The 202,922-nt window shown below is 40.2% G+C and overlaps 6 protein-coding genes across 15 annotated transcripts; 3 read left to right on the forward strand and 3 right to left on the reverse strand.

Annotated features, from left to right (window-relative positions):
- The first annotated feature begins 8,250 nt into the window (after nucleotides 1–8,250).
- Nucleotides 8,251–16,246, forward strand: TUBB6 (tubulin beta 6 class V). Its single transcript, XM_048939147.1, has 4 exons — nucleotides 8,251–8,384; nucleotides 8,742–8,850; nucleotides 10,060–10,170; nucleotides 14,644–16,246. Exons 1-4 carry the CDS (start codon nucleotides 8,328–8,330, stop codon nucleotides 15,705–15,707), a joined length of 1,341 nt encoding a protein of 446 aa, XP_048795104.1. The 5' UTR covers nucleotides 8,251–8,327; the 3' UTR covers nucleotides 15,708–16,246.
- Nucleotides 16,247–20,966: 4,720 nt separating this feature from the next.
- Nucleotides 20,967–44,819, reverse strand: AFG3L2 (AFG3 like matrix AAA peptidase subunit 2). Of its 3 annotated transcripts, none has more exons than XM_048939145.1 (17): nucleotides 44,636–44,819; nucleotides 40,607–40,706; nucleotides 40,063–40,131; nucleotides 38,900–39,015; nucleotides 37,878–38,030; nucleotides 35,323–35,397; nucleotides 33,651–33,772; nucleotides 31,711–31,984; nucleotides 31,029–31,166; nucleotides 27,721–27,874; nucleotides 26,899–27,006; nucleotides 26,636–26,761; nucleotides 25,349–25,459; nucleotides 24,710–24,825; nucleotides 23,639–23,839; nucleotides 22,508–22,702; nucleotides 20,967–21,553 (listed from the first exon to the last, which is right to left on the reverse strand). In XM_048939145.1, exons 1-17 carry the CDS (start codon nucleotides 44,750–44,752, stop codon nucleotides 21,311–21,313), a joined length of 2,418 nt encoding a protein of 805 aa, XP_048795102.1. In that variant the 5' UTR covers nucleotides 44,753–44,819; the 3' UTR covers nucleotides 20,967–21,310. The 3 variants fall into 3 exon arrangements, with proteins under 3 accessions (XP_048795102.1, XP_048795101.1, XP_048795103.1); XM_048939144.1 differs by having other exon boundaries at nucleotides 33,651–33,775; XM_048939146.1 differs by lacking the exon at nucleotides 44,636–44,819 and adding an exon at nucleotides 44,397–44,510 and having other exon boundaries at nucleotides 33,651–33,775.
- Nucleotides 44,820–44,927: 108 nt separating this feature from the next.
- PRELID3A (PRELI domain containing 3A) lies at nucleotides 44,928–54,155 on the forward strand. Of its 2 annotated transcripts, XM_048939163.1 has the most exons (7): nucleotides 44,928–45,092; nucleotides 46,380–46,548; nucleotides 46,873–46,962; nucleotides 47,723–47,793; nucleotides 47,888–47,990; nucleotides 49,716–49,804; nucleotides 53,574–53,686. In XM_048939163.1, the coding sequence occupies exons 1-6, from the start codon at nucleotides 45,061–45,063 to the stop codon at nucleotides 49,767–49,769; spliced, it is 519 nt and encodes a 172-aa protein (XP_048795120.1). In that variant the 5' UTR covers nucleotides 44,928–45,060; the 3' UTR covers nucleotides 49,770–49,804; nucleotides 53,574–53,686. The 2 variants fall into 2 exon arrangements, with proteins under 2 accessions (XP_048795120.1, XP_048795119.1); XM_048939162.1 differs by lacking the exon at nucleotides 49,716–49,804 and having other exon boundaries at nucleotides 44,932–45,092; nucleotides 53,574–54,155.
- Nucleotides 54,156–55,029: 874 nt separating this feature from the next.
- Nucleotides 55,030–180,400, reverse strand: SPIRE1 (spire type actin nucleation factor 1). Of its 6 annotated transcripts, none has more exons than XM_048939138.1 (18): nucleotides 179,926–180,399; nucleotides 169,502–169,536; nucleotides 128,139–128,375; nucleotides 105,168–105,293; nucleotides 94,782–94,865; nucleotides 93,935–94,099; nucleotides 87,225–87,311; nucleotides 86,731–86,860; nucleotides 82,916–82,957; nucleotides 75,074–75,237; nucleotides 70,199–70,271; nucleotides 69,235–69,377; nucleotides 66,467–66,640; nucleotides 63,088–63,225; nucleotides 61,340–61,410; nucleotides 60,641–60,668; nucleotides 60,402–60,538; nucleotides 55,030–59,989 (listed from the first exon to the last, which is right to left on the reverse strand). In XM_048939138.1, exons 1-18 carry the CDS (start codon nucleotides 180,242–180,244, stop codon nucleotides 59,731–59,733), a joined length of 2,412 nt encoding a protein of 803 aa, XP_048795095.1. In that variant the 5' UTR covers nucleotides 180,245–180,399; the 3' UTR covers nucleotides 55,030–59,730. The 6 variants fall into 6 exon arrangements, with proteins under 6 accessions (XP_048795095.1, XP_048795094.1, XP_048795096.1 ...); XM_048939137.1 differs by having other exon boundaries at nucleotides 70,184–70,271; nucleotides 179,926–180,397; XM_048939139.1 differs by lacking the exon at nucleotides 82,916–82,957 and having other exon boundaries at nucleotides 70,184–70,271; nucleotides 179,926–180,396.
- A 1,596-nt stretch (nucleotides 180,401–181,996) lies between these two features.
- Nucleotides 181,997–194,651, reverse strand: CEP76 (centrosomal protein 76). 2 transcript variants are annotated; one of them, XM_048939685.1, is made up of 12 exons: nucleotides 194,558–194,651; nucleotides 194,007–194,162; nucleotides 193,276–193,357; nucleotides 192,674–192,898; nucleotides 191,834–192,019; nucleotides 190,032–190,129; nucleotides 188,900–189,028; nucleotides 187,875–188,066; nucleotides 185,599–185,765; nucleotides 184,718–185,051; nucleotides 183,348–183,565; nucleotides 181,997–182,881 (listed from the first exon to the last, which is right to left on the reverse strand). In XM_048939685.1, the coding sequence occupies exons 1-12, from the start codon at nucleotides 194,618–194,620 to the stop codon at nucleotides 182,743–182,745; spliced, it is 1,989 nt and encodes a 662-aa protein (XP_048795642.1). In that variant the 5' UTR covers nucleotides 194,621–194,651; the 3' UTR covers nucleotides 181,997–182,742. The 2 variants fall into 2 exon arrangements, with proteins under 2 accessions (XP_048795642.1, XP_048795643.1); XM_048939686.1 differs by lacking the exon at nucleotides 194,558–194,651 and adding an exon at nucleotides 194,392–194,519.
- A 35-nt stretch (nucleotides 194,652–194,686) lies between these two features.
- On the forward strand, nucleotides 194,687–201,361 carry PSMG2 (proteasome assembly chaperone 2). Its single transcript, XM_048939687.1, has 7 exons — nucleotides 194,687–194,818; nucleotides 195,877–196,048; nucleotides 196,845–196,903; nucleotides 197,677–197,795; nucleotides 198,876–199,049; nucleotides 200,516–200,636; nucleotides 200,991–201,361. Exons 1-7 carry the CDS (start codon nucleotides 194,762–194,764, stop codon nucleotides 201,108–201,110), a joined length of 822 nt encoding a protein of 273 aa, XP_048795644.1. The 5' UTR covers nucleotides 194,687–194,761; the 3' UTR covers nucleotides 201,111–201,361.
- Nucleotides 201,362–202,922: the final 1,561 nt, after the last annotated feature.

The following is a 202,922-nucleotide window of genomic DNA, read 5'->3' on the forward strand; positions in this document are numbered from 1 at the left end:
ATCATACTAGGTCTGTAGGCAGAGATTGCCAGCCTTCTTGTTTCTGTAGCAATTTCTGTGTCTTCCATACTAATCAAGCTGCTGTCCTGAAATAAAGTTTTTGACTACTTAGAGCTGTTCTCTATTCCTGACAGATCCTGTGGGTTACACTGAAATATAACGTTCCTATTCAGTATGGAGATGTAGTGCAACCATGAAGTGATTTTACATCATAGAGATGAATATCTGTGCAAATTTTCTGGGCACAGGCAACAGCCATGTCTCTGTATCCTTCCAGCAAAGCAGTGGCATTCTATTGTGCTGCCAACATACACTGTACTCCCATATCCTCTGTATTCTGGTACGCTGTTCAACAAACACTGTGAAATGGATTATTCATCGTGGGTGGGCAGTGGGTTGAGTCCAGGCCACGAGCCAAACTGACCTCTTGCATTCTTAGCATGCATGAGCTTTTAAATCATGATTTTGGTAATGCTGCTGTTTGGTTGCAGTCTGAGGCATGCACTCTCAGCCTTAATGCTGCAGAACGATTTTCTAAAAGCAAAACGATCCTTTCTCTGTGAGTAAATGCTGTCTTCCCCTTCTGGTTCCTGACCTCACACTATTCTGCTCAGAAGGGAGCTCTTCAGCTGCTGTTGTGCTGTCAGTGTCAGATCGCATTCCTTCAGTGGCAGTACCCATCTGCCCTTGAGTGTTACAGATTGTCTTGTTAAAAATAAGCCAGGCATTGTTGAGCCGGAGTTCTGCTGTGCTCTTTGTTACCGGTTGATGGAGCTGGGAGGAACGGTGATCTTCTCCTTGCATTTGTAATCTGAGAGAATCATTTGTCAAGCAGTCCAGAAGTGGTATGCTGGTTTGGTTTGGACATGTGTGGCAGATGAATAGGATCAATGATAGCAGTGGAGGGTGGCAGCCAGGAGCCACTCACAACCAAGGAAAAGGGCAAGGAAGAAAACTGACTCACCTGTGGAACCCAGGACCTGGCTATAGCAGTTTATAATTGATTTTAGCTGCAAAATTACTGTTATAAAATAAGTGTTTCTCACACTGAGATGAATCACTTTTACTTAAAAGGTTATCCATTTCATCTCAAATATTTAGCAACTCCTAAATAACTGACAGTCTAGGCAGGACTCCAACCCCTTTTCTCAGTGGTCTATTGTTATTATTATTTTCTCAGAGGATAAAACTGTAAGTTATTTGGTGTAACAGAACCTACACCTATCCTTCCACCCCCCACACACTGCAGTACAGATCTCTGCTGTCAAGCATTGCAAGGTGTTTTACTCAAGTGTCTCAAGGAGGCTGATGGGGTGGGATATGATTCCATGCAAGTGCTCTTCTGCTTTAATGATAGGGAAGAGACAAAGCCTAGGATAGATGCGTTAGTTGTGCTTGGATCTGGCTGGCAGAATGCTAAAGGCAAAATGTATAATGCTAATGCTAAAGCTTAAAAAAAGTAATGAACTGGTGAAGCTTTTTAACTGCATAAAAATCTTCAGGGAAGTCAAAACTGCAGTCAGTTGGAATGAATTTCAGAATTATTTCATAATAGTCATTTGAATGAAACAACACCTGTTGAAATTTGTAATCCATAACTGTGTAACACAAGGTAAATCCACTCTGCGTGTGTCTCAAAATACATCTGGGGGGTACTGTGGGCAGTTCAATGAGAAAAATCAGCTCAAAGATCAGCAGCATTGAAGAAGGCAAATAGAATGTGGTGATTTATTAGAAAGTGAAAACCAGAGCAGAAAGCATCAAACACCACTGCACAAATTAAAGGTCATTCCTCATTTCACAAAAGCTACCATAGAGATAGTGCACGGAGAGAGGTGATAAACAAGGATTTTCACAGGAGTTATGTCCCCTTCATAGGGAAATTAATTAGACTAATACTGACCATAGGGAAAGAAAGAACAACAAAAAAGTTATACTAAAACTTTCACCTTACACAAAGCTGTGATAGTCATTAGGAAATTAATTCCTGCTTCTCAGAACAGAAGAATTGCGGGGCATCAAATTAAAACACCAGCTTTCTAACAGAGAGAACTTCTTCACAGGTCAGCATGCAGCTGTAAGTAAAGCCCACAAGGAGACTTTGGAGGCTGAAAGCGTAGCTGGCCTAAAAATGGAAACGCATAATGTAAGGCATGCTTCAAAAGGATTACTGAATGTAAGGGACTGGATCCAGCCTTTGGTTCAATAAACCCTTAACCACTGACTGCCAAAGTAGAAAGGCTTTTTGGGAGAAGCATTATCATATTCTTTCTGTAGTACCTGTCACTGACTACTGTCATGGCTGCCTTCTTGTTATCTAGATAAGCTGCTGTCACTGTACTCATGGTGAGAACGTGTTTTTACGCTTGATAATCCTTAGCTTAATGACTAAACTCCATAGGCAAGCCTGCAATATCTCAGATTTATCATCCTCTTACAGTATACACTCAGTAACAAATTACAGAGAATACACGTTGCAGCTAAAATTTGTCTTCATTCTGTTCTTCAAACAGTTCCCCAAAATCTCTGATGTATGGGGTTGAATGTAGAAACATTTCTGACTTGATTTTTTATTGCCATACTCTTTTGGCTGTAGCTGTAGGAAAGCATTAATCTAGATATTTTCCTGACTTGTTGAACGCAGAGTGTAGCCTATTCTCTGGATCTATTTGTTTATGTAGCTAAGAGACCTATTACAGTGGAAATTAAAAACACAGCCACACCAAACACACATTCTGCCTGACATAACAGGCAGGTACATGCCTTTCTCTCCTACAGCTGCTACAGCTGTTGCATAAAAATCACTACAACTGACCCTGAGAAAAGTCATGGGTGAGTTGCTGTTAGCACTGAGGCTACACACAGGCAGAAACAAAAGGCTGAAAGAAAATATTCATTTACAAAGGACAAAAAATGTGTTACAGATGAAAAGACAATAAGGCTCCCAGTGCAGGAAAACGCAAAGGGGACTAACTCAGCCACTTTAATATTCATGGCTGGACCTTCAGGTTTTTTTCATTTGGCTTGTCAAACTGAGAAAAGCGTGTGAAAAGGCAGCTAGAAACACTTCTCTGTCAGATGGTGGAATTCCTCTTGTGCTGCTTCAAGCACTTAGAGACATTTCTTCCATAAACATATTCAACCTTGTCCTGATGCAGCAACCTTTGCTTTAACATTGATCTCTGGAGGTCCCTTCCAACCCCTACAATTCTGTGATTCTGTGATTCTGTAACATTGCTAGATTCAGACCACATGCTGAGGGCACAAAAAAACTGGTACCTCCACTGGCAACTACAGTTACTAAGCACACCGGAGAGCAGCATTAAAACAAAGCCCAAAGTGCTATGTTTGAGCATCGGTGGCAATCAGTGATGCTACAGCTTGCACAGCAATCAGCTTAATCTAGGAACAAAACAGCAAACTGTTTGAGGGTTATATGAAACACAGTGGCTTCTCCAGGCAAAATAGAAATAACAAAAACTCCAAAATACCTATTATAAGTGGGTATGCTGACTTTAGCCTTATTTGACTGCGTGCTTCCGTGTGTATTGTTTTTTCCCTTCCCATTTTGAAAGATCACACTGTCTAGTTCCAGGGCTGTTTCTGCATTCTTCTGCAGCTGCTCTATCTCCGGGACTCATGTGCCTCTGTCAGATTTTGTCACAATATGCTGGCAGATTGAAAAGGTGGTCATGGAGATACATGGACACACACTTGCAACAGAGCATGACTTCCCATTTTTTGTTTCCTCAGGAAGCTAGGCAAAAGAAAGAAAAGAAAAGAAAAGAAAAGAAAAGAAAAGAAAAGAAAAGAAAAGAAAAGAAAAGAAAAGAAAAGAAAAGAAAAGAAAAGAAAAGAAAAGAAAAGAAAAGAAAAGAAAAGAAAAGAAAAGAAAAGAAAAGAAAAGAAAAGAAAAGAAAAGAAAAGAAAAAAAGGAGGCAAACCGTTTTAAGATACACATACATTTAACTTACATGAAAACTGAAGAGGAACTACACTCACCCTGGGACTTTCCTGTTCTAGGTGACCATGAGATAAGTAGCATTTACCAGCCTACCAAAAGCTGTCAGAATGGATCTGCTCTTTGCATTTTGTTTATTGTTGTGGTCATTAATGTACTTATTAACAAGATTTATAATGCCTTATAATCCTTGTTGATATCCTTACATATCAAAATACAGCACACGATCATTCTGGAAAAAGGAAACAGTAACTAACATGTTAACTGTTCTGCTACAACATGAATTTTACTCTAGCTTCTCAAAACTCCTCCAGTAAATAAAATTAGCCCTAGCAACAACCCTCATACAAACATGAACATGTTTCCTGAAAAGCAGGAAGCAGCCTAACAATCATATCATATGACCAGCTAAATACAGAAGAACTTTGCTGTTTTTTTTCTTTTTTTTTCTCAGGACATTAAAGTGCATTTCCATGTGACCTGGTAGGAGATGACTACTGCCTGGTTTGCTCTTGCTGGAAAATCCTTCTTTTCTGTAACACAGGTGATTTACATATTTTATCCTACTTGTGATATTGGGATCATATAATTTATTGACTCAGTTAGGCTCCTTTAAGGTCAGCAAGTCCAGCCATTAACATAACACTATCAAGTCCACCATTAAACCATGCCCTTAGGTGCCACATCCACATTGTTTTGCAGGTCTCCATCTCTATTACAGTGCGTTCCTATGTTCCTCTCTTTATAGAATGAATCTCATTGACTCAGTCAGATGAAGCACATAGAGAGACATCTTTAAAGATGTTTAGGTGCCTTAAACTTCTGAGAAGCGTTTACTCGGATTTTAAAATGCATCTATAAGTACAGCAGTTAAGTTCACAGTAAGATTTTGAAACACCTAAGTACCTATGGAGATGTCATAGGACAAAGACTATGGAGACTTACAGAGAATGTGTAGGCTTTTGTGGATTCTCATTGCAATGGCACATCCAACTTCTAAGTCAGCTGAACTGCTAAGCAAACACAAGCGTGGATGAAAAGGATTCAAAGGCACATTTACATTCAGTGACCAACAAACGGGTGTTGCTTCTCAGATTACTAGCAAGAAAACACAGAGTAGCTGCAGGTTGATTCAGGTCTGGCTGTCTATTTAAATAGTTTTAAAATGCATAAAAGTGAGATGCAAATTCTTTGGGTAAACTGTTGCTCAACTTCATCATGCAGACAGTTCTGCAGCCTGGCACTTATTTCAGTTGATTGCTTTGTATGTGTGGGAAACTGGCTTAAGTTTCGGCCTCTGAACAATATTTGACCAACTGCTGCTCTCAGACAGCAGAGGAACATTCTGAAAAAGACAGGCACTGGATGGTACTTACAGCTTTTCAGGAGGTACATGGACTGAAGGCTCTACTACAGTATTCTCATTTCTTCTTATACCCCTTTACTGGCCTATATATTTTCACTTTCTGCCTACTGTTTTTAATTCTAAAAATATCACTTGATTCTAAAGGCTGCACTTGGGTTATGTGATTGAAGACTTATCTCTCTGAACACCGAGGAGAACAGAGCAACAATAGGAAGTGGGGAAACTCCAGTAACGTACCCAGGGAAAAGGAGACTCTGCCCAATGCCTCCCAGAAAGTGACCTGTCCGTGGATGGTGTGACATTCATCATCAGTCAGTGGGAGAGGCTCACTGAACTGTGTGACTTACTGCCTAGAGGGGTATGGGACTCACAGGATGAGAGAACCTTTGGGATTGCACATGGCTTACTGGAGTATGTGTGGAGAAGGAAATCAAAGACAGGGAATGAGGGAGATAAAGGTGGTTTTGTGAGTCAGAAGTATGGAAAAATAAAAGGATAAGGGGTTAAAATGGTCTGGCTGGTTGTGAACAGATTGCTGGTCAGCACTCTTGCCAGGCTTTGCCTTGCGCTTGATCCCCTCAGTCTTATTAAGTCCTACATTGATTATTTTTTCTGGATAAGGAGACCCTCGATTCTGTGTGTGTGTCTGTATGGTGGTCCAAGCAATTAGACATAGGGCCACAAGGCACAGAGACCTTTGTTTCTGTGGTGCCAGCAGCAGCTGAAGAGACCAAAGTGTACACAGGTATGAATCTGTATGCCAGAGTTCATCAGTAAACATCAAGCCAGGATAGCTGGAGAACAAGGTAAGGGAATTAAATACTGGAGAAAGTGTAAGACTGAAGATACTGAAGAGATCACAGATTCTGTATGCTTGCTACTGAAGGGAGCAGGGGAGCCAAGCCATCTGCTAGCAAGACTATGATAAGGTGCTGGTAGGGCAACAAGCAGCTTCCAGAGAGACTTGCTGGCATAGCATGCCACTGAGAAAGCCAGTGCTGGCTCTAACACATGGGTCCGGAGATGAAAGTGCTTATTAACACAAGTCTTCCACAGGTGTATTTTCATAACTGATTTCTGGGCCTGATTAACAGAAGAAGTATCACTCTATCCTTGATTGAGATTAGTAACAAGCAAAGCCCAGCTGACAAACTTAGTGGAATAGGTAGAAAGAGAAAATCTAGAGATGGAATTTTTAAAAATGGCATCCCAGAAGAAATAATTCGAACAAAGCGCAATGCTCTGATGGCGAGTGTGAATCACATAATAGTATATGACAACATCTGCAAAGAGTGTGGAAAAACAGACCTCCAAGATACATTCAAGGACATATAGATTCAAGCAAAGCCCGAGATGACCTCAATAGTCAGGCTGCTGAGCAAATGACTTGCTTGTGGATGTCTTCCAAAATTGCAGATCACAGACAGAAGGACATTTATTTGAGTCCTTCTGCAGAGAAAAAGGCACATAGTATCCAGTCCTGTGGTGCTGACTGCTTGCAAAGCAAATGCACTGATCCTCCATCTGCTTCACTGATGGCAGAAAGCATGGTGTGCAGGAGCTGCTCAGAGGTCATTTGCAAAAAGCTTCTGAAAAAAAGTTACAAAAAGGCAAGGTTACTTCCCAGAGTCCTTGGTCTAGCTATCAACCATATCACAGCATTGTACAGGCAGGTAGGAAGGAAGAGACCTCCCAGCTTTGGTACAGATTTTGGGCTATTTGGGGGTTGCATATTGATTTGTGGGGTTTATCTTAACTGTGTTCAGACTGGAAAGATCATCCAAGTTCCACATGGGCTACCTTTAATCTCACATCTTTCTATAATCTAAGAAACTCAGCTGGACAGTGAAGTTCTGCAGCTCTGCCCTCAAGGGTTGTACACCCAAGGCTTTCACAGCAGAAGGGGTGCATTCAGACTGTAAAGATGTGCTCAGACAGATGAATGCCTTCTACAAGGGCTATGCAGGGAGCTGCACTGCACTGAGGAGTTGCAGTGGCATTGAAGTAAGGAGTAAAGCTGGACAGCTTTTCTCTACTCGGGAAACTATGAAGCAGCTATCTAAGGGGCTGTTAAAGGAGATACTGCAGCTCTGGGGACTTGTTTGCTGTCTGGAGGGGACTGAAAGTCTTCCTTTTCATTAGAAATCAAGCTATTCAAACTATGCATATTCCAGGGCATGGTCTTTAATGTGACAACACAAACTTTCTGGACTGTTGTTCCATAATGATCCCTTGTCTTCCAAGTGACAACTTTCAGGCAGCAGCTTGCTAGCAAACCCACCTTGGAGAACAGAGGTGCAAAGATGGCTGCTGGCATGGTGAGAAGGCCCACACATTGCTTGGCATGCCCTCGCTGCAGTGAAGGCTGCAGCCACCTGGGATTGGACAGCAGACCGAAGTGACTGAAGAACATCAGAAGACTGATTGCCATCTGTGTACAGAAAGAGCAGGAGCTACACCATAGGCAAAGATGTCATGCCTGCTTTCAGCAAACACGCTGTAAGAAGCAGAGTGTGGATCAGAGCCACCTCGGGGGCAGCAGAACCAGCGGTCAGTCAGATGCTCAGGCTCTGAGCAACATGGTGCAGCTGTAGGTGTCCCTGTTCATCGCAGAGCAGTTGGACTAGGTGAAATATAGGGGTCCCCTCCGATGCAAGCAGTTCTATGGCTCCGTGCGGTGTGAATGAAGCAAGCAGGGTGAGGACGCACAACCCAACTCCGGCTCCCACAGCGGGGCTGCCGCTCGTGTCGGCCGGGAGCACCGCTCAGCCACCCACCCCCGCTCCCCGGAGGTAACGGAACGCGCCCCCATCGCCCGAGGGCCGGGTGGGGCGGTCCCGGGAGGGGGCGGCCGTTTGCGCTGGCGGCGGGGAAAGGGGAGGGAGGGGGTTGGGGGGGGTGCGCCGCCTCAGAGCCCATAAAGCGCCGCCCGCGCGGGGCAGAGCCGGGTTGCGCGGAGGGACAGCGGGCGGGACGGGGCGTGCAGTGCGGGACAGCGCCATGAGGGAGATCGTGCACATCCAGGCGGGCCAGTGCGGCAACCAGATCGGGACCAAGGTGAGTCGAGGGGAGCCCTCCCGCCGCTCCGGGCGGCTGCGGGCGGACAGGGAAGTTCAGCAGCCGTCCGAAAAAGGAGCGTTGAAACCGACGGGATTTCTCACGACTGTTCGCAAAGCGGGCGGGCCGGAGCTGGGCGGCGGGCGTGAGGCGGCTGGGGGCCGAGCAGCCCCTCGCAGCTGTGCCGCCCTGGGCGCTGTCGGGCAGCGCCGCAGGGAGGGGCCGGGAGCGACTGGAATCCGGCAGCTGCCCCGGGCCGGGCCGCGCTGCGTGGCCGTTGGGGAGCTGGGCAGGGACACGGATCTCGGCGGGGGAGTTCCCAACGCTCTTCTTCTTTTTTTTCTTTCCCTGCCCTAGTTTTGGGAAGTGATAAGTGATGAGCATGGCATTGACCCAGCCGGAGGCTATGTCGGTGACTCAGCGCTGCAGCTGGAAAGGATCAATGTCTACTATAACGAATCATCTTGTAAGTGTGGGGCGGGGAGGGTGCTGGGCGACGGGCTCCGTGAGGACGGAGCCAGGAATGTGGGAGAGAGCGGTTCTGTAAGCTGCAAGCGCTTCTGGCCGCCCTCCTCCCGCCATCAGCTGGCGTTCCGCTCCCCAGGCGGAGAGGAGGGAGTGTCTCACGGGGCACAGCCTGCGTGGAAGTTTGTTAATCGCTGTTCGCTCTTGTAACGCGTGATTAATGCATCAGCTGTCTCTTGTCTGTCGCCTCACGTTGAACTGCTGATTTTGTGAGCCCGTATCTGTAGTATGCAGGTTTTGTTCTGTGGGTTGAAAGAGTTGGGGCGTGGGTAATGGTGATCCTTTAATAAGGTGCTAAAGGCACCGAAGTCCTTTGAGTCATACTGGTGTTGGAAGGTATTGCTATGTAAAATAGGGACAGTGAGTTCTTTAGTCGTTGGGAAGAACTTGTTTTGTCTTCTGTCCAGCTTAGCTTAATGTATTTGTGTTCAAGAAGCATTTAAATGTTGTATTGAGGGATATGGTTTAGTGGGAAATACTGGTGATAGGTGGATGGTTGGACTGGATGATCCTAGCAGTCGTTTCCAACCTTGGTGATTCTAGGATTCTATGGTATTATTTACCTTAGTTTCCTTGAGCAGTTTCAACCACGTACAGATTCTCGTGCTTTGTGGTAGATGCGCTTATCAGTTGTTTGCCACCTGCAGCAAATAGCTCTCTCATTGATGGTGAGTCCTTCAAGCATGAAAAGTTATGTGTTTTAGCATCCTTATGGTCTGAGTTTTTTGGGTGCTCCCTTGTGAAGCTAGGAGTTGGACCCGCAATCCTTATGGGTCCAATGTAACTTATATGATATACGATTTGGGTATTAACCCTCCACTCACCCCTTACACACAGCAAAAATTGTTTACTTTATTATTCAACTTTTTTTTTTTTTTTGTAGTCAAACTTCCCTTCTTTATGTCTAATCCTCAAAATGCTTACAAAATTGTAATATTCCACTGACATCCAGTTATCAAGTCTGTTGTTCAATGGGAATTGTTTTGTGCATATCATGCTTGGATTCATCTTCTGCTATGATTTCCTCTATAGGAAATATCTATGTACAATCTGCATTAGACTGATAGTGAGCAATGTAACTGTGTGTTAAACACTGTAACTCTTTCACTATTTTCCAGAACATTAAGGACATGCTTATTTTTCATTGTAGCCCAGAAATTCGTGCCAAGAGCAGTCTTGGTGGACTTGGAGCCGGGCACCATGGATAGTGTGCGATCTGGTCCTTTTGGTCAGCTCTTTCGGCCTGATAATTTCATCTTTGGTATGTGGATGCTTCTTACAAAGGAAGAAAAAAGAAGTGAATGGTTAAAAAACATTTAAACTATATTGCCTCCTCCTTGTTTCAAAGTATTATTAATACTCAAAGCCTTTATTAGCTTAACAGTCAATTTTCGGTTATCTGTAAGTCCACCAAAAGATCCCATTAACTGAACAAATCATTCTTCTGTTAATTGTTTCTTCAATTAGCAAACTACTGAAAGCTTCCTATGATAATCATCGGATAGTGTACGTCTACTTTCAATATATTTGAATGCTAATGAAATCCTGAGACCAATTATTTACAGCAAAATGCATGGAAATTCTGCAGGAAATGGAAAGCAGAGGGGAAAAAGCTCAACCACAAACCAACCAAACTATTTTTTATTTGAAATCGCATTAAAATTCATGAGTATGAAGTTGTTTAAAGGCTGTGTAATTTAACTCTTTCAATGGAGCCTTACAGTATAGCATAGTTTAACACTAAAGGGAGGCCAATGGAAACCACTCATAGAGCCAGTTACTGGGTTATTTTCCAGCACAAAGAGGAACAATCTGACAGCATGGAGGAACTTCAGGTTTTGCAGTGTTCTTGGAAAGGGTTGTTCTGGCTTTTACCAGTTTTGCTTTGCACTTCTGTAGTACTTCCCATGTAAGCTTAAAAGTGACTGTTGCCATGATTGAATTTCATAGCATCCTTAAGAAGTACAGGAGTGCTGTTGGTCCCTTAGTACTAAAGGAGAGGTGGTGTGTGAAAGTCAAGAGAACCACTCAAACAGGAAGCCTGAATGAGAGCTACCACGAGGGCTCCAGTGGCCTTCTGGTTTCCATGTCTGTGCTAGCTGCTCTTCCTCCTGCCAAAGCAAGCTTAGGTTTCAGTTTATTTGGTATATTGTGTTAATATAATAAAGAAGGAACGGTGCCAGGGAAGGACAGAGAAAAGATAAACATTGTTTGGGTGGTATGAAGTAAACTGTAGCTCAACCTCCCTCTGGTGAGGTAGGGAATAAGAAGCCATAGATTCATATTAAGCCTTTAACTGACTTCTTTAACAGAGTTCAACTGAAGTTTTATTGCTAATTTTCTCCCATATGATCTGTAGCAATGATGTTAAGGATTACATTCAAAAGCATTTTAAGTTACAACATGTACAAGTTAGCTTGGTGTAAAAAGTCATAGGCAGTCTTATGAGGCAAGTTTCTATATTCACGTTTTTACTTTTACTCCCTTTCTCCTGTGTACCACAGCAGCCCCACAGGAGTGAATTCACACAACTTTTGGAAATACCTGTGTTGGAACTTTACAGTTTGGCATATCACCAGTAAAACCAGAGCAAAATCAATTTAGTGTCTTTAACAATAGTTCAGTTCACTGCACTCCCTTTCTGACAAGCTAACAATGAACCATCAGCATGTGATGAACTGGTATCTGACGGAGGGCCCTGCCAGCATCAGGCACCGTCCTCCCAACCTGCTGAATAGTGCAGAACGGCTGCCTGAGTGCTGAAGTAATGATCTTCTGTATTAAAAGCCAACAAAGCACTTTGTTTTCTCTTTTAAAAATCCAGCCTGGACCCACAATGGACTTTGTGGCAGAGGCTGGCAGTTCCATACTTGCTGTATGCCAGGCTGTTAGGGCTCATTCTGATGGAGATGTTTGCAGTCTCTGTGTGCATATATATGTATGTGTGCATACCTGTAACAAGTAGGTGTGCACCATCAATGAGAATTTCATTCAGCTATATTAAGCAGCTGATCACACACACCAGATATAGGGATTTTCAGCTCAGGCTAGCGGGAGACTGAGGTGGATGCAGACATAATCCTTGTACTTTAATGCTGCAGGATGCTGATGTGAAGGGTGAAGAAGCACAGATGGAATGAACTTGCTGTAGGAGAGCAGCAGGTCTTTTGGCTCCCTAATGGCGTACAGTTGTCCACCAGTGTCTGTTATGAACTGTCTGATGTAACTGTTTTTGTTGACCATTTTTCATTAGTACACTCCTGCATTTCTCATTCCATTTTTGCCTACATCCTTGCTAGCTCTACTTGGATAGGTATCTCTCCAGTTTGTTGTCTGAACTGATGGTGATAAACACAAATGGCTGTTAGCCAGTCAAAGGAGTGTCTTTCCCTCTCTAAATCACGTTGTATGTTCTGCACCAAGGCCTTCACAATAGTCTTCTCAGCATTAGTATGCAAGCTACCGGTGTCTCTTCCTAGGTTTGTCTTTTATTTCAAGCATGAAATAAAAGAGAGTAAAATAATAGTAGAGAGAGAAAAGGAGAGGAATAAGTTTTCAGAAAATAGCTGCTATTTTTTGTCTGTTAGACAAATGGCTTCCGTGCACATGCAGCTCAAGCTTACACATGAGCACTGGAGAAACAAACAGTGGTAGGAAGATCTGGAGGTACCAGCATTAGTTCTGGGATTACTTGTAGACTTCCATTAGATTTCAGTAAGTGAACAGTGAGAAGAGGCGGAAGCTGGAGGCTGTCTGCATGTATAACAGAGCTTGTGGGACAAAGCAAAGATCTGCCAAACCTACAGTTTTTAGTATAGTGTGTGATATTCAAGAGTTTTGGTAGGTACCTGGTAAGTGGGGGGCATCCTCTGGGGTTTCACAGGGAACATAGGAGACCCCAGGTGGGTGCTGCCTAGTAGATGAGTGCAGAGTTAACACATGAGCAACTGATAGTTATGGGCAGAAGGGAAACAAATAGTGGTGTTGTAGGCAGCCACTGCTGCAGTTAAACTGCAGTTTAGATAGATACAAAGGCTGTGTGAATGCAATAAATCGAATTTGAACAGTGATAGAATGGGCTTCTGGGAGATCCTGTGGTGTGAATTAGCCCTGAGGGAGGACTGATCCACTTCTGTCTTACATGTTGTATTTCCGAATTTATTTTGCAGACTAAGCCATTCCTAATTTATTTTGCAGACTAAGCCAATGCAAATCTTTTCCCGTGAACATAAAGTTTCCATATTTTTGAGAATAATTGCCTTTTTTTTTTTTTCTTTCCTAATTCTTTGCTCCTATTTTGTGTTCTCTCCTATTCTCTCCCTGCCCAGTGGAGAAGGGCAACACAGGGGATGTTCTGCAAAACATATTCTAAAAACTCAGATTTTGGTTTTAAGATCCTTCTGCATCTGAAGTAGCATTGGCTTGTGCAGATATCTGGCAGGGGATCAGCTCAAGCACACTGCAGGTGGTTGCAAGCATATTTAATTCTGGAAGGATATTACTTTGTGCTTTGTCCAGCTGGACAGGAAGTGCTGACCTTCCTAGATTCAAAGAGAGAAAAACAAAGCAGCATATAGAACAATTAACCAGATAAATGTTGAGGAAATCAGGCATTTTTTTGCAGTGAAAATAAAGTGTCTCATATTTGAACAATACCCCAGCTAGCAGTTTTCCCAGAACTGTATGTTTGGCACCAGCACAGCACATTGGGAATTGAACTGGGGCATGGTAGTGGGAAGGAAGGGAGGACTTGGAGAACCATGCGGAGGTGGATATATGTGATTGTGAAATTATTGCTCCTTCCAATGACTACTTCCAAGAGTACTACTGACTGAATTTGGTAGCATGGCATACGTATGTAGTGTAGCCACTGTGAGGAATGTGAGTATTAAAGGCTGGTCCCTTATTTAATCTGTATCTAATAATAAAATAGTGGTGTAGCAGGGAATCCAGATTATCCATCCTGAGTGGTACATAAGAGGCAAATGGAAGCTGGGGGAGAAAATGAGGGCTTGTGAAATGCACATTTTTCGATTTGGCAAGTTGCTTTGCAGATCTCAAAGAGTAGTGAGTTTCTAGGGAAACCAGTAGATGTTAAATAGCACTTGGTAACCCCTGAATTTTTGGAATATCTTTCATGGAGCTTCTGTTGATCAGTGTTCTCATTCAGGCTAGATAACCATTGATTGGAAAAGTTACAGTTTTTGATATAGTAAGTTAAAAAGGACTTATTTCAGAAGCTTAGCCTCATCCTTGAATGACAACTGTACCTCCTGTCTGAAAGGAGCAAATGTGAGAGCAGTCCAAGAACCCTTCATTTAGAAATGTGCATCTGTGATTTAGCTTTTTATTCATCGTGATCCCTATAAACAGAAAGCATTTAAATATAAACAGTCTCTGTATGTTTATGGAATAAGCAGGGCTGGGAGTGTGAGAGCTTTCAAAACAAGGAACCAGTGCCATCTTTGCATTTACGGAAAGTTAAATTCCAAAAAAGAAAATGTCACCCAAAGGCATAAATGAACACTATGGAGGATTTGAGGCAAAAGGAGTCTGTATAAAAAACTTAGGTTGATATTAGTAGAGAGATTTGTAGGCAAAACTGAAGAGCAGTGTTATCTACCTGACAAATTATTAGCAGCTCATTTTTACAGGTGTGATGTACTCCATGAGGTGCCCAAATGCTGCTGGTAACTTTGTATATTTTCTTCTCCAATTGTATATTTTTTTTTAGGACAAACTGGTGCAGGAAACAACTGGGCCAAAGGACACTATACTGAAGGGGCAGAGCTGGTTGATTCTGTACTTGACGTAGTGAGAAAAGAGTGCGAACACTGCGATTGCTTGCAAGGATTTCAGCTCACTCATTCCCTGGGAGGAGGGACAGGGTCTGGCATGGGAACCCTGCTCATCAGCAAAATACGAGAGGAATATCCTGACAGGATAATGAATACCTTTAGTGTCATGCCCTCTCCAAAGGTTTCTGATACAGTGGTGGAGCCTTATAATGCCACACTCTCGGTCCACCAGCTGGTTGAAAATACAGATGAAACCTACTGCATTGACAATGAAGCTTTGTATGACATTTGCTTCCGCACCCTGAAGCTCACCACTCCAACATATGGTGATTTAAACCACTTGGTTTCTGCTACCATGAGTGGGGTAACTACATCGCTGCGTTTTCCTGGCCAACTCAATGCTGATCTCCGGAAGCTGGCAGTAAATATGGTCCCATTCCCACGCCTTCACTTTTTCATGCCAGGCTTTGCTCCTTTGACAGCCCGAGGCAGCCAGCAGTACCGAGCACTCACTGTTCCAGAGCTCACCCAGCAGATGTTCGATGCCAAAAACATGATGGCAGCCTGTGACCCGAGGCATGGGAGATACCTGACAGTGGCTACTGTCTTCCGTGGCCCCATGTCAATGAAGGAGGTTGATGAGCAGATGTTGGCCATCCAGAACAAGAACAGCAGTTACTTTGTGGAGTGGATCCCAAACAATGTTAAGGTGGCAGTGTGTGACATACCGCCTCGTGGCCTCAAGATGGCTTCCACATTCATTGGCAACAGTACAGCCATTCAAGAGCTCTTCAAAAGGATATCTGAGCAATTTTCAGCCATGTTCAGGAGAAAGGCCTTCCTCCACTGGTTCACAGGAGAAGGAATGGATGAAATGGAATTTACGGAAGCAGAAAGCAACATGAATGATCTGGTGTCAGAGTATCAGCAATACCAGGAAGCTACAGCAAATGATGGAGAAGAAGCATTTGAAGATGAGGAAGAAGAGATCAATGAATAAAGAAATTAGGTATGCTATTTTCCAGGCCAAATTCTCACCTCTGGATTTCTAATAATTAGGCTTATAAATCTGTATTTAGGCTTCAAAATGAGGGGGGGGAGGAGAGAAAAGGGAGCACAACTCAGATATCAGAGCTGCTCTTCAGAGTCCATTGAGGTCACTGGGAACTGAGGACGTTCTGCATTTCTGAAAATCAAGCTATTTCTATTCATGAGACAAATGTAAGGCATTCATGTAAGACTTTAGTCTAAGAGTCTGAACACAGAAATTGGTAGGTTGGGATCTTTTATTCCAAACAAACTCGTTTTCCATATTTTACAAAAAAAAAGAAGTAATGCAGGCATGAAAATCTACAAAACAGAACTGCACTATTTTCATCCAATTATGAGTAAGAAAATCTTGTGGGTTTGAAGTATTCATTCTGTACTGAGTATACAATACTGAACTGCCAGGAACAAGAATTTATTGATTAAAAAAAAAGAACAAAAAGTTATTAACTGTTCTGTACAGTAACTATTAAAGATGGCGTTTGATTCAAATTCTCTGAAAACAAAATAAAAAAGACTAGTATCATCTCAAGTAAAAGTGTTCTGGGCAGTCAATGCTGTATAAATATCCAGTAAGCTGCAGGCCAAGGGCTGAATTTATGCTATGTGACTTTTCCACTTGTTGCTGAGTAATGGTGGGTTATGTGTGTGAAATATGTCCACTTGTGGTATGTTCTTTAAGGACTCTCTGGAACCACAATATCATGCAGTTCCCTGGCTTTCTGGCCAGCACCAGGTAATGGTGATTCTGGTTCCTGTCTCCACTCCACCTTGCCTATATACCTGAAATTCATGTTCTCCACAGCATGGTGGGAAAGGAGACTACGTGTTGATGTATCCTTTCTACCCCCAGTTTGAAGTTCACACCTATGGGTGCTATGGATGTTTTAAAATCACTAGGCAGACTGAGATTAAAGTAAAGTACAACTATTTATCCATGGTAACCAAAACAGCTGGCAAAATGAAAGATGAACGTCAATTTATCTGCTTACATGACAGCTGGAACAGAAAGGTCTCTGTCTTGCACAACTGACTTGCTGCCTTGACAAAATGACTGTTGGGTGTTCACTCTTTGTGCATACTTTGTGCTTCTGGCCATATCAATTAAACAGCCCTTCTCCATTAGAGAGCCTTCACTGGAGAACACTGCCTACATGGAGTGTCCTATTTAGGTCAGTTTCTAGGCAACAAAACAAGCAAACAAAGGAAAAACCTTCTGGAAATCCAAGCTTAATATGTTTCTGGACTCTGCTCTTTTTCGTCTTGCTTTTTGAAGCACTTTCTAAGCAGCAACCTTGCTCAGAACTTAAAAAACAATGCTTCACAAATTTATTTTCCAAAGATCCATTGTTTCTGAAAATATTTATAGTTTGGGATTCAGGGAATGAGATGATTGCATTTTACATATAGCTGCAAACCACGCACACTGAAGCTGTCAATTTTGTTCTACATGGAACTGAAAGTTCAAGTACAAGTAAAAGCACTGGCACAGCTGCTTCTGAGTGAAGGAGGAGCAGCCATCTTTTAAATTCTGGGTCTTTATTTCACTGTAATACAGAATTAATGAGTAGCTCCCAGCCGTGAATTCTGATATTATTAATTAAAATGTTTACTATGTGAAATGCCAGGAATCTTAAGGAACTGAGCATTCTCTTGTGAACCAGCTTCTTTGCTTTTCATACGTTGACTCAAAATCCAGAATACAGATTCTGAACCCATGAAATCCACAACTGACAGTGTTCTCTGATTCTATTTTGACTCAATCATTCCTTCACGAGTTTAATTCCAACTGTTGGGTGTGAAGTTAGGAGAGACAACTGAATGTCCCCTTTAGAGCAAAAGGAAACATCTTCCATGTAATTTTAGAAGAAAGCAAACAGCCCAAGGAGCCTGCAGTAAGAACATCACCAGCTTGCATGAAAGCAGTAAGAGCCATTGAAGTGGGAATGCTTCTTTTTCATTCAAGTAATTTTCTGATCTTCCTTTTATGACACAAAACCAAAAGGTTTGTTGAACATGTATTTCAGTTGCCTTTCTTTTTGAATAATTACTTTCTGCTCCTAAAAACTTCTCTCTTTTTTGGAAATTTACCTATCAAGTCCTGCCTTTGTCTTTTTCACATTCCTTTCTTTGTTTTTCAGTTTCCCTCCATGTTTTTCAACTCGGTCACCCTTTCCTTTTCTTCCCATGGCTGGTCTGCTTTCATTTTCTCCTTTTTACTGCTATGCATCTGGTCACACAAAGATACACAGCTGCTCGATGCCAGATCAAGCCAGACCTGAGGGTGTTTCTTTGTACCACCCACACACAAATACCTCTGCTAACATTTGAATAAGGGGAGGCACAAATAAAGATGACAACTTACACCATCAATACCACTTATAAACAGAGTGGGCAGGTGTGCTTCCAGGCCAGAAACAAGCACCTAACCTGGAGGGAGCAGGTCCTTTGCAAAGATGCTTTGGTCAAAGCCAGCAAGGCATTCAGGCAGTTTCTGCCACTGTCTCTGCATGAGTTACTTTGACCTCTTTAGGCTCTCAATTTCACTAGTTTGAAATCACTTCTCTCACTAGGAAAAGGTGGTCACCTCCTGTGAACAAAGTCAAGGCTGGAAGAGGGCCAGACCTGCTCCTCTTCCCAGCAGTAGGACAAACAGAGAAGGCTCAGCTCCCTTCATGCTGCGCAAGCCTCTACTAGTTGAAGCAGCACTGCTAAATATTTGCATACAAACACAATCTGACCTTACTGGCAGCCACACCACAGACTAAACTTTGAAGTCTCAAATTTGTGAGCAGGCTAACCATCCTCTTTAAAGGAGCAGGTTAGGCGGATGGTTAATTTAGTTTTCATGGCTTTGTTTTGAATCCAAAATGCCGGCACAGCACATTTCTGCCACTTTTGGCACAAAATACTAAAACTTATCAAGGTAAGACTACACAAAGTAAGTTGATGCTCTAAAATAGAGGCAAAGGAACTTCCGTATCCCTTACAGTCTCACAAGCTTATGAACTATGCTGCAATTAAACATGAGTGGAATTTAAGTCCTATACATGTAGACAGAACAAATGGAGTAAGAGAAAACTTCTCAGAGAGATACTTCTTTTGCAGGCAGGTGGTAACACCCCAAAGAGTTCACTTAGGATATTTTGGGTATATGGCCATGGTTTGTGGGTTTGTTTTTTGTTTATTGGGTTTTTTTTGTTCGTTTGTTTTTTGTTTTGTCTCTTCATTTGCTTGTTTGAGGAAGAATCAAATAAGGAATGAGGATATTAAGACCTCTACAATGTGACTACATTTAGTCCTCAGCACTGGCTACAAACTGCCTGTGAGAAATAGAAAAAAGATGTGTTCCACTAGATGGGAAATAGGGAGGCAAACAAACAGCAGTAAGTACAGCTACATGTAAAGTACCACACTACACCATATGCAAATAAACTGGTTGCTACTTTGCCATGTCTGCCTGATGGAAGTTTTACAAACATGAGGATGGAGTTAACTGTCCCAACAGGTAGGACTTGATGCTCAGTCTCTGCAGAGCTGTAAATGCTGCCCCGAGCACTGTCACAGGATGCACTGGGAGCAACAAACTCATTAAGTGACAAAAACACAGCAATCTTGTCCTGAAGCAACTTCGGTAAAGTCTAGGGAGATGAACACAGAGGACTGGAGCCAACCCAAGATCTGCACCTGTTTCTGCGCCAGCAGCTCTGCTTGGAAGTAAGAGCAAGAGATTTGCAGTCAAAACTGTTGTAGTAGTACATCAGATACATCTGCTAACTTTTTATTGCAAATTGTACAGAAACTGCTGCACATTTTAATGGGGGAAGGGAGGCTCTCTCCCTCTTGTTCTCCTAATGGATCAGCAATCTTGTGATCATGCCTAAACTTCAGTAAAAGCTCTGTAAACCTACCTTTTATTAGTCACATCACATTTCAGACAAAACGAAAGTTTACTATTGCAGAAATCATTCATTCTAAACTTTTAACACCAGTAATACAGGAATTGAAGTTTAGTTTTATTCAGGGTGTCTTCCTAAATATTCATTCTACAATAAGGAATTCAATAGGAGCACACAACAGCTGCTTAATGACTAAAAAAGTCCTAAGTTACTGTGCCCTGTGTCCCTTGTTACCTGGCTTGCAATGAAGGAGGACATCATCAATAGCAACACCTTCATCACTGGAAAAAAATAAAGAAAAAAAAAAAAAAATCGTTTCCATAAACAATTTGCTTCAAGTAACTCAGGCAGACAGTTAGTCTGACCTTTCATAGACCCTTCTTTCCTTACCATCCTGCTTTCCAACATGTTGCAACATGCAGCTGGAATCTATCACTGATTAGTCCCTTAACATGCCCTCTGTTAAGCCTTAAAGAATGTTATCTAGTAGAGAAATTCAGTTCCTTCTCCCTGCTCTTGAAAAACAAAACAGAACCCAACCCCTCACCCTCCCCAGATCATGCTCCCTCCCTTTTTCTGGGACAGGGAGACTGTCAGTTATCTTTTCAACAGCTGAATTCTCCAACAAATACACTCTTGGCACACAGCAGGTAACCAACGCCGATTACTACACTGAGACCAATGTATTAAACTAAGAGAGAATTGCTACCTTTAGATTAATCGAACCAGTATGAAACTCAGACAATCTGGTTTAGTACCTTTGGAATGGCTGCTTTTGCAATGTGAGAGCACAATTTTGCTACCCTAATTTACTACAGGTTTAAACTCAGGAAGTTTCGTACTAGACTGAATTCTGTTATCAAGAAATTGGCAAAAGAAAAAACAAACTTTGTTCAGAAAAGTACTGATTTTATTGACTCAAACTGTATTTACACAACACATTCATATGTTCAATATCTTACAGAACTCCGTAAAAAACTTGACCAATAAAACTGCAGGAGCAAGTTCCAGACTGAACCATGAGTACGTTTTAAGATATCTGACTGGGTGTCCAGTTGTACGGTCAACTTACTTGACTGTTCTTTGTAAACAACTCCTTTTAAAAATCAAAATGAAGGGTGGGGAAAAGGAGGATCAGATCAAAAAGCTGACACTTTTGCAAAGCTAGTTACACTTCGCAAGACCAGACTTTTGGCCAAGCATTCAACAATGCATTTTTCTGTGATTTTTTTTGGAAACAAATCACATACAGGTATATTTTAGATGAATAATCAAAATTATTTATTTCTTTTTAGTAAGCCTACATACATTTCAAAAAAAAAAAAAAAAAAAAAAAAAAAAAGGAGAGACCAGTGCCATGAAGTTTGTGCATGAATCTCAGTTCTTTCAGTGTTTGGGAGGTTCAGTTCTGGATTCCACTGCAGCTCAAATCCAAGGTACGTTTCTTCAGCTGACAAATGAAGGATGATCTTTTACCGGTGAACTGATGATACCACATACTGGGAGTAGAATATCTTTGTCTCTGCACAAGACACCACTTTTCCATCCATCTCTAATACAGTTTGGTTGAATAAATATTTGTTTGTTTTGGAAGTACAAACTAGGTGAGTTTATTTCTCTTCCAGAGTGCAAGTCAGCATCACCACACACTTGGCAGTTAAAATGGCATCCCTCCTCTGATCTGCCTAACAACCTCTTCATCTGTTGTCTCTTCTTTCTCTTTTTCACGCTTTTTGTTCCAGTCTTTAAGGCCTTCTGGTAGAGAAGTATCCTCATCCAAACTTCCCGTCCCTTCAACAAATTCTTCGTAAGTGGACTTCTCTGCAAATGGTCTTGGGCCAAGCAAGTCTACCATATCGCTTTTATCAAGCACTTCCTTCTCCAGTAGTCGTAGGGCAACCTGCAACAGCAGCAAGTTATGTCACACAGAGTACCATCAGTTATCTCTCTTCTTGCAGGAGTTTAAGGCAGTCTGGGACAACATTAATTCAACACAGATAAATTTGATAAAATAAACAAGGTGCTCAGAGTTTACTTAGTACCCAATTTTCCTTTTGTCAGAATTTATGCAGCGTATCTTTTTCTTCAAATCCTACTTAAAAGGCTTGGCAAAACACTCTATGGGCACTGCTACTGTTACTTGTTACTTTAGAACAAGTCTTTCTCTGCTGCCAAAAGGCTCCTGATGCAATGCATTAAGCTATAGATCCAAACAAGTATTCTTTGCCAAATGTTATGAGCTAGACAGAGCAGTATAAAATACTAATGTATATAAAGCACATGTGTAGTTCATAACCTTCTTGGGTCAGTGAGCATTCAGTGAAAACAATGATCTACTAAAATGCCATTTACCAAATCCATACAAAACTTTCTTCTTGTCAATAAGCAGACAGGTGCCCATCCTGGAAAGTGACCTGTTTGCTGTACTGGGCTTTCTGGTAAGGAGGAAAAGAACACGCACAAGGGTTGCCTCAACTGCAGCAAGGCAGATCTCAAGCAACCCGTGCACATGGAAGGAATTTCAAAAATAATTCAGATAGAGGAAATATTGCATACCTCCTTTCTTAGAGATCTTCTTTCAGCCTAATCATTTAGAACCTTTGTACTGACTGTTAGGTATGGTGTTTCTGTTGTTGTTTTTTGTGTGTGTGGTAGTGATTTTTTTGTTTTTATTCTTTGCTTTGTTATTTCTTTTTTTTTCCCCCTCTTCATTCTGGTCTAGTACATCTATTGACACCTACTTTAGCAGGTAGACAGTTCTCCCCAACTTCACAAATGAATACTGAACATTTTAGCAAAGAGAATTTGGCTTCTAACTTATAAGCTGGTGCCTGAAAACCATCACAATACTCACCTTTTCTACTTCTGCTTTCTTCTCGGTCAGAAGAGATAATGTCCTCTCATAAGCAATGTTAATAAGTGACCGAACTTCTTCATCTATCATTCTGGCAGTTGCCTCACTATAGGGTTTCTCTAATACCATGTCTCCTTGACGAGGGAGGTCGAAGGAAATCTGCCCAACTTTTTCATTCATACCAAACTGGACAATCTGAAAGTGAAGGGGAGATGGTGACATTTTAGGATATATTGATATCAATCTGGTAGACAGAATTGAAATTAGGAAGTCATTAAACCTGATGAAGAGAAATTCCAATCTTTTTTTCAGTGTTCTAGACCTTTCTGGAGACAATATGCTTAATCAAATGCAAGTCTATACTTACTATTTTCTATTTAAAACTGAACAAGAGACACTGATGGCCAGATAAAAATTAGCACTACCAAGCATTTCATTAAATGTTAAACTTCCAGAACTGAGAAAATAAGCAATTTACCAAAGACCAGCAAATTGGTGTGGTTTGGGAGTGGAGGATAAGGGCAACGTGCTGTAAAGGGGAAGAGGATCTCATCTAAAATGCCTCTCTTGCTCACCTTGCAAGCATCTTATCAAATGACAGCTTTTATGTTGATGCAGGAACAAGAATAAGCATCTACACAGTACAGAGCTGCAGTTAGATGAGTCACTGCATCCTTAAGATTTCATATCACTTAGCTGTGCTAAGTTAATATGGTACAAAATGTCTGAACTGACAGCAAATAGTGCCCAAGTACAAGGTTTTCTGGATTTACATATACATGTCAATTCCAATTGGGTCTCCAAACTGAGCAGCTTTAGAAGTAGCATCAGAGAATCAGATATATGCAGTAAACTAATTTTTTAAGTAGAGTTCCCACATGTATTTGAATGCAGTGCAGCATGCATGTTCCTCTAAGGGGTGGAGAATAGCGATCAGCTCACTGCAAGACTACAATGTAGCAGTTGAGTCATCAGCATCTCCATACAACAGCAGCATAATGTTTAGTCACATAATCTTTTACTGAGGTAGGCTTTTGACATACGTGATTAAATCACGTCCTTTACAAACATTAGTGTTAAGCAGTAGAAAAGGAAAACAATAAGAAAAATAAGTATTACTCAAGCATATACCTGAGCATATGCACTCTGTGTCACCTTCTTCAAGTCATCTTGAGCACCGGTTGTAATTCTTCCAAAGAAGATTTGCTCAGATACACGTCCACCCAGTGTCATACACATTCTGTCAAGTAGTTGCTCTTTGGTATAAAGATACTGCTCTTTGGGTAAATACTGAGCATAACCCAGTCCTTTACCACGAGGGATAATAGATACCTACAATCAAAATAAACAGAATGCTAAATAGTGTTTAAAAAAAAAATGTATGTTGGTTTGACTTAATTTAATATCACAACCTATACCATACTCACCCTTCAACTTTAATTCAGACATTACTTCCGTTTACTGTTTGGCCCTCATTGTGATTTATTCTTAAAAGCCCTGGCTAGCTCTAAACTGGGATAACAACTACTAGAATATCTGGAAAAGAAAGGTAAGACCACTGTAACACCTTTTGCAAAGACTGCATGGCATTTTTAAAATGTGTTAATTAAAATTCATAATTCTTTCAGTAATACATACTGGGCTTTAAGTATTCCAGAACAGATTTCACATTTCTCAGACAGTTCATCAACAGAATTCTGAATAGATAGCTTCCATGCTTACTAATATTCCTCTTTTGTGCACTAAGTTGTAGATGAAAAATTTTAAGCTTGAAAACTAGACAACATTCAAAACACAACGTCACAGCAGGTTTAAGAGATTGGGCTGTTCTCCCTTATTTTCAACTTGCCAAGCTATGCAAACTCAAATCAGCTTCTGGATGACCATTTTTGTAGCTGTATTCCTGAAGAGGTGTGCACCTGCACAATCTGCTAAGATTAGCCTAAACACTGCATCTCAACTAAAAGCCTCTGAGAAAAAGCAGCTTTCAAATCAGGCAGTCTCGTGGGAACATCATGTTCCTCTCACTTTCCAAGGCCATTTTACTACAAACCCCATAACGCCCAAGTCAGAAAATATTTAAGAAAGCTACAAAGTGAAATAAATCAAAACATAACATTTACACAGCCTTTTGTGAGATTACATATTTCAGTGTCCTCCCAGCATTGAGGGAAAAGAATAGGAAAAAAATGCTTCCTTTACCTTTAAGAGTGGGTCAGCATGCTCCAAAAACCATCCTGCAACTGCATGCCCTGCCTCATGATATGCTACTGTCTTTTTCTCCTCTGGTTGCAGAACTTGAGTTTTCTTTTCCAAACCTTTATAAAAGAAATTTGATTAAATCCTTTCAGACATATCTTTCTCCACTGGAATCCCTCATTTCCATTTAGAAACACAGTCAGCAATACTTACATGCCACATACATACTCCACTGAAGAAATTAATATACAACAAAACTAGCAACTTTTAGAAGTGTTGTCTCTGAGGTTTTACAGTAACCTTGTCCCTTATTTTAAAGCTGCAGTTCTTTAGAATATTCAAGTTTGTATATAAAACATCTGCTCTTTAAAAATCCAGTCATTTTCTAGATTTAAACTTAACAGCAGTTAAAAGCATCACTCAATTCAAACAACTACTCCTCCTGTCATTTTGAATAAATTAGAAAGTGTCCTGATTGAATGTCTATTTCTGCTCCTTCTCCACTTCAGAAATCAGCAAAATAACCCAGCAACTTATTTTCTAAATCTTAAGTATGTTTAGGAGGAAAGACATAGCCTTTAAGAAGATTCTTCCCACATAAAAAGTGCCTACATCAACAGTGTTGATGAATAACACACTTACCTCCAATCACTCTTTCAATTGCTTGCTCAAAATGCTTTTGGTTTATAGCATCTGAGAGATGCCGTGCAGCAATTAGTGCAGCTTCATTACAAACATTGGCAATATCAGCACCTACAGGCAGGGAAGATATAAGTTACTTATCATTTTTACCAATTTTCTTTGTCTAGCATAAAAACATTCTTATCTATGATTATGTTTCCACAGATTCTCACATAGAATAGAATTAAAGGTAACAGACTCCAAAGTAGTTCTTTACATGTACATGGTGTTTTTTTTAAGATAGATTTAACTACACACTATGATGATAAGCTGTAGGACCTTGCTCTTAGATATACTGTTACTGAACAGAGCTTACAATCAGCAAGGTGCTGATTTGTACATCAGGTTCTATTGCACCTTCTGTAAGCTCTGCCTGCAACAGACTGCACTGCATTTAGCCTCATTTAGACTTAGACAACTTTCCTACATATGGTTCGAGTACAGCTCAGACCTTGACATGAAAGGAATCATTTCAGAGACACACGACTGGCTTCAAGCCATTCACTTCTTGTTAGCTTTATTTATGGTAACGCTATTGATAGTTTCAAAACAAGCAAAAAAAACCATCACTGCAGTTGCCAGAGATGTTGGCAATCAGATGTCAGAAAAAGTTTTATTAAAGACCACAGATAGTGAAGAATTCATTATCAGTCAACACGGGTATTAAATGGATTATGATAGAAGCCAAGAATGTTGGTTTGCACATTCATTTCTAATTCAACAAAAGGTCACAGTACATTTTTCAGGGAGAAGACTCTACATTCAGAAATTCAAATTATCCCCATAGAATGTTCATGCAAACTACTATGAAACAGTTTGCTTTTTTGGTATGTTCAAAGCATCAAAAAAAAAAAAACATTAAAAGGAAGATCACAGAATTGTAGGGGTTGGAAGGAACCTCCAGAGATCATCGAGACCAACCCCCCTGCCAAAGCAGGTTCCCTACAGCAGGTAACATACCAGTGTCACACATACCAGTGTTGGCAACGAGAAATTTCTGGGGTGCTTCTGCTGAAGACAGAAGCTGCTATGTTGTATGTCAACCTGACTGAGGGAGACAAACTCAAGACCCTCAGAAATCTCCCAGCTGCCCAAACAGGAAAAGATGATTTCACATTGTTCCAGCAAATAAAATAAAGTAAGAGAGCCAGATTGGATCAAACACAAAAATAAAAAGACAAAATGAAAAACAGAAATAGTATCATAAAATATCTACAGCAGAGAACAGTGATACTAAGAGTCACCTACCTGAAAAACCAGGTGTTAGCGATGCGAGTTTTCTTGCTAGGTTATCTTTATCTAAGACTGTATCTAATTTGAGAGGTCTAAGGTGAACTTTGAAAATGGATGCTCTTCCTTTTATATCTGGAGGGCCTTTAAAAATTAAAGAAAGATACATCTTTACTTTTCATAAGTAAATCGGTGTGCATGGAGAATTTACATATGTAAATAGCTAGTGATTTTGGTAGCATTCTACATAAGCAGAATTATAGTGATGCAAATAAACTTACCAATGTAGATCTGTCTGTCAAAGCGTCCTGGTCTCATTAGAGCAGGGTCTAAGATATCTGGCCTGTTAGTACCTGCCAGAATTACTACATTCGTGGTGGTATTAAAGCCTGTTGAAAAAATACAATAAAATTCTGTGTAAAGGTAACTGTCAAGAAGAACAAATCAAACTGTTGACTTTATGGGGCCACAACAGTACTGGCAGTTAACAAAAATGATCTTAAATAGTTCCTTTTTCTAGAACACTGTCCAGCTTTTCACAACAAGCAAAAAATAGCCTTTGGCTGTGCTTTCTGTAGTGCTGTATCAAAGCTTACTTTATCTACAAAGGACAGCAACAGATTAAGTTCCAAGTAAACTGCAGAACCAACATGGTTAGCTATGTGTACGTCCATATGCCTAAATATATTTTTAACACACAGACTGCTATCATGCAATTTTATTTTTCACTTATTTAACTTTGACAAAGTTATCAGATGCAGAACAATTGCTCTTCCTCCTGAACAAATTTTAGTAAACATCAGGCTGCAGCAAAATGAGTCACCATTACTCATCCTAGGAAGTAAGCACGACTCATTTTAGGAAACACTTGCTTCCTAATACAAATGCAATTTGTATTTAAAAATGAACCCAGTGTTGGTTAATAGGTCTGAGAAGTGCACTAGTTCTTTCATTTGTGTTCCTCCCTCTACTACCATCTGCACACTTACATCTTGCACCTAAGACTGCAAACATTAATGCAGTGATCGATACAGTGGGTACTTCAGTCACTAAGGACTTATGATTAGATCCTTGTCATTGTAATTTAGAAATTAAATATTTACCATCCATTTCTACTAGAAGCTGATTGAGCGTGTTCTCTTGTTCGCTCTGTCCTCCAAAGTTGCCTCTTCCTCTCTTCCTTCCTACTGCATCTATTTCATCAATGAAGAGGATGCACGGGGCATTTTTACGAGCAAGAGCAAATAAGTCTCGAACCTTCAGAGGAAACAGAATGTGAGAGAGTTAGCCACTGTTTGACAATGGTGCCAGGACTGTTGAGGCAGTGGAAGGCACACCAGTAATAATACCATTATCGCTGACTGCTGCAGTAAGATCCCAAATCACCCACCAGCTTCCAGTGCAATATTGTTACACCGCAGCTGCCACTCAGAAGGAATCACTGATATGAAGGCCCTTTGGTTGACAGTTCCTTTCTCAATCCATAAATTAAGAACATAAATAAAACAAATTAAAAGCCTTAAGAAATTACCATTTTCCCTGAACGATTACATCTTACATACTGACACTAAAAGCCTATGAAGATTTAAGGCAATCTCTCTTTCAAGCTCTTTTTCAATGCATAGTAGAAGCAGAAATGAAACACGAATAAGCACGCTCTGACATGGTAGTTCTTCAGATCAAGGAAATAAAGGCTTCCAGGTTTTCCTGCAGTTAGGACAAAGTGCTGTCGCTCTTACAGTGAGCTTAAGGCTTACTTGTAAGTGCTTATTATTGTACTCTTACAATACTTTCTTCATAAATACTGACTCTTAGTCATCCTGACTCTCCATTACACAGGCTATGAAAACTGAATTCACCTCCCAGTATTTATTTTTCAATTAAATCAACTTCTAGAAGCCTGTAAAGATGGCTAACACATGATATCTATAACCTGGAAGTCCTTCCTCCCCCCAGTAAGATACTGTCTACCAAATCCTACTGTAATACTTATACCACAAACAGGCTACAAGATGCAACATTACAACATTCTGCTCACAAAAATACCAGGACTTCATTAAAACCAGCTCAGCAAGTTCACAGACATGAGTGATATAATTGGAATAATCAGTAAATTAAAAAATACAGAAGAATTACACACAGCTCAGAGCTTTAATACTTCATACATTACAGACGGCAACTAGAATAGATGTCTCTAAAAAGACACGTAGGGTACAGAAGATGTGAAGTGATGCAAATTTTGGACAGTATGCCATGTTGCGGAAACTCATTCCGATTTGTCAACAGAGTTCGACTAAAAGTATGTTGAATAAGAACAAGAAATGTGATGAACAAAGAAGAAGTGTCAGGTGTTCAAAGTGAACTCCCACCTTTTGGTCTGAAAGAGTGATCCAAACTAAATGACTATTTTTCAGAAGTAACAGAACTAAAAGACCACACAGGAACGAAGGCTCTTTTCCAGCATATCGTAATTTACAATTGATTAAGCATCACTGATAAGTCTTATTTACCAAATTCATAGAAAATGAAACAAAACCACTCTCTCACAATGTACTGAAAGGTAACCAGAAATTATCAACAGTGTTGAAACATTCACAGCTGAAGGAGCAACTGTTATGTCAAAGGTATCACTTAGTGCTAAGAGGCAATAATTACACCTGCACAAGTCAAGACAAAAAGGTTAACCTACTTTGCTTTCGGGCTTTTCAGGTTTATGCTAATAGTTAGTGACAATACAGCTTGAGTACCATTACTATTCCTAGACATCTACCACCTTCCTGGAGGATACAGATCTGCTTCTTTTGTTACTGTCTCCTAGTGAAGTCCTTTCTATGGTAGGCTTTTTTCAGCTCCCACTCATCCTATTGACACGATCACTATCTTCACAGCTTTCAAACATAGTCACCATGTAAGTTTTTTTACCACCATGTTATTTCTTACATGTATTTCCTTGCTTTGTCTATACCCTTTCCCCATCACAGCAGTTCCATTTGACAATTTCCTTATATATTTTCAGTTTCACTTGGCATCTTCATTGGAACCTTCCCTCCTAAACCAGATTCCGCATTCAAAGCTCTAAATGTCCCCTGTTCCCTCAGTCGCAGGCTCTATACCAACCAGTGTGCCTCTCACCTACTTCCCTTTTCTCTTTATAGAAGATCTAGAATTGCCTGCCTTCATCCATCATCTCCCATCTATATTACTGGAAGAAGTACTTCAGAAAATCAACAGAAGAACTTAAGGTAGCAGGAGGCATATACTCAAACGGAAAGCTTAACCACAAGCCTCAAATAAGTCCAGCCACATGAAAATTGCAGATTTTCAAGGCTTTAGGAATTTAATCAAAATTAACTTGCCTGTGAATTTTCACAGGACCTAAAACTGCACGTGTCTGGTAAAGCCCATTCCCTGTAAAATTTCAAATTCAAATCAAGATCCTAAAGCAACTTCCATTTCACGCTCAAAAACTGTAGCTAATAAATTTCAACTCAAATTCTCCAGAACAGCGTCAGCCTGAAAATATACTTTCTGAGGCTTATGAAAAAAAGGTTAAGAGCTTGGTGAAGGTATGAGCTGTTGGCAATAGGGCATAATTTTGGACATTTTAAGGAGTTCTATTTTTCCAGCTTTACAAAACATTTCCAGCAGCTTGTTTCTAGAACATATTTAATTGGCAGTTCTGCATGTCCTCCTTTCCGAGGCACGAAAAGACAGACTTCAAACTGAATGTCTGAAATATAGTAGTAAAAAAAAAAAAAATTAAAATGGAAGTGCTGGAACAGAGCTAACACTTTCCACTTAAAATAGCTCATTAAAAATGTATTAAGGCAGAACATAAAAAAGTATGATATTTGATTGTTTAAATCACCTGATCTCCAGAAATTAAAGCATTAGCTCCATAATCCACAAGCTTCTATTTCAATCAGAAGCTCAATTGTGTGTCCCAGACAACTACATTCAAGGGTTTGACACTACAAAGAAAACAAAGGTCTTCAGAGAAATATGAATGATTTAGAGCAGAAAAAGACACCCCCATAGCAGCAGCCAAATGAGGTATGTATTTCTGACCCAGCTAGTGTGTTTACTTTGGAGCAGAGCTTGAAGACAGCTTTGTTCTGGTTTTCTTTTTTTCCCTCCTCCAAGTCTCTGTAAAGAAGTAGACCTTTAGGGCCCAGACAACCTATAATCAGTACTGAACTACATTTCTTCCTTTTATGAAAGGCAACTCTATGCTTCTTGTATTTAGGCAAGCATCTAATATCACTTACAGGGTAACCTGCATAGATTAAGTAACTTAAAGATTAAAAAAAGTTACTGATTAAAGCCTGAATCTATCATCAAACGGTCCACCAAATTTGACACAGACTCTTCAACAACCACCACACATAAAACAGCAAGGCCAAAGACTTACTCGAGCTGGACCCACACCAACAAACATCTCCAAGAACTCTGAGCCATTGACTGTGATAAATGGTACATTAGCTTCTCCAGCAGTAGCTTTAGCAAGAAGTGTTTTTCCAGTACCTGGAGGACCTGTCAAAATTGCCCCCTGCAAGAGAAACAGACATTTTCATTATGAAAACAGTGCAACTATACCTTACTTACAGATCTTCTACATGGTAAAGCCATGGTTTTCCCTCTACCACAGTAAAAATGGTAGAAGAAAAGAGACTGAAATTTCATCTGTCATTTAAGCCAGCATGAAGAAAAAAATACAGCATTTTCATGTTGACTCAGAATTATAGGGACAGTGATTTCTTCATCTAACATTTGAAAAAAAGTGGCCTGTTTCCAGCTGGGCTGCCACTACAGCATAGTCAAAAAGTGACAGGCAATTCTATAACCATCACAATACAACTATGGTAGACAAGTACCCTGTGTATAATTTCTAACTTATACAAACAGATGAAATACTCTATTAAAAAGTTTTCTGGCACTATAGTTATTCTGTTGGCATTTAATGTCTATTATTTTTTTTCCTGATTGTGAGAAGTTAGAAAGTACTGCCTATATAAACGTTCATGGTCCAGTTCAAACTCCTGAGGATTAACAAAAGAATCAAATCATCATCTCTTAAGTCATCACTTCATTACCTTTGGAATTTTTGCTCCCAGATCCTCATATTGCTTGGGATTTTTCAGAAAGTTAACAAACTCCATTATCTCTAATTTGGCTTCCTCACAGCCAGCTACGTCTTTGAATTTGACATCTATCTCATCCTTAAGGACTTTGGCTGTGGTTTCACCCACACTGAAAAGTCCACCCATTCCACGTCCTCCTCGACCTAAGCCTGCAGGACCTCTTCTTAATGTGTACAATAAAGAACCAATAATAAGGATTGTAGGCAGCAAACTCAGGAGAAACGATCTGTGGAGAAAAACAAAAAGCAGAAAGCCAAGCATTACAAAAATCCATTACTGAGCACAGCATGTCCAAGACATTGGTTTCATCACAAGCAAACCTAAACGAATTCAGAACTAATAGTCTAGCTTGCAAAGATACTGTAAATGTTACTCTACAAGATGTTCACACTGGGAAATAAAATACATTTGAGAAGCAAAAAAGATTCTGATTTACAGATGTCAAACCGACCAAAAAACTTTTTCTAACGGTAATTAAGGGCTAAAATTAATTTTTCATTGCTGTGCTCTCTTACACTGCTGGAAAATATAAATTGAAACACTTAGAGGGTAATACATTCCTACTCTTGATGCTCAACAAGCAACAGTTTTGTCTTTTTCTTTTTTAAACCAACATCAAGTGATAGCAATAAGTACACAGAGAAAAACTGCATTCCCTAGGAAACAGAAGCAGCTCATTTTACGTGCCCTTTAAAGATGAATTCACAGGACTTGGATGGAAATGGTTGTTTTAATCAAAGCGAGCTGTATTAGGTAACATATAATCAGGATACACTACACCTTCAAGCAGAAAACTCTCAAAAATACATACTCACTCTTGGTCCCCTAAGTCTTTCTCAACTTCTAAATTTCCTTCTGTGTTTGTTTCTCTGTCCCAAGGCTACAGCCTTGTTCTGATTACTCAATAGCCCGCCATCTCACACGGTCTGTCCTCCAACCTTCTAGCACGGCTCTAAAAGACCTGAAAATCCTAATACTAAATCAGTTCTCATTATCACAGCATTGGAGCACTTCATGGCTTTTTCTCTGGAAAGAACAGTTCACAAGACATTCTCTCAACTCTCAGCAATAATAAAATCCTAAAGAGACAGGAGTACTACCACAACTTCCCACACAAGATTTTCATGCTCTTGCAAAAAGCCCAGATTTCTGGGATGAAAAGGAAGAGCCAGATATTCCTACACTATGGAATTAAACAGATTCTGAATCTGTGATCATACAGCTGCTGCTCAGCTATGAAAGACCTATAAGGAATACAAATCTTAAAGTATTGGAACCATTATTCCCTAATGGGTTAGCAACAATGCCATACATCAGATGTGCTATTTTTCTTAAACAACTTGCTGATTAAAAGCATGATACATCTTCCAGCTCCTGCTAACAGGCACAATAATGTAATTCCCTTCATCACCAATACCTTGCCTTTTTGCAAGGCCTCTGTCAAATTTACAGGCAGAAAGTGATGTCTTTTACAACTCAGTCAATAGACTGCAGTTCTGTGCCACATTTTGTTCTCTCAAAAATCCCTGAGCACCATCTCTGGAACATTACTGCTGTGTCTTGCTGACTCCTGCTCTAATCCAGGCCACCTAAAGGGCTTCTGTGAAGAAAGGGTTAGTTGCGAACAGAAATATGTATGTACTGAGATTTTTACACAGATAATGTAGTGAACAGGTCCTGTGTTAACTTTCAGAAATAAAGCCAAGATGACTATTGTTGAAACTAGATGTTCATCGTGGTCCTTTTCAACCCAGGCCATTTTATGATTCCACGATTGTTCTGATAATACTGCCACCCAGTGTAGCATAGCAGGAATGACTTACAACCCTACTGTAGAGACAATTTCTCATCAAGATACTTTAAAAACAAAAACAACAAAACATGCTTCTTACCCATCACTCTCTGTTGAGTAGACTACAGGCAGCCTGTTCTCCACTTCTATACCCAGGTCTTGCTGTACAGTTTCAAGATTTCGTTCGAAAGTGTCCACACTACCGATATTAAACCAGACATACTGCTAAAAAAAAGAGCAGAGATCACCACAACGTGCCCTATCGCACCTCAGCTTAGTTTTAAGCCAACTTCTAGCACATACACAAGTAAACGTTAGAAGATAATCAGACCAAAACATCATTTTAAGTTATCTTATAAAGTACGTAACCAATGGAAGATGCATCTAATAAATCTATGGCTTACCAACTTGGACACTGTGTTTGTCATTGCCTCTACAGAAACCACACATCCAAGTTTTTGTGCATTATAAGTACACTGAAATCCCGGCCTTTCCTCCATAAAAAATGGAGGGAGAAATATTTAGAATATAATAGATAAACAGGTGTTTAAGGAGAGAATTACATAATCAGAATAAAACACAGCACTGAACCAGCAAGCACAGCAATCATACAACCTACTATTTCACCATAAGATCTCAGCCTTCCTGACTAAGAAAAGCAATTATATACATTCGGAATCCATATTAGCTCTAAAATTAATTGTATTCACAAAAGACAGTATGAAGTTATTGTATACCTGGAAAACAATCCAGATTCTACTTTGAAACACAGATGAGATTGGGTCTGTTTTGTGAGAATCTCCCCTTTTGCACCATGACCTGCCTGACTTGCCCTTCCTCTAATGCTGGAGAAAAAAAAGTAACCCTAAGTATTAACTGATTGAGAAACTAAGGCAATGGATGGTATGTGGGCTAAAGAGTAGGTGAGTAAATAAGTTGCACTGAAATCCACAGATGAAGTAATTGCTGCAGATTTCACTCTATCCTGGAGGGACCTGCAGTTTCAGAAAGTCAATTAAAAAGCCCAACAAAACCCTAAACAAACAGCCTATCACCAATTAAGGTAATGACATAAAGCCTCTCTAAGCTATGAAACAGTAAAAAAAATCATGACAATAAGAGTCAATCACCTGCACAATGAGAAGGTCTGAAGCTGGCAGAGATGGTGCTCAGAACAAAAGTTTTCATGTTTATGCATATGAGCATTATGTTTATTTTTTGAATGGGTCTCAGCCTGCAAGTATTATTCTTCGGAGAACTTTTACCTTCATCAGCCTATTCCTGGTTATGTTTATATATATATATATAAACACACACATATATATATATATATTAGGAAAAGTAACTCGCTGAAAAAAGTGCATTTCTCAAGAATAAGAGCTGGTAGTTTAGCTTTAAAATTGCAGTATCAAACAGAGAAAATTAAGTTTCCTTATAACTAACTATCTAAAAGCAGTCTGGAGAAGAAAAGATCCAAATGCACATTTAAGACTGGTATATTCTTGAGCTGACAGTAATTAGAAATACAGAATCTTCAATAATTTCACACTCCTTCTGTCCATATATTTGTATTAAGAGCACGGTGCAGGAAAGGAACTACTTGGTTATGTTTTGCTATAAACCTAAGCCATGTAGAATAATGTAACAGTAAAGCAAAAAATACACTTAAAATTAAAAGACAACTAATGCTCCTAAGTTCTCTGCATCAAACTTTATCAAAAGGCTGCCTTGTTCTTTCTAAAGCCTCGTGTAAATGTATTAGAAACATTTACCCATTCGTGAGGAGACTTTCCTGGCACAAAGATCACTCTAACAAAGCGCTTGTTCACCACTTCCAGTCTGTCCACCTGTGGAAGGAAAGAACAAAACCTGTCACCTGTTAAAGTGTACAAACTCTATCTATTCTTCCATCACAGCTAGCACAGCCGCATACACCAGATATGAACCTGTTCTGTTTTCTAGCAAGAAAAAAAATAAGTCACATTGTAGATCAGGATGGTTCCACAAGACACCATCTGTGTCACACAGGTTATCCGGTTTTTAACTCTATTTAAGATAAGCTCAAAAGTTTCTAAGTAAACTGTGCTGTTTCAGATGTATACAGCAAATTTCACACTTCCACATGCTTTTGCTTGGTAGCTCTATTTAAAAAAAAGAAATATCTCAAACTAGCCTTAATCCTGATCACAGCTAGAAATAGTAAAAGCTCCTTCCCACTCCAAACTTGCATCCTAGGAATGCCATTAACTAAGAAAGTTGTCTCAAAGAATTTATTTCAGTGACAATTTAATTTAACTTCATTAATTTCAATGTAAGGAAGCAACTACACAATTGGTAAACAATTAATATTGGCACAGCAGAAATCAGATGGAAAGGATGACTTCATAGCCTTTCTTAAGGACAAAAAAATAAATAAAGAACAAATCCACCTTCTCTCAAATTAGAGGTAGAGTGAGGTAGTTAAACAATACTATTGTTTTACTATTTCAGTGGTCAAACATAGAAAGTGATAGGCCACATAGTGGCCACTCCTTCAGCAGCTTCCAAACTTAACTCTGCTCTTACAATTGTTCCTGCTAATATAAAAGACTTCCTGTACTGCCACATTAAACACAGGAACATCCATAAGTTACCAAAATAATTTTGTAAAGGTAACAAATCAGAAACTAAAATCAAGAATCAAGCTGCAGTTTCACAGATAAAAAATGCTAAGCTTCTTATTTTAGGATGGAAAAAATGTCAAATTCCTAGTTTCTTGTGTTTGACAGTGTCTTAGAAGGTTACAATTGCTAAGGAAAATGAAAGAGTAGTTTAGTTCCATTTCTTCTGCCTCTTTCCATCCAATAAATGGTTTCAGCAATTTTTAAAGTTTTAAAACTAATTACGGTTCTACAAGTCGGGTCTGAGCTGCATGCAGGCTAGCAACACTTCCCTCAACTTACCACGTGTGAACATTTATGGTAAAACTCATGCAAAATACAAGCTAAGAAGCCACTTAAGATCTGATCTGACTTCAGGAAGCAAGACTACCTGAACATCTTTGTTATGGACAGTGTGTAACCCCAGCACTGCTGATGTTTTTCTCCCCACTAACTGGTCAGGACTATGGCAACCAACAGCTTTTGATGAACACATTTTTAGTTTATTGGAATATCCAGACCATATCTTATAGAGGCCGAGAGACTTCATCTTACGCAACAAGCTATTTTCATAATGCTCTTCTGCAACCATGGTTCAGACCTCATTAACTGTTACTGATTATTTTTTATTTTTTTTTTAACTGAGCTAGTGCCTTAGCTGCTGTATAAGCATAACCAGTATGCTTCCATTCCACAAGATGTACACATAGTTGCCAACTAAGAACAGAACTTCCAGATGCAGCCTGAGCAGAACGGTAGAAGCATAAAGAGCAGCTCTGCACTGAGCATTAAGACAAAGAAAGGTAGGACACAATCTGTTTAGCAGTTTATCACAGCAACAAAGGTGCAGGAAACATGCTGTTAACTCAAAACCCCATGTCTGGAATGCAGAGGAGGAAGCAAGCCTGTGTTCTTCTAACCTGCAGGAGAAGCTACAAACATGGAAATAAGAGAGCCCAGCATTTGTGGCTCCTGAGGTGGAACAGGCCTGTATAAAACACTCAAAATCCTGCACTTCAGGGCATCACCAACCTATTACTCCAAGTGTGGAAAGATGTCAAGTTACACAGAGATATAGGACACTGATGACAGAATTGATTGCTCCAGAAGTAGCTCTACGTAAGAAGGAAAGAAGAAATAAAAGGAGAAAGCAAGTAAGGGAGACTACTTTATAATATGGTTAAGCCAATTCACTGCCCCTGAAAGGGATTTTTTCATTTCCCACCCTCACCTGTCTGTTAGCACCACTGCTACTCAGATCCCTGGTAATCTATTAATACAAGGAATGAAAAAACAGAAGTCCTCCCACCCCCAGTAGGGCTAACGGAAGTATTTAGGGTTAGGAATAAGTTCCTCCTCAGGGCACATGGCACACCTGCTTAAACCATTAAATCAACAGTAAATCCATCCTGAGAACTGAAGCCACACTGCCTCTGAATTAGAGCACTAGCTGTTCAACCGAGAAGCTCTACTCTGAGTTGTCCACTCCCTCTGTTTTCTTGAACTGACACAAGCCTTCATACAACCACCTGGAACATCAGACAAGGAACTGATGAAGATGAAAGCTAATCCCTTTCTCTCGAGCGAGCTCTCACTGCACAGCTACAAAACAATACAAACACAAGCAGGGAGGCAGAAAGGAGCGCCTACAGCACACTGATTCGTCATTCTGATTCCCTACTACTCACCACTCCTTTAGAAAGGTAGTTATTAACAAAGTCTTTCCAGGTGATTTCTCTCCCAGGGACCCTGAAGAAGAAGTAATAAACAACCATCGTCCAGAAAAATGAACTTCCCACTACGTACATACGAAACTCTCTGACATCCCAAGGAATGTCACCCTAGGGGAAAAAAGAAACAAATTTTAGAATATACAGTACAGTAAGTAAACAACAGATTCCAGTATCTATTTGAGTTATCTTCCCTGCGTTCAAGGTTACCACGGAGAACATCAAATAAAATTATATTTTGCCGTATTAACATGTTTCAGTTGCTTCAGATATAATTGAGGAGTGGCAAAGCTGGTGGAAAAAACATTGTTTCTACAAACAGTAACTGCACAGTCTTCATTTACGAAGTACTTTAAAAGAAAGTTCTGTCATCTGTTATACGACCTTTCCCCTCCATTTTAATTTTCCCTGCACTATACACAAAGCCTACAAAAACAACAAAAAAAGAGGGGAAGAGAAAACTTACACACCTCCAGTAAAACAAGAGCAATATTCTTACATTGTTAAACGCTATAATCTTTGTGCTATAGCTAATGACAGTGAGCATAGATTACAAAATTAAGCTTATTCAAGTATGCCATCAAGGTCAAAATGGCTGACAGCAAACTTGTTAAGCTTGTTTAACATTTTCATTTATATAACATGTCTGACATTTTCAGACAAAATATGAAACTCTTAAAAGCCTGAGGCTCCACTACAGAAATACAGATTATGAACAGCCGTATTCATATACCTTAACATTCCATTAAGGTTCCTGAACCAGTTAAAGAGTTGGATGCCTCTGAAGGTACATACAAACAAGTATTTATGAAAGGCAATGAGTGGGAGTGCCACCTAGAGCCGGTTACTACGAAATACAAAGCACAGGAGGCCTAAGAGGAACTTAGGCAATCAGAGAAATGTCCCTAGAAAGCAAAAAAGCACACCAGGTTACTTCAAGACAGTTAATATCAAAAAGAAAGATATGTTAAGGTCAAGACCTTCTGCAGTCTGGTCCACCAGTTAGCATCTTCTTTCTTGCCGCCTTTCTTCCCACCACTGCTGCCTCCCCCACTACCAGTCCCACTTGGCTGTCGGGCACCAGCTTGCTTTGCTTCTAAGGAAAAAATAAAACAACAAGAATCATATCTTTGTATCTTACAGCAATCTCACTCTAATGTTAAAGCTAAAATAAAACTAAAGAGGCCTGCAAAATGAACTAGTATATGATGCTTCAATAATCAGAGAGAATGGAACTACACCTTTCTGTAGAAAAAGATACTCCAATTGGCAGAGACATCTCTATCATACAGTTTTGATCAGCAGTGGAGTCTGTTAACTGCATACCTGATGACACTTTGACACTGAGAATCGGAAAATGCTACCAATATATTACAAAGCACATTATGGAGACTGTGTGAAATGTATTTCTCCTACACTAATCCAAGACATGCAAGATTATCCTCAGCTTAAAAACAAAACAAAACAACAACAACAAAAAAAAAAACAAACCAAAACAAAACAAAAAAAACAAACAAACAACAACAACAACAATAACAACCCAACACATGCAAAGAAATCCTCACAAACTCCAAGCAACACCACCTCCCCGAATTCACCTCCCCTGGTCATAATATGCTCTTCTTAAAGGACAGACTTTACTGATACCACAGGTGGGAGCCCTGTTTAATAATCCAGAGACAAGCACAGCACAGCACCATGCTGCCACACCAGCTCTTCTTTATATGTGCTTGGTTCTTAGCTGAAGAAATGGTTCTGGATTCCCATCCAAAAAGACAATTCTGCCTATTCCATTCAACAGAAACTGTTCTAGCTGAAAGAAAAGTTGAGAACTAAACACACAAAGTATCTGAACGCATGACTATACCAACTAATAGGAAACAGGAAAACTAGAATTTAAGGACAAGCATTTCAACAAGAGAATGATAGAAAATGAGTATTATTTCAGAAGATACACAATGCATGAAAGCAGAACATTTTAAAAAGACAACTTGTACTTTCAAACTAATCTAGTACAGAAATATGTTCTCTGAAAAAGAAACAAAAAGAGTCCAAACCCAATGTTTAGCTAGAATCTAATGTAATGAATAATATAATGAATACATCCTAAAAAAGAGAAGTGAAATCAAATGGCTATTTGTACCTTTTGTTTCTCCAGCTGAACCTTTAGTTGCATTTGGTTTCTTCCCATTGGGAAAATATTTTTCAAATCCTATCAAGAGTTAAAAAGCAAATAATTGTTTTTTTAGTTTACAATTGTAACATTACATTTCAGTAGTCACAAATTGAATGTATACAATGTAAAAAAATAAGTAAGCACTACATTCACTGCAGAATATGGCCTTGTTCTTGTCCTTTTGCTGAAGAGCTCTATCAGGTTCCCATGAATATATCTTATACTATTGATACTGAAAAACTCAGTATCAAAAACTTAATAGCTTAAAGCTGTCCTTTAAACCAGAGACAGACAAGCTTAGCTCAACAGAAAATAGTGCTGCACAGTGTTAAGTTGAGCAAACTGCAGTCAGCTCTGTTTGTGGCTGAAAATACTATAAATCACTGCTCCACCTCAGGATTAATGGCTGATTAATAAAAGAGCTTACTGCCCTGTACACAATAAACTTAAGCGGCACATGAGCATCGTCCTCAGCCGCCTGCTTCACTCCAGTGATCAAAGCTGCAGTCACCTTTGGGAGGTTGTGAGAAGAGCCTTCTGCAAGCAGCAATGACACTTGCCAAGACTGTTCTTCTGTCAGTCATAACACCGGTGGAAGCACTTTCATGAGGCTGAAAGATGAAAAATAAACGTAAGCAGCAAGAAAATGATGCACACAATGCTGAGGCACTTTTTGTGAAAGAACTGCAACCCTTTCCTTGCAGTTAAGATCCCCTTGAAACCAAAAGGAATGCATCACACAATATCTATGGCCAGCTAAGAAACCAATGCGGGGAGGAACGATGCTTTAAGAGTAAACCCAAACTCCTGTGTAGGTACAGATCCACATTAAACCACTGCAGCTTAAGCCAATAAGATTGTCTAGTGATGTTTGCCATTCAAGTGCAATGAAGGAAATAAAAGCATTTTAAAGTATTTGGTTACAATATCTAAAGCTTTCTTTTAGAAATGAAGTAGAGTGTAATGTCATCACACAGTTCAAGCTCCCTTTCTTCAAGGACATACTTCAGGCAAAAGAAAATCCAAGCTCCCCCCCCGTCCTGAAAACTTGAAAATTCACAGTACTCAGAACAAGACAGCAAACATCCATTTAGCCTAAAAAAGCCTGGACTACGTCTATGAACTAAACCTCAAAGTTAGAATCCCTACAACAATTGTTACAATTGGAATATAGCAGTTTTAAACAAAACCTGTGCATAAAGAAAAACACGAAGGGCACTGGATTCCACACCCAAATTACTCTAGGAACACTGGCATATTGTCACTTCCGATTCTCCACAAGTCTTCTGCCTGGGAGCTTATTAACTGAAGAAACAGACCACACCTACTGTGAGCAGTCATCTAGTTCCACCTGCTGGAACCAAGAAGAATGCCAAAGTGTCTTTCTAGCTTGCTTTTGCAATAGACTGTGCTAAGAAGAATTCCTTGGCTGTTTGATGCAGCCATTGCAGATCCTTGAAATAAAGTCTGATTCTGGAAATTCAGAAGGATATTTTTCATGTAATGCACATACAACATGAGTAGCCTGGAGAACAGCTTACTTAGAGAGCAGCTTCCAAGGTCAATATGTTATCACCTTCACCATAAGCAATAGCACATGTGCTCTTGGAAGAGGCTTTGGGACAACTGGGATGAATCTCTATGGGCAAAAAAGAAAAAAAAAAGAAAAATAGAGGCTGTCGCTATCTTTACTTCATGTGTCAACAGGCAGTGAATGCAGCAACAGATGAAACTGAAAGCCATGTCCAAAACCACTGGCTTCTGTTCTATGTTGCTGGCCTCCTATAATAACAAACAATTAAGATTTATTCCACAAGCTCAGATTGTTTTAACTGGAATAACTGGAACGTTTTAATTGTTTTAACCGGAATGAACGTTACTGGATACTCCCGTCTCATCAGAAATAAAAGGTAACTGCTTGTTTTAAATAAAAGTCTGAGTAAGCCAAATCCAGCTGCCTGGCGTGGCAGGGCCAGCATTGCCTTATTACAGCCTTAATTCACATTTTTATCAGACTTCAAATTGGAGAGGGAGGGAGGCATGCAGAAAGAGGGAAGAAGTAGCTGACACTGCTTTGGGGGCAGACCTGATGAATACAACTGGTTTATTGCTGGACATTCTTGACAGATCCCAAGATCTATCAGTAATAACTTGACAAGCAACTATACATTTATTATGCAGAAGTGAGTGTTTTAAAGTTGATTTTGTGAGAAAAGGAAAGAACCACCTTTACAGCACGTTCAGAACATCACCTGACTGAGTGACAGCACGCTTTTATGCTACGTACTGACTCATCAAAACCTATTCCCTGCAAACGCAGTTTCCTTTCACCATCTCATTCCAGAAAAGAAGTTTGTAGAACCACACTGCAATGGTAATGAATACTTTTTGACAAGGTAAACCACCAAGATGAAAGCTGATCGAATTGATTCTGCTACAAGAGCTGTCCTCAAGCTGGCTGCCTGTGGAAATGCCACAGCAACCTCAGCAGTTGGAAGCACACCCACTGCCCAAGGACAGGGAAGGCAAACAGCACACGTTTTGACAGGATGCTTAGGTAGCACAGGGACTGTTCTGGGCTAGGTACCAGAAACTGCCCAGCTTCTCCCAGTCAGAGATGAAAGAACTGTCACAGCATGCAGAAAGAGCATGCACACGTGTCATAATTTTTTTTTTCCTTCAGATAAATGTGACATCTTTCTAAAAATCGAGACTATTTTAAATAGAAATTCAAGCAAGCAAGTCTGAAGCATACAGAAGTCAGTTTTACAACTGAAATACCTCAGAAGTGAGGTGACAGTGTTACTGCTCCTGAGTATAACAAACACAGGATCTGTAGCACCTTCTGAAGGACCTTCTCCACAATTCCAACCTTAAATAAAATGTGTAATTTAAAAGAAAGCAGAACTACTGACTTTGCAGAAACATTGTGACTATAATCCATCTTTGTTTGCCTTATATCAAGGATACCCAAAGAACAGAAAAGTCACACCAAGTTATGTAAATAAAGGATCAAAAACACAGTAATTCAGGAAAGCTACAAGTTTAAAACTTTATCCATATACAAGTTCCAATTTATGGTTCTTAAAGAAAGAAAATGCAGTTGAAAGTTATCTCCAATATCTAACCGTGGCTGATACTACATAAGAGCATGTTGAGGAAAAGAAACCAAGCTGGCAATAAATAAATAAATCTAATTTCAGATAAGTTACTTATCTTGTTTTGCTACCCATAGAAACACATGAATGTTGGAACGAACACAAAGTTCTCCCCATAGCACAGATACAGAATCATAGCAGCTTTAAGGTTGGAAAAAACCACTAAGATCACCTAGTCCACATCAACCGATCCTCACCATGTCTGCTAACCCATTTTCCTCAGTGCCACACCCGCATGGTTACTGAACACTTCTAGGGACAGTGACTCCATCACCTTCCTGAGCAGCCTGTGCCACGGCCTCATCACTCCCTGAGAACAACTTTTCACTAATATCTAACTTGAATCTCCGCTGAAACAACTTGAGGCCAATCCCTCTTGTCCTACTGCCAGTTACCTGGGAGAAGAGGCTGACGCCCATCTCACCACAACCTCCCTTCAGGTCGCTGCAGATAGCAATGAGGCCTCCCTTCAGCCTCCTTTTCTCCAGAATGAACAATCCCAGCTCCCTCAGTTGCTCCTCATAAGGCCTGTGCCTGACCCCTCACAGCTTTATTGCCCTTTTCTGGATATGCTCCAGAGCCTCGATGTCTTTCTTGCAGCAAGGGGCCCGAAACTGAACACAGCATTTGAGGTGTGGCCCCATTACTGCTGAGTACAGAGGGATGACCACCTCTCTGCTCCTACACTATTTCTTCATTCCCAATAAGAATCCATCATACTCTACCGACAGTAATGAGAAGCAGTCTTCAGACAAACCAGTAGCACTGCTGTTTTACTTTTTTTTTTTTCCTCCTAACCATGACCACACAAACACAATTCCACCATTTAAACTAGAAACTCACTAATCGGTAGAACAAGTCATTAACACCCCTGCGTGCATTCCTCTCAGAGACATCCCTCCCCGCACGGACAGCCCAGCAGACAAGGAGCCGCAGCAGCTCTCCCAGCTCACCACAGTCAGATCCAGCACTTTGCCTAAGCTATCGCTGACGCAGGACAGCAACAACCACCTTTTCCCAAGCGCTAACGCATACCCGTAGTCAGTTCCTCCGAGACGTCGGGGCCGAGCAGGGTAACGCCCACCCTACAACCGAGCCGCCGTACGAAGGGCCGACGGCCGCCCAGCACCACTCGGCACTCACCGCCCGCCTCGAGGTTCCCAACCCGCACCGCGGTGTCAGCTCACCGGGCTGACCTCGCGCCCGCTGCTGAAGGTTCCCCCGCCGGGGCCCGGCCGCCGCTTCCGGCTCCGTATTTACGCCCGCTCCCCGTCCCCGCACCGTTCCGAGGGCCCGCACCGGGCAAACGCGGCCCGCCCCTCCGCGGCCACCGACGGGCCCGCGCGCACACAGAGCCGCCCTGCCCGCGGGCCGTCGCTCACCTGTGCCGGGCGGGGCCGCGGCAGCGGCAGGCCTCTCCCGCACAGCAGCTGCTGCAACAGCACCCCGGGCAGCCGCCGCCGGCCGCCCAGCGCCAGCAGCAGGTAGCGCTGCGCCATGGCCCCGACGGCCGTTCCCGTGGCCGCCGTTCCGCCGTCACGCCGCCGCTCCGCCCCCGCGCGCTACGTCCGCCTCCCGGCGTCATCGCGTCACTTCCGGCGGCCGCTGCGCGAGCTCAGAGCGGAAGATGGGCCGCGCGAGGCTCCGCCTTGAGGGAGCGCCCGGCCGGGCGGTGACGTCATCGCGTGACGCTCCCCGGCGCGGCTGAGGCCCCGCCCTCCCGTTTGCCGGCCGGCGCGCGCTGCGGGCGGAGAGCTCGCGCCGCGTCCTCCCGCCCGAGGAAACGGCGGCGGCGGCGGCGGCGGCCATGAAAATCTGGAGCTCGGAGCACGTCTTCGGGTAGGGGGTGGTGAGCGGGCGGTAAATGGCGGGGGAGGGAGTGCGGCCGTAGTTACCCCGCTGCGAGCGAGCCGCGAGGAGGCGAGGCGGCGGCGGCGGCCGCGGCCGTGGCCGTGGAGGTGTCCTGTGCGTCCCGGCCGGCTCTGTGCTGGAGCCAGGGCAGTCGTTATGTCGGGACATGTACGAGCTCCCGCCACAAGGAGATACGAACGGCCCGTCCTGCCGTAGTGGAGCTGCTCCCGTCCCGGGAGTTTGCGATTACCGAAGCTTGATGCTCTCTCAACTTTTTAAATAGAAACAATTCCGTATTGAGAAGAGTGTCCGTAACAACAATGCGTGCTAACAAGCTGATGGAAGTAGAAGGGGAAGCACAGGCTTAAGGCTGCAGAGTCGATCACAGAATGATGGAATGGTTTGTGCTGGAAGCGACGTTTAAGATCATCTAGCTCCAACCCCTGCTATAGGCAGGGGCATCTCCCATAGACTGGGTTGCTCACAGCCCCATCCAGCCTGGCCTTGAGTGCTTTCAGTGTGGGGAGACATTCACAGCCTCACTGGGCAACCTGTTCCAGCGTCTCACCATCCTCACAGTACAGTCTCTTCCTAATATCTACTCTAAATCTACCCTCTGCCAGTTTAAAGCCGTTTCTCCTCGTCCTGTCACTACCTGCCTTTATAAAAAGGCCCTCCCCAATGGGATGTGGTCTCTCGAAATCTGTTTCTTTATTTTGAACTTCCTGATTGCTTTTATTTATTTATTTATTTTTGACTCCAAGCGGATAATTTCTGTTCTCTTTTATTTGGTGTGCTTATAATTACAGTAGAATTTAAATTGGAATGGACTTCTGGCGTCCACCTATTCCAGCTTCCCTCTCAGAGCAGGGCTCACTTAACTGTGGGGTTTCTTTGTCAGTTGAGTTTGGAGGCGGGTGGAGATTAAGCAAACTCTGTGGTCATCCACCCTGATGCTACATTTTTTATATAGTTAATTGGAACGTCACATGTAGTAGTTTGTGACTGTTGCCCTTTGCCCTTACTTCTGTTAGTCATGGGTTAATCATTCCTTTCTTTGTTCTCCATAAAGGAATATATGTTGTTTTCCTGTTTGCGTACTAACACTTCCTGATGGTTTTTCCAAGCATCACTTAATTCTGAAGGGATATTTGGGAGCTTGTAAAGTTGTACAGCACATGCCGTGTTAAGAAAGCCGGAGCCCTGATTTAGGGTTCCCGAATGCTTGCAAATAAATCCAAACTAGTCATAAATGATTGTCTCCTCTTTCTCCAGGCATCCCTGGGATACAGTGATCAAAGCTGCTATGAGAAAGTACCCCAACCCAATGAACCCATGTGTAGTAGGAGTAGATGTCCTCGACAGAAGCCTTGACAACCGGGGGAGGCTGCACAGCCACCGTCTGCTCAGCACAGAGTGGGGATTGCCAAGTATTGTAAAAGCGGTATGGTTTGCTGAGGGTGTGATGCATTTGTGTGTCGTCACGTGAACTGGCACTGAATTCCAAGTAAAAACTTGATTTTTTGGGAACGCCATCCACAAATATCACGTAAGCTGTGATCAGTGTGGTGCATAGCAAGAATGCATGGTAGGCTGCAATATGCGGCCTGTCTGTGCATGCCTTCTGAGCTGGTCTGTGTCACTCTGTATCGCTGATGCAACATAGCACCCGGTAGTCTTGCCACAGATAGCAGTGGTTTTGTGTTTGTGAATTGTACTTCACTTTTCAATTATTTTTTTTTATTTTTTTGTCTTTCTTCACTTTCAGATTTTAGGAACAAGTAGAACTCTGACTTACATTGAGGAACGTTCTGTGGTGGATCCAGTGGAAAAAAAGATGGAGCTTTGCTCAACTAATGTGAGTGACAGCTTAAGAAGCTTCTGGTAATTAGTGATGGAGATTAGATATTTTGTCTCTCTTAACAGTGTGGCAATGAGTTTACATCTTTCAACAGAAGGAGGCAATTTCCAGGTGCCTTTATTTTTTTTTCCTTCTTCCCAGGAATTCTTTTGAGTCAAGGATTTGTGACTCTCTTAGTATAAGACTTTCTCAGGATGCACATAATGTTTCAACTTTAAAGCAAATAACATGTTCTGCTTTATACTGCTGTTTGCAACTGTTTGAAATGCCTTTTTCTCCACGAGTGTAAAGGAAGTATTATGCTGTGTTTTGCTATCCTGGGAACTTGCAACTCTGAGATTTGAAGTAGAGTTATCTGTATGGGAGAGAGCCTTGTCTTTGCATGAAAGGTGTTTGCTTTCCTTGCTGTTAATTGTTGGTACACGCAGAATAATGTCATAGTGGTCTTGGTCTTAAAGAGCCTTTCTGAATTGCATGCCATAAATCAGATATGGTTTGACATTTAAAAGAGAGCAAATGGAAAGCTTTTGTGCAGTTTGCTGTTAATAGGAACTTTGATACAATTACATCTATGATAGGACAGTATGCATCACCCTTCATAGGTCTTTTTATCAACTGTGTTCTGGGTTTTATGCTCTGCATCTGCTGCTTTGTCTTTGCCTTTAAATTGAGTGCTCTGCTACTTAACAGTGCTGTCAGTAATACAAAAGTGAAGGATGATATGTGAGAATTTCACATCTTTTTTTTTCTCTTTAAGATTACCCTTACAAACTTGGTGTCTGTTGATGAGAGACTGGTTTACACACCTCATCCTGAAAACCCTGAAAAGTAAGTAAGGGTATTTGTATGCTTTTTTGTGTATTTGAAAAAATATGGTAGGCAAATTCAGTGTAAGTATTAACTTCTCTTTATTCTCTTACAGAACTGTGCTAACTCAAGAAGCAGTTATTACTGTCAAAGGCATTAGCTTGAGCAGTTATTTGGAAAGCTTAATGGCAAACACAATATCTTCTAATGCCAGAAAGGTACATATCCTTCAGTTTCTTCTCTCTCTCTCTCCACCCACACCTTTCCTTTTGTGAAAATAGTAATTGTCAAGCATGTGTGCTGAGTACTATATTTAATTTCTTTAAACTTTGTGCACAGAATTCCAACTCACTTTTTTAGTACCTCAGGAAGTAGAAGATAGTTTACCAAAGGATGAGAAGGTTTCGCTCCTAAATCTTTATTCTCCACCTAGAACACCAGAACAAACCAACGTCTATATGTGCATGCTACAGCTACACATCCCAGACACATTAAGTTTGTTTTGTCTTGGTTTTTCGAAGTACATTTTTAAACACTAGCCATTTACTGGAGTTAGTGCTGGTAGTGGATGGATGTAGCTTCCTTTTCCACCTTTTAGATCTGGGTTTAGCAGTTGATGCCAGCATATTTTCTGGGCTTCTTTGTGAGTTGCTCCAGTTCCTATCTATTATTAAGCTGTCTCTTTGCCTTTGGCTGAAAATAATGCCATGTCTGCAGAGGCCTTTGTAGGTAACACTACACCCACTCCTCTGTCTCGCGCTTGCCTTTTCTATTTGGCTTGCAGCCACAGAGCTGAACTTCAGCACAGGCAGAGTTTCAAGGCTGCTTATTTCCAAACAGTTTGTTCTGTTCTTCTTCTTTGGGGGAGGTTGAGAGGTGGGAAGGAAGTGGAGTAAATGGAGATGTATAGGCATCGCTGCCTAGTGCCAGGATGTGTGCCACTGAAGTGTGAGCATATGCTCTGCATTGCTGGGAGAGACTCAGCACACTGAGAATTTGGCCCAGGCAACTTCTGTTAGGCCACAGATCCTGTGCTTTGGCCAGCCCTTTGCCCCTGGGAGAGATGCTGCTTGATGAAGGCAGTGTAACCCAGCATGACTGAAGTCATGAACCCACTAGGTCAGGGAAGAGGAAGCCCCTTCCATGTGCTTCTATAAACTTCAGAGGAAAACAGGTGAAAACTGGGGGATGAGTGACAGACAATTTTTAGACACCGATGAGTAACACTGAGTACTCTCTGTGTTTGACAGTCATAAATGAAGTGTGTTTTGGTTAAATTACAGTCGTCTTCCGTTCAGTTTCCTCATAAAAGTCTGTGTGAGCATTTGTTCTGATCTTGCAATGGTAGTCTGGACCCTGGCTCATAACTGCACTTCAGTCTAGCACAGCACTGCCTAGTTGGAGTGGCCACGTCAACTGGGCATGCTTAAAAGCACTCCTCTCATCTGTCAAATCTGCTTAGCTCTATTGAATTGAGAGAAGGAGTATTTAATGTTATGTATTATGTGCCACCTGTGTGAAAGCTGAATTTTTTTTAGTGGACGTTCTTCTGTTCTGCCATTTTCAGATAACAAACTGGCTCATGAGGTTCTTACAAACAAAAAAGATCATCTTGTCCTGCCCATTTCACTGAAGAGTCTCTTTAAACCTCAGCAGGAGTTAGTAGTCGCAACCCTGTCATTGCTACCCAGTAGCATAGCCTGCTATCACTGGCTCTTCTAGCATGCAGTGCTACGCTTCTGTATTCTTAGCACCTTTCTACAGCTTCATGACAGATGCTGAAAAATGTACTGTTGTTCTTAAGAAATAGGAAAGTGCAGAGATAAATATTGAGATGTTGCTCTGAGGTAGAGATGGGAATGAGGCAGATGATGCATTACTGTTGCACTGATAATGAACAAATCTTTTGCCACATGTTGTGAATCTTTTCTGTGTTACTCCAGGGGTGGGATGCTATTGAGTGGATAATTCAAAATTCTGAAAGCGCTCTAAGCTAGCAGTTCTCCACATCTACAGTTTGTACTAACTAGTGGTAATGTCAGCATTCTTCTTGGTACAGCGTTTCAGCTCTCTAGCAGATGTGTGCATGAGTTGTCGTGATGTGAACGTCCTGAATTAACCTGCATGTATGTTTTATATATGTTACGTACAGGAATGGCAAATGTGTTCATTAGGGAGTAGATCAGACATAGGTCAGTGGGCAGCAAACCTGCTGCAGCCACAGCCTCTGCTTCAGCTGCAAGTGGAAGCGTTGCTACAGCTAGCTAGGCACATCAGGGAGCTCTTCTACCAAACATTGGTTTGGGTTTCGCTCCCTGTGATTTCAGTGTGTGAAACAGGTACCTGAAGGAATTAATCCATCGTTCAGTGACTGGAATTGGCGTCACAAAAATGAAGCAGAAATTGATAACACTGATTTCTTAAAACAGATTGCCTAGCGAGGGTGATCTTCTACATAGTGAAATTGGATTTGGTTTTTTTACATCTCAGGAATATTGTTGCCCTTCTGCCAATTTCCATGGAAATCTGTACAGTGTTTGCAGCTGGCAGAATACCAGATTCCCGTGGTGGTTTTCATTGCTATTGTTAGTTGTCTTCTTTTTGGTAGTGATGTGTCCCCTCAGCTATGCGACTATGACAAAAGCTGACTTCAAGGCTGGGAGGACAGAGTATGGTTGCTTCTGATACCTCTGTGGATGGTATTCTTTCCACTAGCCGGTGAAGCCTGTCTCTGTCATTCCTGTATTAGCTTCTATTTCAACTAATAAAATTCCTTTTTTTAGAAAAATCCATTCTGTTGCTTCTCTTTGTTAACAACATAGGGATTTTTTTTACTGCTTACTTTGAGATCAGTGTATGTAATGAGTGCTTGCTTTTGTGTTCTCATTCCACTAAGCTTTTATGGCTGTTTCTCTAGAAAATGTCAACCACAGGGGCTCAGCATTTATCAGTCACTTGAAACAAATCTACACCTGCAGCATCTGGTCTACTGAACCCATCACACTGCTAACACATGCAATGAAAACGAGTATGCATGCTTGGTTATGAATATGCTTGCTTAATGAGCTACTTACTACAGATATTGTTGTACAATATGAAACTTTATAGAACAATCCTCTGTCAGATTTCTTAGTTTTCATTTTAAACTGGGTAGTTCTGCAATGCTTGGAGGCTTTATGTCTTGCTAAGATTTGTAATTGCATTTCACATGTAGAATCCTTCTGGAGTTTTCCTTGCTGATATCACAAGTTTTTTCTTAGCTACAAATTATAGCGTGTAGCATAGGAAGAATATACAGACCTAGATGGTCTTAAAAGCGGAAGGAAATACCTTGGTATTCTAGTTGAACATTTAATTTTGTCTTAGCATTTTAGTTAATATATTTATTTACATAACTGGGTTGGTTCATTGTCAGGGCCTGAGAAGAACCTCAGAATTTTTGTATTGAGCATTTTCTATCTACATCAAAGCTGTTTGACTTTCTGACAAGCTTTCTTTGCCTGATTACATCAGTGTAAGTCATTGCCGTCTTAGGGAGTTCTCTGTGCCAGCGTGTCATCTAAGAGAGTACGTTTTAACCTGACTTCTAAATACCCAACATATGCTTGCAGGAAGGAGATCCCTTCCCTCCACCCCAGCTTTCTTCCTGGAGGAGCACTGGGTTCAGCTCCCTCATGGCTAGTTACAGCTTGTTGCTGCACAGTAGCCTGCTTTTGTCTGGGTGTTGCTACACATGCTGTGCTGCTATTCCCTGCTCTTGCACAGGCTATAGAAATGGTTCAAGTATTCACTTGCTGAGGGATGGTCAGTTTGGTGCACAGGCAGAAAAGCTCACAAAATAACTCATACTCTTCTAAGGAGTTTTTCCAGCAAGCCATACTGGACAGTTCAAAGCGCTGGCCAAGGGTTGAACACTTGGTAGGTGGGTAAGGCTTTTCTCTGTGTAAGGACTTTGTGTTAATTCTGTTAGTCTCTGTGATACAAAGAACCTGAAGAAAACCAGAGTCAGCCTTTGACTCAGCTTGATGAGAGTCTTGAGACAGATATACTCTTATTCATAGTAAAACTATATTTCATTTATTATATTAGAACTTGCACCCTGAGCCTGGGCTTTCAGTATTATTCCAGGATAACATTTCTAGTGTCATAAAGCATTTTCACAAGAATGTGTGTAGGCTTTGTTCTGACTTTTTCTTTTTTTGGGAGGTTTTCAAGGTTATTTGTGCAGATTCTCACTCATGCTTAGTGGTTTGGAAGGGACACAAGAAATTGGCTCTGGGCATGTTATTAAGCTTTTGTTCACCGTATCACCTATCCTGCATGCAATAAAAGCAGTATATCAGAGTTGAGAGCAAAACTCTGTGAGGGGAGAGGAGGTTCACCCCTTTTCCTCAGTTCCAGCAGGAGCCTAGAGCACCTGCACTCTTGAAGGCTCTTTGGGCTCAGAGCCTTTGCTTCAGACTAGACTTGAGAGGGTGCCAGCTACTTGCCATGCTTTCTACTCCCTACTCTTAATAAGGTATGAATGATAAAGGTATCTTGGCTTCTCTTTAAGAAAAAAAAAAGCCTTCATGTTTTCTCTGGCTGATCCCATCTGCTTGTTTTGGCGAAAGCTGTCATCTGGAGACTGTGGAACTCCAAGGTCTTCCACTTGGACTTAGCGTGGTGGTTTCACCAAGATGTGCAGCTGAACTCCAGCATAATATTCTATCCCTCCTCAAAGGAAGAAAGGGAGAAAATACGGTGAAAAAGGCTCAAGGGCTGAGATAAGGACAGGGACATCGCTCACCAATTACTGGTGAAGGCAAAACAGATTCAATGTAGGGAGATTAATGTAATTTATTGCCTATTACTAATAGACGAGAAGAGTGAGAAAGTAAAACCAAGCCAGTGTTGCTCATGTCTCAGCTCTGGCCAACAGCAGGTCCCTTTTGGGACAGCTGGAGCTGGCACTACTCTGACAGAAGGCAGCTGCTGGGCTCTGCACAGAGGCCATCCCTGCAGCTCCCTGATACCAAAACCCTGCCACATAAGCTCAGTGCTCAGCTGGTTGAGATGGTTTCCTATTTTCCTAATTGTGTGGCTGAATGCTCATCTTGAGGTGCAGCTTCTAGGGGGTCTTCTGAAGGCAAAAGACTTTTGATGTGCTTATTCTGCTGAATTCTACTGCTTTTACTGAAACGCGGGCTATCAGTGCCAGGCTTTGAGGTGTGCCCTACCCATTCTGAGAGCTGAATGTCCCTTGATAGAAAAGATGCAGCTGTGGTCTCTGCATCCCTTGCTTTATGCTGCTTAGTGGAGCTCAGTGCAAGGCCATCTCTTCAAACTCTAGCTCGAGTTCAGATCAATTTGTTGCTATTTCAGTGAGCACTTGAAGGCTATATCTTTCTTTGTCCTGGATCTTCTCAACAACTGTCCATATACAGCTCTATTAATGAGTATGAGAACAATATGCAGACTCTTCCACAAATGTACTGGTCCTCTTAAGGTGGTGGGAGCAGCAGACAGTAGAAATAGCAGTTCTCTTTCTTCCAGGAACTGAACTGCTGAGTGAGGCTTTTTGCATGGGAGCACTGCTGTGGGCTCACACCAGTATTGCATTTACCTCCTGCATATGGATTACTCAAATGCCTTTGTAGCAAAGTTTCAGTAAGATGAGAAATAATCAATAAAATCCCGTTTCAAACCGTGGAGGATGGGGAATTTTAAAACTAGTCTTATGTCTGACAGAGGAAAAACTATAAACATGAGCAATGGTGCGCTATTTGCTCTGATCCTGAACTCTGCTATTTCCTTGGCAGGGCCGGGATGCCCTGGAGTGGGTGATCAGCAAACTGAACACAGAACTGGAAGAGCTGAAGTCAACGCGTGAGGGCATAAAACCAGCCATGGCAGCAGCATCCACAGAGAAATAGTAGCCAAAAACACAGCGAGTAACTGATTGAAACATTTCATTCTGCTGTCTCGATGGCCCTTCCAAGACTCATCTGCGTATGTTTTATATATTTATAAGAATATTGGATCAGCAGGAAGGTAACCTCGTCTTTCATCTCCCTTCACCTACTGCAGATTACACTGACCTCCTGCAGATGCTCTTTTCACTTAAACGATTTCTTTTCAACATTGATAACAAAACGTTCAGCACATTTAAATCTGCCTAAATGTGCCTTTTGTAACAAAGATTAAGAGTGTGTTATATTTGATACCATCTTTTTCATACTCAAACTTGGAAAGAACTCATGTTCTCCAAATGAGCATTAGTTCTGTGAAGAGCTGAGAGCACTGTCTATTTTGTACTCTTAAAACCATTTAAAGGGAACTACGTGAAACAGAGCACGATACTCTAGAATTAAAGATGCCTATCTAGAGAATCATCCCCAACAGCTGAAACTTGTGTTGCGCTGACTCTTGTTATGTTGCTTAATGTGCTGTCTGAACGTGACACACAGATGCTTTACTTCTTAGGTGTTTATATCCAAAGAGAGTTTCTATTGATGTTATCTGCCTAAACAGGCTTTTTCTTTTTTCTTACTTTGTGGGGAGAAGGGTGTAATTTATTTTCATATTTATTAACTTTCCCAAGTTCCTCCCCTCAGTAGCAGAACAGGAGCGGGAGGAGCTGGGGAACACGTGGGTTATTTATCTGCAAGAGGGTGCTTGCAGGCTGCTGGAACAAAGAGGCTCTGCTGTTCTCTGCTTCTTGCTCTTCCTGCAATCTCTGAGCTGAGGGAGAGCTGGCTGCAAGAAATGAAGAGCTCAAATGAGAACTTTGAAATCCAAGCGGCAGTGCTTCATCAGTGTGTGTTTTTTGTGCTCCAGAGGGGAAGAACAGAGCACAAGAAGAACTGGGCTCTCCTTTTTGAACGCTCTCTACGAACGACTGACTTCTGCTGTAATGCATTTTTTCAACACTTTGCCACGGTGGTACAAATGTTTTTAGAAATGTTTTAAATGCTTCTGATTGTCTGATTCTAATTCTGATTGTCTAATTCTGATTCTAATTGTGGAGATTGCCTCTTTGAAAATATGCAGAGATACTTAGTGGTAACAGTTCCAGCTTTTGTCTGAGGTTCACAAGACTTTTGTACTTGGTCCGGGAGTAGCTGGTGTTTCTTAGATAGCCCTCTGTTGGGGCATTTTACATTGTGGTTCTTTTTGTGCACACACAGACTGAGATAGATAAATGTTGCAAAGTTGTTTGCTTGCTCAGGTGACAAGCATGTGTTCAGGGAGCTGTGAGAGCATGAGGAGCTTCTTAAAAAAAAAAAAAAAAAAAAAAAAAAGAAATGTTGGTCACTGTTTGGATCTGGTAATTTAAAACGTCTGTGTACTTAAGGGAAATCTCAGAGTTTGTGTTCTGTTTAGCTTGAAAGTGAACATTAATTCGGATGTAGGTATAGTGTAGGTAAATGACATGGTTCTAATAAAGAAACTTAATTTACATTATTAGCAATTATTTGAGTAGCTAATATTTGCATTGCTCTTCTTCTGTGGACCTCAGGCTTTTCTCAACTGGGCACAGGGTGTTAGACCCTGACCTGGTAGCAGCTCCTTCCTGTGATGCACTGTGGATGGCTTTGGTGCTCATTGTTGCTGTGGCACTTCTCAAGGGAGTGGTGCTGCTTCCTGTGTAAGGACTGCAGGAGCTGTCCCAGCACCCACTGACCTCTGGTAGGAAGGGCAGAGCAGTGATGGCAGAGTTCTGAGCAGAACAGGAAATGACTGTGTGTGTGTGTGTGTGTGTAAACCTGATCTGCAGCATTCCCATAGTGCTTATGGGAGATGATGAAGCCTCAACTGTGAGGCAACAGAAAAGTTTTCTTGAGGTTCATGTATTGATTTAGTTCAGAGGAAGAATTATCTAAAGCTGCTTCTTACACCAGACGTGCTCAGTGTTGTTTTAAATATAAATGATTTGCGTATGGCACCTCCCAGCACTATCTGCCATCTCACAGGAGTCATTGCAAACACCTTTGTTGTCCCCAGAGCCAAACTTGGCTGCTGTGCTTTTTGGATCAGTACTAGCTGTGCATCAGTTTGATCAATTTCTTTCCTCACACTTTGCTTCCTTCTTCCAGAGCAAATCTTTACTCTCTTGTGTAGCAGCATCTCCTTTCTGTTTCCTTTCCCTGCTGTAGATTTGGGGCTGATTTCTCTCCATGTCATGCTACAGGATCTAGACAGCGAAGTGCTTGGTGTTTCCTTCTCTGCTGCCCCCCCCTTGGCACGGGTCAGCACCTTGTCTTGGGCTCTGAGCTGAAAGGAAGAGGGCAGCCCCTTTGGGGAGGAAGGAGACTGCTTTCTCCCAGAGGTCAATTCTAGCTCCTGGCAGCCTTTCCGCAGCTGGGAGGGCACTGCTGTTTCTCACATCATCTTTGGGGTGTGTGATGCTCCTGCAGCCCTGGGCTTGTTCTCCCTGTGACTGCTGGTGCTGGCAGTGTGTACAGGTGGGATTTGTGTGTAGCAGATGAAGTGATTCTTAATTTTCTGTAAGCTTCTGTGGAGAGTTTTACTCTTCTGCTTTCTGGCTCATTGAGATTTGCACACAGAGCTTCCACTTCTGCCCTGACCATGTAAGTCCTGTCCCTGGGCTCTAGTGGGTTGGTAGCTCTGGGTTCAGCCCAACTCTACAGAGCTGGTTCTAAAGCACGCTGCTTCACACTCCATGTTCCATCACTGATGGAATTTACCTTTTGGGGCAAAAATCTTTTGGGATTTCATATCTTGTCCTTGTACACCTGTGACTGATGTCCGCAAGTGGAGCAGTCGGTGGCACCGTTACCATTTTATATCTCCTTAGATAGTGAGCTATGACGGCCAGGAGTCTGCAGCGTGTCTCTGTATGCCATGGTACTCTCTATCTATCTAAAATAAATGACAGCCTTGGTTATACCTTCTGGGTGTACTCCTGCAATACAAAACAGGCTGTCAGTGTTCAGAGCTGTCTTCAGAAATACCATCAGTTATTCCGTGCTCAGGAACGCTTGGACAAGGCTGGGGCTTCCTAGAGCTCAGAGGGAGCCACTGTCTCACTGCTCAGCGGTGTGTGGTTGCTCTCTGTCTGCACTTTGATTGCATCTGCTGGCTGCCTCAGTGAGCAGTAACACAGGGAGGTGTCATGTGCAGTGACTGGCTGCGACTTGCCCTGTTGCCTGGCTGCATGGGCAGTCAGTGCTGTTCTCATGGGCCATCAAGTGTTTTCCCCTAGTTCCCAGCCGCGGTTCCAATGGCGTTCAGCTGTTTTCATCAACAAGCCCTCGCCTGAGGAAAAGGTTACCTGTTCTTCACAAAACTGTAAAGTACAACAAAGAAGACAGAAACTTTGACATTTGCTCCCTCATGAAGAATTAGCACAGATAAAGACTGTAATGGAAAGGCATTTTATTTTCACCCAGTACCACCCCTCCCACTATAAAGGAAATAACGGGGAAAGGAGAAATAAGCCCACCAACCGTCCCCAGAAATGACATGGTCACAAGAGCATTTGCAAGGTCAGGCGTAGTGCATGGGAGCACCGCAGCCAAGCCCCGCTCGCCATTGCAGCAGCGGCAGCACCAGCCCCAGTGCTGCACAGCTGTGTGCCATTCAGCTCCGTGGGCCCCCATGGTACGTTCGGACAGAGCTCGGGCATCGTAACAAAGCTACAAAAATAAGATTTTAAAAACTGCTGGGAGGAGCTGACCGTGCTGCCCCACGCTCAGCAGTAATTCACTCTAAAATGCCTACAGAGCGCAGACTGTCGGAGGGGCTGAAAGCATTAACTCTAACGAAGGTAACAGCCAACACGTGTATAAATAGTTTTTGTTTTTAAACTTTGTGGAAAGTTAATTCCCGTTGCATGACTGATGGAGACTTCCTAAATATCAATAAATATATTACACATATTTACAAGCTTCACCCCAATACCAACATGGTGCTGGGCCCACAGAAGCTGTGCGGTGCCCAGGGCCGGTGCTGGGGGGGGGGGCTGAGGCCTGGCAGCTGCCAGGTGCTGCCAGCTCTTTTGCCCCACGCCCTGTAAAAGGGGAAAAGGGCATGCGGGGCGCCCAGCCCTGAGCAGCCTGCGGTGCCATGGGGGAGTGGAGTTGGAGCAAGCAGAGTGTGTGGCCAGGGCATTTCCAGGAGAATGATCAGAATAGCAGCAGGGGAAATTCAGAGCGAGAGTTCATGCGTTCACTCTCAGCCTAGTTTTCCTGATGCACAATGCAGCGAATACGGGGCCTGCTTTTGGCACAGGAATGAGAAAAAGTGCAGATGTGACTGAGATGAGGGGCCCTCCTAACAGCAGTGGCTTTAGGCAGCCCTGGCCTCCTGCCTGCCTGCCCATAGCTCACCTCATGCCACTGCTCTCCATCTGCAAAACTCTCATTTCCCAGGGTGACAATGAAAGAAAAATACGGGTGGGTGAGTCTGTGCAGAGGTGTAGGGAGCCTTTTTGTGTGCTTTTCAAATCAACGTACAAATGGTACAGATGGTGGTGCAGGCCCTCCCCAGGCTCTGCCAGCATGAGGTCCGTGTGGGACAGACACATTGCTGGAATCCACAGGGCCGATCCAGCCCCGCTGCTCCGTGCAGCTCTGAGGTATCACTCATGATTAATCCTTAGTGTAGAAATGTTAATAAATAGATCTGAAACTTTTCTGCTATGTCCTCCTATAATACACTGCTATAGAGATATTAAATATGCCTCAGGGTATTAAAAAATGTATGAAAAAGTTACAGTAGTTGATTTTCAAGTATTAACAACTTGACTATGTTAGTTTTAAACACCAGAATGATCCAGACCCAAATTATAGATTAAACTCTGGTCAAGCCTGCATTAAAAAAAAAGTATTTCAACTTAAAAAAAAAAAAAAAAAAGTGCAAAAAAGCATGCGATGGTGTCAGCTAACGGTGTAGCCCTGTTGGAACATCTCACCCAGTGGCCTGGTGTTCTTCCATGGGCAAAGCAAAGAAGGAAAAAGAATGAATCAAGGAGGGGAAATGAGAGATTGCTCCCAATCTGGGACAGCGTCACCCAAAATCTCAGCAAAACATGGGTCCCTGCAACCAACTTACGGCCCCAGCAAAAATGGGGCTCTCAGTGGGCACACTGCCAGCAGAGCCGTAGTGGAATTTGTGCCTGCTAAGATGCACACATCTGCCCTCCTGTCCCCTGAGCGACCCAAGGAACAATGCTACAGGTGCTCCAGTAGCACCAGGAGCCTCTCTTGCTTCCCATCCTTCCCATCTGCTGTACAGCTCTTCCTACCACCAGAATTCACTACCACCAGTACCTGGCATCATACATTCAAGTAGGCAGTACACCCCTGGAGCCTGCCCAGAGACACCCAGGGCAGCACTGAGGCCTCAAAGAGCACCAACCCCATGATGAGCAGCTCTGTCACACCTTCTGCCCCAGGGCCCAGACACCGCAGTCCCATGTTGGACTCTGACCTCGGAGCAACAGAAATGGTTCAAAGAAGGACTGCTCGGAGCACAGCCACTCACACCAGTGCCTGGTGAGCTCTGAAAGCAGGATGTGAGCATTGCTAGCTTGGTAATGCCAATATGACTTACTGCTTGCTACTGCACTAGCACTGACTTTGTTAGATCGGGTTCTCCGTTAAGCACACATTTTAGCTCAACTCCAGAGAATGATTCAAAGAATGGTTAAAAAAAAAAGACTGAAAGCAAGAAAAAGCTTTCTAGTTTCAATGCACGCATACAAAAGAGGCAACGATTGCAAATTGTTGATTTTCTCCCAGTGCAAGCAGCTGACCTGCTGCATGTCATTCTGTCCAGATAAAAACACAGCTTCTGCATCTCTGGAAAACATGGCGGTAGGAAACTCTGTGACTGAATGCAGATCCAAGCCAGTCGAGTGAAATGAAGCAATGGAAGAACAACCCTGTTTTGGTGACCTCTCCTACAGACGATGACCTCATGAAGACAAAAGCAAAGAAAAAGGCACAAGGCTCAGATCTCATTGATAGTTCTCTCAGAGGGGCGGTAGTCAGAGGTTCCTGGAGATGACATATAGAAGGACTGTGTCTTCCTTTTTAACCTGGCTCGCTTGTTGGCCAGGGACAGGCTGCGCCGGCTCGAATTGATGATTTCTGAAATGAACTTCTTACAGTCCACGCACACCTCCATCGTGCTCCAGTCCTCCATTAACTCTTTGGGAAACTGCAGCTCTTCGTGTGACTTATCCACAGATTTGGACCTTGAGGCCAACCTGAAAAGCAAAACAGCAGGACTGGTCTCAATATGCAGCAGCATTGCAGAGAGCACCCTGGGGCGCCTTCAGAAAACAGCAAAAAACAACTGGATTCAAAACCTTTCTGTTTCCTCCTATCCCAAAAATGACACCTGGCTCAGCAAGACTGCCGAGTCACCAGCTGGAAGTTTGTGTGAAGTTGGGCAGTGTGCCCAGGCCCACGGCCAGGCAGCTTCTGGAGACCTCCAAGGAGAAGACTCCTCAGCCTCTGGGCAGCCTGTACCAGTGCTCCGTCACCTGCACAGCACAGAAGTGCTCCTGGTGTTCAGAGGGAACCTCCTATGTTCCAGTTTGCTCCAGTCCTGGCACTGGAGTTTGTAACTCCAAGAGGCATTTCCAGTGCACACAGGTGACCACAGTTGCCTCTCACCTGGGCATGCTCCGCAGTGACCGGTGGTGGCTGGTGGAGGGCTTCTCTGGCCTCATGAAGCTTTCTCCTCGCTGCAAGGTGGAAGGTCCCAGTGAGAAGATGGGGAGAGTGGAATATGGCTTTGATGGCAATCGCATCTGTTGAGCACAGAAGGAACACGTGATATAAGAAAGATGCAGTATCATTTCCAAAGATGACAGCTTTTCAGAAAGGAGTGAATCAGAAATGTGTTTACTTACCTTTTTGCAGCACTGTGAGCATACAGGCCTGTGTAAGAAAATGAAAGCCTGAGTCATTTAACTGGGCTATGCCTTAATGACATCAAGAATAAGGAATAAATACCCCAACTCCTTACCCAAACACTTTTGTTTTAATGTTTCATCAATATAAAAACTTAATCAGAACATGAAGCCAAAAGTGAAGAGGAATACTAAACAAGAACTACAGCTACAAAAAGAAAAAAGGGGGAAAAAAGGGGAAATTAATGTTTCTTTTACTTTTGATCAAAAATCAGAGAATCCTCAGAATTGGAAGGGACCCTTAAAGGCCAACTAGTCCAACTGCCCTGCAATGAACCGCGACACCTGCAGCTACATCAGGTTGCTCAGAGCCCCATCCAGCCCAGCCTTGAGTGTCTACATGTTGGTCTTATGATCACCTTCATTGTAAATCTTTCCTTATATCCAACCTAAATCTCCCTTCTTTAAGTTTGAAACCATTCCCCTATCACAACAGACCCTGATAAAGAGTCTTTCAGTCCAAGGGAGCACATCACTTACAAAAGATCCATTTTAGCATACTTACAATATTTGTTTTTAAACCTGGACTGTTAAATGAAAACAGTCAACACTATGCAGCATTTGGGGTGATCTAAGGTACAACTCCAAGTTTTTCATACTGTAATAGTACTTATTTATTAACAGATACTAAGTATTTACCTTTTACAGAACTGACAGGTGTAAGACCAGGTAAAGAAAGAAAACCTTCTTGTCCGACAGCAAAAGCAGAGCTGAAAGAAGAACAGAGAAGTTCCCATGTTAGACAAGTTCCGCACAAGTTCATGCTTCCAAGAGGATATAGAAAAGAACTGTATCTTCATATATTAAGAAATATTCTTTTAAAATATTCTTTTGACTTTTAAATGCTCTTGTTCCTAATCATCTGTGCTGGGTTCTGGAATATTAAGTGGTTGCCTGTGATAAGATTTGATGATTCTCTTCCAATCCTATGTTCCTGAACACCAGAGAAGGTCCAGGAATGAGCTACTACAGCTGCCTTACTTGAGGAAAACCTGTTTGGTTCATTGAAAGGAGCCAGGCATCATAGGTTATGAACATTTATATGAAGAAGGGGCATTGAACAAGGAAAAGTTTTTTTTGTCATACAGATGACACACTGGGATCCAAAGACAGATGTGAGGCTAGACAAATCTGATTAAAAATAAAAGGGAACAATTTTAATAGTGGGGTGAATTAAAGCACCAACTCACTATGAGATCTGATAAAAGCTCATTACTATGCTTTATGTTGCATGACAATATGCAACAGCTGAATCCACAGCTAATTGAAGTCTTCAGATTTTGGTTCTTCTGCCTTAAATCAATCAAATCTTTACATCAGCATATTAATCACAGCCTGGAGTTAAAATACATTATGCAGTGAAAATATGCTTACTGGAAGCGTTTGAGAAGCACAAGTCAAAAGAAAGGGAAAAGACATTGCTTCTACTGGTAAATATTAATCCCCAGTCCGCAATTCACAGGAAAAAAAATGTTAGTTAATGGGTCCTCCAGTATTTCATGTTTAGGATTGTTCTGGTTTTCAAGTACTTGCAGTTCTCTAGTGTGCTTTATTTCTAACTTACAAATGCCACAGCAAAGCTCAAACTGCTGGTTAGCGCAGGACACTGCTCACAAGACGCACTGCACAGGAAGGGTGGAGCCTGAAGAAATACCTCAAAGCAACAGGAGAAATCACACCAGGTGCACCACTTAACAGCTGGAGACAGAAGCCAGGCACGGGCCAGGCAAACCTCCAACCAAGCAGAGTAAGGCCCAGACTTTAACCAGACACTAGGAGCTTTCGTAAGGTGAGAAAACTTGCTACTGGGTCACAGAGACGACAAATGTTCCTACTCTAGAAATGGGAATTAAGTGCAGAAAGGAAGAGTCAGTTGATATAGGGGAAAATAGGCTACTTATAAAAAACCTCTTGTAATTACCTACTGCTAGCTGTAATTCTATTTTTTGGAATAGAAATGCTGAGTAATAGTGCAGAAGATGTGGGCAGAAAAGACCTTATTGAAATTTAAAACATAAATATACAGATATGTTCTGATTACCACAAACACTGCTGCATTTCTATAGAAGGTATAAGGAAGGTATTTCTGTATAAAGTTTTTATGTTTATGTATCTAATTCAACACAAGCTGACCCATGTGTAATAAATTCAAGGGGAAGTTTGGTGGTCTGTCTTCTTCAATACAGGGTAAGAAACAAATGGGGGGGTTGAAACTAGATGATCATTGTGGTCCTTTTCAACCCAGGCCAATTGATGATTCTATGATTTTACAATCTCAATTTTTGCAAACTCTGATGCCTGCTTCCAGCTTCCCACCAGCTTGAAGATGTAAACAGAGGTCTGTGCAACCAACTTCCCGCTTGCGGCCTCCCTGGGCTCAGCCATACCTTTCCTTTCTTCAGAGCAGTGTAGACATCTTTATACTGCTGGTACTTTTCCAGCTCTGCCTTCACCAGCACCTGACGGATGTGCATGACTTCCTCCACCGTCAGAGCCAGACACTCCACTGGGTAACAAAACTCCTCCTGGAAGCCAAAAATCCATGTTACTTCAAAGCCAAATTGCTTCTTCTACATTTCAACCTAGACAACCAACCACCTGGTTAGTAACTCCAGAAAAGGAGTTTCTCCCCTCAATAGCATTGGCTCATTCATGGGCATCACATGAGTTTCAAATATGTTCAGCCTCCACAATGAGTTTTGTTCATTCTCCCTCCTCAAGCCATTTGGATCTTCTCTCCATTTGTCTTTCACTACAAATACTGATTTTAATCGACATTCAGGTTTATAATTAGAAAGCAGAAAGGTAATTTGGCGCATGGTTTTACTTTTAAGTATTCCTAAGAACACATGATTTCTTTGACACTTTGTGGTGCCCAGAATGGCCGAGGAAAGTCAGTAGTAGCCCATTCTAGCAGAAGTTTTTATTCAGTGGTACCACATCTTGGCGTTCATGTGATCTAACAACAAAAAGCTAAGGCAATCCAGACAGACAGGCTCTCCTTTCTGCCACCAGAAAGCAACAGCGGCAATTTAAGCTTTACAGGGTAACCTTCAAATAGAGAACTGGCTACCCAGTGTTGGATTACGAATGACAAAGAATGAAATAGAGAATGACCCAACAACTTCCCACCGACACAGTTTCTGTACGTTCTGTATTACATCGTGATGGAGAATATTGAGTAGAGAACTCCTGAATTTGGTACCAAAGAATAAAAGCACCAACCCAATTTGTAATCCAGCCCTGTAGTTGATTATACAGCTCCAACAGAAAGACAGAAACCTCTGTGGGAATTCCCATCGCCTTATGCTTAGTGAACCCTTTCAGCGAGCTCACAGGGGCTGCTGTGTGGTAATGACAATGACATCCAATGCTCTTTGAATAAAGGAAGGAAATTTTTCCTGCAAACACAAAGACACGGCCGACAGTTTGGAGGTCTAATTTATACACTGAAGAGATGGTTCAGATTAATTGTGAAATATTCAACTTACATGGACCCAGAGTTTGGTTCTGTCTTTCCATTAGATAAAAAAGAAAATCTTTCTACGTTGCAGACCTGGCAAACATTAGCATTTAGGAACCACCACATTTTTAAAAATTGTTGTCTTACCTATCTAGAAAGGGAACACAAAGAAACTTCGCTCTGTTTAAGGCACCCCACAAAAGACTAGAATTGAGTTAACTTTGTTAGATTTGCCAGCTAAACCTTTGGGGTGTATGGGTGCTAGTTTTCTGGAAAGAACAAACTATGTCAAAAACAACTGCAATTTGCTCTGAGGTGTAACACAGCACAGCCAAACAAAATGCCTTCTGTTCATTATGAGACTTCACAGCTAACTGGCTGCCACTGGCACTTCATTCTGGTCCTTCCCATAGCAACTGCCTCGCTACAGGGAAGCACGGCGGTGGGCCGGGTGAGATGGGAGAGGAAGTGGGTGGGAAAGCGTGATGCACACAATGCCAGCAGAAAACCTCAGTTCTGCATCGTGGGAGACTGAGAAACTGACTGGGGTGAATGAGGCAAGCTGAATGCTTTTCATCAATCAGAGCTTTAGGTCCTTTAGAAACACAGTTCTTACTTGGAGGCACTTCCTTCCCCCTCATGTGCGCCCGCTCCATTAATTTATAGGACGATGATGTCAGTGAGTATTGCTCCTTTGAAGACAGTCTGTAGATCTACTATAGGTGCAGAGCAGCTACCAGGGGAATAGTGTGGGTCTGCTGTACCAATCAAAAATGATTACTGCTACAGCACGTAGAAGTAGTTGCAGGCAACAGGGGAAACATAGAAAAAAATGTTCACATGTTTAAATGCTAATGTTTTAATTCCAGAGGTTACACAAGGACAACAAAATGTTAATGCAACATTAAATGAAAGATAAATATTATGCTGATTTCAGAAAACTGCTTGAATTTTTTTTTCCCTTTTTGGCATAGAAATAAGTACACAAGAAAATCTTTTGTTTCGACACTAGCTGTAAGGCACTGAAATTAATTAAAATTACACTAAGCACTGACTAAACTTCATTAAACAGTGATGCTTTGGGGTTATTACTCAAACTTGAGCAATGATCTGCTCAAGTCAGGCAGCTGCAAATGAGATAACTTCAATTCTCTGCGCAACCTGCATATGACAGAACATACTAAAGACAAAATGTGATTTGAATGGCCTTGTATTGGAATTGTAGTCAATACTCATTTTAACATTCAAGGTGAGTCGGTATTCTTATTTTTAAAGGAAATAATCTCATTTAAAAATACTAATTTAAACTTGAAGTTTCCACGATCCTCATGAAAATTGGCTTAAAGCTTTGACTGTGCAGTCATTTTATATACTGTAACAACTTAAGGTGTGTATGTCTAACTTCTACTCAGGAAAAGCAGGTAGTAAGGATTATATGTTCATAATGTGAAATAAAGTGCTTTGTAGGTCATTCTCAGCACAACGCACCTGATCAGTCTTATGACTATCTTTTTTTACAATATTCCTTGTAAAAATTCTCATTAAAAGATGTCACCAGGCAGTCAAATGAGTTACACCAGTAAATTGCAATAGGAACATGTGCCAGATTGGACTCTAAATTCTGCATTTCATGGTTAGTCAAGCACTCTAAGGTCTCATTGATTTTGCAGACTGAAAGTTCATCTGGGAGTCTCAGCTCTCCTGCAGAAGTCTGCACTCTCACTTATTAGTTGGGACAAGCAAAAGGAAAAATCAATTACTGTTTGATTCTACATAGGGGGAAATTAATCATTTTTTCTTGTTAGTGGGCTTGCCTCCCTAGGAATAGTTAGGAATTATTCTCTAAGTTCTGATACAAAACTGTGCGGAGGACCAAAACCATTTGCATGTTTTCAAGTGAAACAGATTGCAAATGCCATTCCATTCTACAGGGTGTTGAATGTTTCTCGCTAGAAACACAAAGGCTCACTCTTTTCAACATAGTCCAAGCATTACAATAGTTTTGCTGTTTTCTTTTTTTAAATTTTTTTTCTGCTGGATCTTCATGTGCTGTAAAGTTTAAAGTCTGTCCCACTGACAGTCTTGTGATGTTGCATTTTTAGTTTGCTGTCCTTTCAGAACTGATTTCTTTTCCCCGTGAAGTGATTGAAGACACACAAATATCCTACACACACTGAAATCAATGTCAATCAGGTGCAGTGTCCCAGCCTAAGCTTTAATTCTTGCCACAGCTTAGGAAGTGCTCCCCAAAGAGGGAACATGCTGGTGAAGGTGATTTCCAAAGCCAGCAAAAAGAGGCAAACCTTTGCGGGTTTCCACCTGCTGGCAAAAGCTCTCTCACAGAGATAGTACATAGCCCCTGCCACCCCACACATGGCTGCTTCAATGGGATGAGAGCTGAGCAGAGAAGCTGTTTGCATAGTTGAAAAAAGTGGTCTGAAAGTCATCCTTGGAAATAAACTCCTTATCCTAGGAACCTGAACAATAGATAGGAAGCAGAAAAGCGAATGCTGTGTATAAATGAAATCATTAGCTTTGGTCCTCTAGGTCATGAAAAATAATGACGATGTTGATAAAAAAAAGAAAAGAAAAAAAAGCAAACAATCTACAAAGGCATTCATATGTACATATCAGGACACAGCTTCATCTCTGATTAGGCACCAAGTTAGCTCACTGCAGTACACACACCACCAGGCTGGTCCCACAGAAACCTGCCTTCCAGGGAGCACTGGCAAGACGACACATCAAAAGGACGACTGTCGGTCTTTTACCAAGTTTGTTTCCCTTCCCCACCTGCTCAGCAATAACTCCCTCTGTCTGATGAGATGCCAGTTCACAAAACCATAGTTAGTATGCAAGACAGACCAGTTTCTTGCTAATCCTGCTAAGAGACTGCAGCAAACTCCTGTCTGTTTGCTCTGGCATGGAGAGCTATTTATTGATGAGGCCTCTTCCACCTTGAAGAGAAACTGCGGCCACAGGAGCGGGTGATAAGAAATGAAACTCCATCAATCCTGGAGGAAGGGATGAAGAAGCGTGAAGTCAAATTAAAAAAAAAATCATATTCTTCAGGTATTGCGAAGTGTTCAGTGAGGGAACAGCACGGTTACACATACAGCACCTGGCATGGCCACTGACACAAGCTGGCATCCTGCAGGGAAGGAAGGGCTTTGCAGGAAGCCAGCAAGTGTAACTGGGACAGTGCCATCATGTCACAAACCTATCAGACTAAAACCAGAAGGACTATGGGTGTCGTCTGTCACACCCTAGAGGGCACTATTGCCAAGTCAGAGAATTTACTCTCCAGGCATCAAATAGGACAGGTTCTTATTAAAGGAACGTCATTTTACTGCTGATTTTCCTTCTCTCTCACTCCATAGCCAAAACCAACTAGGTGACAGCTATCTAGAAATCAAAAAGTCCAAAAGAAAAGAAATTAGTAAAATCTTTCTCATGTGTTCCCACACTTCCCTGATATACCTACTGTCTTTTCTCCCTTTTTCTTTAATACTTTTAGCAGGAATTGAATAATTTAATTAATTTTTCGGCAGCAGTTTTATTTCATATAATATTTTTCTAGGCATATGTCAGTGAGCATATGCCTAGAAACAGGCATCTATATGAAAATGCATATGTGGCCAAAAAGGTTGAGAACTTGTTTCCCCTGTTCAAAATAAAAGCCTCATAACTAAGATTCTACAGTTGTATGATCCCTTCAAATACATGAGATGAGATCAATATTATAATGATGCACCATAATTCTATGGATTAAAAAAGCGATGGAGCAAATGCCTCAGTATAACATGCAATGCCTTCTCCCCTCCTCCCTTTCAACAGTGTGTATGGGAACGACTATGGACCTATCAGAAAATAAGTCCTGTACTTGCCCATACCTTGAGTGCAGCCAGCAGGCACTCACAACGATCCATTTTATAGGAGAGCATCTTCAAACACGTACCGAAGGAACCCTCCATCTGATTCTGGTGCAATGCGTTATGCTCCAGGCTCATTTCAGCAGAAGTCTACCTGTGCTGTGTTTATCAACATGCTACTACATTACCTTCACCAAGAATGAGAAACCACGTTCTTGTGGAAAGATATAATAAACAAAATCCAGCAGACCCTCTGAAATGGAGGAAGCATGTTGTGAGAATATCTAGAGATTATTTTCTTGCTAGTTTATCATCAACTAATGGATTCAGATCCTGGCCACCACTGCCTGGGTGAACAACAAGAACACTCTTCAAAGCCCACTAATACCACTGCTCTACAATACAGGGCGAGTGAATTTTCCCTTCCTTTCAGAACTAAGATGTGTTTATTGATTTCTCTATTCACCAGCACCTTATGGGGTGTACTTCAAAACCCTGCTGGAAGGAAAAAGAGACGAGGAACATATCCTGCATGAAATTACAAAGCACTAATCAGTAGGTCAGCATAAAAGAGCCAAGATTTCATACCCGTTACTCTTATACTCTGTTGGAAAACAGCTCTCAATTAAAGCTAATTGATCAAATGTACTGTACTTTCTTTTCAAGTAGTAATACAGTTTTTTGCCTCAGTGACTTCAACAAAGCAACATAAACAAACCTTGATTTGGATTACTGAAAGAGCTTTTGCATGTATAAACATTAACCACACAAATTCTTACAGTAGAAGGAGAAGAAGCCCTTTCATTCATTCAGCCATTAACTAAAATGCTGCCAAAAACTAAATAATAAAAAAAGCATTTAAAAAAATCCAGAGCTTTGGAATTGTCTCTATTCAAATGGAAAATCAGTAAGGCAAAGTTTGCCTGTTTTGGTAACATTCTGAAATAAAAGCAAGGCACATGGCTTTATCCAGAGTCCTAATCAAAGTGCACATATTTTCCGAGGCATCTGTACCTGAGATTTTGGGTTAATCAGAAAGTTCAAATCTTGATTTCAAAACGTCTTTAGTAGCCCAGGGCTGTTTCTGAATTCAGGAGTTTTCTTTGAGTCAAGTTCTAATCACACTGAAGCCAAGTTTTAATTTTCATTATACTTTTAGCATGCCTCTTTTTCTCTCTCCTACCACCCACTCCACTTACAAGTGATCTGGAGCTCTGTTTTGAAGGTGGTAGAAACTGTCTGACATTGGTTGGAGTTTCCTTTTCAATGGAGTGTCGTCTCTGAGGTGGCTGCCGTCTCTCTGGCTGTGGTGTAGATGATATAGGCAAGAACTTTGGAGGTGCTAAAGATTCAACCAGCATAAAAGAATGAGTTCTCGTAAAACAGAGTGTTGGATAACATTGCTCAGTACTTGAAACAGTCATTGATTTCCTAGAATTCCTATTGCTGGGGGCTCAAATTACACTTCCACACTCTTCAATACAAGTATCACACTGATTACATTTTCAAGACTGAAAGAACAGGAATACTTGTAAGAACAGCAAATACAGGCATGCTACCATCCATTTATCACTGAATAAAAATTCGGAGTGCCAAAATACTGGCTTATACAAATTATTTCACCACTGTGCACAGATTACATATTTAATTACAAAAGCTTTCCAGTGAAACTGGAAATCCTGTTGTACAGTAAAGCCTACCATAACTGCCTGAAACAAAAAGATCGGATTTTCCCCTCTTGACAGTAAGTACTTCACTTATGAGACATATTGGTGATTACTAGGTGTCTTTCAAACAAGTACATTCATCGATGTCAGAGGTGCTGAAAATATTTAAACTGGCTTTTACATTGGTTTAGAATGTGTTTCTGCAGCAACAAGCCCTTCTGAGATGAACATAGCTGAAATATGCACTTCTGACTTCCTTTACAATTCCCTGACAGTTTCAAATATGACTTTTCTGTTTCACAAAGATGTCCACATATAGTATAGGCCTTCCACTCACTAATTACTACGTTTGCCCTATTCAGCATGTTCCAAGGTTCAGATTTATTCAATTTACACTCAGCTTCAGCTTTCTGTAAAAGTGTCAAAGTTCACATAACAGAAGGCAACAGAACTAAGTGAAAGCAGGCACTCTAAAACTCACTCTTTCTGCTGGTACCTTCCTGCGAGGGGTCTTCCACTTGTGAGGGGGAGATGCTGCTGCTACTTGTTGATTTGTGCACTGATTCCTCCTGTGTGGGAAGATGAGAAGAAATAGAATTCATCAGAAATTATTTTTTCTTCTCTTACTGCTTGTTAGCACGTAGAAATCACAAGCTATCAAAGGCATTTTACCACATTAAATCACACAAAGCCCTAGAAGAAGTCCTGAGAAAAAATGTTGACCCTACACAGAGCTATTTAATTTTCTGAGCTCAACTTTTGCAAAAACTGGAATATAAATGGTACATGGTTGGAATTCAGTGCATTTAACCACCACATTAAAGAACAGGAGCAAAACAAATCCACTGTTTTGTTTTTCTATTTACTTTTCCACCAGTAATTGTACTCAAGATCTTTGAAGGATTTTTAACTACAGGAAATGCAGTAAGTCAATTTTATGTCTCACACTAGCAAGAAATCAGTCCTTGGATTTCTCCAGTTTCCAAAGGAATAACAGGTACTCATATCACCCACTAAAGAAAAGAGAAATTAAGCTGACTTCCATGGCACTGTTCTGTAATTACCAATCCCAGTGTATTTTTCTCCTTTCTTATGTATTTAAAAGGAATCTTCATTTTGTGTTTCATCACAGAAGCCAAAGTCAAGCCCAAGGTGAAACAGGCTTTGACTAACACCTGTCAGGTATCCAAGGCATTATGACACCCAAATCACCAAATCATTCCATCCCAAACCTCTGTCTTCAGCCACCAGATACCAGTAAGATACGTGAATCACAAGAGCCTCCCCAAGGAACAGAGTTGAAGGACTGATTGTGAATGCTGTTTAGCTCCAATGTGAATGCTTTTAACCGAGGAGTTTCACAATCACTTAAATTGTCAAGATTTACAAGAGGTGGCCAGCTCAAAAATCCAGCAAGTGGCTGAGCCTCTCTTTCTCACGCAGATTTCTCTCATTATTGAACTGCAAGCAGGAAAATCCCCACTAACTGAAAGAATGCTGCCTTTGGTAACAGCAAGTCAGAAAAGAAAAGCTGGCAGGGTCACCTCAATGAACACCATGCATCACAGGACAGAGGCCTTAACAAATTGCCATCAGGTGATCCGTACTTTCTGCTTAGCCCAAGGACATGTATGCAATGTATGTAAAGAAACTGTGATGTGATGTTTGCTGTAACACTGTATATGCCTCAAGACAGTCTTCTGCAAAAATCTCCAACCAGGTCAGACCCCAAAACAATGTACTCACTTTAACATATCCAATATGTCTCTTCCAGACATTTGAGATGGGAAAATTGTAGGGAAGTCTAAACAGCATATTTAACTGCACCAGCTGTTTTGCATCCACAAACCAATATAGTTCAGCTACAGAGCTCACTCAGATATCTTTGCAGTTCACTGCTTCACACCACATGGTTGCCCTAAAAGACCACTGCAGAACTCACAAGATAACTGAATGCATTGCTCTCTAGAAGTGGTACAACAGCGCTCACAAGTCTGGAGTTCAATGTTTAAATTCTGTTAACTCCTGTAGAAAGTAAACCATTAAACTATTCAATCTGTAGAAGTCAAATTCATCTATGTAAAAGATTACTTTTTCGTTGCCAGAGGAGCTAGAAGGCTAAGATGAAGAACTAAGCAAGCCATCAATTAAAAAACACAACCATGCTGTTCTACTGCTCATTTCTGTGAATGAAGAGCAGCCAGAACTTCAGCGAGGGGTAGAGGGGAGCTTGTAGAGGAGCAGAGCAGCTCTCTGTGGAGCACAAACCAAGCCCGCGTTGCTCCTGAAGATTCGTGTTCTGTGGGATCCTACCTGGTCCTGACCAAAAATTTCAAGTGTTCTTTTTTTTTATTGTCCTACATGGTAAGTTTTATAGAAGACTGAATCATGATTCAAGCAAGTTTGTGCACAGAGCTTATTTACATGCTTTTCTGATTCTCATTTTTCTTGCATTTCTCCTGTGCCTGAAACACCGGTGTGGAGATAAGAGACAAAATAAGGCGAACAAAATGTCAAAAGCCTAAATATACTGCATATAAAACTGTAAAATAGTGATTATGGTACCTCTTGCTAATGGTCATATTCCAACTGAAAGAAATAGCTAAAAAACAACTATTCTTCACATCACTTTCGAAATCAAGCTGGATATGATATCTTAGATGTTGCAATGCTATGTAGCACATGGATGTCTCCATCTTTTCCCCACTTTTGTGAAAAAACTCTAGCGACATCATTAGTAATGTCTGACCTCACTAATTTGTGCTGTATCTATCTGAGTTTTTCTGGGGGCTATTTTGATGGCCTAGGAGCCTCAAAATGAGAGGGAAAGAAATAGACAAAAACAGGGCAATAAATGGCTTCTCTATGGTAAAGACTTACAAGAAAGATCCCAGAAGCTAAACTTCTTATATTACTTCTGTTCACAAACTCAGGCACTGAAAATGCTGTTACTGACCTATGATTACTCAAACTTTTTTGTATCAGTACAGCAACTATTAACTATTATGGCTGACAATATGACTTTTCATGTCTGAGATTGGATAAACCAAACATCTGGAATTGTGCACTTTTTCACTAAGAGCTGAATAACTATAACATTAAATTTATAATATAATAATATTACTTAAACATTAATATATATAATTTATGTGTAATATTAAATGTCCTGAGAAAGCTGCAGCTTTAAAGGCATCACTGTAAACCATCTGACTACACTACTGACATGATTTTTGTCCAGGTTGCCAGACAAAATTATGAAGACACCATTTTCATAGCTGTATCAAAATTACTATTAGATTTCTACTTCTCTAAACCAAAAGCAAAATGGATCTTCCTCCTCCCCATCTGAATCCATGATTCTATTAGCAACACAGAGAAAAACAAGGACAGATAGTAGGATTTGCACGATATTCATCCTTGCCAGCAAATGGGTATAGGGCAATATCAGACCATTTCTTTCACCTCTGGCTGGCAATACTGAGTGCTGGGCTGTACACAGCATCACAACACAGCTGAGAAAAGAACAAAGGGGATTCAGGGGACAAAAATGCATTTGCATCACAGCCTATTTGGAGCTCCGTAGCTCAGCAGTGCAGATATTTGCAGCCTGTAATTTAGGACATAACACAGTCATAATTTAACTCCCAGCGAGTAACTCTAAATAGGTTAAGCTCAATTCAAACTGAAGACAAAGAGGTGCCTGAGATGCTTATAGCCAAACAAGACAACATATACACTTCAGTTTGTTACACAGATATAAAATTCAGCAATTAAGATATACTGGCAGAGCACACTTGACTTTCTTCAAATCTTCTATGTCCCATATGCCTTTGCCAGCTTGTTAAATTTCATCCAAACTCCTTCCATTATGTTAGTTTACACCACTTTAGCACTGTTCCTGAAACCCTACCAGTACTCTGCTTGGCATTTTAATATTCTTAATTGCTTCACCAGCTACTTTTTTTGACTCAAACCAATACAACATCTGTTCTCTGTGACAATTTGATGTGACTGATTTATTCTTCATTTTATCTTCTCCTCTACGCCCCAACGCTTTTTTTTCTGTATGACTTTGCTTGCCTGCATGGTATTCCTAATCAATACTCATACATTGAATTTTTCCTTCCCACAATAATTGCTTAATGTTTCCCTGTACAGAATTTTCTTTCGCTAATTTCTGCTCATTTTTCTGTGTGAGATATCATCCTGCATTAGCTTCAGGATGCACTGACCTAAAAGCTGAAAAGATTAGAGTTCAAAATCCAATTCTTTCATTAACAAGTCTCAATATTCCTGTGTCCTGCCCAGCTTTGTTAATATTAACAAAACCTCACATAGCCTCTATTGTAATTTTAAACACTGCTGAGAGATTTCAGAATGCTAATTTCTTCTGCTTTCAGTATGGATGCACCAAATTATGCACACATACAAGTCTCCCATAGGATAACCCACAACACAAAGAGGGTCAACTTCACAGGGATAAGGAAAGTACACAAAAAGATACATTTATCTCCAATTTTATTTCTCCCCAGCCTCCTATCTCTCAGCTTAGATACCTTTGTAAGTGCTTGTCAGGAAACCCCACCCTCCCTATTTAATACAGAGAAAGAGCCAGGGAAGACTGCCTTCCCCTGGTTAAAATTAGCCTCTCTAAATAAACCCTGACTTTCCTGACAGCTTGACTTTCAGAAAAGTTCAATCTCAGTAATATTACTGGGCCAAAAGACAAAATTCATTCCTGACAATGTAATACTGGTGCTTTTCAAAGGCTATACTCAATGTGGCTTTTAAACTGGAGAGATTTTTTATTCCTTTCTTCTTTCAATGCTTTCTAAACATCATTAATTCTCCATTTGAGAGAGAATGGATTCAAAGTTGCTTCTCCACCTAAGCAGTGTCTGCTCATCTCTATCTGCAAACATTTGCCGGGTGTTACTTCCTAAGCCTACGTAACAGCCTAACCCACTGAATTTGCACTGAACTGCAACCTTTCTGGCAGAGCTGACTCTCCTTACTTAACAGCTGGTATGGTAGGGCTGGGCTCACATCTGAGGCCTTTAATGATGGCTCCTGCAAGGGTGCCAGAAGGGTGAAAAACAATTGTCTACATTCCCAAAAGCATAACTGCTACACATACACTATGGACAGATACTGGGCATTAAATAAAAAAAGAGTGAATACTGGGACTAAGGACAAAACCATCTTTTAACTTTTTAAAGAATGTTCTGATTTCTGAGACCTGATCTTGTTATTTCTGAAGCAGCCACATAAACTTCGCATTGCAGTCTACACTTAGCTGATTGGTTCAGCCAATGAAGGAATAGGACTAAGTTCTGACAAGCAAGAATCAAGGTCAGCCGCGATATTTTACCTCCGAATCTGAGCTGTCAAGTTCAGCCAATGTGGGAGCCTTCAGGAGTCTCTTCCGCTGCACTGTCACTTGCGTGGCCCCGTTCTGCTTCCCCCGTGATGCCAGGCTGCCATTTGCTACAGAGCCATCCTCTGACTTCCTTCCAGCCTCTGGTGCAGAGACATCTAGCGAGAGAAACAGAACAGTCAGTGCTTGGACCTCGTGCCCTAAGTAGATCAATCTGCTTTGCCTCCTCAAAGCCTTACTGTAAAGTCTATACACACATAAGGAAAAAAAACATATTGTGATATTCTACATGTGCAATTGTTCTACCTCAGCAATACTTTGCTGAGAACTACAGGCGACGGCTTATGGTGCAGAAGCAATATGAAGGAATGAAAGCAGTGGGAAAAGCAGCGGTGCAAAACACTTAAAAACACCCCAGACTAACCCTGGTCAACTTTAAAAACAAATTCCTGTGTTGAAAACAAAAATATTTTTCCTTCAACTTAGAGTCTCTAATTAACTAAGTATCAGAAGAAGGTACAGTCGTATCTGGACAAGTGGGTTTCCAGTGAATCTGAAGGCAACGCCACACAGAAATTATGAGGTTTAGTGTGGAGTAAATCTTGTTATTCCTGTGAGGACAGAATTATACTTTATTCTGCAGAACACAGAAGAGGAATGAGAATGAGCTAAATAACTAGCACTCATCAAAAATATGCACAGTTCATGGGCTTGAGTGGTCATTTGTATTAAAAACAAGTCTGTGAAGCTAAATGTTCATGTGACAGCAGAAACACGAAGCTGCTGTTCTGTTTTCATCTGCATGTGTTTTACAAGGATGCAACTCCACCAAATAAATTACTCTGGGTTTCTGGCCATGTGCAATGAGGATGAATCTCTGGCAATTTAAGCCCAGGGTCTGCCATGCTTAGCCGAGCTTAGCTTAGACATTAAGATAATGACCTAGGCTTTGATATTTTAGGGGAGCTTAGAGTTTGTTCTGATAATTCAGCTTTATCCCTGTAAAAGTACAAAGTGCAGTATTCCGATCTGAAGAAAATTACATTGGAGGGAGAATGAAGAGAAGCTTTTAATCTCCTATTTGCATGTATGCCTAAGTATCTGGTCTTTCTACAAATGCATTCTTCTACCCATGTAATTATATGACTCCTTTCCCAGTCTTGTAATAACAAAATACCTCCAGGTATTTTAGGGTAAGGGTAATGAAGTGTTATTATTCCCATTTTTACTTATGGTGACAAGAGGCACGGAAGGTCAAATGACTCGAACCTTAGGTTACCAGAAGGACTACGGCAGAGAAGTGATATAGTCCAGATATTCCCAGTGCCAACAATGCAAGTACTCACACCTCACTTGGAGTTACTTGCAGCCTGGCTCTGAGTTAAACAGAGATGGTCACTGCTGCTACAACACAACTGGCTCTGATAAAAGCTGTTCTTGAAAAGTTAATTTAAAACTACATAGTATAGACAAACCCTTAGTTGCCATATTAGGTCAGCTTTCCAACATTCTCACCAGAGCAGCTATTTAAATGAATAATAGGAAGAGTGAGTTAAATTAGTATGCATTTAATAGAATTGATTAGCTCACTGTTATATGCTGAAAACAGAGGGAAAGGGCAGCAGACATATTACAGTTCCTCAATAAATCATATCTTCAATTGGGAATGCAAGAAAAGGGGATTATTTGGGTTGTTAAAGTCGTGACATTCCAAGCCTGTGAATCTGTACTACAGTATTATTACTGCCTTCAGGTCCTCCCTACAAAGAGTTGCAATCAAAGACTTAGACTCCCTATCCCTTAGTTCCTATCTTCAAAGGCTTTGCTAATGGCTATCCTGACTAGCATTATGGCTTCTAGGTCATGTTTTTCTCCCCTCCTAGATTTTTGCGAGTACAGCATGGGTGTCCTCCACATCAAATGCATTCCTACTGTAACGACTGCTTTGTGCAATTCCAGAAAGTGACAGCATGAAAACAAAAACTAAACCGCCTCTCCTCCCTGTTGCCAGCACCACTTCATGAGATCCCATAACTAGCTGGCAAGCAGTTGACTGAAGAAGCTTAGGGCTTTTCCCATATGAACAAGAGAAAAACCTTTGATTTGTCTCTCGATTGCACAGAGCAGTTCCTGAACAGACCAGCCAAAGTGTTAGCCCCAGCACCAGGGACACGGCAGCCAAAAGTGACAACACTATTGCCCTCTCCGAAAAAGAAAACATGCAATAGAGTTGGGGAAAGGGGCTAGGAAACAACATTCACCAGACATCCTCTAGCACTACAGGATGTGATATTAAAGATCTGGATATCTGAGATCCGTGACATCAATTGTTATTTGTTATTATTTTATGTTTGTTTGCTTAGTTTGTTTTCTAAGACTTTAGGCTCCAGAAATGGAAATTTCTGATCCATTGCAGAGGTAATTTTTGTAGTCAACTACTATTTGCACAGCCTAAAAATGTTTTTATTTCTATTCTCGTATGTATGAGTTGTTTAGAAACACACTGTTTTTGTCTGCTTGAACTACCAGAGAAGCTTTAAGTGAACCTAGAAGACAGCCACAGCATTTGTTTTGAGGGGTTCTTCGGTAGAAAATGTCATTTATCAGCATAAGAAGGGGAGTGTTCTTACAATTTTCAAGCACTAAAGAAAAAAAACCCCAGAAGATGAAACTAAAAAAAACCCAAACCCATCCACTTATAAAATTTTTTTGGACAACAGTGCTTCAGTTCAGTTTAGCACTCCTGCACTTACAGTACTGGATATACATGAAAAGATAGATTATCATAATTTAAAGGAAAGATCACATAAATTTAGCTTCATCCATCAGATTTCAACAAAAATAATTATTCCAAAATTAAAAACAGAATTTTTTAGCTAATTTAGAAAGAAAATATCGTAACTTTATATAAACTCTTCTAGTGATACATTCAGGCAGCAGAAACATTATAGTGTGGCAAATAAGCATATATCACCACAAACAGGATAAAACTACTTAGGATAAATAAGTCAGAAACAATGAATAGACAGGTGCTTATAAAAAGGCGTACGGCAGAAGAAACTCATGGAAAATTCACTGAAGCAAAAATAAATTTGTCTGTTTAAAACAAATATCAGTTAGACAATCTCTAGTTTCACAGAATATCTAAATGTTTTGAACATTTAAAATGTTCATAAATGTTATAAATGTTTGGTTTGTTCAGAGATTCTTCTGAGTGATCATTACAACAGGAAATGTTGCAATATCATGTCTTAGACTTGATTACTTATCTTTGTGTCAGCCTTCCCTAACTAGCCTTCTAAGAAGGGAGAGAAAAAACACCCTAGGACAATATGAAATTTGCCTTGATTTACATTATGTGTCTCTAACGAAACAAAGAATAAGCAGACCACAGATTAAACACTAACTACAGTAGCCAAGTAACCATGCTGCCTGCTCCCAACCAGCTCTCCTTGGAAAACAATGGCAACAGAAACTTGAATTTGATTCTATACAGCAAATATGCACTCCATTATCATTTTTACACTAGGTTTGAAAGAAGACTAAAATGGATGGAGAATTAACGCTTGTTTACATTCTGCTCGTTACAATGGCGGATGGTGAGATAGGTTGAGAATTGCCCGACTGGCAGAGCTCAGATTGCTGTGATCAGTGGCAGAGAGTCTGGTTGGAGGCCTGTAACTAGTGGTGTTCCCCAGCAGCTGGTGCTGGGTCTGGTCTTGTTCAACATCAGTGGCATGGATAACGGGATAGAGTCCATCCTCAGCAAGACAATACAAAGCTAGGAGGAAATGTTTGACAGCTGAAGGCTGTGTGACATTCAACAAGACCTGGAAAGACTGGAGAGCTGGGTAGGGGGGAACCCAATGAGGTTCAACAAAAGCAAGTGTAGAGTCCTTCATCTGGGAGAAATAAGCACATATATCAGTACAGGTTAGGGAATGACCTGCTGGAGAGGAGTTCTGCAGAGAAGGACTTGGGTGTCCTGGTGGACAACAGGTTGGCCATGAGCCAGCAGTGTGCCCTGGTGGCCAACAAGGGCTGTGGGATCGTGGGGTGTATTAAAAAGAGCACAGCCAGCAGGTCGAGGGTGGTGATCCTCCCCCTCTGCTCTGCCTCACTGAGGCCACATCTGAAGTCCTGTGTTCAATTCTGGGCTTCTCTGTTAAAAAAAAAAAAAAAAAACAACGGGGATCTCCTAGAAGGAATACAATGGAGGGCGACAAAGATGATGAACGTCCTGGAGCATCTCCTGTATGAGGACAGGCTGAGAGACCTGCGGCTGTTGTGACTAGAGAATGGAAGACTGAGAAGGGGTCTGATCAGTGTTTATAAATATCTAAAGTGCAGGAGGCAACTGGATGAGGCCAGACTCTTTTCAGTGGTGTGTAGTGGCAGGATAAGGAGCAATGGCCAAAAACTGTAACATACGAAGTTCCACACAAATATATGGAAGAACTTCTTTATGGTAAGGGTGACAGTGCACTGGAACAGGCTGCCCAGAGAGGCTGTGGAGTCTCCTTCTATGGAGACATCAAGACCTGTTGGACGCCCTCCTGTGCTACCTACTGTAAGGTACCTACTTTAGCAAGGGCGCTGGACTTGACAATCTCCAAAGGTCTCTTCCAAATCCTGCAATTCTGTGGTTCTGTATAATAAATATACTGGGAAATATATAATGAACAGAAGTAACAGATGTGTGCTGCTTCTTTTAATGGACTGGGCTGGTGAAGTCCAGGACATGAGAACTAATAAATCTAAACCAGTCAGCCTTTTGCTGGTGTTTGCATCACACTCATTATTGTATTATATAAATTAAGTGATTACTGGGACTTGGTGGAGTTCCCTCCTCCATAAAGGGTCTGAGGCATACATTGTGTAAAATCAACAGTAATGCAAATTAACTCACAGAGGTGGAAACCATGTGAAGTTTTGGTTTAAAAGTTTCAGTTTCCTTTTTCTTCTCTCTCTTCTTCTCTGCTCCCAGATGAGCAAACTGTGGCTTAAGTATTATCTTCAAAGCAGGTGTGCACACAACTTTGAGGTAAGAATTTGAGTGGTAAGGGAATTAGTGGCTGGTCTTTTGACCAATTCAGTCAATTCAGTCCATAGAAATAAAGATGCTTTCAAGTTATTTTTCTATAAGAGGAAGCAGCCACTGTCTGCCCTGGTCCCTAGCCAATATGAAGTACATCTCAGATTACTGTCATCATATGTGCTTGCTCCCTCTGCTCACTAGCAGGAATGTGCATTCCCCTCATCCCCAGGCTGACAGTGGCAGGGAGATAGGTGGGCAGTGTGACGCATCAGCTTCTCCAGCTTGGTGCCAGAGAAAGTTGCGTACAGTAAGTGTAACAAAGCCCTGAGCCTGTCTGTTAGCACTTAGAAGAAAACAACTCTGATTTTCATCAGGTTTGTGGTTTTGTGACAGCAATTCCGTCAAGCAGAGAGCAATGAAAGCAGTGAAAGAGCAAGTATGTGGAAACAGTGACCAGAAAATGAAAGCACAGCCAAAAAAAAAAAAAAAAAAAAAAAAAAAAAAAAAAAAGCATACAAAGTAACAGCACTCGAAGCTCCCAGTTATCTGCTTATCTCCCAGCCCATCCAATTCATTTGTACTGCTCATCTGGTGCCTCACATCCAGCTAACTGGGAGGTTTTAATAATCCACAACTAACTAACAAGTTGATTTATCACCTTTACCTTACCACTCAGTCACACAATATGACACTACTTGCTGAGAACCACATAACTTGGGAAAAGAAAAAGAAAAAAAAAACAACCAAAAAAACCAACCCAATCACATTTAGAAGATGGGCAAAGAAAACAAGAAGAGTTCTTCAGAGGTCAGTCAAAAAGTGCAATTCCAAGTACAGTGTAGATTGCTATGCAGTTACTTCTTCAAAGTAAAAATATAATGGTAATGAATTGATTATGAATGGAGTATTAATGAGGTATTTTTTGGATTTAAACAAATGAGGATGCCTTGGGATTCTTAGAAACAAGAGGCAAAAGAAGAAGCAGACATGAAGAAGGACAGATATGAAATTTCTCTTCCATTGATGACAAGCACATTCAGTTTTACAGTTTTAAATCTAAAGCAACTTACAACTTCAGGCATATCTGAAATTTGTAAGAGTACTTTCTGAAATCTGGAGTATGTTCACGCTCTTATCTGCCCCTTGGGGACACTTCAGCTTTCAGCAGAGTAAAGCGTGATACCAAGTGCATGCATAATTTGGAGCCCACCAGACAGCTGTAGTAGCTATACAATACACTGTCAGCACAGGCTTTCACAAAAGGCCTGAGTTGGATTAACAGCTTGCCACCACCTGTGACAGGGAAAGCCTGTTCCTTCCTCCCATCCGCCCATGCTCATTATCTGCCATCAGCCAGCTCCAAGATCAGATAGCAAGCAGGTTTAAAACACTGAAATAGCACAAAGCCAGCCGTGCAAAAATATGAGTATTTGTGTCTAGTTTATATGAATTGATTCAGATTATCTTCTGAATAAATGAGCACAGAGGAGGAAGGGGAAATGGCATGCTTGAGGGGGAGAGAAAGAACAAAAAGCCCCCTCCTCTGTCTTGGCAATGGCAAGCTGTTTGCTTGGCTCAGCCATGACGTGGAACCACATTCAGAGATTAACTGGTGGACTTCACTTCTGTATTACAAAGCTATTGTATTTGATTGTATCATGGTAATCAAATAACTTTTTTTTTTTTTTTAAATCATTTCAATCAGATTATGCCTTTCTAAAGGAAAGAGAGGTTAGAGGATGGGTTGAGAAACAGAGGAAGAAAGCACTGCATAATCCCTGGATGAGATGTTTCCATGCGCAACTGGAAGGAGACAAGGGAATGATATAGGTGGTGTTGCTTCTTCACAAAATGAGAGTGTGGATATTTTTTTTTTTTCAGGAGATACCCAGGGGAAATTAGCTAAGAGCTAGCATAGTAGACTTCCTCAGTGAACAAATCTTTGAGGCTAATGTAAAATACCGATAGCCTCAATGATAGCATTTGGGAGCACCCTGCAAAGTTAGTGTACATGAGAGAGGACCAAATTTATTGTACAGCTAGCACAAATTCTCTCTGAAGTTGCTATTCTGAAGTAGAACATGTTTGTACAGCCATTGCATGCTCTAACTAATGGTCCACTAAGAAAAGCCTTTACATTTGGTATTAGATGGTTGATGAAGGATCAGCTATTGAATTTCTCTATGTCAGCTGGTACCAGCATATCTTTGCAAGTTACTTCATTAACTAGCAAAGCAGGAGGGTTTAGTCTCTTTTGAGCAAACATCTTTGATTTCATAACTCTCAAAATATTTACTTAAAAATACTCGGTACAATTGACAGATCCTTTTCAGATTAGTGGTGTAGTTCATTAAATTTAGAAAGGCAGAAGAGTTCAAAATAGTTTTTGGGTGCTCATGAGAAATGAAATCTTGCAGAAAACAATCTAGTCAGAAAGTGCCGGTAAAGACACCAAGGTCAGATTAATAAATAATAGGCAATCCGAACTTGAAGGTGAGAGTGAATTCTTTTTAGAATCTGGAATAGCTCCAGGCTACCTTAGGAAGGTTATTCATTTAAATAGAATGCCAACACTTTACTTCAGATGAAATACAGCTGTTTCCTGTTCCTAGGTATACTTTCACAGCAGAGGAAATGTAGGTATTAACACAAGTAATTAATCTTAATTTTTATTTTTACTGACCATACCTTGGAAGAATCCCTTCAAGTTTCTTTCTTACATGGGAATTCAACAAACAGATGGAACAAATTTCACAATAAGCACAATGACCACGTCAGGTGTTGCTGCACCTTTTTACCTGACAAGTCAAAACTGTAAGACATGCTAAGTGGCCGCATTGCTGTAAAGAAGAAATAAAAACAACAAAAAGAAAATGATTCAGCTGTTAGAAAAGCAGAGGGGTAATGAAAACCAAAGATTTAATTCCACTTCTGGCATTTTGGATTCTGTTGCCTAAATCCAAAATGTATCAGACAGTATTGCTTTACTGTAGTAAAGCTTCAAGTCTGAAAACTACAGCAACATTAAGTTGGACTTGCAAACAGAGCAAGAATAAGAATGCTTGTATAACTGTAGAACCAGATTTTTGGAATTAGTATCAAAATTAATATCAAATACCAAAACAAGAAGCAAGTATCTTAGTACCACAGTATTTTCAACCAAAATGCTATGAAAGAAAGAAAGGAGAGAGAAAAAGAGAGACAGGAGAGAAAGAAAGAGCTGAAAAAAGCCACATTTCACACAGGTTTCAGTGACCTGAAATAAATATTTCTAATTTTTTTGAGCGTAATCTCCAATGATTATAATTAAACTAATAAAGAGGGACACTCAAGTTCAGCTTGAGCAGTTGTTTCCTTGAATAGGAAAGAAAAAAAAAATGCCTAGCAGTGTGATTTGTGCTGATTTTTGTCCTTTTAAAAAACATTAGGTGGATTTAGCCTTTAAAATGCATCCATATTTTCCTCTTCCTGGGTGCCTTCAGCCATTTTATTCCTTGATAAGAAACGGTCAGATGTTCTTTATTTCTGGAACGTTTACGTAACCAATAGCTTTGTTCCTTGTCAGCTTAATAACAAAAAATCGCATATGAAATTACAATCTCTGGATACAAGAAAATCACATGGCACAGCTGTTGAGCCCTCCTCTGGCCCTTTGGTCTGACTGCAGTCCCAGCCCCAAACGCACACAAACCACTGCTGTGCTCAGCCTACCTCCATTTCAAGTTACACAGCGTCATTCAGGGAGTAGGCACTCGATCTATTCTCAACTGAAACCAAAATTTCAGTACACTGATGTAGATAAGCAGGCCAGGCCCAGCTACAAGAATGTACCAGAACACATCAAAACTGCCGTCGGCTTATCTTTGATACTTGTGGATGACAAACACGCACGGCAGCACGAAGGGTCTGTCAGGCACTGCTGCGTTAAAACATGTTGAAAAAAGGTTGCGCTGGGACAACCTTTGCTCACAAGTGTAAATTTAGGCAGGGAACGCAGTAGGTGGCTGACGCTGATCCAAACTAAGGAGTCAGGGCATTTTTCCTGTAGTTCATCACCAAGACAACATCAGCCACAGACAGCAGTCACAGAAGAAGCATCTAATTTGCTGTCCAAAGGTAACTTAAAGGCAAATACATTTTAAAGCATAAGGGTTTTATCACCTAATGCGGAGTCCTAAAAGAAGGCTGATAAAATGTGTATGAAATAAAGTTTTCTCCAAGCTCCATGAGCTCAACTTGCTGAAGTCATAAATCTAAATTTCAATTCGAAGGGCACCTCAAAACTGTGTTTGTCTTGATAGTTTACTCTGACGATGTGATAATGCCATTCAAAAAATCACTCAGATTCCTCTCCCTAGTGTCTCCATTTGTAACTCCAGCTATCAGGATTAAATTATCATTCCTAAAGAAGTTTTAGCTCAACCTTGGCTAGCCCTGGACCAACTGCTGCCCATGAGCATGGCTTGGAGGCTGGCACTTTGTTCCAGATGCTCTCTTTGCTCAGTGGCAATTCATGATGGAGAAGATTCTTACCTGTGCTGTGCAGAGCAAGGCAGCAAAGCCTGTGGCTGCTGGGAAGCATATGCCACGGGTCCACTGATATTGCAGAGGAGGAACTGCAGAGTACAGCCCTCTTCCCCTAGTACTCAAATGAGGGAATGTGCTTGACTGCTATAAAGTGAACAACAAATAACTTCGGGAAATGTGGAAAGTACCATATACTCCCACATATTTCACTCTAATGCTCCGTTTCTGTCTTTTTAACATCAACAAATATTTCTGTCCAGATGGTGTAAGTGTCCCAAATTGTGTTTCTACTTAGATTTGTAATCCTTAAATCTTTTTGCCTAACATTTTGCTACACTGAATTACATTTAATCGCCACCTAAACGATACAGCAGGTCTATTTGAACCATATAGAAGGTCACTAGCACTATTTCATCCTCAACTCTGCAGGAACATATTTTATTCTAAGAACTTTGGGCAAAACAATAATTTCAGTGTGACAAAAACCCAAACCTTACAGTTCAACAAAATAACAATTATTTTCAAGTTCTTTGTACTTTTTTTCTTTCCTATGCCAAGAGCAAATTAATCATTTATATGATTTCACATTAAAATAATAATATCTTCATAACTATGTTTGGAAAGTAAAATTCACATGCATCCCTTTTTACACCTCCAGTAATATTCATTGGATCAAAGGGATGTTACCACAGTCCCAAAACTTAAAGAATTCCTTCTTTTGTAAAAGGAGAAGAACCAGTGGAAGACAGGAACTCCTCACTGGAGGACATATTCTGAAATCAACTCAAAAGTCCCAACCAATAATATTGCAAAATCCAAGACTGCTTTAGGAACTGTCTACTAAATGGGCTTGATGTAATTAATATCTGTTAAAAAATTGCAAAGTATAAATAAATAAATCAGATTTGTTGCCCCTGACAAGGCATGGAGAACATGTAAAATACTGAAGTTAAATGTTGAAAAGAAAAGCAAAGAATCGTTCCATGGTTTTACAAGCTCCCTGCATTTGGAAAAATGTCTATAGCTATTAGAAACATTGGTTGATACAGAAGCTTTAATTGAGTACAAAGCAGAAGCTAGAAGGCCCAAATGAAATTCAAAACATCATGCATTTAAGATTGCACCCAAGCATTCACTGAACTCTACCAAGCACTTCAAATGCACAAAATGACTAATGGAACTGTTTTTCTTCAGAGACAATGGGTTGCTGCAATCCACTTGAATGTGGATCAGTGCCTTCAAGCACATGTGGCAGGCACAAATATTCTGTGTACGTGGATTATTTCATGTTTTTCAACCATTAGATGCCACTTTCGCTCTTCAAAAATCCAGCTAGATCAGTTTTACTAATGCAGTTAAATATCGAGCTTATAAAGTAAAGTATGTCACAATGTAAGGCTGCATTTGTCATGCTTTTGTCAATGTCAGAACCACTGAACTAGTGCAAATGGATGGTTGTTGGAAAGTGTAGTATTTGTATTTTGTAATAGAGTGTTGAATGCACATGGCAGAAATGAACGGCTTTGCAGAACAAGTCTTAATTGTTTGTCCACTGAAAATACGCAACAACATGCTCAGTAACTTATAAAACGAAACAAAGATTTAGATTTAAAATAGAAGCAATGCTTTCAGCAAACAAATAAAAGCAGATTTTCAACTGGAGTGAGGAAATTGATGATGCTAATAACAGGAAACAAAGAGAAAAAAATTAATTAAAAACAGACATGTAAAGAATACTTAAAGATATGTAAGGAATACTGCACCAGGGAGAACCAGCATCCATTCCATTCTGATCAAATCTAACATGAACTCTCATATCTAACAAGCAATATAATGGTATTCCATTTATCTAACACATCACAAACACAATGGGATCAAGCTGAACATACAGTACCCTATTTTTAAAAATAATCTCGTACAAAGACTATACAGCTCTAGAAAAGTCTTTTGGTTCTTTATTCTGAAAGGACAAGAGTTATTTTTATCTTCAGTGACATCTACACAGATATTGCTACACAGATATTGGTGCTTCTTATGTGGAAAGTTTTCTGTGAAAGCTGCTGGTAAAAACTAGCTGTGTGCTTACCCAGCCTGCTACGCCTTATCTCATCTGGTGAGACTGGACGCAGCTTCCTCTCAGCCTTGATTTCCTCCAGTATCCTCTCATGAAGGCTGCGTGGCCGTGGTGGGGTTGGTTTCAGTTTTCTTGCAGAGGCCTTGGAAGACAATTATATTTACATAAAACAGTGCTCCCTCAAAAGTATATGTCATGATTTTTTTTTTCTAATTAAAAAAAAAGTGGCATTTTATTTTATGATTTTATGCGAACTCTTTTGAAAAACTCACAGAAACTGGAAAGAGAATTGTATTTTTTTCTGACTTAGAGATAAAGGGCTGCCGACAGGAGCAGCTGCTGGTTGGTGCAAGGTTATAACACACTGCTCTTCAAGAGACCGCATTCTACGTACACGATTCAGTATTCCTGAAAGCCCGTGTCGGAAACTATTTTTAACATATTCCCTGGACAGACATCCTTTACAAAGCCACATTTTCGTTAGAAAAGAACGCTGGATTACATACAGGATTTAATGGAGGTCGTGATCGGATGAAATCCAGGATTATTTCATGGGCACTCTTTTTTAATCGAGGTGGAATGTCACCGTTGACCTGGAAAGGAGAAAGTGAAAAAAAAGGTAGATTTTCATGTCTTGCATTCATATTTGCACAGATGATGAGACTGAAAACTCAGGACATCCATGACAGAGCCTGCAGAGTTCTGACACCTGCACCAGACATAAAAGTCCACCAGTTTTAACAGCACAATAATCCATACGCAGAACAGAGGTGAGAAAAGTCTTATTAGATCACAGCTTTTCAGCTTTGTAGATAGCTGTAGTTGTAGCTATGGAATAACAAGAGTTGCAGCAGCATCAGTAAGTAATACTTAGGATTTTGAAATGATGGAATTAAATATCAGGACTGCAATCACAGCTGCAGGAGAATGAAGACAAAGCTTGTGTCTTGTTTGGAGGAAAAGGCACCAACATTTTTTAGGAACATGTATTTGAGCCATGACTCCCTGACAACTACTCCACAGTCTCTAACCCTCAGTTCTTAGATTCTGATGCTCTTCAAGAGGTTTTCTTGATCTCCTTATCATCTCCCAAGCTTTACTATGAAAACAAAGATTGCATCCGAGTGCAATCATGACAGTCCCAGATATGCACGCAGAATGAGAGAAGAACTCATAGAGAGCAGCCCTGCAGACCTGGGAGCCTGGTGGACAAAAAGCTGGACATGAGTCAGCAGTGTGTGCTTGCAGCCTGAAAGGCCAGCAGTATCCTGGGCTGAATCAAAAGAGAGGTGGCAGAAGGAAGAGGGAGGGGATTGTCCCACTGCTCTGCCCTTGTGAGTACCTTGAGTACCGTATCCAGTCCCAGCCTCCAACAAAAGAAAGATGTGGAGTTGTTGGGAGTGTCTGGAGTGCCGCGAGGATGATCAGGGGGCTGGAGCATCTCTGTTATAAAAAAAGATTGAGGGAGCTAAGCTTGTTTAACCTAGAGAAGAGAAGGCTCTGGGGAGACTGCACTGTGGCCTTCAGGTATTTAAAGGGAGTTTATAAAGATGAGGGAGGCTGACTTTTTGCACATTCTTATAGTGACAGGACATTGGGGAATGGCTTTAAACTAAAAAAGAGGAGATTTAGGTTAGATGCTAGGAAGAAATTCTTTACTGAAGGGGTGGTGAGGCGCTGGCACAGCTGCCCATGTAAGCTGTGGTGCCCCATCCCTGCAGGTGCTCAAGGCCAGGTTGGATGCGGCCCTGGGCAGCTGAGCTGCTGGGGGGCAGCCCTGCTGATGGCAGGGGGTTGGGGATGGCTTTAAGGTCCCTTCTGATCAAAGCCATTATGTGATTGTATTATTTGCTTTTAGCAATGTATGAAAAATAAGCTCCTTTGTTTTTTGTGCTTACCAAATTTCTCTGCTGTTCTGGACATGAGAAACTGACCTGGTGTGGATATCCCAGTAGGAGACAGATGTTTCATGTCTCTGGACATGTTTCATGTCTGCCTCTCCATGTGCACATTAAAATATTAGTCAAGAGTAAAGTGGAGTTTGCCAATATGTCTACAAAGTAAATGAACTAGAATGCTATGGAACTGAAGTACAGATAAGAGACCAGAAGAGAGGATGCGTGGAAAGTGTTCTCATTCACTCATATTTTTCTGAAGAGACAGACATTTCTTCCTCATATACCTCATTTAGGAGTAAGACCACATACAGCTCATCACAGGAGACAGCAATTCACTACATATACAACAGGATATAAAACAAGGCAACAGATTTTTGTATCTTCTGAAGGTATAAACTATAAGCTAGAAATAATGGTATGGGTTTACTTAAAAAAAACATTTGTCAGGTTCAGTCTTTATATAGCACAGTGTCCAAGCACCCTATCAGGGATGAGAGAACATCCCATGCCACACATATTTCTGGCACCTTCCATTACTATACAGTACCTGACTAACAGTCTCACTCTTCAGTTTGACAGAAATTCCTATAATACTATCTTCCTTAGACTAAGTGTCCCAAATTTCATCACTTTATCATTTTTTTTTAGATGAGCCAGATGGTTTGACTTTCTTTAGGAGAGATAAAACTCTCTTAACTGCTGCAGTCAGAAAAATGAGTTTAAATTCCCATATGGTCATCTGAGTGAACCCTAAGTAAACCTCACCAATGCCACGCAGCTTCCACGCCAGATCTGCTGACCCAAGACATGCCCAGTGTATAGGCTGAGGAAGTGACAGACTCCCTTTGAAGATTCATCCTTTCCCTCACAAGGAATTGAGTGCAGAGTCTGCCTGCACTGCTTCATTGCTTTCTTGGACACCCTTTCTGGAGCTATCCTACCCCAGACACAGTCCAATGTTCCCCCACTCATGCTACAAGCTCCCTTAGTGAGAACTACCATCTGCCATAGAAAACCAAGCTGCTAAACCATGCAACATGTCATCTTCCCAGAAACAGTAAAATTAAAATGAAAAAGATTTATATTAAGTGGTGATTAGATATTTTATGATAAGGAGAACTTAATTTAAGTGATGTGATTGATTTCCTCTGTTTAAAGACTGAGCAACTCTTCAAGGACAGCAGATTCTTAATGAAATGCTAAGTCTCTCATCCCCAGGTTACTGTTCATCAGATGTCAAAGTTGATAGCTTAAGTTGAGAGTTATTACCATCAGAACAGTCATTTTGTACGCTGATAATCTCACTTCAGCCTTGGGGAACAACTCTCTGCACATCATACTAGGAAATAAATAATACATGGCTCTGAGCCTTTCACCTCAGGGCGCTGTATGCACTGACTTAACGCCATCAGAGTGCAATTAGTAGCAGTATTCCCATTCGATTGGAAAAGGAGAAAAATAACTTCTGCTTAAGTGATTTTCGCAGGACGTGGAGGAAGCTGGTGGCAAAGCAAGTGGATGTTTACTGGTTGCATGAGCCAACAACCCGAGAGCACCAAGGGCAGAATCTCCCTTCTCCTCCTCTGCTCCTGAAAAGATGCTGATGGGAAAGATACTGAAGGGGAGCTTTTATCTTCTCTGTCCACATTAGATCTATCTCTTCACTCAAACTAACTCTTCCTGTAATGAGCAATTTAACATGCATCTTTTACTTTTAATTAATTAATTAAAACTCATGGCCCAATTAAAGTCTAATCAGACTACATTGCACAGATGCAGAATAGATGCAAGATTCTTTTTGTCAGATTCCAACAGCCCCAACTGCAAACTAATATCTAAATAAATACCTCAGAATGCTCACTGCTGTACCTAGGACACCTCCTAAACTTCTGCAGAAGCGTTTGACAAAGGCAAAGAATGACAAAGGGATGGTTCCCTGCTTAGAGCACCTGAACACCACTCACAAAAGACAGTTCTGACTACAAAACAACAGCCTCTGTAATGCCCAACTCTGTAATGCCCAAGTTGGCTGGAGTTGTCCCTGATGATGGCCTCCTCACATCCATCACGTCCCCTTGAAATGTCTGAAATGTCATTTATAACTGTTACTGCAGTTAATTTAAACACTGTAAGATTTTGAATACTATAATGAAATAAACATTTTTTGTTGAAACTACCCGAACAACCACGCCAGAGGATTCCCAGATTAGACATCTAAATGGCTGGATATTTTTGACAGCAATAACTTAAGTGTACAAGCCTAAGTTCACCTTCTGTAAAATAGTCAAGCTAATACTACTGTATCAAAGACATTTGTGGAAAGCTCTGATACTGAGATATGAGCACCATAATTTAAGAATTTAATTATTAAGCAATAATAATATGTTCGGATACTATATAGAAGGTACTTCAGAACCATGTACTGAAAAACTAACGTAAGAACTGCCTACTGCTCAAGAAATAGAATGGGCAATGCACATCTTGGAGAGGGGAGGTGGGCAGGAAGGAGAACTCACTGTGAATGGAGGAGAAACTAAAAGTTGCAGATTTACACGTAGGCATTGGAAAAGAAAAAATAAATTTGTCAGAGTAATTCAAATTTCCCAATAGCCAAGACTCTGCCAATTGTTTTGCAATTCTAACTTGCTGTCAGTGAGAGCTCCGTAGGAGAAAAAAAAAATCTATTTTTTTTTTTAGCTGCTCAGGTAAACATGCAAAGATTACAAAAAATGCTGGGATGAAAGTAATCCTGTTCCTGTGACAACCACAGAAACAATGACTCTTGCACCAGAATGACAGAGATGATGAATCTGGAATTATTTTTATATGTACTGAAACAGAAATGTAGAGGTCACTGAAATTACTTACACCAATTATTTGCAAAAAGTCCAGAATTTGATGTTTTACATCTTCAAGACATTTTGAATTACTGCTCTATCACAGATCACTTATGAGAAACAACAGCTCCAATTATTGGCATCTGATAACAACTGCTGACAATCTGAAACATCAAAATAGTTCCTAAGCAATGCACCTTGCAGGAATAACAGTTCCTTTCCTGACTACTGAGCAGCCAGGGACAGATCATGCTAGTCTTTAACACAGCCTTATGTTCATAAAGAGAAAAGAATTCATGTTACATCTTATTTACTTTAAAATGATCTACCTCTTGTTATCATTAGCAGCATGCATTTTCACAAGCTATCAATTCTAAAAATAGTACCCGTAAGTGAAAATTAAAAAATGTTCCTAATAAAAATTATGCCAAACCTCTGTTTTGACTGATAGAAAGAAATGTAATCCATCCTTCCCAGGCTGCTTTAAAATTCAGATTTGGGGTTCTTGTCATTTTTTCCTTTTTTTCAAGAAGCGTGACAGTCTCCTCCAATGGGAATACATATAATTAGTTCTAACCCACAGCAGTCAGCTAAAAGATGCTGTATTTATGACATCTAACCAAAATTGTAATTCTGCACAAATCCTTCAGGCTCCACACATATCATATCAAACTGCATTATTATTGCGCGTGCTTTGCACATTCTGCTGCACACCCTGCAGCAGAATCTAGATTATAGGTTGGACAGCTTATAATAAGAAAGAAGCTGTTTTTCTAATGGCAAGTCACTAGCAGTTGTTAGACCAAGGCAGCAATTGCTTCAGAGACAACACTACAGGTCCTGTACCTGCAGCTGATTGGAATCTCAGTTCATGTTTGTGCCCAGAGGTCAATTTGGAACTACCTAGAAGGCAAGACAGAAGGACAAAAATAGATGCTTGCAAGGATTTCATCTACAGTGAGAGCCTGGATGAACAGGGGAGCAGCTGTGCCTCCAAGACCTACTAGATAATGAAGAAAATCTCCTCAGAAGAGGCAGGATCCTGCTGAACAGATGAATTAAAGCCCAGCATGCCAAAAGCAAGAATAGATGACCCAGGGGTTCCCATTCAAACACAGCTACTATCCTGATTGCATACAGTAATTAAGGAGCTGAGGGAACTGTTCTTTTGCAGTGGGCAGTGCGAGCAGATAGCACTATTTTCTAAATTGCTAGCGTAAAGATAGATAGACATCATTCCTGGGTGTGTATTTTAACCTAATGACTTAAAAGAAAATTGCTCCAGAAAAACTGCTGCAGACAAAAACCTGATTGCCTAAATTCAGACCTTGATTAGGAAAATACTTTCACCTCATACAACAAAAGGCACTTACATTGTAACAGGATTCATTTATTTATTCTCCATGTCATAGTTCCAACTTTTTCCTTCTTTGTTATTTTCTCTAGTGATTTTTAATAGAACTACATGCTTGCTGCTTCTTTCATCTCTGAATTTTTCTTCTGGAAACATGGCTTTCTCACTAGCAAAAGTTTTGTCACCTTTTTTTCAGGAATGCAAACATAGATGAATACTGGATATTCTAACAATATGCTTCCTCTCTAACTAATAACAGGCATAGATAGTGAGTGCAGGGCATGAATATTGATATTGACCAAATACACGCCTTTGACAAAAGGATTTAAAATGTCCTAGTAAGGATAAGTCACTAAGTCACTTTAAGTCGCTTTAAGTCACTTGCTGCATTAACAGGAAGAACATCTTAATGTTGAACACAATAGAAACCAAAAGAACTGGGAGATGCCAGTAGATATCAAAAGAGTCCTGATGAGAAGAGTTCCTCAGGTCAATCTTACATGTACCTTTTTGAGGATCTAGGAGGAGGCTCATCAATCCTCTCCGATTTGCTCAAGCATTGTTTTTTTTCAGGTAGGATATGCTGAAAATAATTGAGCTGTACTTCTACAAATTGAAGAGTTAAAATGTTTTACAGAATGCACTCGTTGAAAATTATTAGCAGATCATAGCAATTTAAGTTTTCAAACACTGTATGTTTTCTTTTTCCATCACAGTACCTATCACTCATGTAACAACAAGAGAGCACTTTCTATTCTGGAATGCCATATTTATATTGCGTAAATTATGTTGCATCTCAACATAAATGTTCTCCCCAGCAGAAGCCTAAAACAATATCTTAGTGTGACAGGACTCTTGGTATAATTACTACAGTTATCATAAAACCAACAGGAATATTTTGTTCAAGCATGAGATAAGAACGTCTTTCAAAATTTTAACTGCCTGCCATACGGAAAACAAAACACCCATTTGTTACTTTCACATTTTTCTCATCAATATACTACGCAGATTTAAGATGCCATATAAAACCCATGATCAGTACTATCTAAATGAAGAAACGAAAAAAGAAAGTAAAAAATCAAGTAACATTTCAGATTTGACAAATTCTGGTAATGCTCGTGACTCACCATGACCTTTCTTAAGGTATATCGTTTGGATCTAATATCATCCATCAGCATTTCATATGGTGTGAGCTGATATTCTATGGGGAGTGGGTTGTATTGACGCTCTTGGACTTTCTTGAGTTTGACACCGTTTCGTAAATCCCGCATCACCTGTACCCAAAAACGAGCCTGAAGAGAAGAGAGCAAAATTATATTTAATGCTTGCACACCAACCCAGATTGTTGCTCATTCCCCTTTCAGGACACTACCAAATATATTCAACTGTATCACTCTAACCCATCAACCAAACCCCATTTTGTTTGTTGTTATCTCATATAACCCTATTTTTAACCCTCATGACCATTATGAAAACTTTTTTCGCGCCTCAGTCTCACCTCAAGTGATATTCATCACTGAATACAGTAAAAGGATTTCAAAGTTCTCCTAACATGCGTCCAAACTGCCATTTCAAGTACATATGCACATCAGAAAAGTTTCTAGATGTACAACTAGTGTGATGTGAACTGTAACAGTGATAGAATCCTAAACTTTGTTTCCCTTAGGCCTTCATTATTTCTGAAAAAAATTCTAGCAGCAATTCACACAGAAATTGTGGAACAGACTCCAAATCCTGAGATCTAGTAAGTTACACACTCTGTACCCAATTTTCTTTTGCTCTGCTTACCATGTGCATTTCCCTCCTATTTTTGAGCAGTGGCAACGGGTGGAGAGGAGGAAGAATAGGTAGTGGATAGGAGATTGAAATTGAGGATTTCAATTAACATTGACTTTAATAAACAATTTTAGTTAAGCATTTTGAAGATTTATAAATTACTGATGATGATGAATCAGTATTCAATTATTGTCTTACCCAGTCAGCATTCTTTAATTCATCAAGATCTGTGCTGGATTCATCACTTGTCTCTTTATCCATTTCTTGAATCTTCTTCAGATTCTGCCAATGAAAAGAAAATTAGCCAATAAACTAAATTGTGGCAATACTTTAAAGCAATGCACAGAAAAAAAACCCAAAAAACTAGCAAGTTTGTTAAACTCCAAAATAGAAAAGGGAACTCTTCATAACAAAAGTACTGTTACTTGCCAAATGCAAGACAGCTTATTTGTGCAGAATGAGAATTCCCAGGAAACCAGTTACAAGGAGAAATAAACTATGTGAAATCCTTTAAATAGAATAGTGACTTGTATTTATATAGAAATTAAATAGCCCATATAGCACAATTACGTGGTTTTATTACTCAGAATCTAAAATCTTGAGTAAGGCAGGGGAATGGACCTTTTATAAGTAAAAATTACTATTTACGAACAAGATAAGATGATCAAATATGGAAAATGTTTGCAAAGGGGAATAACAAAGCTTTTATACTAACGAAAGTTACAGTGAACAAACAGGCAAGCTCGCATACAGGCAAATGCAAGTAAAAGATTTAAATCTGTGGTTTGAGTGACTTAAGAGAAATGATCCTATTCACAAATAACTGCATACTCAAAATGCTATTTTCTATTTTGCTTCTGTATTGAAATTTTCTGGAATCGGCACTACAAACAAATTTCTAATACTCCATTGCATTCCACTTTAACAGAACATTTTCCAGGAAATCCTCACCAATGTTTAATTTGATCTGTTTTCTTGTTACTTATGTATTAAAATTCATAGTTAAATCTTCTGCTTTATTAAGCAAATTCATTACTATATAAGACTAAACCTATAGTCCAGAGGTCTGATAGAGACATATTATCTGTATGTTAAAAACATTCCTCACGCTGTTGAGCACTCAAGTTCTTCTTTTAATGGACCTAAACAAGACTCATTTCAGCCTCTCAGCTTCCAGAAAGCTTAAAAATAAGCATAATTTGTAAAACATTTTTTCCCACAAGTAGTTCCTCGGCTGTACTCATTTCTAGTGAAGAAATGCAAGCACTGGAGGAGGGCTTAACTTGCACACGTAACAAGTATCTGCCACAGCTGATGACAGAGACGTGAGTGAGTCAGCCACCACGGAGGTTTTGGAAAGACAGCAGATGGATTATTTATTGTCTTATTTAAGCGAATAGCACACTTGCTTTCACATCAAAGAAGAAATACCACTCCTGTGCTATAAAGAACAATACATAATTTATAGGAAGACTCTCAGAAAACCCATAAATCACCTATGCTACAGAAGTAAGTTACCACCGCATGCTCCAGGAATCTTTTGGCATGACTTGCAGCATTGCCACAGAATGCCCAGCTGGGAAAGACTGTTCACATGAAAACTTGTGTTGGCTCTGCTGCAGTGCACAGCATTCAGTCTAACACTTACAGGCCATAACCCTTTTTCACAGGGAAAAAAAGCAACAAAAATGGTAAGAACTAGTAACACAAAAGCCTCATTTATGCATATTTTCCCATCCAGCATTTCTTCTTTTCTGTGTTATTTCCAAAGGTGAAGTAATAATTTTGAGGATGGTGGTATCTTGAATTGTAATTTATTTGCTTTCTTGTGAATGGCTAACATTTACTAATAAATTGCAAACCATAAAATCATTTGAAGGCTTTTTCCTTTTCCTTCATCATAATAAATAATTATCTTCAGCAAATGAACTCACAGCTGTCAGATTTGCTCCTCCATTCCATGTACCTGCTGGAAGGTACATATTAATTTTTTAAAATTAACATGTTCCAGATGCTTAACCTTCACTTTGTTTAGCAAGACCTGCAGCAATTACCCACTTCAGCAGTGATGTTCCCTACAATACACTTAGCTGGGCAGATTTATGCCCAAAGGCTGATGCCTTTGGCTGACATAAATATTCCATGAAGCTAAAAAGACTACAACATATTTTTCTTCACAGTAAAGAATAAGAAATGGAAAAAAAAAAAAAAAAACCAACCCAAAACTCAACACCTAAACATCTGAAAGATCTTCCAAATAAGGCAACCACCTAATTAGTTTATCTGTAACATAGCTAAAGGGGGATTTTCTACTTCAGTAAGCTCAGGTGTAAGTGATGCTGGCTATCAAACACTGGGGAGCTACGAGAGCCAAACCCAGCATCCATGCAGCAGGTCTCCCAAAGAGCAGTGGTACGACACAAATGAGCTGGCATAAGCACAGGCTACTGCTGAGGCTAGAATCCTTCTCCTCCTCATCCAGCTGAGAGCTCCTGGCACTTCTCAGTGTGGGCACAGACACCCACTCCACCCAACACTGAGCTGTTTGGGGAGGAAAACCTGCAGGGAGAACGACTCATTTTGTCACCAGCATAGATCTGTCTTACCCGCAACAGCTCAGACCCCCTAAAAGCAGCTCATCATTCAGTAACTAGAGAACTGTGAAGTAATTTCCATCGCTATAAAATATAGATAACTTTGGAAAATCAGGAGAAAAAGAAACAATACTCTGTCCTTGCAGTCAGGATTTATGAAAATTTCTCTAATTCTTCTTCATCTGTCAGGTGCTGCTTAGGAAGGAATAAATTCACAATGACAAACGATTACGTTTAAATTTCTAGACAAAATGAAATATTACCCTTTCCTTCCAGCACCCTCTCCATTATCAGTAGGTTTCAGAATAGGTTGCAGTCGTAAGTTATGGAAACCAAACATTTACAACACAACAGACCATTTGTAAAACTTCATTTGGTCCAAAACCTTTGACTAATCTCAGCTGCTGTGTCCATTTGTTCTTACCCATGGGAGGGTGGATTAAAGAAATCCATTACAGAATAATAAATACAATAAGCCCAAATGGGTTTCCTTTTTAGAAAGTAAAAATATCTTAAAAGGGTTTTTCTAAATGATCCCAGAACCTCAGACCCATACCACAGATCTGATTCATCTATTACAGGCTGGGCACACAATCAGGAAATAAGGGTTAGATGGGTAGGCAGCAAGGGTTTCAACAACTCTGGCTTTTTTAAACCATTACAGCATTTGGCCTTTTTTTTCTCCAACTGCACTGTGTGATAAATGCTAGTAACAAAATTACCAAATTTCTTTAAATGTCTTCCTGTGCTATTAAAAGTTGGCAGCTGATTTGCTGCTGCTCTGTGTCCCACATTTGTCCCCCATTTGGGACACGCGCTCCTATGCCTAGTGACAGATGGGAGCTTATGTAAGGCACTTGTCAGCAAAGCATCAAGGACTTGCTTCCACAAAGTGCTCTAAAACACAACGTTTTATTGAAAATGATATTCTCAGGAATGCAGATCTTCATTTTGTCTTTCACCAGTCTCACAACACAACCACCTGCAGTTCCCAGAATATGAATTCTTGTTCGTTTGGTCACTGATGCAAGTGATTCTTACACTGCTATTAGGGGAACTAATAACGTGTTCTTCCACCTTTTGCGTCAATTAAAAATATATAACACGTCTTTGGGGAAAAACTGCTTTTATGTATTCAGCTATCCATCCTGATTTAAATTCCAAAGGCTCAGCCAGCAGCATTACTCCACTTCATAGAATCACAGAATGGCTTGGGTTGGAAGCGACCTCAAAGCCCAGCCATCCCCAACGCCTTGGCATCAGCAGGGCTGCCCCCCAGCAGCTCAGCTGCCCAGGGCCCATCCAACCTGGCCTTGAGCGCCTCCAGGGATGGGGCACCACAGCTTCTCTGGCAAACCTCTTCCACCACTCAAAGTAAGAAACTTCTTCCTAACATCCAAAATAAATCTTCCCCCCTTGTTGTATCACTATCTGCTCATGTAAAATGTCAGTCTCCCTCCTGCTTATAAGCTCCCTTTAAGTACAGAAAGGCTACAACGAGGCTCCCTGCTGCCTTGTCTTCTTCAGGTTGAACAAGCGCAGCCCCCTCAGCCTTTCTTCGTAAGAAATGTACTCTTTATGAAGATGCCCAAACTCCTTTAACTCAGGTGACAATTGTTGAAGGAAGTTTCATCAGTCTCTAAAAAATTCCCTCATTCTTCATATCATTTTAAGTTTATCACTGAATATCAGAAAAAATTTTCTCATAAACAGTGGTGTGGTTTCCAGAAAGAGCAGTAGTGACCTTAAGCAGCAGTACTGCTTAACATACTATTAATAAAGAGGGAAACACAAACAAAAGAAACCAACCAAATATTTGAAACACTGAATTACAATGCCCACAACACACACTATAAAACAAGTAGACTTCAACCTCATTAAAAAGATTGCAGTGGCTCCAAAACCGAGGGATCAAACAAATTGTGATGTGGTCACAAGCTTGATGACAACACAGTTGCAGAAGCGTAATCACTGCAAGCCTGGGAGTGCAGGCAGATCAAGGTAAAAGCAGAAAGGTTTGTGGATCAGTTTCTCCAGCTGAGCTTTCTGATAATACAAGCAAGTGTATTTAACAGCTTTCATAGTCATGAGACTATTAGGAGTAACTTGGTTAATGACTGTATTTCCAAAATAAGTTAACCATTAACATTATTTAGGTACCTATTAACTAACTACCTTTGTAACTATTTTGTACAATAATACATCAGTATAGCCATGTTAAATGAAAAGTAACAATCTACTTTCTTAATTGTTTTCCAGTTGAGCCTTTACATAGCATGAAGCTAGAGGGAAAAAAAAAAAAAGGAACAATTTAATTTTTACTTACATGTTTTATTATGCTTTGCAGATTAGCATTTTCCTATATGTAATGTTAAAATATATCCAGACAGACTGAAAGAATTGTGATTTTATATTAGAAAGGATAGAAATCATAGGTAGCAGAGTTTAGCAGTACAGAAATAACAGATTGGAGACTCATCTGTATTCTACTAACAACTTAGTTAATTAAAAGGCATACCATGCATAATGAAATTATGGACAAGTTTTCAATGAACTCCCACTGCAATTGAAGATGTGAGCAATTAAAAAACTATATAAAATTTTAATTATTTGCTGGGAACATTAATCTTCGTACTTCAGGATGTGCCTCCATTTCAAAAAATTTGGAGATATGTGTCAATTTTGAGACAAGTAGCACATTAAGACATGTACCTACAAAATGCTTGCTGTAGTAAACTGCTGTCCACCTCACATGCTGCCTTTAAGCACCAGCTGTGCCAGTTGTGTGTTTACCACTCACAGCTCAGTCACAAACGATTAGTTCTGCTACAGGCTGAGATCAGTATTGGTGGGTACCACTCACAAGATCCCAGAACAGCTGAAGTGGGCAGTACTTTTCATATCCCCCAGTCCCAGCCCCGCTGCAGCAGGGCCACCAGAGCAGGGTACCCAGGCCCACGGCCGGGCAGCTTCTGCAGACCTCCAAGGAGGAGACCCCACAGCCTCTGTGCAGCCTGTGCCAGTGCTCCGTCACCTGCACAGCACAGAAATGCTGCCTGCTGCTCAGAGGGAACCTCCTGTGCTCCAGTTTGTGCCCCAGCCTCTTGTGCTGGCACTGGGCACCACTGAAAAGAGCCTGGCCCTGTTCCCTTTGCATCCACCCTTCCAGAGTTTATAGACATTGATATCATTCCCTCCTGAGCCTCTTCTTCTCCAGGCTGAACAGTCCCAGCTCACTCATCCTGTCCTCACAGGAGATATATTCAAGTCCCTTCATTGTCTTCCTGGCCCTTCATTGGACTCTATTCAGTATGTCCATGTCTCTCTTATACTGGGAGCCCAGAACTGGACTCTGCACTGTCAGCATGGCCTCACCAACAAGAAGGATCATCACCCTCGGCCTGCTGGCAATACTTTACCTAATGCAGCCCTAGACACCATAAACCTTTGTTGCAGCAAGGATGCATTACTGGTCACTCAGGCAGTAAGCACATGTGGAGCATTTCCTTCAGAAGGAAGTAAGCCTGGGCTGTAACATGGAGTTGAAGGACTAGGGAAGATAACCTCTCCATAAATCAGCCTCACAACACAGACAGCAGAGTGGATCTGCACTCCAGTCTATAACAGCGATTTCTGTATTCCTTGCTTAAATAGCCTCTGTGTGTCTCTCAGAGTCACACTTGTTGCCATCTTTGAGCAATATATGTGACCTTTTACAGATACTCCACAACATTTATCTCATGGCTATCAATCATTTGTGCCTTCACTTCTGTCTATTACTAGGTGCCAGCAAAGGTGATCTCAATGACTTTTTGATGATTCTGGAAAAAAAAAAATCATAGAACACGTTCCAGGGCCTCAATGTCTTTCTTGCAGATCTTTTCTTTCAGACTACATTCATTTTCATAGTCATTCAAGCTACCTTCACACACACATAAATTTCCTCCACCTTGTTGTCCATTTAACAGTGTTGTCCACTGTTAAACTAAGAATGAGGAAATCCCCTTTTTGAGGAAGTTCCTTACTGCAATTTTAAAAGCTTCCCGCCTAAGGCGAGAAATAAGCTGTGTCTTATTTTTGACATCAGCTGTAAGTGTCTGCACAGCGGGATATGGAGTTAGTAGATCTTAGCCCATCCAAAGACCACTTCTGGATGGCAGCAGATGGTACACAGGGTGCATCTGCAGCAAGGGTAACTTTTGCAGAGCCTGAGCAGCATACAGATGCTGCCAGGAAGCTGAAAAATAAACCAACCCAGTAAACATGACACAATACCTTTACCCTGCAAAAAGATGCAAAGTTAGGTCAGATTAATGAACTAAATTTCAACTTCACTCTGGGACTTGCTGCTCTTATTCTAAAGAAATATGCATTTTTACTGCTGTTATTCTGTTGGTTTTATTTAATTATTGCAATGGTAGTATCATACCTGTCTCATCTCTGGCTTGAGTCCTTCCTTTACAACTATTAGACCTAACATTTCATTCTCTTATTTAAAAGTGGAAATGTCATCTGCCTGTCTGCAAGTCATCTCTGCTGCTGACCCCTTAAACATAAAGAATCAGACCGGAAATAAAATTCAAATGGATTTTAATCCAAATCCAATAAAATCAAGTATGTGACAAAATGCCTGAAACATTTTATGTGACATCCATGGAGATGACATTAATGGCTCACTCACTGTTTCATCATTTCTGAGTAATGCACTCACCCAAATGCGTGCCAGTAAAGCCCTATCTGAAGCTACGCTCCATTTGCTATGATGATAGCGATGTTCACGTGACAGACTGGAAACACGTGGATGCCTGGTAGATGTGCTGGTAACTAAACATGATCCTACAGGTCCATACATCCTGTCCCTGATCCAGCCCACTGAAATGCCAATAACTTTCAAAATTCTGACAAGTTGGTATGGAGGCAAATTGAAAACAGCATCACAGTAATACTTTTTTCTACCTCTTTCAAAGCATACTTTGCTGCTGACCCCATTCTGTGCTATACTACAAGATCAGATTTAGTCCATTCTTGGAGACTGAATTTCTGCAGACCAGTTCTCCCTCTTCCACTGAAATTCTGTTGGCTGTTTAAGTGCCTACTGAGCAAAAAGAGTGAGCTTCCTGTATCTGGGAAATGGATCTCCAGATACAACACAATTGTCCTAGTATGAGCCCAAGTGGCTTTTATTCAGAGGAAAGTTATTTCAAGTCATTTTAGAGGATTTCCCCCCTATTTAGAATTTTTAATTTTATTTTCATCTCATTGCCACAGCTGTGTCTAGGTTTTAAGGATTCTAAAGGAAGCTCTCCAAATTAAGTTCCCAGTTTTCAAAATAAACTAATAGTTTAAAACTCCTGGTATCTTTAGTATCAGAGACACAATATTACACAGTATAAATCTGTTCTTTTTTTTAATTGAAGCTGATACATATGACTTGTTTTCCTTATCATTGCAATCACCACAAATTGATGATGATAAAATATTCTCACTTAAGTATGATACATTTCTCTCCTTTATACCCCTACCCATATGACCATTAAAAAATGAAAGGGATTTTATTGACTTGAATTGTGCTTAACCATATTCCTCACAAATCAAGATTCTTCCATGTATTTGAATAAGAACACATCAATAATACTTCAGTTTTCAGTGGTACAAACCTGCCGTGATCACGTGACTTCTACCTGTCTAAAGTATAAACCATAGAGGTTATTTAAAAATGGTAATAACAAGATTTACAGCATTCCATCTTGTATTTGCTTCATCTATTTTTCCTTTTTATGCTAAGTTATTTTCAAGAATCATGCTGTATCTGAACCTATAGTTGGATAAAAACTACAAGCAAGGGTCTAGCACATAAGAAAAGGAATTAATGGTCTTACAAGCTGCTTCTGGACTATTTTCTTGCTCATTTCTTTTATGCCCACAGGGAGACTGATCCAGGCTAAAATTAAATCAAAGGATCAAAATTCTGGCTTCAGGAAGTGCAGTGATAAAAGTCTCATTGGTTTCGGTAGGGCCAGAATTCCATCTACAAGGATTACCTCCTCTGACCTAAATGTGCTTTGAAACAATCCCTAAGAGCCTTTGAGAGGCAAATGGTTCCCTTCCTTTGCGATTAACTCATAGTATGTTCTGTGGTGTTATCAGATGTTGGGTTTTTATGTCCAATTACAAGATGATTAAATAATCTACACATTCAAAACATCCCTGTGTTTATTTTAATAAACAAACAAAAAATGTTTTTAAGGTAATTGAAATAATTATAAAACACAGCATTTCACTGCAACATTGGCAATACAGACACCTCATTACCACTTCATGTCATCGAAATCATTAATAACTTCTGGAAATGCACTTCTCTAAGTGGGAAAAAGAAGCCCAAAGGGTCTTATCTTCGAGCCTCAGCGCAGACTTTGCACTAGCTATTAGTTAAGGCATTTCTAGAACACATCATTCAATTAGTATATCCAATGGTTGGGACAATAAGGAGCAGTCAAATGCTCAGATGTGAAATTAATGATGTCAAGGTTCAGGAGATGGCTTTAGAACTGAGATGCTCTCGGTGTTATCTGCATTGAGTGCAGATGAACTGTACTACAGGCACTTCAGAAAACAAGTGGCTCTTTAGCCATGCTGACACTGTCGAAATTATCCTCATATGATACTGCTTCAGTTTAAAAATTGCATTCAGCTTGAGAAGGACTGGAGGACAAATGGAGGTGAAACTTGACCCAGTGCAATAGAAAAATATCATTGGAGGAGTGTCCCCATTGGATGGATTCATCTCAGCCATGTCTATGAACAGGAGGAACAGCACCAGCCTCTTATGCCTCTGACTGGTTGCATCTTCCACCAGTGTGACAACAGAACTCTCTTGTGCTGCTCCGGGGCCCATCTGACCCAACAATGAGCTGATTCAGCTCATTAACTTGACAGGACAGATCCTTTTTTTATTATCATTTTTTACTTTTTATTTACTTGCTGCATACTTTTTCTAGGATCAGCAGAAGCAAAGTAGTGGGAGTATGCAAGCACGGGTGAAACAGCTCAGCCTCTTTGAGAAGCATAATAGTTGTATCAACCTGTAAGATTTTCCACTGCTTTTCAAAAGGTTATTTGGACCTTACACAGAAGAAAACCCCTCAGATATTTACTAAAAAAGAGTAATTGTCAGATTGGCTCTTGTGAAGAAGCCAGTCTTTAAAAGCATCTTTACCTTTCTGCCCTTCCCCCTACTCGCTGGCTTTCCAATGAAATGAACACGATGTGTTAATATGAGACAATTTATGGAGCTACTCTGCAGATCAGATTACCAAAACTACCAACCATCATCAAGAAAAATCCACCCACCCTCAAAGTTATTCTTCCGCCAAATCATCTAACTGAAGTGGTTCATAGGATGCCTTTCAGACAACAGTAACAACCAAGCCAGCAGTAAACACAGGAAGCATTACCTACAAGTGGATTTATGTATTTATTTATTTCAGTTGACTCTGCTGTGAAGTACGTGACAGACAAGCCAACCATACAGGAAAGGTAAGGAAAGTTGCTGACTGGGGACAAAACATGAGCAAGAAGAACCTAGAAAATTCCCAGCCAAAGACAAGGCATAAGAAGGAGCTGAGGAACAACAGTTAAAGCTCAGACTCTTAACAACATCCCTGAAACACCAGAGAAGTTTTCAGACTCAAACACATCACATATTTGTATGCTGGAATGAAAGCACATTCCAAGTAAATGCTCTGGTTTCCTCCCAAATAGACTGGTCACAACTACTGACAATTCCTGTGATGCTGATGCAGATGCTGACAGACCAAAGAAAAACTAAAAAAAACCATCACATAATGCAAACCCCACCATAACTTGGCTGTAGAACTACTCTGCCTTAACACTACCGTCAGTTTTCAGATGCATTTGACATCTACAGCTGGCTGGGTACAGAAGTGATTTTGTAATCCTAATTCACATAAAAACAAGTTCAAAAGCTTACCTCTTTTGCACTTTTAATTTTGGCCAAGAAAGTGTACAGCTCCATTGTTTCAGCAAACAGAGCTCGGCACACTGCTTGATAGTGGTTCGGTGCCTCTGATCGGGTTGGCAGGTGGGCGGCACACAGCTAGAGAGAAAAATAAATAGCAATTACAAACAGTGCCCCATTGCTTTAATTATCAGTACAGAGCATGAGATAAAATGAAAGGAAATACAATGGGATATTTCAGGCACAAAAATCCAGTAAGGACATTTAAGCTAAGGTGGAAATTGTGGTATGTTTTCTATGACTGGTTAATCTCATCCTGTAAAAGTGTAAATCCTGTAAAAAACCAAGACATTGCCTTTTTATTCAAAAAAAGAAAAAAGAAGAAGGAAGAAAGAAGGAAGAAGAAAAAAGAAAGAAGACAGTAGTGAATGTTTGGAAAAAAAGCAATCTTGCAGTATTAAATTTGGGAAAGTGTACCTAATTCAAACCAGTTTTAACATTGTACATTTCTTTACTTTCTTATGAATGTGGAAGAGAACTGTATCCCTATCAGTTTATGAAAGGACAGAAAGCAGTGGTCAAGCTGAATCTGATCTCATTTACTGAAGTGGTACAAATATTTTAAAAATCAGCAAGGGCTGCAAAAGCACTGGCTTTCAAATAAGACATTCATGGATGTTTTCAGACACAGATGCAGCTGATTTAGAGAAAATATTAATAGATTTTTTTCATACACACTAAGCATGAAAAAACTCCAAAATCCTACTGAAATCACTAATAACCATTCACAACTTCCACTAAAGCAGAAGTCAGATTGACACTGCTTTTAGAGGAAAACATGCAGATCCCCTCTCTGACAAGAGAAGCCTCACTTAAATAAGTCTTTCTATTTCAAATAACATACATGTAAGCAACATCCAGCTTAATGAACAGGGCTATTATAGAATAGCTGAGCACTCGTGCTCATGATTAAAGTCTTTTTCTTACACTTTCCTTGAGTCGCAACCATTTATTAGTGATGCAAGAAATCTTTGTCAGAAACAAAACAATAAAATAATGTCTACAACAGTATGCTAGTGTTAAATGCTTACATACCCAGTGCAAAACATAAAATCTGCATATCCTGTACGATATTGGTGTATATATTAAAATAAGACAAAATCTTAACCAAGGCCTTGTTACTGTGGTTTCATAAAGGCTATTTTCTCTACAGCTAAGACTATGGACAAGCCTAAACCTGAGGAAATAGACGGCTACATTCAGAAGATCTGCAGAAGCAAAGCTTGAAACAAAAGCCTCTTTAGGAGAAGAGCCCTTAATTAGCCTAGTGGCATATTTCTCTGTGTTCTCCTGTGTTACAGCGGTGGTTACAGAGGGCACAATACATGTAGAGCTCTGGCTGCACTTCACATTGTTTTCAGTCTGACTTAAATCCACGCTGCCATTCCCGGATGCTGTTCTGTGGCCTCTGGCTGTGGGTTCCCACTGATGCTGGCACCCCCGTTTGTTCCCCAGTGCCGAGAGAATTTCTCACCCAGGCAAAAACTAACACGGTGAAGGAGATGGTGTTCTCTGTGGCTTGGACACGTGTAGCAGAGCAGCCAAAAAGGAGTAATGGGATCATGCCGCTGGAATGGGGAGAGGGGGGAGAAGGGAGGAAGGGCTGAGCAATGTTAAATTGGCTTAATCTCACTGACTGACTGCTTTCTAAGGCCACAACCTCCATTTTATTTTGTATTTCTTTCAACTGGTATAACAACACTGAATCCAATGGTCAGATTTGATCGACTTCCTCGATAAAATCTCACAAGCACCATCTGGACTCCTGTGATAATCTACCCTGATTACTGCAACCATGTGTGTATAAACATTTTGAGCCCTTAAAAAAGAATAGACGCACATATATTGAAAAGCATATATAGATTTTTTCCTTCCTTCCTAAATGTTTTCAAATTTTATGATGCTATGTGATGCTTTATGATGAGAACCAAACTTTTCTTATGCTCTTTATACCAACTTCTGGGTAATCATAGTGGTAAAGTGGAGACATTTAAAAAAACATATTATTATTATTTTTTAGCAAATCATATTTTCTACTTTGCAGGTGAAGGGAGAAAAAATGACACAGAAGCATTTCTCTCTTTCTAATGTATGCCACCTTGACAACTCATACTGCAAAGACAGCAGCTGTTAAGTATTTCCCTTTGCTTAGTGGAAAAGTCAAAATTATACTACTTTAAAGCAGAGTATGGTTAATTGGCATTCTTTTCTCTCAATAACTAATCATGTTCTTACCTGCCTTACTATGTTTTCAGAAGGCTATTTCTAGTTATTAACTACAACACAGATAAAAAGGGTTGCATTCTACGATGCACCACTTACAGGAATAATAATGGCTGTAAAAGGATAATAACAACAACAATTTCAAAAAGGTCCTAAAATTGTAAAGGTCTTCATAGCAGAGAATAAAATGCTATTTAATCAGATGGCACACATGTATTTAAGAATACCTTTTTTTTCTTTATTTAGAAGCATGTTAATTAGAAACAATTTGCATCAAATATTCAGAACGTTAATGAATGCAGCAGTGGCAAGTTCAAGCAGGGGATGGATATAATCTTGATTCTATTATTGAACGTGAAGTAAAGAAAAAAAATATATGTCTGCTGTTACAGCCAGCAGAAAAGTAACCACATAAGAAGTGAACCGTTTGGTTTGTAAGCATGAGAATGCAGATTTTCAGAGGACCAGCAGCTCTTACGAGCTTTCATGCTCTGAAAAATCGATCTGAGTAATTTTAGATAGTGTGAACTCACATTACATGTCTTAACATACATTTTCTGGATAGGGGAACTAAGCCTGAAGAAAACTGCTAGTAAGATAAACTAATTTTTTTCCCCTTCATTTGTATCTACTGCACTTGCACACTGCTCAGAAAAAAAAAACAGGGAGTCAAGACACATGAAGTATGAAATGTCTTTTCTAATGAAGTGTGCAGTGTCACTTCTAGCCTAAGTGCACCATATTTATCCACTTAAATTATTTTGTTTTCTAAAACACATTTTTAATTTGACAGTAATAGTGTCTGAAAAGCCACATTTCTGAAACACACCACAAAAATCAGTCAGAATGTTTTAATAACTGAGTTATAGACACAGCCACCTCATGAGCTCCATCTCTTACCATGTGCAAGAAGGATTTAGGTCAAGTCTGCAATCTTTTCCAGCCATTCAAAGCTCATCAAGGAAGGGAAGCCTCTGTAACGCTGCTTATTCTGACACTTGCATTTTCATCCCTCATGATACAACTTAAAACTAGCCCAACGGGAATGAATGCGAACAGTGCCCAGAGCCTAATACAAGGGCTGTTTGTTCTTCTTCCAAGAAGTCTCAAAGAGTATGGTTGAAAACAAATTATATGGTCTTTGCAAATGAGGGGAGTATCAAAAATATTATCAACTACTGAAATATTAACTAGCTTGGTCGGTAATATTTCAATTTGTAGTCACTGTGAAGGGATTTCTTTTTTCTGATTTTGTTTTGTTTTCTGAGCCTATCCGAAAACCAGCTTGACCCAAAGCGTTCAATCTTTGCTTAGATCACTAAGAAGATTAGAGGCTGTTTCCATCCACATTTGAGGTTCACAGAAAAAAAGGCATTACGTAAATACCGTAGCCTTGCCAGCTCCTTGGTCCAAATCACCCTCAATTGACTAGGAAACAGAGCGTGTCAGCCAAATCAGTGTTAAGAGAAATTACAATTTAACCATCAGAAGAGATTAAGCAGCATTTCTTGGCTCTGTTTGAATATTAGGGACTACATACAATTACAGTGAGTACTCACAGTTGAGTCACCTCCTAATATCAAGGTAAGTTTTGCAAAACCATATTTTTGGCGAAAGCAATAATGCAGACTTCACCAAAACATCTGGCATAGTGTCTGTATGAATGCACCCCAGAAAATAAAAGGATCTCTTTCTCCCATGGCAAAGCTATTGATATTATGCAAATAGCACTTCCATCCTGCAAATGCCAGGCCTGTTAAGTGATCTAAAGCACTGGAGAATTAACATAAGACTTAAAAGATGTACCTTTTCCTTAGCCAAAAGGAGAAAAACTACTTTTAACTAATAGATCACTGAACATGCAACTGGACAGGGCGTTAGCTTCATCCCCTGCAGGACAGAACTGCAGCAGGCTCAGATAATATAACTGAGCTTGAGCTGTTTTCCCAAATTGAAGTTATTTTCAGGAAGATTTTATCTCCATGCAAATGAACCAGATGTTGTGACTCTTTGGGGGTGGGTTGTTTATTTTTATTTTAATACATGTATCATTTTCATAGAATCACAGAATCCTTACAGTGGGAAGGGACCTCTAAAAGTCACCTAGTCCAACTCCCCTGCAATGAACAGGAACACCTACAGCAGATCAGGTTGCTCAGAGCCCTGTCCAGCCTGGCCTTGAACACCTCCAGGAATGGGGCATCCACCACCTCTCTGTGCAACCTGTTCCAGTGCCTCACCACCCTCATTGTAAAATATTTTTTCCTTATATCTAACCTAAATCTACTCTCTTTAAGTTTGAAACCATTTCTACTTGTCCAATCACCACATTTTATTAATTAATAAATTAATGTGTAATAATAAATAAATTAATTAATGTGAACTTCAAGGAGCCATCTGCCTCACCAGGAAAAGCAGTCTTACTGAAAAAAAACCCCATCTGTCTATTTACAGAATTCAACCTAGCACTTTGTTCAACTTTATTATTATTCAGAACAAAGTTAAGGATAAGACATGTTTTGACAGGAGTCTAGAATATGTTTCTGTCTCCTATGACCACCTTTGTACATCCTATAAGGGAGCTTTGCTCAGTGCAAGTTCAAAGGCAGCTGTCACAGCAGCTGGAGTTGCTCACCCAGCTGTTGCTCTCCTGACCTTTCTGGACAGAGGTTTGCCCCAGCTCCTCAGCAGGCCAAGGATGAGCTGTTCCCTGAGGTACTGTGAGAAAGGACTTCAGGGGAAGACTAACAAGGTAAGACCATGCTAACACAACAGGGATGGGAGCAGAGCAGCTGTTAACCCATAAACTCAATGAACAAATTCACAGAAAGTACAGAAAGTATTCACAGAAAGATACTATTCCTGGAAAGCTACCTTCAGAAGCTTTTATGAATTTTAAATAGATATTTAAAATGATCATTTCAAACAGGATGTATACAGTTCTGATCATCTAATCAGACACTCAACACATAGCAAAAACTGATCGTGTCTCTTTAACAGACTTTTATGAGAACTATCTTACGAGAGAAAAATATCCCTTGCTTCACTCATGTTATTCATGTCATCACTTTTTGGCAGTACATGTATTTGTGTTTTCAAGGATGAAGCACACAGGAAGAGTCAAATTAGACCAGAAATCTCTGCTGAGCACCTTGAGAACTCACAAAGAATTGCACCCACTTCCATCAAACCAGACTGATGCATTAGTTTCACAGAAACAAGTTTGATGATTCCCACAAAGTCTTATGCTTTTGTTGCTCTCTATTATGTTTAAACAAACAAACAAACAAACAAACAAACAAATTAAAAAACAAGCTTTGTTACTTACATACATTAACTATATTTTACATTTTATGTGTACCCAAGACAATTCCTCTTTCCTTAATATGGCCTGGGCCAGCCAAAAGGTTGGGCACCCATGTTCTAAATGATTCTCCCCACAAAATGGCTTAATATACACATGAAAAGTTATGAGGGTACAGTACACACAGTGCTTGGGAAGGGCTGCACTTTTTATCCACTGCATTTATTTTTAAACTTTTTTTTTTTTTTAATTGTATTTTAAAAGCAAAACTTGAGCAATTCAACAACGCTTGGTATGAAACTCATGCACAGTAAAAGCACTCTTCCCAAATATTTTCCTCTACACAGAATATCCATCCTGACACCATTTTTTCCAGGTGCCCATTGGCTTGAGGCGCCGAGTGCAACAATTCACTTTCTTAAATGTAGCAACTATTTGAAAATAGTCTTAACTACTTTTCCATGATATTAAGCCAAATTTAAGCAGTGATGATAATCTTGATAAAATTTCAGTAAGACAACAACTCACTGAACTGCCTTATTTATAAACTGGAATCTTTCCCAACAACAGAAACAAAGATGAAGGTGGTGTTCATCCTGTTACATTTAAATGATACTATCTTCAGGGGGGGAAACAAAAGTCTTACAAATATTTAACACAATTGCTAACACTTGAGACAGGAATTAGAACTTTCACATGTGCTAAGAAAAGGAAATCACACTAAAGTATAGATTAGAGACTACATTTAAATTGTCAGCATAATCCCATATTTTTTCACGATCAGTGATCTTCTATATTACCTTTCTAAGCGATCTGATCTTTTGACTATCAGAATAAGGACTTCAAATGAAGGTCAGTCTCTGTTTCTGTGAAGTGATATTTCCACTGGACAATTTGAAAATGTTATGTTTTACAGTCAAACTAATTTTATGTGCTAGTGCAGGCTTCCTGACAAAGCTACATTCAAGTTTTCATTTCTTGCTGAAAGCTATTTAGCTATTATTACAGCTCAAATACACCCCCAGCATACAGCTGTGCTAGAATGCATGTTACACGTATTGTTAGCCTGTTTTTCTGCAGTGCCCTCTGCACTAACAACATCCTGTTTCCCAAAGGAGATGGTTTCAAAGGAGCCAATTAAGTGAAAACCAATGCTGTATTCTCTGTTAGTTTCAGAGAAACCACACTCTGTTGTTTTTTAGCAGAATAATGAAGGAATTAATAGAAATATGCTGTAATCTGAATTTGCTGGCTCTTGTTCTTTGACTATTCAGTGGCTCATAAATGGGATTATTGATGAGCAAGGGCAAAATCCTACAAATGATTTTTTTCCCATTCTTCTACATGAAATGTCAACCCCTGCAACGTACAGCAAAGCCACTGGTTAGCCTGTCAGCAGCAACCATTTTCTAAAGCTGTCTGCTTCACAACAAGGCAGGAGCTCTGTGCACATTCAGCAGCTCTCATCTGTACCACTCACATTCTGCCTGTCGTGCAGAGCACCAGCCCTGCACCATCCCCAGGGATGGGACTGAGGCATCTGGGTAGAAAGCTACCTTCAGAAGTGGAGTAGAAGATAGATGGGGAAACATGATAACATTGGATAATTAAAGGGGAAGGGGAGTGTCTGTACATATTAACATGGTTACCTGTGCAGCTGTTTAGCTAGAAGCCCATTAAGTTGTGGAACCACCCTTTACATTATTAAATAACTTAGACCCAAACAACAGATAGCAGAAGGTTGCGCCCCTGCCCTGTGACTTGTTTGGCTGTCAAATGTGCTTCCCAGGCCCTCCTTAGAGCTGGTGGGTGCTTCTCACTGGAACTGCTGCTGCTCAGCAGAGAATTGACTTGGTTTTGTACCCAGCTGCTTGGTATGTGCAGCAGGGCATACACCCTTCTGTTCTCTTCTTCTCAAGCCTCCGTACAAGCATATGAAGCGGCCTGAGCTTTCAGAAACTGTGTGAACTAAATAGGGCATCTCTGGAAAAACAGTAGAAAATAAAGAACAAAAGAGTAAGAAAAAAATCATCAAAAGGCAACAAAACAACTGGGAATAACTCAGCACAGAAACAAAATCTGATACACATATAAAAAGGAAGGAGAGCAACATGGAAGGAAAGTTGTTTCCATACCAATTCTCCCACATTACCCATTAATCTCCTTATTAAGCAGTTCAGATGTTTGGATACTTACTAAATGAGAGACAATGCATTAATGTAAAGCAGTTTTATTCACAAACCACTTAAAATCCAATTAAAATATATCAACTAAAATAAAAACATGCACTTTCCTTGGCAGCAATTTGCAGTTCATGTATAGAGCTTTAAAATGTATGTGTGTGGGAAGCTTGTTTATTTTTATGTAAAGTGCTGAAACTTCCCTCAGCAGGCATAATAATAATTTGCTTTCATGTTTTGTCCTGAAGCATGGCTTTTCATTCCTATCCAAAAAAACAGATTTCCAGCTGCTTAGCCAAACAAACTGCATCACTAAACATGACAGCTTTTAAACTTCACCTCCAATGCATAAAGCCAGCAACTTCTAACCAGTCTCATTTTGCTTTCATTACATCTCAGCATATGGAAATCCATTCCTTTAAGTGTGCCCTCTCCTTATTTGTAATGCTTTTGTCAGGGAAATCAAGTCTTGAAACTCTGATGGTTCCAGAAAACAAAGAAAATTTCTTCTTCCTCTTCTAAGAAAGTATGCTTAGATTTTTAGCTACCAAATTTAAACTGCAATTATATTATAAAGCATATCACTTACATAAATGTTAATATTTAAAACATACACCACTTTAAGGTAAGTTTGAAGGAAACTGCTTAATCCACAATTTATTGTGCCTTCATTACAAAGAAAGCATTGTATTTCCAAACCAAATATATATCCTTGCTTATTCAAGCATAAGAAGATATCTGAGACAGAAAGTGAAAGGTGTTATTTTCTCCTTAACTCAGTTTGTTTCAAGAAATGGAGAGCTTTATTGTCCACTTTCTCTATGTACACTCTATTCCTGGAAATTACCTCGAGTATGGTAATTACTAGAAATTGAATTATCTAGCATCAACGGGCTTGATATACACCCTATACATAGGTGGGATTAACCACCTGTAGGGGCTGCAGATGGTGTTTGTATTGCCCTGACTGCTCAGACACTTGAGGGAAGGGCAGCTTCACAGCTTTTCTTTATAGCTTCCACAATTTTCTTGCCAATGGCAACAACAGAAGTAGAACCACCATTCTGTCACACATGCAAGACCACATTAGGTACCCAAACCAGTACCAAGTCTACGTTGCATATATTCTCCTATCATTGTGACTCTGAATTACTATTTCTCTTTTGCTGGTGAAGAACTGAGGCCAATACAAAGCCCACTGAATTGGTCAGGATCCTCTTTCTGTTTAAGAAAATAAAAAACTTTGGCTCAAAGTCACAGTTGTTCAAATCATGTAGAATACTACAGCATTTTGCCATGATATCCCTGCTGTGTTAGTCTGTTTGTATTTCCATTTGCTACAAAAGATTTCAGTTTTCATACAAAAATTTAGAATGGAAAACTGTAGTGAATAATTACACATCTTGTAGTGATTGGTGTTTTTCTTAGGTCCTGAACTCAAAAGAACACATATGGAACATAATTTTCATTATTTCTAATAAAGAGATCATGGAGATTCTAGCGCAATCCAAAGGCTGACCTCTTGCTACAGTCTTAAAATACATAAATTTTATTCTAATATCATAAATCATTGTGAGGGTGGAATAGGAATTAGTCCTTCTTTCTAATAAGGATGAACAATACATAACACAAGCTGAAAACCTGAAGATCCAAAGAAAGAGATATTCGCTCCTGCTAACTAAATTCAGAACTCTTCTTCTTCCCTAATTTTGTCTATTTCTTTTCTAACAGTGAAAATGCATATTTCAAAATATGCCACCTGAAGAAGACAGCAAAGCACTGGCCAATGTCTGACTGCAAAAATCGAACAAAGCTTGTTGCATTTTTGAAGATGCATTTGCATTTTCAAAATACTGAGCATTTTTTGTGAAATGAAAGTCCTTTGTATACTCAAAAAAAGGGCACTACTTAATGTGTTTGATGAGTATTTCCAACTCTTGTCACCTTGTTTTTAAATCAGATATAATAATTTTCACTTTACATTATTTCAACCACATCAGGTAAGTCTTATCATCCTTATCCATGAAAGAGTCTCATAGAAACAAACATGTTCCATGGTTAAATGGGTATGTTCTTAGCAGAATACAGTTAAGAGGGGGAAAAAATACACACTACAACCTAGCTATGAGCTTCCTCTTCATCAACATCGTACCATCTGAGGAGAAAAAGAGAAAATGGAGGGAGGCTAATTACTTTCCTAGTTCTGCAATTAAACAGCACAGGAATGCTTTTTTTCAAACATACCTCTCAAAATAATTAAACCTTTTTGTGCCAAGTATTCTAAGGACCTGTGCCACAGATAATTATTTACCTGTTCTCAGTTACATATCATGAAAGACATATCTCTGCAAGTGAGGCAGGAACTCCCAAGCTCAGTTTTTCAACTTCAAAGTTAGCCTTAAAACCACTGGCACTTGCAGCAGCATCTACTCCACGTCAATTGAGATAGATGCCTTTTAATGATACTTTTGCCAAACCCTTTCAAAGCAGAAATATAAAAAGGCATTGAATCTCTGGAAGCTAATTAATACTGTAATGATCTCAATCTACAGAGAGTAAGGTTATCAACGTGGTGATCACAGAAGAGCACTCTCCTGCATGCAGTCAAAGACCAATTGTTTCTCATTGGTAACTCCTTTCTGTAGTGACATTGTTCATGACAGAGACATTTTTAAGGACAAAACTTGAGGGAGCTATTTTAAGAATAAATAAGAGCAAAGTACGGATAACCAAAGACGCAAATGCAGGAATCTATTTCAAACATTCCTACCTTAGGCAAGACAAAAGGCAGTTTAGCATCAGCTTTGTATTGAAGGGCTTGACTGTGATGGATGGAGGAACAAATCTAAGATGCAGGCAAACTGTCCAAATTGGAGTCTGTTGACAGCTGTAAGCTGGATTTAGAAGATCATCACATCTACAAGAGCCTAGTGTAAAACTGATGAGTGCTAAAGCTTGCAGCCAGCAAAGACAGTTGAAAATATAACTGTCATGTCAAAAAGCCCCAGATGAAGTGGTTCCACAGGACTTTTCGCCAGTATCATTATATATACTTTGGGGTCCCAAAAGAAGAAAGACTTCAAGTGCAAATAGGGAGGGGAGGAAGACAAGGGGCTATCCCAGTTCCCTCAAACTCCACAAGACGCCAGCAGGGAGCTGCCAAGAAACCATCTTGTTCAAAGAATCTTTATTAAAAGGCCCCAACTGTTGCTAAATTAACCTCAGAGAGAGGTTATCTTTACCTGCCCAGGTGGTAAAGAAAATTACTAATCACGTTACTGTGGTAGGCACATAAGACAATAGAGATTAGTGGGGGATGGATGGCCTACTTACCTTTCCTGTTAACTCACCTCAGCAGTTTGCTCACTTGCACCCAGGCAGGATTAATATCTGGGAGATTACAGGACTCTCCGTCTTCATTTTTTTACAGAGGGAAGTGTCCCAGAGGTGACAGACACTGTCCTGCTTTAACCAATTGCTCTACTAGTCTAAGCGGGCAGAGCAGTGCCATGTCTGCCAGCAGGAAGGAGGAGGGCAGCCTTCATAGTCCCCCCTTCTCCTCCAGCTGCTTGTGACAAAAGCAGGCCCAGGGAGGGGAAAAATGTATATGTATTCCCATGGTGTTCTGAGGTACATTATTTGTAGCTATTTCGTGATTATTAGGAACTTTTTTGAAAGTTCCCCATAACAGGCAGAGTGTGTAAGCAGTAGGCAGAGTCTCCCCAGTCTAAAATGGCCAAAGTGGAAGCCAACATTCAAGAGCCAGAAGCTCTGGCATGAAAATTTCAGTGTTCCTCCTGAAGCTGACACCCTGCACCTGGGTGGGCAATGCTTTTGGGCAAATGGCAGACATTCTTCATTGGCAAATCCAAGTATCTTGGCTCTCAATGCATGAAACACCGTTACCAGGACAACAAATTGCAATAAACGCTCCCTCCTTTTCTCACCAACACATTCAAATGTGAAGAAAACTAACATCACACGTTTAAAATGAGTACAGTGGTTAATTTCAAAGTGAAGAAGACTACATGTTGACCTCCATTACATTGCCCAGAATAAAAAAACAAGGCAACTCTTTAAGACACCAAATGAGATCACTTTAATTAATGAAACCTGTCCATCTACCTAATTCATTTGAACACTTGTCATCTGTAGAGCAACTTTAAAATTACATTAAAGGGATTTACACAAACCAGCTTTAGTTTCTTGAATGGGCTGAAGTACAGAAATCCCTTTACTTTCTACCCAGGTTTATAAAAAATTAAATGCAAACAGAAGAGAAAAATTAAGCTACTATTTTTATATGCTGCCTGGAAAACATGTTTTCTACTTCATACCTTTGAGCCATTAAAAATATTTCTACTGTGACACGATTCCTCTGTCCAGACATGAAAAGACTTAATAAATCATGCTGACTAATACTCTCCTGAACTTCAGAGGTTTCTCATATGCTTTTTAATATTACATGCTACCACAGCAGTGAAAGCTTTTTTTTTTCTTTTTTTTAAAAATAAAACAAACAACCAAACACTATAGCTTCTCTCTGCCCCAGTGCTGCCATGTTTTCAATTATCTTTTGATTTTAGTGGATTCAGGTCAGTGATACTTGACATCTACCTGCGTGCAAATAAATTAAATGCAAATGCAGGGACTTATAACACACGGTACAATACAGTACACTGATCAATTGTAAATTCATTAGAAGGAAACAGTTCATAAAGAGAATTGGTTTTTATCTCTTTAGCAAGGAGTTCTCACCTCATTAAAGGAAGTGTCAGTCTTACTGTTCATCTCCAGAAACTTAAGCATGCCAAAAAGGAAAAGTAAATACAATTACTCATTATGACCTTCTTGTCTGGGCTTCAAGCTTGTTTTGCCCTAAGGAAAAGGCAGGTAAAAAGCGTAGTTCTCTGTTTTGGTTTAAATCACCCCAAGTATTTTGCTCTTCCTTGCCATCAGGAATTCAAAAACAATAAAACAAACTCCTTGTTTATTTAGCATTTAAAATCAAGTTTCCATCCTCTTTCTCCCAGAAGCAAATATATGAATAAAACAAAGGGTTTTGTTCTCAGGAAAAAGACGTAAAAAGCAACTCCCTGTTTTCCAATCAACCGAGCTTGTAAGTGTCCCCTTTTATAGGCTATAAACAAGGCAAACTCAGAGCTGAGCACAAAGCATTGCTTCCACATGCACCTGGCTTCTCTCAGCATGAGCACTGTGCTCTCTGCCCATGCCAATCACCTAAATCCTTAGTTTACAATTAGTGATTGTTTTGAGTGTGCCAGACAAAAAGTAGCGATGGATGCTCCTCATCCCTGCCAGTTCACTGTACCTCTCCATGAAAAACCCCTGAATTTCCATGCCTGCTGCCTTCACAAGGCTTCCAGGCTAATCTATATCTTCTCTTCAGTAAATGCTCTGCCAAACTTGGTATAGTCAAGTACCATTTTCTTTAGCTGCATAAGTTAATAAGTTATTAGCAAGGCTACCAGATGAAAAAATTCAAACAGTTTTGCACAACAAAGCATTCAAAATTCATCTGCAGAGATGCACAATCTTTGAGATTGCACAGCCCAAGCAGTATAGCAAGGCAAAGTGAAAATTTATTTAAGAAATTCACTAAGATAATCACCAAAAAAAACCAATCAACCCTGCTTTTCTCATTGTGGTAATTCATTAAAGATATTTATTAATCAATCATTTAAAATACACTTTGGGCCATACATCTTGTAGATAATAGTCTTTTGAAAGCCATCCTGTGAGACTATTCCACTTACAATACTATTTAAGGATGTTGCAACTACATTTTTTAAACAAAAACCTACTGTAAAGTTCCTCTAATTAAGAAATGCATAACATTCCCCATCTCCGAGACCAATCTTTGAGATAAATATGATATTCTAACTTCTAGATTCAGATCTCCAAGGGCCTATTATCTAATATACAATTTATTTCTTTGTATCAAATGGCCTTATCTCATCTAAATATTTTTTTCTAAAATACTACATGCAACAGTACACTAAGCAAAAGGGGAACAGAAAATAGAATCATGGTAACACAGTAATCAAGAGCATATTAAAACAATCATCTAGCTCAAACAGAGAGATTACTGTTTTGGAAAATTAGTGGTACTTTTAAGTCAATTCAAACAACTTTCCTCCAAATGTTTCATTTCTTTTAATACTGTTACCAGTACTGAAATAAATTCACCAAAAGGAACTTTGCCTCAAGCTCAAGGCTCCCTATTGAATAATTCAAAAGCAAGGCAATCACAGTGGCTTAATTAAAAGGCCCCTGCTCAGTTTCTTCATTTTTCCCATATTGGTCTCATATACAATATGCCTCTATAAGAAATAAAGTAATTATGTAGCAACTATGCTGCTTCCATTTTTTTGACAATGCAATTAAATTATCCTCCATGTGACCCCACATTAGCAAAATTGACAACTGAGATACCCACATGAGCATCCTCAAATCCAGTCATTTGTGTCCTGACAAGAACGGGAAAAGGTAAAGCTTCAGTTGGCACCTTTCTTCTTGACATGCATGGGGTCTCCAGCATGGGGTGAGGCTGAAATACCTCACAGAAGACAGCCTTGAAAATTTGTAACAGACCATGCTTGGAGACTCTGCCACTGGCATCTTTACTTCAGTCTGGAAGGGGCAAGATGTTCTCATCCAGAAAAATCAGTAGGCCTAATTAGTTCCTCCCCCCATAAATCCCGCTTCTCTAATGACCTTAGAGCATTATGGCTACAAGAACATTCATCCTGCCCCCTTCAATCACAAGCTCTATACGGACAACTTAAAACAGCAGACACAAGTTTATCTGCTGGTTTGAATATGGTCTGCAAGTGCATCCATTGGGAATTTTCAACATGTAACATGGTATGAGAGTGTTGTGTGCAGCAATTCTGTATGCCATCATTAACATGTTAGTCTACTAAGACATACATCACATATATAACGTAAATGGTACAAGCAGTACTGGTAAGGTACAGCAAATACTCCCTAGGACATTATGTGGAATTCAAAGACAACCTGTGTCCTACAGACACAAGAAGTTGCCACATGAATCTGCATAAAAACATCTAGCATTTCTGTACATTTTTTAAAGCAGCAGCAGAAGTCAGTAAAGTTAAAAGCTATTTATAACACTGAAAATCCAAGATTGCAAAATCTACATGGGTAGAAACAAGATTTTAAGAACGATGAACTCTGCCAAACCCTGAAATAAGACAAGCTGCTGTCCTAGCCAATCTTTCTGAGCAGATCTACTGCCTTTACTATACTGACAGCAAATCTGAGAAATCCACTGTGGCCTTCTGTGCTCCTATCGGTTTCAATACCTGGAGAAGGGGGGCATATGCAAGCTGATGAAAGGCAGATCAGAGCTGCTCTGGACAGCTTGCATCGCCAGCCTGCACTGCCTGGCCAATTGCCAGAGCTCCTCCACAGAGCAGAGGAGATTCAGGCCACTTTGGTAATTAATGGCAGCTCTACTCTGTTTTTTTTCTATTTTGTATGGATCACTGTAGTGGCTCTGTGCTAACTGACTAACCATTACCCTGATTCCAAGCCATTAGTTAGAATTTCAAAATAATTCGATCAAACAAAACATACCTCATAAAAGTAAACACTCATTGATCTATTTTAGCCTCCAGAGTCTATTTTAGGCAGCTTTGGATAACACAGGTTCTTTGAGAATTCAGATTAAAGCTTATATTCTGATGCGTTATCTCTGACAGATTGCTTTGCACATTTTAGATACTTGTATTTTTAAAGAGAAATCCAGAGGTCTTTCACAGCAAATTGTGCCTTTTACACAGTAGTGACACCATTACCACTAAACACCATTAACAATAAAAAATCCTTCCACCTCCACTAAAAATTAGAACTTTATTTGCACCCATATATAAATTATTTACAGTAATTGCAACATAAAACAGAGGAGAAGTCCATGCCCAGCTCTGCTTCTTTTTAGACGCTAAAAGGCCACACACAAATTTCAGACTTATTCTAACCTACCAACATACAAAGATTATCTGAACACCCAATCTGTTTCCTGTTTTTGTTGGACAACTCTTTGGATTCCTCAGACTATTTTAGACCTTAGACAGGTTATACCAGTATAATTATGTGAATTATGGGTACAGGAGTTTTTTAACCAGTGTAGATGCATTACTATGAGCCATAATGGGAAAGAAAAATTACCACAGAAAGGTGACTTGGTTTTATGTTCCAGCCTGGACACCTCAATCCACCTAAGCCTGTGCTGATGCAAGGGATGTTTTAAGTGTTCTGTGTAATAATAATAATTAATTACTTCTATGCAAAATCAGAAAAAAAACTAGAAACTGTGATCAGTACAAAATTATTACTTATAATATTTACCTTTTACTTGCAGAGTTCCCAGGTGTCATCTGACACAGTGGAAACATCTGTTTCCTCTGCAGATGTTTATAAAGTCCTCTGTATCAAAACCATGGTATTACTGTTATATGATTTTATTTTAAAATCGACACATTGCTGTAGTGTACATGACAAAGATTGAAACGTGCAGAGATGCTTCTGCTTTTTCTGCACATTCTGTCCTCAGTTCTGCTCCCGGGGCCCACAGAGCACAGGAGCTACATGCTGACTTCTGCCATGACTCAGCCCACAGGATAGTTTACTTGGATGGTCCTTTAGTTGTGCCAGTACAAATGTTCAAAGGGCTTTACAGCAAAGCAGAGGAAGAAACTGACAGAGTTAACAAACAAAACAAAAACCTTTTTGGGATGCTTGACTAATATAGGTGATGTGGATTTCAGCCAATGTGACAGAGCAGACAGAAGAAACATGCTACAGTTTGAATGAACAGCCGTGACATACAAGACTGGGGCAAGAGAAAAATAGCAGATTTACTTCATTTTGAAGACAACTCAGAGTCAGTTCAGAGAATGGTGAAGAAATAAGAAAATGTCTGTGAACTTATGTTGTTTTGTTAAGACACATATATTCCTTTGTTAACTAAATCTGAGCGATTGCTCTTCTAAACCTTCACAGCATCTGTCTGAAGACCTGTAGTAGCTGACACAACAAGGTGTACCCTAGGTCAGCATGCCTTGGGAGGGTGGGAGCCCAAAAGGGAATGCTTTTAAGCTGCCTGAACATGGGTGGTTGAGTCCTTGGGACTTTACACTGCTGAACACAGAGGTCTAGTGGCACAGAGAGAAGTGGCCAAAATGTTCAAGGACCAGAAACTCTGCTATGAAGATTTCAGTGAAGATTCTGGCCAAGGAGCGTGCCAAAACAAGCCACCTTCCTGTTCCAATCATCATCAACCATAGAGATCCATTCTTGGTGGCTCGAACTCCTCAGGGGGTTCCATATCACACCAGAATGACACGGGACTAGCGTTTACAAAATCATTTTGGGATGTTTGAGTTTATTTTTAGATTATAAGTAGTTCAAGTGCAAACATAAATACCCAAAGGAGAGTCCACCTCCCTCAAAACTTAATAGATACAAAAACTGGATATTGGCACTTCCAAGAACACAACAATTGGCTCAGGAGATTCCCCAACATTAGATAAAGTGTCTCAGGCATTAGGGCTGTGTGTACAACTGAAAATTGAAAGAGAAATGATGATTAATTTTCAGTCAGCGCAAAAGGACTTCCAATCCACTGATTTCAACATCTCGCCTCATCAACATACAAGAGATGTACATTACCTTTTTTTCTAAAACAAGATCCACCAAAACAAACACTGGCATGTGATATTTGAGTATGCTAAGAACAGGATTCAAAGGAAGAGACCTGATCACTTGTTATAAGCAGACAATTGGGACACTGCTTATCATCTCAGTAAGGTTCTAAAATACTCAGTTTCAGAGAGTTACAGACTGTGCTGCAAGTTGCCTGTTTCGAAATGACACATAAATACAGTTCAGCAGGCTCATATAAAATTGCTAAAGCCAATCCAATTCTGAATAGAATTACACTTGCAGAAAGCTGCACCTTACCTATTCTAACCTCATGATCTAGGTTATGGGCCTTCATAACACAAATTCTTTAACTGTCATAAGAAAATACCCAGATTTGCTTTTAACTGTATTTTCTGGTTGCTCTCAGACATTACACTGATATGTACCACATACATGACAATAACGTATGTCTTCAAACTCAGTATGGTGCCTCCAAACCACGTAGATCTTTTCATCCCACCTGTAATTGCATGAAAACAGAACATATTCTTCTTTTACTCAAATACTCAACACATGCCATAGATAGTTGAACTGTACTACCAGTACTGAAAACAAAACACAAGCAGATCAGTATCATCACAGTAAATTTCAATTCTTTCCAGCTGAGAGGAGACAGTCCACACTTGAACTACCAAAATATGAATCAACTGAATTGGCAAATTTATTTTAGAGACCAATGCCAATGATTACAGGACAAGCCAAATAGCTACATTATGGGATGTTTTTTTTCCACAGAAACATAACTTACTCTTCCTCTTTTTTTATGAGCAAAGCACACATGCTAATTTCTGCCAATAAAATACTGCAAACTGCACTGTTGTTTACACTGGTTATAGCATGATAACACAATACTGCAACATGCTGCTCTATAAATAACTTTCATGCAAATTAAAAGGTTAGCATGGAGATTTCTTAAGTATGAGTTTTGTTTAGAAAGGGGCCTAGGTCACTAATTTATCTCTGTGAAGCAGCAGTTGCATGACAGTTAATTTTTGGTCAGAATTAACTAACACTGTCATTGAACTACCTCAGAACAACTTCTTAGTGAGGCCCAGGTCCAGAGGCCACTGAGCACCCTGGGGCCACCCACCTATATTTGTCTCTGGCAGAAGGTGTGGCTCAGCCACATGTCAGTTTCCTGCAAAAGCTAAGTTACTTTCAGGTTGAAAACGTAAGTAGGAGTAGGATGTTGGTTCATGAAGACCAGCGCCTCCTTGCATGTCTTGTAAGAGATGTAAAGAGAAAGATAGTAGAAAAGAGGTCTGTGTGTATCTTGAAGATGTACCTCTTCTATGAAGAAGAATTAAGCTAGGAGCTAGCATGGTCACCAGCAAATTCATCTGTAGTAAATAATACAGTACAATAACTCATCAAAGCTGGAAGAAATGACAGAACTAGGCTAGAACTAGGACTGCAGCTCAACCCAGCAAATACCCGAACAGAATAAAACCTGGTATCAAATGGATTAAGGAAGCTTATGGAGCTTTATTCATATGGAACGTGAAGAGGTTGCTGACCTAGAATAAAAGGCAGCACTAGAAATGAGTTTAGGGATGGGGCTCAGGCCAGCAGATGTTGCTAAGCTGAAGCTTAGAAAGTACCTCCAGGTTAACATGAGAAGTGGTGCTGGGTTAGACCATCTGACTGCAGAGATCTGTGAGATCAGGAGCGAGATAATGCTAAGATTAAGAGGAGAATTAGAGTTTGAGCATGATCTGGAAGAGGCTGATGCATCATCTTGTTTCAATATCAGGGAGGGCCACATGCCATGATAAGATGCCACAACAGGACTCTCCACACCCTTAGCAAGCCTAACACACCTGCCAGGCCCACTCTGCATATATCCTCTGTTGACACAAAGCTATGTGCGTGATGTAAACTTGATGCACTCCAGACCCCTTCAGCCTACTTTGTATGTTCTTGTATAGTGTGTAATAAACCAGAATATATGGATTTCCCATACTACATGTGAACAGGCACTGCCTTTCTTGTGTACATATGCTGTGGATGAGGACAGGCAAGAGTACCCCAAAAACAGAAAGCAGCTGCCTGAAAATATCCAGTCCTTATTGTTTCTATTTCTTCCTTCATTTGCACCAGATCTACCAGGTCTGAAATATATCAAAGTCAAAAAAAGTTAAATGTGGCAAATAGTATCTCCTCTCTTCATAGATAGATACAGTCTTTAAAACAGTCATTCAAGTCTACATAGCAGATTGGTCCTGCCAAGGAAATCAAAAGCCAGATCAACCAAACATACAGACATGCAGCAGAAAAGCCCATCTATGTCTTCTCCAAAAAAAGCAGCTTTGCCAGCGCTGACCTTGGCAGAGCCATTAAGAACTCTTTTCTCAATTCTTGGGAATAGATATCTGCCACATTACTCAGAATTTTCCACATCAGGGGTGGGTTCAGGATTGACTTTACCTAGTTTAGATTACAGCAGAACTTGACACATATGTTACCTATCTCTGTGTTTTAATCTCAATACTGGCTCACCCACATTAACAATCTACAGGAAAATTCAGATTTAGTGGTAAGAGAGACACTGAAAGTCACAACAAGGATCTGAGACACAAGTCTTATAAGGAGCAGCTAAAGGGACTGGGATTGTTCAGTGTGGAGAAGAGGCTGAGAGACCTCTATGACTACCTGAAAGGAGGTTGTAGTAGTGAGCTGGGTGTCAGTCTCTTCTCCCAGGTAACTGGTGACAGAAAGGTGGTGAGGCACTGGCACAGGCTGCCCAGGGAAATGGTGGAGTCACTGCCCCTGCAGGACTTCAAGAAACAAGCTGATGTTGCACTGAGGGACATGGATTAATGGGCATGGTGGTGACGGGTTGGTTGATGGTTGGACTTGATAACCTCAGAGGTCTTTTCCACCTTAATGATTCTGCAATTCAATGACACTTTTTGGAGAAAGATGAAACACATAATCCCATTTCAAGGACAAAATCATGTCCACACCGGAGACTATATACTTAAAAATTTTAAAAATCAGTACAAGTATCATGCAGCCCACCTCCACTATTTTTCAGGCTTGCAATTTGAAGAATGCAGGGTAGGCAAAAATGATTGAAAAATGATGAACAAGCAAACCTGATTCAGCATTCACTACAAACTGCAGAGGAGAAAGCTTCACAGTGAGTCGTGCTAGGAGAGAATTACAATAATGATGCCTTATGGTCACAAGACCACACACTACTGTTGTGCAACAGTCAGTGGGTAAATTAGGGTGTAGCCTGCAATATGGCTTAGCGCTGGAGGGGAAAAAAAGTCACATCCAAAACATGGCCTTATCCTTGAAAAGGTTTGTAGTCAAGAAAAAAGAATATCGCAAACTTGCACAAATGTAAAAAATGACAAGAATGATAATGCTGTTCTAGTACTGTCAATGAATTAATGACACAGAGTAATAAAGGCAAGTCACGGAGTTAAGCCTGCAGCAAATAACTTAGGTGAAAGCAACAACAGCAACAAAAGAGGGAGCTGAAGTTAGGATGATGTAGAATTGACAGCTGAAAATCATTCAGCTCATTGAAGTGATATCACAAAAGCAGTACATTTCCAGAATAAAAAGACATAGATAAGCAAAAAATAATACAAGTTAAGATGCTGATTTTAAAACACATAAGTATGCAGATACCTCGGGCCAGCGGAGATATGCATTAATAAAGCCAAAACAGAAAGTCCAGCACTCAGCAGTTCTTGGCTGAAGACTGACCAAACATTTTTTTATGCCCTCTCAGTTCCAGGCAAGTGTACCAGTGTAACTGAAAGATTTCAGAGAAGCTTTTCAAACTTATATTTTCTTACTTGCAGACATTAAGTAAAGAATGTGCAAAATAATTATGCCTACAAACCTCTCTGCCCTCAGCTCTGCATTACAGGCTCTCTCCCTCTAGTAACCCAGCTTTGATTGTTCCACCACTTCACAGCATTTGTACCAAACAGAGGCAAAGGGGATATATTGATTGCATCTATCCCGTACAGCATGGACATAAAACCATACTGTTTGGAGTAGCTCCTACAGGGGCTTAACAGATTGCTCCTTCATGCCTTTGCTGCTGCTGGCCATGCACAAGGAAGTCACCTGGCAGCAAGGAGAGAAAAGCAGCCCTCACTTCCTCCTGCTGCCAGGGCATTAGCTCAGAAAGCCTCAGAGACAAGGGGCTTGAAGGTGAGAGTGTGCCATCCAGCCTGGCCACCCCTTCAACTGCTCCCTTCATTGGTCCCTCTGACCTTTATTGCTTCTCTGAGGAGAGAAAAAAGGAGGCTTTACGAACTTAGCATTATTTATGCTTAAGAGAGGAAAGGGAGGTGTCTTGGTCAGGGCAGTACATGTATAGAAGTCACTGTGCTGGGCTGGTAAGTGGATTGCAGTGAAGCGTGTAGAGCCCTGTCATGGTGAAAAGCAGGAACAAGGGGATGTAAATCCTCCAGAAAATGGCCAAATGGGAACACGCTGTGAAGTTTACAAGGAGTTGTTGTCAATGCTACTTTTCCAAATCTAAAATTTCCAATTTAAATTTCCAATTTAACTACATGTTCAAAAGCATCTCAAACAAAAGCTATTCCCATTCTAACTTCCTGAGAAATTTCCTCTTTACTATCAGCCCATGAAAAGCACCAAGTTTCGGAGGAGTCTCTTTTCTGCATGCTAATACATCCTTATGTGCTATCCTGGATGTTCTGTTCCAGACTCTTCTGTGAAATGTTGAGCTTCTCATCCTTATGATAAGATATGAGTTCCACTTAAGAACAAGCAACATACTATGTTCAATCCACTTTTAACATGCTTATTAATATCTTTGTCTCCACTAGAGACTCTAAAATTTGTACTGAAGACTATTCTATAGGAAACAGAGGATAAAAAGCTTCTAAATCATTGTTCATGGCAGACCAGATAATACTGAAGAACCTGTTGCAATTAAAATTCCTAAACTGTATTTCTAAATCTCGCAACTCAGGTCAAGAATCACAATCATAATTATCATCAATGAAGTAGTGTATATTGACTCACTCCTTACAAATAAGCTACCCTTATAAAAGCAGTCTTCTGCTTCAGTACAGAAGGGAGGCAAAGGAAGAAACTGATGAAGAATCATTAAAGCAGCACTGCACTAATAAAAAGGTGAGAAAATTGAAACAACCTGTGAAGTAACCAAATGTACACAAAGTAATAGATGTTACACCAGAAGGCTCAGTATCCAACGCAGAGATGAAATCAGAATGTGATATGAATGGCAGACCCTAAAGTTATCATGGTCTTGCTGTGTCTTACTGTCAAAATGAAATACATGAAATGCATGTCATTTTTGCAAGCAAAGATTCTTTAAAGAACCAGGAAAATCAGAAATCAAAAAAGAAAACAGATAGTATGAAATTGGACAAGAACACAGAAAACAGATGGTTTTCTCACTGACAAGGACAGTGGGATACCCATATAATCTGCCTATTAGCGTACCTTCATGACGTCCTTATAGGAATGAATAGCCTCAACTTCTTCTTTGTCATCATCGTCATCATCCTCCACCCCCTCATCCAGCGCATCGTACCCCTCATCTCGACTCCCATCGGTTTCTGTGGTGTTGGTCATGTGATCTATCAGCTGCTCCAATGGAGGACTTAATTCCCGCTCTTCATTGTCCTTCAAGCCATAGTCCAAGGCTTTGTATATAATAATCCCTAGGGATTCAATTACCTGTAAAAATAAACAAGAAATGTTTGTGAATGCCATTCAACACTATTTCCCGGTGTTTGCATAACAACTACAGCAACTGAAAGGATGATCGACATCAAAACCTAAGAGAAAAAAGATCATCTACTACCTTACAGTAGCACTTCAATAATGCAGCACATAACATGCAAGAGCAGATCATACCACATACCTTCTGCTTTCTTATTTCAAAGTCACAATTAAAAAACAAAGCAGGAACCTCTAAGATTATTTTTCCTTTTCACTTCTAAAATGACAAATGTCAGAAGACAGTAGTACAGATTTTTTAAGATTACATCACATACATATTATCTTCTTCTCCTGGAAAGAAGAATTGAGAAGAAGTGAAAAGAAAGAGTAAAGATGCCTTTTTTCTCCCTCAAATGGTGTCTCCTCCAAATACTTGGAAACTGGCCTTCAGTTTCTACATCACTTCATTGACGTGAGAAATGTCTGGATGCAGCTGTGGATATCCCAATATTAACTCATGGAGCACTGTGATATCAGTCCCCAGGAACTCCTTTGTCTGTTGCACATGCTCTACTGAGGCTATCAACACCTGAATTTCATAGTGATGAGGTATTATCATGAGTTTTCATAGAATTAAAGATGTTCTTTTTGTGCTCTGTCAAGAGCAAAGCAAACAAATGATTCCTCATCCAGTGAAAGATAGCAATAAATTACCATGAACATCCCAAAATGTTAACTGCCCATTGGCATTCTTGGCATCAACTATTTTCCTCAAGAATAATGCTGAACGTTGTCTAACATTGCAGAGATGTAACAAGATGACGTTTCAAAGTGAGGAGTTTGGAAAAGGGTTTTAATGGAGAGGGAAGGGGAAATGGGCTTGCAAGAATAAACCACAATAAGGTAATAGTAGATGCTGGGAGATCCTTGTCTGACAAGGAAAGGACTGGAGCTATTGCATGTAATCTCTAATCTTTCCTGTGTGTTGTGATGGCCAGTGTGTCACACAAATGAGCAGTGTAGGAGTGGTTGGCACTAGGGCAACTTTAATAACAGAAGTATTTCTAAGCATACCAAACCCTGTCATCAAATGTCATTTTCATCCTGTCATCAAATGTCATCAGGCTTTCAGTACTATCCTGGTCAACATTTTTAAAGCAGATTTTTCAAAGTCATTTTGAGTAGATTGGGCTACACATTTGGATTCTTAAAATGTTAAAATTGACTCTCCAGCAACTCATTTGTTGTTACACTGCAAGTCATTTTTTGTCTGAGCAGTTGGAGGCTAGTAAAGACATAGAAAGGAGGACCTACTAGACAACTTTGTGGAGCAGCTGTACACATGCATAATACTTCTTTTCTCTGCTGAGATCTCTGTTGTGCTAATTCACTGTGCAAGACAGTGGTTAACAAACAAATATAAATTCCAATAAATAAAAAACACCCTTTTAGAATCTATTTCTAATAACTGAATTCAAAATGAACAATTTTCCTGTACTGTTTTCTTGAAATGTGTTTGCGCTTATTTGAAAAATATTCCTGAAATACAATTCAGGAAAGTGATCAGGCAAATGAATGAACACAAATTTGATTTAGTTATTTCAAAGAACAGATTCTGGGTAGAAAATGCTAGTGTGACAGTCAAGCACAACGAGAAAGCATCACTGTATGCCTGCTCCATTCTCACAGTTCCCAGACATCTGCTGTGACTCTGGAAACTGGACACTGCACAGTTAAAGTCAGTAAAAGCGCTGTAACAGATTAAAATTTATATTTGTAACATATCTGGTTTGCCTCTTCAATACAGTATTTTGCAGTAGCTGCCTTGCAAGACTTGCACTGTAATAAAAAATCTGAACAAATGAAGATTACATAAAGTAAAATACATTTTATTGGTACTCAGATATGTTTCCTCTAACTCTGGCTCTCAGTGCAATCTCAACATAAATTCCTTCAGCAACTGAATGGGAACAGAAGAATTACCAGTCACTTCCAACCTGAAGTGGACCTAAATGAAAACGAAGTACAACTGAATACTTGTTTTGATAATTAAAATGCCTGGGATTAAGCCCAGTGTAAATGATTGCTAATTTTAATAAAAGTAAATTTGAAAGAGCTTAACATTCATGAAAAGGACTGAAATGCCTAAATTAGATGCAAATAATGTAATGTCATGTAGTGATAAATGCAGAACACATATCCTGGATTTTGCTATGCCAACACTTGGGGAAAAAAAATAAAAGGGGGAGTATAAAGAAAGTGCTCACTCCTTGCCTCTTTCTGTTTGGGAACATTGGGAACAGGATTAAGGCATTCAGGAGCACCACAGCTAAAGCTGGATGACAGCTGCTGCATTCTTTGATGTGCCAGCAGTGGGGTTTTTGCAGTTCAGTAATACGGCTTGCGCATTTTTACGTGAATTTTTACCATGAACAGATTTCCTAATGCATGCAAAGCTGACAAAACATGAAAGCCTGAAGCAGCACCAATTCAGACCCAGATTTCAGTCTTTCAGCTTCTTATTTAGAAGTCATGATCAAAACTGTGTTTATCTATGTCTGTCAGTACCACGGGTTCACCGTGCCAAGAGACAAAAAGCACTGAGCTTCTTAACTGAGAAACTTTCTCTGACTTGCATTAAAACTGAGAACATTCCACACTCTGAATGATACTGGTTTAATCAAGGCTCCTGTAAAACCACAAGTGCCATACGAATATCAAACAGAAGTCCTAGAACCACCCAAGCCTCCTACCTGAGCAAAATTACTAATGCCACTTTACACACAAAAAAAACTTTCACATTTATGTAACAAGAACCACAATATATAAAGTTAAACAGATCATCCTTTACCTATAACATAAATCAAATACAAGCAAAAAAGGAAAATATTTTCATGGTTGAATGGATAAATCAATAAATATGTGGTTTACTGAGCTGGATAAACAGGGACTAATACAGTATGGTTAAAATAGCATCACCTATTTTAAAAGAAATCAATTCTGCACTGCACTGATTGTTAATTGAACATGAAATAAATACTTCTGGCACCTAACAAGTGACAAGTGCTGACACAGTTTTGATTTATATCCATGAATACAGAGTTATAGGAGGGGGAAAAAGAGTATAAGGAACTTAGCAAAGCGCTGTTTTAAATCAGAGTTGTACATTAACACATCAAAACAAGTACATGCCATTGAAACGAGTGTCAGTACCAATGATAAACAAGGCTGCTTGATTCAGATTAAAAAAAATATAAATCAAGTTCTGCACCTCGAGTTTTTAAATCATTTGCTCCTGGCCGATTTAAATTTTGGCAAAGGACCTGATCTCTCAAATCAGTCAGTAGCTAAATAATTTTAAGAAAATAAACAAGGAAACTTGCATTGTTTTGCTTTACACCTTCTCCCCAAGTTCTTTTGAAAGTCATGGCTTCAGACCAAAAAAAGCCAACAACAAACACCAAGCATTTCCCACAGACTGAACTTGTACTCTTATGCTTAAATCATTAGCGAAAGGGGAATTTTGTCTTACTGTGAGTATTCTTTCAGTTCCTACACCAGCATGGACTTGTATTATACTATTATTTTATAACAGGTTGCAATAAGCTTGCGAGAGACTTTGCAGAATGTACTGACTTTACACATGGTGTCCTTGTGTTCCTTTTACACACACTGAAAACAAATCCCAAACCATTCATGTCTTTTTCATAAACAAACACCCAATGGAACTTTCCATTCTGCATACATTCCTCCAATACATTAAGGCACGCCTCTCACAAAGGGGGTCATTACTTCCCAGGTCTTTTATAGGGCATAAGTCTAGTTCTTGCTGTGAATGCTGCCAATTTCACATTCCTAAAAATCTTCAAATATTCAGACTCTGTATAGGAGTAAAACATCCTAGACAGTGAAATCACTTCTTTAAAAAAATAATGAAATTGAGAAGAATCCTTTTCCCCCTTACCATAGATGTTTCTGACCCTTTCTGAAACTTGGGCAAGAGACAGGATCTGCATGCCATTCCCCCCTCCACTCACTGCACACACAATAGGGCACTGTCTAAGCTTTCATCCCCTTCCTAGGGTTTGCTTCAGTTCTTAAACAAAGCAACAAAGCCTAAGGACACTCTGATACTTAGAGCAGCAAAGGGCTTTTTTCAGCTCAAATTCCTGTCCATGCCTGAAGTTCAAGTTCTCCCTTCCTCCAAAAACCACATCGGTTTTACAGCCCTAAATTGGGATTTAAAAGGCCATAGACCTCCAGCTCCTAAGGTGAGTGACTTAGATTTTCCTGTGGGGACCTCAAACACAGTAACTAGTAATGATGCTATTTGCATTACTACTGCAGTGTCTTTCATGAATTCTATTTTTTCTTAATTAAAAAAAAAATTTACAATTATTAAATGCTCACTAGCAGATCTCCAACATACTTATGACAGAGAATACCCTGCCTTATGGTAAGAGAGCTGAGAGCCTGAGGACAACCTGTAGATACCCACCCACCCTATCAGCATGCCAGGAGCTCCACGCCACAATTCAGGTATTGCTGCACAGACTTACTTATAGACACCTCTGAAATCAAGGGTAATATTCTGCTGCACATTAGGATATGTACAAGTTTTTATTGTAAAATTCTGTGATACAATCCAAAAGACAGATGTGTTCAAATCTTACAAATGTTTGTCTCCAGCTAGATAGAGCAGAGCAAGCTACTGCCCTGACTGCCACTGCCCTTTGTAGCAAAGGAATTTGCTTGTTTCTTCAGCATCTAATTCTATCACTGAGGGACCTCACTTCCAGGAAGGGTGAGCAAACAGCCTGGTTAGGATAAACCCTGGTACACATTTTGGTTATTTGCCTCATCATCAGATGTCCTACATAACTCTCAAGGGTACAACTCAGCAGGCTGTTGTCACAGACTCGCTACTGTTACCACAGACTGCAGGTACACCAATGTCAATTTTACCACAGCATTCCTTGGCATTAACAGGCCAGCACTACCCAGGTTTTAATAGCTGGGGACATCGCTAAATTTAAATACGACCTTCACAAAACTGGAGCAACTTGCAACAGATGATCTAACAAGAAAAGCAGAAACTTTCAACTGCTTCCAGTTGAGCAGCAAGGATTCTCAGTGTTTGCAGTGAATCAGGTGAATTACTCATATCCGAAGGATATAGACATAAGATACAGGAATATTTAACTTCTGGGTGGTGTTAGTTCACAATGAATGCAATTAGATACTGTTTTCTGCAATATAATGAGGCTTGCTACTTAACACAAAGCAGTAATAAAATACTATAATTTGCTATTTAATATAAAGCAAAAAAATCTGAATATTTTTCAAAACAAAAAGTAAGAAAGGAAATCATGAAGTCACAGAATTGCAGGGGTTGGGAGAGACCTCAAGAGGTCACTGAGTCCAACCCCCCTACTAAAGCAGGTTCCATACAATGCACATGAACTGAAATGCAAACTTTTAACTAGACCTAATCTGTTTTAGGTGCATTCAGATTTAGGAGAACTTACCTATTGTCTTCAAGGGTAGATCTTTCCTAAAATGGCTTTATGTCTGTAAGTCTATCAACCACAGTGTAGGTATGGAGACCTACTTGCTGAATCGTTTTTACTATTCAGTGATAGAATAAAGAGATTCAGTGGTAGAACTCCTGATCAAAGACACAGAACAAGCTTAAAACGTACAAAGAGGACATCAGCCTCTTTTTTCCTTTGTTCCTACACAGTGAATACGTAAAAAAATTAAGCAGTTAAATGTTCTCGGACCAAGATGCCTCTAATAAAATGGCAGTAAATTAACTGCAAGTTTATTAAGGTTCAATGTAACATAGATCTCCAAGTTATTCAGAGGTTCTGATAATTGTAAATATAGAATCATGGAATCGTCAAGTCTGGAAAAGATCTCCAAGGCCATCTAATCCAACCATCAACCTACCACCAATATTTCCGCACTACACAATGTCCCTCAGTACGACATCTAGACATTTCTTGAACACTTCCACAGGGAGCCCATTTCATCACCCGACCACTCTTTTGGAGAAGAAAATTTTCTGAACAACACACTCCCGTCCCTCAGTGTCACTCTTGCAGGGAAGGGCCTAAAACTGGACACAGCACTTGAGGTGCAGCCTTATCTGTGCTGATTACAGAAGGAGGATCACTTCCCTGCTTCTGCTGGCAGCACTATTTCTGATATAAACAAGGATGCCATTGGTCTTCTTGGCCACCTGGGCACAAGGTGGCCATAATACATAAAAGGCACAAAATCAGACCCTGTCACAAACTCCTGTTTTAGTTCCCTTATTACCATACAGCATCTTCCTCCTCGGAAACCCTTCAGAAGGCACCTGGGCATAGGCTTGGGAAGCCTGCTCTGGATGGCCCTACTGGACCCAGGGGGCTTGGACAAGATGGCATCTAGATGGCCATTCCTACCTCAGCCATGCTGTAAAAGCCACAGAGATTCCACTACTCTTCAGAGCAATGCTTCTTATACATGATATTTTTTTAAAAAAGTTTAATTTAGTATTAAGCTGATAAAATTCAACATGGTAGTATATCAGAATCATTTAATACTGTATTTATCCAACTGAACAAATTACTGTTCTCTTTAGGACATACAATCCTTCAGTATAACTGAATTTACTAAATAAAAGTAGGTCCAAGGAAGCACATTCTTGTTTCTGTTGTTGTTGTTGAATTATAGCTAGTCATTAAAAACAACAACTATACAGGTTGACACAGAAATAGAAGTCTATCAGATAAACTCAGTAGGCCAACAGAAAATAATTAAGTTGACCACCAAAACCAAACCAAGCCACTGAAACTCCAAGGAGCCAGCTGTGTAAGAGCTAGAAATTATAATTTTTCTTATCAGTCTTTTAATAAAGCTTTATCTGTATTACAATAGAATATCAGATTGAATATAGCAAAGGATTTTGCAGTGAGAGAGAAGTGACTACCTCAAGCAAAACTGGTATAAAGAAAAGGAAAGCAAGTTCAGTAGCTCTGATCCTCAGAACTCACACGACTAGCTTAAATCTGGTTGATATTGCATATCTGCCTATAGTCTGAACTACAAGCTATGGGAGCAAGATGATAAAATAACCTCTCATGACAACACTTAGAGTAGCTTTGATTCAGTTCAATTCACTTTAGTCACAAAGCAATGCAAAATCAATGCCACCTTTATTCAAAATGTCTACGGAGTGCAACTAATCTACTCAACAATTTGATTTATATTAACTTCTTAGCCTTCCCACACAGATTTCTTTTCAGTCACTGGAGTTGTCTGCTACAGACTTTGCCTCAGTTTAATTAATCAAAAAACTAAGTGAGTAAATACCAGGTATAATGTAAGCCTTTACTTCTCTTGTGACTCATGAACTTTCTCACACCTATTTCCCCCAAAATTAACAATTAGAAAGGCAAAGCAAATAAAATGACAGTAGAATGAAAGCTATTCTTTCAAATACAAATTCTAGATTAATTAAAACCTTACATTGGCATGTATGTCTTACAAGCTTCCCATCAGAGGCCCACCAGAGGCTCTCAACAGACTTCACAAAAGCTGGGCTGCTTTCACTATAGTTGTCAGACCTAAATGTGCATTTCAAGCATTTTATATACAATGAACCTAACAGAGACAGACGAAGCATCTGACACCTCTTCTGATTTAACTGCAGTTTTCCTAAAATCCATCTTTTTCCATTTCAGAAAATGTATGTCATTTTGATTCCTAACTGATTTCTCAGCAGCCAAATTGATGCAATTTTGAGATTGCCTTAGCTGGAATTCAACCATGTTATGAACCAAGCCCACATGTTACAATGTTAACAGGCCCTTTTTAAAGTTATATGCCGCAAAAGAGGGCTGACATGCCTTCCTGCTTTGCAGTGAGCAGCGTATGTGTTAAATATACACAAAATATATTTAATATATTCTGCTGGTGCTGAACGCTGACAGGAAATCAAATAAGCACTGCTAAGAATATTGTCCTTTTCATGCAGACAAATGGAAAAAATTTCAAGAAGTCCACGGGATACTTGTTTTTACTGCATAGCAATCATAGACCACAGAAATACCTTGCACCACCTTATTGATAAGCACTCTGCCATATCTATCTAGGACTTACTTCCTAGAGAAAATAATGGAAATCTGCAGACATGGTCTAGGAACAAAAAGCTAAACAGACTCGTAGTAAGATGATTTTTTCCAGACAGATGTGCAAGGAAGCATGAGAGTGACATGAAGGACATGACTTGATCCATTTTCACATGGACTATCACGATAGCCCAAAGAATAACATATATGCTAATCATTTAGGTCACGTATGACCTCTAACCCTGACCGCAGGATGAAAAAGTCTATGCAAAGCTCCCACTGGTATGAATATTCTTCCATGCCCTCCTCCCAGTAAGCAGCAACATCACATCCAAGCGTTTGGGTCACTGGCATTCAAACAAATCCTCCTCCAAGACTGAATGCCTAAGTGAACATAAAGTATTTTAGTAATGAGCAAAGGGAGTTAGTACACAATTACCTTCGAGCTCTCACAGCGGCCTCACTGAGATGACAAGGATTTGCTAGAATAATGAAGGAAAACACCAGTAGGTACTGCTGACCAAATTATCTACTCATAAGAAGTTACAAGCTTGACATTATTTTTTAGTCTTGAAATTCATATACAATGATAGCACGAGAAGCAGCCTTACCCTGAACCATAAAGCAAACAGAATGTATAGCCAAGCTTCAGCAAAAACTTTACCACCTGCTCCTTGGGCTGTAAAATCGTAGAAAAATCATATATGAAGTGACATTCAGAGTTTGCTGCTTCCTTAACTGCTCCTTCTGAACAGTGAAGTCCTTCACAAAAGGAAACCATATTGAAGCATGCCTCTATCACCATTAAAAGTTACTGATAAATTAATCATTCAGTTTTCAAACTAAAAAAAGAAATCCATCTGCATTTTACACTCAGATTACCAAAACAAACAAACAAACAAACAAAAAAAAAAAAAAAAAAAAAAAAAAAAAAAAAAAAAAAAAGCCACCCAAAGCATTCCGAACTCTGGCTCCTTGCAGAAACCTACACCATATCGCCAGATTTTCTCCAATGCTCAGCCTTTGGCTTTCTAATGAAACAGAGATATTATCTACACAATTCATTTAGCTGCTTAGATAGCAGCCAAGTTACTAAATACCTAACCACTGGTGGCACTGGTGGGGAAGGGTTAATACAAAAACAGATCTGTGTACACTGTCTAGGTACTCTGGAACAATAAGAAGAAAAAAAATGGATTGTTTGTTTTTTTAAAGAAAGGCTACATGCATTCCAATTAACTAGCCTTGCTGCACCCAAACCAATAAGACAAATTCAACCTACTGAGTGCATTTTGCATTGCTTAGGGATGTTGAGAGTCCCACCAAATTAGTCCTAGAAGAGCCACCCCTGAGTTTCTCCCAGGATGAGGTCTTATTAAAGCTACTCTCCCATTCTTAGACAAAAGAAAAGACAGATACACTAAGATGTGCATAAGAGGTAACGTGGTATCAAAAGGAAGGGGGAACAGCAAGGCAGAGTGATTTATAACATCTGTAAGACTGTTATAGGACAGCTCTAGTATGGCCCCGTACAATTCAACCCTGGATCAAAGATTCACAACAAATTCCTCAAAGCTTCCTGGGAATGTGAACTCCCATAGATTTCTCATGCCTTGGAAATGAAAATGATGCTGCTATTCTATCCACATGACAGAATGGGAACCCTACCTGGAAAAAGAACATTAAGGTGTTGTTTGTACTGTGGTGAGTTTCCTGATTCTGAAAACATTACAAGTTCTTTTGTAAAAAAATCAACTACAATTCTGAGTTTATAATTTTGTCATAGCACCTCTAAGTCAGAATGCAGCTATCCACATAGTTTTTCTAACACAAAGAAGACATTACTGGGGCCAATTTCAAATGTAAGAAATGAAGGTCACATGGAATTTTCCTAATTACTTGTTTCTTGTGAGACCTCACACTAAGCATTTCCCCTTTCCTACAGCAGTTTCAGCCCTGTTATATGAGGATATTGACCCATTTTGAAAGCTTTGGATGTGAAGTGCTGTGCAAGTCTAAATTATATTTCTGCACACCACACAAAGACTTAAACTCAGCTGGAAGCCCCTCTAATCATCCTGTTTTCTCTACGACTTTTGTTCCCTATAAAATAGGCAAAGGAAAAATAAAGAAAAGTACAAGCCTGAGGCTAATGGTTAGGCATATCAGCTGGGTGCAATGCAGCACAGAAAACTGCTTTTCTTTATGAATACAAAGCAAGATGTAAGAGTAATTGATTTAAATGTAAATAGCACAGGTAGTCAGAGAAAACAGCTACAAAGAGTAGACTATCAGATTATTCTAAATTTTACAGGAAATAAATTCTTAACCTTCATCTCACCATACTAATTGTAATTGTATCTACCAATCTACTCTTCCTAGCAAGTGAATGTCTTGAAGTTAAAGAGGAAAAATGGCAACATACATATCTTTAAAGATTACAGATGATACCCTAAATTTTAGTTCTTAAGTACAAAACTCTAATTATTTTTATTATTTTTAAAGATTTTAACTTTCTATAAATTTGATTGTTCCTTTCAAAAACAGCTTTTGTAATAGACACAGCATGATAGTTCACATTCAAATAGAAAATGCCTAACAATTTCTTCCAACAAAAAGAAAATTTTAAAAGGTTGTTTCTTTAGCTAGTTTTCTAAGTTAAATTATTTTCCTGGGTGGAGAAGGAATGCAGAGTACCTGTCAGAAGGTCCATTACAGAAGGAACACTGAATTTTGCTAGTTTCATAGGAATCACAGATCTGAAAAGTTAAAAACATTCCAGCCTAGCAGAGGTCAATCAAAAGTAATCTCCTTAGCTCAGAGAGACAGCCATTTTATTGAATCAGAGAACTTTTCTTCCCTCTTTCTATGTTGTAGTGCCCCAAATGTTATTTAATTATATTTAAGAATGAAAGAACATTATTGTTGTGTTACAAACATAAGCCTAGATTTTTTAAAATTAAATTTGCATAATAGTCAACACCTTTGAAGGAGTTAAAGATCAATCAAATCACTTTGAAAGAGCATCTGCTCAGCTATCTCAATGGAACGAAACACTCAGTATTTCAAATGTCAGTGAACAATTCATATCAGTGAAGCCTAGAGCCCAGAGTAATGGCAGAATTTGGTTTTATTTTCACCTCATCAACCCTTTCGCATGGACCACTTTTCTCCATTGGCCAGTAATGTTGGTGAGTCTTACTATCTTAACTGGGGAGGATGTGGGAACAGACACCACTGCAGAGAACACCGGTTTTATGGCATAACTATTACTTGTCCAGCCCTGTGTGCACGTGTGTCATCCTCATTTCTCCACATACCCTGACACTACGGTGTTTGTGTGGCAGTCCAGTCCCCCGTATCAGAAAACTGCTGACCTTCCCCTTCTACTCTGCCCTGGTGAGGCCACATTTAGAATACTGTGTCCAGTCGTGGGATCTCCTGGAAGGAGTCCAGCAGAGGGTCACAAAGATGATTAAGGGCCTCTCCCATATGAGGAAAGGCTGGGTAACCTGGGTCTGTTCAGCCTGGGGGAAAGAAGACTGAGAGGGGATCTGATAAATGTGTATAAATATCTAAAGGGAGGGAGGAGGCAAATGGATGAGGCCAGGCTCTTATTGGCGGCAGGTAGTGATAGGACAAGGAGTAATGGCCTAAAACTTGAACACGATAAGTTCCGTATTATCATGCGGAAGAACTTTGTTATGGTAAGCGTGACAGAGCACTGGAACAGGCTGCTCAGGGAGGCTGTGGAGTCTCCTTCTCCGAGATGCTCAAGACCTGTCTTGACACCTACCTGTGCAACCTACTGTGGGGAACCTGCTATAGCAGGGAGGTTAGACTTGATGACCTCTTGAGGTCCTTTAGAAGCTCCATGATTCTGTGATTTCCTGAACAGCTTAAGAAAAGAAGAAAAAAAAAGAGATGGATGGAAGAACAGCCAGATGACCTCTCCAGACAGGCTGACCAGAGTCCTACTGCGCTCCTGGGGCCAGAGGGGAGCCCAGGCAGGGGCTGTGGCAGGCTGAAGCAGGAAGGGCTGCTCTGCTCTGCAGCATCATCCATCAGCCGTGGCTTCACGCCAAAAAGCACAGCACTGCAGAAACCTTACAGTTACATTTACAATAGAAACCTCTATTCCAGCTGGAAGAGCTGAGATTATCTGTCACAAGGAGTGGTAGCATGACTGCTGTAGCTATTTCATAAATTTAGATAAAATGCTTGGCGTAAACATAAATATTTCCTCTGACAGTATTTCTACATTTTCACAACAAACTGTCTTCTCTAACCTCCAATTTTATCTAAGAACACTACATTTTACTTAATATTTGTTAGTAGAGACCAAGTTGCAAGAGAGAAAAGCTAGGAAACCTTACCTTCTATAGTGAAGATTATAAAGCAAAAGTTTGGGTTATTTTAAAATTATATAAAAATTAATCAAGCCAATCAAAAGCATGACAAATAAAAAAATCTTAATTTGAATAATAAGATTATTTTAAATTAACTAAATTTAAATTAACTAATATTTATTAGTAATGTAATTCTAATAACGTGAAAGAATTCTCAAAGTAGAGCAAAGTACTCCAAACGCATTGTTTCCCATTTTCCTATGTGATTTAAAAAACAACAACAACAACAACAACAACAACCCCACTTAATTCTTAAAACCCTTAAAATCAAATTTGTAAGGACTTTTCCATTATGCTTAAAGGTGTTCTTCACAAGTAATACCTGACATTCTACAAAGCCCGGGTACAAAGGAACAGGCTGACTGGAAATGCAACCTTTCCTGCTCATTCCCCTTACCTAATTAAGCTAATGAAGAGTATTCTACCAGAAGAAATTGAGCTTCTCTCTGTCCCAGAAAGCGCTCTATTTTTAGATGGTCAGGCTGAGGTAATGAATAATGTTTACGATCATTTTCAGCACAGCCCCAAGCTAAAACATATTTTCCAGGAATTGGCCAATCTATGGAACTATGTACAAATGTCTTAATAGCACATGGTAACCTAGAAACTTGTACAAAACAATTTCAAGAGAAAAATATTTTTTTCCTCTCTGCCGAAGGTACACCTAGAACTGCGGATTACTGTTCAGCAGAAGGCATGCCTTCAGGGAGAAACCTCCTCCACTGTACAGATGCTTCAGAAGTTGGTGCTCCTATGGGAACTCTACATAAAATCTAGGTAGGATGGCTAACAGCAGCAACAAACTCAGACTATAACAATTTCTGAAAAATTTTCAGCTGAAGGCAAGACTTAATACTTTTAGAGAATATATGTTATCTGCCCAAATCTCCCTCACTGTCACTGACTACAGTCAGTTTATTTTTTTGGGCTGATTTACAGCTCCTTCCTCCAAAGTGCACTTCATCTTACTGCAAAATTTCCATTTTGCTCTTTTTCAAACTTAAAAAAAAATCTAATGTTAATATTAAGATGTCCTCAATGGACCATTTGTCATCGTTTCATAAGGAACAGTAGCCATTAAGCCTAGGAAAGGAAACCTGAGACAACTACCAGACCTACTAAGTCTGCTACGAACGTTTACAGTTTTTGCAGCATTCATTAGTGAGGGCCCACAATAATACTGTTTCTAGTTCAGACCCCATTTTTGTGCTATAAAAACTAGAGCAGTACCAGGCATTTTCTCTTCTAGAACTTATTAAGAACTAAGTGCTCACTGACTATAGAAAATAAATGTGAAAAATAAATTCAGTCTCATTTCTGTATGTATTTCCATACTATGACTAGAATGCGTTATGCTACAATATGGCTGATGTCTCAGATTTACCATGGCTTGCTAAACCAAGGCAACACATACTTGAATAAAGCACTCACGTTCACTAAAGGTATTGCTACATTTCAGTTTTCAAATAAATTAGGTTTGTTAACCCTACTGGAACAGACTTTTGATCAACATTTTCAACCTCTTAACATCATTAAAAAATACCTTCAGTGCACTAGAACAAGCAAAGGAGCTACAATTCCTTTTAAAAAAAGAGATGTCAGTAATTTAGACTTTCCAAACAAAATAGCCTGTTCTTCCTCCTCTGACATCAGTGCACTTTCTTGCCTCTACAATGTTGTGAAACTGAAAGCAATTACCACCAATTCTACCACGTAGAATTATCAGAGGAATGTAACAACCATTTGTAATGTAATACAACTGAAACATAAGTTAGAGTTTGGCATATTAAATGCTGAAATCATACAGGTATACTTATATTGCACCATGCAAAGGAAAGCATATGCGGACTTAGCAGTGGATACCTAAGTAAAAAACAAGCAAAAAATAAAAAAGGGAATTTTAACATTAATGACAGGCATGCTTTTTGTTTGTTTTAAACTTAATTAGACTTGAACAGAAGTATTCTTCAGCAATTTGTCTCCTTTTAGGACATCAGTTTCCTTCTACAGGTTCAATTTCAATCAGATTACACACAGTGAAACATGGAAGAATTAAGGTTAGTTACAGGCTAAATGCTTACAACACCCTGGGAATAATTAAATCACTGTAATTACCATCTCCCAAGCCACACCCTCCCTGTACAGGATTCTTTTCACCCATGTGGTATCTTGCATACAACACAGCCATCTCCTCTCTGCTGACTCCCACTGAATACGAGACTGTGAAATGGAAGAGAGGCAGGAGAAAGAATTCATCATGGCTTGGCCGTCTCTATAACTAGAAGGTGTCTGCACCTTCTAATATTTGAAACAAAGGATTCAGGAAGGCCTGGATTCTGGATTCTCTGCATGCATGAAACCTAGGCCTTTTCCCTCTCCAAGGTTAAATTACTTGACACTTCCCAAGCTACTACTGGTACACTAAGAACTTCTGAAGGAAAGCCAATCAGAGTCAAGTTAAATTCTCCAAAAAGTATTGTTCTGCCCCTGCAAAGTGAAATCATAACATTCATAACCTTAAAAAGGGAGAAAAGGAGGGACTCAAAAAGAGGTACTAAGTAGAAATTAAATGCTTAGTTAAAGCAAACAGTGGAGCAAGAATACTCCCCACCAAAATGTTTCTCAGGTATAACAGAAGTCCTTCTGTCTCAGTTCTAGAGTTTGAGTCTCTGAAAGTTTTAATGAACACTTACATAACAACAGATACATGCATGGAAAAGAAATCCTCAGTTAATGCATCATCTCAGAAAACCTGCACATGTAGAGGCATAGAGACAAATGAGAGTAAAGGAGCTTTTGAGGGATCAGAACTGGGGGGAAAAGAAGGGAAACGGGAATTCAGAGAAACATTTTATACAGCCACTCAGATATACATGAAACTGTGCTGCTGAATCTCTGTGGTGGAAAGAAAAAAAAGAAGAAAAAAGCCCCATCACCTGTGTGTTGTACACCTGAAAATGCAGTAATTAGTTTTGATCCATGGTTTCTGAAACAAATGGCACTAGGAACACAAGTGGATGCAGTTTTCTAAGCCACTTTATCACACAGATCCTTGCCAGAGAGATCCCTCTCAAACAAGTATTTATTTCAAATCAGAGATAACTTCTGAGCAGATCAGCATTTGTCCAACATCACCCTGAAGAGTTTGCTAGGCTGGAGTTACACTACAAGAGGCAACAAAGGACTCTAATGAGGACTTGACTCACAAAGCAGCATTGATGTATAAATCCACTGTACAAGCAGCCAATTGTGGCTATTCCACAATGCTCAGCCTGTGAGATGCAATCTCAGGTGGCCTACACCAGTTCTGCAGGACTTTGGGCCGTCAAGGTCAGCTATCTCAAGCTGTTTGTAACTTGAACACAAGCAGGTTTCAGAGCAGTGCAGTTGAAGAGAGAAAACATTAGTGTCTCCTGAGTATCTCATTGCAGCAGACAGCAAAGCAAAACAGAAAGTTTGTGTTACTAATAAAGGCTTGTCTCTGTCTTTCTTCCCTCTCCTGTCCCCAAACCAACAGGCATTGTTACATGTCTAATTTTAGTTTCAGAGATCAGGTCTCTCTTTCAAGCAAAAGCAAACTGCTTTTCCAAGAGCACCATCAATTACTGGCATTCTTAGCTTGTGAATGCCTGAATTCACAGCTTCAGTAAATCTGTGGTGGTGGATTTTGTTGTGAGTTTTGTGGGGTTTTTTGAATCACGCATATGTGCAAACAGTATCATGTACCATATGTGCACAGCCCACTTTAATAATCTTTCAAAATGTGCGCACACTGAATGCATGCATGAGGACACAGGCACACACATATGCAGAAGCACCATTACTTGCGGCAGTAAATGGTTTTCCCATCTATCTCCTGCCACAGCTTTGAAGCTAAGCTGCTTATTTGAAAAGAGTTGAACTTATTAGGAGCAGTTTTACACTGTAATTGTTGGATGGATAGTTGCTTGAAAACAAAACAAAGCAGTAGTTCCGCTTTCTTCTGAAGATACAAAACATTCAATTCTTTCTTGGACCCAAGTATTTCACAAAGCACAGACCAAACTTGTGCTTTGGTACTTTTATTTCAGTGGACGAAACTACCACAGAGATGAGAGGCAGCCTTTGAGATAAGGCCATCTGAGCCCATTTAGGGCTTTGAACAGAAATAGCCTGATTTAGAGCTACACTGTGGATATGCCCGGCAGCAGCGAGCCAGTGGAGAGCAGAGATGCAGCACTGAGTGCTCTCACATGCTGCCCATGGAGCAAACCAGCAACCGCTCCTTTCATGTGGCCTCCCTGCCAAGCAGTAGGGAGCTGCAGAGACCCTAATTCAGTCCTTCACAAGACTCCAGAGGAAGGGGTTTTGGAGCTCCACCAGCAAAGGCATGCACCAGATGTACAGCCACTGACTTCATTGCCTTTTAACTACCAACTGCTCACACCACCTACAAACTTCACAGGCCAGGCCAGGCCCACAGAGCTTGTAAAGATCAGCTTACTTTTTTTAATGCTTAATTTTGGCTAGTCTTTACAAGTGTTTCACAGTGTGATTATGCAAATTGTAAGTTCACCTATAAGTTCAACCATACTAAGGCTCCATTTATAAAATGTAATTTACACAGGTTTTTTAAGAAACTAATTGGGAAAACAATAGTCACCTAGAAAATAGTAATTGCATTTTAGAAATGAAACCCTTTGCCAGTTCACGGCTATCGGAATTAGCCCGTTCATATCTAATACACTGCTATTTGATTTGGTTTTGTTTTTACAAGGAGCGGCTGTAACACCTGTAAAAAGTCAAACCTTCACACTCCTACTCTTTCAAATTAATGATGCTATACAAGAAACAAAAGAGCAATTATTTCTAGACATTTAACAGACTTAAAGATTTTAAAATCAGCTCATCAAGTTCATGGATGAGCGTGTGAACTTCAACACCTCTTCAAAGAGGCATTAAGACAGCCATAACCATTTCAGCCAGCGAAAACTCAGAACAGGTTGGGTTCACCACCAAAAATGATGTGCTGATGGCTTTTAATTAGAGAGTTTCTTAGTAAAAACACAGACCAGCAGAATAACAAAGAATTTTGCTCTATGCTTGCAAGAGCAAAAGGGCCAAGAGCACGAAGGTACCTTTTTATGAGCAGGGAGAAAGGTTAAAGAAGGCCATCACATAAAATTTGTTTCTCCTCCTCTCGTTCAAAATATCAAAAAGATTGAAGAAAAATTTAATGAACTTTAAATCAGTGCCAAGATTTTTTTTGTTTGAATAAAAAAGTAAGTTTCTAACAGCACACAACCCCTAGCGTTTTGCTTCTGTTCTAAAAAACAGTAAATCCCAGCAGCATCCTGAATGTTGTCAGTTTAAGGAATTCACAATAAAGCATGAAAAGAATGTCAGAATAAATGCCAGTAAAGTGAATAATAAAAATTGTTTGCTTTTAGAATCACGTGGACCTTCCTGTAGAATATGTTTATTTAACTGACAGACTGCTTCCCATCATGACCATGGCATCTTGTTTCCATGAGTACTAATACTAAAGTATTGATGTATCTCCTAAATCTCTGCTTGTTCTTAGAGCTCATTTAAACAAAACTAGGCTGAAGTAAACCGAGGAAGTCTACAGCAAAATATTATGAGTACATACAACAGATTCAAGAGGCAAGCAAATGGAAAATCAGATAATGTTGGAGAGAGCATTGTACTGCGTGGTTCAAAAGCCTAAAAACCATCATCATTAAGAGTTCATTTTTAATCATTAAAATACTCTGTGATACTTATCATAATAAAGTTCTCACATCTTTGTAATGACTCATTTCAAAGGACCAAGCTCCCCAGATCAGGTTCTGGGTGTGAATAGGCAGTTTCCTTCCTGCTTGGCTTCACAACCTCTGGAGCAGCTCCTTTCCATTGTTTATTGTTTATTTTATGTTATTTTATTAGTTTATTCTATGGTCTCTTAAAATATAATTTGTTGAAAAAAAAATTAAATTCAGTAAGGAACAAAATAGACAAGGAAAAGACGGTCACATGCAGGGATTGTTTGCTTTATTAAAGGTGGCTGAGTGTTGGAGCACTTGCCATTAGAAGATAGGCTAATGGACCTCAAATCTAAGGCTGGAGAAAATTTTGAAGGACCAATGCACAGCTTGCCAACACCTGCAAGGCAACAGTAAGATGGAGCCAGGCCCTCCACTGATTTTCATGGTGTGAGAACAAGAAACAATGACCATAAATTGCAAGAGGAGATTTTCAGACTGCATGCACACCTGGAGGGTAACTACACCCAGGAACAGGCTACCCAGAGATGCTACAGAACTGCCGTCCTTGAAGGCTTTCAAAACTGAAAAGACAAAATGCCCTGAGGCAATCCAGTCCAAATTCAGGGCTGACCAGAGGTCCCTTCCAATGATGGTTTTGTTTGGAACTTTTTAACCAAACATTTATCTTTACATTTTAACATTGCAATTGCAGTGAAAAGAGCAGCTTACCTAATGTATTCATATTGACAGTGATGGGCACATGAGCTAACTTGTGAGCAGCAGAAAATGCAGAAGTGAGGAATTTTCTTTCACAGAAATATTGCGATGAATCATCATATGTGCATATTTTTGTTTTGTCTTTTGCTTTGTTTTTTAAAAGCGGTCCTCTAAGAAACCAGTTTCTGAAGTTGCCCAGGACTTGTAAGGCTTTTAGTTTTCCTTAAGATGGAATGAATTTTAGAGGAAAATATAAAAAGTCCTTTCATATTTACATGTATTTTGAAATAAGGAGCATATAGAATTGCTGCACTGTCTGACTGATAGAAAAAAGAATTTCCTGCAAACTAATGAAAAATTGCACAATTTATAATTTATTTAAATAATGTGCATTTCGAATTTGATAATTTATAGAGCCTTGAAGAACAGTTTACATTAAATGGAATGCAAATCAGAATTTACAAAATATCTCCCTTCTCTTTGTTTTCAGAATAATAAATGTAAGCAGTTACATTACTTGAATCCCTGTATTCTTTTCTATTATTATTTTGGGGGTCCAGATGATAGCAATATTCTGAAAGACTTTTAAACAAGCCAGCAAAAAAATTACTGTGCTAGATTATAAGAATGGAGAGCAATCAAACACACCAAAGAACTAAACAGTAAAAATCTGTAAGAGACTGAACTTGCTCCTGAGGTACTGCACCCATTTTGTGCCATCTGGCTTAGCTGCCTATTGTGCATCACCAAACACAAATGCGTCAATCCTGTTTCCAACTCTGCACTTTGGCAGGGAGATGTCTGACTTGAAAACAGACAACTTCAACAGAAGATAAGAGGCACTGCGTACTTAAAGACAGCAAGTAGGAATCAAATGAAGATAATGGAGCAGATTTAGAACAGATTCTGGCATACAGGAGAACCCCTGGGTTATGTTAGATGAGATGATCTTGGAGTTCTTTTCCAACCTTGGTGATTCTATGATTCTATCCTGGAGGTGTTCAAGAAACCTTTAGATACTGTGCTAAGGAATATGGATTTGTGGGGAAATATTGGTGGTAGCTGGATGGTTGGGCTGCATGATCTTGGAGGTAATTTCCAACCTTGGTGATTTTATGATTCTACATGCTAGTTTATTATGAGATGCATGAAGAATGGAAAACAATACTGGCTGGTTTCATAAGGCATTCTTCCTATGAACAATTAAATACTTTATCTGATGCACAGAAGTGCTTCTATTGGTCAGATCTTACTCCAAAATACTATACTATGCTGTGTCATGCTATGAAATCTAGTAGGTCACTCTCTTGTCTCAATAATTGCAAGAGGCATGAGATCTTTCCCCCAGAACAGTCAGTCTGTATCAGCATCACAAAAATGTTACTTGTTAAAAGAAGAAATTATGCCAATGTGTTCTGACATAACCAGGTGAAGGTTTAGTTTATAGGTCATACCTAGAAGCAGTTCACAAAATATACCTGTTTTATTCCCTTGGGCTTCATTACAGTGAAAGAATCATGAAATAGCTTGGGTTGGAAGGGACCTTAAAGGCCATCTAGTTTCAACTCCCTTGCCCTGATGCTTCTCTTCAGACAACTCTCTTTTTGAGGGCACTTATTTCTATGCTGCTCTTGGTGCTAATTTTTTGTAGCATTACTACAAGGCCACATTTTTTCCCAGCATTTCTCTAAAAATTTTTTAAGTATTATTTTTTAATTCTAGTAATACACCAGAGCATATTTATTTGGCATAGAATATAAGAGCCATCCTGTTCTTCCGCATGCAGCGTAAGACAGTAAGAGTCGTATCAGTAATACAATTGATTTTATAGGTATTCCTTGGACTCCAATAAAACTCATCTTGAAAATGAAAATGTGATGCAAGGACAAACCCTTAAGCCACACAGGCTTCAGTTTAAGAGAGCTGAGGAGGTCTGCAGCACAGCAGCTACAAAAAACTTTCTGGTCATATTTGTACCAAAACTTGTTCTGTCACAATATATTTTTCCAATTGCTTTTGAAATTACCAGTGCTCATGATTTCATCAAAGAAGTAATGCAAATTTAGCCTGTTCCTTACAGTTCAAATTCCTGAGTTGTGCAACAGAGGTTAGGGCTTTTTTCTCGTTCATTTAGAAGTGGTGCTTTTAGCCTTTAAAGTGAAAGCAGTAAGTTAAAAAAAAAAAAGAAAGAAAGAAAAGAAAAATGAAGTGTACATGGTTTAGGGCCTTAAGGGGGAAATGAAATAGCTGAAACTTGCAAATTTCCAAGGGAAAAAAAAAAAAAAAAGGTTTTCTAAAGCTTGACCCAATTTCAAAGGCTTGGATTTTATAACACTGCTTTGTATCATTTCAGATTTACCATTCCCATTATAATAATTATATAACTTCTACTTTTTAAGAGCTGCAGATTTCCTAGTGATGTTTTGATCGTCCTGGCTGTGTACACAGTTTACTGCAATACTTTGCACAAAGAAAAAGATACTATGAAAAAGGAAAAAATACCTGATGCTATCCTCCTACAAACATTAAGTTATTTTTAAACCAGTCAAATCCTACCCAAAAAGGACAGTATTATAAGCTATTATTATCACAATGCTTTCCTTGTATCTTTTTACCCATGGCAAAAGCACATTCCATTACAAATGGAAGCATACTCCACTCAATTCAATCACATGCAGAAAATTTACAGTTTTTCAAGCAATTACTTGATGTGAGACAAAATAAAAACAAAATACAAAGAGAAAAAAAAATAATGAAACGCATCATCCCTTGAATATAATTAAGCTTCTACAAAACAGTTTTACATGAAACCCTTCTGAACTTAACCTTAGCTGGTTACATACTCTGTAATTTCCTCAGATGTAGAACAGGCAGCCCTTTATAGTATCTAAAAGATTTAAAGAATCAGGAAATACTAACAAGAGGATAAAACATTTACAGCACAAATAACAGATCTGCTGTGTTCTGTTAACCAAAGGCATGCAAAGAACCACCTGGAAAGCAAAAGATAAGGATTCACATTCTTGGTAGGGAAGGCAAGAACAAAGTGGAGCAGCTAAGGAATAAACAAGAAAATCAACTAGTTTTCTAAGAAACCACCAACTGAAAGACGTTTGGTATAATTTAGATGGACTTCTGCTTCCACATGGAAGGGAGAACTTGACAAGATCTCTAGAAGTCCCTTCTATCTACATTTTTATGAATCTGTGATTAACACATCTCAAGGCAGCTATAATCACCAAAGATTCCACACTGAGTATGCAAGATGTCATGAGAGCTAATTATTCTATGAGGACAGTAACAACCTAAAAAAAACATTTGCATCATTCTTTCTAAAAGGCAGATGCAATGTATTTATGGCATCACATTACTCCATTACATGGAATTCTGTAAGACAGACAAACTTCTAAGACCTGTAATTTTATAAGATTCCCCATTTTCACATATTTCTGAGAGAAGAAAAAGATATTTCAACCAATCATCCATAGTGTTACTTAATTTTTGATCCAACGTAAGATATGACATTTTTGGAAGAATTGTGTGTTCAAATCCAAGGCATTGTAGTCTTCACTCCATTAAGCTTTGAAGGCAGCCCAAATACATCAACTAGCTCAAGATGGAAGAATCTCAAGTGCAACTCATGAGTTGGGAAATATCTGCCGAGCCCACATCAACCAGGAAATGACACAGTCACATTGAACTCCTGCAAGATGCACAAAAATAATCTACAGGCCAATTCATATTGCAGTAGCTCTCCCTGACTCACAGCCCCAGACATTCTGTACTGGATTAGAGATATCTTTAGTCCAAAACACAGTATATGCTTATTTTCTGTTCTTGTTCTTAACAAAATCCTTACCCTTTTTAAGAAGCAGTACTTGATATAAGGAATCTGGCATAAATATGTGTAAAGGCGACATCAGATAATGATGGGAGGCTAAGCTTATAGAGTTTGTTAAAGAACCAATTGATTTAATGGATTCTGTATTTAATGCTTTTTTTTTTTTTAATTCATAGAACATCCATGTCTCAGATAACAAACTATTATATCTTCTCTGCTAGGCTATTTTCTTGGATTATCTATATTTTTTATCTATGCTTCTTAGCTATTTAGAAAGGAAATATTTGTGTTTCCTTCCCTTTGCCAGTTTGTAATAATAGCAAAAAATCAAAGCTGCCTAATAAATACTTCTAACTTGGATCTTCACCACGGATGCCTAAAGTATATGAACACTTACCTTTGGAGTGCAATGAAAATGGCAACGAATAGTTTTCTGTGTTCTGTAGAGACCAAAATTAATTTTGGCATGAAATTAGGGCTAGATTTGACAAATTTTAAATTTAACATTATGGAAGTTAATAAACAGATGTTCCTTGAAAATACCTCCCAATTTAGGAGCAGCAAGGACAAGACTTTGTTATATATCTTTTGAGAGGTCAGGCTTTTACAGTTCCTGTTTACAAGTAAATACATTCAGAGAGGGAACCTGATTACCTCCTCTTCAAAGAGAAGTGGGGCACAAAACATACCCATTTGCTTTAAAGTTGGAACTGTTTTGCAATACTGATGTTAATACCTCCAAGGAAAGTACATGGGGGACACTCACACTCACACAGTATTACATGACATTTAGTACTTTGTTGCATTATTTTTGTTGGCCTGCTCTTTTTTGACTCATAAAGCAAGTAGGCATCATAACTTCTCTTTTCAGAAGTTCAGTGAGCCCATTTCTTCCTGAATACAATTCATTATGAAATGATTGAGCTGTTTGTTTTTCCACGTAGGAATTTCTCTTACAAATAAGTCCTTGACCTTCAAGCAAACAGGCACAATGATCCCAGTAATAAACTAAAATTAAATTATGAGTTGTTCACAATGGCCATAAATCAGACACAAGGCATGGGACACTGGAAAAATGGGTAGGCCGTTATCACCCCCAGCCTGGTAGCTCTTCTACAGATGGGCTGTTGCCATTATCATCATGCCACCTTCACTGGCTGGTGAGAGGATATGCACATAAAATACTGCAACAAAGCTAAGGTCAGTTTCTCAAACACTGGGGCACACTGACTCCTGTCAGCAGCTAGGGCATGGAAGTGCAGTGGGAAAAACACGGGGCAGCTTCTCAGAGCTTCCTTCGAAATCTCACTATGATACACTCAAGCTGGATGAGGCATTAAAGCTCTGACTTCTCCAGATTGTTCATAACTCTGCCATAAAATTCCTTGTGCACGGTGGTCTGCACACCTGTAACACCAGCAGGGACAGAGAAGAAGTGCAGATATCGTCGCCAGCAGTGTATCAGTGCTCACAATTTCTTGCTTTCTTTGTTGCGATCAGAGAAAGGAAACAAGCTTGCCTGTTTCTGAATAAGCAAAGAAAACAGCATGAGGAAGCAGCAAGGGCAGCCACCTCCGCAAGGGAAGGTGAGCTGGGAGTTGAGAGTGACCACAATACAGGCAGGGGCAGTGCCCTCACTGACTAAGGACTCAGTCCCAGCTACCCAAACAGGAAAAGAAGAGCAGGTCCAGTGATAGAAACCAGGATCATACACAGTCTGCCTTCACCATAAAAGACCCACAGTGACAAAGCAGGTCTGCAGATTGGCCAGGAAGGTAAGTCAGCAGGTCAGGACTGGTGAGGGACACAGCCAGGCCAAGCCAGATCTGCAGCATAGCTCAAAAATGCAAAGGCTCAGCTTAAATACCGCGACTGAGCAGGAAGAAGCAACAGTGGCTATGAGACCTGTCACAGCTCTACCACAGCCCTTACTTGGCTGTTTTGACAGCATCCCAATCCAAGGCTGCAGCTCCACTTGGCAGAGCTGGCCTTGAACATGGACAGTGCAGGTCCTCCTTAGGGTGGGTGCGCAGAGCTCTGACATGAGGCATGTTGCCTTGGTGCCAGGAAACACCATAACTCTGTGTCTTCTATAGGTAAAATGGGTGTATTCTTCTATACACAGAAACCATGAGAAAAAAAAATTAATGAAAAAATTTAATTTTTATTTCTCGGGAAGAAAAACAGTAACTTCACTCTTCTGAATGAGGATTTGCTTGCTACACTTGTTTCATAACTGATAGTAAGATCTAGCAACAAAGCCATGTTGTCCATTTTTAAATTAAATAAATGCTATTATATTTTGGAATATTCCAGGAAAAACAAAAACAAAAAACTTGTAATAAATTCTCTGACGGTTTTAAGAGAACAATAGCTTTTTGAAGCCAGTATTGCTTAGAAAACAGTATCAGTTAGATCCATCAACAGTACCACATATACAAGGCATTATCTTAAGAGAAAGGCTACCAGCAGCTATTGAAAGAATTACTGAAAACAGCCATGCACACATCTTCCACATCTGCAACTCAGTCCTGCATACGCGTTACTGGCACTCCTGCACCACAAGACTCATTTTGGTTAGCACGAGCCTCCCCCATGCACAGATGGGTGCTGTCTCCTCCGTCCCATCCTTATTTTGCTCTTTCCCCAGGCCTCTGTTTTGCCTTAATGAGACTAAGGCCTGCTGTGGCCAACATGATGTCTCACTCCTAGCCATGTGACCCCCTACACTCCCAGGCCGCTCCGTGAGTCAGCCCACAGCCTGTGCAATGCTTCCGCCTCCTCCCTGAAACCTCCCGCATCATCTCCGACTCCTCATCTCCATGTTCCAGGTCAACGAGGGCGTCCCAAGTTATTAAAATACTGCAGGACTCCCATGAATTGGGCTTACTCTCCTCTCTGCGCTGGGAAAACAGCTAAACTTTCCATCAAACGGTTGGAGAGGATACTGTGGGCGTTTTTGCACCTAAAATAGCCCTGACTCACTGCGTTCGAGAAGCAATAGAAAGAACTGATTTACACAGATGAATTTGGTCTTTTTTCCATAAATTATTCCATTACTGCAACATGAACTAACAGATCACCAAAATGCTCCAAACAGCTTAACAAAATATTACTAGTATTTGAGAAATACACAAAAGTCTTTGCTAAACCTTCTCATTTTGAAAGCTAATTTCCTGAATAGGCATATATATAAGCACGTATAATAACACAAGTTTCTTGTTACTGAGCAGATATCCTCCAATAAGGAATACAAAATAATCTCAGGTAAGAAACGCCTATACAAATAATCACTAGCAAACATATATCTAATTTTGAGACATCCAGATCAGATGTGAGGAGAAGGAAGTGTGAAAGCAACACAGTGAGAAAGATCCAGGTTATACAAAGAGTTCTTAGATAATGTAGAAACTATCCAGTCTGGAAAACATTTCATCAGCAGCTTTACTGTAAATAAACAGTGATACAATCTAAAGCAGAAAAGGAAATATCCAACTGTCTAATGAGAGTGGTTACCTAACAGTCTTTCCAAGATCATTCGATTTCATTTGAAACTGGATACATCACCGTATAACAAACTGGGTATTTTAAACAAGCCATAAGACATGTTAAGTAACAGCTAACTTTACACATTAGGTTCAGTGATTTGAAGCCTCTTCTAAAACTTATGATCAGTCACAAGGCTCCATGCCTCTTGACATCATTGCTTCACTTAAAGGGAAACTACTTTTTCCCCTCCATATATTTACATATTCAGTATGAGCACACATTTATCTACCACAGCTTAACAAAAAACTACCAAGTCTCATCCAACTTCTTCCTAACACATTCGAACACACATTAACTCCTGGTGGTGTTTCACATGTGTGCAAAGCACTTATGCTGCCAAAAGGGAACACCAGCACATCACTACACCTTTTTTTTTTCCTCCTATTTCACTGTGACAAAACCAGATGCAGACACATCTGCACACACGGTACATTCTTGCTTGCTATGCATAATAAAACATGAGTTCTGCATCCAAGAAAGTTCATGGCAAAGTTCAAGTAAAACCACTCATTGAGGCCTGGTATGAAATCACCAGGACAAAGACAAAAGTCATTTTCTAAAAATACAACTATAAATTTATATGTTAGAAAGTGGAAACTAGGAACAAAAAATAACAAAATTAGAAACTAGGAACAAAAGATTTATTACAAGCAATCTAAGTTCCTCAGTACCTGTAACTCAATGTTTCAGCATACTGTAAGTACACCAAGGTTTGGGAAGTGTTTCTGGCTTTAACAGCCGTCTGAGAAAGGAACTCACGCAATTGTCTTTCATGCTGTGCTCCTACACCAGTGCTCTACTTCAAGCACTAACTTCCATGCCCTCAGTATTTCTCAACCTGCAATTCAAACAATTGCTAAGATTAAAGAGAAGACAAAAAGAACACATTTGTACCTGTGCATTACTTTTTCAAATAACTACAGCTATTACTAAGAATTTCTTTTTCTGCTTTTGGGTGACTGCCTGCCTAAGTATTCTTCACAATGAAGGTTATGAAAGATTGCCAAGTGAGCCTGTGGGATCTCCTTGGATGCAATCAAAATCTGACTGGGCAAGGTCCTAATCAACCTCATTTAATTTGAGGTTAACATTGTCTGGAGCATCTTTAGTCATCGGGGTGGAACAGATGACCTCCAAAGCTCCCTTCTAACCTACATTATTCTACAATTAAATGATGCTATAACTTTGGCCAGTTTCATGCCCAGTGCCACAGATTTGCAATCATCAAAAAGCAGATCACAGAGGCTTTTCAGGAAAGCTTTACCATACAGGTATGAAGCCAGAATCCAGCACAGTTCTTGGAAAAAAACAACAGAGTTTAAAACAGTGCCATACAACTTGAAAGTCCTGAACGTGTCAGTGCTTGAGATCTTCTCAACACCAACTCTAACACAGCTAAGGCACTGGGGAAACAAACAAAAGGTATCAAATACAGCAAAATCTCAGCAAAAAAATCAGTCTTGGTGCAACGCATTAGCCATGCCAAAAGGATTTGAGTAGGGATGGCCAAAACCCACAGCTACTGCACAGTGAAGACAAAAATCTGAGAGATAATATGAAGGGTTTGGATCTGTGAACGTTAGGACAGCTCTTCACATTGAGAGAAAGTAATACAGCTCAAACTTTGTGCTCCCAGAAGGAAAACACTAGCAATGTCTTCTCGTAAACAGCACTGTGAGTACCAGGAAGACCAAATTCATAGAAAGACACACCAGCAAACACGTTGCCAAAGGTACAAACTCAATAGGGTATTGTGTTGTTTAGTGTCCTATGACACGGGAATCAGCTTATATAACATCTTATGACCTAACAGTGCAGGCTGAAAAAAGACAACACTTGTTTTCCTTGACCTGAGAAATCCTATGTCTCATCCATAAGTCAGATGCTTTAATGGGCGAAGCTGAGGAAATCAGACTATACACAGTAATTACATCTCTAAGATAGACTGCAGCAGTCTTATTCCTCCAAATTAGGGGCAAGAGAACACAATGTCATGCAGCAGGAGTCTGCAGATCATGGTCAGATCCCCAAAAACATACAACAGAGAGAATACAGTATGAGGTATAAGGCATCAAACAAGTTAACTGTACACTGTGGATCCTAGCTATCAGTGTTATCAGAAGGCGCAGCTGCTAGACTCAGGGCAGTTGTACTTAACAAAATTTGTGGTTGAAGACAATGCTGTATCTATTCAGAGTCATTTGTTTTGATCAAGTTTTTTTGCCTCTGCTTGTTTGTTTGTTTTGGTTTTGTTTTTGTTCAGCATACTTTTTCTTCTGAAAGAAGAAATTCTGCAAATGAAATCCTGCACTGGGATGCTGAGGATCTCTGAGATTTGCAGTGCCCACAATAGAAGTGGGTCAAGCCAGGGACAACACTGGAATTTGTCTGGAACACCAGAGAGGTCGACATACTGTAAAAGCCAACCCATCACCCTTACAAGGAGGAATTCTGCATATGTGCCCTGTCTGTTGGGATCTGAGACCAATCTATGTTGCACTACTGTATCTCCGCAGAGCAGCAAAAATAGTTTGTGTGGTGTGGATACCAAGTTATGTGCTTAGAGGAGACTGTTCTCAGGACATAGATTGCTACCTGTCATCAACTGAAGGAAAGCAGAAAAAAGCAGACTGAGATTCTCATTTACTGAGGAGCTGAAGGGATGACGGGCAAAGTAAGTAGAGAATAAAATAAAATAAAAAAAGAGTAGTACAAAAAATGAGTCAAGAAGATCATTCCATTACGATTCCAATGAGTCATAAATAAAAAAGTAAATTCAGAAAAGAACACAGTTCCTGTTGTGCTGAGTGATTCAGAGGACTGACACATTCTCAACTGCATCTTCCGCATGTCATGGGGGAGCTGCAACAGAGCAGCTTCAGTGAGCAGTGCAAGAATCTCTGGTCTTGAGTCTTGGAGGTATGTTTGAATGCAAACTGTGAATAAACATGTGAACTATCTCTGTGAAACAAAGTGCCATATCCCAAGCAAGTTCATGCATCAGTGTAAACATAATTACACATACAGTTGCTTTGGACAGGAAATCAGGACTACAAAAACAAGCACTGTTAGCAAAACAACATGTTCTTTAGTAGTTTCTGTACAATTCTTGGTAGAGAATATATTTATTTCCAAGTATAATGATTCTCAATTTCAATGCATTGAAGCCAAAAGGGCTTTAAAGGCGGTTCATAAAAAAGATGGAGGCCAACAGCCTGACAGTGATAGAGCAAAGTGTTAAGGGCAGTGAAGTGCTGGCACAGCTGCCCATGTAAGCTGTGGTGCCCCATCCCTGGAGGCGCTCAAGACCAGGTTGGAAGGGACCCTGGGCAGCTGAGCTGCTGGGGGACTGCCCTGCTTATGGCAGGAGGTGGGGCTGGGTGGACTTTGAGGTCCCTTCCAATCCAAACCATTCTGTGATTCATTCCATGACAATACCTGAAGTAGCTACTGTGCTTTGTTCCTACAGCCATCAAACAAAGAAAAAGCACAGCAGTCAACACTTTCCTGTTTTCTGTTTAGAAAGCTTTTAAAAAACGTGCCATCACAGTCACTTCCTAAACCCAGTAATAAAGCCACATAAAGAAAACAAAACAAAAAAAAAAACAACCAACCCACAAGCTGTGCCATAAAAATTCAGTTGTCTTCAGCAAACAGTATCTTTAAGTTACAAGAATACAAATACAATTGCCTGTTAATCCATATCATTGAAGTTGCTATGTCAAGACAGGAAATGAAAGACTGCGTATCTGCTGCTGCAGTGCCTGCTGTTGGGTAAAATCTATCCAGATACTCATACAGATGTAAGATAGAAGGACTAAGATCTTCATGATATATATAAGCAATTCTAAAGGAAAGGAAAAAAAGACAAACTGCTGACAGCAATGCACTTGGTATCTCATTAATTTGACAGTTTGTGTTTCAACATGACATTTGAAATGCTAGAAGAATACAAAAATGCTGTTGAAATGTAAATCCACAGAAGGATTCAGGCTGTTTTTAATGATTATATCTTTGCTCACGATTTATCTGCTGAAAAATGATACCTGTCCTCTGAAGCATATTTTATAGAACGAAGGACTATTTTTAGGATCACCGACTTGCTCCACTCCATCAGACTTTTTTTCCCCTCCAAGTTTTCTGTCCTGCTACTTAAGAATTACCCAGGTACTGTGAAGCTAAACATTATTTCATTCATATTTTAATGACAATGCACTTCATTTATCTCAGTGTCTTTCCATATGCTGCAATAAAGAAAGAGTTGCCTGAGTTTTCCTATTCAGTATTTTTTATTTATTTTTCTTCGCCTTATTACTGCCATGCCTGACTCCTGCTCCAAGTCCCCCAAGGTTTACTACTTTCTTTTATAAGGTTGTTCATTTTTATTTTTCCTAAGCGTTCCAACAGCTTCAGTTTTGAAACTGTAGATATCTGAAGTATCTACAGGAAATTTAGGAGCAAATCTGTCTTCTGTGTAGGAGCAGTGCTTTGTCCATCTATGGTCAGCAAGCAAACAAAAGAAGGTAAAGTGTGCTTTTGTACCAGCAAAGCAACATATGCATACATAACTCTGAAAGAGATTTATTTGAAGGAGAATGGATTACTGCTTTCATACACAAGCATTTAAGAAATCTACACAGATTAAAAAAAAAAAAAAAAAGGATAAGTTAGTCTGCAAACAAATTGCTAGTATTTTGATGAAATGTCTTTCAAGGCAATTAGTATTTCCTTAGCAGTGAAGTAAAATAGGTTTGTCATTTTGGGTACTATTTAAAGTCTGCAAAAAGATTTTTGCTTTTAAGATTGGGGCTTAAAGAACCTGGAATCAACACTGGCTCTGCCACAAAGCCTGAATGTCACCCGGGGTAACTTCCCTGATGTCTTCAGCTTGATTTTCCTTTCTCTAAAATGGAACAGCATTTGTTTTCTTCCATCAGTCATTCATCATGGCTACCACATAATTAAATTACCAGGACTACTCACAGAACCTCAAGTTCAGCACACACCTCATTTACTGCTGGCTTTTAAACTATTAAGTATGCTACCACATTTGCATGTAGAGCTAGCACAACACACAGACATCAGCTGGAGGACCTGAGATTTGCAAACAGACAGCACTCAGAAAGTGGGAGTGCAGGGATTAAAAACTGGGATTTAACTTTTAAATAAATATTGTCCTTAAGTAATAGAATGAAGTACCTTCAATTGAAAAATAATTTTGCTCTAGCTCTTCCAAATAAGTGGCAAAACTCTCGATGATGACTGCATACTTTTCTCCCTTTCTCTCATTTAACAGTTCTGACCTACATTTTTCAGATTAGCTTTTCATATAACAATTAGTAATGGCTCCAAAGCATTAAAAACTAGTAGTATTTCAATACATTTTCTTAGTGCCAATACTTTAAGTGTTGCAGGCACGCACATGGACTCCTCACACAGCGCTTCTAGTCAAATGTCCTCTAGAATTCATAACAGAAATACCAAGCAGCTTAAAGTATGTTAGGTTCAGCATTAGCTCTGTCTACTAGATCTGCATTAAAAGATTTCTGAAAATGGACAAAACTAAGGCTAAATTTTGAAGAAAAATGTATTAAAATAAGAACTCTGTCTAATAAACAAAGCCATATCAGTCCTCAAATAGTTAAGCTGAAGATCAAAAACTAAAAGCAGTATGGAAAAGTAATGTAGGATGTTAAATGTTATAATAACTGTTGCTGGCCAGGATGCACTTAAGAACATTAGTGTTGTTAGTAGTATAAATCAGGTTAAAGAAAAAAAAAAAAAAAAAAAAGCAGAAAATGGAAAAGAATGATTTTCTGCAAGCTTTACTCATTGTAGCTTGAAAGCAAACTACAGTAGCAAGCCATACAGAGACGTATAAACAGGAGCAGCCCTTTTGGAAAATTACAAGGTAAGAAAGCAGCTAGCAGGCAGAGACCACAAATTACTTCACTGTTTTCATGCAGTTTCAACCATATTTGTTTTCTCCGTGCCCAACTACAGGAACCACCCTTGGAAGATGTAGGGATTGCATGAAGCTTGCACTGCTGTAATACAGCTGAAACGCCCAATGCAGTATTCAAGCACAAGGAGCACTCAGACAAAAAAAATGTAATCGGACATGCTACAAAGCACATTCAAAAAGAAGCACTGCTTCACACACCAAATGGTGATTTGGGGCTACAAATACCTGGTTGAGAATACACACATATCTGTCTCATCCATATTCTCTCTAAAGTTGGCAGCACGTTGGCTGCAAGGTCAGGAGCCCACAGCACCAGGAAAGGCACATCTTCCAAAAGGAGCAGGCCAGACAGAGCTTCTCAAAGCAACTTGTTTACTGTACAGTGAGTGCCTGCTCCAGAGCTACATTAGTGTGAAGGAGATAACCTGGGTGTGCAGGCCAGAGCTGAACAGGAGAGCAGCATTCACTAACCCAAAAGCCACGATGCTGTCAGACGAGGAGTCTTGTAAAAACAGCTTTGCAGAAGTATTTATCCACACTGCCAAGAAAAGAGGAGGTGGCTGGCAGTTCACAACGGCTGAGACAAAAAACAACAAAAAAAGAAAAAGTAAAGGCTGAAATAAGTGTTGGCACCAGAGAAGAGAGGGGTGCTTTTAACAGACGGCAATTAAGGATTTGGCAAGCATCTGTAGAAGAGGAAAGAGTGTGAGCCAAAGATAAGGCTAATATCGCAAGTCCAGATAACAGAGAAAGACAGGAATACAATGAGAAATGCATAACAGAGAATTAATGAATTTATAGCAGTACAACATCCACTAGGCCCTACAGAGCAAGGAAACAAAGGTGCAGGGAGCTGCAAAAAAAAACACATTTGGAAGTGGAGATGCAATGCTGACAGTCATCAAATATGAGGCAGAGGCAGTAACACACACCCACAGAAGCAGATGACTAACTTTCTGGACAGAGAAAAACAGAAACAAAGGAAGTTAATGAATGAACTATAGAAGATTTTGAGAGAAAAAGGGGAGGAAGGCTTGGAAGTAAAGGTGCAGAATGAGTGAGAAGCGGAGAACTGGACACAGGTGTTTCAGGCTTAGGTAAGAATTTGAGGGGGACGAAAATGGTCAGGTTAACAGTGTTCCTACCTCCTTAACTGAAGCAAGAGCTAATCTATGAACTGTGAGCAGCGTGCCCTATCCTTGTTAATTATTTAACCTCAACTTTTTGCTGAAGGTGAAGGTCTGAAAGTGGTACAAGGTGCCTTGTAATTTACTACGTAGTTTCATTAACTACTGGTTAATAGAAGAAAGGGACACGATGAAACAGCCATGTAGAATTTAGTCACCGCTTTTTTTAATTTGTATGTTTAATTTACTATTTTTACTTCCTTTTAATAAATCAAAGTATTTCACTGCACATGCCTCAGCACACAGCAACGCTAAATGACAATCTAAGAGTTCAGCACTGAACATTTTTTGAGCCTTTCATTCATGTCACCAAGGAGAGATCTTGGAACTTGCTTTCTACTTAATGATTGACATTAACAGGTAAACAGCAGGAAAAAAAAACAGTTTAAGATGGAAATGTTCACACTCATAGTTCACGGGGAGCACAGAAACCTACCAGTTACTACAAAGTTCACTGCAGAACAAAAGCTCACAAGTTGCACTGTGTGATGTCCAATGAAGGAAAGAGCAAAGGAAGAAAAACTCTTTTTTGCCTCAGTGAGCCCCCAGATTCAGTACACTTTTTTGCCAAAGAAAGTATACAATAGTGCTGCAAATCTTGTGTTGTTAAATGTCTCTGCTTCTCAGGTCAAGTTATTTAGATAAAACTTTACACATTAGTGTTCATGTGAAGAAGAGCATTTAGTCACAGAATTGAAAGAGAAAGCATTTGTTTATGTACTAACCAATTTCTGATGACCTCACTGTGTGTGTCTTGTGAATGCCCAAGGATGGTGTCACAGGGAATTTCTGATCTGCTCCATTATTAACCTACTGAAAACACACCTGACTGAAGACCAAATTAGGTTTCATTCACAGTACTTTCCTCAAATAACCCCTGGAAATCCCATCAGATGACACCATACTTCTCCCCCTTCTCTTGCAGGAACTGAAGATTCTGCATGTTCATAACAAGAGGACATCAGCTCTTCCTTCTGCCAGCATATTGTCAAGGCAGCATCAGAAAGCAAGAGAAATTAAAGGCTAAACAGTACTTGTTCATAGAAATTTCATGTGTTCATTTTCATTATTAGCTAAAGCTGCATTTAAAAAAGGTCTTTCTTAATGTCTTTTTCCCAACTGTAAATTGATGGCAGATCTACATGTTAAAAGAACAAGAATTCTCAATATTCTCAAAACAATATTCTTCACAGAACACCATCAATACCCACTCATACAGGGAAGTTACTTATACCCTGCAGTGATATAGCTATCCTATTGAAAGTAATATATCTGGAAAGAAAAGTGCAATACTATATTCAGATACTTAGGCTGTTCATCAAAGTACTCTGCTCTCCACAACAAAAAAATAATGGCATTAAGTCCAATTTCCCTCGGTTTCCCAAAAGTAAAAATTCCCACTGAACCTATCCCTTCATCAGTGTAAGTGCAAGTGCTAAGTGAATAGAAGCGTACAGGTTCCACTCATAAACGTAGCAAAGAATGGCTGTAAATAAATGGAAATTTTCAGTGAGAAACATTACTTTAGGAAAAATTTATTTACCATGGAGATGCTTAAACTCTTGAAAAGGCTTTCTAGGGAAGTGGTTGATGCCCCACTCCCATCAGTGTTCAAGAGGCATTTGGACAATGTCCTCAATAATATGCTTTAATGTTTGGTTAGCCTTGAAGTACTCAGGCAGTTGGACTTGAAATTTGATGGGCCCTTCCAATTGAACTGTTCAGTTCTACTTACATTACATTGTACATCTACTTATCACTTACTCCATCAAAGCAAAAGGAGAGAGGGAAAGGTAACAAGATACAAGACTTAGGAAAAGGAATCAAACTAATAAGATTTCTGACATCACCTCTCTTTTTTTTTTTTTCCTTCTAAGAATTAAAATAGAGATGAAGATATGAATGAAAACCCACAGTCTGCCTGCTAAATAAATATCTCAAAACTGCCACAGAGGCAAAAAAAACACAGCACTTACTAAAAGCAAGCTATGATTCAACATTAGGTCCTCAATATTTTTCTCCATTGGTGAGAAAAAACATGAGAATTTTTCCTTTTATTTTTCCTTTCAAATTGTCTCATTTCTTCTTTACATTTTAGCAACCTGAAAACTAATATAAAAGATGAGAGATGATAAAAGTATTTTACAACTGGTTATGAGGCCATGGATTCACATGGATTTGCAAAGTAACAGTAATACTCACTGGGCTTCTAGGTGCAAGAGAGAAGCATCAAGAACAAATGTACACACATTATAAACCACAAACCAAGTATGCTGTCTTCCACTGGACTCCTGAGGGGTACAAAAGCTTTTTTCCAGTATTAACTAAATAGAAAATAGCTAAGTTAGAAACAAGTGATAAAGGCACAATTATTCAAGCACTATACTCTCCAAATCATGTTCTTTGGGTGCTTTTTGTCTGTCATTTCATCTACATTTTATGTACTTTTCTTCTCAGTCTGTAAATCTTCTGCGTGTTGCAGATGCAGAGTAGTGAATGTGTTATTGAAGTTCTTCAGAACAGAAGGGTTTTATTTTGTTGTTTTTGTTGTCCACACCATCCCACTAGGTCAAGCTTATTGCTGAACCTACTGAACTGCAGGGATGTATTTTATTTAGTTTCAGAATTGCCTTAGGCCAAATCCACACAGAAAAGAAAGGATAAGAGCAGCCTCCACTAAATTACACTTAGAATTATTATTTGGCTTCTATTCAAGCTCAGAAATTTCACCCTTTGTTAGGATTACTTTTTTATTATTAAATACTTTATTTGGACCTTGCCCCAGTGCTCTGAAATCCATCTGTTAAGATCAATCATTTTTTTGTTTTCTATAGTAACCAGAACGTTTAGTATATTAACAGAACAGGCAGAACATTTAGTATATTAACCATCTTTAAAACTGTGGTACTGCCATATCTGCAGCCAGCACAACTCGCTTGCTTCATCAACCTAATATATATCAGAATTGACACATTCTGAAAACACAGCCTCTCTATCAGAAAACTCATAACTAGCACACTCTTAGAAACCAGCACCATATTATTTCAGAAACCTTTGAAGGATTCAGTAGACAAGGAATGTACTCAGAATTTTTGTTGCTTCTTTTTTTTTTTTTGTACTAACAATCAAAAATGAAATTTCTGAAAATTTGCATTTTTAATTTCAAAATTATAAACTAAAGTTTTATTATAATGAAACGAAAGGACAATGCAAGAGACTACTCAACTGCAGGCACACAACCAACACCTAAAGCTTAAGCTTTCCCTGCAGCTTGACCAAGTAATCACATTATTCTTTTGGTCTGTACAAGGAGGCAAACATGTCCACTGGCACAAAAGAATGGCACCTTGAAAGCTGATTAACATGATAGCTGTCACGTCAATCAATATACATGGCAGCAACTATAGATAGGACAGCATATCATTAATATGATAGATATCAAATGGTAGAACAATAGAGCTGAAAGAAAAGGGGTCTGCAGAAACTGAGGACCAATCCAAATAACCTTATTCTCCTCACACCGAGATCCCTTTCAGAGTAACATAAACTAAATTGGTGAGCTTTGATTCCCATATTTCAATTGTGATACAACTGGGTAATGTGAATGGCCTCACATATTAACTACAGAAGGAACATCTTTGTGATTTGAGATTTAACAGAAGCACCATAACACCTAACTTACTGCTCCATGTTCAGCTATTTCTGCTTTTCACAGGCAAAACTTCTCTCGGAGTGATCAAATTTACTGCGAGACCTATTTTTCCTCCAGCTATTCCAGCAAACTAGGGCTGAATTTTTGTCTCTCCGCTCTCACCCAGCTGATAGAAAGGTTTCCTCACAAATCCCATCAGACTTTGGGGTGCACAGATTATTAAAGGCACATCATATCATGCTGCAAAATCAAAAAGCCTTTACAAGGAGCAGTTGATTTCTCTTCCAGGGACCCTGGACAGATGGCATGATTGGACTATCACTAAATCAGCTTAGTCAAATACATTATTAGTTCTCCAGCCCAATAATTCACTGTGTATTCTTAATGAAATCGTTGAATGAAAAGGGCAATGTGCCAAGCTTAAAGCAAGTAAACAACAGAAATCCACTTTCCTTCAAGATCAACCCTCTCCTGATATTTATATGAGACACAAAAGACTGAGCTCCTCTTGAAAAAGCAGCTCATTACAAAACACAGAAGACCAAAATCTAAATTCTACCTCTGTGCTTGTGCTTCCTATATAATCAAGTGTCTCGTTTTGTTGTGACTATTGTAGTGATTCAGGCAAATCACGGGGACAGATGAGTGCCTGCCACAGAGCAGCCACATCAAGGAGCATCATAATGGGCTCTCAGGTATCTAAAGCACCAGGTCCCTCACAAGCTGGACACACAGCATCTCCTGAGGTAATGCCATTAACAGGTGTATGAGCACTTCACTCATGACCACCAGCACCTAATGTTCCAGCACAGCTTAATGCTCTCCAGAAAAGATGCATGACTCTGCTTTGATTTCCAAGAGGCCACCCTGAATCCCTGTTAATTCTCCTCTTAACAGCACAATAATCCACGAGCTTTCATGGAATTACCAGACTTGTACCCAATCATTCACAGGGAGTTTTGCCAACAACAGTCAGTCACATTTTTACTGAGGGAAATTACTCTCATAAAAACATTTCTGCCTGTCCTCACAATGACATTTCCTTTGTCACCATAAGGACGAGCTCAGGAAGTAGAACTAATTACCACCACTGCATGTACCAGTGATTCTTCACTGCTGCAACTGCCCCTCCATCAGGATGCAACTCTACTGTAAATCCAGAGATTAAAAAAAAATATCCTAGCTATCTGTGTACATTAAATAAACCCATTTAATACTGGTTGAATTTTGAGCATATAACACACTTGAATGTAGGCATGACATTGCTTTTAATGCAAAATTATTGCACAGCTTTTCAAATCCTACCAGTCTGTGCTATTAAGTGCAAGGTCTCATCTCCATTAGCATGAGAGAGGTGGCTGATCTGTTTGACTCAACACAATAAATAACAAGTATTTATTTGTATTGAAGTAAACGTAATTTTCAATGCACGTTAGGACTGTAATAATTATATGAAACACATATAACCAACAGCTTGCAGACACAGCACACAAAAGGCTCCTCAAAACATTGTGACAATTGATTCACTTTGTGATTTGACATGAGCTGGATGATGTTGAACAAGTAGTTTATTCACCATTGTTTGGGACAGGTTATTTCATTAATTCCTGACTTTTAAACAAATGAGAGAGTTTGCATGTATTTTCATACCAGCATACACACCACTTAATTCACACCGCAAGCCTATGATATTAGGTGGGTCTTCTCCAATACCTGGCAATTAACCTCTCCTACATATGACTCACTCACATTCACAGAATGTTTTCTATATGAGCACTGCATGTTTACAAATGAGGCTGGCATATTTTATATAATCTTCACCACCTTGTTTGAGACAACAAAGTAGAGCTATCATCAGATACAGAGTCACAAGCAGACGCACATTAAATAAGGTCACCTGATTCCTTACTTCCCACTATGGCTATGGCAACTGGACCCTGAATTTAACACATAGCTTGAAATAAAAGGAGTATCGAATCAGGATAGTTTACATGTTCTGCAAAAAAAAAAGTTATGATTATTATTAGCTACATTTTTAAGACGTTTTCCACAAACTCTAATATATTCAATTAGGCCACAGGAATCTAAAAAGTGCAATATGCTCTCTCTGCTGAATTCCTGGTTCTGAAAAACACCAACATCATCCTCACCAAGTCTAAAGCTGCAGCCCCTCAGGGACTTTGGAGGAGGAAGGAGCCACTGACTCCTTTGCTGTCTCCTTCAAGATGACAAACAGAAGAGTCAATATGATCATGGTCAAAGTGATCATTAGAGACAATTTAAAGTGATGCTTTGTCCCAAGGCAAATTCTGACTTGCTGAAATTTTTCCTTTCTAACCATTGACAAAAGTAATTTTTAAAAAATACTAAAATTCAAAAGCTCTTTCTCCATGGAAGATAAAGAAGCAGAATATATCCAACTGAGTCTCAACAATCTCTTTTGAAACAAAAGCATTTTTGTTTTTTCAAAATAGATTTTTTATGTTCCCTTACAAATATTTCAACAGAGGTTTATTATCATCATCTCCATTTTTACCATTAGGGTCTTTCATTATCTTCTGCTAAAAAACACAAAGCAAATTTGTAAACAGTATTTAGTATGCAAAGCAAGTGACACAATAGATCATCATTTCTAAGAGAGGTACTAGACTCATGAACCAAGTTTCTGCAAATTCTGGAATAAGAACAGAATGCTTAATTTGCTTGATTTGGACTATATAAACAGAAACATGTTGACTTTCAATGTCTGTACTTGTTTCTGTCAGGAATTACCCTGTATCCTGCAGAAAGAACCTTCCCATTTTGTTATAAATGCTTGCAAGAATCTGGATGGCTTTGGCAATTTCCCATGTGTGTTGAATTAGCTGGGTTTTCATTTTACCTTTAAACCAGCCATTTCCACACACAGTTTTATCTAAATATAAACCTTATGGCAACAGCCATTTGTCACCTTCACATATATTATTGATGAGAAAGCAGAGAGCCCACCAATTAGGATGCCTGCACTGACGCTATCTCCAGGCTAAGCCTGAGGTACTGATTGAACAGCTGAAGTAAAAACTCAGTTTTACACTTGAAAGAAAGTTCAAAGGCAATGAGAACAGACTGCCCTGCAAAGGATACAGATAGCTGTGCTAACTGCTGGAAAACTTCATTTAAGGAGTAGACTATATGACTTACTCTGTATCACAAGAAGCAACTATGAGTTGACATCCTGTTCAACTAGAAGGTCTGCTTAGTTTTCATTCAAGCTTTGGATTAAATCTATGAATCTGACATAATGATAGCTTGAACATTCTTTTAACCCTCATCACAGCTTAGTATCAAAGATACAGTGTCAAATAATGGTCAAGATACAAAGCAAACAGTTTTAACTGGTTTTGTCTTTCTATTGCTAGCCCACCAAGACATCATACAGTATTTCTTAGGCCCCATACTGACAATTCTAAATGAAAAGAAGTATTAAAAGCACAGGAAATCAGGACAACTTTAGGTGGACAAACAATCCGGAGATCGCTTGTCTTCTCTGCTTCTATCCACATTCTTGGGTTGTCAAATAACATCGGCCTATTCCATAAATACTTACTATTTATTCCACAATCTACCAGTTGTTTCTAATGTAACTACATCAAGAGAATTTATCCAAGAGAAATTATCTAAAACAAAATATTGTGCTGAAGATTCATATTTAGAAGAAATGACAACGAACAAGTTTATATCGTATCTCCAGCCCTGTTAATTGAAAACTACATGGACTTTCTTTCCTCTGTATCTGAGCATGAGACCCAATATCTTACATTAAGATAGATTTATGCACGTGTTAATAAGTAATAAATACCATACACATTTCACAGTAAGACTTCCCATTCAAAGCATTCCACATTTACAGTATATGATAATGAAAAAGCTCTGAGCTAAATCAGCACCATTGGAGAACACAAATACTTTTCTTACCTCCATTTCTGTGCAGTGTAAATGCTCCGATTTATCTGTAAGGAAAAAAAAAATAGCTTTCAGATTAAGTCAGTGGGCAAAAAACATGGTTCTTTGCCTTGCTTCTATCACACATTTCAGTAATACTGGCGTTATACATGCATCACAGACTTAACAACAAAAAGATTCTGCACTCTTTATTTGATCACAATTCTCCCTTTTATGATCTGTCTTTAATGTTTGGCTTCATTATTTAAATTGTATGAATGATGCTTAGCCATGAAGAGAACATGCAAACGTGTTGGCTTCAATTAAGTAGACACAAATAATTATTTCAAGAGAGAAAAATATCATTAATTTGCAACAAGGAAAAAGCCACTGCTTCATTTGATACTACCAGTATATCAGAGAGTTGAACAACAACACCAACTTCAAGAAAACTAAAGAAGCAATATTATTGTAATATTTTTGTAAGTCCCCCTTCTCAATTTTTGCATCTCCAAAACATCACTTTTGAATATGTATGATACAGAAAAATTAAGTTTCTCAACTGTTTCAGATTGAAAATCTCAATTTTCTCAAAGTCCAAATGTTTGGCATAAAATTGCGAGTGGCTTGACGGAGTATAAAAAATAGGACAGAAACTTTGCACCAAGTACCATTTCAGCAGCAAGATTACCATTTCATATTAATAATTCATTCCCAGAGCAGTGCAAAATAATTCTGGCAGGATGATCTTCTGTTGGAAAACAATAATCAAGAAAATATTTCACAGAAGTATCTCCATTTCAAAGGGGAGCTACCCCAAACTTTAATTTCAAAACACGTAGGTATTTAATTTCACTTCTTTAGTCTTTTTTCGGGTAGTGTTGCATTTGCACTGCTACATCTGTAGTCTACAGCGCTGGGCCTGACGGCACTCAGCCTGGGAGCGTGGGATGTGATTCTGCATCCCCACCCATTCAGAACTCAGGCCTGCACGTGTTGGCCAGAAGTGTCTGCTCTGGGTGATGGCTGCTGAACACACTTAGGGAACCAAAGGCCTGAATGGAGTGGCCAGGGAGAGCCTGCAATCTGTAGCCCTGACTAGGAAGATTGCTTTCATCAGATTGCCTGGTGAGCTCAGGAAGCTCAGCCAAGTGGTTAGCATAATATTAGCACTGAGGAACGATCATGCTGGCTTAATACACAAAATCTGAATGGCATGCAAAACTGACAGCGCTAGGGAAGTCACCCGCATAGAAACAGATTAATTTTTCATATTGCAGTAGTCACCTTGCCTTTGAAACTAAAGGTTAAACACGTCTTGAATGAATAGGAAACACCTAACCTGTAGAGGGAAAGCTGTTTGCCTTCATTTTGAAGGCTCGCCAGTGTAAGCTGAACACTGGTGTCTGATTTCATAATGAAGCACAAGAGAGTGACTTAAAAGGGCGGCTTTTAAATACATTTTGCATCCTCTTGTCAAAAGGACTGGGGATTCTGGTTCGTTCATGTCAAGATCCATAGAAGAGCCATTTTTGGCTTTCAAAATGGTCAGACTTGTGTTATTATTTTAAATTATAATTGGGGGAAATTCACTAAACTTTTTAGTATCCTATGACTACTAGCAGAGTTATGAATATTGGGGGCTAATTCATTGAAATCTAAAAGACTGCTGAGCAAAACAACATGAATCCACGATACAAGGCAATACAAGAGCAATTCTCAGAAACATAGTCCAAACAGGGGGAATAGATAGCAATTTTAAACCACTAACCATGCAATGGCAGAGCAGTTCTCTAGAACATGTAACCACTGATAAACCATGTCAAGTTGCATCTCCCGTAGCCTGGTGGAAGAGGAGTCCAACACCACCAGGTCCTCTCAGTAACACAGACACAAAGCACCCATTGCTACACTTCAAAGCCATGCTGAGGTCCTACAAAGAGCCTTTGAACTGAAGTCTTAACCAAATCCTGAAGTACAAAGCAAATCCATCAGCCCAGACCAAAAGAAACAGTGTAAAAATCGTATTTAGAAAGGAATAGCAAGAAATTCATCTCACAGCATCTTTGATAAATCTTTGATAAACTTTCATGAAAGCACCTGAGCTTCAGAAACTTGCCTTATTTCCTATAAATTTCTATCAAAATTAACTACTGCTTTCAGAGCCAACATTTATTATTATTGTAACTAAGTAACATATTAAGCTGAATTTTTCACTCTCATTACGTGCAAACTGGGTAACACCACCAGAGAGTTGTTTCTAACAGCACTTAAAAACGGCAGAATTGTTTTTTACCATGGCATTCCATATTCCAGGTAGGGAAAGGGGAGAAACAAGTAGTTTAAGTCTCACAACAGCTCAAATGTACTACAGACAGTATTTGAGACAGGTGCAAACTACTGATTGACATACACCATTTTAATATCATGGACTTACCTCACTACTCCCTTCCCTACCCCTCTGAGCCCTGATTCCAGCTATAAGCTGAGCAGATTTCCCCACCCTGTTTGCAGTGACTGAAGGGCACATTCCTCTGGAAATTTCCAAAATTACTGAAGACCCAGATACTAACAGTGCTTGCCCAATAAACACACACTGCCTTGAATCTATCAAGATTGACATGAATTTGCTTTTGTGTGGTCCACGCAAGCCAATTTACTCCGAATAGCCGGGATCAGAAATTTCTTCTCTTCAGCTGAGATTACTGAAAAAAAAACAGGAACTTCTAAACATAGCCTAAGGGTCACACTTTCCTAATTTGCACTGGGAGGAATAAAAAATACATCCCTATAAGTCATAAAACTGTCTCTGTTTGCAGTCTCTGTCTGCAAGCAGCCTTACATGTTTATCTGGTAACCAAGGGAAGGTTTACAAAGTCATTTCAGCTGTTGCTTCTTTACCTACATCCTTCCTTCTCCACCCTGTACAGCCATTCAGCTAGCTGCTAAGATGTGCAGCAATTTCACCATTCTCAACACCAAAATATATGCATCTCAGTAGCATTTTCCCATGACAGCTTTCCAGTAGTGCATTCATTACTAGCAAACAGCATAACTTAACCCATCAAGTTAGCTTTAGTTTACAAACAGGCTACAGTTTGGGAAATCACATGATCTTTCACTCACAAACCAGTGAAAAGCAAAACTGCTCATTTTTTGCAATAAGCAAAGAGGCTCAAATAGAAGGTTTCTTATATGTCTGAAAACAGTTTTCAAAGAGCCCCATATGTGTCATGAAATAATAATAACAACACAACAACAAACCCCTGAGCAACATTTATCATTTCTCAGAATCTCTGTTTGAAAATTATTCATATTTCCAAGCCCCAGCAAGTGGAGTTGGGCCAAGCTTCCATCAAGCACTAAGGTACTCTGACTCATCCCTCAAGGCAGAAGCTTCAGGCTGCCATTTATACAGGGAAAAATAATTACTTTCACATAATATCTCAGAATGCTGTTTGAAAAAAGACTGTACACAATTTATCAATAGCCCGTGCTTCACTCAAGTGTAATCGCCATGCCTTTCAAGGATGAGCAAATCACAGTTAAGGATCTCCACAGATTTAAAAACAAAACAGCAAGCATATCATGTACTGCTGCCAATACTAAGGAGCCTGCATTCAAGACATCATTTTAAAGCTGAAGTAGATGATTTGGCATGTTGAAATGGACTGATAGAGGCTACACATGCAGGATGTACAAAACAATTTGCACTCCACTGTCCAAAGAAATCCTAAACTAGAGTCGATGTTTGTGATTTGACACCACAGCCACTGGGCTGTTGTTTCCACTACAAGCAGCATAAGAGCCTCAGATCACCTTCCTGGCCTGCCTTCAACATCCCCAGATCATCTTGATGGATCTGAAAGCACTGCTTGCTTTCAGAATCAAGACTGTCAGCACTGATGTTCCAACAACTGTGTATATGCTATATATGCTATAGTAACAAGCCTGAAAGCGATTTTGTGTTGAACAGTAATATTCTACTTGGATTCCACAGCCTACTTCTGTGCTTCTGGGCAAACCAAACCTACTTCTTCCACAACAGAAGACCTCAGGGTGCCCTCAGGAAAGAGGGGCACTGCCCATTCAGTAAGTTGAATTTGTTATTTGCTTTCTGACTTCCAAGTCTTCAAGAGGTACTGTACCTACAGTAATAGTAGGCCTTTATCTGTCCTTAAGAGAAGAAACTCCTTAAAAGAAAAATATCAGACTCATTTAGGCAATGCTTTCAGACATAAGGTAAGTATTTGGATGGTGCTGTGTGGAGCCAGGGGTTGGAATTGACAATCCTTCTGGATCCCTTTCAACCTGGGATATTCTGTGATTCATTTAATCATCTGGTTGCAGGAACTGTGGCATTCACTACCAAATCTGGCAAGACTTTCAACCCAAAAGTCAAGATTAGTACCAATAAACAGGAAAGGAAGAAAAATGAAAAAAAATAAAGGCAACCAAGCAACATCAGAAAAAGGAACACATAAATAAATTGATGCATAATTACGTGGAGAGGAAAATAATGATGCAGCAGGAGTGAGACACATTTCTTGTAGAGGACAGATATTATAGGAGAAACAAATGAAAAACAATGGAAAGACAGAGAGACATCTTGAATAAAAACAAAAGCACATAAACAAAATGTCTAAGTGGCAAAGAAAAATATAAGTCAAGCACAGGCTATAAGAACCACCAGGCTGCAAGGTGGAAGGTGAAGAAGACTGAGAACAGGAAGAAGACTGGAATTAGGATAGTTAACAGGACACCCCTCAGAAAGGCTATTTTTAAGGAAAATGCTTAGGTCTTCAGGATCAACACATCCCTCCTCTAAACTGTGTAATTAAAGATGACAAGAAATGAGGTAAACCCTTGCAGCTGGCTTTTTGAATCTGCATAGTGATTTCTATATCTGCCTCCAGTTGATTTGGAAATGGTCTGCCTCGCTTTTCAAACGGGGACAGGACAAAAGAAAGAAAATTCTTAGAGAGGATACAGAAGGAGCCCAGAAATCTCCTCCACTGTGTCAATCTTTTATCACGCCTTTATCTTTCTCCATTCAACTTGGATTCACTGAAGTTAGTCCTCATTTTGCACAGTCAAAAGTAATCATAGAATCGTCGAATGGCTTGGGTTGGAAAGGACTCCAAGGATCATTGAGTCCCAATCCCACTGTCAGTAAAGATTGACAGTTCTTTTACATGGTTATATTTTGCAATGGAAATTATTTCCAAATAATATTCTTTAATGCCAAATTAACAAACCTACTATGCTAAAGCTACCCTCTAAGATGTGATACAATGATTATTCATTGTTTTGTCCCACTAGTACTCTGCACAAGAAAACTGGCTCTGGTCACTGGGCAATTCTTTCTACAGTCATCTGCTCACTTTCTGAGGCAAACCTCTAAGTCTACCTAAGGATCAAGTCAATTTTGTTATTCTAAGATAAATATTGTGGTCAGTGTGCATCTCCAAGTGCTGCTCTATTCATAGCCATCATTCTCTTGTGCAGATACTTATTTAAATAAAGATAACACACTCACTCTTCTCTGGCAAGTCCATACATAAATCTTTCCCCAAAAATGCTTGAATATGCACTCAGTGTTCACATGTCTCAAAAAGCTTTCTTTACCTTAAGTTCTGTTACTCTATTTTTCCTCCTGGAGCTATCCACTTACTTGCTGGTCCAACAAGCATGTGTGCTTGCAACAGAATGCTGACTGAGGCCACTGGGAGTCTTCAGCAGGCCACAGCTTTCCTAAATGGATACCACAGCACTGTAGTACCAGTTATGAGCTTCCACCAGCTCAACTCTCTTTCTGTCCACTCAACTCTCTTTCTATCAAGAGATAGAAAAGTAGTCCTCACTTTTTCTCTACCTTGGCTATACCTGCAGCCTTGTGTTTACACTGTACAAACTGACTCACCTTTTTGTTGCTCTTAAAGTGCACAGCAATAAAATTCAATAGCACGCTCACAGCTCTACATGCGTCACACAAACTAGCTTAAGGTTTTATCAGGAATGGAACAATAATTGTTCTGTCTCTTTACCAGATCCAACTCTGCAATCTAATAAATTCAGAAACAAAAAGTTCTTTGCAGCTTTCTTTTGTTAGAGATGATGAAAAAGCTCTCTCCCATTTCTATGATACATTCATTGTCAAGAGGGATCCAGGATTCTACGTATCTTTAATCCTCTCATTGCCTGCCCTACCACAGCCCACCTGCCCCAACCTCAGCAAGGACAGTCACACTCCAGTCAGCCTCCTTAATCATGCTGCTGTGGGTCAGCCCCGCTGCCTGATGCCACGCTCAGCCCTGAATCACCCCATTAAAGGCTAATCTGTCACACCATCACAACTGCTGCCCTCATTTTTAGAGTCCTTACCATGCTAACCCACTCCTACCTATCATCCCTCACCAAGTTAGTACCTGGTAAACTGTCACCTTCAGCCAGCCCCTGAAGCTGCATTCCATTACCCATTACTTTTTATTATCATTATGAATATCTGAAGTCCACAACTCTTCAAAGCTCCTTGCTCTTAAGTTTTCCTTTGGAGTCACAAATGCAAATTTCTGTCAACACCAAATTACTATGCTTTCACAGCCTGATTTGCAAAAATGTAAATGTGATAATTAGTAACAGAGGTCACCTATCACTGTTATTAGCTTTCTTCCACTTGTTTTGTGCAAGCATCTCAAATGTGAATTCATGCATTTAGTTATTTGAAACCATAGACATTATTTTGTTACACTGGGGTCTTTCTGTTATTCTCTCTCCAACAAGGTTCCTGGTAGCCCACTTACATTCACAGAAAGCCACCCAAACTTCCAGTGCTTCAGCATAAGCCACAACTGGAAGCCTTCCAGTTACCCTTATGCACTAGAAATGATAGAAAGCTTGGCATGACTGAGCCTAAACTTTTTCGCTTTTACTGATGAGCACAGCAAGCAACAGAGATGAAGCATTAACCCACCAAGGCTCTTCTCTGCTGTCTAGAGCCATTTTCTTCCTAGTTTGACTTCTGCCATAACTAGATACAGACCTTTAAAGTCTAGCAAGAAACAGTGAGGTTTAACCCATTGACCCTAACTATCTTTAAGTACAAATGTTTCTGAATACTCTTCTGGATGCAGACCATAATTATTAATTCTAGAAGTGGGATTTATTTCAGCAGTATTCATAGCAGCACCTATTTTGAAATTCAAATAGCAACCATAGCTACTCCTATCTATTATCTTTCAAAAGGATTGACCAAATTAGAAGGAAAACATCAGGACATTCATTTTGTTCTGAAAAGCCTGCATATTTTTCCTCATCATTCTTCAAGAGACTGGTAGATGAGAACGTCTTGATGCACACAACCTCAATTTGCATTTATTAGCCTTATAATTTCCACCCTGCCTTCCAGTAGCTGGGCACACAAAGAAGAACGTGAAAATCACTAAAACTGCCAACACTGTGTAAGCTATTCCTCTCTAGCATGTCTCACCCTGAGCTCTCCAAGTCCCATGAAAGCCACCACGTAGTCAGCTTCTCTGTGATCTTTCTGGTTCAAAGCAGGAATACCCCCTGCACCCTCGCTCTGAACACCTGGCAGCTGTCCCAGAGAAAACCTGCATGGTACTTAACGCTGACAAAGCCAGCAGCAGCCTCCCTCTGTGCCTCCTCCTACAGGGCCGAAGCACAGCGCAGACAAGACCCGCAGCCATCACATGCAGCAAAGAAGGCTGAGGAGCACTGCCTGTGCACAGGCCTCAGCAGCTGAAACTTGGTCTCTCCAAGCTTCTTCATCCCAACAGGAGAGTTGTCTCCTAGAGTAGAGGGAAAACAACCAGCACCATTTGTAAGCACTGCTCCTCAAGGAGAGGGAGTCAAACCACATGCTTACATCAAACATTTAAACTTGTTCTGAAGTTGGTTTTGATTGCAGCTGACACTTTGCTAGATGCCACCGTTTGTTCACTTCGTGTCAATTGCAAGTAAAACACAGAAGAAAAAGAAGTGCACTAGGTAAAATACTGTCTGTGCTTTATCTCCAATTTCATCTGGGGCTTTCGTAAGCAATCTACATTTCTGTGGTATTGAGATGTCAGACAGTTACAATGATTCATACGAAGACGACCACAGAGAACTGCTCATTTTTTGCACATTCAGGTTTGTTCCTTTCCTCACTCCAGATCTGACAGACGGTATGGTTTGCAACACACTGTGAAAACATCACTTCATCAGTGTCCCTAAAGCAAACTCTATGACACGGCCGTATTTGCTCTCAAATTAGCCTGAGCTCTGCTGACAGGCGTGACTGATCACATCGTTCCCTGCAGCCCTGAACAAAGCCCGAATGTTCGCTACCCAAAGGCGCCATTCTTTGGGGACTCCTTTATTTGCCCACACAGGATTCTCTTGTGCACAGACACAGAAACCAACAGCCAACATTGGATTCTGTGAATCATCCAAACCTATGCACCGACCTACAGTCATACATTTTTTATGCAGTAACAAAACAGTTTCACAGCTCCGAGCATTAACCCACAGAACCCCTACTGCTCCCACTAATCTCCTGACACAGCTACTCAAGCCCTACTTGCCCAAGATACAAAGGCAGGAAAACAATGATGAGGAACCCTTCCTTATCCTCACTCACTGAGGATTCAGTCAGGTAATGTAAATGCTCAGATGAAAATGAGCGACTGGGTGATGCTTCCATTCTGAATTCTTTTTTTCTTCTGGTTAGCCAAAAACTAATTGGTTAAAAAATAATAAGATAACCAAGTATTAACAGACTCCATTGGAAAAATCAAGATGTGAAAACTGTTCTCTGGTTTTGGTTTATGACAGGAGTTCAGTATCAAGGCTGTTCTCCTGCCCTCCGTATCAGTGAAACTCATCTTTGTTTCCTACCTCAAGGACATTTAATTCATTTTCTGGGTATCTTTAGTTGGAATTTCAAGCACTGCACATTAGCCAGAAAACTGATTCACAAGAAATGGGTTAGGAAACGTACCACTGAATTCTACATAATCAGTATTTCTCTTTAAGATAACTTTAATTTGTATCTCAAGAGTAAAATTAATGTGTCCAGACAGACAGCTGTAGGGCCCATGCTGCTGCATAGGGCTTGTCAGCCATATCACCAGGGTAGTACTCCTTACGTTCTCGCTGCAACTAAGCAGAAGGCATGAGTGTTAAAGACAGTATCCATTTGAGAGGCTTGAGCTGAAATTGGGTCACAACACTCACTAATAATCACCAAAGGACACTGCAGGGAGCAGTGAAGAAAAGAAATGGAGCAGCTCAAAAAATACCAAAAAGAAGCAGGCTAGCTATCAGCTCGTCAGTATAACACATCATCAACATTCACCGTATCATCCAAGTGATGGTTTCCAATAGAAACCTGTACAGGCTCCACAAACCAACAAATAAAAGCCGCTTGACCGGAACCACACTGGTTTTGTGCTGTTGACAGTTACTCCTGCAAACACACAGAATCCTTTGTACAAGCACAAAGGCTGAGCAATGCATTGCCCCAATGTGCTCAAAGCTACAGATGCGGGGGAGATGGGGGAAGTACGCCAGGAGGAATGTTGCTGCCCTGCAGATTAAGGCAGGAGTGGGATCACCCAGCAGTGGACAGCTGGCAGCAGGCTCCCTCCTGCCTCCTCCCTGGGAGAAGCCTGAACTTCACACCCTGATGCACCCAACAGCTTCCTACAGGCCATTAACATGTACTATACGAGTCGCCAAATAGTAAGGAAAAAGGGAAAGAAATATAAAGGGTAATTAAAAAAAGGAAAGAAAAAAAAAAACAACCATATTAAATCAATGCATTTCCTACAGCTGAATAGAGAGGAGGAGTCTGATAGCATCTCAGAACACTATAAGTAAAGCAGCACGCAGCATGCAGTACTTTGCGTTCTTGTGACATGCTGGGTATTCCCTGGCACCTCTGGGTGCTGGGCCGGCATTCTATTAACATTACAATAACCTGGTTTTTAAATTAAAAAGCACATCAGGTCACATTTGAATGGAAATCAACTATCAGGCTCGTTTAACTCATGGTAGGAGATCAGGGCCCCTGTTCCATTCTGTGCGTTCTGACGTTCGCACATACAGCCAGCTCCAGACCAGATTACCGTGAATCTCTGCAGAGACTTCAGCCAGACACCCCATCAAAAGGCCCCATTACGAGCAACACCCAGCATAATTCACACGCTCCCATTTTGCGCTCCGCAGCTCCGACACCTCTATCTATCTCGGGAAACCCGGCGCCGGTGAACGTCGGCGGATCGCCTCTCGAGCGACGGCAGGCTGCGTCCCCGCGCCAGCCAGCTCGACTTTCTTTTCGGAAAGCATGCTTTATGCGCAACCACGTCTACAGGCAGCCCGGCCCGCGGAGCAGCCCGGTCACCAGCGCTGCACGCAGCGCCCCGGCAGGACCCCCGTCCCCGCGGCCTTACCTGCGGCGGGCGGCGCGCGGAGGGGCTCGGCCTGCTGCAGGGTGACGGCCCCGTCCCGCCACACGCGGAGGTGGGCGGCCGCCCCCAGCCTGCCCGCGGGGCTCTCCCGGCGGCGGGCCCGCAGCCAGGCGCAGCACTGGTAGCAGACGGCCCACGCCTGCTCCTCGTTGATGGGCTGGTTGTAGAGCCGGAGGATCTCCTCCAGCGACAGTGCCTCCGGCTGCCCGCCGGCCCCGCCGTCCTCCTCCTCGTCGGCGGCGGCGGAGGAGCGGGAGGCGCCGGGCTGAGGCTCCGCGCCGCGCTCCCCCGGCAGCGCCATGCCCCGCTCCGCAGCCCGGGCTGCCTACGCTTCTCCTCGGCTCAGGCCCGGCCGCTGCCGCTCGCGGTGTCGCTGTCGCTGCTTGTGGTGCCGCCGCGCGGTCCCGCCGTGCTCATCCTCCCCGCTCCACCAGTGGCGGCAGGCCGCCGGACAGCCCGGCCCAGGCGGGCGGGCGGGCAGCGGCCGGCCGGCGGGAGGAGCGGCGCCCGCCGCTGCCGCCGCCGCAGGGGGCACAGCTCATAGCAACGCAATGGCGTCCTCGCCCGCCCCCGCTGCCAGCAGCCGCCGCTCGGCGCCGCAGCGCCCCCTGCCAGCCGGACCCTGCTCGCCGCGTCAGGCACAGACGAACCTGAGCTGTGGGGCCGTGGGATCCGCGCAGCTCCGGCGATGAACCCCCCTCCAACATTTAGCAACCGTGCGATCCTACGGCGCCATTAGTCGGGTTTACAGGGAGCGTCGGCGAACTGAGCGCTGCGTTCGAGCTGAGGAGAGCCGCGGCTCCCTCGCAGTACCCGCAGCCGGAGTCACGCAGCTCCTTGCGCGGAGGGAGCCGGGTCGGCCAACAGCACCGGAGCCGGCGGGGCGGCCCGCGAGCACACAAAGGCCTGAGAGCACCTTTATGTGCGCTGCACACAGCCGGAGCGGTCTGCCACGCGTGAAGGAGCTGACAGGGCTGGGCCTGAGTGGAAGGCCATCAAAGATGACAAAGGGCCTGGAGCAGCTCCTGTGTGAGAAAGGGCCGAGTAACCTGGGCCCATTCAGCCTGGGGAACACTGAGGGGATTTGTTCAATGTTTATGAATATCTAAAGAGAGATGGGTGGCAAATGGATGAGGCTGGGCTCTTATCTGTGGTGTGTAATGATAATAAAGGAATAGTGGCCTACAACTTGAACATAGGAAATTCTGTATTAACATGCAGAAGAACTTCTTTAAGGGTGGCAGAGCACTGGAACAGGTTGCCCAGAGAGGCTGTGGAGCCTCCTTCTATGGAGATAGTCAAGGCTCATCTGTACATCTGTAATTTTACCCAGCTGCAGTTTTAGCAAAGGCAGTTAAACATTCCCCTCCGCATCCCCTTCCTAAGAGATACGAGGCTGGTAACTTACACAACAGTATTTTGCAGTGCCCCCATCTGTACAAACAAGAGTAGTGCACAGCGGGTAGGCAAGATAGAGCCTGGTCCCAAGGAGCCACACACTAGTCCCTATTTTGCTATTAACTGTACTGAACATACTTTTTGCCCTCTCTTATTTTTACACATGCATATAAGGGATACCACTGTAACTGAAATGCAACCAGTATCTAAGCAAGATATTGCATTAGTCCTATCCCACATCCAACGCAACCCAGCCTTTCAACATGTACTAGATACAATGAAATCAAGGGAGAAATTGTATTTATTTGCCTGTTACACATCTTGACATTGTTATTTAATGGTCCTCAGGTGCAGTGTGTGTTGCAAGCTTCTCAAGCATTAATCATGACTTTTTAGTTCAGCTCCAACCGAATTCTCTGCCAAGCAGAAAAAAGGAAGGTGGACACAGGAAATCAAAGGCAAGAAGTAGCTTCTACAGAAGCAGCTGACTTGTTTCAATTTAGCCTCAAAAAGCAATAGCTAGAGTTCCCACGGTAAAAAGAATGAAAGGGAGGGCCCAGTTGCCATTTCTCAAAGCATAAAGGATAGAAGATAACCATAAAAATCACCCATGTGTTTAAGACCATCAATACCACAGACAGATAATTAAGCATGGATGGGAATATGAAAATCTGACAAAATCAGGACTAGTTATTAACCAAAATAACTTCTAATTCAAAAGCCTACTAAGTTTGACTGTCAAAACCCATAGAGTTGTTTAGAGAACAACCTCTACAGGTTTGGGTTTTGTCCTTCCAGTCATCTACTACCTTGTCAGGAAAAAGGGATGAGGCCAGACAGACATTAATCAAACCCAGCACAGCTATTAAGGTGTCCAGGCATCCAAGTCTGGTTTTTAAACAAAAAGCCATCATAATTTGTTGCATTCACAGAGTAACAGCATTACCTATATCTGACTGACCTTAGAAACTATCACTAACTTCAAAAGAGGGAGAAATAAATTTCCATTATGGAAAAGAAGCATAAATGAACTTCAGTAAGTCCGGCTCCCACTCATTCATAAAGAATACCCTGGACATCATTGACACAGAGATAAAACAGACTGTTTTCTAAATTAGTTCTCACATTAATTCAGAACTGTGAAAGAGAAACCAATATTGTTCATACGCACTTTAATAACTTGACCAACATTCCTGTAAGTATTAAAAGTAGCTTTTATTAAAATAGAAGTTCTTTGTATAAATATAATCATTACTGTGTACACAATTCATTTTGCTACAAACACACTGCCATATTCAAAATCAGTGGCATTATATAAAGTACAATATTTGTTCAGCTGCATAATTTCATATGCAAGTACCTTATTTTGCACATCTGGAGAGGTATGAATTATTTTGCTTTTCAGAGGACAGAGCGATATTTACAAGCAAACATGATCCAAACAGCACATGCAGATTCAGGGTAAGCAAACACACGTACACGAACAGCAAGTCGCACCTGGTCACCCCTACAACAGATTATTTCTTCACAAAAAGGAGACCTGTGACAGAAAACAAGAACAACAAATATCACCAAGCTGTTCTTTAAGTTTTCAGTTACACAATTATTTGAAACTTGCTTGACAACTATCTAGGAGCATCCAAATAAGGTTAAACCAAATAAGAAATACTGTTTTGTAGTGGAATGGCTGTTGTGTTGAGAAGAACAAGATTACATTGGCTACTTTTAACAATGGCAAAAAAATTAAGATAACTGTATTTCAGGGAAAAAATATTTTCCCTGAATTTCCCCTCATATTTTAATTTAATCCATTAGAAGTCTATCACCACTGAACTTGCCCAACTCAACACAAAAGCTGTACGCTGTGACCCATTCATTATGTATGCCACACACTCCTATCAGTTCTAACTTCAGGAAATTGGTTTTCTTTAATACTTCACTACCAAAACAAGCCACAATTCATATTTAAGCATTACTACTTGGTATTTGTACATACTCAGTCTTACCGAAGACATGTGGCAAATGCTCTCCTGGCATTTCTGTATACAAAATGGATTGGAAACCCCTTAAATGTGTGACCATCAGGTACTGCTCTTCTTACAGCATCCTGAAACTCCTCATTTCCTGCAGAAATACCTGTTGCACGTTCAAGCTCATAGGCTGCTAATGCAGGTGACAGTAGATAGGATAGATGGTCATCCCAAACAGTAGAAAGGCCAAGATCCTGTGAAGCAAATTACAGCATGATGACAACCATGCAGAGAAAAAAATATGAGGATATTATTAAGTTTGGATACTGTATAGATTCAGAAAAATCTATGAACAATCTTTGACTTGTAATTCATGGAAGTGAACCTGTGAAGCAGTAAGATACACATACTGATACACACACCAAACCAGAAGAATCAAGAATCAAACGCTAAAAACAAAATACCAAACATTTACCAAGAAATTAAGTCAGACTAGATTAAAACAAGTCTAGCAGAGCTGAAACCGGATGTTTTGGCTACAATATCTTTGAAAGAAGTGTAAGATCACAGTGCTAACTCAAAGAAACAGCAGAAATATGGAAAGGATCAACTAAGATTCACTTCATGTTTTTCTAATGTCTCTTGGAAGTTCACTTCAAAAAACAATGGAAGAGTTCCCAAAAGAATGAATGCACACGCACACACACGCGCTTTCCTTCTCCCATTCCACAAGTGCAAACAAGTAGAAAAATCTACCACTTCCATAGTTGATGAGATTCATACTCTGAGAATTATTTGCCACACTAAGTTTGAGCTTTAGGTAGTAAGAGAACAATTAGAAAAAGATAGTAAGGGAGGGGTGGGTGGGGAGGGAGGCGGTTGTAAGGGAATAAGAGTGAGAGAGGAGAGAAATCCTGACTAAGAAACTAACTTCCAGAAATCCCTGCTGATTTTCTAAAGCATTCAGAGTATAACTGTGACAGCTGATATCCTGCTTCTAATGAGAAACAAGTAAGATTGTGATGGATACACTCAGCTCACTGACAGAATTTACCTTCTTAGTTCTTTCATAGAGCACATATAAATAGCCTGTAGATGCCTGTAAGCTAAAAATCATGCTTCTCAAAACAGAGCCAATGGCAGGGTGGGAGGAATAAGACCACGAGACTGCAGAACTGCCACTGCAAATACTAAGTGTGACAGCTAAACTAGCTCTGTACAGTCATCAAGTGTTTTTTTTTCCAGTTGCTTCAATTTTAAACACACCAGATTTCTGCAAAAGCTGACAGAGAACACACTGCAAAGATCTAAGTATTTTCATTACAAGCAGCTGCTCAAAACAAGTACACAGTAAAAACGTGGTCTGTTCAGGTAATAAAGGCACAATGACAGTTTTTAAAGATTACCTTCCTGTGTTCTGAGACAAGTATTCTCAGTTGCAGTTCTAAATCGTTGCTCGTCACTGCTGCATCTATCGCAGAAGCACACAAAGGAGGAAAAGGGGGAACTGAAGATGCGGTTCCGGGAGAACAAACTGATTTTATTGCTTCTGCACTCATGGGCTTCCATTTAGACTCATCGTGTAAGTCAAACACACAGACCTCCACTGCATCAGAGGGCTGACAGTTTCCGTAGAACTTCTGATGATTGAAGACACAACCTATCGTGCGATAAGGATACAATGGCTTGGGCTGTTCAACTATTGGAGGGTCATCAGGGTTGATAGGTCTGTGAATGTACCTGATTAAAAACATCCAAGTTTTTATTAATAATCTCTGTATTTTAAGTCAGGCTAAAAATATTTCAGTAGGACAGAAGTCATTTCTCCTTTTAAAAACATAACCCAGATTTGTTATCATCCTCCCCCCGACCCCCACCCAGATAGCATTCTTGATTTACAGGAAAGCAATTATACACATTTTGGAGGCACAGCACACAACCAATCACTTTTCTTCTTTAAATCTAGAAAAGTAAACTAATTAATTGAGCAGATGCTCAAGTGCAAAGAAGTTCCTATATGGCTTAAAACCACAGAAAAGTATATTATGAACTAGTTCACTCACACTCAACCAGTTATTCTCCAAGCAGCAGAAGTACACAGAGCAAAGATTCACAGACAAAAGCCTCCTAGATACTTAATAGACGAGAAGACAGGGAGATAAGTATCACAAAGTAACAACACAAAACCAACAGGAACACACAAACACACAGAAATAAAAACCACACCAGAAGAACTATACAAATCTCAAACCACATTGTTTAATTTTCTTATTTTCTTTTTACTCACCTATGTCCTGTTAAGCTTTCCCAAAAAGTAATCGTTCCATCGGTTCCACAAGTCATTACCCACGTGTGGGGGACTCCTTTTGCTTTTGTTCCTACACACACAAAGGCTTCCAATCCATAGCCAAGAAGAAGACTGCACAGAAGGTTAGCATGATCTTCACAGTCACCCTAGATAGTAAGCGTCTGTAAGTTCATTTAACTATCAGGCATAGCGAAAAACATTAGGAAAAAAAATAGTATTTCTCCAGTTATAATCTAGCAAGTCATGTTTCCCTCCCGTTTACCTAAAGCATACATCAGAAGTCAGGACTTTAAGGTTTACGAACTCAAGGATCTTGGAGTCTATTTTTTATATGCACTATATCAAAGAATATCAGGCCTCTACAACTTTCAACACTGTAAAAAGAGTACAGCAGAAAAATAAGATCTATGCACATACTACAAAAAGCAAGCCCAAACCAGGACCTATCCATCTAGGAAGACCAAACTAACTGCCATACCCTTGTAAGATACCTGAGGTAGTGTCAGATATTCTAAGTTCGGAAACTTAGCCACTAAATGAAATACAGAACTTCTGTAACTTTACTACCTTAAATGTACTGTCAATGTTCAGAAAAATACTGTAATGCTATAATGATAATAGCAGAGTAGCAAAGCCTCTGTCTACAGCGAAAGAGAACGAGCCCAAATGCAGCAGCCACAGATGCAGAAAGAGCAGCTGCTTACCTTTGGAAGGCGTCAGAAAGGAAGGGATCTCCAGCAAGAGATACCCTCACCTCCATTGCCAACCCTTAAATGAGGTCTGGGAAAGACCCTGGTTCCATCCCTTCCAGTCACTCAGGGGCACTGCATGTACCTGAGCTCCCCTGGGTTGGCCCTGCCTTCGCACCTGGTGTTCAATCACTGGTCCAGACCATGACTTAGCATTTCCACTACAAACATAAAACAGGATCTCTCAAGAATTTCGCTACTAAGCTATTAAACAGCTGAAAGTCATGTCTCACTGCATTTCCTGTCAACGAGAATGAAGTTTTCCTCACATTAGGAGATTAGTAGCAATAAATTGATGATGTCTAATTTTTCCTCTTACATTCCTTACAAAATGTTAGCTGTAAAAAAAAAAATTCCACATGCAACAAAGCCTCCCTAATACAAATCACAACATTCATTAGATAAATAGCATAATCTTCTAATATAATCTACAAAGGAAGTATCAAAGTAAGTACATTTCAACAAGTTTAGGTGTTGCAGAGCAGTGTTTACACAGAGTCCAGGATATATCAGCTTTTCATGCTGCCTTGCCAGCAAGGGGCTCTGGGGCACAAGGAGCTGAGAGGACAGAAACAGGACAGCTGACCCAGACTGCCTCCAAAGGGATGTCCCATGCCACATGGCACAGTGTTCAGCAATAAAAGCTGGGGTGAAGAAAGAGGAAAAGAGAATGTTTGTGGTGATGGCTTTTTTTTTTTTCCTTAAGAAACCATTACACATGATGAGACCAGCTTTCCTGGAGGTTGCTGAACATGTGTGTACTGAGGGAAAGTAGTAAACAAACTCCTTGCCCTGCTCTGCTTGCATGTGCACCTCCACTTTCAATTATAAACACATTACTGGGATTTTGAGTATCTCAGTGATGATAAAAAGCACCAATTACTCCAAAGAAGCATTTAAAGGGATCAGTATTACTTTAATGAACTCAACATAAAAATACTAATCCAGAATGAGCCTGATTTGTTTCACTTATCATAGTCATATGATACAAACCTTGGACTAAGTGGAAACTTTTTGTGAAAAACCCTATCTTGCATAAACTGAATGCAATATATTTTAGCACCATCTACAAAGTCATTTTTTCCAAAAAGCTCTTCCTCAACCAGTACAGAATTAAGCACTGATTCACTGAACAGCCACATACAATCTTAGAGAAGTGAAGCAACTTCATTGTCCAATGGATGCATTGAAAAGTGGATTCCAATAACAGCACTAAAGAAAGTAAGCTGGCTCCACAGAATCACCAAGGCTGGAGAAGACCTACAAGACCGTCCAGTCCAACCATCCACCTATCACCAATAGCTCTCACTAAACCATGCCCCTCAACACAATGTCCAAAAGCCCTCTTGTCTAATATTTAACATCCATCTCTATTTTGAAAGATCTTAAAGCTATTTGCATCTAAGCGTTCTCTGAAATGCATTTAGTCCACCTTTTGCAACCTGTTTTAAATTACTAACTTCATGCCAATTACAAAGGTGTCATGCAAACACTGTTTTTACATACCTTGTTTCTACATATGAACGCAAGAAGTGTGCACCACTGCTCTTGTTTGCCACCACCTCCTCCAATGACAGGAGCTCTTTCATAACCCAGGACACTGACAAATCGTGCTGCCTGTCTAGGTGTGTCCAGCAACCGGCCCGCTCGAAGTGGTCTGATATATGAACATACTGGACGGTTTACTCCATTTTCATCCTGAACATGGGGGAAAAAAAAGAAAATAGTACTGTTAAAACTTCCTGGAGCAATCCATAGCTACTGTTAGACCTTGGTGAAGCCTTCATTCTGGCTGTGCCAGGTGTGTTCAGCAGCAAGATGAACCCTCCCCACCCTTACGTGGAAGTTAACGCTACTCCTGAACACAGCTGGTGCAGCCAGAAGACCTTACTTCCCTGAAGACAAACAGTAGGTGTGGAATGCTTGTGGAAGTTATTTCATCATCTGTACCAGGAAAATTGCTACTCTACAAGTTAAATTCATATATTATCATGATAAACACAAAATACCTTACCATTCCTACTACTGAGGGGCAGTCACTAAGGAACAACTGATGCACAGTAACTTACTAGCCAATGATTTGTTCATGTCTGTAGCTACCACGCAACATTCACCAGCCAGATTACTTTCTTGACCAGAGAGTGCTCAAATATTGTGTGGATCTGCTCCGATACATCCAGTAACTCAGCTATTTATTATTCTATAAAGCTTGTTTGCAATAGCTTATATAGATCACTTAAGCATTTGCCATTCAGAGTTATTCAAGGAAAAGACTAAAATGGCTTTGCTACGTCCTACGCCAGGGGTGCTTAGAGCAGCCCTTCTTTATGAATCATGCTCTTCAGCTTCAGTATACATAGTTCAACTCTTGAAAACTTCATTTTCAGCATGCTATGTCACATGCAGCCCTGACTGGGATGTAACCACATCATAAATCTATACAGAATCTACATACGCAAACTTTAAAAATATATTTAACATTAAAAAAATATCTTGAAGAACAGATTAGTGTATCTGTAAAACGTACAAACCTGTGCAAAAATCTTTACCAGCCTTGAGTTGTGTGTAGGCCTAATCTGCAGGTATTCTCTCCACCACTGTTTAGCATACACAAGAAATAAACGTTCTTTTTCTGCTATCTTCTGACGTTCCAAAGTGAACTACAGGTAAAACAATAAACATAACCATTCACATATATACTAATTCCAAACAAGAACAAAAAAAAGTAATCAATATACATGTGTATAATCAATGAATATTAAGATGTTATAATTACAAAATAAACAACAGAGTTCGGCAAAGCAGATTATGATAACAAAGAGAGAACAGATAGAAAGCTTACCCCTATCCTGGACTCACTTACAAAACTCCAGCAGAGCAGATCTCCAGAAGAGATCCTTCCTCAGTAGCAGTCAGCTCTTAAATAGGTCTAAGAGAGATAGAGCTGGGCTCTACTCCTTCTGGCAGCACAGTTGAATTGCCTTCAACTGTGCTCCCATGGCTGACTCATGGATCAGCTCAGGTGATCAATCAGAGGTTCAGGCCATGACTCAGCAGTTCCCATACATACACAGTAGCACATGATTGTTGCATATGTAAAATGAAGTTTAATATGACAGCATGCAACCAATGCTAAAGAAAAGTATTTTCAAATGAAAAGCTAATGAATGTAAAGCTCAATTTACATTTCTTGTTTGTAGGCTCATATATCAAGCTTGACTGAAGTATTGTTCATCTTCAGTGAGGCATGTCTGTACAGAAAGATTACTCAGCTTGCAAAGCATGGAATAATATCTGTAAGCACCTTTGGGCCACCACTTACTGGCTTTTCAAGCAGAATAGCTGACCACTGACATTATTTTTTCAAGTGGGAAAAGAGAGCAAGGAAATATATACAATACACTTAGCATCCTTCAGATAGTACCTTACTTATTGCACCTCTTAAAATTTTGATATAGGTAATCAATAAAAATAAACATAGTAAAATTCCAAGTGAAGTAATAATCAACGTAAACAAAGTAGTTAAAAACAAGGTAACTGCATTTAAACCGAGTGGGGAAAAAAACCCACAACTCCTTACATCTACATAAGTAATTGCATAGTGAGCATTCCCCCTGCTGATAAAAGAATAGGTCACCCCCTCACCCCCAGAATATGACTTACCTGAGTGTTTGTTATTTCTGGAGACAGTGTCTTACTAAGCGGTGGATACATTTCAAGTCTGACGTTCAAAACACCAACAGAAACCTTAGATTCTGTACCTTTGAACAAAAATACATTCCTATCAGTGCTTTCAAATTCATTTTTCTCAGAACTCCAGCAGGGAAGGAACAAACAGTAGTTTTAATCATACAATCACAAAAAAACAAAACAAAACCTGAACTTCTCTAAGTATGTACAACATAAAGATCTTCACTTAAATTTTCAACTCAAGAATGAGTGAAAAGATAACCTGGCTGAAGAAGCTGGTAACTGGATCTGAGCTCTAAAGTCTCTTTTCAGGCAATATCAGAACGTACAAGATAAATGCTGTTCTATACATGCTAGAATAGGCACCTACAAATAGATTGGAAGAGCCAGTGTGAAAGTGTCCATTCTTACTGACTGTACAACTCACTGCTCAAATTAATGTCGTCAGAGCAGAGTGGAACTCATTTTACCCAACACAGCTTATTAACAAGACCTGAGATGCCATACAGACAATCATTTTATATTTATTTATATATATATATATATATATTTTTAAAGTAATCTAATGTTGCATAATGCTCAGCCATTTTGAACTCCACAAACAGCAAGAATAAATTACAACAGTGATATGGAGTGATAAACAATCTGAGCAGAAACACCACATAGTAGGTTGTTTATTTGAGATAGCAGCATGCTTTTCCATGTTCTTGATGAATTTTGTACAGTGGCTAGAATTTAGAAAAGGAGAAAAAGCACCTGAATATCTAAATTTATACTCTATTACTCTAGAAAAAAAAAGTTAACAATAAATAAATTAGAACATTAGATTAGAACTCCTCCCATCACCCATGTAAGCATTAAACAAGTTATTACAAATAAACACCTCTGTACCTAAGAGTCTATACAAAGTCATATTGCTTTGTAAAGTTTTGCCAACAATCAGCACTGTTAGAATAAAATGATGCCAACATAGTAGTAAATAAGCATACTACATTCACGTTCACTGAAAAAGAAAAGCATGCAATAATGATGGAAATGAATAACAATTTAAATAGTACATTTGATCTTAAAAATATTTTGAAGATAGAGTTGGAATTAGCAAGGGCCTGCTAGCATATCTAGCTGGTAGAGACTGTGACAATGCACGCTCAAATGATTCAACTATGATTTGACAGAACACTGGGGTAAGAACTCAAGATACACCATGATAGTGCTAGATCTAGACTTAAAGTCATATTATCCCAAATACTTAGGATGGAACAGTTGAAAAGGGTGGCGGTGACAAATGACACAGCAAAATATAGAGATGTATCAACAGTTCAGCACCTGAACAAAGCCACTCAACCCTTCTATAAGAAAACATGCTTCCAGCTACTGGAACGCATGGCAGCACAGCAGAGATCACTTTCTCCAACAACTGCTACAGAGCACAAGCTAGATTTTACACTTGAGAGCATTGACATGCTATTTTTCCTGGAGATGCATGTGTTGATTTATGTTTGTTTTGACAGTCTACCCACATGCTGGAGTTAACAGAGACTCCCAGATACAGGGAGCATTATTGCACGTGATCTGGACACATATTCTTAACAATTTGATAAGACAAAAATCAGACCATCACTCTCACTCTCTTACATAAACTCCTCTTAAGGATACCTTAAAGTATTTCATGAGTTGAACTGAAATCAAACCAAATCATAAATATTACTCTAAGCTTATAAGCAAACTTAATACACAATATTTTAATTCATCATTAAACGCTTATTTATTCTTACCTACACCCAGGAGTTCAACAGCAACATTTGTGATGCCGTTCTCTGCAGCTAAGACAGATCTCCACTCCAAGAAATAGGATGCTACCAGCGTTGTCTCACCATACGTGTCAGTTCTGATCAGAACCATATGCACGGGATCACATACAGATAACATAGTGGTTGCATCCACCATTTTACTCCCATCACCTGCCATAATTAAACCAACATTAAACAGCCAAGTTTAGCATCCCAAGTCCTCCTGAAAATAACACTATTTTTAAAGTATGACAACATAAAAATAACTGCATATATTCTCTTGAAAACATGGAATGCTTCAGGTCTATTTACTGTACACCAGTATTGATTCCAGAATTCTTCCTGTAACATTCATCTGCCACCACATTTCCCAGCCACCAACAGCAGAAAGGTAATACAGGTGTTCAATGACTGACTATTCCACAGGTATCTGCCAGCTCATAGCAAACTAAGCTCAAAGTAAAGTTTTTCCTTTTCCTGTAGCAAATTCCTATCTACCTTCACAAAAACCTTCAAGGTTGGAAGGAACCTCTGGAGGTCAGCTGGCCCAACCCCCTGCTCGAGAAGAGACACCCAGAGCAGGGTGCTCAGAACTATGCCAGTTACTTCAGAGTGGAAAAGACTAGGTAAGAGCAGAGAAGGATCTAGAAGTGAAACCTAATACAGTCATCAATTTCCCTACAAAAATACAGTAATAAATAGGAAAGAAACATGCTAAATAATGTCAGACCTATTTTGGAATAACAATAAAGTCAAAAATAAATCCCATGAAACAAAACAAAAGAAACAACATAGCATTAGCTTGAAATTCATGATGTTCCTTACCTAGGCTCTCCTTGTGAACTTCAAGTAAAAAACCATCGTGGAAATCTGGCTCACAAGCACAGGGAACAGGTTTAGAACGGAAACGCTGATTTCGGAAATGTAGACACAGAGTAAAAGTAGAACAGATTTGGCCAGGCAGAGGATCTGGTTCCTGAAGATGTTCCAGAAAAGCTTTTCCACCCAGAACCTGAAGGTAAAGATACCTTCGTGTTGGGTCAATGTTAGCTGTAAAGCGTAGCAACAAAAATGAAGAGACTACAAACAGATCCCAGGAAGCATGTTAAACATCAGCTGACTAACAGGAGAACAGAAATAATAAAGGTTTTGAAAATATATCCCTAGGAGAAAGTGATTTTAAAATATACAGAAGCTGTCTTAATGTAAAACAAATGAAACATTAATATCACATAAAGATTGAATTTGGATCAGTCACACAAACTTACATCCTTTAGATAAGCAGGGTAGACATCTTTTTCTCCCCTTTGGAGGCTTTAAATGAATCCAGTTCATATTGGATTATTAATCCCAAACTCAATAATCCTACATTTGACATTTCTATTGAAACTATAATCCAGAAATATAAAAACAAACAAGCAACATACTTTTTTTCAAAACCGGTGGTTCTCTATCAACAAAATGTGTTGATGGTTTTGGAGATGAAGTCCTCTCCTTTCCATTCACATCCTGGAATCACAATAAAGAATTTTTAAGGTGTTAAGTGAGGCAACAGCACTTTTCCCACAGTCTTATAAAATTTAATGCATTCTTCTTTCCAATCAAATGTTATTCCTCTTGTATACCCGCTGCTAATACGTGAGACTTAACAAAAACTGAGTAAACACTGACAGCGTAGTGTTACCACTACACCAAATATAGCATGCACAGTTTGGTCCTAAAACAACACAAGTTGCTACAGCCTTTTTGAACCATTAGAAATAGTACCTTCCTTTACATAAAGGAGGTCTACAAGAGAATGGGAGAAGTACACTTTGTCAGGGAGCATAGAGCTAGGACAAGGGGCAATGGCTTTGAAGTAAAATATGATGGATTTAGATGAGATAGAAAGAAGAATTCTTTTCAGAGAGCGGTGAGGTGCTGGCACAGCTGCCATGTAAGCTGTGGTGCCCCATCCCTGCAGGTGCTCAAGGCCAGATTGGATGGGGCCCTGAGCAGCTGAGCTGCTGGGGGGCAGCCCTGCCCATGGCACAGGGTTGGTCCCCTTCAATGTAAGCCATTCTGTGATTCTATGCTTTTAGCGTGTTAGAGCTTGGACAAGACACCACATCAGGAAGAGGAATAAGCAAAGTATTTTCACTCTTGGAAAAGTTCTCACATTGACAAATTTAAGTTCTTTCATAACGTCATCGATGATTCCTCGTTGTCTCAAGGCTTTTATCATATCTTCCATGGATAGCTGCTGATGCTCAGGTGCCAGCTCCTCACGTATTGTCTCTGCCAGAACTTCTCGGATCCTGCCATGGACATCCATCTGAAAGAGAACTCCTTACATGCTACACGTAGAAGCTCCTGACAGCAGTTGCGACTAAGGAAGCATTCTGTAGGTCTGCCAGTACTTTCTGCACATAGTGCCCACGAATCCTTGGATTAACTAAGAACCAGCCGAGGAAGTCACACCGCCTCCCCAACGCAGCTCTACCAATTAAAAGCGTTATGAGCACGATGAACCTGAACGCATTAAACCCCTTCCTCACAAACACCTGCAAATGCACGCGCTTCCGTTTGACTTCTGAGCGAGACAAAGAAATAAAAACTTCGAATGACAGCTCCTTAGTTCTCTAAGGCACAGTAGCAGGCAATGCCCGCTCCCTCCCCCTCTCAGCTCCACAGTAACAAGGAGGCAAAATGCCGGCCGGGACAGCTCACCTTTTGCAGCTGCTGCTGGATGAGCCGCTTCAGCTCCGAACCCTTCCCGGGCGGCAGCGCCATGGCGGCGGGCGGCAGCGGGGCCGCGCGCGGAGCTCCGCCCCAACGGCCGCGACGCGAGGAGGGCGGGGCGGGGCGGGGCGGGGCGGGAAGCGGGCGGAGCCGCGCCTTGCGGCGTCCATCTCCGAGTGCGGCCTTGCCGGTATGTTCGTGTCTTGCGATGGCGGCGGCCCCGATTTCGAGGGCTTCACGCTGCTCATGGTGAGTGGTTGCCGGGGTCTGCCCCGTGGTGCTGGGGGGGTGGAGGTCGGGGGGCTGCGGTCTGAGCGCCTCCGGTCTTTCTGAACGCCTCCAGGGATGGGGCTCCCGCAGCTCCCTGGGCAATCTTCCCTCTTTCAGTTTAAAGCCATCTTCCTTGTCCTATCCCTGTGGGCAGCGCAGCACCGCACAGCCCCGGGCTCACGTACGCCTTCAGGGGTGAGGGAGAAGAAAGGTAAAACGTGTGGGCTGATAGTTTGATAACAGGGCAGAAAAGGGAAAACAATGACGAGAGAGGAACATACGGAAGTGAAGCACGCTGCGATTGCTCACCACAATCTGACCCGGCCCCCAGCCAACCCCCCCCACCCCAGTTGTGTTGCCGAGCACCTCAGCACATGGCGTGGGACGTCCCTTGGGCCGCTGTGGCTCTGCTGCCCTGGTTCTGCCCTCACAGCTCCTTGGACCCCCAGCCCCATGCTGGCAGGGCAACGCAAGGAGCCGAAATGGCCTTGGCTTTGTGAGTGCTGCTCTGTAGCAGCCACAACAACAGCGAGGTATCAGCGCTGTTCTCATGTGAAAGACAAAACGCAGTGCTACACCGGCTATTAGGGACTTAACTCCATCTCAGCTGAAACCAGGGCAGTGAAGAACACCTCATTCATGCTTACAGCTCAAGCTGAGACTTGTAGTTGAATGTGTAATATCAACGTTACCATTAGGTGTCACTTGAGGTCTGCCGATCTCTGCATTTGTTTTAGAGTGACTTACCAATTCTGCATTCCCGTCTCCCTGCGTTCCCACCCCCCCAAAAAAAGGGGGGTGGAAGAAGACAAGTTTCAAAACCCTTGTTCAAGTTTACAGTGAGAGACAGGGTTATTTACAGAAGTGGCCAGTGTGATTTTGGGTGACCAACCTAAGGGATAGCCATCTTTGCCTGAAAATGAGCTGTCACTTAAAGAAATCACATTTAGTCAGAAATGAAATATCTTGAACCTTCACTGTTTGGAGAGCGTATTGTCTGTAAAACACATTGTAATTCATTGATTTCTTCACTTCAGCCAGCAGTGTCAGTGGGAAACGTTGGCCAGCTGGCAATAGATCTAGTGATCTCCACACTTTGCATGCCTAAAGTGGGCTACTTCTACACCGACTGCCTGGTGCCGATGGCGGGGAATAATCCTTATGCAACAACAGAAGAGAACTCTATGGAGCTGAGCATAAATGCTGAAGGTGTGTACTGAATGCTTATGGTGTTTGCAGGATGCATGCAGTGCAAGCAAGGTTGCATTTACTTTTTTTGTTGTTACATTCTGCTTATGGGAACTTGTTTAAACTAAAGTCCGTAATAACAGCTTCAATGATAAGTTTCTGTCTTAGGAATAAGAATGTGTTTAGACTTGCAGAGGAAACTCTTAGACCTTACTTTATTTTTGATAACCAGTTTGACATATGGAACCAGTAAAAAATGCTGACTCACAACCATGTTACAGGGCAGCCAAAACTCACAACAATTTTAATCCTAAGCAACATGAAGTGTGCACATAGTTCAGGTGCAGGAATGCAAGCTGCATTCTGGTGTGGAAAGGGATTTCTCCCTTCTCACCTATTTTTGTCTTTTTCCCTTTGTGCTATTTCTCCCCCTTAAATTCACTGGGTTTTGCCCCATCTCAGTCATGGCATTTCTTTCCTTTCTTTTTTCTTCCTTTTTTTTGCTCTTAAATCATAGAAATTTCAAAATAATCTGCCAGAATCTTTGTAAAGCTGCACAAAAGAATTTCCTGAATCATCATAAGAGACAGATCTTCTTATGTTCTGTTTCATTCAATCTTTTGAATCTGTGACAGGTGAAATTAAGTCCAGTGAAGACATTGCACAAAAATAGGTGTTTATTTTTAACAGCAATTGGGTTTTCCAGTAATTGGATTTGATAACTGGTTATCCTCAGGTTTGTAAAGAAGATAAGTCTGTATACTTCTAAGCCCAGATTTATTTTTTTGTTAAAAAGCTTCATTATTTCTCCTTGTAGTGTATTCATTGCCTTCAAAGAAACTTGTAGTTCTGCAGATCAGATCACCTTTTATAAAGGTACGTGCGTCCATTGATTCTTCTGAGCTCATTCGTCAGTAGTGCAGTTCTGTGGGCAGATGCTTCAGGCATCCTGGGTCAGTTTTACAAAATGACTCAAGCTTACCAAAGAAGCACAACTAGAAGTAAATCTGCCAGGCTAGAGAACATTTTCTTAAAACAGACCAAAATCTAGCAAAACATTTTTCTACTTAGTGCTGTAACACTTTCTGTGATGGATACAGTTTTGTCTCAAAGCTGATTTCTGTACTCTCTGAGAGCTGAGGTTTAGTTTTGTTTTTCCAAACCCCATAACAACTCAGCTGTATTGTTAGATCTTATTGTTAACATGTCCTTAGTTATTAATAGTCTCAAACAAAATACAGAATGTTCTGAGTTTTGTCCATTTTTCTTTTCTTCACACAGTTCTTGCCTTTCTGTATGTATCTTGTGTTATAATGGCTTAATTTTTGCTATTGCTTTTTGGCAAAATATGGAAGAATATGATGTGATCTAAACATTGTCCCCTCTTGTTCTAAAGCTTTTTCCTATGGTACTTATGGCACTTATGTTGTTATTCGTGTGCTCTTAATAAATGTAATCATTATGTGTGTAGCTTTAATCAGATAAATTGCCAGTCTTCTGCTTTTTGAAAGTAAATGTGAACCTGTGAGCTTAAGGGATGTGAAGAAAAATCTATACAAAGATGAGCATTAAATATGACATCTCTTTTGGTGGTTTTTTTTATCAACACAAAACATTTTTATTTCATTTTCCTCTGTCTTTGCATAAAGAACAAGTACAGGCCATTCTGTCAAACACTGCTTTCTTGGGTGGAAAGCAGCAAATGTGCCAGACTCATTCTTCTGTCCAGCAGCCACGCATACCAGCGCGATGACGAACAGCTCCTCGGGTATGTTTGTCCTTAAAAGATCTATTTAATGTTTATGATCTCTTTGGCAGTCTGACTTTTTTCCCTCTTTCTGTAGTACTTTTCATTATTTTGCTTTGCTGTGTAGATAGGACATCTTGTTTTAATAACGTATGAAATGTTTCATGTTACACAGCGCTAGTCTCTGAACTTACTCCTGTTGAAAGTCCAGAGCAAAGAATATGCTGTAAGGACATCGTGCTTGGCCTGCGCTGTCGGTCTCAGTTTTAACTTCTTTATTTCTTCCTGTTGCAATCAATGTCAAGGACCACCAGCTGCTTGAGGTCACTGAGTAGGCATCTAAGATTTAGTAGAATATTAGTTAGTCTCCTAACCTTTCACTGATCATTCTGAATGGTGAGGATTTTCAGTGTGTGACAAGATTTCCAGGCTGTATCCAGGTGTGGAGCCTTAAAGGAGGCTTAGGTCTATGTGCTTCCCAGATGGAGTGCCCAGTGCTGTTTGCATTCTGTCTAAAGAACGGCCAGCTAAGATGGAGAGGAGTGGGAAGGAGTGATATTCATTTTGCACATTCTGAGTCACAAGTTGTACCCGTTTCTCCTGTTTTTGTGAAGGGGAACATGAGCGCCACAGCTCTGACACCAGAGTCACTAAAGGCAGAGAATAACACATGCAGAAAAACAGCTTGTTGAAGTCTGGGGGTTGCTGTAGCATGAGCCTATTATAAATACTGTGTAACAGTGAAGTCCATACTTACCTTAACTTTAACTGAATCTGTTCCCATCTGAAGGAAGAAAAGTCACCTTTTATATATAAATTATTTTAGCAGCAAAAGTTCTCCTACTTATGTGGTTATGTAGCTGGTATTTGCCAGTCACAAAAGCATCTAAAAAGGATACCTTAGTTGTGTTTGTGGCAGAAAATTGTGTATATTGTCCTGAAGTCACTGCACACTCGTAAACTTCAGCTTGGAGAGGAAGGGAATATTGCAGTTCTTTGTTGCAGGCTAGAGGTCCTCAATGCTTGCAGCTTCCTTCTGTCACAAGTAATAACTTCAGTGCTTTTATTGCCAGACTGAATACATTCTTGATTTGTTCCTAGGACACCGCTGCGCTACTTACTTACACCAGCTCTTGAGAAAGCGATTGAAGGCCATATGCAGGAACTGAAATGGAAAGAAATGGAAAAAGTAGCAGCTTACCCTGGAATAAGTGATACAGAAAAAGTGCTACATATTCCTGGAGGTGGCATCACAAAATTGCTGTTTACTGAGAGGTGAGTTGCATGGAGATAAAGGCATAAAGGATATCAGGTTTCCTATCAGGGCAGCTGGAGGTGTCCAAGGCCAGGTTGGATGGAGCCCTGAGCAACCTGATCTCGTACCAGCTATGGAGGTTGGTGGCCCTGTGTGCAGCAGGGAGGTTGGAACTTGATGATCCTTGAGTCCCTTCCAGCCCAAGCCGATCTTCAACTCTAATGCATGAGTAAAATTATTATGGATTAGTTCTTATAGATCTTCATTGTTGTTAAAAGGTGTGCACATTAGGAACTGTGGCAAAAGCATGTCAGGTGGCAAACTTTAGCTAGCAGAGCTCAGTCTCTGCACTAAACACATTAGTTCTGCAAAAGGGATTTGTTTTGTAAGTGCCAGGTGGAAAATCAGCTTTGGTTTGGTTTTTTTTTTTTTTCCTTAACTATTGCTTTTGTCACTCATCCAAACTGCTGTCTCCAGCAGCAGGAGTTCCTGATAGAGAGCTTACCTTTGTGCTGACTCCAGCTATGGAAACAGTGCATAAATGCAAAAGCTGAAACCTCCCAGGACTGCAGAAATCAAAGTAAACTAAACCAAAAACATGCAAAAACTTCATGCCTGAATGAATAAAACACGAGAATGCTAAGGGAAACTGAACTTTTAAAGATAAAAAATATTGAAGTTGTTGTAGCACATACATCATGGGACTGCATTTTAAACACATTGACGCTGTTTTGTGACCACCTCGTTGGTATCACTTCCCCCACAAAAAACAACCCACCAAAAACCCTTCTAACACAACAGCATGGTAAAAGCCATTTACCAGAAGTAGCGTTCCTGGTCTAACAAAGGAAGGGGTAAACTTCAGCATACCATATGTTTTTGCAGAATATATGCTTAAGTCAACTCTGATTGTGGGTTTTAATGACTTTTTCCCGAACGTTGCAATAGCAAACAGGGCTTGGAAAGTTTGCTTCATTGGTAGGAGGCAGAAGTGGAAATTGTAACAGCCTGCAAAACCACTGTTTGAAATACATGGAAGGATAAGAAGTGGTTGTATTGAAGGCTCTGTATAAATGCCCCGCTAGGGCAGAAGTGCCAACACTCTGGTTGCAGACTGCACGTAGAGGAGGCCCCGAGTTACCCTCTATGACATAGGATTCTTGCCTTGCAAAGGAAAGAATAATTTCAAGGTTTAGAAAGCAAACATTAGGTGTGGAAATGTAACCAAGCAAGTCTGGAGGAAAAATGAAATGAAAAAAAATGAATCGTGTGCGTGTGTGTATGTGTGTATATATATATATTTATATATATAATATATAAGGATGGTGTGTGTGTGTGTAATGCATGGGAATCTGCATTTTCCTTTTTAGTGTAATACTTCTTTTAAAGCAGACTATCTACCATCTAGCCTGTTGTGCTAAACACACAAATACATTTGTTCTTGATTTGCAAAAGAAACAGAAAAGCCTGCCTGTTTTTGTTGCAGTTGTTCCAAAGGAATCCACATGGCAGTTCTTCTCAAATTCTGCTCAGAAGGGGACAATATCCCTGACGCCTTTGGGCTTGTTAACTATCTGAATGAATGGCTTCAGCTAATTGAAATCAGAGTAAGTGCTGTTTGTTTTAGAGCTTTCATATTTTATATCAGCTATTTTCATTTTCTGTATTGGCTGGCTTCACTTTGGCCTGCGGTCACCAAGAGCAGGCCAAATGTAAGATATGTTTTGATTAAAATTGTGCTGGGAAGTTTCCCACCCAAAAAAACAAACCTTGGACAGAGGTGGTGGAAACTGTAAAGATTTCATCCGCTTAGAACTTGCAATATTTTTCTCTAGAGCTGTCCACCATGACACTGACCCTTGAAAGGCTGCCCATGATTTTAACACATATGCCAGAGAGAAAGTTGCATTAAATCGCATTATTCTTTAAAACTTCAGAGAGTTACTCTGTCCTTGTTGCAGAGAAATTCTTCCACGGATGCTTCTCCAGAGAGGGAAATACCAGATCCTTCTTCACAGTGGAAAATACCAAGTTCTTGGCGCCTGCTTTTTGGCAGTGGTCTTCCACCTGCACTCTTCTGAGCTGTTTGGATTTCTTCTGTAAGTCACACCGGTATGGTGTCCATCATCCCATGAGAAGATGATTGTATACTAATTGCCAAGCGACAGCAGCCTGATTTGTGATGTAAATACATTCTTAGGGAAAACTTCTTTTACCCCTGCTAACTATTGAAATAGCAGTAACTTTCAGAAGTTGAACAAAGAAATAGGTTTGACATAGTTGTTTATTGAAGATTTTTTTTTTCTTTTTAAATAAAATATTTTCAAAGCCCTTTTTGTCTGGTTAAAGTATTACTGCAGTGGGAAAGCTCACAGTGTCTCTCTTAGCACTTGATTGACATGCAGTTTTTTAATTTTTGTAGAAAGATAAAGGCCCACTCTTCTAAGTCAATTGTGGATCTCTCTTCCAAAACCTTCCTGCTGGTGTCAGTATAGCTCAGATCCTCTCAGTGACCCTCTGCATTTTCCCAATGTTACCTCAGTAGCTTCAGCTGGGGAGGCTGTGAGTGGCAGAGTAGCATGTGCTGTGTTTTCTGATGTTCCTGATAACAGTTTCCAGTCTTCTTCCAGGGACTGCAGAAGCAGCAGAACAAAAGGTTGTGAAGTCGACAAGCTTTCTTAGACTGCTTTGAGAATATATACAGTGCCCTGAAATATAAAGAAAGTAAAATGCTGTCCTGAAAGCAAGCAGTCTGGAGCCTGTATGTTATAGGTGTAGTCTGAAATGCCAGTTTTGCTCACTGTTTCATGTTTGCAGTGGGACTTGTTGCATTACTAAGCTACATATTTGGTTTTGATCCTTTTATATCTTTTGGCTCATGGTCTGATCATTGTTTTACAAGAAACCTGAATGGAAGTACAAACCATTTTGCAGCCTTCACATCACAGAAATATTTCATACCTGCAAACACTGTTCAACTCTTGCATAGTTAGAAAAGGATTGATGTCCTAAATACTCTACTGCTGAACTTGCAGGATATGCAGCAGCACCTCTCAGAGAGCTCTTTGCCTACTGCTCATATGCTCATGTGATGAGTACAGCTTGTGGGAGTACAGAGTATAGATGCACTGGACATGCTTAATGAGACTTTTCCAACCATCATTAAATACTGGTATGGGAAAAGAACAACAAGCACAAGCTTTCAGAATTTTCTGGTTTCCTTAGTTGTTATTTTTTAGATAAGAGGACTGTATAAGCTTTATTTAGTTGGAGCTGTTTAATTGCTTCTTTCCTGTAGGATCAAATTAACAACTTCATTTTGGCCCAATTCTGAAGTGCCATCATTCCAGCATCTGTGAGCTTCAGCCACACTACAGCAAACTTTGGAAATGTCTCTGCTCCCCACAGCCTGGGCTTCTGTCTGACACGTAGCACTCCAGCCAGGGGGCAGTCCGTGTGTTGCACACCGGGAGTTCATCTGTGGAAAGCTCTGGTGTTTGAGGAACTTGCTCCGTGCAGATAGCAGCCCCTCATGAGGCTCCCTGCAGCTGCTGGAGGCTGGCATCAGCTTTGTTTGAGGCCCTGAATCTATTATGTAGATGGAAACCATACAAAGTGCTAAAAACAACCCTTGAAATACTCAGGTCAGCTTCTGTGTTTTTAAAAGGATAAGCCTAATTAAGGTGACAAGCAAGTGGTGCTTGGGTATCTACAGAAAGCTCAGCAAACAGGGAATGATGGTATCAAGTAGTTGCAGTACTCAAGATGCAGCATGATGTATGCTGAGTGGTACCTGGGATGCAGCATTTCAGCAGGCAGTGTACTGCAGAGCTCTGTCCATCAGTTAACAGCTGTGGTAGCTCATATTCCAAGCCATAATTGTTTTGCTTTTA

The sequence above is a fragment of the Lagopus muta genome, chromosome 3, assembly GCF_023343835.1.
Source record: "Lagopus muta isolate bLagMut1 chromosome 3, bLagMut1 primary, whole genome shotgun sequence".
Lineage (NCBI taxonomy): Eukaryota > Metazoa > Chordata > Aves > Galliformes > Phasianidae > Lagopus > Lagopus muta.

Coding starts and splice junctions, on each gene's coding strand:
- SPIRE1 (XM_048939137.1), bottom strand. CDS start 180,244: ATGGCGCTGCCGGGGGAGCGCGGCGCGGAGCCTCAGCCCGGCGCCTCC. Junction 94,100..94,781: donor AATTAAAGAATGCTGACTGG/GTAAGACAATAA, acceptor TCTTCTCTTCAG/GCTCGTTTTTGGGTACAGGT. Junction 66,641..69,234: donor AACAGAGCTCCAGATCACTT/GTAAGTGGAGTG, acceptor TCTATTGTTCAG/GTTCCTAGGATAAGGAGTTT.
- TUBB6 (XM_048939147.1), top strand. CDS start 8,328: ATGAGGGAGATCGTGCACATCCAGGCGGGCCAGTGCGGCAACCAGATC. Junction 8,851..10,059: donor CTACTATAACGAATCATCTT/GTAAGTGTGGGG, acceptor TTTTCATTGTAG/CCCAGAAATTCGTGCCAAGA. Junction 10,171..14,643: donor GCCTGATAATTTCATCTTTG/GTATGTGGATGC, acceptor ATTTTTTTTTAG/GACAAACTGGTGCAGGAAAC.
- AFG3L2 (XM_048939144.1), bottom strand. CDS start 44,752: ATGGCGCAGCGCTACCTGCTGCTGGCGCTGGGCGGCCGGCGGCGGCTG. Junction 33,776..35,322: donor GAAAGTCTCCTCACGAATGG/GTAAATGTTTCT, acceptor TCTTTTTTTTAG/CAGTATGTCTGGTTTAATAT. Junction 26,762..26,898: donor TGACAGACAGATCTACATTG/GTAAGTTTATTT, acceptor TAATTTTTAAAG/GCCCTCCAGATATAAAAGGA.
- PSMG2 (XM_048939687.1), top strand. CDS start 194,762: ATGTTCGTGTCTTGCGATGGCGGCGGCCCCGATTTCGAGGGCTTCACG. Junction 196,904..197,676: donor TCAGATCACCTTTTATAAAG/GTACGTGCGTCC, acceptor CTTTGCATAAAG/AACAAGTACAGGCCATTCTG. Junction 199,050..200,515: donor AAATTGCTGTTTACTGAGAG/GTGAGTTGCATG, acceptor TTTTTGTTGCAG/TTGTTCCAAAGGAATCCACA.
- PRELID3A (XM_048939162.1), top strand. CDS start 45,061: ATGAAAATCTGGAGCTCGGAGCACGTCTTCGG. Junction 46,963..47,722: donor TGGAGCTTTGCTCAACTAAT/GTGAGTGACAGC, acceptor TTTCTCTTTAAG/ATTACCCTTACAAACTTGGT. Junction 47,991..53,573: donor TATCTTCTAATGCCAGAAAG/GTACATATCCTT, acceptor TTTCCTTGGCAG/GGCCGGGATGCCCTGGAGTG.
- CEP76 (XM_048939685.1), bottom strand. CDS start 194,620: ATGGCGCTGCCGCCCGGGAAGGGTTCGGAGCTGAAGCGGCTCATCCAG. Junction 188,067..188,899: donor TGGTAAAGATTTTTGCACAG/GTTTGTACGTTT, acceptor CCCCATGTTCAG/GATGAAAATGGAGTAAACCG. Junction 183,566..184,717: donor TTGTCTCAGAACACAGGAAG/GTAATCTTTAAA, acceptor TTTGCTTCACAG/GATCTTGGCCTTTCTACTGT.